Below are 224,808 nucleotides of genomic sequence, written 5' to 3' on the forward strand. Positions count from 1 at the left end.
CAGATGGCAAACAGACAGCCATCCTTTTTAAGTTTCAGCAGGGTAGCAATCAGGCAGGCAAAGGCGGGAGGGAGGGAGGGAGGGACGGATGGGGCTAAAACGCGATTCTTTCCCCCCCTTTCCCCCTTCCCTTCCCCCCAATCCGGGTAGCCACAAAAGAAAGAGTTCGTGCCCAGGAAAAGACTCCGGATCCATTTCCTGCGTTTCCTTTCGGCCGGAAGGAAAAGAGCCCGGTCAAAAACTGCCCAGTTTAACAAAGCCAACACAGCCCAGCCCACCCACCCACCCACCCAACAAGGCGCGGCTCTTTTCTCTCGCTGCACCTGCAGGCGAGCCGCCTCTAGACGCGCGGCGGCCCCCGCCTAGTTCTCTCCGCCACGCCGCGCCGCCCAGCCCCTGCTTTCCAGGAGCGATTCCCCGAAAGCGCCAAGCCGAGGTGGGGGGAAAGAGTCAGCCAGCATCCCTCCGTCTCCCCGGCTTGCAATTCCTTCGGCGCCGGCCCCAGAGCTCCGGCACCGTCCCCCGCCCCCCCGCGCCTCCCCGCCCAGCCCAGCCCAGCCCAGCCCAGCGCCTGTGGACGGCTGTTGCTACCTAGCTTGCTTTGCGCCGGGGAGCAGAGCTAACCGTTCTTCCAGCGCAGAGCGAGCGAACTCGAGGCCGGTCGGGGCCGCTGCTGGTGCCGGCAGCCGCTCGCACTGGGCGTGTGTGTGTGGAGGACGAGCACAGCGCCGCCGCCGCCGCCGCCACAAAGTAGGCATCGGGCGAGGATGGGCGGGGGAAGCAGAAATGCCCATCTCGGTTACCTACCTGGCCAGCCAATGGCAGTGCCGGTCGGTATTTGGAAGGGATGATGTCACTCCCGCGAAGAGGCTGGGGCCGAGCTGATCGATTGTCTCCGGCTGCAAGAGGCGGCTATTGTACCCCTTTGCCCCGCCCCCCCCAGCTAATGTGGCAGCTGGTTAATAGATCGGTTCAGCCGGGAGGGGGGGGGAAGGGAAGGGGAGAAAGGAGGGAGTGCGTTAACCCTTTCGCTGCCGCAGTTCTCTCAGGCGACCTCTTGGGGGTCTTCAAACTTGGCCCTTTTATGACTTGTGGACTTCAACTCCCAGAATTCCTCAGCCAGCTTTGCTGGCTGAGGAATTCTGGGAGTTGAAGTCCACAAGTCATAAAAGGGCCAAGTTTGAAGACCTACAGTACCTACTCGCGTTAGGAAATGGGTCTTGGTTCACGCACGCACCCACCCGTGGACATCGCGGCAGTCTGTGGCTGGGAGCGTGAACAGGATTCCTTTGCAAAGGAACGGAGGCGAGCGGGTCCCTATTGCACAAGTCCCGAGATTAACTGGCCTCGGTGGTTCAACTGGATCCCCACCTCCTTTGCAGAGCTGCGTGAGGAGGTTCTACTTTTCCGCAGAGGGAGCCGAGGCTCGGGCAAAGAGCTCATCTGATAGGCCAGATATGGCGAGCGCCGTCACCCTTAAGTTAATTCTCTGGTTTAAAATTCCCTCTTAAGAGAAGCGACGTGTCCAAAATAACTCCCACTCCAAAGGCATTCCATGTAAACCACAAGTCATTTTATACATACATTTGTGAACTTTACTGTAATCCTGTTGTGTGTGCAAAATCTCTTCTAGGAAAAAGTACTAAACTGTGTGATTACGATTTGATTGGTTATTTCCCATCAAGTCACTGTGGACTCTTAGCAGCCACATAGGTATTCTCCAAGACGATTTGTCTCTAACCTGGTCTTTTAAGTCTTCCAAAACACAAAGTATTCCCTCCAGCTGAAATGCAGTTTTAGCTTTCAAAAGTCAACACCTTCCTGTACAAAGTGAGGAAGTAAAAGTGCCGTGACTAAATCACTGTCATTTAAAAAGAGTTGTGTTGTTTCCCACTTCTCTCCTGCAGTATTTTTTCCAAATTCACACAGTTTAGAAAGCCGTGATGAAGCAAATATAGTAACTTAAAATTAACCATTTTAATCAGCCTAGAAGTTTTGTCTGTTTTTTTTTTGTGTGACTAAAAAGTCTTCTGTGACTGAAGCTCAAATATTGGTGGCTTTGTGAACATGAATGACCATATAATTTGTTTTAGCAAGAGGACAAAAATGGTTCACCATTACCTTCTTCCAAGTATTTTATTTTCAGCGTCCAAGTCTAGTCTCTGGCTGAGATTCACGGTAGCCTTTCATCCAAGAACTAGCCCTGCTACTCTGAGGTAGTCAGATTTGGTTAAGGGCTGCCACCTGCTGTTACCTGTTTAAAGGCAAAGGCAAACTGCTACTAATCTGCTACTGCTATTCTAAAATGGCATTTACTTACTCATAATTTCCACCTCATTTCCACATGAACAACGGGTTCATGTTCTTTCAGTGGCCTTTCCAGGGCATGTTCACTGTTTTCAGCTGGGCTTTCAAAGCAGAACTTGAATTTTATCAGGAGATTTAATACTCTTTCTCAAGAATTACACGTGATTGGGTTAATTATCTCAATGCCAAAGGGACTGAGACTTAACTGTTTTGCAAATGTTTCAAGATCATTTTTACTTATATTACTTATATTACTTATTTTACATATATTTCATTTCTCAATGAACTCTTTATGTACTTTTTTCCCCACTGCAAACATTTACACAGAAGAGAAAATACGAATGAGCAGAGAAAGAGGCAGATATGAAACCAAAAGCTAACAGAAAACGTGTAAGCTATTGACAAAACATGAGTGAAATTACACATATTTGTAACCCAGGAGCCAAGATGATTCTCTTTCTTTAAAGTTAGCAGAAAGGAAGACACGTTAAACTGAATGTTTCCCCCAGCCCAGCCTAAACATTACAATAGCTGCCCAATTGGTTATTTATCTTAGAAAATATCCTGACCCTCTATTATAAATGATATAAAATCAAATAATATTTAATAATAATTATATATATAAATAGTAAAAAATATTTATTTTTGCTGACATGGCAAATTAGAAGAGTTAATGAAAATATCTTCCGAAACTGCTTCTTAAACTATCCCATTGTTTGAAAGAAGGTCCAAAACATTATATACATTATATCAATATAACATTATATTATATCTGACTGTCCTTCAGCCTTACCTAAATATCTGTCAACTCTTGCAGCCTATTGGAGAATCAATGAGATATTGCATCTACAAGTACAGGGAGCAATATCCCAGGAAGTAAAGCCTCAGGATTTATATTACTATAATAGGGTATAATAGGGTATAATACGGTATATGAGCAGTGGTGGCGCAGTGGTTAGAATGCAGTACTGCAGCTACTACTGCTGACTGCTGCTTGCAGTTTGGTGGTTTGATTCTCACCGGCTCAAGGTTGACTCAGCCTTCCATCTTTCCGAGGTCGGTAAAATGAAGACCCAGATTGTTGGGGGCAATAGGCTGACTCTGTAAACCGCTTAGAGAGGGCTGTGAAGTGGTATATGTCTAAGTGCTATTGCTATTGCAATATATTATAATATCTGTAATTGCTATAATATAACAGAGGTGTTCTAAGCTGTAATTCCTATTGTAATTGGAGAAGAAAGGGTGGATATGGGAAGCAACTAAATGGTCTACATGCAAAGTCAGGACAAAGAAAGTTGGGGCCTCTGTGTTATGATGGCTGAAGCTGCCTACTAAAACACAGAGAAATCTTTGCTGAAATACTTTCATTTGCTTTATTTCCTTTTTATGATTCTTGAGATAGTTTTGATAGCAAAACAATAGTTTTCACAAGTTCTATTAATATTCTTAACCAGATCGCAGTCTTAGAGTGAATACCTAGAGAGTTGTAGGACTTTCCTGAATGATCATGGAGATCAGCACACAATTTTGTAATTATAGTTTAGATAAAGAACTCAGGAAAGAAGAGTATTTGGGTACCTGGATCATAGCCTGAAAATCCTTGGTAATCTGCTATTCAGTTGAAACTAGAACTTTTCGTGTTAGAACTAATGGATAGATAATTAGTAAAAAAATAAAAACAGATCACTGCTGCAAGATTATTATATGCACAAAAATGGAAAGATTCTAAAACATTCACAATGCAGGAATGGCTGGTGAGGATGGCAGAATTATCAGAGATCGAGAAATTGATTTGCCTGACTAGGGAAAGGACAATAACTATATTTATTTGTGACTGGAAACCACTTGTGGACTTTTTGCTGAAACAAGAAAAAATGAAATTGTGATTTATGGGTTTGATGACTGGAAAGGGTAGACTATAGAAAGAAGCAAATTCTATTATAATCATAGAGAGAAGGTATAAAGGTACTTGTAATGGCGGTTAAGAAAATCTTTATAACTTTCCTTTGTCTTCTCCATTTCTTTCTTTGCACTTTTTCACTTAATTACTACTTTTCCTTATTTTCCTTACTTTTTCTTTCAAAAATCTGTGGTTTTTATTATTTTAAAATTCCTTTAGTAAAAAATATTATATATATATATTATATAATATAATCATTTTGTCATCTTCCCCAATCTCTTCCTCACCCAGGAAGAAAGTTAAAGAAAAAATAAATTTTTAAAATTACAGTTCATAAATGATTTACTCACGTAAACATTATCTGTTTACACATGTCAGTTTATAATACTGCATTTAGTATGTAGGATTGCTCTGAAATTATCTTCACATCATCTCTTTGAGGTGAAGATAATGTTGTTCACCCAGCTTCTATCTTCATCCAATAGTTTAATCATTATACTAAATGAACAATGTGGGACAAAAGAAACATTGAACCCTGAAGATTTTATCAGAAAGTAATCCTGCTGTATTTTTTTAAAAATAGATGTCGGGCTGTAACTCAACCCATTCCTATGTTTTTATCATGTTGACTAGAATTGACAGGACCTGGATTCAACATTTGGTGGACCACATCTTCCCCAGCCTAGTCATTTCCAATTATTTTTCCAAGACTGGGAAAACATTAAAGAATCCTGGTAATTGCAACATAGTAAGGATTGTAAACAGGTGGTATTAGTAGTATTGGGTGTGTGTGTGTGTGTGTGTGTTCTCTATTAGCATTGATCCTTTAATCTCTGGATAACTGTGTCAGCACATAACTATGTTTCCTTAGAAATAGGGTCTGCGGGCCTAATTTAGTAGGACGTGTGTCTATGTGCATGTCTGGATTCTGCATGTCTGTCTGCACAGCAGAAGCTACCTACAGAAATGCAGCAAAATGAGTCCCACAAAGTGAAAGAAATGAAGCGCTGTTCTAAAAAAAAACTGTTGAACCTGCATCCTTGAAGCAAACACATTTAAATCTGACTCCCAAAACTCCACGCAAGGTTTGGCTGAATACTATGCAAAATTGCCTTTGAATATTCCAGCTCATGAGGTATGCTTTATTTGGCAATACTCATCAGCAGGTTTGTTTTTCCAAAAGGGCATTGTTTCAACAATTATGCCGCTGCCTTCTGCTATCTTCCCAGATGCTGAGGGATTGCTCAGTTGATTATTAAAATACCTGTTGATGTTTTCTGTAAAATGAGGGGGGTCTGAGGGATTTATCTGGAATGAATCAGGAATTCCTTGCTCTGCTCAAGATACTCAGAAGTATTTTACTGCTCTCAATTTTCTTCTTCAAGGAGTTGTATATCTTCCACCAAAGGGCAGAGGGAGGGACACGACAATGGATCGACTCCAGCTGGAATCCAAAAGCTTAGAAGACTAAAACTCCGGTCCCGGTGACTGACTCAGATTGGATCCTACAACATTATCCTGGAACACTTATATTTGCCTTTGTTTGTGGACATGACAGTGTACAGAATGAAGCCATATTATCTTCATTGAAACAAAGGATCAGCATAGATTTGAATAAAATATATTTTAAAACAGCAGAAGCATTCCAAATAAGGCCAAGGCCTGCCTATTCCCTTACAGATTTGGGGGAAAAGTCCTAAGTACAATTCCAATGCAAGTAGCATAGCAATGCCCATTCCCCACAGCCCAAGAATAGTCAGCTACGTTTACTGTTTACCATCTCTATAATAATTTTGAGAGAGTTGCAGATTCAGAGGTGATGGTTCCAAGAATCAAAAACATGTTGGTGCCTTCCAAGTGACTCTCAATTTTTCCTTAATTTGAAGCCCTACAATGAAAGTTTTTTTTAGGACTGTCACATTGGCCACAGATCAGCCATATGGTGCCTGTGCTCACCATGGTATGTGACTCCTGCTCCCAACGCACACAGTCCATGGGATCCCTAAACCAAATAAAAATTAGTTTTAATCTTAAAATAAAAGGCCAAAATGCAGCATGTCAAAATCTCAGGTGATTGTCAGCAATAACAATCTTTCACAAGATTTTGTAATCTCGCTAGGTTTGAGCTGTGTGTATATGTTCATGCGTATACCTTACAGCCCATCCTGGAAGACCTTTGTCCTCCACAGATTGGGAACCATTGGTGGTTCCACAATCCCTTGCCACCATTCATTTTGACTCAGATTGATGCCAATTATAGCTGGATACATTTAGTGGGCATCAGATGCCTACAAGTAATCAAGATAAATTGAAGTCCATAAGATATATCCATTCCATTGTCTATTTCTGGCAGAAGATTGTTTTGGAATGATTACATCAAGCCCATTTTGAATATCATTTTGAAAGGGCAGTATCCTGTTTCTCTGCTCAAGAGCCTTCTATCAAGCAGGAAGGGTGGTAAAACAGACATTGAACTACCGGTATTCACTTTAGCAAATCTAAGATTAAAATAGGAATAAGAGCTTCACACACAGAAGGTAATGCACAGAAGGCTTCATTATGAAGCTAAATAGCCATCACTCCAATCTATTGTTGAAGCTTTTCTTTATGCAAAACAAACAAAATTTAAAAATCCATAAAGTAATCTTCAGAGCAGAGAGTACTTTGCTGTATGCATAAATGTAGGTTTTCCCAACTGTCCCAAAATGTCTCAAGTCCCTTCTAATGCTGTGCTGATTTTTTTTCAGCATTCCTTTTGCTGTTCACCAGGAACAGAATGGGAATAGGTTGTTTGTTTATTAAAAAGTGCTTTTGTAAAGGATGCTTTTTGGCTCAATCGTTGATTGGAGAATGGAAAGTATCTCAAATGCTGCTTTTTATACATTTCTGCTGCTGCAGTCCAACACTTAATTCTTTGTGCAACTATCATCTTTGTACAAACCTTTTTAACGCAGAGGTTTAAAGTGGCTGCACATATGGAACAATCCTCTTTCAACTCTACTTTAACTCATTTTAAAACATGCTCATAAAGTAATTTAGTTTTTCCTCTATTTGGGATATCTCTCCATGAATGTGAAGCTTAAAAGCTAGACTTGGCAACAACAGTCTGGTAGCCTAACAGAGCGCAAACTAGAGGAGATTAAAGGTGGACTGTGGATGAGCAGTGTCTTTATACAGATTTCCCTTCCTGCTGGATAATTAATTGCATATGGCTCCTTCCTGGAAACCTCTTGCCATTAGGGGGCACTGTGGGCAGGCAGGAAGACAGCCTTTGGATGTAAAGATGGGCAAACTAGCAAATGGGTTTCAAGCTGAAGGACAAGGAGGAAGCAAACCAAGGAGCAGAAGTAAATAATGTTCTGGCCAGTTGATCAGAAAATTCACAGGAGGCAGGGGCAAGGGGAGGGGGAATACATACTTTGTTGTCTGAGTTTTGTCTCACACCTACTTTTAATTCCTTATTCATTAGGTTCCTTTAGGTTTTATGGCCAGATCCCAAACTCATCAGAATTATAGCTCTTTTGAGAGACAACTTATTCCACTATAGTTGATTCTTATCCAACTTAGAATGTACTATTTTTTCCCCTCAAATTCTGGGATCTTGAAAATGTCAAAACCGCCCACTTTGGGATTTAGCAACCTGAACAACAGCCCCCACCACCCCAGCTACCGATAGTGCATAATGCTGTGCTTCCTCAACCTTTCCAGCATGAGGGCCATGAAATCCAAAACAAAAAAAAACAAAACAAAAAACAAACAAATCCAAATCCAAATCCAAAAACAAAAATCAGAAGTCTTTGATCTTCCACTAGTAGCATGAGACTCAGTTCCAGCCTGAGTCTGGCTGGACTAAACAGAGAGACTGAAATAAGTGCCATTCAATCCATTCCCAGTAACTGGACATCCGTATTTCCCACATATCCCAATGCGTTCTCCAAATACCGAAGGGATAGGCCATTTCCAAATGCCATTTTGTCTTCCAGATTTGCATTCAGGGAAGCAGAGCAACTACAGCATGTCTTAGCTTCATGGATCAAGCAGGGGGGCCTGGATGATCCAAAGTAATTTGGGAACTCCATCAGAGCCAGCAGGAGAGAGGTGGGCATACTCTATCATTCCAGGAATTTGTGAATGTCCCCATTCAGCTGATACTGGGGGCCCATGGCAGTTTCACTCAGCAGCGGGCAGTGAGTTGGTCCACACTGGCAAGTATGGATCATCATGACCTTCTTGGTAAAACTGCTCCCATCAGGACAACGGAAGGGTACATTTAGTGTACGAGTACGCAGGGGTACACAGCAGCGGCCATCCAGGCAGGCCCCACAGAAGTTTGGCTGGTAACGGCGTGGGCTCTTGCAACCAGCATGACTGAATCTCACTGGCTCTTGCACTTTGTGTGTCCTCAGGCATTTCTTGCCTTTCTAAAAAAAAGGGAAAGGAAAGCATTTAATGCCTCACTTCTAGACCTATTTCAGGCCCAGACCGCTATGAATTATTACAGCTTTCCTCAGTGTAGTGCATTGCAGCAACCGATCCAAAACTTTTTGCAAACGTGGCCAGTAGAACACTGGATATATTGTCCCAAATATCCCTGGAGAAGATCAAGCTACAGAACAACTAATTAGGATGCCTAATTAATGAGAGCCACAGATCAGCATCAGTTAGGAAATGTTGACTTCTATTATGAGATACCCCATTCCTTACCCAGAACCTCTTCAATACCTGGCTGCAGGAAACTCTTATTTTTTTAATTACGTAATATATACATTCCCATTCTGATTTCCAGAAACTGGGTCTTCCCCATTTTGATTGCAATTCTTGTCAGCTCCACACAGCCTAATGGCTATGTTCAATGGGGAAGGCTGTTGTCACATCTTTTCTTTGGGTTCTGCCATCTCACCTTTAGCTTTGAAAAATCAGGCTGCTCACAGGGCCTGACCTGACACAATCGGGTTTCTTTGATCAGCTTGCACTGGGGATTATTACTGTTGATGCGGGTAGAGATGCCAAAACCACAACTCTTAGAGCATGGGGACCAGTGTGTGGTCTGGGACAAGCATTTGGGCTCTTGCTTTGCATCCCGATCCTGGAAGAATGGTCTCCATCCTGAGGAAAGAGATGGAAAATCTCATTACTTGACCATCATAGGGACCCCAAGGGAGACATGAGCAAAAATGAGCAACGGGATGACTACAAACAACACGACACTGTTGATGGACCAGTAATGGGCAGCCATTAGTGCACTGCTAGTGAGTAGCTCACGGCTGGGCACTTTCAGAAACTGAGCAAATAATTATTTAGAGATGCTCAGATTTGTCCAGTTCCTCTTATGCTGAGAAGAGCCTCTGTGGCAGTTCTGCTGCTCCACATGGGCATTTCATGAAAGCAGTCAAAGCAAACCAGGCATCAGAAGGATATTGTCAGAATCCATTTATATCACATTAATAAATGTATGTTTAAAACATTATCCCCCCCCCATGGATTCTGCCATCTCCCGAGGAAGGAGGAGCACATGTGGATTCAGCCTGCCTTAGGTTATTTCAAAGACCAAGGGAACCTTTTGAACTGGGGGAACAAAAGGGAGGGTTAGAGAAGAAGGCATCTGGCTTGTGTCTTCTTTTAATTCTGGAGAGGAAGAAGGCAATAACCATAAAGATTCAAAGTTCCTTTTTTTCCCCACGAAAGGGATGACACGAAGTAGAAGGATGGGGGCTGACCAAATGGGGTTGAGGGAAGGGGGGGTTGAACAGGGAACCCTTTATAAAGTTTCAATTTGTAAAACAATACTAAGTCCTGTCTTGTATTTCCACAACGAAGCATGTCCTAGTAAAAATTCCTTTTGGACTAGAACTGACTCCAAGAGTTTTTGTTTTCCTAAGATGTGGATTGGGGTGGGTCCTGACAGTTATATAGGACTATAGCACAGAAAACCGAAGAAAGAGGAAGAAAGGGAACAAATCTGAGTTATGGGGCTCAGGTACCAACTTTTCTGTTTTGGTGACTGAGCAATGTATTAGGCCAGTGGGGCCCACCCGATATCTGCAGAACATGCTTTCCTCTTCCTCCTCCCTGTAAGGTTAAGAATGTCTGGGGACATTTCTTGCTTCTATTTTTCATGGAAAATTAAACAAGAGTCAGGGGTGACTCTTACAGCCATGTTTTTTTCCTGCTGTCCTTGTGCTGGGAAGAAGCTACATTGACATAAATTGTGTTGCTCCCTCCCCCCAACTATCTTCACCGTGACTCAGCAAAATGAATGGGGAGTGACGCTGTTGCCCTCATGCAACTTTTAACACAAAGTAGTTTCAGGACAGTGACTGTTGGATATCTTGCTAGTTTTTCCAGAAGGAAATCCAACCACGTCTCCTGAACCATGTGCAGAGTGAACTGATAAATTAACATCTAATTTTTATCCTTTGCTTCTGACAAACTTATCAACCTCCCAGGAAATCCAGTCCTCTATAAAGCCTGTGATGATCCCAAAAACCACTAGATGGCAGCATCTATTCAACCATTATAGAGTGGTAATTAAAAATACATTCTAGCATACATCAAAGGATCTCTGCTTCCCCACCCAAAAGGTGGGGAAGAGCTCATTGGAAATGCACAAATGCCTGAACCAGAAAGAACTCAATGCTATTGTGCCTTTAAATCATTTGCCTCTAGATCTTTTTATTTTTCCCTTCTGAAGCCCATTTCCTCTGCAAATCATTTTTGATCCAGTAAAGTATCTTTTCTCCCTCCCATTTCCCATTCCCTGAGGGCATGTGTGCCTCTTAGGCATCTTCTAAATTATATGGTGAGAAGACTCCTGTGAGTCCCTTGGACTGCAAGGTGATCAAACTGGTCAGTCCTAGAGGAGATCAACCCCGACTGCTCTTTAGAAGGCCAGATCCTGAAGCTGAAACTCAAATACTTTGGCCACCTTAATAAGAAGGAAGGACTCACTGGAGAAGAGCCTAATGCTGGGAAAGGTTGAGGGCAAGAGAAGAAGGGGACGACAGAGAATGAGGTGGCTGGATGGAGTCACTGAAGCAGTAGGCGTGAGCTTAAATGGACTCCACAAGATGGTAGAGGACAGGAAGGCCTGGAGGAACATTGTCCATAGGGTCGCGATGGGTCGGAAACGACTTCGCAGCTAACAACAACAAATTATATATTTATTTACAATCTTCCCAATGCACACACATACATACCCTGTACACTCATATCAGATAGCAAGAATCCTGGTTGAAGATCTATCAGTCTCCTGGGAGTTTGATATTGTAAAGATAGAAAGACCAGGTTGCAGCCAAAAGCAAAAGACTCCTGGAGGCCCAGTGCCCAACAATTGATGGGGAGAGTTGTTCCTAGGGCTGACCTGCTGAGCCAATTGGAGTTGAGCAGACAATGTCCCTGACCATGCCATCCCCAGGCATGTCTGCATTTTATGTTAAGAAAGGAAAAAAACTGGAACAACTAAGAATGGGTCTGGGCTACCTCAGCAGTGGGCTGCAGATGAGAAGGAATGCTGTTAGGATACGCCCCACCAAAACAATCAGCTATCTTTGTGCTTTAAGTTTATTGAAGTTTAAGTTTATTGAATTTATGTGAGAATTAACCCACAGAATTATCTTGCAATCCCCGAGTTCTTGAGAAAGTGACACTCTGGAAATCAGGTGGGGAAAAAAAAACCTCATCTGTAGGCAGTGCTTTCTGACCCCACCCTCACCACCCACAGTCATGTTTAATAGAAATAGCAGCTGGAAACCAAAGCAAAATGCAAATAAAGAATCACATTTCATGACCTCAAGGAGCATCAGATTTAGATCCCAAAAAGGGCAACAGGGTACTGCCATTTTTACCCGTTTTTGTTTAGTGTTCCCATCCTACTTAGGATCACCTCCCCAAAACAGGGTTACCTTTTGATCTCTGGTTGCTGAAACAAAAATATTTTTTAGCTCAGCTGGTTATATCCTGTGCACCTCTTGTTGCTTGTATGTACACTTAGAGCTTATGCACCGGAGACAAATTCCTTGTGTATCCAATCACGCTTGGCCAATAAAGAATTCTACTCTATTCTATCTTCTCAAAACACAAAACTATTGAGAGTGCACAGATTGCATGTAGGCAGTAAAAACAGAGAAATTGCACAACTCGGCCTGAACCAGAAAATTTAACAGACAACAAATTTAGGAGGCTGCCTTGGCCATTGAATTCATATTCAGTCACATTTAGATTATATTGCTGTGGATTTCCATGTATTGCTCCTCTAAACCTAATCTGAATGAGACCTACTGTAGGCCTACAAAGTCATATTTCCATTATATATATCACAAATGAGGTATCCCTACAAACTACTTCAAGAACAATGCAGAGAGCCTATGACATTCCAGCCTTAAAAAAGATGATTAGTGGATATTCTGGTTAGATCCTCTGTAGCAGTTGTTCCTTCAAAAGAAATACTCCTGACAGATGCAACTCTGTGGCCTTATAGCTACCCCTCTCTAGATCTTTGAAGCAATTAAAGGTAAAGGTTCCCCCGCACATGTGTGCTAGTCGTTTCCGACTCTAGGGGCCGGTGCTCATCTCCGTTTCAAAGCCGAAGAGCCAGCGCTTGTCCAAGGACGTCTCCGTGGTCATGTGGCCAGCATGACTAGACGCCAAAGGCGCACAGAACGCTGTTACCTTCCCACCGCAGTGGTCCCTATTTTTCTACTTGCATTTTTACGTGCTTTCGAACTGCTAGGTTGGCAGAAGCTGGGACGAGTAACAGGCGCTCACTTATAAATTGCAAAATCCTCTTTCCCTAGGATTTCTTCCAAACTTTACCAAGATGAATTATTTCTTTCAGTTGAATAAGGGAAGTACTTAGAGCTCCTGACTGAACACACCCACTAACTCTGGTGGGGCTTGAGGAACTCAACTTTGCTGAGTTTCTGTCTTCTGCCCACTCACCTGGCAGGTTTTTCCATTGTCCGCCTTTGCCCACATAGATGATTTCATTGCTATTGGCCTCTCCTTTTGAATTGTACTCAAAAGTGACACCTTCATACTTCTTGGATCCTTTGCTGCACACAAATTTCTTGCAGCATTGACCAGGCAGTTTAAGGAGCCGGGGACTGGGACAGCCTAGTGAAGCCAGAGGCAGTTCCAGTGGGCAAAGAGGTTGGCAACCCACCGCTCCATCAATGCACGTGCATTGATGTTTGCAACTAGGCTGAAAGTTCTCTCCATTTTGGTAGATACGGCCATTGTATTCGCAGGTCCGACCTTCTTGCTTTGCTGAGGAAGGGGAAGAAAAAAAGATGTTCCACTTTAGCAGTTGTATGTTTAAAGGTGTAGTCATACATAGCGTACATATTTATAAGAGAGGATCCTGTTAGAAGTTGCAAACTGCATGAACTACTAAGATACTGTGTTGGAGCAAACTATCACTAATCATGCCACCAAAGATCCTTTTTCTCTCCCAAACCAGATAATTTCTTATTAATCTATTTTCAAGCGAACATACATAAGATCCTTTGAAATAGCTGCAGAAAGAAGTCTTAAATCATTCTGAACTTCAGCACAAACATTTCCCAACCTACATCTAATTAGGATTTCATCTTCATAGTCACCAGGGAGCACTGTTCACACAACAGACCTGAAAAATAACCAAGAGGTATTGAGAAGACTTCATGGTCACATCTCACTGGTCTGCTCTAATATAAAACCTCAACTGAAGCTGGGAGTGGTACCCAAAACCTCAGAGTTAGATTATGCAGAAGTGATGAACGCAGCAAGTTATTGGCTATCACCATTAAAAGTCAGAGGAAAATATTTATTTGCACAACTGGGTTTTTAGGGGCCATGTCAACAAGAAGCGAGTGTTCTGAGCTTTAAATAGACATGTGAAAACAGGATGTGAAAAGCACACACAGCCTGGGATCAGGTTGCAGTGGCTTGGGACAGGGCTGGAGGCCTTCTGCTAGAGGGTCTGGTGAGAAGAATTCTAGCATAAAAGGACGTGGTCTTCACCTTCTTGCTCTGCATCAAGTTGTCTTCTTTTTACTTGTTCTGCATGTGCTTATAGGCTTTCTTTTATTTCCTGTCTATTTTTCCACTGGGTGGAAAAGCTATGACTAGATCATCTGGAAGCCACAGTTTTTAAAGCAAGTCTCCTCATGGATGTGCATCCTAAAAGTCTGACCTATGGAAATAATAATAAAAAAATCATCTGCTCTGCTTGCTAAGAAGTAAACCCCCTTCAGTTATGCAGTCTGGTTCTACTTTCACTTCTGCATACCTATTAATTAGAAATGTTTCTTTTCTCGAATCTCTGGATTTATATCACTGCCCCAATCTCTTTGTATACTACTCTACTGTTGAGCACAGAAGTTACTAGGTACTACAGAGTGTTCTTATTGGCCAGTAATCTAGAGGAAGCTGGGATAAGACACAGTATTTTGAAAACGTATTGTTAGATCCAAGCCCAGAGACAAGACAGTGGTATCTAATCAAGTCCAATTCTTTATTTGCTTGCACCTAAAGGACAGAATCTTGCCAAACTAAAGCTGTAACTTTCTAACCTAATACATGTATCCTGAGAGAATTTTGCCAAAACTCTCCCACTGCTCCTCCAGGTGCACATTCCATCACACTTAGACAAGTTATCTTCATTAGCTCTGAATGATCTCCCTATTTCCAATAACTCACCAAATATCTCTAAAAAATATCCCTGGGCATGGAGATCATTCCACTCAGATTTATATGCCAAAAAGCCTGGACAAACAAAACTGCCTTCTGTTAAACCATTGGTCCATCCAGCCAAAACTGTCTACACACACTGATGAGCAGCTATGCTTTAAGCCTCCTGCCAGTCATCTGGCGTATTTGGAGATGCTACCTCCCGTGACCTTTGGCTTGCCACAAAACAATGGATGAAGGCATCTTTCTAAGACAGGTGGATTTGGAACCATTCCCTGCTACCCAAATACAGTGCTGCCGTCTTGTGAAACTGAGGGTAACTAATCTGTTGTTCACTACATCAAGCCCTTCTCAGTGCTTAATCATCTAGAAACTTCACTGGGCTGAACACTGTATTATCAGCCAGAATCACGTAAAACTTCACTGCAAATTCTTAATTATCAACACAGGATTTTTCTAATAGGGCATACATGCAGAAATCCCATTATATGAGATTACAGAATTGTTTTAAAGAACGACTTAATTTTTTATTATTATTATTATTTTTTGCTAAAAAATAACCCACTGATACTTCTCTCCAATTCCAGCGGTAGATTTTTAGAAATACAACTCCAGACCTGGCAGTCCAACCTTCTGTCATTCAGAGAGCAACTTCCAGATCTCTCTTCCAGCCTGGCCCTGTCCACGATCTCTGGGAATGGAGGAAGCTCTGACCCACCTCATCTAGAAGGCCCAGGTTAGGAACGGCTCCTCCCGCTCGGCTCCTACGCGCGCCAAGGATCTAATACAGGGGTCTTCAAACTTGGCCCTTTTATGACTTGTGGACTTCAACTCCCAGAATTCCTCAGCCAGCAAAGCTGGCTGAGGAATTCTGGGAGTTGAAGTCCACAAGTCATAGAAGGGCCAAGTTTGAAGACCCCTGATCTAATAAGACTCTGCGCCTCTTACCCCAACAGATGCCCCGGTTCGCTAAAGGGTCGGCCCCAAAATTGCACTCCAGGCCTTTATGAGGATCGCAGGGCGACAGCTTGTCACAGTCCTCGTTGAGCTGGCGGGCGCACACTTGGCAGCAGCCACAGCCGTCGAAAACCGAGCTGACGCCGGGGGGGCAGCGAAGGGGGCGTCTTGCGCAGCGGCATGGGAAAGGGCAGCGGCCGGCGACCTGCAAAAGAGCGAGAGCGTCCTGGAAAGGCAGTTCTTTCGGCAGCCTTGGGAGCGAAACCGTCCAGCTAACCAACTACCAGCAGCCTCCAGTTCCGAGGAAAACTGACACCGAAGCCGTTTCCTAGATGGCACTGCGGGCCGCGCTGTCCCGGCATTCTCTCTCCGCCCCCCCCCCCCTCCAACCGCTCCGAGGTCTCCATCCCGTCGACCTCACGGGAATCCAATGCTGGAGACGCAGGGGTCTTCAAACTTGGCCCTTTTATGACTTGCGGACATCAACTCCCAGAATTCCTCAGCCAGCGTGTCTGGCTGAGGAATTCTGGGAGTTGAAGTCCACAAGTTGTAAAAGGGCCGAGTTTGAAGACCCCTGCTGGAGAGCAATCAAAGCGTCCGACGCGGAGACCAGCGGAGGCCGTGCGGCCAGCATCTCTGGGAATCGACGGAAGCGGAAAAGGAAACCGCTGCGCACCCTCGACGGGCTGGTGCTGTTCCTGATCGAGCCCGGCTGGGATTTAGGCAGGCGGTGAGGTTTAGCCGGGTCCCCTCCTGGGGTGTTACGGAACACCTAGGAAGGGCTCGGAGATCAAAAGGTATAGGGCTTCCTGCCTGAGCAGGGGGGCTGGACTAGAAGACCTCCAAGCTCCCTTCCAACTCTTACCGTTCTGTTATTCTGCCAAGCCGAATTCAGTGCCCAGATGAAGCCAGAACACGAAGGGAAGTACACCCAACCCGGGAAGTACACCCAACCCGTCCCCTAGTATGATCTGAGTCAGCCAAATCCCTTCCCCCCACCCCCACACACCCGTCGGGAAAGGTTAGCGATGAGGGCTAAGCAAGCTAGAAGGTGCTACTGGGGGTTTAGTGAGAATTTGATCCAACCCCAGTATGATTTCTGCTGTTTTGACAGGTAGTCGTTGTTTACTGTCATAGTGCACTCCCCGCAATTCTCTTGTCGAAGTAGAGGGGAAAGGGCTAGTCTAGCTAAGACTACTCACCAGAGAGAAACGCAGCAGGAAAGCAAGGAGGGTCAGGGCAGCCGGTCTCATTCCTGTTTGATGAGAAAAGGCAGCCAGGAAGAGGGCTACTCTTGCTGAAGGAGAAAAGCAAAAAGACCAGGGAGGCAAACTCCCAAAGGATCCGGATGAGACAGAATTGACAGTTGCTGCAAAATTGTCTCCCAGACGCCTTGCCTCTATAAGGTCTCGGCACACTGGCACACCCCCTTTTACACTACTTTCAGTACCTACAGAGCTATAACTTCTTTCTGTATTTATATTTTCCCCAGGCACTCCCACCTACCGGGCTGAGGGCCAATAGGAGCCTCCTGTCAGCCAATAGCAACGGTGGCGCACTTCCAAACATTCCAGGGGATGGACTTTGGAAAGGTAGGAGGGGCCGCATGAATAGAGTCATTCATAAAATTAGAAAGCCAGTGCATTCCGAGGCAATGTGCATTTATTCTCGCGCGGGCCAAGATGTTCCGCTAGCAGAGAAGCACTTTTTATGCAGACTGTTGAATAAGGTTCTTACTCCCATGGGGCACATAGCTGCATAGGCAATCTAGTGTGAGGAGTAGCCACAAACATTCCTGACGTGCAAAAAAACAAATTAGGCAGAAGGAAATCACCATGGAAGAAGAAAAAAAAAAATAAACGGGAGGAGGCCAACGCTGCCTTTAGCAGAGCAAAACTCTGATCTGACTTTAAGGTAGGTTCAAAAGCTCTGGGAATCGGGAGCATTAAATACTTGAGATTACTATGGAGAATCTGAATGGCTGTGATATTCTGTGCAGTTTTCAGGAGAGTGCACAAGGGTCAGCTCAGGCTGAATTTATACCAATGAAATGTTACATGCACATAGACAGCACCTGAAAGAATGAGGGCTACTACCACTAAACCAAAGTTATGAAGAGGAGAGGGCCGGCATCTATTCTGCTCTCAACTCCTTGGAGAGAGAATTGCTATCCCTAGGGTTACCCGCATGCTGTGGTTCAATTTATCAACTTTCATTTTTTTTATGAAGCTATATGACAACCTTTGTGGCCCTGTTTCAAATGCACCTCATAGGCTGAGGGATGAAGGGCCTTTCGATAGTTTCGCTCTCACTGCCCACCATTGGTATTAGGAAATACGGTCTGTTGATCTTTGCTGTTTTAGCAGGATTGCATTGTTCCTCATTGTATTGGTGTGTGTGTGTGTGTGTGTATAAAACTCTTTTATTGCCTAAAATGTTTGATTGTAAGATGACTAATAAATCTCTAAACTAAGGAGATAAAATCATAAACTAATTTAAAAACAACCTTTGTCACATCCATAAAAAGTAGAGTGATTTCACTACAACAATTTCTCAGAAGAAAATAAAAGAAGACAGGATACTCCATTATCTGCAATTGTTTTTTTTAAAAAAACTATATAAAAAAGCAAACTTAGATTTATGGGCTATACAGAGTAGTTGCCTGGGTGAACAATTGGCACAGTCATGTAAGTTATTCCTAGCTTTGATCATCTCAAAATACATTTTTCCCCATGCATCCACCCATGTTGACCTATTTTTCCATATACCCAGAAATGGGTATCCATTAATATCTTTGTAAAGGGCAGACTAGAATTAGAATGACAAAAGTGCCTGCCCTCAGGACCTCAACAGAGCCCAGCAGAGGCCTGGGTGTAGTGGGTCTTAATTTTGTTCTTTTGTGAGCTAGGTTTAGTCTTTTCTCAACCAAAGACTCATCAGGCTTCCAATAATCACCACAGCACAAAGACTGTGCCGACACTTAGCTTCTATGTTAACCAAATGTTAGATGGATGATAGCATTCTTCAAATAGCTGAAAGAGTGTCACAGAGAAGGTCAAGACCTCTGATCTATCATTCTAGAATGTAAGACAAGGAATAACGGCTTTAAGTTAAATTACAGGAAGAGAGAATCCAACTGGATGTTAGAAAAAGCTCCCTAACTTAAGAGCAGTTTAACAGGGGAGCAGTGGTGGGATTCAGCCAGTTCACACCACTTTGGCAGAACCGGTGGCTAATTTTTTGTTACCCAGGACCAGAATGGACTTCCAGAAGCAGCATCCACACAGAGAACTGGTTGTTCACATACTGTATTTGAATCCCACCACTGCAGGGGAGGCAATTAACCACAGAAGTAATAGAAATCTTCTCCCCCTCACCACCACCACCCACCAGAAGTAGAAGCTGCACAGCCATTGGGTTGCTTTAATTTAGACCCTTGCTTTGAACAAGGAACTTGCTTGATGGCCCCTTCCAACTGATGGCCCCTTCCAATTCTATGATTCTGTGAAATGAGTCCAATCTGTCACTTTTTATTGAAGCTTTGGGACAGGTTTAAATATGGATATATATAATTACTTAACACTTGAGGACTCTAGGCTTAATGACGCGTAAGGAAATGTATTAGTTTACTTAAACTAAGGAGCATGTTTTTGTTACCTTGCAACCAATGTTTGCTGACTTGTGAGTATTGTGTTTGTCTCTTATAATCTTCCTTCTTATAATCTATGCTCAGCTCAGCAGCTGTTGCCTAATATTCTGAAACATGCCAAATCAGCATCTCACAACGCTTGCAAGTTGCTTGCACAACACTTGCAAGCAAAATCTTTCACCTTGGCTCTTACTGCTTATAGTAACTTTCAGAGGCAAACAAGAGGCTGTGATCACTTGCACCTGAGAAGATAAGAAGAAGCTATTAGAAGTCCAGCACCGACTAGTTTGGACAGCTCCTCCCAGCTGCCATGCCTGGGTACTCAGGATTAATGGAAGTGGATAGAGACTCTGACTTCTACCATATCTATGATAACAAAATGGTTTCTAAATTCTGAAGAGATTCTGATTCATAATATGTCTTTTTTTTGGATAAGCAAGCTGCAAAAGATATTTCAAGCTAAAATAAATGTATGCCTTCCTGTTTTTTAAATCTACAATTCTATGGCTTGTACATTTTTCCTGACCTTCTTGTTTTCAGATAGTTCTGTCTGGCTACTCTGATTCCCTGGAATTAGCCCACATCCACTCAAGGCAATTCTCTGGGGCATGTGCGTGGACATAGCCAGAGATTCAGGGAGGCCTTCCTGAGCTTTCACAAGTGCTGCTTTTTTGCCTCCAATTTATCCTATCAGATGCTCTTCCTTTCCCAACGGCTTTCATTTCACCCCAGGATACTTTGGTTTGCTTCTGCTTTTCTCAAATCTCCCAGCCTTTGGAATATGGCTTTGAAGACTGGATCTCCTTTTATCAAACGTGCCTTCTTCCGACATTCCTAGCATAAAGGTCTATTTTTTTAGACTTTTTAATTTTATGTCTCCATCCCAAGAGATAAAGAGTCTTCTGCTAATAAAATTGTAATTCTATGACACTATCTTAGCTCTCAGATTCTATACATTAGCCTACATCAGGGGTCTTCAAACCTGGCCCTTTTATGACTTGTGGACTTCAACTCCCAGAATTCCTCAGCCATCATGCCTGGCTGAGAAATTCTGGGAGTTGAAGTCCACAAGTCATAAAAGGGCCAAGTTTGAAGACCCCTGGCCTACACCCTAAGTTTAATGAGAGTTTACTCTTGAGGTAGTGAAATAAGATTGAAGTGTCTGAATGAAAATTGTTTTCCACCTGAGCTCAATGATTCACTGAATTAATATGGATTGACCTATATCTTTTAGTTTAAATATAGAATATTTGTTGAGGGCAAAAAATGAGATGTCCATGTCTAAAAATTTACATTTGTTAAAACTAATCAGAGAGACCTAGAGTTCATTTTTAAGAATGTTTGATTTGTATGGGAAACTGGCCAAAAGGTGGGGACAGATGCTAAGAACTTCTTGCTTGCCTTCTCAGATTTGTCTTAAGGTTTCCAGTTTAAAAAGCATCTGCTGAATCCAGCAGTGGTGGAAAGAAAAATTAAACAGTAATACCTAATGGATGTTTCTGAAGGACTTCTATAAATATATTTCAGAGAAAAATAAATAAAATTTCCTGTTGCATCGTGAAGTGAAGACTCCTGGGCAGATTATCCTGCAAGGCTTTCATAATTCATTTCCATACAGTATCTCCATTTGCTTTTCCATCTTCACTGGAGATTATACATGAGTAAATACATACATATGTATATACATACATACATGTCTCTCTGTGTGTGTGTGTGTGTGTGTGTGTGTGTGTGTGTGTGTATTTAATGTTTCACTAGATGGTCAAATATTGCTCTGGGAGAAAGAGAAATGTCTACCCCCTATGTGCACTTGGTTAAAATGACTTCTCCAATATTTTTATTGAAAAAGAATCACATTTATAAAACATAACATGGAATGTAGAGAGAATAATTACTTAAGGAACAGGTGAGAAGGCATGTTATAGCCAGATGTTGAATTCTTCAGGTGATATATCATGAGTGATGCCAGAGATAGTCAATGGAAGCTCAATAATCTTTGGAAAACCAGATGTCAGGGAAGTTTCAAATAATCTTCCAAAACTAAAAGTAATCCTAAATGGAATTAAATGAATTCTGTTTTCTAAATTGCAAACTCTAGTGGCTTAAGCATTGGGAAAGGGCATTAGAAAATAGCTTGAAATTTGATGTCTGTCTCTCCAGGCACAGATTGGAAGGATGAAGACTTTGGGCTTTCCTGGATTGGTCTTGGTAAACAGCAAGTAACCTTTGAAGTAATGATCTGTAGAGCTTTATCAAAACCAGAAGTAAGAATCTTTACAAGGGGAAGTCTTCCTCCCTTGTTGATGCCTTACCAGGGAATGCCATTCCCATTGCTACTGGCCAAACAAAAATATTTTTTAAAATTAGTCCAGGCATTTTGATTCATTTTTACAGCTCTGAATATTTTGAATTCTCTGTATTTAATTACTTTTTTTATCTATTATTGATTCTTGAATGCTAATTATTATTTCATGACTATAATAGATACTCATCTAGGACTGACTTTTAATATACTAGGAAATATTCAAACTGCACTTAGCTCAGATTTGCTGTTACGCTTTTGATTAATATTTATCTTTAAGAAGTTAAAAAGCTGTAGCTTGTTCAAACACAGCAATACTTAAAATACCAAAATTGCAAACTATTCCATTTTTATTTAACATAGACTTACACTTCCAATATGACTGACTGTAATTCTAATGGAGATTACCCACATAGTGCAAGTGATCTTCAAAACTTTGGGATAAAGCTTCTGAATAGGTCAAGGGAAAACATGAAGGAAAGATAATAAATAATATGTAATTCAGGCATATAAGAAAGCTAAAGGAAAAGGGAAGTACTATTTTTTCAACATATATGCAACCCTTAATCCTAGGGCAGGGGTGAACCTCTTGAACCTCTTCAACTATAGGTGGGAATTTGTTCTTTTTTCTTGATGCTGAAAGCTGCAACCACAATTTTTCTTCAGTCTCAGATGAGAAAGGCATTCATATAATAACGGGAGCCTCCAAATAAGTCTTCACATCAATTTTTTTAAACAAAAAAACCCCAAATTCCTTCCCCGCCCAAGAAAAAAAAGGTATCTCATCACATTCAAGTTATGATCTGCCTTTTCCTACTTTTTCATTGCCCTCCCAGACAAATTGGGCCTCCAGAGACCATTCCATACGTCAGATGTTATCTGTAGTCTTCCTTCTTATACAGCACAATCTTTCCCTTGGAACTGGGCACCCACCACTCAGTTATGATGAAATATTCCATCCCCTAGCATAGAACTTCCTGGATATGCCCAGAACATTATACTACAACTATATCTTGTGATTTATCTGTTTACAGTTCTCTAACTTCTTTAAGATTTTACCCATGATCACCCAAACTCAAAGAATGTATGCTCTGTGACTTGAGATGCACACATCTTAAAGTTGCAGAGTTTGAGAAAACACTGCCCTAACCAATTGTTCTGTTTTCTGCTTCCAGTAGGATGTTGGCTGTTGGTATGGTATGCTGAACTTTAGGCAACAAGGAAATGTTAGGTTATCTATCTCTGCAAAGTGAACAAGTCAAAAAATATCATAGGGGGGCAGAGCAGGGGGAGACTGGGAAATGGGGAAAGAGGTTTTGAACTCTGAGAGAATCCTGCTTACTGCTGGGAGTAGATAAGGCCAGAATTCTCTTGCCAATGTATACCTGTGTGCAAATAGAAGCTCTCAAGGAAACACTGCTGACCCACAAGTCCCTCCATCCCATGCCAAAGATTGCTACTACTAGACCAGGGCTTTTCAACAGGTGGTTCACGTACCACTAGTGGTACATTACCACCTGGCAGGTGGTACGTGTACGATGGGTTGAACAGCACTGTAAAAAAAGTGTAAAAGTGGATGAGGTGAAGCTGCAGCAGTGCCGCAAAGGCTTGTGGGAAATCCAGCTAGAACTGCACATTGCCTGGGTCCTACTCAGAGCCCAAGATCAAAGCGCACAGCTCCAGCTGATTGGCGGTGGCCTTCGGGGTGGCAGGCAGCCTCACACAATCTTCGGGTGGAGATTCAGCTGGAGCTGCATGACGCATTGCCTGGGTATGCTGAGAGTCCAGGATCGGCTGATTGGGGGGGCAGGCGGCCTCACACAGTCTTCAGGCAGAGATTCAGCTGGAGCTGTGTGAGGTATTGACTGGGTCCTGCTGAAGGGGACAAAACAGAGGATATTAAAGGGGGTGAGGGAAGAGATGATATTAAAGAGGGTGAGGGAAGAGATGATGTTAAAGGGGTGAGGGAAGAGATTATATTAAAAAGGGTGAGGGAAGAGAGGATGTTAAAGGGGGTGAGAGAAGAGAGGATATTAAAGGGGGTGAAGAAGAGAGGATATTAAAGGGGATCAGGGAAGAGAGGATATTAAAGGGGTGAGGGAAGAGATGATAATTAAAGGGGGTGAGAGAAGAGAGGATATTAAAGGGGGGTGAGGACTACTAACTATTTCTGGGTTGTTTTTTGGTCATCAAGTTTTTGACACCTTGCTAGGCGACTGGTGGTACTTGAATATTGCTATATTCTAAAAGTGGTACAATCGGTGAAAAGTTTGAAAAGCCCTGTTCTAGACTGCATGCTTCTAATCTGGAGAACAGAAACCTGTACAAGAATCTGAATTCTGTGAAATGGGGTGATCCTTTTTGCTGCCTGTCTGAAAAATGATCATATATACATGGAGGCCACTCAAAGCTTCCTTCTTGCTCCTCACATATGTATCCATCAGCCTGTGTGTGCTGTAGATTCCTGGGATGCTTGTGGAACCTTCAGGCAGTTTCCTTTTGGCAAACCTCCTTGTCAGACAAAGAAGCCTGTGTGCAAACAGGTCTCTTTGCATCAGCCCTGCAGGTCTTTCACAGCCCCCTCCTCACCCACCCATGGAAGGGTCTGTGTGCAGGTACCATGCATGTGCATGCCTGAATTCTGAAGAATGGAAAAGGTTGTGTGTTACCACTCCTAGTTGGGTTGTCATTCTGGAAACCATAGCAAAAGCAGTGGATGTTAGCTCTGGGGGAGTGCAAACAGATGGAAATCAGCATAAATACTTGAGAGATGAACTGTGTATTCCTGGTTGGGGTAGATACAGACCTTGGACTGCTGGAGGCTGCAACAGGATGGGACAACAGGGCGAGAACTATTACACAGCCAGAGCTAGAAACTCTATGAAATGGGACGACACCATTTTTCCCTTTCCAGTTCTCCATCTTTTAGTCCAGAGCTCACATTCCAGATACCAAAACACTTTCAGGACCAGGAAGTGGGTGAGGTTTGGAGCTATGGATCAGTCCTAGCCAACAATCCAGAAATACGGCAATCGTACGCATGGCTGTTCTAAAAGAAGATCTGCTTAGGTCAGGGGGGCTTACTTCAAATAAATAGGAATAGGATTGCTCCCTTAGCGACATTCTTAACAGAGTTTGTAAACATGGCCCTTTGCCAATTTCTATTTTCCCCCCTCTGGCTTGGATTTCAATAACTATTGTAAACAAAGGGTTTGTGCATGTGGAGATTTCCTACAAACAGGATAAAAATGGAACCTATGGAAAGTTTAGACTAAGGCTCCCATTTCAAGCCCCTTGGGATTAAGTGGCCCATCAGAGCCAGGTCACTGGATCCGTACCTGTGAAAGCAGCTCTGATAAACACGCTGACTATTAATAACAGCATGGCAAACACTTTTAATAGTGTGGGCCCCCAACACTTTTCTCTTATCAAAATCCTGTATTTCAGTCCATCTGAGATACAGTCATTTATTATTTTTTCCATCTGGTCAGAGTTGGAGATCTGTTTCTCTATCAGGGACTGCAAGAGACATCCCTCTTCTATAAAAAAGGGGTGCTGTCATCAGCAACTGTGATTTGCAGCCATTGTGATTGTATGCCTTTGGTGAGGAGGAGGAGGAGAATGAGTCACTTCTCTGCATGCCAAATAGGTTCAGAAAAAGATAATATTTTTTTTAAGCCTGGGGGAAAGAGCTCCCCTCAACACACAGACACACAGACACACAGACACACACAAACACACACACACACACACACACACACAGAGAGAGAGAGAGAGAGAGAGAGAGAGAGAGAGAGAGAGAGAGAGATCAGCTGGATCACGTCTCCTGGTCTCCACCTTGTGGCTATTTTTATTTAGCAATAAAAATGCAACTAAAGGCAAAATTGAAGCCAAAAAAAATGATTTTTGTGAAATTTAAGAGTACTACTAGATGAAGAATCTAGAGCATAGAATAGGCATTTAGTGCAAATATTCATGGGGTTAACTTCTACTTAGAAGCTATTATTTCTGTATTTATAAATAAATAGTAACTGGTCTGGTTAAACATTACAGGAGTTTTAATTTAACACATGAGATAACCAGCTTGGGAAAGCTACTAGACATACTTACTCAAAATTAAATCAATTTAATTAATAGACTTCACTTATGAATTCTCTGACAGATGTGCACAGTATGATATAAAATTTGGATGCTACATCTGATGGTAAGTATTATAAGTTTTCAGGACTGATGCAGACCATCATAGCACATAAGTTCTTTCTTGTGAAACCTTATTTGTAGCATGTCAGGGATAGAAAGACATTGTTTTCTATATTATTCTGCCAGCCACATAATTATGCAGGTGGATTCAGCCCAACCATGCAAGACTTCAGCTCCCTCTCCCTCTTTTGGCATCTGCTTTCTAAGGAGAATGGAATGCAGTGAATTACTTCATGGCTTAATTGCTCTACTACTTCAAGGTTAACTATCTTGCTTCTGCCAATATGGCAGTGTGCCTATCCTAAGCTGTAGTTAAAAGTATGTCTATTACTAAATTCTCTAGAAAAATCAATCAAAGGTTTTCAATTAAATTTAATCATCTATCACAGACATGTCAAACACAAGGCCCGGGGGCCGGATCCGGCTCGCGAAGTGGTTTCATGTGGCCCGCGAAGCCATCCTGGAAACAGTGAGGGAACGGCCCCCACTGCCTTGGCCCTGGCCGAGAGACCCTCCTTCTGCCAGAGACCCTCAGATCTGTCCCACTCCTGCCCAGCCCCCCATAGGCACCCTTGATGCCAACAATGTAGAGCTGGCCATGCCCACCCAGTAGGCCATATACACTCTAGCCACGCCCACCCAGTAGGCCACGCCCACCCTGGCCATACCCACCTGGCCCCTTGAGGGCAACCGCAATGCTGATGCGGCCCTCAATGAAATTGAGTTTGACACCCCTGATATGACACATTGATCTTTTTTTCCCCCATTCGTTTGGATTCTTGTCTTTCTCTGGGTATCTGTGTTAGGTAGACAGATCCCCGGCTGCTTCCTTCTCTATCAGACATAGTAATTCCTCTTCAGTGTCCTTGAATCATCCTGGATCCTGCATCTTTTGGCAATCCAGAATTGCCTCATTCAGTGTTTGCCTACTAGCTGTTCTCCCTCCACTACATTATCCAGTTTCAACAGTACGAACTTCCTTTCAGTTTCTTGGCCCATTACAACTTCCCCTCCTTATTGAAGACCTTGGGGCTCAAATCCCTTCTCTGGGTCTTTTCCAGCCTCAGGTTATTACTACAGGTACAGTTTCTCTCCCTGTGGGATTACTTGCAGGTTAGCAGGCAGTGTTTGCCTTCTCCATTCTATAACAGAAGGCATAGCTAGCCTGGAATAATGGGATATTTTTAAATCCATTTGCATTGTACTTGACAAGAATAAAACGTCTTGAACTCAGGTATCCTTCTGGACTGACATGTATTCTACATAGATTGTGGTACGCTTTACAGATAGTCCTCAACTTACGACCACAGTTAACTGAGACATTTGTTAAGTGAGTTTCGCCCCATTTTACGACTGTTTTTGCCACAGTTCTTAAGTGAATCACCGCAGCTGACAACTTAGTAACCTAGTTGTTAAGTGAATCTGGCTTCCCCATCGACTTTGCTTGTCAGAAGGTCGCCAAAGGTGATCACATGTCCTTGGGATAGAGCAGCGGTCATAAGTATGAACCAGTTGCCAAGCATCTAAATTCTGATCACACAATCATGGGGATGCTGCAAAGGTTGTTAACTGTGAAAAATGGTCATAAGTCACATTTTTCAGTGCCATTGTAACTTTGAACGGTCACTAAATTTACTGTTGTAAGTCGAGGGCTACCTGTATTTTTAAACTTGTACAATTTATCAGAAAGCTTCAGCTCCTTTCAAACAATTTTTTCTCAGAAATAGCGATCCCAAAGCCCAGCCTCTGTTTTTTTTCATTGGAAGCTTCTGGCAAGCATAGATCATAGATTGCTTCCATAATGTTGCATTCAGTTGTTGTGTGACTTAAGAGCAGAAAAGGCAACAGCTAGCTGCGTCTTTGATGTTTCTTTTTTTCTATCTTTTTTCCTATCTTTCTTAAAAAAGATGTTCTGAACCAGCCCTCGTCTCGCAACCCCTAATTAAGAGAAGAGTCTGGAAAGCGTCCAAGGCTAAAAGGCTTCTGCCAAGATTTAATTACGCAGTTAACAAAAACACAAGAGCTTGTCTTCTCAAGCGGAAAAGTTGCTTTCAGCAACCAGCCCCTCCCCAAACACTTCTTTTATAGAGAGCTCAGGGCGTGGTCTCCCTGTGCCTCCTCCCGAGGAGTCCCATAGTCTTTCTTTGTTTGTCCCTGCTCGTCTGCCTCCTGCGTCGGGCGTCCTTGAACAGGGCCAGCTGTGGGTCATCATCCTCCGCACTCTCGGGCTCACACAGCTGAGAAGAGGTCCCCGGCTGAGGACTCTGCAAAGCCTCCAAATCATCATCAGCCGGTTCGTTTCCCTCCTCCCCCACATCTGAGTCCTCCGATACATCGGACCCGGCTGTCGGACCCACAGGCTGGCCCTGAGTCACAACAAAAGAAAAGTTAAAATACAAAACAAATGAAACACTGAAAAAGTGCACTAAAAAGAAAAAAACAAGCACATATGCACATATTATCCCCCCAATTGAATATTGATTAATAATTACTATAATATTTGTTTCCCCACCCCTTGCAAAACAGACACCCTCAAAATTTTAAACTACTAAATCTATTTGTAAATTAGTGACCTGTCATCTATATACTATATTAAGGACAAAATAGTTAAAACAACAACAACAACAACAACAACAACAACAACAGTAGTAGTAGTACAAGTTTAAAGTTTCAAAACCGTCTGTTAACAAATTGTTATTGTAATTACCTAATAGAAAATTTACTATGACATCTTATCTATCACAAATCATCCAAAGAGTTAAGAGTAATCCTGGATCAAATACCCATCTTTGTTTTTTAATACCATCTCTTATCTATTGTTGACTAATAATATAATAGATTCAATCTCCACAATCGATCTGTCTTTCCAACAAAATTCACATGAAAGTGGTTTCTGATTAAGAGTGATAAATCCATTCCCCAATCCTACCATGTTTCCCCAAAAATAAGACCCACCCAGAAAATAAGCCCTAGCCTGATTTTTGGTGTGCACTTAATATAAGCCCTACTCCAAAAATAAGCCGGCCCACTCTGTCCCACTGTCTGGTTGCTTGCTGCCACAATGGGCCAGGAAATTGCGTGTCAGACTAGTGCCACCACGAAGTGAGGCAAGGCAGGTGCCCCACGTGCCCCACACCCATTTACCTCAGGGGCCCTGCAGTCAGGCCACTCCCCACTTGGTGACCTCCCCTGTGCATTCAATGACCTCCCCTGTGCATTCAATGACCTCCCCTGTGCATTCAATGACTCAGCTGCCCGCCCACCTCTTCCCTTTCACTCCCCTTCCAAGCAGGCTGCCATGCTAGGTAGGATGGCAGGGGGGGGCTTGGTCGCTTTACCTGGTCCCCCTTTGCCATTTCAGAGCCAGGGGGGAATGACAGCAAAAGGTTCCACCGCTGCAGCGCAACAGCCACGTCTGTCACTGGAGAGGCTTTCTTTGGTCCCGACCACCCTCACTTCATCTCACAGATCACCTGACCAGCGGTAGCCACTGCCTCCTTCTCTGCCAACTCTTCCGTGGCTTGCCCCATGACCAGGCGGTACAAGCTTCCCCTGCTGCCTCCCTCCGCCTGCCATACTCTTTCCTTTTGCAAGCAGATGAAGCTTCCAATCTCCATCAGTTTTCCGTCTGGGCAAAAAAGTGTTTGGGCGCCTATGGGGCGCTTGGAAATGGAGCAAATCACTCTGTTTCCAAGCGTTCCGTAGGCGCCCAAATACTTTTTGCCTGGACGGAGAACTGATGGAGACTGGAAGCTTCATCTGTTTGCAAAAGGAAAGAATGTGGCAGGCGGAGGGAGGAGGCAGGGGAGGCTTGCGTTGCCTGGTCTTTTGGCTTCCCCCGCCTGTCCATGGTGCTCTCCTCTCGCCTGAAGGTGCATTCCACGAGCACTGCCCTCGTCTCCTGAGTGTCTGTCCTGGAAAGCCCTGTAACCCATTGCAGCCACTGGCAAGCAAACATTGGGAGGGAGTGGATGGGTGGCCGCAAAATAAGACATCCCCAAAAATAAGCTCTAATGGGTGTTTTGGTCCAAAATATATATATCCAGAGCTACATGCATCTCAATATTTTCTATAGCCATTATCATTTCATCAAACCTTTTAAAAAAACATTCAACTAAACATTGCATACTACCAAAATGTCTTTTTCCAGATATCAGCCACTGGATATCAGCATCTTTGATGTATTTAAGAAAACTGCATCGTTATAGTCACTGAGAGTTGTCTTCCACCAAATGAGAACTTTATCTTTTCAAACTAGAAAGTATCCAGAGTAAAGACATATATCAGAGAAAGACAGAAAAATCCTTAGGAGAACCCAGGCTCTGCAAAAGAGATAAGGCAAGGAAATAATTTGACTGGGATAGATGTGGCTTAAGTAGAGCAGTTGGCAGCATGCCAAGCCCTGCCCAATTGTTTCTCCAATAGGGATGAACTGGGGAATCTTTCTTTTGCTGACCTCTACCTATGCAACACATTTGATCCAGTTTTTTTCAGTTTTCAGAGATCTCCTGCTGACAGACATATAGAAAGATAGTCAGAGTCCCAACTGCTTCATTTTTTTTCCCAATGTGTCCTTGGGAAGGATTTTTTTTTAAACAATGCATTCAAACAATACTGGTAATTTTTTTTTAAAAAAAAAATTACAATATATACTGGAAATTCAACATCCAATAATTCACCAGCAGGTGGCGAAGATATCTCTCTATAATTACCGTAGATGTTGATTTCTAAGATTACATCCATGAGTAACATTCAACAGAGGCTTTAGTTAGTCAGTATTCAGACATTGGTAGCAATTGGAGGATTATGGGCAAAAAGTATGTGTAAGAGATTTGATTATATTTGATTTGGGACTGAGCCTTAAAGGTAAAGGTAAAGGTTCCCCCGCACATGCGTGCTAGTCGTTTCCGACTCTAGGGGCCTGTGCTCATCTCCATTTCAAAGCCGAAGAGTCAGCGTTTGTCCGAGGACGTCTCCATGGTCATGTGGCTGGCATGACTAGATGCCAAAGGCGCACGGAACGCTGTTACCTTCCCACTGTAGTGGTCCCTATTTTTCTACTTGCATTTTTACGTGCTTTCGAACTGCTAGGTTGGCAGAAGCTGGGACGAGTAACAGGCGCTCACTCTGTTACGCGGCACTCGGGTCGCGCCAAACTGCCGACCTTCTGATTGACAAGCTCAGCGTCCTAACCCACTGAGCCACCGTATCCTTAACGTAAGCCATATATATATATATATATATATATATATATATATATATATATATATATATATATATATATATATATATATATATATATATATATATATATATATATATATATATATATATATATATATATATATATATATATATATATATATATATATATATATATATATATATATATATATATATATATATATATATATATATGTATATTAACATACTGTACAGGAACATATGAGTGAAGCACCACCCAATGCAAGTAATAAAACAGAACTAGTTCCTTTGAATGGTGACCAGTGTGTACTTCTTTCCTATAAACCTATGTAGTGTGGTTTGAACCATGAGTACTATGTCCAAAGTCTTGTTCACTTCTTTTTAAAGGATGAGCCCAACACTTATCCGTGTCCATCTTGCATCATTCTTTCCGCTTGCACTAACTAACATCTTACAACTTTTGTGAATGACAACTTAGAACAATAGCAAAAATCTGCAGGTCTTTCATCCATCCATTTTAATAGCAGGGTTCTTCTCTGTATTCCTTCATTGATCATAGAGCTAGGATTTCCATAAATCTCAACTCCATTTAAAATACACTTCCAATTTAAGGACTTCCAGTGAAGACATGGTGAGTTAGACATCCCTGGAGTAAAGGTAAAAGGAAAAAAGTAAAGGAAGTAAAGGAAGGTCCTGCTCTTAGGAAAAACCAAATGCATGGGTATAGAATGGGTGGTACCTGGCTCAACAGTAGTAATTGCAAGAGGGATTTTGGTGTCTTAGCAGAACATCACTTAAGTATGCTGCAGTGTGCTGCAACTGCCAATGCAGTGCTGGGCTGCATCAACAGATGGATACTATCAAGTTTCTTGATACTATCCCTCTGTTGATAGTTCCACTTTATGCTGCATTAGTGAGGCCACACTTGGAATACAGAATCCAAGTCTGGTCACCATGATACAGAAAAGATGCTAAGGCTCTAGAAAGAGTGCAAAGAAGAGCAACAAAGATGATAAAGAGTCTGCAAGCTAAACCGTATGTGGAAAGGTTAAGGGAACTAGGGTGACATGATAACTGTCTTCCAGTACTTGAGGGGCAGTCAAAGGGAGGAGAGAGTCGACTTACTATCCAAAGTACCTGAGGGCAAGACCAGAAGCAATGGGTGGAAGCTTCTTAAAGAGAGATCCAATCTAGAACTAAGAAGAAATTTCCTAGTAGTAAGAACAATTAATCAATGGAACAGCTTGCCTCACAGAGTTGTGGGTGCTCCATCACTGGAAATCTTCAAGAAAAGATTGGAAAGCCATTTGCCTGGCATGCAATAAGGACTCCTGCCTTGGGCAAGGGGTTGGACTAAAAGACTTCCAAGATCTCTTCCAGCCCTATGATTCTATGAACACCTAGTTGATTTGTTAACACAGAATATAGCAAAATACCTCAACCCTGAATGTACTGAAGGATATATGTGAACAATGGACTCAGAAGTTAATTTCAACAATGTTTGCCATCATAGACAGACTCAGTGAATAATGTTATGGAAGAGGAACAGGCTCTACTAAATAAGACCAAAGATTTGAACATGGATTTTAAAATGATAGGTTACAAGAATGATCTATTAAAAGTTGACATATAAGGGGACTTCCAGTTTGCGTTGCAGTGGAATGGGACACAGGACGGCAGGGCTCTGCCTTCTGGACCCGATTCCACCCTGCTGGGGGCCCTAAAAAGGGCCTAAAATTGCCCCGAAGAGGCGATGAAGAGGAGGGGTGCCTTGTCGATCACAGAAAGATGGTGGTCTTTCTGTTCAATCCAAGGAAATCCCTCCAAACCGGCAGAGGAAAGACTGGCTACATTCCTGTGGCCGGCCATTAGCTGCTGACAAGCAAAGAGGGAAAAAGCACTACTTAATACATTGTAAACAGCATGTCTGGAACTGGGTGAGAATATTGAACCTTTCTTTACTATTTTACAACTGAATTTACTGGGAAAGGCTCCCAAGAAACGAAAAATCTCCGAATGTAAATGGAAGCAGCGTTTTAATTTTATGGGGGACAGAAACATACAATATTGAAGTGGAAGTAACATAAAGCTACTGTTTTGATAAATTTGAGAACTGAGATAACTGTTAAGATTTTCTCTTTGAAAAAACAAGCATGGAGGTGAAATATAAGAAATCAATTCTTTGTTTTAAAAGTGGGAAAAGGACTTTGAATGACATCTAGAGGTGAATTTGTGTATAGCACTATAATTTGCTTTGCTTGGTGATTCCTACCCTGGGAGAACAGCTGGCAATAAAGGAAAATATTTTGGCATACTTATCATCCTGACTTCTTGAATTATAAATACCTACTGAGCTTGGACTTTTAACTTCAAGAGATAATGTGAGAGAAATAAAAAATTGACCTTGGACTACGCCTGGCTGGGAGAGACTTTTGAGCTGTTTTCACAGAGGTTGAACATTTTGAACACCTTGAATATTGTGGATTACAACCTTGCCTGATTGACAATTTTTGGGATACTTGAGACAAGGGATTACTATAAAATATTGCTTTCAGAACTGAACCTATACTGGAATATATTGGATTATAAAGGATACATATAAAGACCAGAAAACTAATCTCCAGGAATGATGCCTCAAGAAAAAACAAACACCTTTCAGAAAGAAATATAATCTATGCTACAACTAATTTACCAAACAATTGTTGAATGCAAAGAGGATATACAGTAAAAAGAAATCATAAGGAGACTAAAAATAATTTAGACAATATAAATGAGCAAATCTCCAAATTAAATCTACAACTAGAAAGCTCCCAGATGACGACTACAAACTATGAACAAATAATCCAGAAACCAGAAAACCAAACAGATGTAATGGATTTAGAGATGAAAGAGATAAAAGAACTGCAAGACTTAGCTATAATAACGAAAATGCAAAAGACCTTTTACCTCTCAGGTCTGCAAAATATATCTGATGGAAAAGAAAAAGATTTTTAAAAAGGGATTATAGAGCTGTTAAGGGAAATGTCACAACTTGAGAGACAGGAAATGAAAAGAGAAATGGAGGGAGAAAGGAACTGGGAGTTGTTTAAGGAGAATAAATGGGTGGAATACCCCCCCAAATACCCTACCTAAATTGTTTTCCTCATGCCAAGCAATTTTCACAAACATAGAAAGGAAATTCCTAGGCGATCTAATTGCCCTGGATTGGAAAGTGACTTGGCAAAGAAAGAAAGCAAGAATCAGATTTAAAAAACAGAAGACGTGACCTTCTAGAGCGGGCATTACATGTTTAAATACTTTTTTTGAATAAGATTAAAAGAATGGAAGGCTTTTAGATATAGACTTTTATACGTAATGAAAGATATGATTTAGAATTAAGACAGCATTGTTTTCTCTTTTTTGATATGGGAAATATTAAGATAAAAGGAGGATAGATTTGAATAAAACTTTCAGCTATATAAATGTAATTAATATCCAGAAAATCATAACTGATAAGTATATTTCAAATACTGATAGGAAATCAAACTTTAACAAGAGCACGAAAAACAGCACATAAAACCAACCAACCAGGAGATTGGGTAATTTGGATTTACAAAAGAGACTTGTTAAAGTTTTAAAAGACTTGGTGAGAAGGGTCAAAAAGAAAAAAAAGAAAAGAAAAGAAATCATGTCTTGGGACATTATTTGAAGGGATTAAAGATTGTTAAAAAAGAGAAGTAATAAAAGATGGTTTATTTGATCAAGGTTAAATAGTGTAACCCTTGATAGATTTGTTGACCAGAACTGAATCATGTGGTTTTAAGGATTTGCCTATAGATAAAAGAGGTGATATGGAATGAAGAGATTGTTTGCTGTGTTTTAAGAGACAGTGATAAATTAAAACTGTTTATATTTTTGAGAAAAAGGAGGAAGGTACTTCTTTTTCTGTTTTTTTACCTTGTTATCTTTTTTTCTTATTCTTCTTTGTATAATATTTTTCTTCTCTGCACTTTTTCTTTTTTTTCCCATCTAAAGTATTCCTTTGTTTTTTGCAGTTTGTTTTAGTTTTAATCTATAGAATTGTAATGCTTCATAAAAATATTTTTTAAAAATAATCTTCAAATTCACGGTACTAGAAACATTTTGAAGATAGCATTCTTCTCATGAATAACTGATGGCTTTGTACATGTTTATGGAACTACAATTCCCAGAGGATCAGTGAGCAAGCTGTCTGAAATGGAAACTGTAGTTCGGCAGTCTACAGAGAGCCACTGATTCTTTAGTTATGATGTCTACTCTAGATGCGGTAAGTGAGGGAAAGGATGGCTTCCCTGCCTTTCATCCTCAACCTTTGTGTACAGAGGGCAGCGGTAGTAGCAACTTTCTCAATCCATGTGGGCTTTGTACTACTTGGCGCCCTGATTTTCATTTAGGGAGCCTTTAGTGGCAGAGCTAAGTCCTTTTGTCTAGCTCCTATGCTAGTAGGAGGACAGGAATGGCAACAAAGAAGTGGCCAAATTGACAGATTTATCCACTATGTTTCCTGTGAGAGAATGTGCATTGCTTGTAAAAATGCAGCTTTGGGTTTTAAATCTTAGTTAACTAAAAATGTGTTTACTCTTAGAAGGACACTTATGGCTTTTAGCAATCCAGGAAACCACTAAAAATGACGTAATATAAAACCGAGACAAGACTGAAGTAAAAAAGTAATGTTTATATGACTGAGGCCACATTAGACATGAACACACACACACACACACACACACACTAGAATAAAAAGAAAACAGGAGTTTTAGAAAGTATTTTGTAGAGAAAATTTGAAAATATATTTTTTTAAAATAACCAAAAAAAAAGGAAAAAAATAAAAATAAGAGAAGAAAAAGTAAAGCAACTAGAAAAACATAGATTCCCAGAATGGAGATGACCAAACTACAGTATAACCCTCCCCACCCCAATTTCCAACAACAACAAATACAAAAATAGTAAATACTAGACAGCTCATACCCTGTTGAATCATTGTTTCAGAAATATTTTTCTTCCTAAACAGAGAAACAGAACGACCAAGGGCAAACGAAAAAACCAGTGGGAGCAGGAACAACTTCCAACTTCCTGCCCATTTCCCCATTCATTTTCCTTGTGGGAATCTGGCAGGGAGCATTGGAAGTTTCCCTTCCCTTCCTTTCCTTTCCCTTCCCTTCCCTTCCCTTTCTAGGCAGGTAAGTGGTGGCAGCTGGTTGGGAGAGGGAGCAAGGGATTGTCAGACTGGCTGGGAAAATGAAGGTCATGTGACTGCAGCAGCAGCTGCCCAGCACAATCAATAGGTGAGGCAACCAAAAGTCCCCCAAATTTCATTTCTTAAGGAGTCATGTCCCAGATTTTGGCCACATTCTGTAAGTTAGCCCAACTAAAGTACCTTGGTTCAGAAATTGTTGCTGTATGTTGCCTAGTTAAAGGTATCGACAGTGAGTGTTTTAGAAGTATATGGATGAAAAAAACCCTCAAAACAAATCATTTTTTTTCCTTTTCCTCTTCTGATCTTAACTAAACAAATCTGTCTGAAGTTTCCATTCAAACAATTTCCTCATTTCAAAATCCTGGACCAACCAAGAAAATTAGATATTCAAAAGGAAAAAATTTCATCCTCTTTTATCTTGCAGCTAAATGGGCTCCATTAGAGATACCACTTGGAGAATATGCATCACAATAAAAGTTTAATGTAAGGAAAGATACCCATATTTCAAAGAAGAAAAAATCTATGTTGCTTTCAGAAGAAACTGTCATGATAACTAGGGAAAGATGGAGGATGGAGGGCTTTAAGTAACAAGAGAGATATACGAATGCAAACTTCTTACATCAAGCAAGAAGAGACAAGGATAAATATCTTAGTCAATAATGTCAACAATATTATAAAGGTAAAGGTAAAGGTTCCCCCGCACATGTGTGCTAGTCGTTTCCGACTCTAGGGGCCGGTGCTCATCTCCGTTTCAAAGCCGAAGAGCCAGCGCTTGTCCGAGGACGTCTCCGTGGTCATGTGGCCGGCATGACTAGACGCCAAAGGCGCACGGAACGCTGTTACCTTCCCACCGTAGTGGTCCCTATTTTTCTACTCGCATTTTTACGTGCTTTCGAACTGCTAGGTTGGCAGAAGCTGGGACGAGCTTTTTAAGATCAAAGAAATTAAAGAGAAACTTATAAATTTTATTTGTATCCCTCCTTTACCATTTTTACAAACAACCCAAGATGCCGAACATATGCAACAGATCTTCCTCCTATTTCTCCCACAACAATAAGTCCATAAGTTGGGCTGAGAAAGAATGACTGGCCCCAAGGTCTCCCAGCTGGCTTTCATGGCTAAGATGGGCCTTCCGCCTTCACCACTAGACCAAATGAGCAAATGAACAAATTAACCATTTTCACAGAAACTATCTGAAATAGGCTTGTAAGCCGCCCTGAGTCTTCGGAGAAGGGCGGGATATAAATGGAATTAAAATAAAAAATAAATAAATGAATATTAAGGAATTTACTCCATAGTCGATCAGCTGTCAAATAAAAAAGCACCAGATACCAATTAAAGGCTCACTAAATAGGAGAAAGCTGCAGGAGACGTTCTTACAACAGGGTTCCCAATCTTGCAACTTTAAGATTCACGGACTTCAACAAACAAATAAATAACATCTGGAATAATTAATTTCCATATACGTTTCTATGTACGTTAGCCATATATTTCCACAAAAACCTGGCCCTGTCAGACTTCTAATGTGCAGTTATCTAAACTTGTCCCAGCATTTGAGGGGAAAGTCAGGTCTTAAAAGCTTTATGGAAGGCTAGGAGAGTATAGGCCTGCCAAACTTCTGGGGGCAGTGTTCCATAGGGCAGAGGTTGCCTCCGAAAAGGCACGCTTCCTAGCTCCCATCAGCTGGCAACAGGGGAAAGAACTAGGACTGTGCCCATCCCATCTGAGTTTGTAGGATCAGCAGATGTCCTCTGGGAAAGGCAGTCCCACAGATAACCTAGCCCTGTGCCATCATGGGCTTTTCTGAGCAAAAAAAATGGAGGACACAGGTGCATTAAAATTTGCTGTCCTTATTCTCGTAGCTTTTCATGCAGTTTCATTGTATAACCATTATCTTCCCATATGCTCAGAGATATAAGAACATAAGAGCATGGGTTAGATGTCTGTTAGATCAGACCTCTGGCTCATCTGGTCCAGCAGTATGTTCTCACAGTGACCAACTAACTACACAAGGAAGCCCACTAGTCTCCCAACAGACTTTCCTTTGCCCACAAGAACCAAGGAAGAGACTTCAATATAAAACAGCCCTAGCTTTCACCTAGAATATTAGCCTATTCTTAGCTCAGTATTATTGACAACCAGAACTTTTCAGGGTTTAAGTCAGGGGTGTGGTCTTTCTCCCCAAAATCCTAAGACGTTTGCATGTATGGAAAATGATTTACCACTGTTACTATGGCTCATCCGTAGAATGAGAAGAAGGGATAGCGAGAGGTGATGATGGACTCGCAATGTGTCCAGTATCTACAGAGTGGATCTTCTGTCTCCTAAAAATATTTTGATTGTTTTCCTCTAATCTTCAAAAGAACACTGAACAACATTCATCCTCTCCTCTGTTTGCCTTTCTCTTTGCCTTCTTTCTTTTCCTTCTTGCTTTGCTATTCCATATTTATATAACTTTTTCCCCACACTTTCTTCTCTGTTCTCTGTTATTACCTTATTACCGTATTTGCAAGAAAATAAGATGCAGTAATTATAGTCAACAGTGAAAATCCACACATAATTAGGTACATAAACCTAGCAGATTACTTTGCTCTTCTACCAGCTCTAACAAAATAATTACTGGTGATACATCTTGGCAAGTTCTTGTTCTTCTGGTTCAAATATATACTCCAAAACATTTCATCTGGGTAACTATGTGCCTGCTTGATGCGCCTATCCATGTTCATCAATGTTGTCTTGGCAGTATGGCAACAAAGTTGATTGCTGTTAAACCTTCATTAGTTATATGACTAATTATGATGCTGTGACACTTATACCTTCTGTCATTGGTTTCCATGAGACTCACATTGCACTGAGCCCTGTGAAAGTATAAAGTAAAAATGCCTCGGCTAGTAGGCCATGCCAAGAAGGGAGGAGGGCAACCAGAAAAGGAGGAATAAACATCAGAAGGACAAAACATGACATTTGAAAGGGGGGGGGAATGCACTTGGTTGGAGGGGATGGGTAGTGCCAGGAGGTAGGAAAGACCTTCCATGAAGACTCTCCCTGAGGTCCAACCCTCTGACGTCAACACTTCTTTAGGAAGTTGTTCTCCAGCTCTTGAATTACTTTCAGCACCCTCCCTGCTTTCCTGAGGAATAATACATGATAAGGTAATGTTTTGGGCAACAAGTTCCTTCTAGGCAGTCTTTGACTGAATTTCCCAGGAGCTGGCTGCATCCCTCCCTCCCTCCCTCCCCTTTAAACTCTGTCCTCCACTAGTGAGAATGTCCTTACTCTGGAATAGGTTGGGGCAGCAGGGGGGACAATTGCCCTTGTATCAACATGTGGACGAGACGCCATCTAAAGCATTGCTCATTATTTAAAGTGACTATATGGAGCAATACCTTTCATTCAGGGCAGCTAAAACATAGCCCCAGGAGTTATTTCAATATTCTGGATTTGCAGGACCACCGACTTCAATTGATTTTTTTAAAAAAAGGCAATAGAAAAATGTTGACGGTCTGAAGAAACTTGGGTGGGTCTCAAATTAACATCCTGCCTGAGGCCTCTTAGAAGGGCTGGTCTGGAGAACTACCACTGTTTTCTACCTGTTACGTTTTCTGTTGGAGGAATGCCAGTTTCACTTGAAATTAAGGCAAGAGCTACAATTCAAAACCTACTTTCTAAATGAAGAAGCGTTACTGAACACACCTATTATATGCGTTTCTGTGTGAGTTGCTACTATGGACCAGGAAGAATGTTTGGGATGCTTAGCTCTGGTCAGACATCTAAACACTCAACCAATTTATCAATATTGGGGGAGGGCCCTTGTCATCGACCCTGATACTTGCACAGAACTGCATTCTTAAACCTCTAATCTGGTTTCTTTCATCTGCTGTTCAGTGGACAATAAACAAATACTGAGCTTAGGCTGCAATACTATGAACGTTTACACTGGAGTAAACTCCACTCAAACCTACTTCTGAGTAAATGTGCAGGGACAGAATCGGGACTTGAATTTGAATTTGAGAATCAGGTTGGGTATTTCAGCTCCACTGTATAAATTTGTATCAGTCAATTTGCCAAATGCTGGATTGTTTTCCTTGGGAAAGTTGTCATCATGAAATGCCAGGTAAAGTAATACTTAAGCCACACAAAGATTATAAAAGAAACAAGGAACCCGTAGTAGCTTTTCACATTTATCAGCCGTCTAGAGTTTGGATATCAGGTCAGCTTATTTTCATTCCTTGGTTGCTTCCAGATTCTGGGCCATGGACCCTGACACACAGCTGCACTGTTTCAGTCCTTGGGGGGGGGGGGAGAAAGTTGGCAACTTCACACCAATCCCTGCTCCCAGGCCCACCCACATATTGCTGACAAGAAGAAATGGTCTGTTCCAACCGGAAAACTGCAAAACACCACGGACAACCTGAGCGTGTTTGTTTAGAGAAGTAAGTCTGGGTTGGTTGAATTTCCTCAAGTCAATGAAAGGCTTTGAGTCCATTCTGAGAACTAACGATCAGCTTTCCAGAGAACATAATAAAGGCTTTTTATAGTCACTTGCCTTCAGTCACCCAGTGCAGAGTTTAGCCCAGGATTCACCTATGCAAGCATGCAACAAACATTTTATATTTATAGAGCCTTGGTGGAGCAGTGGGCTGATGCCTCCTTAAGTAACCCCAGCTGCCTGCAATTAGTGCAGGTTCGCATCCCACCAGGCTCAAGGTTGACTCAGCCTTCCATCCTTCCGAGGTAGGTAAAATGAGGACCCAGATTGTTGGGGGCAATAAGCTGACTTTGTAATAATGCCGCTTGGGGGGTGTATAAAAGCCCTAATAAGCAGGCATATGCATAGAATGAAGGCTACTGCTAAGCTTGTAAGCCGCCCTGAGTCTTCGGAGAAGGGCGGGATATAAATGGAATTAAAATAAAATAAAATAAAAATATATAATGGTTGTAGAGGGGGATCATTTTAACTTGCCTTTGCCTGCAAGGAGTCTGCAAGGAGGTTGCACAATACCTCATCCCAGAGGCAGCTGTATTTCAGCAGCACTAAATGGTATCTGGGTAGCCAGAGTCACAAGCAGTCTCCAAAGTTATTCTCAGTTCTTATGCATGTTGCTTTTACGGTGACACTGAAAGACTGTGGGCCTAGAACACGGCTGACCATGGGAGAAATGGGATCTGTTTTGAAACAAAAATGTCTGTAGGTCCTCCAGCTGGAAATCAAAGCTCTAGAAGGATTTCAAGAGTTTTTAAAAGGTGAACAGTCTTGACAAGGCGTACAGATGTGGCACTGCTGATGACTGTTGAGGTTCATTTCATGTCTGTTCTATATACTGAAAAAATGTACCACACTCCAATCGTTAGTGCCTTTGATATCGTGCCCTCAAGTCTTAGTTGCCTGCCAGCAGTGCCTGTTTGGTTACACCCGAGTCACTCAGATAAGCAAAACTTGTCTTAGCCTGGCACCAGAATGCACAGCAACACTTTTGCTGGACAATGCCCACATCTGCACAGTAAAAGTTTTAGCGTAATCTCCTAATAATAAACACCCATTATGCATAAAGGCATCACCCAATCTGAAACCATGCATGTTTTTGAAACATTCTGGTTGGCAGTTCTAAAAGTTGGCAGTGACAACTTTGCATTTGTGATTTTTTTTTTTGTCTTATAGAAACAGAAAACTGACAGCTGAAAAAGACCTGCCATAGTGGCCGTTTGAGTTTGTTTTTTGTTTTCTTTTATTATTTTTCGTTATTATTTTAATATTTTATTTTGATGTAAAATGTATGTGTGCGTAAAGGAGATATATATTTGTGCAACTACCAGCTTGTTGCATTTATACCAGACTTAATAGGGAAACTGCCAGAAGTGCCCCATTCGGCAGAGTTGATCTTTATTCCTGTGACATATTAAGCCATATTAAAACTTGTGAAAGCTTAGTGAAGGTAGAACATATACATACACATATTATTTTTTTATTAACTTTTTGCTTCCCATTTCACCACATGCGCAATGTGCTAGTGATGACATACAAAGCCCTACATGGCGTGGGTCCGGATTACCTACGGGAGCACCTACTGCCAGCGTCAACATCCCTCCGTCCTGTGCGCTCCCACAGAGAGGGCCTCCTCAGGGTGCCACCGGTCAGAGAATGTCGGCTGGTGACCCCCAGGGGGAGGGCGTTCTCAGTGGGTGCGCCAATCCTTTGGAACCGCTTACCAGCTGAAATCCGGATGGCCCCCGACCTTCGCTCCTTCTGGTGTGATCTAAAAACTTATCTATTCCAACAAGCCGGCCTGGCCTGATGGATTTGGGTTTTAAAATTTTCTCACTTTATTGCTTTATTGTATTCTTACTTTATTGCTCTGTACACTGCCCTGAGTCCTCTGGGAGAAGGGCGGTATATAAAACAAATAAATAAATAAATAAATAAATAAACATTACTACAAATATCCATCACCCCTATGGTGCTTTAGTTTGGGAACTATTCTGGATGACAACGACTATATGGGGATTTCCCTGCCATGAATATTTCAGCTAACTGGGCTTTATCAGCTCTGAGTAATGTGAATCCAATCATATATATATTTGAAAGGGAAAGCCTTTGAGTTAATGGGTTTAATTTCCAATTTAAGCAGGTTTATTTCTCAACAGTGCTCATGTTAATATTTCACATTAAGCTACATAAAATGAAACATGTTAGAGTCCAGTAAGTTCTCAGAGTTTGTTTTTTTAAAATCCTCATTGCAGGTTACATAAGTTAGTGATTGTAGCTGGTAAAGCTAAGTATGCATCTATTTAATTTTATACTGCCAACGCAGGAGACCAAGGCTGCATTTAAGAATGGGAGGAGGTTGAGGGTGCAAAGAGGAGCCAATCAGAAATGCAAGCATGACTAAGTATGGGCTAGTTTCATTTTTTTTAGCTATGATAAGTTAAAGCTACTCTTTTCCTGTGTTTCCCAGCTGAAAGAGTTTTGAGAGCTGCATAGGATTCTATAACTCTCCTCTATTTTATTGGATTCGGACTATGTAAAGATAGGTAAAGGTTCCCCCACATATGCGTGCTAGTCGTTTCTGACTCTAGGGGCCGGTGCTCATCTCCATTTCAAAGCCGAAGAGCCAGTGTTTGTCCTAGGATGTCTCCGTGGTTATGTGGCGGGCATGACTAGACACCAAAGGTGCACGGAACGCTGTTACCTTCCCACCGGAGTGGTCCCTATTTTTCTACTTGCATTTTTACGTGCTTTCGAACTGCTAGGTTGGCAGAAGCTGGGACGAGTAACAGACGCTCACTCTGTTACACAGCACTCGGGATTCAACCCGCCAAACTGCTGATCTTCTGATTGACAAGCTCAGTGTCCTAACCCACTGAGCCACCACGTCCCTTTATGTAAAGATACTGCTAGATAATTATAAATCTAATTCCAATAGTCAGAGAAGAATCCAGTGAAAGTTTGTCTGGTATCTAAGCATCAAGTCACCTCTATACAGTATGTCCAATCATTTTGCACAGGCCAAAGGTCAGAGGGGTAAGTTTAAAATAATTCAAGCCGTAATACTTTTTGTGGCAATTGTCAACTTGCACTTTACATACCCCAGAACTAGTCATCCAATAACACCTTACATGCTTGTGTGAGCAGAGGAATTCTGCATATTTACTTCACTGTATAATACTACCTCTGCATAGGCCCACAAAATGTACTTGGGCTAACAGTTTTCAGGTGATTTTGTACCAACCACAAAGCTGTCACGAGAACAGTGCACATGAATCAAGTGCTGTGATTCCAGCTAACTCACCCCCACCTTCTTAGGAGGCTTCTGAGGTTTTAAGAAGCCGCATGTAATGCCACCTTTGCATCATTAGTGGTCAAAAAATCCAAAGGAATGCGACAGCCTCCTTTCTGATGACTTATCACATTTATATATACTTTTCCACCGGCTACGGCTGACTTTATCAGGTGGATTCAACTACCTTAATTTGCTACCAGACTCCTTAGGATTTGAGGCCACCATAGGCGAACGGGGCTCTCCTCCTACAACAACAACAACAACAACGTGGCTGGGGATCCTGCTTGGATGCTGCTTCTGCTTAGACCAGGGGTAGGCAACCTCGGCTCTTTTATGACTGGTGGACTTCAACTCCCAGAATTCATAAGCCAGCTGTGCTGGCTCAGGAATTCTGGGAGTTGAAGTCCACGAGTCATAAAAGAGCTGAGGTTGCCTACCTCTGGCTTAGACGGTAAAGGAGACGAAAGGCTTCTCCCTCATGTTTTATTTTTTTTTAAATTTTAATTCCATTTATATCCCGCCCTTCTCCGAAGACTCAGGGCGGCTTACAAGCTTAGCCACCACCCTCCTTCAGCTGCTCCTCTGCCACCAAGTGCCCAGGAAAAGAGTTCCAGCCTGGGCCGGGCTGGAGAGGCACTTCCCTAGGGTGGTTCCCCGGCGGCAGCCCGTCTCAGGTGGTTCCTCGTCGCTTGCGTGGGTTGTCGGGCGGCTTCCTCCCAGTTGCTCCTCGGCGGCAGCGCCCTACGGTAGGCTGCCTCCCTCCCTCAAGCCACTTTAGGGCAATGGGGAGAGAGGCGGGATCGCCAGGCGGCCGGGGAGGAAGAGGCACTCCACGAGAGGCAGGCGCAGAGGCGGCGGCGGCGGCGGCGGCTTGCACAGGGCGACTCTGCCGCCGGGGAAAGCAGCGAAGGGGGGCACGGCCGCCCGGAGCAGGTGGCCACAGCGGAGAAGCCGGATCAGGATTCCCCGTCCTACCAGGACAGACGACCAGAGACCACCGACCTCAGGCAAGTGGCTGGGATACTGCGGAACATAACACACACACACACACACACACACACACACACACCGCAGGGTGCCCCTCTACACCGCTCACGTCTGACCACCGACCTCAGGCAAGTGGCTGGGATACTGCGGAACATAACACACACACACACACACACACACACACACACCCCGCAGGGTGCCCCGCTCACGTCTGTGGCCGCGCCGGCTGGGAGCGATGGAAGTGCTCACCCCAGGCGGCCGAAGGGCAGCGGCGACTTGGCGAAGGCAGGCTGGGCGTCGAGGGGCCTGTTGGGGGTGGGTGGGTGGGAGAGAAGACAAGGGACGACCCGAATGTGGAAGAGGCGCCGGGAAGGAATAGAGGCGGTTAGCCAAAAAGCCGAACCCGGGGCGTCCGTTTTCCCACGTCCGCGTGAGCGAGGCGAGAAAGGGGACGATTGAGCCAGGGGAGTTCGCTAAGTTGGAGCGAAGTCGTCCCGCGCCCAGCGGCTTCCCGCTTCTTTGCCAGTTTGCCCCCCAAAAAACATCCCGGCGCGGTGGGAGAAATGAAGGAAGCAGGACGGCTTCCCCCCCCCCCGCCCCTCTCTCTCTCTCTCTCCAAAGCGGGGTGGATTTATTTCAGCCCTGGAGACTCCTTGATCCCCCCAGGGTCAGAGACCCCCTCTCTCCACAGCCGAATATTTTATTTATTTATTTATTTTTTATTTTAATTCCATTTATATCCCGCCCTTCTCCGAAGACGACTCAGGGCGGCTTACAAGCTTAGCAGTAGCCTTCATTCTATGTATATGTCTGCTTATTAGGGCTTTCACACAAACCCCAAGCGGCATTATTACAAAGTCAGCTTAATTGCCCCCAACAATCTGGGTCCTCATTTTACCTACCTCGGAAGGATGGAAGGCTGAGTCAACCTTGAGCCTGGTGGGACGCGAACCTGCACTAATTGCAGGCAGCTGGTGTTACTTAAGGAGGCATTAGCCCACTGCTCCACCAAGTACTTCTGTCTTGTCGGTGGAGGGCTGGTGGGGAACGCGGGAGACTTCTGGCGCCTTCAGTTTCGGGGGGGGGGGGAAACTGCTGAAGATCCCGTAGCTACTACTGCATTCCCTTTTCTGTCAAGAGAAAAAAAAGAGCTGCTCCTGATCAGTTTCAGGCACCTCGGGGCTCCCAGGCAGCAGCCCCGCCCCGGTGAGGGCAAATGAGGCCAACAAGAGCTTCTTCCCAGAGTATGAAACGCCCCTTTGGGCCCCAAACTCCCGAGTTGGCTGGGAGGACTCGCAATATGCTCCTAAAAGGTCAGGGAATTTCTAGAAGCTCTGACAAATCAGCCATCAACAGACACATAGACATTAACAATATCTACAGACTATGGAAAAGAGGCAATCAACTAGTCCAAAAGAGGAAAAAGGCTCCAGCACCTCTCCATCAGTAACCGGGACTCAGATCAGCGTAGATTAATTCCAAGGTCAACCTCAGACCAACAATCAAGTAAAGCAATACCCCAGTCGAGAAACTGCCAAAGAGCCATTAGTTAACAGCCCAACCAAAGAATCCCTAAGACCACCCCCACCCCCACTGACAGGCAAAACACCGGAATATAAACAGACAGCAAACAGCACTCCTAACTAGCACTGATTGTGTTATCTACTTAGGGTAATGAAATGTCTGCAAGAAAACAAGCAAGCTCAGAGAGCACCAAGGACCCCTCAAAGGGAATATACTGCAGGGCAACAATACTGCTATTTAGCTATGCTGGGGCTACAACAGCTCCCAGAGTTATCTGGAAATTCTTAGGCCAGTATTTCTCAAGGTGATAACTTTAAAATGTGTGGATTTCAATTAGCAAATTCCCCAACCAGCATGCTGACTGAGGAATTCTGGGACTTGAAGGCCACACAACTTAAAAACTGCCAATGTTGAGAAACTCTGGCTTAAGATATGCTAATTCCAGCCTGAGTAAACTGAAAAGAATAGAATTGACCAGCATAGGGCCACTTGCCCACATTGGGCATCTAGATGCACAGGGGAAGTTGACAAGCTTGGACTGAAAGGTGATATTGCTCTTCTCTTGGTGTATCCCAGCAGCCAGTATTTAAGGTCTGCCTATGATTCATGGAGTGATAAAACCTAGAAGTTATTGTTAGCTTGATTCTCCGTAAACCTGTCAAATCCTTTTGTAAAGCACCCAAGCTGGCTGCCATGACCACACCTGTTCGCAGCAAATTCCACAGATTTCTTAAACCCGGTGAAGAAACTTCCTTCTGTTGATCCTGAGCTGCACCGCAAAATAGCAAAGTTTTTTTTACAGACATAGAAGATTACAAAGCAGAATATCCAGGGATCTGATTTGCTGGCCAGTTGGGTAAATTACGCAGGTCCTTGTCAGTTTACTTGGGATTACTTCCATTGTTAGGCAGAATGGGCCTTTCAGGGGGGCAATTTAGCTGAGAAAGTCCATTGTTTAAAGGAGATGGAATGTTGATGTAATCAGTCTGATTGAGGATGGAAGACTGGCATTTGTCTCTGTTGCAATTTCCTTGTAAAGGCTGCCCTTGGGCCAATCTGGTTTTGATAGGATTAGGGCCAGGCAAAGAAAGGAACTTAGTCTGATCCTGATTCCATCTAAAAGACAAAGAAAAAAGGTTTTGTTTGTTAAGTTTATTTTCTCTACTACAGTATTTCCCCTTTGTAAGAAGCCCAACTGCTATAGAGTTTCTTGGAAGGATACTGTTCCAGACTTCAAATCGTTTTGTTAGCTCTTTTCTGCGTTCTCTGTAGCTCTCTAATATCCTTTTTAAGGTGTGAGCGGAACTATACACAATATTCCAAAGATAGTCTTGCAATTATACAATGACATTTGTTCTATTACTCTTTGATGACTCCAAATATAGACTTTTAGTTAGACTTTTCTTTTTTGAACCTGCACTCTTAATTGTTGTTACTTGCGAAGTCGTGTCTGATCCTTAATTATCTTTGTGTTAAGTCCCATGCCTGGTCAGTCATTTGCCCATTAATGTACAGGTAGAATTTGAGCTTTTTTTTAAAAAAAAAAGAATTGTGTATCATTTTACACTGAACTGCAATTGTATTTGTCATTGTGAACTGTGTTCGTCATTTTGAAACCTATTAGCACAATATTAACAATCTTCTCAATCTTTGTTTGATTTTACCATCTTGTTTGGCATCAACAATTTACTTCATAACTCACTTCTTCTAAGTCCAGGATCATTGTGCAAAACCAACTTTTGTGGTTACCGGTATTTTATGGCTGTGTAGTTACCCTTACCTCACCTCACCATGCCTGCAGGTTGCTGTAAAATCTCTTTGGTAGGTCATTGTATAATCTCTAGTTAGGTAGTCATTCTTAAATGTAAGATAAGATGTAGAACCTGTCTCCCATGGAACATAATTAGCCATGTCCTACAGGGTGTCACACCCTAGAAACAATGATTTTTTTAGGGTGTTTTATTTTTAAATGCATTGTTTTCTTCAGGAACAATTCTTTGATTTATCTCTCCAGGGACCATTGTTGTACAAGCTTTTTTTTACATGCCAGGAGGGTGCTGAATAAAGAGTGAAACGTTTTTAGCTTCCATCTTCAAAATATGTTTTCTACCAGAGAATCTGTGGGACTTTGCATGACCTGGGCTCTTATTTTATCTGAATTGTGGGTGGAATCTTTGTACTTTTGCAGACCCACCCATTTTACTAAAAATGGAGATTTAGGAAAAGAGGGCAGGGCTTTCCTCTTTTTTTAACCTTTCACAAATAAGAAACTGAGCAGGTTATTCAACCTAGGGGTTATCAGCACTTGAATGTACCAGTTCTGTTTGATGTAAGAAACTTGGCTTTCTAGTATTAACATGAACCTCTCTACAGAAAGGAGAAACTGGAGGCCACAGCACTTTTGATTTATAAAGCATTTTTATAAAGCTGCTTTATAAATTGTGTTTGTATTTTGAAGAGCCAACTGGAGCAACAGATCTCTCTCTTTCTCTCCCCCTTCCCCCCCTCCTAGAAATTGGCTAAATTCTTCTGAATCACTGTTTGGATTTAATGGGCAAAACTTGCTTGGGAGAAAAATTTTGTGGTAGCTAGTGATTTATTTTTTAACACATTTATTATATTTCTAATCAGTCCAATGCTGTCTTAAGTCACCTAGAGTCACATGGCCAAATAAAATTTCTAAATAAATAAATAAATACTGTACATTAATAGAAGTTCTGTGGGCAATTACAGTGTAGCAAATACTATTGTTTCTTTAAAAATAATCCACCCACCATTCAAAAGAAGAAAAAAACAATGTGCTTTAGTGAAGAGGGAACAGAAAGATGCCATTTTGTTTGCCCATGTTTTCATTTTATCTTCTTGTTACCTCCCATAGTCTTTCGGGCTGTTGTTGTCCTGATATCCATATAATGCCTGACTTGGTCTTATTACATTTTCATCTTAAACTAAAGAAAAAGACAATGACAGAACTTGGCATAGGCTATAAGAAATAAAATCATTTCTGGAATAATCTATCCAAGGGCTAGATTTTCAGATGATGACTAGAAATCAACCCCATTTTCACAATGGCTACTATCATGGTTGGGTGAGTGATTGGACCTTTTGCTACCAAATAAAAAAGGTTGGAATATACACCCACATGAGGAAAATCTTAGGTCAGCTGAGGCAGTGTCAGAAGTAGCTATAGCGATCATTGTTATATATACTATTCTCTTCCTTCAATCTGTTGGACTAGGATTGTGGAGCCCTTCCTAAATTGTGGAAAACTCACTGGGTGATTGTGGGGAAAATGAAGAGGAGGAGGAAACTTTATATGTACTACCTTAAGCTCCTGAATAAAAGGTGGGATATTAAAACTAAACAACAAAAGTATCTTCTTAGGTTTGTGCTTCACTGGACGAACAGAGAGATCCTCAAATCCCACAAAACATTTGATCACTGCTTAGCACTGAGAATTTTCTGAAATCTAATTACCATACTAAGATTTTCAGGGTTTATAGAAAACACTGAATTTTTTAAAAGGATATATTTATATCCTGCTTTCCCCCCCAGTATGGAACTTAAGGCTATGTATACAATGTCCCAAAGCAGCTCACCAAAATATCAACCAAACCTAGATGTGATTAGCTGTATTATCACTCAAGGAGTTTATTCATTTAATGTTAACTTCAGAATTCGGAATAGAAATAGGTAATATTGGGTTTCCTGTATTTGATCATTCAACGTATTAAAAAAAAGTTAAAATATAAAACATTTGAAAACATAAAAAATATAAAACATAATAAAATGTTATTTAAAATACATTAAAATATAAAATATATTAAAACTGATAAATATCTATAAGGAACTCTGCTTTAACGGTAGTTGAAAGCTAGGGCTTTCCTGCTCTTTTGAAGCTTTGTATCATAATTCTGCCACTATCTCCAAACCTGCTGAATTATAGCTCAGTCAGAATGGCCTAAGACAGCAGACTGGCAAGGTTGTACGACTAATTCCTAGTAGATGTGAGGATCATATGTAATGAAACTTTATGAGGGCTTCTAATAGGAATAAATGCTTTAGGAATAAAGGGTAAGTGTCAAACGAGAGACTTTTCATTGGCTTGTTTTTATCTTCAGGTTAACAGTAGACAGGAAAAAGGTTTAGTGCAGCTTCCTTTTTGTCTATGCTTAAGTAACAGCCTTAATTTACATGTTCCAGACATGGCTCGGATGATCATAGCTCCTACATCGAGACTTGAATTAACTTTGGGTTCAACTTAACATTCCTGAAATGCAGACTATTCTAACTTCTTGTGTTTTTTATGGCAGGCAGTATGATTCCAGTGGCTGAATTCAAGCATTTCACAGACCAGCAGCCTGCTTTCAAAGTACTCAAGCCTTGGTGGGATGTGCTAGCCGAGTACCTCACCATAGTCATGCTGATGATAGGCGTTTTTGGTTGCACTCTGCAAGTGAGTGAGTATGGAAGCAGACTACACAATTCCAGAACAAGATCATGGAGTCACTGACTGAAATTGCAGAGATACTTATAACTGGAAGGGCTTTGGAAATTGATTACATGCACTAGGAAGGGTTTATGATTTGAACCTGGGAAAGAGTAGTTTTTTTTCCAGCCTAGGGAGATTAGAAATCATATAAAAAGATTGTTGGGCAAACTTTTCTTCCCCAGTGACTTCCTGTATTGCAACAGGATCATGCATATACATACACACTCCCATGAATTATTTACATATAATGTATCAGTCAAACGTACCTAATTCCTCTTCCTCCCCCCCTCACAATCTTGATCAAAACAAACAAATGGTTTATAGAGCAAATGAATCCAAAGTTCTCAAACAGAAAAACTCAAATGGCCAGGCTCAAATTATGATATTCTGGACACATTATGAAAGGACTTGACTCTCTTAGTATACAGTAATGGTGAGAAAGGTGAAAGAAAAGAGAAAAAGAACAACTGACAATAACAGGAATGGACTCAGTTACAGTGGCAGAGATGGTGTAAGTTGGATATACTGAACTAATTCAGTACTATAGAAAACATGTCCCAGGTGGTATAGTAAAAAGACATTTAGAAAAATAATATCATATACTGGGTGATGCAACAGAAACAATGAATGGACTTTTTTATCCCTCTATCATATATCTACTCAACTTGCATAGTTGACACTCTACTCCAGGGGTCTTCAAACTTGGCCCTTTTATGACTTGTGGACTTCAACTCCCAGAATTCCTCAGCCAGCAAAGCAAAGCAGGCTGAGGAATTCTGGGAGTTGAAGTCCACAAGTCATAAAAGGGCCAAGTTTGAAGACCCCTGCTCTACTCCGAAGTCCATTAGAAAGAAGCCCCATAAAGAATTAAGGGGCCTAGTAATATATTTCTAGAATCCACCAAATCACAGTTATTAAAACACTGCTGGCATAAAGTAACAAATGCTGGCCAAAGAGTTATGGATGCTCATTTGCTGCACAGGGAGTTCCAGTCTCAGATTACTGCAGGATTCATCCCACCCCAGTATGTAAAAAAATAGAAAATCTGATAATATATTTTAGGCTTGTTTGGGCTACTCATCCAGAAGGATAGAATAATTACTGTGACAGTGTTTCAGAACAAAACAACGTTTGGGGAAATGCCCATCACTAAAGATCTAGACGAGCTTATTCTCTGTTGTGCTACTTTTCTGTGTGTAGGATTTTTAAAAAAAATATATTAAAAGGAAATTGTAGCTCTTGCACCTTGAAATGGCCAACTAAGATCAACTCTTTTGGGAGTCTTATCAGATCATTATTATGTGGTATAAACTGTTGTACTGTATGGACTCTGATACATCATGTTTCTTGTTTCTCTTTTCCTCACTTATATGCTGTGGCAGGTGATACATGACAAGATTATCTGCCTTCCCAATCGTGTTCCCAGTGGTACAGCTTTTACTGATTTAACTTGTGAAGATTTCACCAAGAAGACAATCAATAACTCTGAACCAATCAAATCTTCTGTCCACCAGGAAATGAGTGGATTACAGAACAACCTAGACCTCCAACAGTACAGCTATATTAATCAGATGTGTTATGAGACAGCCCTCCACTGGTATGCTAAGTACTTTCCTTATCTTGTTGTTATCCATACACTCATGTTCATGGTGTGTGCCTCTTTCTGGTTCAAATTTCCCGGTACCAGTTCCAAGATTGAACATTTTATCTCCATTATGAGCAAATGCTTTGATTCACCTTGGACTACTCGAACCATCTCAGAAGTTTCTGAAGAGGAGAATACAAGCTCAGAAAAGGTGAATCGGAGCAGGAAAAGTAATGTTCCCAGTGAACTGATTGAACTTTCTCCTACAGGAGGCTCTGTTACAAGAAAGAAAGTTGCAGAGTCCCCTTCCAGTAGTATGTTGGGCAAAAAGGAAGGTGAGGAAGCCAAGGCTTTGTTTGAAAAGGTGAAAAAGTTTCGACTCCATGTTGAAAAAGGAGACATCCTTTACACAATGTACATCCGCCAAACTGTTCTCAAAGTTTGCAAATTTCTAGTTATTATTGTCTACAATGCAGTCCTGGTTCACAATATTAAGTTCATAGTGCCCTGTAGTGTCAGAATGGAGGGTATGACAGGCTATGACCATTTCTGTTGCAATCATACCAAAGCCTATCTCTTTGCTAAGCTGGCCATGTGCTATCTCGCTTTTCTTGGTGTATATGGTATGACCTGCCTCTATACTCTTTATTGGCTCTTTCACCGGCCGCTTAAAGAGTACTCATTTCGCTTTGCTCGTGAGGATACTGGCATCAAAGATATCCCTGATGTTAAAAATGATTTTGCTTTCATGCTCCATCTCATAGACCAGTATGATTCCCTTTACTCCAAGCGCTTTGCTATATTCCTCTCTGAGGACAGTGAGTTCAAACTTAAACAGCTCAACCTCAATCATGAGTGGACACACGATAAATTGCAGCAGAAACTGCAGACAAACCCTAATGGGCGCCTAGAACTCCATCTCTTCATGTTGCCTGGGTTGCCTGACACTACTTTTGAGCTGATTGAGTTGGAAGCTCTAAAACTGGAATTGCTCCAAGATGTTACTTTCCCGGCCTTAGTAACTCAACTGATCAATCTCCAAGAGCTAATGCTGATCAATTGTCCTGCTACGCTGTCCTTTACCTCCCTTAAGTTCTTCCGTGAACAGCTGAAGGTGATGATGGTAAATTTTGATGACATAAAAGATATACCTGTGTGGATTTACAACTTGAGAGGTTTGGAAGAGTTGTATATCTCAGGATTTTTCAACCAGGAGATGGGCCGGACAGGAACTCTAGAAAGCTTACGTGAGCTAAAGAACCTAAAGGTTTTGACACTGCATAGCAACATCTCAAAACTGCCACCCAGTGTGGCTGATCTGGCCACTCACCTGCAAAAACTCAGGATACATAATGATGGGACTAAGTTGGTAGCCCTTAACAATCTCAAGAAGCTCTTCTCACTGCAGGAGCTAAAACTGATAAACTGTAACCTGGAACGGATCCCCCATGCTATCTTTAGCCTTGTGAACTTGCAAGAGTTGGACTTGAAGAATAATAAGTTGGTTTCCATTGAGGAAGTCATTAGTTTCCAGCATTGCCGAAAGTTGGTATGTCTCAAACTTTGGCACAACCAGATTTTCACCATCCCTGAACATATCCGCAAACTCAAGACCTTGGAGCAACTCGACCTCAGCCATAATTACATTGAAGCTCTCCCTTCCCAACTCTTCATGTGCACTAGGCTTCATTATTTGGATCTTTCCTACAATAAAATTCAGACCATCCCTTCTGGGATGGGAGTTTTACAAAGCCTTCAATATTTTGCTGTTTCACACAATTGCTTGGAGACATTGCCTAATGAAATTTACTTCTGCAAGAAACTCAAAGTTCTCAAAGCAGAACACAACAAACTGCGGCGCATCTCAGATCGCGTAAGCTGGCTTCCTTTGCTGTCCAGGATAGAGCTGAAAGGGAACCAGCTTGAAGCCTTACCCTTGGAGATTGGTCAGTGCAAATTCCTCAAGCGTAGTGGTCTGATGGTGGAGAGCAATCTTTATGAGACATTGCCTTTAGAAGTAAGGGTAAAAATGGAGGATGAATGACTGATGGGAACGGTAGGCAAGGACTGTAATTTCTCAAGTGTGACTGTGTAGGCATAGAACCAGAACACACAAGAGTTCTGGTTTCATTCATTCCAGATGCTCTCCCAGGAACTCCCAACCTGTTTTCTATGTCACCATGGAAAGGATGTGATAAGTCTAAGTCTAGCAAATCTGCATCTTGGGATGAAAACAGGAGGGAGCTGACAGCTTTAATCCTAGGAAGAGGTGTGGAAATGGGAAACCTCAGCAAAAAGAAGTTGAAAGTATCATTTCATTTTTGTTTTGTTTTTGTTTTTCTGAAAAACACCAGTTTTCAGAACAGTTAAATAGGATAATTTATAAGAAAAAAGGCTGTACCAGACCAAAGAACATTGTATTTAATTTTTTTGTGTTTATGTGTGTAGATATTTTTGAACTGCTCTGAAGCTTTGCTAGATACTCTTGTTCAAGTGGATTCATTTCTCTACTCTTAGCTTTTTGTTTGGAGACATTGCCTAATTTTTTCAAAAATGATTCTGGGTGGTGTTTTGCCTATTTATTGCAATAGGTGAGAATTAGTCAGGGACTAGGTATTTTACATAATTATCAAAAGAAACTAGCTCTCTTTATTCTGTTCTTCGTTAGAAGAAGAATTGTGTTCTAAAATGTAGAAGAACCAAACCACAAAGCATTTGCTTTGATCAATAAGGATTCATCATATGATGTAACTTCTAATTTTTCTATGTCAAATTGGCCTAAATTCTATCCAACATTCTGCCAATGTGAGCCTCTTTGCAGTGCAGGAGGATGACCATATACAGAATGAAGTGCCTTCCATCCATAGCAAGTGCTGGGAAATATTGGGGCGATCCCCTATTTTTTTTCTCAGTCTATCAGATGATAAAGCTATGGGATATATACAGTGTAACTCTTACATCTCATTAATGAGACTGTTTGCCCTTAGATGAATACTCAACTTTCAGTCTTTCTAGCTTATGCCTACAGAGTGGAAATCATGATTGTCATGCATTCTTAAAGGCTTTTGACAAAGACCTTAAAAAAAGGTCTTGAACAAGCTGTTGCAGTCATGAGATTAAAAAAACCCACAGAGGTTCTTTTAGTAATTAGTAAGTAATAATCAGTAAGGGAACATGAAGTAGTAATGCAAGGTTTTCAGGAATCTGCAATTGGAAGGTCTTTCTGTTGATTTATTTGAAGAAGGCATTAGATCTCTGCCTTCAGTTCCTGCCCTGATGGTACCTCTGGCATGCTGTCTAGGCAGGGCCTTGCTTCTAATCAGAGCAAATGGCATTCCATTTGAGGTAGCATCAAGCAAATGCTTTGGTGGGAATATTAAGAGTATGGCTGGGAAGGCTTCAAAAGACTCCTACATGAGAAACAACCCAGTTGTTCTAGATCAGGGGTAGGCAACCTTGGCTCTTTTATGACTTGTGGACTTCAGCTCCCAGAATTCCTGAGCCAGCCATGCTGAGGGAAAGCAAGAATTTCCAATCTGAGCCATGCTGGCTCAGGAATTCTGGGAGTTGAAGTCCACGAGTCATAAAAGAGCCAAGGTTGCCTACCCCTGTTCTAGATCATGCAGTTCAGTGCGATTCATCTCCGATGGGATTCTCATTGTTTTGTTATGGTGGCAAAATGCAAGGACAGCATTAAAACATTTTAAAACTCAAAGGAAAAACCAGGGCTAAAACAGCTAAAGAGTGCAACAGTGCAAAAGGAGAAATAAGTACAGCTTTAAAGAGATTTCAAAAATAACTGTAAAAGATCTATGAAGACCCAATCGTTATTATTTATTTATCTTCATTTAGTATGAATTACCAACATTTACCAGTAGTTTAACTGGTTAATTGATTGATATGCCAATTCATGTAATAATAAACCACGAGCATTCTATCCAGGGCTTTTTTCTCATAGAACGCTCAGAACGGAGTTCCGGCATCTTTTTTGGATGGAACCTTGTAGGGTAGGCAAGGCAGGTTGTATGACGTGTGTGAGTTCCGCCACCTTTTTCTTTTACAAAAAAAGCACTGATTCTATCCATGGTGTATCCGGTTCACCTCCAGTTGAAAGTACAGATGGCTGGTGATAGAAGAGATTTGATATAAAGGTCTAATTCATGTCGGACTCTAAACCTAATGTTTGTTTTGTATTTTTGGTCTCTAACACCAACACTATGTATATATGTATATATGTATGTATGTACAGTATGTATGTATGTTTGCAATTACAACAATTGTCAAGAGTTTTATGGCTGGTTCTGGCATCTGTTTTGCAAACAGGCAACACCTTCCCAAGGAGGCCATTTTATGACAAAACCTATAACATGCTTTTAAAAAACCATGAGCAACCACAGCTCAAATATTTTACTCCCAGACTTGTAGCTAGGGATGGGTGTATAGGCACTTCTAACACTGCTAACTTCTTCTGCTGACCTTAATTTCACTTTATCCTAAAAAGATAAGATAAATATACTTTACATTTAATTTTAAGGCTTCACATTCTAGATGAGTTTGCCAAACACTCAAACACTTGGTGGAGCAGTGGTCTAATGCCTCCTTAAGTAACACCAGCTGCCTGCAATTAGTGCAGGTTCGCATCCCACCAGGCTCAAGGTTGACTCAGCCTTCCATCCTTCCGAGGTAGGTAAAATGAGGACCCAGATTGTTGGGGGCAATAAGCTGACTTTGTAATAATGCCGCTGGGGGGGCGAAAGCCCTAATAAGCAGGCATATACATAGAATGAAGGCTATTGCTAAGCACATTGGTTTGTGCTTAAATTGTAAGCCGCCCTGAGTCTTCGGAGAAGGGCGGGATATAAATGGGATTAAAAAAAACACATGAAAGGTAGCTGTGGTAGCTGGAATTCTGATCTCCCTTGTAACCATAAGAGGATTTGAAGGGAGGCGAAGAGGTCAAGAGCCAGACTTGGAGGGACTGGTCTCAGAGGAAATGGGACAGATCTAATTGAAATGAAAGGCTTCCAACAGAAAGCATGTCCTTTCAGGTTGCTTCCTTGATGCACATTGCCTACATTGCCTGTACATGATGTCTTGGGATGGGACATGGTGTCTTTGAGGCAGGATGTTAAAGAGAAACACCAACCACTTTTATAATGTAGCCCTTTGGACTGTCTTGGTTGTATCTTAGCTGAATACAGTGGGGGCATCTGGACAAGAGGATTGATATGGAAATCATAATTGGGCCATCCATAAAATATGGTGAAGGAGGCTGGGTGGAACCCCAAAACTGTAACCATGAGATCACTTTGGCTTTCAGGGGAAAAGTAAAATGCACTACCATTGCACAGGCAACTGGATCCTCTTTGTCACCTCCAAATGGAAACAGAGGCGCCCCCAAATGGCAATGGCAAAACACTTTCTTATCACAGTAGGAATGTTGCATAGACCAGATGATGAAAATCACCAGGAGCCAAACTTGATTCAAAAGCATTTTTACTTACCATACATAAGAAAGACTTCAAGAATCAGATCTCATTACAGACTGGAAACACCATGAAAGGACTGCATATGCTTTTTATCTTCTATCAGAGCCTCTTAATGTACTTTTTCTCCTCCTAAATGGTCTCTAATGTTTCATCATTACTAATTAAGTTTTCTGTTACATCTTGTTGCCACCTAGTGGTTGTTAATTAAGGAATGGGGGGGGAACTAATTTTCCTCCTTTATCTAAGATAAAATGTGATGGTTCGGAATATCTTAACCATGATTTTTTAAAGGTAAGGCAGATAACTAATCAGTTAGACCTCACTGGAAATTATGCACAGATGGAGTTTCATTCTGCATGTTACCAATTTGTTGTGAGATCTCTTTAGGAAAGAAATGCAGAATATTATATCTTGAAAACCCAGTCAAAAAACAGACTGCCTTTGTATGAGGAGTCAACCGTCTTTGAATTTTTTTCATAGCTTTCTAAGGACAAGCAACCTCACCTATTGATATGTGCCAGGTGCATAGAGCTGTGTGGTTGAAGTGATCTGCTCTTGTATTGCACAGAGTAAAACTGCAACCTTAATTAAATGTATGCTAAGCCAATCACTAAATGAGGTTTTCACTTAATATGGCTGCAGGTTTGAAAGAATAGACAGATGTGGTGATGTGAACCCTCGGGTGAGGGCTAGAAAAGTTGAAAAAAATCCAAGAAGTGAATAGCATGCCATTTCCGTATTGCTGCGTAAAGTTCCATATATAAGTCCCTGAAGTCATCAGAAATTGAGCTTTATTGTAAGAAATCTTTATTTTTTTAAGATGCTGTCAGTCAGCATATCGGGGCAGAACTTTGGAACAGAAATTGAAGGCTCACTCAGCAGAACGAACAGGAGGCCTGCTGAAGATTTTAGGCTGTTTTACTCGTATTACGAAACAAGAGAAATGTGCATATTTCCATGAGCAAAATTTCCCTCCTCTTAAGGCTATTAAAATGGAGTCTAAAATATCTCAAATAAATTCATTACACTACATTTAAGCATGCTGTTTGTTTGAGTGCTGGTGGAAGAATAAGATGGATTTGTGATTAATGGTATTCTTGATGGAGATTCTAACTAGCCACTCATTTTCAATTGAACCTAATTGAGAGAGGAGGCTCTTTGCTGCCATCTAGTGGACATCAGGAGCCCTATCAGGACAACCCTAACTGAAACCCAACCTGTTTTCCTGGGATTATACTACAGGTATCATCACAACCACGGAATGTTAGGAATGGACACATCTCTCTTGGAGGAAACGCATAATTGCTAAACAAAGGAGTTTATGAATAAAGACTACCTGTATGTGTAACTTTTTGTGCTTCCCTCCCCCCCAACCTTTTTTTTTTGCCTTTGAAACCAAACTTACTGAGTCCTAGTGTAAAATAATTTAGAACAGGCGTATGCGGTAGGCCTGCAGAAAGCCTAAAAAATGTAAAGTACATTTATCTCATCTTTTGAGGAAAACGTGGGAGCTAGTCCCTATACACCCACCCCTAGCTACAAGCCTGGGAGTAAAATATTTGAGATGTGGTTGCTCATGGTTTTTAAAGAGCATGTTATAGGTTTAGTCATAAAATGGCCTCCTTGGGAAGGTGTTGCCTGTTGGCAAAACAGATGCCAGAACCAGCCATAAAACATCCACTAAGAGACAAGGTGGTGAAATGGTTCTCCAAATCTTTGTTCCCTCTAATGATTTCTATTATCCCAATTATTTATTTATTTATTTTATTTTATTCAATTTATATACCGCCCTTTTCCTGAAGGACTCAGGGCGGTTTACAGGCCAAAATTAAAACAATACAATATAAAAATTAAAATTAAATCAATAGCCCCAAAATTTAAAATTAGAATTTAAAAACCTTAAAACCCCTCAGTCCAGGCCAGCTAACTCAAAAAGCCAGGTTTTTAGGTCCCGGCGAAACGAACGAAGGTCGGGGGCGATCCGGAGTTCCACCGGCAATTGATTCCATAGGGCAGGCGCACCCACAGAGAATGCCCTCCCCCTGGGGATCGCCCACCGGCATTCCCTGACCGGCGGGACCCTGAGGGGCCCTCCCTGTGGGAGCACACAGGACGATGAGAAGTTGATGCTGGCAGCAGGTGCTCCGAGATAATCCGGACCCATGCCATTTAGGGCTTTATAGGTCATCACCAGCACCTTGAATCTCACACAGAGGGCAACTGGAAGCCAATGCAGCTCGCGGAGAAGAGGTGTTACACGGGAGTATCGGGAGACTCCCATCACAACTCGCACGGCTGCATTCTGCACCAGCTGAAGCCTCCGTGTGGTCCTCAAGGGCAGCCCCATGTAGAGAGCATTGCAGTAGTCTATCCGGGAGGTCACAAGCGCATGAGTGACTGTGCGTAGGGCATCTCAGTCCAGATAGGGCCGCAACTGGCACACCAGGCGAACCTGGGCAAAAGCCCCCCTGGCCACAGCTCCTATATGATCTTCCAAACTGAGCCGTGAGTCCAGGAGGACACCCAAGTTGCGGGCCCTATCAACGGGGGGTAACACCTCACCCCCCCATAGTTAGCAATGGAAAAGACTGGTTAATCCGAGATGCCGGTATGCACAGCCACTCAGTCTTGGCGGGATTGAGTCGAAGGCTGTTTCTCCCCATCCAAACCCGGACCGCCTCCAGGCAACGGGACATCACGTCGAGGGCATCACTGGGTTGGTTCGGGGTGGAAAGAAAAAGCTGGGTATCATCAGCATACTGATGATACCCCACCCCGAAACCACGAATGATCTCACCCAGCGGCTTCATATAGATGTTGAACAAGAGGGGAGAGAGGACCGACCCCTGAGGAACTCCACATACGAGAGGCCTTGAGGCGGACCTCTGCCCTCCTGTCAACACCGACTGCGAGCGGCCCAGGAGGTAGGAGGAGAACCACTGTAAAACAGTGCCACCCACTCCCAACCCCCTGAGACGCTGCAGTAGGATACCATGGTCGATGGTATCAAAAGCCGCTGAGAGGTCTTAATAGTACTAGGACAGAGGAACAACCCCTGTCCCGAGCCCGCCAGAGATCATTCACCAGCGCGACCAATGCCGTCTCCGTGCTGTACCCGGGCCTGAAGCCCGATTGGTACGGGTCAAGATAATCAGTTTCCTCCAGGAACAGAGGAAGCTGATGCGCCACCATGCTCTCAACAACCTTTGCAAGAAAGCGAAAGTTGGAGACCGGACGATAGTTGTTTAAAATAGCCGGGTCCAGGGCAGGCTTCTTGAGGAGGGGCCTCACCACCGCCTCCTTCAAGGCGGCAGGGAAGGTACCCTCCCTCAAAGAAGCAGTTATTACTGCCTGGAACCAGCCTCATGTCTCCTCCCGAGCTGCATACACAAGCCAGGAGGGGCATGGGTCCATTAAACACGTGGTGGAACTCAGTCTCCTCATGATCCTGTCCACCTCATCCGGGGTCACAGGTTCGAATTCACTCCAGATAACATTCTCAAGACCGCTCGATTCCCCGTCAGTCTCTGCCCAGTCAGAATCCAAACCGGCCAGAATCTGAGCGATTTTGTCCATCAGATGACAGATGATTAAGGAGGGAGCGAGTCACCCTAAACAGGACGGGCGATTATCTGCGGACATGATGAGGACAGCGAAGTAGTTAACCTTTGAGTGATTGTTTTTCCTAATTAGTTGGAAAAATTTCAAAACAAAAGCACAGGGCTCTAACCATGCATCACTTTAAAATTGGCAAGGAGGCAATTCTTTTATAAACAGCCTTTTGTGCAACACAACTCAAGAGTGGAGAATGTGCAAGCAGATCAAGATGGTTGCTGGTACTGCCCTTTCTTTATGGACAGCCATCTAGTTTTTCCCGACAGGTTAACAGGAGAAGTGAAGGAAAGATACAGAGGAAAAAGCCTTAGTTACAACCAAGAACACTTTGGGGAATGCTTCCTTCAAAAGCTAAGCACAATCCCAGCATCTTTCTACCTAAGATTCTCACGAGAATCAAATTATGAAAAAGCCGTCTCCTATGCTTCTGTTTCTGGTCCTTAAGGCATCCAGGGAAGGAGACACCATAGAGTCTCCACACACATACACCTATCATACTCTTATTTCTTTCACTGCCATACAGGTAGTCCTCTACTTAACAACTGTTCGTTTAGTGACCAATTCGAAGTTACAACAGCACTGAAAAAAGTGACTTATGACCATTTTTCACACTTATGACTGTTGCAGCATCCTCATGGTCACTTGATTTACATTCAGATGCTTGACAACTGTCTCACATTTATGAGTCATGTTGATCCTCTTTTGCAACCTTCTGAGAAGCAAAGTCAATGGAGAAACCAGATTCATTTAACAACTGTGTTACTAATTTAGCAACAACAGTCATTCGCTTAACAAATGGGGCAAAGTCATAAAATGGGGCAAAACTTAACAAATTTCTCACTTAACAACATAAATTTTGGGCTACCTGTATTCAACTTTAGTTCATTTTTCCCCCTCTTCTGCTGTGTTCCACTTTAATCTGCATTCTTTGACATGGCGAGGGACTGAAGTTTAAAAGTTTGGATGGAAAATGCTGTCAGATATCCCACTTTTTTCTGCCTCCTGGTGTGAGAGTTTTGCCTCTGTAATTGTAATAGTGGGATACCAGTATTAAACTGCATAGGCATCAGCTGGCCTTATTTGACATTGTTGGAGGAATGCATTTTTTTTAAAAAAAAAGTTCTCTTAATAGTTCTGTGATTAACATGTAGTGATTTTTGCTAGTTTTTCTGTTCCTCCTCCTTCACGCTTTACTCTTTGCATTTCAAGAGAGGGCAATCATGCTGAAAGCGTTAATGAGTCCTGGCTAGGTCACAGTAGCTTTGTTCTCCCCTCTTCCAGTCCTTTGCTCCTGCATTCAGCTGCCATGGCGATGAAAGAAAGCCTCTTGTGCTGAGGGGCTGCCTCTCAGAAATCGTAGGCCATCACAGATAAAGGAGAGGAGATTTGGGAACAGGTACCTACCTGGATAGAAGAGCAGATTGACTGCAGACAGGATTGGCTTGCTGCAGGTGAGGAGCTGATGCTGGACTGAGGAAGGGAAAGAATAAGAGAGGGAAGGCAGGTTCGTGGGGCTCGTGGTCAGTGGCGGGTAAGGTGGGCAAGCGGTAAGGTGGGAGGTATTGTTTTGCCACATGGCACACTGAGCTGTAAACTATGGTTTACAAATCACATCAATCAGGCTATATAACACTCTAAAACAAAGATCAACTCAGCTAATGAATTACGTACTTCGTCTAATACTTAATAGACTAGCAGCTACCATTAGTCTTAAGGCAGTTTAGAAAACATGCAATAACAAAATGACCCAAACTATAAGAAACTTGAGTTAATACTATAATGTGTTTGTCCCCCGCCCAAGGCTTACTTGAAAAAAAAAAGGCAAACAAGGTCATCAGCTCAGGAACGGATACCTTTTAGATTTGCAATAGGATTTTTATTGTATTTCTTTGTTTATTAATACTTTACATTCAGTAAAAGACAAGCATTTGAAAGATATTTGAACTTTTGCTTCCCTGATAATATAGGTTGAATATTATGCTACAGGTAGTCCTCGATTTACAGTTGGCCATTTAGCAGGCATTCAGAGTTACAGTGGCCTCAGAAAGCGTGCTTTACAGCCCATAAAGTACTTCTGGTGGTTGCATAATCTCATGCCGCTCCCCCTCCCCCACAGTAACGGCAGCATTTCGGGTGCTTGGCAACCAGTTCACATTTATGACTGGCCGCAGTGTCCTGCGGCCCTGTGACTGTGACTTGCAATGTTTTTTCTGGTTTCCAGCAAAAAAAAACCATTCATTTAGGAATGGGTTCTCACTTATGACCCTATGATTTGTTCAGTGATTTGTGATTCAGAGTTATGATCACATGGCTTGCTTAATGACTGCTGTAAAATTAAGTCCGAACATGTGGGTGCCTCAATTTACAACTGTCCCAACTTATGACCAAAATTCTGGTCCCAATTGTGGTCATAAGTGGAGGATTACCTATACTTCTCTCTACAGCAGATGGGACAATGTATTTCAGTTCAAATTTTTTTTTGTAGCCTAATTTGCATTTCTACTAAACATTGTTTGTTCAACCATTTTTCAGCAGATAAACCACATATAGTTTTTCCTAAGAGCAGATAACAGTATTTTATAATTTTTGTTTCTGTTATAAGATCTTTGTCTTCTGAGCTCTCAAACTGGTTAAGACAATAAAGGCTCTAAAATCTTCGTTTGTTTTAGTGCAACAGTCAAACAAATTACTCAATTCCTATTAATTATTTCTGTTTTTTCTAGTGATGTTTACCCTGTCAGAAGTCACTTTCTTCAATGACAGCCTTGCCCAGTTCCAGTCTTTGAAGCCTTGGTGGGATGTCCTAATGGACTATTTGGTACTAGCAATGCTGATGATTTCTCTTCTCTCAGGAACTCTACTAATCTCTGTTGATAACATGACTTGTCTTCCTCTGAATTATAAGCTAAATGAAACTTCAGCAGTTGTACCCAAGACTCGAGCTATGGATCAAACCATCAGCGAAGAGCTTCCTGTGGCAAACAGTCATCGCTCCATCAATCTGGACTACCAACAGTATCTATACATCAGCTATGTCTGTTATCAGAAAGTTCTGCCCTGGTTCTTGAAGTATTTCCCTTACTTTGCACTTGTCAATTCACTGTTCTTAATGGCAAGCAACAACTTCTGGTTCCGATATCCTAAGACTTCATCAAAGATTGAACACTTCTTGTCCATTCTCACAAAATGTTTTGAGTCACCTTGGACCACCAAGGCTCTCTCTGAAATAGGTTGCCAGCATTTCCTAGGTGCGCGGACAAATACTGTGAATATGGGGTATCTAGGACAACTCAAGTCTCCTCCTCCTTCTCCCATCCTGGATGCAAAGGATCGGGAACTTGGCCAGGCCCTTTTTGAGAAGATCCGTAGATTCAGAGCACACACTGAAGGTGGTAGGATGATTTATAGAATCTATTTGGGACAAACCTTTCTCAAAACGGCAAAGGTTCTAACTGTGCTAGGTTATACCTTCAACTGTATAGGATCCATCTCCTTCAAGCATGTTTGCCTGGCAGACATACAAAACCTCATTGGCTATTCTACATTCATCTGTACCCATAGCATGGCTTTCATTCTACAGAAATTGATAGCTACTTATATTTTTTTAGTATTCCTGTATGGAGTCGTGGGGGTTTATTCACTCTTATGGCTTTTGTGGCAACCACTGCAGAAATATTCTTTTAAGCAAGCGCATGAAGACAGTCGGGTCTTTGATATCCCAGATGGACAGAATGATTTTGCTTTTTTGCTACACATGGCTGACCAGTGTAATCAACTCTATTCGTGGCGGCTTGCTAATTTCTTATCAGCCATGCATAAGAATGACATGCTGGATGTAGTCTCCAGTGGTAAATTGGGTACTAAAAACAAGGTTAGTTGCCATTATCGTTCCCTGTCACCAAAACAGATATTCTTATAACAGAATAAGCATTCAAACAAAGCCTTAATAAAGTATCTTATTGATTACAAAGGCCCAAACCTGAGAGTTACTGTTTCAGGTGCCATAAAAACACGTGTGATCCACTTACCAAAAAGAAGAAAATATTAAAGGTAAAGTTAAAAGGTAAAGTTTCCCCCGCACATGCGTGCTAGTCGTTTCCGACTCTAGGGGCCGGTGCTCATCTCCGTTTCAAAGCCGAAGAGCCAGCGCTTGTCCGAGGACGTCTCCGTGGTCATGTGGCCGGCATGACTAGACGCCAAAGGCGCACGAAACGCTGTTACCTTCCCACCGTAGTGGTCCCTATTTTTCTACTTGCATTTTTACGTGCTTTCGAACTGCTAGGTTGGCAGAAGCTGGGACGAGTAACAGGCGCTCACTCTGTTACGTGGCACTCGGGATTCGACCCGCCAAACTGCCGACCTTCCGATCGACAAGCTCAGCGTCCTAACCCACTGAGCCACCGCGTCCCTGTAAGAAAATATTAAACAATTGCAAATAAAAAAGTAAGAAATCCTCTTTGAAAATAGCCCAGATTAATTTAGGATTAATATAAAAATCTTATGGGCTGCCTGTACCTTTTTTTTCCTACAGTATCTCAGAGAGGAATCACTCCTTGCTAAAAATTATGCCTTACGAGAAGAGAAAGTTATATTGGAAACAAGTCATATGATAATAAGCCTGGAATGAAACATTTATCCCAAGGGAAAATAAGTTTAGGAATTGATGAATGAATTGGAGGTAAATACTAGGTCATAAATTGACTGCAGTGGGCTTTGGGTATAAAATAAAAGACCTGGTCTGACTGTTGTTAACTTATTGCTAAGTCCCTCAGTTTAAAAACCAAGAAATCAGTGCTTATTTTATAAACATAAAAGGGAGTATACTCTATAAATTGAAAACAGAGGAAATGGAAGAGGAAAAAGTAGAAGAATGTGAATCCTGCTCCTCCATAGGCTATAAGTGAGCAGAAACACACTGAACAAAATTCAGGCTAAATCCAGAGCACACTTCATTGCAACTAATACTGTTGTGGAAACTGGATAGACTATAACTAAAGGGTCAAATTCTCTGACTAAAAAACCAATATTGAAAAAGCATTCTTTTCCTTTTCTTTTAAGTGTAATATATTTGTTGGTGAAATGAAGAACAAGTGATAAATATATGTCAGAGGAATTTAAATGAATAACTCTTACTATAGGAGCTGGTTTTATTTTAAATTACTAACATGTTTGTTATGAGAGATTATGGGAAGTGGAAAAGTCATGGGAGGAACATTGGACATAAAGCATAAGGAAGAATTTGGTAATAAACAGAAGCTCAGCTCGGGCTGCAAAAAGCTTAGGAGGAAGAAATTCAGATGGTTCAAAGAGACACTATCTTAATCAGCCACTAATGCAAGAAGACAGGAAATTTGCTGCCATTTCCAAGTTTCTCCAATTTACCTCCATTCCTAACATTAAACACACTTTATAGAAGTCTGTGTAATTCACATACATTTATTCAATTAAAAATGTTCCTGCAAAGCTGCAAGGTTTTTTTTGCTATTTCTCTTTGGCTCCTTAGGCTCAAAGGATGGTTGCACAGTGCTGGTTGAGGTTGCCATGGATGTTGGAGCTGAGCATACAGTGGTGGCTCTTACGTGCAGAGCAGCTGGGAGTAATGAAGCCACTGGCTCAGTAGAGAAGGAGCCCTGTTGCAAAGTGAGGTGTACCCCTCACTCCTACCTAACTCAGTCCCAGGCCGTTGCCCTCAACCCTGACCCCCTTTGTGGGACCTTCCCTCCAATGGAGTCAAAGCCTGGGCAAGGCACTGTCCAGTGGAGTCACACTCTGGGCAAAGACTGGAATCTATTCCTCCTGCCTGCCCCCAGTCCAGCAGCTCTTTCCTGTTACAGTTTTGGAAACAGAAATATGGCTTCCTGACTGGTCTGGGACTCACCAGTTTCTATGTATATTCTCTGTTTAATTGTCCCAAAGGTGCGTTTTTCAAGAAGCAACTGGACTTTCTTTGTTTTTCCTTGAAGATATTTCACTTCTCATCTAAGAAGCTTCTTCAGTTTTTATAGTTCACTGTTTAATTATTACAAAGATTGATAAAGGAGAATATTGGTAGCTCAGGTTTGAAAATATAAAGATCATAATTGAAGCCATTTGAAGTCAGAAGCCATATGCCAGGAGTAGGAGTAGGAAAGCCCAGGGAATCAGTTACAGAATAGAAGAGAGAAGATCGATATTCTCACCCAGTTTCAAGCACGATGTTCACCATTGTTTTGGTTCGTGCTTTTGAACTTCGGCTGCTGGTAGCTTGGGCTAGACACTGTTGTTCAGCTAGCCTTTCTCCTGTCAGGTTGGAGGTCTTCCCCTGGATTGAGCAGATCAACCGCCGTCATTCCATGATCATCGGGGCGCCCGTCCTTCTTTGTTGCCTCTCCGGGGTGACTTTTGACCCATTTAGAGTCTCCTGGCAGGGCGAAATCAGCCGTGGGGTGCGGAGCACAGCAATCCCTCAGCCGCATCATTACAGGGCGGAACCGGAAGTCACCACTTGAAATATTTCTTTTTGTGCCTTCATTTCTAATTTTTTTAGCCAAAAAGATCGCAGGAAGTGCTATTTTGCAGAAGTCTCTGGCTAGAACATGTGGAAGACTTCACCGAAAGCAGCACCCAAGCCAACTATAGTCAGGGACCATTACATACCTAATGGTCTCTTACGTCTCTATAATGGAGCTCATGGATGCTCTTCATTAGCAGCTTAAGAGACTACATAAATCAGTTCAACCTCTGTTTGGAATGATCAGTGCATAGTTGCATTAAGCACTTTGATTTACTTCTTCCTTTACAATCCTGCCTATATGCTCAGAAGTAGTGACCCAAGAGGCAGCTGAATTTGACTGACGAAATGCATGCTGGCAGGCCACATTAACAATTTACATTTGGTGGTAAGTTTTCATGAAGCCTGGGAACTTTTCAGTGGGCTTGTTTTCTGTTCTGGGTTTTTAACAGGTGCCTCCTTTCCCTAAAGGTAAAGGTAAAGGTTCCCCCGCACATGTGTGCTAGTCGTTTCCAACTCTAGGGGCCGGTGCTCATCTCCGTTTCAAAGCCGAAGAGCCAGCGCTTGTCCGAGGACATCTCCGTGGTCATGTGGCCGGCATGACTAGACGCCAAAGGCGCATGGAACGCTGTTACCTTCCCACCGCAGTGGTCCCTATTTTTCTACTTGCATTTTTACGTGCTTTCGAACTGCTAGGTTGGCAGAAGCTGGGACGAGTAACAGGCGCTCACTTTGCTACACGGCACTCGGGATTCGACCTGCCAAACTGCTGACCTTCTGATCGACAAGCTCAGTGTCCTAACCCACTGAGCTACCGCGTCCCTTTCCCTACACTCACCTTAATAGTCTAGCCTACTTTTGGAGGTACTTCTAAACCAGCAGCTCCCAACCTTTTCTATACCCCGCACCCCTAGAACACTTCTGATATATTCTCGCACCCCTTACAAAAGTTCAAAATAACGGCAACAAATTATGCATGTACACTATAATTTTGAAAAGCCAAATTTTTGCACCCCTTGGAATATTGTCTCACACCCCCAGGAAGTGTGAGCACCCCCAGTTGGGAACCCCTGTTCTAAAGAGATTATGATAGACAAGGTGGGACTCACTACTAGGTTCTGTTACATGTTTATTGGATAAAGCCAAATGCTTTTAATGTTCAAGGCTAATTGTTCAAGGGACATTTTTATTCAAGGTAAAAGGTAAAGGTTCCCCCGCACATGTGTGCTAGTCGTTTCCGACTCTAGGGGCCGGTGCTCATCTCCGTTTCATAGCCGAAGAGCCAGCGCTTGTCCGAGGACATCTCCGTGGTCATGTGGCCGGCATGACTAGACGCCAAAGGCGCACGGAACGCTGTTACCTTCCCACCGTAGTGGTCCCTATTTTTCTACTTGCATTTTTACGTGCTTTCGAACTGCTAGGTGGGCAGAAGCTGGGACGAGTAACAGGCGCTCACTCTGCTACGCGGCACTCGGGATTCGACCCGCCAAACTGCCGACCTTCCGATCGACAAGCTCAGCGTCCTAACCCACTGAGCCACCGCGTCCCTTTTTTTTTATTCAAAGCAAGTAGCAAATTAGAAGAAATCCAGTACTGGGCAAGCTGAAGTACACACACATACACACACATACACACACACACACACACACACACCCCAAACACACACGTGAGGCATTATTCTTGTCCTCTAGGGTTCTTCAAGCTGACAAAGGATCAATGGAATTATCCATTCTTATTGTTATTTAATAATAATTGAACTAGCATTTATTAAATATCACAAATGTTTGGGGGTTGATGAACAATTTGAAACTTCATGAATGAGTTAATGAGCTGAAGAGATTGGGGACCCCTGGGTTAGGGCACTGTGCCCTCCAACATCTGCCCCATAGATTCCTCAGCACGCCAAAGCAGATATATGGGGAAAGGGGGAAGAAACAACACACACACACAGAGTATTTAACAGTCAGTGGAACAACTACTTATAAACCCTAATGTTGTCTAGAAATTATCCCTCGCTGAGTTATTTTTGAGCACTAAAAGGATAGAGGTTTGGGGGATGATTTTCTTGGGCAAAATTGTTAATCTAACCAGCAAAAACTTGAGGTATGCAAGAGACAGATGACACACACAGTGATGTGTTGGAAGATTTACCCTGACAAAACTTCCATATTCTCATCCCCATTAGAAAAACACGCAGACACACTTTTTTCTGTAAAAAAAGTGAACTTCTGTGACACCTCATAAAATGTTGCAAAACCCCCGCTTGCCTGAGGCAATCCAGCAATTGGGAAAATCAAATAGCAAAGCCACCAAGAACTGCTGCCCCTGATGGGATTAACTCCCAAAATAGAAACTGGACAAAAAAAATATCACTTAAGACAAGAAAGGGAACATTGGACAACCATTAAAACACAAAAGGAGGAACCAGCAAACCCACAGCCCTAGGGCAGAAAAAGCATATAAAAATCACGACTCAAGACTGGGAGACCACCTTGCAAGGCAGGAACGCTGAAGTCACTTCTCTGTCCCTTTTTTTGCCTTCCTGAAATAAAAGACCTGCTTTGCGGTAGCTGCTGTCCTCAAATTTCTTCACCGTCGGCTTTCCCCAGCTGGAAACGAACCGGGGAATTCTTCTGACAGATGCATTTTGGCTTAGCTTTTAAATTTAATTTAAACATATTTATAATTATTCTCTACTCGTGTGTTTAATAACCTTTTCTTGTCGTGTTAACTTTTAAGACAGGGGTCTTCAAACTTGGCCCTTTTATGACTTGTGGACTTCAACTCCCAGAATTCCTCAGCCAGGCATGCTGGCTGAGGAATTCTGGGAGTTGAAGTCCACAAGTCATAAAAGGGCCAAGTTTGAAGACCCCTGTAATTTAAGATGTCCCTGGCCATCTGTGTTAAACTATAGTTCACTCATCCACACAAATCTTCCTAATTACGAAATCACAGGAGTTGCAAATCCTACTAACCAGTTCGTAAGTGAGCCACAACGTACAAGTTCATGAGCGAGCCGCAGTTTGGCTTACTTATGAACTAGCGATAGGAAAACCTGAGGCTTAGGCGGGCGCTTCGATCAACCTCACGGCAGGATCGCCTGGTCGTCTCCCCAAATGTTAACGCAGATCAGCAACGGGCACTATCCGCCAGACACCTCCGAGGCGCCCCGCAAGTGCCGAACGGCACAGGGGGGGAAAGGGAAGCCGGTTTCAGCCTTGCGCACGCGCGCGAGCATCAGTCCCTGCCAGGCAAAACAAGCGTCGGATCAAACCGGGGCCGGAGGAGGAGATTGGAGTTACGGTGGCCTGGTTGGTTCGTACCGCGCCTGCGCGTTGCGGTGTTTGTGCATTCTGGCTGCGCGGCGGCGGCGGCGGCTCCGGGGGAGGGGGGGAAAAAGATGGCAGCGTCCTCGTTGGAGCAGAAGCTGTCCCGTTTGGAGGCCAAGCTGAAACAGGAGAACAGGGAAGCTCGCCGGCGCATCGACCTCAACCTGGAGATCAGTCCGGCCCGGGCTCGGCCTAGTAAGGGAGGGGAAGGGAGCCCTGTCTACTGGCAATCGCAGGCCCAGCTTGGAAGGCGCTGGGAAACCGACGGGTTGGGGGAAGGGAGATGCCGCCAAGGGGGCGGGAGGGACGCGGCAGAGGGGAAGGAGCTGAAGCCGAGGCCTGTTTTCCTGAGCGTTGAGGAAGGAAGCTAGGAAAGGGGAAGGAAGCCCAGGAACTGCGTCTCGAGTTGGGAAGGAAAATAAGGAAAAGAGTGGGAAGGAGGAGTTTGTAGAAAGAGAGGTGTACAATGAGTGGGAGTCCCTAACTAAGGTGGCATGGCCCGGATTAGGAGGTGCCCTGAAGCCCCGTGTCAAAGGGGTTCACAGTTATTTTATTTTTTATTTTATTTTAATTCCATTTATATCCCGCCTTTCTCCGAAGACTCAAGGCGGCTTACAAGCTTAGCAGTAGCCTTCATTCTATGTATATGCCTGCTTGTTAGGGCTTTCACACACCCCCAAGCGGCATTATTACAAAGTCAGCTTTATTGCCCCCAACAATCTGGGTCCTCATTTTACCTACCTCGGAAGGATGGAAGGCTGAGTCAACCTTGAGCCTGGTGGGATGCGAACCTGCACTAATTGCAGGCAGTTAACCCTAACTACGAGGTAAAGGTAAAGGTAAAGAAGTGACTGACGGGGTTGTCCACGTGGACGCATCCGATTTTTTGAGTGGGGTGTTGCACAACACATTTGCAATAAACTAGGTAAATGGGCTGGATTCATAGAATACGTTCGGGTGGTTTAATGGTTGTCTATTTATAGTTAGTGAACACGTGAACATGGTCTATGTTCACATCTGTGAAACATCAGTTGGGGCAAAGGAAGAATCTAGAGATGTGCAGATGAATGGATTATTTTTTAAAAAATGGACTGAAAGAATCACACTAAGGCTTAATGGTCTTTTGATGTAGAGTGGAGAGGAATGAAAGCATTGGACTGAGAGTGCTTTTAAAGCTCAATTGTGTGCTTAAAATTATTTAGAGTTTCTCTGCAAGATTAGTGCCTGTGTATGTCTGAAAACGGTGAGATTCCAAGTTCCAGGCTAAATATAGGATGTTTCGTATGTTGTGCTTACAGGTTTCTGACTTGGTTCTCAATAAGTCAATTAAAGCATTAGCTCTTATACTGCATATTCACAACGCTCAAACCTTGGATATTTTTAAAAACTTCATGTTGGTTTGGTTCTGAATTGAAATGGTGATTCATTACATTGTGTTAACTCAGAAAATAGATGAGTTTGTTAAATAGGTTAAACATTTAGTTTGAATCCAGACAGTAATCAGATTTAAGTATAATATCTAGGGATTGTTCTTTTAAGTTAAAACTAAAAGCTTGTTTCATCTACATTCAGATTTATATGTGTGTTTATTGCCAGTAGCTGGGCATTCTCCATTTCTTTTTAGCATATTGTTATTTCCTTGCCTAATTCTTTGTGGACAATGCTGTTAAATATAATATCCACACACCTGCTAACAATAGAACTGACTCAGAATATTAGAAGAATTATACTCAATTACATACTGTTCTACATCATTTTTCTTTTCAAGTGTCTCGCCAGCCCACCCAGATGCCTATAGAAAGGCCTATAGACCCGAAATTGCTTTTCTAGTTTTTCTCATGTTGCATACATTTAAATGTCCATCATGTTCTATTTGTTTCTGACTTGAAAAACTTCAGATCTTATAAAATGTCCTCATATGGATTTGTTACAAACCCCTAAATCTGTTTGAAGTGGGCCAAAATGTCTTAACAATGGCAGACCATGCAAGGCCAGTTTCAGTTTTGAGGCTCATTTGAGGTAAACCCACCTAAAATAATCTGTCCAGAGAGAACAGGAGAATTGAGTATCCAGAGAGCAGAGGTGGTGAAACTGTGATTCATCCAAAGTAGGTAAACCAGAATCTCAGATCTTTCTTCATTAGCCATACTAGTTGAGGATCCTATGAGAAAGCAACATTGAAACATTCTTGTATGGAAGAATACTATGTTCACACAGTTTGCTGTGCAAATAATATCTATATATGTGATTGCCATACGGATGGCAGTTCCATGAAATATATATCCGTGGCTATCTCACATACCCATGCAAATTCCATAGGAATCTTGGAATAGGAATTTTCCTCTTGGATATCAATTTGAGATCCAGATTGACCTAATGCTTAGTTTATTCCTGTTTAGGTTTGCTTGTGACATTCTAGAATCTTGTGTGGTTATCATTCGTGATAGCTTGTGTTGATAGGTGTCTTCAACAATTCCTTAATATTTCCAAAATCTGAACAGAGAAACGCCTTCTTCTTTACTGTGATTTTTATTATAACTGTATTTTAATATAACATAGCTAATGGTATTATGAATAGTTTGGTCTCCTACTAAGCTAAAAGATTAGGTGGTCTTCCTCCTTGCCCATTGCTGCACTAGTATTTAGCAATTTTCCCTGGATGGGGCTGCAGAATCACTCTCCTGATCAGCTGGAGGCCTGTGGGTTATTATTGGAATGATGGCAATTATACAAAAAAGGATGGCACAAACTTTTGACTTGGGTTGGGGGGGCTTAAGTGTGGGTGTAAGGAATTATTATTGGAATGATGACAATTATACAAAAAAGGATGGTGCAAACTCACATTTCTACTTTTAAAGTCCAAAGTTCATCTTTCCAAAATGATTGAAAATGGAACCACTGAGATTCAAGGAGAAAATTTTAGGTTATTTACTTGAGGTCAGCAGCTCAGATATTTCTTATTTTTGACAAGGGACTTCAAAAAAATAACATTGAAAAGTGACAATTTCTGAACAAAATTCCAATGGCCCAGTCTCTGGGTGCAGAGGAGAACATGTGGATCATCCAACATTGTAATAATTAATTCACTGAAAACCTAGAGTGGAAGAAGCCTTGTGGAATATAAGCTATAATAGGTGCACCTAGGTTTTCTAAAATAGAATAAGACAAGAAGTATCTTAAACAGCTTTATTCATTTATTTGTTAGATTTATAGACTGAATTACTACCATAAGGTCGCACTGACTTATACAGGGATTTTATTTCATTTTATCCCCACAAACCTGTGAGAGGATTATTTATGAGAGTATAACTGGCTGAAAGTCACCCAATGAATTTCTATGATTAAAAGTGGCCCGGGTTTCTGTGGCCCTACTCCAATATCTCTTGAAGTGAGAACAGTTTATTGAGAAATAATATTTATGAGGTATTTCATATTAAAGATATTAACTAGAACTGTGTATGCATTTCTGCCACATCTTTTTCCGGTATCATGTGGCATCTATTTCACATGCTCTGAAGCACATATTTCAATTAGAGTCTGAAGTAATTAATTGCCCTAATAACTACGAGAAATACAAACATCCTAGTCTGAAATTTCTTTGAAGTAATGGCTCTCAGTATGTAGAATAAACTGGCTTTGTTGGGTGTTTTTTCATCTTCTGTTTTTAGTTCTGTCAGACTTTTTTTGTGTAGATCTGCAAAAGCAAACTGAAGCCATTATTTATTTGATGAATTTCGCTTGATTCTTTAGTTTTCAGTAGAGAATGCTTGGATTCTGAATTTTGTTTCTTGTTGTCAGTCACACACTGTATTTGTAAATGTGGATGATATTGCTGCTCCTTTTAGAATCTGATAATAAATTGCTGATAATAGTTTTGTAGTAAATGACAATTTCTGGAATTAAAAGGAACTTTAAAAACGGGGAAAATATTCTATACATATACAATGTTAGAAAGGGTTTACCTGAAACTAAATAAAATTACTGCTGGCAGTTCAGGATTATATAACAACACTGTTGTTGTTAGTTGCGAAGTCGTGTCCGACCCATCGCAACCCTATGGACAACGTTCCTCCAGGCTTTCCTGTCCTCTACCATCTTCTGGAGTCCATTTAAGCTCACGCCTACTGCTTCAGTAACTCCATCCAGCCACCTCATTCTCTGTCGTCCCCTTCTTCTATTGCCCTCAATCTTTCCCAGCATTAGGCTCTTCTCCAGTGAGTCCTTCCTTCTCATTAGGTGGCCAAAATATTTGAGTTTTAGCTTCAGGATCTGGCCTTCTAAAGAGCAGTCAGGGTTGATCTCTAGGACTGACCGGTTTGATCGCCTTGCAGTCCAAGGGACTCGCAGGAGTCTTCTCCAGCACCATAGTTCAAAGGCCTCAATTCTTTGGCGCTCAGCCTTTTTTATGGTCCAACTTGCAACTGGGAAGACCATAGCCTTGACTATACGCACTTTTGTTGACAGGGTGATGTCTCTGCTTTTTAGTGTGCTGTCTAGATTTGCCATGGCTTTCCTCCCGAGGAGCAAGAGTCTTTTAATTTCTTGGCTACAGTCCCCATCTGCAGTGATCTTGGAGCCCAGGAAAATAAAATCTGTCACTACCTCCATTTCTTCCCCATCTATTTGCCAGGAATTGAGAGGGCCGGATGCCATGATCTTGGTTTTCTTAATGTTTAGTTTCAACCCAACTTTTGCACTGTCCTTCTTCACTCGCAACAAGAGACTCTTCAGTTCCTCTTCACTTTCTGCCATTAGAGTGGTATCATCTGCATATCTTAGGTTGTTGATATTTCTTCCGGCAATCTTAATTCCAACTTTTGATTCATCTAGCCCTGCCTTTCTCATGATGTGCTCTGCATATAAGTTAAATAGGCAAGGCGACAGTATACAGCCTTGCCGGACTCCTTTCCCAATTTTGAACCAATCAGTGGTTCCGTGTCCAGTTCTCACTGTTGCTTCTTGGCCCGCATATAGGTTTCTCAAGAGACAAATAAGATGGTCTGGTACACCCATGTCTTTAAGGACTTGCCACAGTTTGTTATGATCCACACAATCAAAGGCTTTAGCATAGTCCCGACTCGCTCCTTGGTTCTCCAAGGACCTGCGGGAGATGAAGCGCCAGAGAAGGGGCCTAGAGAGCATTTGGAGAGCCAGTCGGTCCGAGTCTGACCGAACACAGTTAAGATCCTTTTCTAGATCCTATCTTGTGGCAATGAGGGTGGCAAAGCACGCCTACTTCACCACCCTCATTGCGTCCGCAGATAATCGCCCGGCCGCCCTATTTAGAGTGGTCCGCTCCCTTTTAAGTCAAGAGACGGGAGAGGACCCCCTACATGGACGGGCTGAGGAATTTAGTAAATATCTGGTGGACAAAATTGCTCAGATTCGGGCTGGTCTGGACTCTGACTGGGCAGTATCTAACGAGAGGAAAACGATGAAGTTGGCCAAGTACATTTGGGAAGAGTTCGATCCTGTGACTCCGGATGAAGTGGACATGATCATGGGGAAACTAAGTGCCGCCACATGTTTGTTGGACCCGTGTCCCTCCTGGCTAGTCTATGCTTCTCGGGAGGTTACACGAGGCTGGCTCCTAGCAGTTATCAATGCCTCACTGAGTGAAGGGTACTTCCCTGCTGCCTTGAAAGAGGCGGTGGTAAGGCCCCTCCTCAAGAAACCGGCACTGGACCCAGCTGTTTTAAACAACTTCCGTCCTGTCTCCAACCTTCGCTTCCTTGCGAAGGTCGTTGAGAGCGTGGTGGCACGACAGCTCCCTTTGAACCTGGAGGAAGCTGAATATCTAGATCCGTACCAATCGGGTTTCAGACCGGGGCACAGCACGGAGACGGCATTGGTCGCGCTGGTGAATGATCTCTGGCGGGCCCGAGATAGAGGTTATTCTTCTGTCCTGGTCCTATTAGATCTATCAGCGGCTTTTGATACCATCGACCATGGTATCTTACTGCGTCGTCTTGAGGGGCTGGGAGTGGGAGGCACCGTTCTACGTTGGTTCTCCTCCTACCTCTCGGACCGTTCGCAGACGGTGTTGGCAGGAGGGCAGAGGTCAAGCCCTAGGCCTCTTAATTGTGGAGTGCCTCAGGGTTCGGTGCTCTCGCCCCTCCTGTTCAACATCTATATGAAGCCGCTGGGAGAGATCATCCGTAGCTTCGGGGTGAAATATCATCAATATGCTGATGATACCCAGCTATTCATCTCCACCCCGAACCAACCCAGTGATGCCCTCGATGTGATGTCCCGTTGTCTGGAAGCGGTACAGATTTGGATGGGAGAAAACAGGCTTCGACTCAACCCGGCCAAGACTGAGTGGCTGTACATACCGTCATCTCGTTTAGTCCAAGAGGTTCCATCTCTGACTATAGGAGGAGAGATGTTACCTCCCATTGATAAAGCACGCAATCTGGGCGTCCTCCTAGATTCACGACTCAGTTTTGAAGATCACATCGGAACCGTGGCTAGGGGGGCATTTGCCCAGATTCGTCTTATATACCAATTACGCCCCTTTTTGGACCGAGATGCCCTACGTACAGTCACCCACGCACTCGTTACCTCCCGTATTGATTACTGTAATGCTCTCTACATGGGGCTGCCCTTAAAGACCACCCGGAGGCTTCAGCTGGTGCAGAATGCAGCTGCGCGGGTTGTGATGGGAGCTTCCCGATACTCCCATATTACACCCCTCCTGCGGGAGCTGCATTGGCTACCAGTTGCCCTCCGGGTGAGATTTAAGGTGCTGGTACTTACCTTTAAAGCCCTACATGGCTTAGGTCCGGGATACTTGCAGGACCATCTGCTGCCGGGAACAAATTCCCATCGTCCAGTACGCTCACACAGAGAAGGCCTCCTCAGGGTACCGTCAGCTAGGCAATGTCGGCTGGCGACCCCCAGGGGGAGGGCCTTCTCTGTGGGAGCACCAACCCTATGGAATCAGCTTCCCCCTGAGCTTCGGATAGCCCAAAACCTCCAATCCTTTCGCCGCGGCCTCAAAACACACCTGTTCCACCAAGCTGACCTAGACTGACAGGCATCTTAATTAATTTATATTTAGTATTTTTAATTCATTTTTAAATTCTCTAATTTTTTATTGCACTGATGTTCTCAATTTCATTTATCTTGATTTATGCACTTATTATATGTTTTATTGTGAGCCGCCCTGAGTCCTTCAGGAGATAGGGCGGGATATAAATCCCATCAATAAATAAATAAATAAATAAATAGTCAATGAAGCAGAAGTAGATGTTTTTCTGGAACTCTCTAGCTTTCTCCATGATCCAGCGTATGTTGGCAATTTGATCTCTAGTTCCTCTGCCTCTTCGAAATCCTGCCTGTACTTCTGGTAGTTCTCGATCCACATACTGCTGAAGTCTAGCTTGTAGGATTTTAAGCATAACTTTACTAGCATGAGAAATGAGTGCAATGGTGCGATAGTTTGAACATTCTTTGGCACTGCCTTTCTTTGGAATTGGAATGTAAACTGATCTTTTCCAATCCTGTGGCCACTGTTGAGTTTTCCAAATTTGCTGGCAAATTGAGTGTAGCACTTTTACTGCATCGTCTTTTAAGAGTTGAATAGCTCAGCTGGAACACTGTCACCTCCACTAGCTTTGTTGCTCAGCTTTTCTAAGGCCCACTTCACTTCACATTCTAGGATGTCTGGCTCGAGGTCAGTGACCACCTCATTGTGATTATCAGGGACGTTAAGCTCATTCTTGTATAGTTCTTCTGTGTAATTTTGCCATCTCTTCTTAATCTCTTCTGCCTCTGTTAGGTCCCTGCCATTTTGGTCCTTTATCATGCCCATTTTTGCATTGAATCATCTCTCCAATTTTCTTGAAAAGATCTCTGGTCCTCCCTATTCTATTGTTTTCTTCTATTTCTTTGCACTGTTCATTTAAGAAGGCATTCTTATCTCTTCTAGCTATTCTCTGGAATTCTGCATTCAATTGGGCGTATCTTTCTTTTTCTCCCTTGCCTTTTGCTTCCCTCCTTTCCTCAGCTATTTGCAAAGCTTCTTCAGACAGCCATTTTGCTTTCTTGCATTTCTTTTTCTTTGGGATGGTTTTGGTTGCTACCTCTTGTACAATGTTGCGAACCTCTGTCCATAGTTCTTCAGGCACCCTGTCTATCAGATCTAATTTCTTAAATCTATTTGTCACCTCTACTGTATATTCAACAGGGATATGATTTAATTCATACCTGAGTGGCCTAGCGCTTTTCCCTACTTTCTTTAGTTTAAGCCTAAACTTTGCAACGAGAAGCTCATGGTCTGAGCCACAGTCAGCTCCTGGTCTTGTTTTTACTGACTGTATAGAGCTTCTCCATCTTTGGCTGCAGAGCATATAGTCAATCTGATTTCTGTGTTGACCGTCTGGTGATGTCCATGTGTAGAGCCGTCTCTTGGGTTGTTCGAAAAGAGTGTTTGCTATGACCATCGTATTCTCTTGACAAAATTCTATCACACTGTGCCCTGCTTCATTTTGTACTCCAAGGCCAAACTTGCCTGTTATTCCGGTTATCTTTTGGCCTCCTACTTTAGCATTCCAATCCCCCATGATGATAAGGACATCATTTTTTGGTGTTAGTTCTATAAGGTGCTGTAGGGCTTCATAGAACCGGTCAATTTCATCCTCTTCAGCACCGGTGGTTGGGGCACTTGGACTACTGTGATATTGAATGGTTTGCCTTGGATTTGAACTGAGATCATTCTGTCATTTTGAGGATTGTATCCCAGTATTGCTTTTCCTACTCTTTTATTGACTATGAAGGCTACTCCATTTCTTCTGAGGGATTCTTGCCCGCAGTAGTACACTTGATGGTTATCTGAATTAAATTCACCAATTCCTGTTTTTAGTTCGCTGATACCTAAGATGTCGATGTTCAGTCTTGTCATCTCTTGTTTGACCACGTCCAGCTTGCCTTGATTCATGGATCTTACATTCCAGGTTCCTATGGAGAAAAAATCTTTACAGCATCGGACTTTCCTTTCACCACACCAGATACATCCACAGCTGAGCGTCCTTTCGGCTTTGGCCCAGTCGCTTCATTCTTTCTGGCACTACTGGTACTAGCCCTCTGTTCTTCCCCAGTAGCATATTGGACGCCTTCCGACCTGAGGGGCTCATCTTCCAGCGTCATATCGTTTTGCCTTTTGGTACTGTCCATAGGGTTTTCATGGCAAAGATACTGGAATGGGTTGCCATTTCCTTCTCCAGTGGATCACGTTTTGTCAGAACTCTCTGCTATGACCTGTCCATCTTGGGTGGCCCTGCACGGCATAGTTCATAGCTTCATTGAATTACGCAAGCCCCTTCGCCACGACAAGGCAGTAATCCATGAACAACACTACTAATAGTCAATCTAACCCTTGGATAGTGATGTCAACTGAGGTCCAGAATAACTGGAAACCCCTTGTCAACGTCAGACCCAAACTGTTAGTAGACTGTAATTATTGTAATGCCATGCCATAATGTTTACAGCTTGAGATAATAGGGGTTGAATCCAATATCAGGAAGTCTAAAGTTGGGAGTGACTGTGTCAGGTGATCCAATTCAGATAATCCAGTTCAGTGAAAGACTAGTTTATATTCCTGCTATTTTATAGTTCTGTCAGTGTTCCTGTATAAGTAACTTTCAGCGATAATAAGACATCCTTGTAATCTGTGGATCTCTAATTTTAAAGACTGGTTAGTGTTTAAAGACTTGCTTAGTAACCCTTAGTGGACAAACATGGATGTATCTCAATGTTGGTGTACGATATATCTGTAGTAGTGAAGCAGAAGTCTAGTATTTTCTGTATATAGTGATCTTAAATGTTTACTGTAATTCTGAATTACTTTCATCAAAGCCAAAGTGTTAATATAATTTTATATTATCTTTGTATACAATATGACCTTCAGGTGAGGGGAATAATGAAAAATAGAATCAAATATATTATTATTGTCTGAGCGCTTGTATGTAGTAGCTGATTTTGATTGCTAAGAGTAAAGTTTGGTGGATATAGGCTACACAAAAATGGATGGACACAAGGTTTAGAAGTGGACAATATTTAAATCTTTGAAACTTCAACATTTGTATTAAGTATGAATTGAAAATAAATTTTAACTGTTTTTGCTTTCAGATAAGATGATTTAAATGACTTTTCTGGTATGTCTGAATACATTTTATGTTAGAGAATAGAATAGAGTAGAGTAGAGTAGAATAGAATAGAATAGAATAGAATAGAATAGAATAGAATAGAATAGAATAGAATAGAATAGAATAGAATAGAATAGAATGCGACCTTGGAGGTCTTCTAGTCCAACCCCCCTGCTCAAGCAGAAGAACCTATACCATCTGAGACAAGTGACTGTCTAGCCTCTTCTTAAAAATCTCCAGTAATGGAGTGCCCATGATTTCTGGAGGCAAGCTGTTCCACTGGTTAATTGTCCTCACTGTCAGGAAGTTTCTCCTTAATTTCAGGTTGCTTCTCTCTTTGATGTGTCCTCATGGCGAGATTTTCACAATAATGTATAACTTTCCTAGATACATAGGAACTTTTTAAAAAATCATGCTGTAATGATACTGTAAAACATTGAAGTTGGAATATGAAATTTAGTTAATCTGTAATCCTGGTAATTATTTTTGCCACTAAATTTTAAAAGAATTGACTGATATATTAAGAGACTTTTGAGTAAACAAATGTGACACAAAAACTGTGTTTATTTAATTTATTACATAAACAAAGTAATCCTACATGTGGCATGCCAGTGTGAAAAAGTGCTTCTCCCTGAATCAATTGATTCAGTTAAAAAGTTAAGGCCAGTTGTATGAATTCTTCTGTTAATAATCAAAGTGGATTTGCACCAGTTCTGCCTTATTATTATTTAGCATATTTAGCATATGATGACAACACGACAGAACAGAAGTAAACGTATAGACACGGTTTATATAGTTGTAAGTAAAACTGCTATGGGAGTATCACAGTGGCCTCATAACTGGATGTCCAATTCAACTATCCAGGTGATCACCTCTGGCATTGCTTCATGTAGTTCTGCCTTATGTGAATCTCAGAAATCTCTCTTCGTCACTGAAGATCTCATCACACATATAGTAAAGGAATATTATGGCACCTCAAAATAAATTTCTGAAGGTCTCCATAGAAAAAGTCATTAATACTCACCAGTCTACAAAAGTTCTGGAGGCAGAAAGATATGATTCTGAAGAATAATAGTGAGTCTTCCAAGAACTGCTGCCTTATCAAAACTGCTCCAAGAACACAACATAGAATCATCCCCACAGTACCTCAGAATAGTATATGGGGATCTTCAGGGTGTTGCCTCTTTAATAACAACAACAACAAAGTTGGAAGGGACCTTGGAGGTCATCTAGTCCAACCCCTGCTCAGGCAGGAAATCCAATACCATTTCAGACAAATGGTTGTCCAGTCTCTTCATAAAACCTTCCAGTGTTGGAGCATTCACAGCTTCTGGAGGCAGGTTGTTCCACTGATTAATTCTAACTCAGGAAATTTCTCCTTAGTTCTAGGTTGTTTCTCTCCTTGACTAGTTTCCATCCGTTGCTTCTTGTCCTGCTTTCAGGTGCTTTGGAGAATAGTTTGACTCCCTCTTCTTTGTGGCAGCCCCTGAGATATTGGAAGACTGCTATCATGTCACCCCTATTCCTTCTCTTCATTAAACTAGACATACCCAATTCCAGCAACTGTTCTTTATATGTTTTAGCCTCCAGTCCCCTAATCATCTTTGTTGCTCTTCTCTGTACTCTTTCTAGAGTCTCGACATCTTTTTTACATTGTGGTAACAAAAACTGGATGCAATATCCAAGTGTGGCCTTACCAAGGTGTTATAAAGTAGTATTAACACTTCACGTGAACTTGATTCTATTCCTCTGTTAATGCAGCCTAGCACTGTGTTGGCTTTTTTGGCAGCTGCAGCACACTGCTGGCTCATATCTAAGTGATTGTCCACTAGGACTCCAAGATCCCTCTCACAGTTACTACTATTGAGCCAGGTACCACCTATACGATACCTGTGCATTTGGTTTTTCTTGCCTATATGTAGAACTTTACTTTTTTCACCATTGAATTTGAATAGTTGAATCGGTGTCCGTGGTAACATAATAAAAAAGCATGGAAGAAAAATGGGTTTATGAGATTAGCAAAGTAAAAGCCTTTTCTCAGTAAGAACATTGATGCTCTTCTCATATTTTCTAGAAAAATATCTGGCTGATCCTGTAGATTTCTAGAGGGCTGTTCTAAGTTGATTAAAAATGGGGAACTTTTGAGGCTATATGTGTATTGTTATCCCTGTCAGAAACTAATACTTAATTCCATAGCTGTTTTCTGGATGGCTTTCTATCATTGAAGAAAGCATGAATTCTGTCTTGTTATCAGAAAATGTTAAGGGAATTAACAGGTCATTTGTCCACCTGCTGAAACTGAAGCGGAACATGCAACATGATAGTGATTTCAAACCTATAAATCTAGTAAGAGAATGATTAAAGAACAACATTTTGAACCAGCAATGTGAGAGACTGATCACTAACTACAGGAAACATTTGATGGTAATTATTGTAGCTAAAAGTGATGCATATACAGAATCTAAAGAAGAGAATACTTTTTCATGCTGGCATATCATTGTTCGATTCAGGCTTATGAAATATATGAAACAAAAACAAAATGTTAGTGTTATTTGTAGATCACTCGGTCTTCCTCTATATAGCAGTAAGACCATAATAAACCCAGGTAATATTTTGAAGAAAAGAGGTGCAAAAATCCAGAAGAGAATAAGTAATTTTTTTCATATAGTGAAGCGGTAGAACATGTTGTTGATGAAGTTCTAAAAATTAGGTTTTAACTAGGAAGGGTGGAAGAAAGAACATTAAAGGAACGTTACTGTGTAGGGAGCTGAAATATACAGAGCTTAATGGAACTACTCATAAATACAATGAAGAAATTGATCCTTCATGTGTTTGAGTAAAATGTAGAGCAGATTTTCCACTTGTTTGATACATCTCATTTTCATCTTTCTGTCCCCTTCGTTGATTTTTTTTCCCTACCTGAATTTCTTGAATTCCTTGTCCTGAAATTGATTTGAACATGAATTATTTTCATTTTGATGATTTGACTGTTTCTGTTGTGATTTATCGTGTTTTTTTTTCTTCCTTTTCCCAATCCAGTTATTGTGATCACTCTAAGCCCTGCTCCCGCTCCATCCCAACGTGCAGGTACCAGAACTTTTTATCATCGCAGCTTGGATTTCTTGCATCATTTATCTAATGCTTCTTTCAACTGCATAGAATTGCCATTTTTTTTCCTGCTTCTGTTCCAAATGCGTGTCTGACCCTGCTTCTTTCCCACTGTAGTGTTTTCCTTTACTACCTTTTATTGAGCCCTAACTCATCCTGACTGGCTAGACAAAGTGATGCATCAAGCCATGCATGAAAAATGTGTTTGATTGTCCACAGCTGCATTTAGTTGCTTAGCACCTTTCTTTACTGATTATGTCAAAGCAATTTATGAAAACGGGTAATATTTAAATTATGTGTATTTTGGACCATGTCTTTCCTACTCCTTGCCAAATGCCTCTGATGGGAAACAGCAGAAATGTAGATACTCTGTAGATTAATATTTGGAGTAGAAAAAAGCCACTACCCATAGGAAAACTTTTCGAGTGTAAGTGCAGTTGTCTCCGAGGTAGAACCTAGCAGCAAACTGTCAGTGCTGTTGAGTTTGCTTAAGGGCAGAAAATCAAGACTGTATGTTTAATTAACCACAACGCTAGCCAAGACTTAAAATCGGAGCAGAGTATGCCAACCTCAGAACTTGGCAGAATGTAAATTGCTTTAAGATTTCTAGGACAAGTTGAAGAAATCTAAACTGAACGGTAGGCAGCATCTGTAACAATACATGAAGAAGGAGTTATGTTTTTGGTACAGTCATTTGCATTACCTTTGAAGGACTGTCTTCTTCCTAACCTGTGGCAGCAACTACAAATAGTTTCCCAGATTGATTCCTGTCCAAATATTCCTTGATTCCAAACATATTTCTGCGAGAGACCCAAGTGTTTTGAGATCACTCTTTGGACCTGCCTTCCCCAGTCTAATGCTTTCCAGGTGGTTCTGAATCCAGGTGTCGGATTAAGAATTCTGGGATTTGCAATCTAATACATCTGGATAAAGGTGGAAGTTGTGATGGGACATGTTAAGTAGAACTGACCCTCAGTTAATAAAAACACCTTTAGAAATCAGACATGTTCCTAGTTATTATACATGTATGTAACGCTACCTCTACAAACTATATTTCAGGATTTCAAAAGATGAAATTGAAACTATTTTATTGGCAAAGAACTTTTTAACAGAGTTAAGGAAACTGAAGGTTTCATGCCATACTTGCATAACTACAGGAGAAATTAGTAGTTGTTCTGAAGCAGAAATTAAAATCCAGTTTTTAGTCATAGGTTTTCCGTGGTATTGTACAGTGGTAGAATATATTACACAAAGAACTGTCCTTATTTGTTTTGCTTTCAGATTGACATTGTACTTTTAGTAATATTACAATAATATTACAGTGGTGGTAACTTTTATTGAAATTTCTGAGTTTGCTTCTTCCTGCATGCCCTCGTGTCTAAAGGGCATACTTTGGGATGGGGGTGATTACATTGTAAACGTTCAGCTATTCATCTTGATTCAACTTGTCTTGCCAAATACTCTTTGGTATATGTAAAAGAACCTCTTCATTTTCTGCCTTTAGCTGCTGTAGCTGTGGATTGTGAATTAATTACTGTGGTTTTTCCTACCTGAGAGATAGCAGTCTTGCAGTGTTGAAAATGCCGAAAGACCAGCATGCTTTGTCTTGGGGAAGCTTGCTTACTAATGCTTTGAAGTTGAATGTGTTTAAATAGATTATCATCTAGGCCTTCTCAATCTTGCCTTTTGCTAGCTCTTACCTATGCTTTTTTTTGCTTTGCCAGCTGTTCTTTGCAGATATAACCCAGCAAAATTTATTATCTTTTTCTTATGAAATAGATACTATATTAACTATTTTTCTGTAGGAGTATGTTTTTTAAAAAAAGTATAAATGTGGAAAAAGGGAAAAAGCAAGATAATATTTGTTAAATATAATGCAAAGTTAGCATTACATATTGATGTCATGGTGTACAATTAAATTTGAAACATTTAAATAATATTACTTAATAGTAGAAAAATGGGATATTAAGCATATAAATTAGTTTTCATAGTTCAAATTTCTTAGTTCGGATTAGTTTCCAAACAGGATTCCTGGTTGTAAAATTCTTGAGCAAATGTAGAAAGAGGTTCTAGAGTTCTCTACACCATTGAAAGAGAATAAGTAGCGTTCAAACTTCATAATTTCAACTTTGCTTCATTACAAAAAATGTCATACTCATTTCTTTTATCATCCTTTTTATTTCCAAGCCATTGATATACTGTATATATGTGAGCACTTTGTGAAATGCATCTTTTAATCCATCTCCAACAATTAGTTGAATCCATCAAATTCTTCCTAAGTATACAATATGTATACAATACAGTATACAACCATAAAATATGGTTTTGTTGAATTGTGTTTTTAAATCTATAGAAATGTGATATGAATGTATGTTCATGAACCAAACACTTTTGACACTTTGTCCCTCTCTATACGTATATGAGTTTACATGTGCATTTGATTGGCTAAGAGACATTGTAGTTATCTAAAATAGGTAGATGTACTCAGGCAGTTAAGTTCTGCCTAAGTCTAATTGTGCTAGTTAAGCAGCTTGTAGCATGGTAGGTTCTTATAACTTGAAGCTTCATCCCAAGTCAGATAGAACCCAAATTCCTTGTTTGTTTCAGGTTTTGAAGTCATTTTATTTTAATCATTTATTATTTTATTTATTAAAATACTTGATTTCCATTTTTCCCTAAACATGAATGGGTGGAGAGAATTCAACTTTTTTTTTAAATAAAAAAACTGTTGTGATTGCAGAAAAATGTTGAAAATGTAATATGCTGTTTGATACCCCCAAAGTAAAAGCAAAGTGTGTATGTCAGTGAATTAGTTTCTAAGCAGATTGGTAGAGAAGGTAATCTTGCTGATACCACTAGGTCAGGGGTGTCAAACTCAATTTCATTGAGGGCCGCATCAGCATTGCGGTTGCCCTCAGGGGGCCGGGTGGGTGTGGCCTACTGGGTGGGCGTGGCTAAAGTGCGTATGGCCTACTGGGTGGGCATGGCCAGCTCTACATCGTTCGCATGAAGGGTGCCTATGGGGGCCTGGGCAGGAGTGGAACAGATCTGGGGGTCTCTGGCAGGAGGAGGGTCTCTGGGCCAGGGCCAAGGCAGTGTGGGCCGTTCCCTCACTGTTTCCAGGATGGCTTTGTGGGCCGCATGAAACCACTTTGCGGGCTGGATCTGGCCCCCGGGCCTTGTGTTTGACATGTCTGCACTAGGTGGAACTTGCAGAATCACATTCATTTTATCTCAGCCTGGATTATCATATATATAGGAAATCATACTTAAAATAGCATAGTTCTAAAAATCAGCCTTTCTTAATAGAGGATTGAATGAAGCAAACGGTGTATTTCTTATTTATAAAGGTATTAGCTCTGAGACTTGATTGGATTACTTCTGCTTTGAATAAATAAATCTTAATGAAACGGGTATAAGAAAACATTTCTTCCCTTTTATTATACCATTCTATCCCTCCTTGTATAGAAATTCATTTGGGGCAAAATTGGCCAATTATGAAAGTTAAACAGGATTACACCTAGTTAGCACTTGGATGGAAGATCATTGGGAAATGGCAGTAGGCTAGACTGGAAAGTTGAAAGGATCTGACCACTGCATTTTATTGCTGAAAAAATTATATTGTGAGAAATCTGTAGTCTCACAAAGAGCTGAGCTTGATTCAAAGGAAGTTTTAAGTTATTTATGCAGAATATTGTTGCTTGAATCCCAAAGGAATCAATGTGTACAATGATGAATAGCAGTTTTTTGTGGATTTAAAAAAATCGTGTTTTCTCTATTTCTGATACACTTATCAGTTGATGTTACAAAATTTTTCTCAGTAGTCATTCTTTAAATACTGGTTCTTAAAATTGACAGTCCAAAATAAACTGTTCTGGTGGTGCTGCCAATGCTGTGTGTTGGTAACGAAATATAGTTCTTAATTTACGACCACAATTGGGATCGGTGAATTCATTGTTAAACAGTTTGGTTGTTAAGTGAAGTACCATGTGACTGCATCCAATTGTATGATATTTTTTGCCATGCTTGTTAAGCAAATCACCATGCTTGCTAGGTGAGATACCACTTACAGTTGCTTAACAGTTTGTGACTCTCTGCTGGCTTCTCCTTTGACTTTGCTTGTTGGAAGCCGGTGATCACCTGATTCCAGGCCATTGCAACTGTTGTAAATGCCACCTGGATTAGGATCAAGTGACCACAGAGATGCTGTGATGACCGTAAATGTGAGGACTGATTGTAAGTCATTGCCGTTGTAACTTCAAACAGTCGCTAAGTGAATGGTTGTAAGTTAAGGATCACCTGTATGGATTTTAGTCATGTGCAGACAACCATAACATTCTGACCTTAGAGTTCTTATTCTTTGAACTACAAAACAATATACGGCATTAAAAGATTAATATTCATACATCTTTTTTTATCTGTGACTACTTTGATTTATTATATCAAATAGCAGTTGCTGATTGTAAATTGCATTCCATACATGCATTCCCCCAAAAGAATAGGAAAACTGAACTGTTTGAATTTGTGGTATTAGTGTAAAGTAAGGAAGGCTACTTTTGCTTAGCAAAATTGCTTTTTAGAAATCTAAACAGGTATAAATAGAATGTTTTGTTAGAACTCTGTCTCTCATGTTCTTCAGAAAGATCATACATATAGTCCTTGACTTATGACCACAGTTGGGACAGAACCTCTGTTGCTAATTGATGTGAGTTGTGCTGATTTTAGAAGGTTTTTACCATGGTTGTTAAGTGATTGTGGCTGTGAAGCAAATCTGGCTTCTCCTATTGACTGCTTGTTGGAAATCCCCAGGGAAAGTAAAAAAAAAAATGACAAATCATGTGACACTCCCCCCCATGACATTGCAGTTAGTATTTACTAGTTGGCAAGTGACAGTCATAAGTGCAAGGACCGGTCATAAGTGACTTATTTCAATGCTTTTGTAAATTTGAACAGTTGTTAAATGAATGTTTGTAAGTCAAGGACTACCTGTACACCTTTTTGTTACCTGCAGTAAGTAATTTGTTCCCATCTTTTAGGACACGGGTGTCAAACTCATCACATCATGTGACATGTCATGACATATCGCAACTCTTTGCATTGCCAGCAATGGGGTGGGCGTGGCTTTGGTATGATGAAACCGGCCCCCGGGCCGACAGTTTGACACCCCTGTTTTAGGAGAAGAGACAGAATGTGCACTTAGGGAAGTAATAGACAGCAGGAAAAGCATTTTAGGAATTTGGGGATAGAGGTGAAGAAACAAGATGCAGTAGATGTGCAAACATTTATAAACTATTTTATTATTATTATTATTGCTTTTGCAGTTTCATTATCATTCAAATATGGGGCCAGTTTTCATACTGCACCTTTATTCAGATGCTGCTTGATTTTTGTCTGCTTAGAGAGACATTTAGATCATGATACTGAATAGTTCTATAACTTTAAATAATCTATAAGAGAGTCATAAGCTGCTTCCAAAAAACTATCTTTGAAAAACGTGCTAGAAGCATAACTTGGGTCACAAGAGCAAATTCAGTGCAATCATGAGATGCAGATCAATTGGCTTGAGAAATTCCATATTACGCACTTCAGAGTATATTTTTCATGGAATGGCCTGGCTTTGTCTTGTTTTCTACTAGTAACCTATTTTCCCTGTAATACTTGGTGAATAATAAAATATGTCATCTTTGCAGAAACCAACAAGGAAACAGAAATAATGAATTTATATTGTCCTGATTCCATAATTTCTTCATTTTTATCACTAAATTCATAGTTCAGTGTTCCCACAAAGGACACCAGATGGTCCTTATAAAAATTATCCCATCATAGTGTCCTTGAAATGCAAATATTGAGGGAAGTAACAAGTCTCAATATGCAGAACTTCCACAGTTGGCTAGAGGTGAGATTATAAATCGGTAACTTCAAATGAGATGAAGATTGAGGAATTATTTGCCTTCCTATAAACAGAGTTTGTAGGCATTTCTGTGTAGAGATAGTTATTCTTATCGTAAGTTGAAAAATTCCTCTCCCTCTTGCCAGTTTGTTGCCTAATCCCATTATCCCACCATCAATATTTCTTTAAAATAAATATAAGGCTACAGGAAACATTAAGCATAGGCTTAATTTTGTTTGCTCTGTAAGTGAGTAGTCTTCTCTCCTCATCAGATATGTATTTTGGGAGCATTTAATTTTGCAGTTAGACCTTGGTACTGCGGTGTGATAGTAAGCCATCCAGAGTTACCTTGACGCAAGTTGGGTGGCCAATACGTTTTATAAACCAACCAACCAACCAACCAACCAAACATTAAGTACGAGAAAGACCAAGTTAAAATCTTTGTCTCTAAATGTAGTAATAGACACAGTTTGTGAAGCTTGTTTTTTTTAAAATTGTAAATGTTCATAAGTGCCATGGATGCCAAGTATGCCAACGGTAGCTGAAATGTCATTGCAAGCTCACTTTGGTAATCTGATGGAGATCAGTTTTAGGCATAAGTGTAATTTTCATTGAGTCCTGAACTTTGGGACAATGTCTTAAAGCATCATCAGAAAAAATCTTCATTAAAAAAAAAACCATCAAGAGCGTTCATCCCATCCATGAGTGCTAAATAATAGTTTTAGTAATGAGGATGATGGTGGGGGTGGGGGTGATGATATGGGAACTACGTTACAGTATTGCACAACATTGAAAATCCATAGATTTCTCACTCAAATTTATTTTTTTAAATTGGTCTCAACATTAGTATTGATTTTTTTCCCTTTTGGTGCATGCATGTCACGCAGGATAGCTTTAATGTGACCTTATCTGGTATTTTGGAAATATCTGTTTCCACGTGACTCAAAACATTTATATTTTGCCATTGTTTTTATATTAAGTTAACTTATTTAAAGTAGCTATGTCCCATTATACTAATAGATATCTCTTAATTTCTGATGTTGAAACTTAGCCTTTCAAATGGAGCAAATTATTTTTTCATATGTGTTTTTTTTTAAAAAAACAACAAATTTATTCAGCACAGGGATGAGGAATTGCTGTTTGTTACCCCACAGCAATTCCAGGAAGAATGGCCAATGGGGCAAATTACATGAATAGAAAAAGAAATCTACACACCCAGAATAGGCATGTTGAGACTTAGATTCTTTGTGGTGATCAGTAATCAGTGGCCTTGGGTTTCTTTGACTTGTAATGCTGCAATCCTATGCACGCTTACTTAAATGTGTATCTTATTGAATTGATCAGGATTATCTTTGGATAGATAATATAGAGAATTATATTTGCAAGAAGTCTAACCCTACAAGTTTTTTATCTTACTGCCTGCTTCTGTTCACTTTTGAGACCATTTTATTCTAACAATGTGGTTATTTTTGTGACATAGATATTTTATTGAAAGAATGTCAGAAAAAACTGGCTTTTAATCTGTCATCTGGGAATGGCATGGATTTAACTTTCCCTTTTCTGGCTAGTTTTAGCACTGTTATTTTTTGAGCTAACACATTTAAAATCCCAGTATCTCCTCCTTTGTTTACAGAAAATAAACTATGACAATAAACTTAACTGATTTGTGGAAATGCAAAATGTGCAGTTCAAATGCTTTTGTTGTTACTTGATCTGACCGTGATAATTCAAAGTAGGGCAGGTCTAGAAAGGCTATTGGAATTCTGTCACATGTCTAGCTATGCTAATTAAAATGTTTTTGATGCATGCCCTATATCGGAATCCCCAGTGCTTGCTTCCATGCTTGCTTTGCTGTGTTTCCACTCTGTGTTATATCTGCTTATGCCCATCAATGTAACTTTCTTGCCCTCTTTTTTCATTCATTCATTCATTCATTCATTCATTCATTCATTCATTCATTCATTCATTCGTGTTGTGTTGTATCCTTCTTCACCTCTATGATTATTTTATTTATTTCTAAGGCAGGGGTTCCCATCCAGGGGTGCTCACACACCCCTGGGGGTACGAGATGATATTCCAGGGGGTGCGAAAACTTTGGTTTTCAAAATTATAGTGTATATGCATAATTTGTTGCCATTATTTCGATCTTTTGTAACGGGTGCGAGAATATATCAGAAGCGTTCTAGGGTTGCGGGGATATAGAAAAGGTTGGGAGCCACTGTTTCTAAGGTCTTGAAATATACTGCAGTGAATGATGCTTTTCTTCAGCATGTTTTTCTCCTTTGCTGTGGATTTCTTTTTGACAGATAGAGGCTGATCTGTTTGCATGATCAAACTTTGAGCAGCATGCAGACTTCTTGGAGTGAGACTGTGAGGGTTGTGTGGTATAAGAAAGGATTTGTAGTGTTCAGATCTTTATAGTGTTTATCTCGATGCAAAGGGAGGTGAATAATAAAAGAACGACACAGAGCATACCAATTAGATTTGTTCATTTACGTTTCCACAAACATTAAAAATTTCTGGATTTTCTGAATTATATTTTAATATCTGCAGTGAGAGTCTATTTTTCCCCCCGTGATCTGTACAGTTTTTTGCTTTCACTATGGGCACGCAGTGCAAAACAGGGCAAAATTTCTGTTGCCTTCCAGAGGGCTTCAAGTCAAAGTAATTCAGCTGAAATTGGCTCATATGGATTGTATTTGCTTAGGAATAAACTCAGGTTTATTCAACATAGTTTTCTGGATTTATATTGTACATTGAATAATAAGCTAATTTCATAACTTGGATTCACATTATATGCTGTGCTAAAATATTGTTAGATTGTGACTCATTGTGCTATGAGAACCTAGCAGTAATGTTCCGAAAACTAGACATGGAAGAAAACACACACTTTAACCCAAGAAAACACACACTTTATTGTATACATTTTGAACTTGTAGAAACATTTAATTCTCTTTCATGTGAAGAGGCTAAATTCCAAATTGCTATCTATAGACTATTCTTTTCCATTTCAAAGTCCGATCCTGGTGCTGTGAACCATTTTTTCATGTTAAAAAGAACTAGTGAAGGTCAGTTACATTTCTACCATAATTTCATTTTTTAGTGTAGTTGCCATTTAATTGGCCAGTGATTATTCTTCTGATGTTAAAATAAAAGTTGTGTGTTGAATCTTAGTGACATTCTGTCCCCATTCATTTCTTTCTTTTATACTGACTTTTTAGGTGTCAGGTTGTATCAATTCCTCTTCTTCATTGATAAGAGATACATTTAGGTCTGTTAAGAGTTTGTCTTTTTCTAGTATTAAGAATTGTGTATATTATATGTACTTTTGAGTCAATGGACCAATTTCTGCAGTTTTCTTGGCAAGATTGCTTTCTTCCTAGGGCCGAAAAGGAGTGCCTGGCCTCCCAACTGGCTTTGTGCCTAAGTCAGGACTAAAACTCACAGTCTCCTGGTTTCTAGGGCAACATCTTAATTTCTATATCAAATTGGCTGTAATATTGAGGGTAGATGTATTTATTTGTTTTCCAGATATAGGGAATTCTCTAAATCTTTCAGCCAGGGAAGATTTCTTTCTGGAGTTAATTGAAATTGAATGATAATTCCTCAGTTATTTTGGTGTCCTAATTTATTTGCTTTTTAAAACCTTTATGTAACAACTTCTTGCATAATAGTCAGAGCCATCTATTTCACATTTACTTTAAAAAAAAATCTGGCTCATTAAATAGATGGCTTCTCTGAGCATTTGAAATTGTGCTCTTAAACTATTATGTTCATTCCAATGTTCTTTTCAGCTCTATTCCACGTATTTTGTGGATAAGATCATATTGTGATAATGAAAAATTATTTATTCTTTATAATTTAGATTTCTGAGATTTCCCCATTCAGCAATGACTGGACCGGGGGGGGGGGGGGGGAGGAGCCAAGATGGTGGACAGGCAGCAAAGGCTGTAAAGAGCTCCTCCAAAAGTAAAAGCTTTATTTTATTTTACTTTATTTTTATTTTAACTTTTTAACCTCTTGTAATGACTGGACAGCATTAATCTGAATATGAAGATATCATAGCCTCAGAACCTATTTCTTAATCTCTGATACAGGAGTAATACTTTTCAGAACAGTGTAAAGTTTAAGGATGTAATATATCTGGAAGTATTTTAGTAATACATGTTGTTGTCTTTTCTACTAGAGGCCCAGTGTTCTTACGAAAACTTTTGTAACTTTCAATGTGTTGACAGAATGCTTTTTATCAAACAGAGATTTTTTTAAAAAGATAAATGGCTTTGATTAATGCTGTTGGTCAATCTTGTTCCTTTTAATACTTATGTTCTTGTTTGAAAGCCATTTATTTGCCTTCACTTCTGTTGTTGAGATCTGTTCGAGGAGCAGTTTGGAGCCACGGCCAGGAGGGATTTTATAGTTGTGGTATAAATGGGGGATGGGTTTGGATTTTATTGTTGTTTTAAATGTATTTTAATCTATTGTTGTAACTTGGGCATCTCGTTTAATTCTTTTTAATTTTTGTATTTTGTATTTTTATATGTTTGCCCTGTTCACCGCCCTGAGTCCTTCGGGAGAAGGGCGGTATAAAAATAAAATAATAATAATAATAATAATAATAATAATAATAATAATAATAATAATAATAATAATAATAATAATAATAATATTATTATTATTATTATTATTATTATTATTATTATTATTATTTTATTTTTATTATTATTATTATTAATTACACCTGTTCCTGGACCAGGAGACTCTACTTACACACACTTATGTCCTAGTCACCTTCTGAATGAATACTGCAATGGGCTTTTCATGGTCCTGCCCTTGAAGCCGCAGCAGGTGCAAGATGCAATGGTCTGGGCAGTTACTTATTTATTTTTATTTATTGATTACATTTGTTTGTCATCCATCTTTCCACAAGGCAAGTCATGTGAGCTCATGTCAGCTTCTTGATTGATGCTTATTTCATCTCTCCTCAATGCATTAGTTACCAGTGTGCTTCTGAGTTCAATTCAGGTGGTTGTAGTTACTTATAAAGCCCTGAATGTGATAGGTTTGGGTAATTTAAGGGATTTTCTTTCCCTGACTGTCTCTTATCCATCCCATCAGATCCAGCAGGACATTATTAAAAGAAGATCATTTGGTGGAATTCGGAAGAGACCTTTTTCTGTCACGGTACCCAATCTTCAGAACATCATTTCCTGGGGATTAGATTAGTCCCAAACCTGGTTTCTTTTCATACAGCTTTGAAAACCAGATTATGCCACTGCACGTGGAGTCAGAATTTGTGACAGAGTCCATCGGATGGTTATGTTAGTGGTTCAGATGGGTTTTAACCTTGGCTGCCGGTTACATATTTATTGATGGTTATGTTAGTGGTTCAGATGGGTTTTAACCTTGGCTGCCGGTTACATATTTATTGGTGGTTGTATTTTTTTCCAGCTCCCAGAATATTGAGATGGACTGCTTTATAGACAGAAATGAATTGTGTATGTGTGTATGTGTGTAAAAACAAATAATTAAACCCTTGCCACATTTATTGTTATTACTAAGCTGACCAACTCAACCAGTGAGACTTGGTATAGCATACGTTATGGAACAGAAGATTTCCTTACCATCACCACTACAAAATCCCAATCACATTTTGTTAAAATGTCTACAATATATAAATATAAAATGGCAATCAAACTCTTTACAACCAAAAGGGGACCCCACTCAATTGGCTCTTGTTGCCTTGTATAATATAATAATATTCCATTATTTTGCAATGAAATTGGCAGCCTATCTTTTTAAAAGATTCTTTGAGGTTGCTAGAAAATATTAAAAATATTTTGTTGAATTAAAATCAAATTCATAGAAACATAATATTAAGATTCTTATCCATTTATTTCTTAGGATAGGTTTTCAGACACTTGTTTTTGCAAATATTCACCTTAATAGTTCTCTTTTAATTGCCTGTAAAATACAGTAGATTTGGAATAATCAAAATGCATTTCACTGATGGTAGTAATTCAGGAATTTCAGATGATGCTAATGTATCTAGATCAAATTGTGAAATCAAAAGATACTTAAATTGATTATGCTCTGGTGCTTAATTTTAGGCAATCCAAATTTCTCTTGAAATAAATCCAGCATCTTGAATTCCAAAATTAGATTATTAATTTGTGTGTGTGGGGGGGAAGAATTTACCTTCTATTTTCAAACTGGGATATCACAAAGTTTAAGTTTATCTTGTGAATAAGAATGAAAATTAAACTTGTGTCCTAACATTGTCCAAATATGCCTTGCAGACTTTAATGCTAGAAATATTGTTGAATTATGAAAAAAGACCCTATTGCAATATCAAAGTTGTATATACAATATAATAACTTTCTGATTGGGCTCATAATGTTTCTTGAACTTAACAACTGGGTTTCCATCGAAAAAAAATATGACCACTGATAACTTTTAAAGTCAGGATACTTTTAATCCCCCCATGATGTAATACCTATTGTAACACTCACTATAACGTTCCACATCTTACAAAATCTCTACTGCCGTTCTAGGGGATATTTTGCTTGTTTGATTAGATATCACTTAACACAATGGTAGAATATATACTATAGATGAGATTTTTTTTCATTCTGGCAACTCGTCTTTCTTCATTTTACTTCGGGTTTTGAATTAATGTCCATTTAGATAGAAAAGAAACAAAGCATACATGGAAATACAAGATGCATTCGGAACATCAAATAATTTTACATTTGGTAAATGTTGTACTTCTCGCATTTCAGAGGCCAAAGAGTAGCCAAAGGTAAATGTTTTCTGATACGTTTTGGGTGAGCTATCTAATAGTAATTTACCCTGTCAAAAAGTTTATAAAACAAGTGATCCCCATCTACCTTGTTCTTGTGTCAAATGACCAATGTGTCATCTAAGTAACTCAATCAAACTTATATACAGTGTGGAAGTCAATTTTGTGACCACACGTGGAATACTGCATTCAGTTCTGGTCATCCCAATACAAAAAAAGATGGTGAGACTGTGCAAAGAGTGCAGAGAAAGAGCAACAAAAATGATTCGGGTGCTGGAAACTAAAATGTATGCAGAATGATTACAGGAATTGAGTCTGTCTAGTACGAAAAGAAGGACTTGAGAGGACCGTGATAGCACTGCTTCTACAAAGATGAGGGGATCAAACTTATTTCCCAAAGCATCAAAAGGCAAGACAAGAAACAATGGGTTGGACACTAACCAAGGAGAGAAGGAACCTAGAACTAAGGAGAAGTTTCCTAACAGCGAGAGCAATTAACCAATGGAATAACTTGCCTTCAGAAGTTATTGGTGCTCCATCAGTAAAGGCTTTCAAAAAGAGACTGGACAACCATTTGTCTGAAATGATATAGGGTGCCCGGCCCGAGCAGGGAGCTGGACTACAAGACTTCTAAGGTCCCTTCCAATTCTGTTATTCTATGTTCTTGTTGGAAGCATCTCAGATCTAGCCAATCTTGTTGCTTTTGCAGCATGAATATTATTAATATGCTTTTGATGTTCCCCGATCAGTAAGTTTTTATCTGCTCGCTAGGGGGAACTTTCTTTTAATTTCTGTCTATTTTAAGGTACGGCACTATGCTTGGAATATTGATTCTAGCATAGATGTCCACAAAGTTTTGGGCACCAGGGACCGGTTACGTGGAGAGACATTTTTCCGCAGACCGGAAGTGGTGTGGTTTTGTGTGCTGCATGCATCCCGCAGAAGGGGCTTTGCTTTTTTTGTGTGGCCTGGTTGCTGGCATGCCGTGGCCCCGATACTGGTCCACCGACTGGGGGTTGGGGACCCTTGTTCTAGCACAGCATTTAACTTTGCCCAGTGTACTAACTGTTAGTGAAGATACAAAGAACAGAAATCTCTTACATTTTTATATTCTAGCAAATTTTTTCAGTTATTAGAATAGATTTGAATATGAATCTGACTTGTTCCATTTAAGACCAGCTTAAAGTATTAGACTTCCCACATATTTATGCAGCCAGAATATCTAAAGTAAGTTATTAGCTTAACGCTGCAGTGTGAATGTAATTTAATTTAATATAATCTATTCTATCACAGGAGATGCCAAATTGATTGTAGTACTTGCTAGATAACTTGCTAGATAACTCTTTTGAAAAGATACGTAAGTTAGTTTTTAATTTTCTGTTGCCTTCCTTTAACAATTATCCACAATGTAATCGTTCTCGTAGGAGTTCTTGCTTTTGTGTAATCATTGAAAGCGTTAGTTCTTCAGTTTAAAAGCTGACTGTGTAATTGGAAGCGACAAGGCTTGATGGTGCTTAGGTGTTTGTTTGTTGCCTAAAGCAGAGACTTAAGCAGAAGTTTTCAGAATTAAATTTTGAACAATCATCCGTTTGCTTCAAAGGAAAAAGAAAATCTGGAAACAGATAATAATATAACAGGAGTGCATTAGTTGTTTACAATTCTTTGCAGTTAATATTTGGACTGCCTGATTGGTGCAGCAGCATAGAAGAAAACCTTAGTTCTTGACCAAGATAGAGCCAATTTTCACAATGATGTAGTTGAAAGCTCCGGCTTGCACACGTGGGTTTTACTGGGCAGAAGTAGCAGTAGTATTTGATATTTAGAAACAGCAATGTTAACCTGAAAAGTGAGATGTCAAGATAATAATAATCTTCTAGGAATTCACACCCATTGCATCTTACAGGGCAAAATGATTCAGCATAGGAATTCCTAGTGTGCTACTAATCCTTTGTCTAACTCTCCTCTTCTTTCTCAGCACTGCAGCTTCCCTTAGCCAACGATGGCAGCAGCCGTTCCCCCTCTTTGGAGAACTCACCCCAACATCACACACATCCATCACGCCCTCGAAATATCCTGGGCCTTCCTCCTCCACCACCATTCCTCATGCACAGGAGCATGGAGAGGTAAGCACAGTTAGAGCAAAGTAGCCAAGTGGTCGTAGAATGCTCACTTAATTTTCCCCATGTTTCTAAGGACTTTTGTCATGCAGTTTTCTGTGCTTATATTCAAATTAGGGGAGGGCAGTTTAGTAAGGAGGAGGGGAAAGCTGTTTATAGTGTAGCTTTTATATTGCTTTAATAATCTAATTAAATGGAAATGTACACAATGAGTATGACAGTACGCAGAGTTTAATCAGTAGAAGAAGAACTTGCAATCATGTGCTATTATGGTGTTCAGTGATAACATGTTGGGGTGGGGGCTGACCGTGATTCAATTGCCTCTGAGTCACTCTTGAGTCCTGGTAACTATTGTGTATGGACAAATCCATGTTCTTTTGGTAATATTTTTTTGGGGGGAATGTTCTGCCATTGCCCTCTTCCCAGAGTTGAAAATAATTTGTCTTACATTTTGCTGCAGTTATTGCTGATTTCCTGTGCCTTACGTACTCACCACTCATAAATGGGTTTAGAGCCAAACAAATTATTGCAAACCACCATTTCTTGCCATGGTCACAATGCCATCGTAGTAAGGCAATGTGTACTGTACATTTGGATGAACGTAAAAAAACCCAAATCTTTCAAATTCATCTTAAGATATTTTCAGTAATTGTATTATTTTCCTATGTATTGGAATGCAGTTTATTGTATTTGCTATAATATTTGTATTAGGCCCTAGGAAGTTTAAAAGCATCTGTCCATGAAAGGGTGTGCCAATTTGGCTTATTAACTGGGGACTGCTGCTTATTTTGCATTCACCAGTTAAGTAAACATTCATGACAATCTGCATTCTTCTTTACAGCTGGGAATGCTTTAGAGGGCTTGTTGTAGAACTGGCTGATTTGTCAAGAGGTTTGAAAGCAAATCTACTTATTTTTCTTTGTAGAAAATTCCTTCTTTACATAATTATTTAGATACTACTGCTGAGCATGGGAGCTTCATAATAGGGCTGTGCATACTCTTCTTCATAGTATTTCTTCCTGCAGAGAGAGTATGTTCATATAGTCCCGTGCCAAGGATAAGCTTGTAAGCCGCCCTGAGTCTTCGGAGAAGGGCGGGATATAAATGGAATTTTTAAAAAAAAACTGCCATAAGCTCTTTCAGCTTTTCTTTCTTTTCCTTCCTAGCATAGAAATTGATCAAAAACTGCAGGAGATCATGAAGCAAACTGGTTATTTGACCATTGGAGGCCAGGTAGGTTGACTTCATCTACCCTGCTATACACAAAGTATTCCAGCTCAGTTTCTGATTAAAATTGATCACATTTGAGGTCAGAAAATTGTGATAAGGAACTTCCTAGTCTGATCTAATATGGCATAACCTGCCTTCTTGGATACAGGATTTGTGGGCTGTCCATCTTAATACTTTTTGCTGCATTTCATGCAGTATATTTTTTCAAGTTAATATTTAGCTTTCAGACAGGCATTTTAAACTTCTGTGAATTTTCACTTTAGATTGACAAGTAAATGTGGCTTTATGAAGGATATTTTACAGGAAGAGATAAGAGATATAGTAGATTAAAATATTTTGCTACCTGGTGACATAACAGTTGACTACACTAAAAGTTACCATAAAATAGCCTTCCCTTTTTTTGATATTCACTATATTAATATTCGTTTGTGCCTAAGTTATATGTCCTCATTTCCCACAGAGATATCAAGCTGAAATCCATGACTTAGAAAACCTTGGTGAGATTGGTAGTGGGACGTGTGGACAGGTGTGGAAAATGCGCTTCAAGAAGACAGGACACATCATAGCTGTGAAGGTGAGGTAGATATACTTGAGTTTTGAAACTCAAAACTCTTATTCTTGAAAGAATAAGAAGTCAGGATTGAAATGGCAGGAATTTACTCATTTTGAATACAGCTTGTATGATTTATTAATTTTTGTGCCAGGAGATACAGGTTGAAGAGATTTATAATGTCTCTTGTAGATAGAAAATAGTTATGATCATTGGAGGAATAACAGAAGTGCTCACCATGAGGGAAGACATGTACAGTACGTCATTTTTTTAATGTTTTATTTATTCTCAGATACGCCTCATCCTTTTTTTCTCTCTTTAGCAAATGCGTCGTTCTGGTAACAAAGAGGAGAACAAAAGGATCCTAATGGATTTGGATGTGGTGCTGAAGAGTCATGACTGTCCCTATATTGTTCAGTGCTTTGGGACTTTCATCACAAATGTAAGTGAAAGCCAGTGTTTCTCCAGCATGACGAATGGAGAATCCACAGATGGGTTGATCTTGCCATTCTGCCCTAGAAACTTAAGTCAGTCAACCTTTGTCATGCCTCTCTTCCTCCGGCTAGGAATCTCCAGTCACGACTTAGTCTTAGTCCAAGAGAGACGTGGTGAAGATTGGGTCTTGTTTCTAGCAGAAAGACAAAACTGTTGGATTTTCCCAGGTTGTACCTTTCCCTTCCCTTCTCTGCGCTGTTATCAGTGCTGCATTTCAAACCGCTGAGAGTCAGAGCGGTTTTGCAGACTTTGGCTGAAGCCTCGGGCTATTTATAGCTCCCAGGCAGGGCAAAAGTGTAGTGGTCGCCATTTTGAGCACCGCTTTTATAGTTCCTGGGTGGGGGGGGACCCTCCCTTCCAGCAAGGGCTGTTTAGACTCAGAGTCAATTTTGGCCAGAATTCAGTCAACAGCCTCCAGCCTCCCAACCATTACGGAGGTCTTCAATCGTCCAGGCAATTTCCAAAGACTTCAGGGCGTGGCTGAGTGCCCACTTTAACTGCCACCATTTTCAGCGCCTCTTACCACCACCAATTTTGCTGCTTATAAGTGTGCTGGCTACCGCCACTAACAGGATCATAAGTGTGCTGGCTATCCCATTAGGATGGTTTTGCCGCCACCACTTCTAGCCACAACTTGGCTCTATGCTACTGGGATCACCTCTCTGGTGCAAACACATTGAGATTGCCATTACTGACAATGCCCCTTCCTTCTACTCTGTTTTAAAAATGTAATATGATTAACTTGGTCACTATATCCTTTCATTTCTCCCCTTTTGTCCATAGACTGATGTTTTTATAGCCATGGAGCTAATGGGCACGTGTGCAGAGAAGCTGAAGAAACGCATCCAAGGACCCATCCCTGAGAGAATCTTGGGAAAGATGACTGTGGCGGTGAGTGTTGATAACCTCTGGTAAGGTGGCCCCAAATAAAAATGTGTGTTTGCAAGCATAAGTGCAATGGGCATGCACACACACACCATGAAGGCTTTATGCACAGCTTAGAGGAAGTGCCAATTAATGAATGGCAATATGGAAGTTGACAACTTAAAAAGTCAACCTAACATTAAGGAAAAAACCTGGTTTACCACAATTAAGTCTGCTCTAGTTTTTAGGCTACAGTTGACAATTTGAGTGAGTATTATTTAATCAGAATAAAACTGAATAAAATTCAGTGTAGGAAGATTGTGCATCTCTCCTACCAAGGAGAAATACTAAAGGTATAGTTTCTCATATGTATCCCTCCTCTTTTTAATAATGACTTTGACATTTGTTTTGTGATGTATCTGGATAAAAGATGCTATAATAAGTTTTAAGCATATTACCTTGTGTAACTAAAAGTCTGTATTCTATACAATCACATAATCTTCCAAGTGAGTGACTAACCTTTGCTTTCCAAGCAGCAAATGTCTTCATAGAAATTCAGTTTTGCTAATCCCAAACAGATTCAAAAGTTAATTTTCTTACAGTGAGTTATTTCTTCAGCACTGATTTCTGATTTCTTTTTCCTCCCTAGATTGTGAAAGCCCTCTATTATTTGAAAGAGAAGCATGGTGTCATTCATAGAGATGTGAAGCCTTCCAATATTTTGTTGGATGAGAGGGGGCAAATCAAGTTGTGTGACTTTGGGATCAGTGGGAGGCTGGTAGATTCAAAAGCCAAAACCCGGAGTGCTGGTTGTGCAGCATATATGGCGGTAAGGATTAGAGAATTGTTCAGGGAATATCTTCAGGGACCTTGCTGTAACTTTAAAATCAATTACAATGTGCCCAATTTGTTTCCTGTATTGATTCCTTAATAGGCTTTCTTTTCAACAGTATTCTGGGCCAGGCTTGTTTAGGTTATATCAGTGCATCTCTGCCTGAGAATGTCCTCTTGGAATCAGAATCACACATCTGGTATAGGATTCACAGCACCTCTATACAGAGTTGCCGTTAGAATATGGCCTAACATTTTGAAAATGTACTGTACTACTATGCAATTGTAGTTCCATTGCTTATTTTGTTTCTATAATTGGGGGTTATTTCCTTAAGTGCTGGTAAGAAATTAGAGCCTTGGTGGAGCAGTGGGCTAATGCCTCCTTAAGTAACACCAGCTGCCTGCAATTGGTGCAGGTTCACATCCCACCAGGCTCAAGGTTGACTCAGCCTTCCATCCTTCTGAGGTAGGTAAAATGAGGACCCAGATTGTTGGGGGCAATAAGCTGACTTTGTAAAATGCTGCTGGGGGGGGGGCGAGAGCCCTAATAAGCAGGCATATACATAGAATGAAGGCTATTGCTAAGCACATTGATTTGTGCTTCTTAGATTGTAAGCCGCCCTGAGTCTTCGGAGAAGGGCGGGATATAAATGGGATTAAAAAAAAATTAGCAATCAGTTGCTCTTTTAATGGCTTTTTTTTGTTGTTCTAGCCTGAAAGAATAGATCCTCCTGATCCCTCAAAACCCGATTACGATATCCGTGCAGATGTGTGGAGCCTGGGCATTTCCTTGGTAAGTTAAACTCTTTGACTGTTTTTTGATATGCAAATGGACAATCCATAGCTTGCAGGCCGCCTGCAACCCTCAAAGATCTTCTCTGTAGCCCATATAGATGCCAAAGCTCTTTAATTAAGCCTTGCTAGATTCTCGGCGTGGTTAAATAATTTTACACATGCAGAGTAATTATTATTTAGTAGATGGTAGTTTTTTTGACTGCTTTATTTTCTCTTTCTAAAGTGAAGAATACAAAGGCAAAATTAAAAGTATCTTAAAAGAAAGCTAAACCTAAGACTAACATTACACAACACTTTTGTGACTTAGGATGGTGGTGACTGTATTATGAGATTTAGTGATATTGTGGAATTTCAGCCAGTTTGATGGAGGAGGTGCCTTTGGTCATCATGTGAAGAAGCCTGAAAGCCGTCTGCTTGACATATAAGAGATCCCAGTGAAACAGCAAATGATATTTTTCTTAGTATCATTTCTTAAAACTAATCCTATTAAATGATACTGAAAGAGAGGGTGATGTTTTTTGCCTACTTGTTTTTAACTTTTAATACTCACCATTTCTCCTCACTTCACATTCCAATGCAGGTTGAGTTAGCTACAGGGCAGTTTCCCTACAAGAACTGCAAAACAGATTTTGAGGTCCTCACCAAGGTTTTGCAGGAAGATCCTCCTCTTCTCCCAAATAACATGGGATTTTCTGTGGATTTCCAGTCCTTTGTAAAAGACTGGTGAGTAAATTGTCTCAAAAACAACTTACAGTGAGTAGTCAACAATTTCTGGAGGCGATGGTCGGAATTAATAATATGTAGAAAGTGGGCCCACTCCAGCCCTATCAGGACCCAGGAAGTTTGCATGCTCTGTCACAGTACTACCCTTTCGAATAGTAACCCCTACAGAGATCCAAATGATTTCCATCCTGATGATGTTCTGAAAGTCCTTGAGGTTTAGGGTGATGGTTGAGCCCCTGTAGATTGCTTTTTGTTGTTATGCCTGGTTTTCTCTTCTGGACATCAATGTCCATTTTTATTGTTTCTCGCTTTTAAAGTGTACTTCACCGAGAATTGTTCGGAACTGGGCAAACTTAATTATATATAAATAAATCAATAGATCATTGACACTTCTTCATTTGTCTGTCTGGTAATGTGCTTTTCTGAAAAGGTGAACTCAAGCATCTTTGTCATTTTCCCATGAAATTAAATCTCATCTCAGCCTTCCAGCTCACTTTGCACAAATTGTGGGCCATTCCACCAGTTTCTGTCAACCTGTTCATGGCTCCTGCTTTTTTCCCTGTAGCCTGCGTCTTGGCTAATTGCAGAATAACGAGGGACTCCTTCATTGAGCTGAAAATGACAACCAGATTGCCATGGGAGGTAGATGTGGAAATTGGCTGTGCCAGGATAAGGATGAATTTCTTCCTATTAACTAGCAGTATTAGAGGGGAATAAAATAAATATGAAATATTGGTGCTAAAGAACTGTTGTTAAGCAAAATTCATTTGAAAAATGTGGTTTGAATGTGTGTTTTTATTCCTCTAGCCTTACTAAAGATCACAGGAAGAGACCAAAGTACAACAAGCTACTTGTGAGTATATAACACTTTGTGTGAATATGAATGGTTATATAGTAGCTATAGGAGAAGCTTCTACCAACTTTAATCTTAAAAACAATTTGCATCTGATGCAGAGGTTTTGTGTGTGTATGTATATATAAGCACGCGAACACACACACACACACACACACACAAACACACACACACAAACACAGTTTCCTAAACAGAATTCTTTTGAGCTGATTTTTTTTTCATGATTGTCCATTTGTTTTTGCTTGTATTCAGCATCATTGTGTGTCTATCTGTACATTTTCAAATATAGTTGTTTCAAACACAGTTGACCTTAGTTAATTGGTAGGCCCAGCAGAACTGAGTACTTTTCTAGATTTCAGGAAGATTCCTTCCCTCTGTTTCTCTCTCTCTCCCCCCCCCCCCCCCGGACTCCTTAGAGTTGCTCTCAGCCTTTTAGGAACAGAAGGGGGGAAAATGCATTCCATCTCCTTGTTTTACAGGAACACAACTTCATCAAGCGTTACGAGACACTGGAAGTGGATGTGGCATCCTGGTTCAAAGATGTCATGGCGAAGACAGAGTCACCCCGCACGAGCAGCATCCTCAGCCAGCATCACCTGCCATTCTTCACCAGGTAGCCACGTAGCGTGGCTGCTGTGTCAGAGAAGGGGTCCTTGGCTACCAGATCTTAAAAGAGAGAGAGCACCACAACCAGCACCAGCCTTCACTAGAACAACTCTCCAGTGGCATGAACTACTTGCTTCACCTGCTCAGTCACCCTTGACCATTTTGTCTTCTTCAGTATTGCCAGGAAGGGATGGGTGGTAGGTCTGGTCTTCCTGGAATGGGGTTACCTTTCAGGGCCTTTTGGCGTTCCAGACACCACATCAGACAAGCCCAGGGGTACAACGCTTTGGATGAGAAAGCACTTCTCCAGCCCACGCTTGTATGTTTCCGGGATTGAGGCTTGCCACCAGTGACAGCGTGCTCCCTGCTTGTCTCTCTCTCTCTCTCCTGTGACCAGAGGCTGGAGGATATGCAACAGTGACGCTTGCTCACGCACTGTGAACAGACACAAAACACAAAAAGGAAAATAGAAAAGATATTTTTTTTACAAGTTATTTATTAAGTTTGGACTTCTGGTGCTGTGGGCTGCCTGCTGCCCCCGTTCACCAGTCTCTGTGTTATTACGTGTCTTTTAATTTGTTTTGATTTTTTTTCCTCTGTGTTTTTGGATTTGTATTTGCTAAAGAAAAACGGGGGCTGGGATAGATGAATTGGCTTCTGCTTTCGATGCTGAGCTTAGCAGTTGCAGTTGTCTTGGTTTTGTTTGTTCGTAGGGCTTGCGGGTAGGGTTTCTTCCCTGGAAAGGAAACGTGTGCTAGATTCTTGCCCAAGAGTTACTCAGTTAAAGTAAAAAAAAAAAAAATCCCCCTCTTTGGTTCTTTGTGATCTCAGGGTTCCTCTTTTGAGTGTGAACAAAGTTTTGTCATTGGTGTTTTATTACCAAAGTGCATGTTTGGTGCTAGGGTAAATGCTTGTTCATTTTCTTCCAGTATTTAAGAAAAGGAAAAGCAGAGCTTAAAGATAATCCTGGCATCAATAAAGCCATTAAAAAGAGAGTCAGCCCAAATTATCTCTTTAACGTGAAGAGATTGTTCAAAAAAACAAAACAAAACGAAGCTTGATAGTCACAAATTTATGACCTCTGTTCTGTTGGGGACTTATTGGTTCAGAGTCTTAACTAGTAGCAATGATATATTTCCAATTGAGGAGCAGTCACTCTGCTCCATGAGGTCACAGGCTTGGAGCAGCAGCATCTGTACGGATGCTCAGTCTGCAAGCATACCCTCCCTCTCTCTCTCTCTCTCTCTCTCTCTCTCTCTCTCTCTCTCTCTCTCTCTCTCTCTCTCTCTCTCTCTCTCTCTCTCTCTCTCTCTCTCCTCTCCCTCTCCCTCTCCCTCTCCCTCTCTCTCTCTCTCTCTCTCTCTCTCTCTCTCTCTCTCTCTCTCTCTCTCTCTCTCTCTCTCTCTCTCTCTCTCTCTTCTTCTTCTCTCTCTCTCTCTCTCTCTCTTTCTCTCTCTCTTTTTGTGTAATGCTTTCCACAGGATAAAAGAAAGAAGAGAAAGGATCCAGTCGTTTTAAAATCCAAAGGCACCTTTTAAACTGGCTAACACTAACAGGTTGATGGAGGCATGGCAGAGGAACCGTGGTGTCTCAGTCACTAACGTTATTTTGTAATTAGCAGGCAATCGGAGCCATCTGAAAGTCTGGAAATGAAAGGTGGCCAGAGGCTTTTGGAAGTGAATCAGGAAGTTATTTCCAGGCAGTTCCCAACTGTATCTTTTCCAAGGATTCTGGGGCTAATAAGCAACTTGAACCTCTAAATGTTGTCCTGAAGATGAGACTTGTTCTTGCTTTCTCCTACTAGCAAAAGCTTGGATATTATGGCGGAGGCCAGAAAAGACCCCACACAGCTTTATCCTCATCAGGAGGCTTTAGTTGTGTAGGGCTGAAAAGGGAGGTGCATTTGTAATTATTGCTATTCCAGATACATCCAGCCTGGTATCAGCCTGAGATAATACGTTCTGCATTCAATACATCTTAACCATTTTGCAAAAGAAGCCATTGCATTTAAATCAGGGGTCCCCCCAACCTTGGCAACTTTAAGACCGGTGGACTTCAACTCCCAGAATTGCCCAGCCGGCATAGGTGGCTGGGGAATTCTGGGAGTTGAAGTCCACAGGTCTTAAAGTTGCCAAGGTTGGGGGGACCCCTGATCTAAAGAACTAAAGGAGTCGGGGCAAAACCAGTGAAGGAAGAAGAAGCTTTAGTAAAGCCATGTGTTTTCAAACTGGGGATATGGAGGACTTGGTTATTAGAGGCAGGTTGCAATGAAATCAGGTGGGCCTTGCTGAGGTTTCCTCATAGAAGATCAATGTGCAAATCTTGCTGGAAAATACATGCATAATATGCATGTTACATGAATGCAGTGCTTTTGAAAACAAATCCTAACAAAAATGGCAAAGTGTCAAAAGAATTTGGAGAGACAAGAGAACTGCTTGTACAAGATGTAGATCACCTGCTCAGCTGACTGGTTGTGGTTACTTCATCATATAGCACACTAATATTCCACCAGCTTTAATTATGACTATTAAGTTATCATTTTTCAGAAACTGAAAAAAGGCAATTTGTCTTATGCACTAACTTTACAAGGCTTAGGATTTGTGTAAGGAAAAATATTTTTGGAATGGGTTACGTGAAAACATATAAGAGAAGATAGGAAGTGAAAGAAGGAAAGGAGAAGTGAAGAGCTAGTGAGAATAAGGTGCAGTGAGCTGAAAGAAAATTTATGGCTTAAGAAACAAATTAGCAACAAGGAAGGTTTATTAGAAACTTATAGAAATTCAGTAGGTGGAACCAGAAGAAAGTATGTGAAAAGAAAGGAAGAATAGCTCATTAGGAAGACTTAAAGATGCCTAGTTTTCAAGATGAATTCCTTTAACAAGTTTATTTAGATTCACTTCAGTGGGGAATTTTTTTTATTTTATTCACTAAGGTAACTTCTAAAAACCCCTTTCAGTTCAAAAACATTCTCTGAAAGATACTTTGGGCCAATTTGGAAATATATCCTATGTCCAAATTGGATCATAATAACTGGCAAAATATATCTTGCTAAATCTCAGTCAAGAGATTCAGAAACAAATATTGGCTTCTGATTAGTAAATAGTATTTTAAAGAAATCCCTCTAGATCAAACTTAATAGAAATCTAAGATAAATGAAATTGGCCTACCAAAATAAGTGAGGACATTTGGACCCAGTACTTGTTCTCAATTTTATGAAATATGGCTTTGATTTTCAAGATCTGTTGGTCACAGTCAGTTTTGGTTTTCCATTTTTAAGTAATATGCATGGGTATGTTGTGTATGTATGACCATAAACAAAAAATATTAACGTATCCATTTTCTTTGGGGCTCAGTTAATGTGGGAAAACATAAATAAGCTTCACTTGGAAGTCATGCAGGTCTCCAGATTCAAATTTATTAATTCTGTGAAGATATATATAAACATGAATATTGGATCAGGATATTAGAAAAGGTCATTTTAGTGCATTTTTAATTGTTGTAAATTGCCAAGAATTACAAGATAGGGTGGCAAATAAACTCAATAAAGGTTAGAGAAGAGTAAAGCATGCTTTCTAAAACTGTTTTGAAAAGAAATGAGAAAGGTTTGTAATTTTTATGGCAAAACTGAGAAGCAAAGCCTGAAATGCTTAAAAAAAGAGAGAATGAAATGGGTGCAGAGCATAGAACAACCCCTGGACACCTGTTTCCACCAGGGACAGGGTCTACTGGACTGGCACCGGGCTGTGGCATGCCAGAAACCGGTCCGCGCAAACAAGCAAAGCCCCATCTGTGGGATGCAGGCAGTACATGAAACCCCACACCCCTCCAGTCCGCGGAAAAATATCTCTCCGTGGAACCAGTCCCTGGTGCCCAAAAGGTTGGGGACCTCTGGGCTAAAAGATGTAGTATAAAAATCATGGTAGAACTACATTTTTGGTGACTTGATTAATGGAAGTGCAACAGGACAATTGCAGCCGAATTCTCATGTCGTGTATTAAGTAACACCAGCTGCCTGCAATTATTGCAGGTTCACATCCCACCAGGCTCAAGGTTGACTCAGCCTTCCATCCTTCCGAGGTAGGTAAAATGAGGACCCAGATTGTTGGGGGCAATTAAGCTGATTTTGTAAAAATGCCGCTTGGGTGGGGGGGCGAAAGCCCTAATAAGCAGGCATATACATAGAATGAAGGCTATTGCTAAGCACATTTGATTTGTGCTTAGATTGTAAGCCGCCCTGAGTCTTCGGAGAAGGGCGGGATATAAATGGGATTAAAAAAAAAAGTCAAAGTAGTCTTATCTTAGTGACAAGCTCTGATTTTTCTTGCTAGTGTTCTTGTTCAGTATTTCCGCACATTTTGCTAAACTAGTTAGATGAATTGATCTTGAAAAATAAAGGGCAGATTGGAAAGCTATTGAAGCTTGGGCATATGACACTCTGGATTAAGAATGTTGGAGAGGGTTCAGAGCATGAAGATATATAGGAATGAAAAGTGAGCTTCCAATTCCAGGTTGAAGAACAGCACTGCAAGTGGACAGGGGCACTGGCTACATAGAAAAAAAGAAGGATGTACAGAACTGTTTGGTGGAATAAAGGGATGTATAGAAAGTTAAGCAGAAAGACACTGAATGGCTAAGAGAAGTATTGTCATATAAGCAGTTGAATAGTCTTGTCCTAACAGCTTTGTGTGCCCTCCTCATTCTGGCTTTGCTGCTTGTGTTTCGATCTTGCTAGATTATTTATACTTAAGCAAAGTAACCATAGTAGTTGGTAGAGCATGAGTGATATATAATATGACAGCTGGCATTTTAACCCCTCCAGGGGATCTTTACCCTGAAGCTAACAGGGAATCTCATTTGGACTGCAGAGAATCTTTTTAAAGCTCCAAATCTCTTAACTCTTTTAAAATCAGTTCCCAACTTGAATTGGTTAAAGCTGATCCAGTTTCCTGGACGTCTTACTCAAACAATGAATTCCCGGGCAATGATGTTGTTAAATAACTCAACCTTCTTCTTTATCAAAAGTAAGGTCTCACTTATCCCGATTCTGAGTTTGTGACCTTGGGATAATTTTTGTAAAGAAGGCTTTTCTATTTCTTTCAAATTCTTTTAAAGAATTTGATAGTAATTATTTGCTGCTGCTTGGGACAAATGGGGGCCTATTGATTCCTATGAATAAGTGCCTTCTATTCCCTCCCTGCGAAAAAAAATACTGTCAGCTGCATTTTTAAGGTAACAGTATTTAAGTTACTGTTGATTGTTTCTTACATCACATTTTGTGATTGCTAGTAGAATAGAATTGCTAAGATCCATTTTTGCAAAATGCTTAAAACAATCAGTAGTTATAAGAGCATTGATTATGTTCAGTTTACCTTTTCTATTGGGAGCTTGTAGTCTCTATCCTTTGGCTTTAAAATCTACATGACCATTCTGAAAGGCCTTTAGCTTTCCAGATGTTTTTGGGCTACATCTGCTTTCATCTCCTTGACCAGACGGGGACTGTAGAATTTGTAATTCAGAGGGTCACAGATGCCAAACCCTACTGAGTGCCACAAGTCTTCCAAGGCCTAGAACGGCTGCTTCTAGAAAATCCTAATTAGCCAAAATTATTAGAAGTGTATCTAGTGAGATTCTGTTTTATTATGTGAATGGAAGAGCAGTAGCAGGGAAAGAAAAGAGTACTATCAATCTCACAATTTTGTCATCCTTCCTTTCCACAGCAAACATTTTGCAGAGGCTTTAGGGAATTACACTGCCTCCTGCTTGAGTAGTTCAGCGTGATCAAGATGGGACTGAAGTATTTGTAAGTGGATAATAGATGAACGATGGTGTTGCCGTTTTGTACAATTTTAGAACAGAATTTTTCTGTTACGAACTGCAACATCAATTAGGATTAAAGTTTCTACACAAGAAATAGTTTTCTTAATTTAAAACTACATCCTTTTTCAGATATAAGAAAGAAGTATAGAATATTATGGGGAAATGAATTGATTCAGTTCTTAAAAGGCATATTATTATCAATATGCTGTAGTAAGTTTTAAGTAAAAGAGTTTACTAGGAATCTTTGTCCAAGAAAGATGCTGTTTTTATCCCTCACAAGAAATTAGTATGGGTTTATTGTTCTGTTCCCTCGCGGATTTGAAACTTCAAAATATCACAGCTTATCCTAAAAATATTGGCCTCTGATAAAGCATGTTTGTCCTCCTTTTGGTTTAAAGAGAAAGCAAGAATAGTCTCTTACAAGGAGTTTGCCTATCTTTCAGATACGGAAGAATGCTTTCTTCCATCTCAAAGCAGTTAAAATATAGATTCTTCGGTGGGAAGGACTTGGGGGCAGTAGTAGGTTTAGGAAGTGTTAAAAAGATTTTTTTTTTCAATTGTTCAAAATATGGGATGATTTTAAACAAGAAGAAAAAGAAAAAATGCAGTTTTATTGCATTTTTAGAATTATTTTTTTAATGTATTGATTTAGAACAAATCTTTGTTAATGTTATTTTTAATCTGGGTGGCTCAATGTTTACAATCGCCTGCCTGACATCTGCTCTTAAAGTGTGTGGGGATATTGGGGTTGGAAGGGGCACCTGTGTGCAGCGTGTGATGCATGCAATTCAAATGGGGATTTTAAAACAAAACTGTAAAAAAAAAATCATGCCAAAGTTAAGGCAGAGATTAGCTGGATAGATGGTTATATTCTAGGCATTAGCAGTTCACTATATTCTCTATATATCATATATTATAAATTTGCATGTTAAAGTAAATAGAAATAATCTATCCTATACAGCAAGCAACTTTTAACTTGGATTCCTTGTAAATTTGGTCACCTGTCTTGATTCAGGATTTTCTGAACACCTTTTGTTTGATTTTTTTTTTGGTAGCTACTAAATCTTTATTTTACCACCGTTTCATTAACAGGGCATGATTTATCCAAAGTTTTATAGAGGGAGTTGAGAGCAGAGCAACTTGAGTTGGCAGCCAGCACAGAAATTATGGTCAGTGGGCATTGCCCCAGAGAGAATGTGGTCTGTTCTGCTGGAACCTACATGACAAAAGTATTGGAGGACTTTGCACCACTGAAGGCACCTGCTCAATGTTATACTGTTAGGAAGGTCAAAAGATTTCAGTATGGCTTTGTTTGTTAAACCTTTTGCTCTGTTGTTACTTCCAATAATTAAGGCTACATTTGTACACATTTATTTATTGCCCACAGGGAACTGTGTGTTGTTTTAATTTATTTTTTTAAGCTTCCCTTTTGATTCACTTCGTACAGAAAATGTTTTTTTTTTTGTTGATAGCATTCACTAAATAATTAACTGTCAAAGTGGAAATATGGAACATAGCAAATATACTGCAGTTTTTAGAATTTTGTTCTGATAAATCCCAGCACTGATCCTTTCCCAAGAGACTTGTAGTATTTAAACTGTAGTTGGACATGACAGGTTCTGGAATCGTGTAACTTTGAAACCCCCGGGATTCAGTGTCCCATCTTCATGCTGTTCAGGGGACCCAAAAGAAAGCAACAAAAAGATAGAGAAGTAGAAAACCTTTTTAAAAAAGATTGGCTAACAGGGATGAAACTATTTATAGGCAGTATTGGGAAGAAATGCAAGATTGGGAATTGGGATGCTCATAATTATGTAGAACTACCAAACTATATTGAATCAGGAGATGTTTTGCACCCGTAATTTAAGCTAATGTTGAATATATTTGCCTATTTGCTTTTAGACTTCTAGAATAGAATAAATACAGTGTATTGTTACCAACAAAGCTTTTAAGAAAAAAAAAATATTCCTAATACCGATGATCTCCCAAAAACCTAGTTCACAAAAATTGCAATCAAAAATAGAAATCTGTATAGTTTGGTGGGAGAGATGAAGACACATGTGATAATTGTAAGCTAATGGGTAAGATGATAAGAAAAGTTGAAAGAATAATAATTAAAATATTATAGGGTAAGCATTCATTTAAAATGTTACGGAAGCTAAACTGATTTGGGGCAGAAATGCAGAGTATTTCTCCATGTCTTTATTTTAGGAATGATGGTTTCCACTATTGTTTCTGACAATACATACTTAATTGTAGATTCTGTGTTATTATTCAGAGAAGTTTGGAGAAACTGTTTCCTTGCAAAACTTTAAAATTACTTTGAAGAAGCACCTTTTCCACTGATCGTTCTTGAGAAGAGCTTTTTTTAAAAAAAAACACTATTTTTTTCATTCAGGTTTTCTTTCTTTTTTTAATGGTTTGATTCTAGTTCTGCATTGGTGTTGAATAAACCATTTTTTAAAAATAAGGTAACAATGCTTATACAAAAGTTCTAGAGTTATTTATTTGGGCTGTGATGAAGGCTGAAAACCATTTCCAAAACTTAACAATAATTTTCTTATATCACATGAATCTGTGACTTACCCCAACCATACCACTTGAATATGCCAACAGTCTTCAGTCCCATTTAATGTTTCATGGAATTATGCATATATGCCTTCCTGACCTTGCTGGAGAAATTTCTTATTAGTATCCTATATTTCTAGGGCATTATTACAAACATGAAAACTCAAGTGCCAACTGTACAATTTGATGTTTTTATAATAGGTAGGGTTGACAACAACTTCCCTAGATGGTACCCATTGATTTTGAATTTTTCTTTCAATTGCAAATTTGCCAAAATCTCACGAGATAGGTAAATTATGCAAGATCTGTGAGCTTGCATAAGAATTCATGAGGTTTGGGCCATTTAAAAAACAAACAAAAACATTGCTATCTGTTGTAGTATTGCACAAAAATCCCACATTGGTGCTTGCCCTGAAAAGGTTGCTGGTTGCAGTAATCAGACGTAGAGTATTTCCACAGTGCAATAAGCATGTAGTCTTGAACATTACATTTCAAATGCAAAAACAGGAAGTATGGTTTGCTCTTCCAAGATTGGATAGCACACATATGACCTTGGGCTCACTGAACAGCTTGTGTGGTTGGCTGAGCTTATGGGTTTTCCTAGAGGCTGAAAAAAATCAAAACCAGTTTTCCATTTAAATAATAATTGTGTCTTGGATTTTAAAGTTGAAGAGGAACTTCAGATGTCAACAGTGGTATGAAACACCTTTTTGTGTCCCTCTGATATAAGTGAACCATTCTATAGGTTCAGTAAAGCTACGTATGGCATGGCAGTTCTGATCACCTATTTCAACTTCTTTGTTAGCCATTTCTCAGGTTGGGCTCACTGTCCTGAATCCCATTGTCTTATTACTTGGCATGTGCAAAGTCTTAGAACAAGAATTTTCTTACACAGTAGTTATCATCCTTGTTCTATACCATAGTCCAAATAGTTTGCCAGAAGTATTGTCTGCGTCCAGGAAGTGAGGTCAGTCTGGTCCATTTGAGTGGAACTTTGGGATTTAAAATACATCAACAATAGTGTAAAGAACATTCTTCATTACTTTTGAAAAGCTTTTTTTACTGTTTGTACAAACCCTCATAGAAGCTTAAAAACAAAATAAAATGTTCTTTCCCTAAATCTCTGTGTTCATTTTACAAATTTCATCTCTTGTTTCCAAAGGAGTCGTTCCCAAAATAATATTTATTGTGAGCCACTTGAATCTGAGGCTTACCATATGAGGTGGACTTTAATCCCCGACTCCAATTCTCGGTCAGCCTAATAATTTGTCATAATGCCTGCGAAACATGAGATCTGTAGCAATAACGTCTAGGAAGATATTGGTTTAAGATAGTGCACTGTAAGTAGAACAACATGTTGTCCTTGGGATTGAAAAAGAAAATGACTGTGTTTGTTTACAGATGGCATTTATACTATTCAACAAGGACTCTGACTGGAACAAAAGGGCCCCAAGTAATTACTGAAAAACCTCATGACTTAAATGTCTGCTAAAATGGCACTGCTGCAACTAGTTTGCAAAATGTCAATAGGGGCCATCTGTGGAAGGATGTTCTACAGAATGCAGCCTGTCATGGAGAAAACCTGACACAGTCTGCATCCCACTTATCTCTTGAGGTGAGGACACCTGCCTCCATGATGTAGCATGAGCTTTGAATGCAAGAAACTGGCTTATGACCTTATTTTCTATATTAATTTGAGGTATGTCATACTACAAGTGTAATTCATGAAGCAATATTGACAGACAATCTCAACAGATCTTTTCAGATGGAGCTGCTTGGAACTTGGTTGCTTCATGTGTGCTTCATACTTAGTTTTTACTTTTAATAGGAACACAGGAACAGTATCCATTCTTCCCTTAAAACACAAGAGATGCAAGCAACATTAGCTCTTCCATGTGTTGGAGTTCAAAACAAGTTCAAGATTCCTATATTGTGTATGAATTCCATAATGCATGTTTTCAGGCAACTTAAATGGTGTTCCTGCTTTCTGTATCCAACACGCCAACATCATTGACAACATTAGGGAAGGTGGCTTTTGTCCTGGCAACAGAGGATCAGGTATCAAGGTATCCCTTGGGCTGGCAGCTGCAAGGCAGCACTGCCCTTGAATGGGGATTACTTAAGCTCTGCTCAATAATTGTTGGACAGCTTGTCCAATACGGTACAGTGTGTACCCTATTCTTAGCATTCTGTTCTGCACCAAGATTTTCTGTTTTGAGATTAAATTTGCACACTGCCCTTTATTGTCCATTACTGTTTAATTTGTGGCCAGGTTTAGGTATAGTATGGATGATGTTCCCTAACCCATATACCTTCCATCTAGTACCCACTAAGGTTCTTGGTGTCTCAGCAGATGGTAGACCCTGGGTGCTTTTGTCTGCATTCAGAAAGCGAGGATCAGACTAAATTAGTACTATGATGGAAAACCACTATGAAATACTATTGGTGTCAGACATAGTGGGAAGTTACAGAAAGGGAGATTTTAATTTAATGTTCAAATTAATGGCTTGACACAAAAACCACTCACCCAGACAGGTAATAGGCTTCCCTTTATTGAATGTGTACAAGCACAAATTAGCAATCTTTCTTGGCTCATATAATTTGAGTTCTACAGACAATGGACTATATGCCCCCTTCCAGCTCTGGAACCCATGGAAAATATCTGAAAAAAGAAAATGGCAAGGAATTCTGGATTGTTGGTAAGATCAACAATCCTGTGAAACCAGGAGTTGAACTTGCAATGCTTTTGAGAATTCTTGAGCTGTGTCATCTTTATCTTCATTACAGATCTGCTGTTAGACCCCTTGCAATTTGCCTACCGAGCAAATAGATCAGCAGATGATGCTGTTAATATGGCTCTGCACTACATCCTACCTACAACATCTTGAATCTCCAAAGACTTATGCAAAGGTCCTTTTTGTAGATTTCAGCTTGGCATTCAATACCATCATTCCAGATATTCTTCTCGCTAAACTAAATCAGCTAGCCGTGCCTGACCACACCTATAAGTGGATCATAAGCTTTCTAACAGGCAGGAAGCAGCAAGTGAAGCTAGGCAAAATCACATCAGATACCTATACAATTAGCACAGCCCCGCCCCCCCCCCCCAGGGCTGTATGCTCTCTTCACTTCTCTCTCTATATCCAGTGACTGCATCTCAAAAGATCCCTCTGTTAAAGTACTGAGGTTTGCAGATGATACAACAGTGATTGGCCTCATTCGAGACTACAACAAATCTGCACACAGACGGGAGTTTAAACAACTAGCCTTGTGGTGTGGCTGGAACAAACTTGAACTTAACACACTCAAAACTGTAGAAATGATAGTAGATTTTAGGAGAAGCCCTACTGTTCTACAATCTCTTACAATACTAGACAACACAGTATTAACAGTAGAGACCTTCAGGTTTTCTAGGTTCTACAATATCTCAAGATTTAAAAGCTCAGACTGTCCAAGGAGCTGCTGATACAGTTCTACAAAGGAATTATTGAGTCTGTCATTTGCATCTCTATAACTCTCTGATTTGGCACAGCAACCAAACAAGACAAGCACAGACTTCAACGAATAGTTAGAACTGCAGAAAAAACAATTGCTCCTAGTCTGCCTTCCATTGAGGACCTGTATACTGCACAACCAAGAAAGAGAGCTGTGAAAATATCCACAGGCCTCTCACATCCTGGATATAAACTGTTTCAACTTCTTCCCTCAAGATGATACTACATGGCATTGCACACCAGAGCAACTAGACATAAGGACAATTTTTCCCCAATGCCATCACTCTGCTTAACAACTTAATTCCTACAACACTGTCAAAATACTTAGTAAAGCTGTATTACTATGATACTCCTCATCTTTCCTGTTACCTATCCTTATCTTCTTATGACTATAACTTTGTTGCTTGTATCTTACAATTTATACTGTTTTTTTGTATCCTAGTATGATTTATGTTGTTAGCTAGTACTCTGTGACTATCACTAAATGTTGCATCTTATGATGAAGTGTTGTATTTTACAATTTATGATGAATGTATTTTCATGTTATTTATGATCTTGATTATCACTATTCCTTGTATGTACACTGCGAGCTTATGCACCAGAGACAAAATTCCTTGTGTGTCCAACCCCACCTGGCCAAAAAAGAATTCTAGAGGTTTGTTAAAACTCAAGTGTTTATTTAATAAATATAAATGGCCACCCAGTTCACTGAACATAACTGGATGGTGGACCGTGCAACTTACAATTAAAACAATGCCACAACTGTTGAAATTTTAATAAATAAAAGGGAATTTGTGGGAGAAGAATTTCCATCTAAATACAATATAGGCAGTCTCGACTTACAACCACAGCTGAGCCCAAACTTTCTGTCTCTGAGAGTATTTGTTACGTTTTGCCCCATTTTATGATTTTTCTTGCCATAGCTGTTAAGTGAATCTCTGCAGTTGTTAAGTTAATAACATGGTTGTTAAATGAATCTGGCTTCCCCATTGATTTTGCTTGCCAGAAGGATGCAAAACGTGATCACCTGACCCTGCAACCATCATAAATATGAGCCGGTGCCAAGGATCCGAAGTTTGATCACATAACCATGGGGATGCTGCAGTGGTCATAAGTGAGAAAAATGGTCATAAGGCTTCCGGATGGCAAGACGACGCCGGAGGCAGCCATTTCTTGGCTGTCAGCCTCGCGGCTCCGTAGAGCTGCCGAAAACAGCGTCGATCAGCTGTTCGGCGGCTCGGAAGCCCCCACCTCGGGAGAAGAGGAGGGGGTGAGCGTCCAGGTAGGGGTAGAGCTCTCTGGGGCCGCCAGAACTTAGAGTTTTGGTGGCGGAAGGATTGAGCCCCCCCGAAGCCTGGGCATGCTGCAAGGCGCCTCTGCTCCGGGTTTTTTGGAGCAGAACAGGGCGTTCGCAACCATCCCTGCTAGCAAGGAAGAGCTTTTGAGAACGAGGACGCAGGCAGAGCGATGCAGGAGATTTTGGTGAAGATGATGTGTTGATCTTTAACTCAATGGACTTTGCTGAATCTGTAAGTGAAAGTGCGTAGTTAACAATAGAGGGTGAAAATGGCGGCTATATCTTCTAAAGTTCCTGCCCTGAGGCAGCAGTCTTCGGTGAAAACTTCATTGTCCTCTGCATCTGAATCTGTATCAGCTTTTACAGCAAAAGATTTGCAAAATCTGTTGCAAGAGACTATGGAAAAGCAAATGCAGCAATTTGTTGAGATAATGGAGAAAAAGTTGGAGGAGAAGTTTACAGAGAAATTAACAGAAATGAGAGCAGACATCACATCTGCAATGTTAAGCATGGCTAAAGGCATTGAGATTTTGGATGAAAGAGTGGGAGATCTTGCTCAAAATGATATTAGACTGGAAGCCAAAATGACAGAAACTGAAAATGTGATAGAGAAAATGGATTATGATTTGATTTCGACACAGTATTATCAGATGGAATTTGCTTTAAGGATTAGAGGTCTGAAAGAAAATTCTAAGGAAAATTTGAAGAAAATGGTTTCTGAGGCTTTGGAAGGGGTGTTGAAGCGACCAGCAGATGAAATAATGCAAGATATAGATAAAATCTTCCGTGTTAATTCGTGGATCGCAAGACAAAGGAAACTACCCAGAGATGTGGTGGTTTATTTTACAAAGAGAATGATTAGAAATGAAGTTATCCAGGCCTCCTACAATATTGATTTTGTAATTGCTGAGCAAAAAGTTCTGATTTTAAAAGAGATCCCTGCAAAGATTTTAAAAAAAAGGAAGGAATTTGCTTTTTTGACACAAGAATTGAGACGACGTGATATCAAGTTTAGATGGCAAATACCAGTGGGTATGGTGGTGACCTATGAAGGTACGAGGTATTGTTTTACCACGGAGATTCAGGCACGTGATTTCTACAGTAATGTTTTAAAAGCAGTCCCCATACCATCTTTGGAATCTACAAAGAAAAAAGGTGAGAGAGAGTCTCAACATTCCAGAGAGAACCCGCAAGTTGCTGAAGGGTTAACGCAGACAGATGTGAAAGATACAGGAGTGGGTCAAATTTCATTATCACTGGAGAAGGCCAGAAATTGGAAGAGGCGTGCTACTTCTGGACGAATGAATCAAGCCTGAAGATTTAGTCACATAACTGTAAGAGACTATAATGTAATAAGGATTATGGGCATTGGAATTGCTAGAAGGACTAAATATTTGGGGATATAAAATGAAAAATGGTCATAAGTAACTTTTTCAACATCATTGTAACTTCAGACGGTCACTAAATTAATGGTTGTAAGTTGAGGACTACCTGTATAACCATCCTATGTGATCCCCAAGATTGCTGAAAGAACCAGGCTTCCAGGATCTTCTGAAAGGCTTACGGGGATGGGCCAAACTTGACTTAGGAGGATGTTCCAAAGACTGGGAGCCACAGCAGAAAAGGCATGCTGACTGGGCCCCATCAGATGGAACTGTTTAGCAGAAATGACCTGTAACATGCTCTTCCTGCTGGACTTGATGGGAGAGGTAGATGTGATTGGGGAAGAGGCAGTCCTTCAAATAGCCTGATCCCATGCCATGTAGGGTTTGAAAGTCAGAATCAGCTCCTTGAATTGCATCTGGAAGCAGCCAATGGTCAATGAAACTCACAGAATAGGGATGTAGCTTGTTATTTTAGGGGTACACATAACTGTCTACACAGCTGCATTCTGCATCAGTTCATGTTTCTGGATGTTCTTCAAGGACAGCCCCATGTAGAGCACATGACATCCACTCGAGGTGATCAAGGTATAAGAGAATATGAGTACATCCTCATGATCAGGTAAAGCACAACTGACACACAACATGGAGTTGTGGAAAGGCCCTTTGAGCAATGACTGCCACTTACTCTTCAAGGAGGAGTCGTGAATCCAAAACGATCCCCAAATTGCACACCAAGTCACTGAGGTAGTGCCACCCCATCCAATACCAAAGATGACAAAGTTCAAGATCCAGAAGGCTCCAAAACCTGAAGCCACTCGGTGCCATGCTTCAATTAAAAGTTTTGTTCCCCATCCAGATCCCCACAGCCTCCAGGCACTAGGACATCAGCAGCATTGCTTAATTTCTTGGGATGCAGATGTACGACTGGGTATCATCTGTATGCAAAGAAGACTCGTGGCAACAAATAATCTCATCTGATCACTTCCTGTATTTGTTAAATAGGTGTAGAGAGAGTACAGAACCATATGAGAGCCCACATAGTACTGGCTGCAGGCGGGTCCTCTTCATTCCCAATCAACACTGACTGGTATTGGCCTGGAAGGAAGGAAGGGAATCAGCCCAATACTGTGCTGCTCACTCCCATCCCACAGAGCTGGTCCAGAAGGTGATATTATCAAAGGTTGCAGAAAGGTCAAGGAGAGGAAAGACCAATGTACCACCCCTGCTTTGCTCCTGCCGGAGATCACCCCAAAGTGCAAGCAATGTTGTTTCTGTCCCGTCCCCAGGTCTGAATCCTAACTGAAAGAGGTTCTAATGATCCGCTTCACCTGGGAGCTGCTGAAGCTGCTGTGCAACTGCTTTCTCCACCACCTTTCCTAAGAAAATGAGATTAGATCCTGGATGAAAATTGCCCAATGTGGTGGGATCCAGCCAGGGCTTCTTGAGGAGGGGGCAAACCAAAGCCTCCTTAAGGAGTATAAGAACAACCAGTGCTTTTTTTGTAAAAGAAAAAAGTGCCGGAACTCACACATATCATACAACCCGCCTTGCCTATCCTACAAGGTTCCATCCAAAAAAGGTGCCGGAACTCCGTTCTGAGCGTTCTATGAGAAAAAAAGCCCTGGGAACAACCATGAATTAACCATTGTTATAACCCAACCACATGACACATTTATATTACTTCCATACAAATGAGAGCTAACAGATTAGGGAACTGGAAAAGACCTAAAATATTTCACTTGCTAAGTACATTTCACATTTCACATTCACAGGGAGGGGACAAATTGCAAAATCTGCTCACTAGCTAAAACATGTAGAGGTCATTGAACTGCCCCATCACTGTCCTTTCCAAAAAAGGATTAGCAAATGGCTAATCACTGCATGCTGCAAAATAAAATGTGCTTGGAATTTCATTGTACTAAAAAAAATGTTCAAGGATGGTTTATTACAGCAGAAGAAACCTTGGCCTACCTAATAACATTCTCCAGGAATAATTGTACTGTACTCTGTCCAATAATAAAATGCTTTTGAACTAAGTTCTGTTCATAAAAGTTTATGAAAGGTAGGAGAGACAAGGACAGAAATACTGGAAATGCATACATATAAATTATGGTGCTTCTTCCCCACTTCCAAATTCTTACAACTTTGAAGATTCTGCATTCAGAGAACAATCACTTGAAATATTTTCCAGCAGAGAAAGTTGAATATTGTAAAAGTCCAGTGGAAACTTTTGCACAAAACTAGAAACATAGGCGAAGGAGGCAAAGCAAATTGGTGCTGTGCAGAAATATGGGATGGCCTGAAAGTGAGCCATGAATGGACTATATATAGTGAGGATGCAGCTGAGTAATATTCCCATTTCCTCAGCCAGAAATGGAGCCAGTGTTGTGGAGCCTAACAATTAAAATTTAAATCTATTAAAACTTAAATCTATACCAGTCTATGATATAACCAGTGGTAGGACTAGAATCTGTGCTACCATCCTGTTGTTGTAAGACTCCCATTCTCTTCGGACTCTTCCGGCCTGGCCAACGACTAGGTATGACAGAAACTGTTGTGCAGCAGTTTACCCCCCACGCACCTGCTTGCAGGTGCTGTGAGATGCACCTTGCTGCCTGGCCATGGACCAATCCCCTTGTAGCTTGATCTTTCTAGTGACCTTGAATTCTGTCCCTGAGGTTTCGAAAATATGAATACAGTACAAAACACCAGGTTATTTACTTAGTTTCTGTCTGACACCCCCCCCAAACCCACACACTCATACACTTAGAGCCTGGTCTCTTTGCTGCTTCTCAGAAATTCCTTGATGCTCTTTGACCCCAACTAATGATCTATTAAAACCAAACCAATTATTATAATTATTATTGTTATTATCAAATGTATTTGCCTCCCATCTCGCAGTTCGAAGCAACTCGATTATCTGCAACATCTCCTTCCAAGCCCAGCTTGGATGGGTGGGAGGCAACCTGACAGCCTGACCTAGAGTGCATCACTACGGGGGCTCAACGAACTTGTGAATGATGCTCAGGAAGTTTCTCCCTTTGCATGCCTGGATTAATCATAAATCCAGCTATCTCCTTAGTAACGCCCACTTGGGGCTTAGCTTATGCTCCTTATTTTGTGAGGCATCATCGGGGGAAGCTTGCTGATTTAGTATTTCTCAGCCACCGCCCGTGCCCTGCCTCTGTGTGAAGAAGCCAGTGCAAAGAGGGACAAAGGGGGAGAGAGGGAAAAGGGACTCTGGATGCTTCAGTTGGCAGTGCCCACCTTTCCTCCACTGCTGAATTCCTTCACAAAACAACAGCTGCCACACACTCCGTGCACCCTCCCCCCTCACTTGAAATTTGACCCTCCCACGGCCCCACGGTTATTTTTAACTTTACATTGACTGCATAATTTTTATTATTGTTAAATCATGCCGGCCTGGGGACAAGAGGCACGGATTTCTGCATCTCCTGAAGTAGGTGGCACCCTCCCACTTCTTTCCTCCTCTTCCGTTCAGGTGGCAATTGCTCTTCTTCAGCTTTCCTAAACAGTGCCTGGCTTCAAGGGCACTGAGGCCGCTCTGCTGTGGAAGGTAAGACTTTTTTTGGCTGGGTGTCTCCAGGGCCCTACTTGCTTTGCGGGCTGAAGAGCACAGAACTTCCCTTTTCTCCCGTGATTCCCAAGCGTGCAATCTTGAGGCAACTTTACTCCAAAGCACAGCAGTCTGCTTTGCTTCCAAAGTAGCTTTGAAAGGTGGGAGTGATACGTGAAAGACATTGGAGGAAATAGAGTCAAAAGGAGAAAGATTTTGGCCAAAGGTGGGAGAGAAGTTGGGGCACATTTGGTGCATGCAAAATGTCCCCTTGCATCTTGAGCCCTTGCAATCACATGCTCAAGAAGGGCCACCGGGAAATCAGCTGGAGGGCACAATAAAGACTAAATGGACCAGTGAGCTATGGAAAGAGAAAGCCAGTTTCTTCTCCTCAGAGAGTCAATGATTTGTGGGATGCTGTATGGAAAAGTGTAAGCCAAGCACACATTTCTTGTATACAGCCCTAAAAACGTAAGTGAGCATAAAACTTCAGAAAGACACTCGGTACATTCAGGTTTTGTGTGGCTACAGCCTTGCCCTAATTCCTCTATGGAGTAGAATTAGGGTTACGAACTACAGGCAGTCCTTGACTTATGACCACAATTGAGCCCAAGTCAGACAGTTATTAAGTGAATTTTGCCCCATTTTACAACCTTTCTTGCCACAGTTGTTAAGTGAACCACTGCAGCTGTTAAGGTTGTTAAATAAATCTGGCTTCCCCATCGATTTTGCTTAGCAGAAGTTTGCAAAAAGGGATCACATGACCCCAGGACACTGCAACCGTCATGAGTCAGTTGCCAAGCACCTGAATTTTGTTGACCATGAGGATGTTGCAATGGTCATAAGTGTGAAAAATGGTCATAAGTCACTTTTTCAGTGCCATTGTAACTTTGAATGGATGCTAAATGAACTGTTTTGAGTCAAGGAGTATCTGTAAGTGACTTACATCTGAGACTACATAGACTGAAGTTTTAAGGACAGTTTGGGGTAGTATATTCTGAACTCAACTGATAGACAGACCTAATAAAGATCAGATGATTGGGGGCCAGGGTGAGGATAGTTGACTTTGGGCTGATGTTTCATTTTCTCCCATAACACCTGGCCTTGGCCCCTTATTAGTGGTAGAGCTTTTTTATACATCCTGGAAACTAAAGGTAGGATGAAGAATGTTGCAGAGCAGACTTTTTCTTCAGGTGGTGATGGTAAAAATGGGTTATAAGCCTCCCCTCCATAGAGACGGTGGAACAGAGGCGTGTTGATATGGTTACATGGGAAGATCAAGGCAGGGGGAAACGTCTGCAAGCTAATCCCGGTATTTGAGTTAGCCAAGGCCATGGCCAGGATTTAAGGTCAAGAGATCAATAAATATGCTGGATACGCACAATGAAAAGATGGACTTGGTTGATGGGTATCCTGCATGCAACAAGCTGGTAAGAGGATTGTATGGAGTAAAGGCTCTGTATGAAGAGCTCTTGGTGGTGTGTGTATTTTAGTTATTTATACATTTGTGTTTCAGGTAGACAGAAGTAAAAAGTAAGAGCTTGATGCCTTCAAATTTGAATGTAAAATTAAACTGGCTAGGAATTTTGAAAAGCTTGGAGACTATGAAACATATTTTTCTTCGGCCCTCATGCTTTCTTTGATCTTGTTTTCCTACATAGGTTGTGACTAGTAAAAATCTATAATTGCAAATCATGTGTGGCAGTTACCAACCAGCCGGTTGTCTATGGAGATGGTGCTTATTGTTTGTCTTTTGGACTTGCGCTGGAACAGGTAAAAATCAGGCTGCTAAAATTCAGCAGTCCCAGCTTTTAATCCACAATGAGCGGTTTGTTAGGGCTGATGCACTGTGTGCAAAAGGGGAGTAGTGGTGGGGAGTGTGAGAGTGAACTTGTAATAGCTCATGTATTTACCGATGTAGTGTGGCTATAGTATTATTTATCTTTCTTATTATCTCCTTTACTCTCCTCTCTTATTGATATTATGATGATGATTATCATTATTCTGTTACTTTACATGTACACCGAGAGCTTCTGCACTGCAGACAAATTCCTTTTGTGTCTAATCACACTTGGCCAAATGAAGTATTCAGTTCAATTCTTCCTCTTCCCTCAATAATGTCTATCATGTGATTTTTGTCTCACTTGAATCCCAGAGCAGCTTGCAAGCTCAAGCCATTTCTGACCACAGTTATGAAAAACTAAATGGAATGTGTACTAGCAGCTAGGCATGCAGGAGGCATAAACACCTTTCAAACTCTTAAGTACAGAACACTGAAATGTTTTTTTTTATGTGCGGATGCATAATCAAAATATTGCATATTTGTTTGCCATAATTTCTTCAACAAGGCATATATGGAATTATTCTCAGAACTTCAGCTGGTACAATTTAAGCTAATAAGAGTGCGAACTGAAATTGGAAGGCTGTGGTTAAGCTAGTTTGTTAAGATGTTTTGACAGATACATGCTGATTTCTGATAATTATTGTACTTGGGAGCCCATGTCAGGTTAATTATTTTCTTTTCAAAGGGACAGTATTTGATCTTTTCCAATCATTGGCCTCTTCTTCAGTGCTACAAGATTTCTTAAAAACAATATAAAAATGTGCTCAGATTGTCACCAAATTCTTTCAGTACCCTACGATGTATTTTATCTAGTCCTGGAATGGAATTGCGTTCAAAGTCAGCAATTATTCCCTGAGCATGTTTCTACCATTTTCAAGACTCAAGATTCAGCAGTGCTACAATTGTCTAACACAGACCCCTTTGTGGGGAAAAAAGTACTAAAACAAAAGTGCACATTTCTGCCTGTTCTTAGTTATTGACATTTTGCCATTTTGCAGGTTGGTAAAGAAGCCTTATTGTTCATAGCATCCTCTGCCAATCTCAGCTCAAAGTTAGCTAAAGATTTTTGCCACCATTTTTACCCTTCCTGGCTACTTGTCCTGTAGTTTTTTTTTATGGTGATGTTTTTCTACCTCCAAAACAGGCCTTTTATTGTTATTGTCACGGCTGTTTCACTTTTTCCTTAAGCTTTTTCTGTATATAAACATTATTTTCTTTGGAATACTTTGCAACTCTGCTAAATGAATGAAATATATTTCTTTTAAAACCAAGAATTCAAGATTTCGTTAGTATTGTTCTTTAATGTTCCTCATACTTCCATTTCCTCAGTTACATTTTCTCTACTGATTGAGTTTAAACAAAAATAGTGCATCTTCTAGTTCTTCCTCCTGAGAAACATCAGAGACAAATAGAATAGGAGATAGAAGGGACCTTGGAGGTCTTCTAGTCCAGCCCCGGGCTCAAGCAGAAGAACCTATACCATCTCAGACAAGTGATTGTCCAGTCTCTTAAAAACCTCCAGTGATGGAGCGCCCACGGTTTCTGAAGGCAAGCTGTTCCACTGGTTAATTGTCCTCACTGTTAGGAAGTTTCTCCTTAATTCCAGGTTGCTTCTCTCTTTGCTCAGTTTCCAACCATTGTTTCTTGTCCTGCCCTCAATAATTTGACCCTCCTCTTCTTTGTGGCAGCCCCTCAAATACTGGAATACTGCTATCATGTCCCCCCAGTCCTTCTTTTCTCTAGACCAGCCAAACCCAAGTCCTGCAGCGGTTCTTCATATGTTTTAGTCTCCAGGCCTTTGATCATCTTAGTTGCTCTTCTCTGAACTTTTTCCAAAGTCTTAGCATCTTTTTTGTAGTATGGTGACCAAAACTGATTGCAGTATTCCAGGTCTGGTCTCCCTAGGGTTTTATAAAGCTGTACTAATACTTCGTGTGATCTTGACTCTATGTCTCTGTTTATACAACCCAGGATTGTATTAGCTTTTTTAGCTGCTGTTGCACACAGCTGGCTCATATGTTCGGGATTTCCTGAAAACAGCATGGTTGTCAGATTTTTGTCTCCTACAATTTTGTTAGGAGGGAAGTCTTCTGCCACTATACCTCATGCCTCTTTGAAAGATTTGCAACATCCACCTTTTCTTTTAAGCTGGGCAGATGAAAGTGGGCTGCAACAATAGCACTGCACACATTAATTCCTCCAATTATTTTAACGAGGCTACAATATTGTCTACAATATCCGCGAGTTCACTCTTTTGGATTTCTTGGATTTCTTTTAGCAACCAGCCCAATGCTTCCTCTCCCTTTCTACTGTTTAGGTTACTTTTAAAGGAATTGTGTTTAAGCGTAGCCACACATTGTTCTAATCCTTTGACTTGTTCTTCAAACTTTCCTGTAATATATTACTGAAAATATATGCCAGGCTGTTTTCAGGCAAAAACAGACACATGACACATTGCAGATCACAAATGCAGGTTCTCATCTGGTAATTTTCACTTTGGTTTTTTTTTTAAGCTAATGCCAGTAGAAGGCCTGGGCTTCTCCTTGTCTTTCTCAGGCTCTCAGATCAGCCAAGTATGAACTATTGATTTAAAGGGAGAATGTTTGAGGAACTCTTCCTTAAATTCCATTGTTTGCTCAGGGATAGGAATGTCCTTTTCCAGTATTAAAAAAGGCCTTTTAATATTTAATATTTATTTTATTAAATATTAAATTTATTATTTTAATTTGCACTGCAGCATAATTATTACATTTCTGCTGTTTTATTGCTTTTATGTTAGGTATTATGAATGCTGTTCTAAATCACGATTTTTAGCATTTGCGAGCTGCGCTAGAAACTTTGTTCTGAAGGGTGGCATATCCATTTAAAAAATAAATCTACTGTTTACAGAAAGTGGTTTTTCCACTTGGTCTCCCCCAAAATATGAAATAGTACATATACATGACTGCATTGTACTGTATTGGTTTAATAATTTTCTGTTTTTCTAACATTAACACAAATTTTCAACAAGTCTGAGTGGGCTTGGGATGCCGTATCTAAGGCTGTGAGAAGTAATGCAGCTGAAGGGCCTTAGATGACCTTCTCCTGCTGGAGGATGTCCTACAACATTGCCATGAATTACCAATGACTCCAGCAGGGGAATGTAATCCAAGGCTTTAATAATTCTTAAAGAGAAGCTGGGCTCCTAGAAGTCATGGGCTTCTCCAGGCAGCTTCTTTAATGTGCTTTCCTCCAGGCAATGAGGCAGGGCAAAATTGTGATGCCAGCAAGTATCAACCTGGGACAAGGTGCAGAAAGTGAAGAATAGATTTTATACCTTGCGCTTAAGCCATCTGCCAGAAACCAATATGTTCTTTTGCTTTTCTGGGGAGTAGAGTCTCTATTGACCTAGAGATAGCATCTAAGTTGCGGAGGTGGAGTAGGCGAGCAGGAGAGATATTTCAAGAGAGGTTGGATGGCTGGCCATCTGTCAGGTGTCTTCAGCAAAGAATTATCTTCAAGGTCCCTTTCCAATCTGGCATGCTCCGATTCCTACTTTACTGGAAAACTCCCTCCCACAATGTTCTCTCTCTGCCGCTCTGACCTTCCTTCACCATTCTAGAAACACCTGATGGGGGACAGTCAATAATGGAGGGGGGGTGCTAGAAGGTAAAAATTCCACTTCTCACACAGTCCAGCCCTCACATTGTAACTTGTCTTCTCCACCACTCTCATCACCAGAATAGCCATCAAAAGCTGGTGTCACTTTGCAAAAGGGAGCAGGACAATTTGGTTTGCACCATATTTGAATATGGAATTAGTAATAGTGATTCTTCTGATGGAATAAGGAAGAAGAAGGAGATTAAGGTTTATTACAGTTGCTCACTTCAAAAAATTCTGGGGTGGATCACAACATCAAAATATGTAATCAAAACAGATTAAAAACATAACAACCAAACATAGCCGAAACTAATAATTAAAAATAGCAATTAAACCATAATATTAAAAAAGGGGGGGACTTCACTGACACCCTAATCAGGTCTGGTCTTAAGACTCTTCCTGAACCCCTGGAATGTAAGTGGCATGTATATCTTTGGGTGGGGGATGCTATTGCAGCAGGATGGTCATAGAGCCAATAATTTAGGATGTACCCAATGAAATGATTACGTCTGCTTCCAAATTGTTAGCAGCAGAAAAAAATAGAATATTTAATTTTTTTCTCTCCGAGAAAAAGTTTGGATTTTAAAAAAACAACATACAAAACATAATTATACATAATCACAGAAGGCAAAATAAGGGAAGTGTTTGAGAGAAACTCAGAGGCATTCCCACCCCAAATATACCTGATGAGGATACAGCATGCTCAGGATCCATTAGGAAAGAGAAGCAGAGAAAAGAACACCAGTTTAGAATAGAATAGAATAGAATAGAATAGAATAGAATAGAATAGAATAGAATAGAATAGAATAGAATAGAATAGAAATATAGAAAGTGAATGGAATAGAATAGAATAGAATAGAAATATAGAAAGTGAATAGAATAGAATAGAATAGAATAGAATAGAATAGAATAGAATAGAATAGAATAGAATAGAATAGAATAGAATAGAATAGAATTGGAAGGGACCTTGGAGGTCTTCTAGTCCAGCCCCCCCGCTCAAGCAGGAGAACCTATATCATCTCAGACAAGTGACTGTCTAGCTTCTTCTTAAAAACCTCCAGTGATGGAGCGCCCACGATTTCTGCAGGCAAGCTGTTCCACCGGTTAATTGTCCTCACTATCAGGAAGTTTCTCTTTAATTCCATGTTGCTTCTCTCTTTGCTCAGTTTCCCACCATTGTTTCTTGTCCTGCCCTCCGGAGCTTTGGTGAATAACGTGATCCCCTCTTCTTTGTGGCAGCCCCTCAAGTACTGGAATGCTGTTATCATGTCGCCCCTGTTTCTTCTTTTCTTTAGACTAGCTTTGCTTGAAGCCCTTGAGCATATATCTGATCTGGATATAATTAACTGAATAGTTGGAGCTGGATATAATTAATATAATTAATATAATTCTGTAGGGACGCGGTGGCTCAGTGGGTTAGGACTCTGAGCTTGTCGATCAGAAGGTCGGCAGTTTGGCGGGTCGAATCCCGAGTGCTGCATAACAGAGTGAGCGCCTGTTACTCGTCCCAGCTTCTGCCAACCTAGCAGTTCGAAAGCACCTAAAAATGCAAGTAGAAAAATAGGGACCACTACGGTGGGAAGGTAACAGCGTTCCGTGCGCCTTTGGCGTCTAGTCATGCCGGCCACATGACCACGGAGACGTCCTCGGACAAGCGCTGGCTCTTTGGCTTTGAAACGGAGATGAGCACCGGCCCCTAGAGTCGGAAACGACTAGCACGCATGGGGGAACCTTTACCTTTACTAATATAATTCTCCCCTGAAGAGAATCCTCAGAGAGCAGCAGCACTTCAGCAAGTGATGATCCGTTCTGCCCAGTGTTTGCTCCTCTCCTTGCTTTTCTTGCCCTCTGTCCTCATTCATTGTCAGATGTTTCGTATTCTTTGCATGGGAGCACAGACTAGATCTCATAAAGAAGTAAACAAATTCTAAGTTCAAACTCCTGACAGCTTTGGCTTAGGTTCTGTATTTGGGAATGAGGAGAAACAGAGCGAAGGCAGCTTTGGCTCCAGAGGCACAATCTCTGTTTTGCTCTGCAGTTACCTGGCACCATTTCGCTTGTCTGCCTGAGTCTGCATCCACCTCCCATCCTATCCTGGGCTTCTGGGAGGTCTTGCGAAGAGGCAAAGGATGTACCAGCCAGGGACTCTCCTCCACGGGTCAGGAAGTGCATGTCATCAGCCTGCGCAAAGGAGGGCCTGTCAAAGCCCAGGTACAAGGCAATTGGAGGGGTTAAGGGGAGAAACCTGGCTAATGCTCTGCATGGTCTGGCTGCCTCTGACGCAGCTCCCACCTGGAAACTGCCATGCTGGCTTGGGCTGGGAGGAGTGCGATTCCCACAAAATCTGTCATGGAATCTGATAAGAACTCAGAAAAGCCCTACATAGCATGGGGTCCAGTGACTTGAGGGACTGTCTTAACCCCATCACATCAGCCTGTCCCATGTGGTCATGCAGGGAAGGTATGCTAGGGACCCTTCAGTTAAAGAATTTCAGTTGGTGGGGTCCAGGAAGAGGGCCTTCTCTGCTGTTGCCCCCGCCCTTGGAACATCCTCCCTTCCCCAGAGGTGAGGTGGTCACCCTCTCTCCTGGTCTTTCGTAAGAGACTGCCAACTTGCGTGGGGCCTGCACAGCAGCAGGCCCTCCACCTGTCTTTTAAATTTTAACTGATTTTAATTATGTTTCCACCTGGCTCCTTTTACCAATGTATTGCATTTTTATATGATTTTTATTTTTCCCTGTGCTTTTAAACGGCCCATCTCCCAAAGTCACTCAGAGTGAGATGGGCGGTACCTAAAATTGATAAACAAATTTCTAGGAGCTAAATTCCAACTTAAAATAGAAAGTACAAAAAACATGCAATTACAGTCCTGCAAGTCTGGAAAATGAATCTCTCTCCTCTCATCAAGTTGTAATTTATGCAGTAAAACTTTTGAAGGGTGACTCTAATAATTAAAATTATTTGGTAGCTTATACATTATTTGTTTACAATGATATGAAGAAAGAAAAAAGGAAGACCTCATCAAATATGAATCAGCTTTGCAATTTGTTTGCTTGTTTGTTTAAATAATTTATATGCCCCTCCCATTTCCCAGCTGTTATTATGGGAAGCACACCAAGATTAAAACAATCATAACAGCATCAACTAATTATTCCCTGGTTAAACAGTAACTGCTGAAAGCAAAAAACATCCCTGCAAAACTCACCTAACTGCCAGGCCCAAATATCTGGAGGAAAAGCCAGGTCTTTAAAGCCTTACAAAAATCTATCAGGTTAATCAGGGCATCCAGATTTCTGGACAGCTACTGTTCAACAAGGCAAACTATTAAACTAATTTTAATCACATTTGCCATATCCCTCAAGAATTCTAGACTATCTCTGTAGATCTTGTTCTTCCAAAATTGGAGATAAATATAAGTTTATCAGATGAAGGTATTCCAAGAACCGTTATATAAGGATACACAGAACATAATCCAAAAAGAAGGTCTGTGGTGAAGAGATTTTATCTGTTTGACCCTGTTTCAGGTAACTCTTATGTTGGCTCCAGATCTTCTGAGCTGGGCCCCCATCTTTGTATTGCACTCCCAGCAGCCAGTGCAATGGATGTTGTCATCTTCTCCTGGAAAAAATTGGACCTTCCAGGTGAGAACAGAATTTGGACAGGAAATTCTACAGGACAAAGGTGGAGAATGTTACATTTGGAACCTCCGAAGAGGAGGTGACTTTTCCCTGAGCAAATTAAAGATGATGGACAAAACGTTAGCACAAAGAATAGATTGGTAGCAAATCAATTTTTAATAGTGCTTTAAAAACATATAAAATCCACCATCATCTATATTTGTTTGAGCTCCGAATCATCTTGTATAATAACTTATTGTTGTTCAACCATAGGGATGGGAGAACTGAGTCAGTGAGATAGCAATAGGATTTTCAGATGTGTGGCAAAAGGAGGGCCTCTTTTTTTTCCTCATGTCCTCCACCTAGCGGGAAGGCATAGCCTTAAATTCAAACATTATCCAGCTTTTTGAATATCTACAACAGGCATGTCCAACCTTTTGGTTTGCTTGGGCCACATATAAAATAGTTAAGGCATAGGTAAAAGGTAAAGGTTCCCCCGCACATGCGTGCTAGTCATTTCCAAATCTAGGGGGCAGTGCTCATCTCTGTTTCAAAGCCGAAGAGCCAGGGCTTGTCCGAGGACGTCTCCGTGGTCATGTGGCCGGCATGACTAGACGCCAAAGGCGCACAGAACGCTGTTACCTTCCCACCGTAGTGGTCCCTATTTTTCTACTTGCATTTTTAGGTGCTTTCGAACTGCTAGGTTGGCAGAAGCTAGGACAAGTAACAGGCACTCACTCTGTTACGCGGCACTTGGGATTCAACCTGCCAAACTGGCAACATTCTGATCGACAGGCTCAGCGTCTTAACCCACTGAGCCACCGCGTCCCTCTAGTTAAGGTATAGCATGTAAAAATGCAAGTAGAAAGCATGTAAAAGCATGTAGAAATGCAAGTAGAAAAATAGAGACCACTACGGTGGGCAGGTAACAGCGTTCCGTGCACCTTTGGCGTCTAGTCATGCTGGCCACATGACCACGGAGATGTCCTCAGACAATCGCTGACTCTTCGGCTTTGAAATGGAGATGAGCACTGGCCCCTAGAGTTGGAAATGACTAGCACGCATGTGCGGGGGAACCTTTACCTTTAGTTAAGGCATATACATAACTAATTTCCTTTATTTTTTAATATTTGTTATTAAGATCTTGTGGGGTCGGGGGCCTGTTGGCCGCAGGCTGGACATGCCTGATCTACAAGATACTTCTTGAGCCTCCTAACCAGCTTTAGCACATTCCTGCAATTGAAAAATCAGAAGTCTTTCTGATGCTGGAAAAAAGTAATTTCATATACACGTAGTACCAGTGAAGGAGAATATTTGCAGCTCAGGGTTGAAATGAGGGGTCCTTGGTTCTCTCTGAGCTTGCTTGTTTTCTTGCAGACGTTTCATTGCCCTAATTAGGTAACATCATCAGTGCTAGTAAGGAGTGCTGTTTGCTCTCGCTTTATATTCTCGTTTCTTGCCTGTCTGTGTGGGTGGGGGCGGTCTTAGGGATTTTTTGGTTGGGATTTTTATACTGTTTTCAAGAAACTGCCAAAGAGCCATTAGTAAAAAGCCCAACCAAAGAATCCCTAAGAACACCCCCACCCACACAGACAGGCAAGATACCAGAATATAAAGCGAAAGCAAACAGCACTCCTTACTAGCACTGATGATGTTACCTAATTAGGGCAATGAAACGTCTGCAAGAAAACAAACAAGCTCAGAGAGAACCAAGGACCCCTCATATACAAGTAGACCTGAGTACTATTTTTTTTTTGCAATTTTTCACTGTAACTTTTGTCACAGATGTCAAAAAAGCTAAACAGTGTATCCCCCCTTTGCCCGCCCCCCTTTGCCCTCTCTGTTTGTCTGTACCCTCCTTTGTCTGTTCAGATATCTAATAACCCTAGGTTTGAGTGGGCCTGTACATGTAGCTCTTGTCACTATCTCCCAGATTAAAGTAAAAATGAGATATGCTTGAGGGAATCAAAATAATTTAAGGCCAAGATTTTCCCCCCTTATCTTTCCCTTGTCTCCAGGTCTCTCTGGGCTCCAGCATCTCAGCCCCTCAGCAGGTGGCATTTGCAGAGACCGACTTCCCAGATACTGCGAGAGGCCTGCTTAAGTGGGCACACAGGAAACATGGAGGGGTGACTTCATTGGCTGAGTATCGTGGGGTCAATACAATCTACACACGCCTGGGGCCTGGTATGGGCCACACGGAAGCAGAACTGTCCTCAGAATTTCATGCTGTTTCTATGGGAATGTGGGATGTACTCTGTAGGGCCTTCATGCAGGAGGTAGAAGATGTGGGGTTTAGCAGTGTAATAGAGTAGCCGTGAAATGGGTGTGAACAGATTGTGTGTGTATGGAGGGGGAGGTAGAAAGGAGCCTTTGAGTTTAGACCTAAAAAGAAGGGCTTCAGGAAGGAGGAAAACCAGACTTCTAACATGAATAAGATGCAAGTATGAATCAATATAGGGACGCGGTGGCTCAGTGGGTTAGGACGCTGAGCTCGTCAATCAGAAGGTCGGCAGTTTGGCGGGTCGAATCCCGAGTGCCACGTAACAGAGTGAGTGCCTGTTACTCGTCCCAGCTTCTGCCAACCTAGCAGTTCAAAAGCACGTAAAAACAGGGACCACTACGGTGGGAAGGTAACAGCGTTCTGTGCGCCTTTGGTGTATAGTCATGCCAGCCACATGACCACGGAGATGTCCTTGGACAAGCGCTGGCTCTTCGGCTTTGAAACAGAGATGAGCACCGGCCCCTAGAGTCGGAAACGACTAGCACGCATGTGCGGGGGAACCTTTACCTTTACCTTTATGAATCAATAATAGTGTTAAATGAACAATGATTAAATTAAATGAATTAGTAAATGAATAATTATGCTAAAAAATATACAGGTTACAATTTAGGTGGATCCTATCAGACATAGAGGTTGAATGTCAGTGAAATAAAGACAGGGACCTATGTGAACTCAACAATGACAAGAGAAAACCCATTGCCAACCAAAAAAGTAGAGTTGCACTGTAAGGTCTTTGAGGTTAAATTAGCGGATGCAACCCAAGTTTTTTTTTCCTTAGTAAGACCCTACACCTCAGCGGTTATACACATTCTTAATTTTCTTCTTCCCTTTCTCCCCTCAATAGGTGGGGCTGCCCAGGCAACTTGCAAATTGCGTAGGAATTTCCTAACTCCCAAGCACTTTGCCTCCGAACGCCAACTGCAGCCACTGAGGATTTGCCAGAATCCTGACCCTCCTCAAGATCTTGAAGTTCACATCATCCTTTCCAAAGGGGTTGCCCCCAGGTATGCACTCGCACCTTGCCCAGGGGGTCCAGGGTTGATGTGTGGCTGGAAATAACACAGCAAAGCCATTTATATTTAGAAGACACTGGACTATTATGAAAAGCTGACATTGTTCTTTGGAGTTGGGTGGGAAATGGAGCAGGAAGCAAAAAACAGGCAAAAGCTAAACTGCATCAAAATGGCTTATCTTGAAGTACCTGAGGATGAAATAAAAATCACAAACCTTGAGAAATGACTTGCAAATATAATTCACTTTGAATGTCGTGGAAACCGTGTGTGTGTGTGTGTGTGTGTGTGTGTGTGTGTGAGAGAGAGAGAGAGAGAGAGAGAGAGAGAGAGAGAGAGAGAGAGAGAGAGAGAGAGAGAGAGAGAGAGAGAGATTTTCAAGGATTCCTAGCAATTCATGGAAGCACAGACCTGATTCCATAATTTTTAGCCTGATGGTCTGATAATAAAGGTGTGGATGGCAGTCTGCTCTCTTCCAGGCCCCGGCTGGCCCATCTGACTGTGGAGCTTCATGCGGTTGGAAGATCTCCAAGCCAGGGGCTCCTCTTGATCCTGAAGAGTGAAAGAGATGCCCAATGGATGGTTCGTGTCCACTGTTTCACTGGACAGCTGCATGTACTGGTATGGGCAAGATATGCTGCAGCACACTTTAAGCTTCCCTAGTGCTCTCTTTTCAGCAAAAGTGCTCTTGGTAGATTGGTATTGACACTGTTTGTCTCCTCCTGTGCAAATGTAACTACAAATATTTGCAGAATCAGGCAGTCTCACCCACTATCTTCTGTAAGTTGGTATGTACCATTGTTCTCCCTGGGATCAAACAGTACTTCCTTGGCTGGATGTCACTCCGGGTTTGGTAAAGTGGGTCAAGCTTCCTCGCTGTGCCCCTGTTCCCAGCAGGAGCTATTCCTTATTGCTGAAAGGCTGGAGTTGCTTTTCTGCCTCGCAGCCTTTCTAAGCACTACAGTTACTGTTTGATTCCCCAGCCCGCCTCCCCTTTGAGCTGACTGTTGCTCTTCAGTGCTGTGAACTTGTCCATCTGGACTGTTTTCATTCCAGGCTTCACATAACGTCACAGTCAGCAACCCCCAAAAGAAGCAGCCTCTCACTGTGATTCAGCAGACGCTTCCTGAGCTGGCTAATGCTAAAGATCCTTTACAATATGCAGCAGAGCAGAAGCTACCAGCCTTCACTTCTTATACTGAAGCTGAGCGGGTGAACAGATTTCTTCTGATTGTTGGACTGAATGGTAGGTAGTTGCTGAAGGGGTTAAGGTGGAGAAAGCATTCACCAAAGACCAATAAAGGAGAATATTTGCGGCTCAGGACTGACATGAAGGGTCCTTGGTGCTCTCTGAGCTTGCTTGTTTTCTTGCAGACGTTTCATTAGCCCAACTAGGTATGTTTATGTTTGTTTATGTTTATTGGACTTATATACCGCCCTTCTCCCGTAGGACTCAGGGCGGTTCACAAGGAATTTAAAATAACAGTACAACAATAAAATTACAAAAGTTAAGAACAATTAAAATTAATTAAATTTAGTCCTTGAATAAAATAAAACCCCTGTTAAACTCCAATTAAAACCCAATTAAAATAAAATTACAATTAAAATTCTCAGTCCTGGCCGGAAAGCTCAAAGAGCCAGGTCTTCAGGTCCCGGTGGAATGAACGAAGGTCAGGGGCAGTCCTGAGCTCTACGGGCAGCTGGTTCCAAAGGGCAGGCGCACCCACAGAGAAGGCCCTCCCCCTGGGTGTTACCCGCTGGCAATCTTTTGCCGGCGGTACCCTGAGAAGGCCCTCCCTGTGGGAACGCACAGAACGAAGGGAGCTTGATGCCGGCAGCAGGTGTTCCCTAAAATATCCTGGACCCAAGCCATTTAGGGCTTTATAGGTCATCACCAGCACCTTGAATCTCACCCGGAGGGCAACCGGAAGCCAATGCAGCTCGTGGAGCAGAGGTGTTACATGGGAGTATCGGGAAACCCCCATCACAACTCGCATGCGGTAACATCATCAGTGCTATTTAAGGATTGCGGTACAGCAAGTTGCACTCCTTACTAGCACTGATGATATTACCTCGTTCGTGTAATGAAACATCTGCAAGAAAACAAGCAAGCTCAGAGAGCACCAAGGACACCTCATTCACCAAAGAGTTTGGAAACATGCCAGCAATGATCATGAGGGACAGGGCCACCATTGTTATACTTCTATCCTGGAAATTCATCTTGCAATACCTTCTGCATTCCAGTCTTAATTCTTTCTGCAAAAAGACTATTGCTACCCTATCTTCCTGCACTGAGACGACAAGAAAGAGGTAGATTTTCCACGTAGTAAACCAGGAGACAAGACTGACTTGAAAGCACTTCCCCCCCCACAAATATTACAATTTCTTGGATTTTTGAAGTATCATATCTTCCTGTCATAAATATTTTTAAACAATTGACTATGACTAATAGTTTATTCAGACTTTTTGATATAACCGAATCTCTTCTGACAGGCCACACTGTATGGTGAATATACTGTACCCAGTATGGAGTAGGGATTAAACTAAGACCAAGGAGACAGATGTTGGAGCCTACTGTCATCTGTGTGAGATGATGAAAATTATTATTTGATCTTTTCCCTGCCTTTTTAAATGTACAACTCAAGGCAGAGAACTTGTTAAAAATATTTTAAAGCAATGTATCGCAGATTGTCAATGAGCTCAAAAAATGTGATCACACATGGCTCAGATTTTATTTGATATTAATATATTACATTATTTAATAATAATATTTTTTAAAAAAATTATAAAGATGAATCTTCTGATGCATCCTAGGCTGGCCAGCTACTTAGAGACCTTCAATGCAAGGATTTTCTCAGCCAATCTCTTCAAATGCCTAACTTTAGATTTACAGTCCAAATGCTCAAAGGGCAACCAGCAAACCTGCAAAATATTTAAGAGCACAAAGGATGGGCTTAACATCCCATTAAATGGAAGAGAGAGTGAGAAATTATTTTTTAAAATTATGCAGCTGAATATCCATGATTTATAAAGGAGTTTCTTTGGAAAAGATGGGGAGAGAGAAAATGCAAGGAAAACAATTGTTGCACTCCGATTTGCATAAAGATTTAAAAAGCCCATCCAACTAAGCTAAAAAGTTGCTTGTTATTTGTTTTTCATATCACATGCAGAAATCTTGGCAGGAAGATCCATTGGAAAATGGTATTAGTTTAACTAGCTGGATGGCCTCAAGTCAGGCTTCTCATATTTTGGAGAATTTGAAGCCAGTAAAAGGCATCCCTTTGGTGGAAATAGATTGGTATTTGGAACCATTGTGATTAAAATTTCAGTTTCTAATGCAGATTGCCTACTAATACTGTAGTTAGCTTAGAAGATTAGAAAAGAACTTTTGGTAACTCTTCAAGTTCATGGTACTGGATCCATGGCTCTCTAGAGGGCGCTGCTAGAATGCCAAATAGAGTTTGCAGAATCATTACGGGTACTGCAGTGAGATGTAACATGACACATTATATTAACTTAGTTGTCCTGGCACTATGTACAGACAGCTCAGCCCTGCCCAGTAGATGAATGTGCCTCTACATTTTTGGCTGAGTGTATAAAGTATTTCATGACGTTCATGACTGAATGACAGTTTGAGTTTACTGTATAGAGATCATCCCACCTCTTTACTCCACTGAGCATACTGAGAGGATCATGTTGTACTGAAACTCAAACCTCTATGTCTTCAGTAATACATAAAAAGAGTTCACCTACGAACAAGGAGGAGTTGTCTGTAACGCAAAGAGTTGTGCTCTATTTCAGATTTGTCCTTTTTTCTCTTTGCAGAGGCCACACCTGCTCCTCCAGAGAATCGTGAGCTCTTTAGGCCCATGTTCTTGCCTGCCTCCAAACTTGCAGTTGAGAGACAGCACTTTCCAGAGGCTGTCACCAGAGGCTGGGAAAAGAAGCCGAAGGAAGAGGACAGTTCGGTTCTCTCTACCTTGCCCACAGCTGAAACAGAAAAAGTTGAATCTGATTTATGCTATGGGATTCAAAAGCCCATGCAGGAAAAGAAGGCTATAAAGAAAGTAAGTAAACTAGATGAGATGGTTCCAGGCCTAGGGAGAGAATAGGTCTCCTAGAGTAAGAGTTCATGTGGAAAAGTGGATGGGGCAGATCCTCATCTGCCAGCGGGAACACCATTTGTAAGAGATTGCACGAACATACGAAGCAGCTTCAAACAGTGATGCAACTGGCCAGCCGAGCATTTGTTGGTAAGAATGGCTGAGCAGAATGAATAGACAGCTACTTTACAGATAAAGTGTCAGGTCCTTGCTGAAATGAACCCATTCAACAACCAGGCACAAGACATTCTTACAGAATACATTAGTTTTTAGAGGTAAACCTGTAGACTTAGCATAGACTTCGGTACATTTACGATCTCAGTGCTAAAGAACACTTTACACGAAGTCTTTTAAGCCTTAGCTTGCATGCTTGGTGATTTTTCTGTTCCAACAATATTTCTTGCCCTGCTTGACAATGCCGGTTAAGCATAGGGAGGTGATTGACAGACCAAAACCATCTCCCCCTCTCCCCCCCGGTACATCTTCTTTTCATTATAATTTGTATTTTTATTGTTATTAGAAATGCCTATTGTTGTGGTTTTACTGCTTTTATATGTTGTAAGCCTTGCGGCAAGATGAGCAGCAAACAAAATGAATAAATAAATAAAATATGAGAGCCAAGGTTTCTCTTGGGTTTGTCACTCCGAGAGTCTTTTAAATGGAAGAATTGACCCAAAGGCCTTCTCCACCCCAGAATCTTACCATTTAGAGGCTGAGTTCCACTGATGGGTATCCTTTCATTAGCGTAACATACATGACATCAGATACAGTCCTAGGGCTCTTCCATATTGCTTACTTCCATTGCTGAATCCACCTTAAGATGACTTGAAAAATTGTTGTAAAGTTTTCAGTTTGTTCTTTAGCTTTGACCACAATACTAGCCAAGTGTTTGGTTTCAATGGTAGTTGGTGCCCCATTGCTGTCTACCCTTTGACGCTTTCTCCCTCTGTGCCAGGAAAACAAGCGCCAATCACTTTCCTTGTCCTAGGAGGCCCTTGAGGACTTGTTGCTTTCACTGATAGACCTTTTGTATGAGCCTCCTCCACTGACTCCATCAACAGGCATCTTCCTCTAATGATGGATGCTTTGCTATTCTCCCTGTTACTTGGGTTAGAATGGGAAACTGGCAGCTTTTTTTAATCAAAAAGGAAGGAAGGAAGGAAGGAAGGAAGGAAGGAAGGAAGGAAGGAAGGAAGGAAGGAAGGAAGGAAGGAAGGAAGGAAGGAAGGAAGGAAGGAAGGAAGGAAGGAAGGAAGGAAGCCAGGCACTGCTAATGGTCCACTGCTAAACTTGCTTTGGAAAAAGTTCCAGCATTTCATTGGTTTCCCCTTCAGACTTCAGTGTCTTCTCTGATGAGCAATGACTTGCCCTAACTGTTGGCATACCAGTGGCACAAACAGAAAGCAAATGGGCTGCTGCTTCAGTGTACTACTTATCTGAGATTTAGAAGAAAAACTTCATAAAGCATTGTGAAGTTCAGACTTTATGTGGGCAGAAATTGTGCAGTGGGTCTGTGACTCAGATATTTACAATTGCACTCTTGTGCCAGACATAAACCTCTTTCTTTCCTAAAGCTTCCCTTTATCTTTTCTACTTCAATTCAGACATTTTCCTCAGAAGCCAAAAAATCACAGAACCACCCTTTTCAACATGGTGATATCCTGCTCAGCCTAGAAGTGTCCAGCTCTGAGGCTTTTGTCAAGCAACCAGGATTCTGTATCATCTCTGCCAACAGCCGGGTCTTTGTGGAAGTAATACTGATATTCAGTTTGAAAAAGTTGACTTCTGGTGCAAAGGCTGAAATTCAAAGTTCTTGTCCCTAAAATAGTGCGAGGCCATTTCACTTTCCCAAGTGGTCTCATTTCAGGGGTTGTGGCCAGGACTCCCAGCACCTCTCACCTTAACTAGGCCAGAGTCTGCCTATTTCTTTCTAAAGTACAAATTTAGATACTGCTTGAGGTGATGGGTTTAAAAGTCCTGCATAGCTAGAGGGCATCAGCTTTGGAGCCTTTTGCTCTTTTCCCAAAAAACTTGGGAAAGAAGATTTCAAAGACTGTATTAATTAGAGGCTCCTTCTAGGCTCTTTCAAGGATTGGTCACTAGAGTGAATATTCTTTTTTCTTTTGGGTAACAGTTATGGAAGAAAAAGGGGGTTGAATCCATTTTTCAGGTTAGACTTCTAAGTTGGAAAGCCTTCAATAAATGGGCCTTTATTTTGCCAAAGATGGTTGTTACGATTGTCCAGTTGTTACAAGGAAATAGTATAAAGTGTAGTTGGCCAGACAGCATTTTTGAGAGAGTTTTTTTAAGAAAAACAATTACAGCCTTGTTTATGATAATCATTGAGAAAAATCCAGATGATATGATTGCCTATATTTGAGCTTCAGCCCTTGCAGGTAGACACCCGCCCCCCGATGCTTTCTCTGATCCTTACTCCATTCTTTCAAGATCAAGCATTTGGGTTTGCTAACTCTATGGCAAGTTGTTGTTGTTGTTGTTTTGTCTTCCAGGCAACGTTGGTCACATATCACTTCTGTCTTGGCTTCACCATCCAGCAATGCTTCATCTCTGCCTCTTCAGATTCTTCAGTGGTATCTTCATACCTGCTTATTCAGCATAGCTGTGCAACTGATTCCCATGTTACCCTGTTAGCATCTGAATGGGCCGTTCAGGACCAGGTGTTGCCCCCAAGATACCGCCAACGGCAACGACTAAGTTTTGTGCTCCAGCCTCGCTCCAACGACTCCATTCATTTCTTACATTGCCGCCTGACTCTCTGCAGCAGGGAACAACATGACTCCGGAAAAACTAGTGGTTCAATCCCCAAGGTCTCTAGCCTTTTAGAGGAGGGAAATGAGCTTTTAACAGTTGTCCAGGAGCTCTGTGCAAACACTCACTTTCTGTCTCTGAAGCTGTCTTGACCTAAGATGTCTTAGGTTAGGTCAGCCTACTCACCAAGCTTCAGGGTGACCCTTCGGATAGACAGGATATCAGACACTCATATTTCTTCCACCTTTCTTGGAGGTTTTGTATGCAAATCAGGTGCTTGATCACTGAGGTATGGCATACATTTTGTCGAAAGTGTGGAAAAGTAGTGCTTAAGAACAACTGGGAACTTGGGGACAAGGCAAAAGGGAAGCTTCTTAATTTATCTGAAATGAGTTTCTGCACAGAACTGCTTAATGTAACTTATCTGGGAAATTAGATTAATGATCTTATTGAAAAAGATAGCTGTGTTTGGTTCAGATGTTTTCCCCTTGCAAAGAGATACTCTTTGAGACAGATTTTTGTTTCAGTGCCAGTTTGAAAACAAAGCCTGCAGGAGAGAAGAGCCAGCCAGTGGGGACTTCCAGCGTACCTTCACAAAGCCCATCATGGTAACCATGGAAACTCCACTCAGATCTGCTTCTCCTGGTCTGAAGCCAGGTAGGCACTTGGACGTTGGCTCTGGAGAACAACATCCCTAGCTCCAAAGAGCTTCCAGGGCCTGCATTTGGGGAAGACAGTCCTCACAACCCCTTCTCAAGATATGAACAAAAATTTAGGGATATATGACACTTTTTTTGTGCAACTCCTCACACCGAATTACAGGCAACATCTTTTACTGATGACCTATTAGTTGCCTAAATTATCATATAGCAGTGATTAGGTGGGCCGAAATAACTCAAAAATATGCAGTTATGGAAGCCATTTCCCGATTATGTTTTTATTAACCTCTCCTTCCTTGACTCTTACGTTCTTTGCCATAGATAATTCCTCAGCTAAGCAGCAAGGAAAAATGAAGGATGCAAGGAAGTTGCAGAAGGTACAGGTTCCGAGTGAGTATGTGCTGATATCTTACTTCTTTAAGCATGTTTCCTGGGATTTGGAGAATACTTCTGAATCTGAATTCCCTCTCCTCTTCTAGAAGAGATCCTAGGGCTCTTCCTGCAGTTCGCTTAAAGTGCTCTACTCCCATCTATGAACCAGCAGATAAGCCTTGCTGGTCCCATTGCTGGTCCCCACAAAGAAGGCCACCTTTTTCACAGTGCCACCAGCTGACAGGAAAAGCATTTGCCAATCACAGTATTATCACAACTGGCAATTATTTTGAGAAATGGCTGTACGGCAGGTTTATCTATGTGCCAGAGCTTGCTTCTCTTTCATTTCCTGTCTCTCCCAGAGTGGGGATCAGCTGATTGAGATGAGGGGCTGTTTTATCTGCTGCGTCTCCTAGCCAGTCCTCAGGCCTAGATCAAGCAAACTAAAGACAGATGTAGAAAGTCAGTTATGCAAGCTAATTCTAACTCAACTGTATGTATTAGACTTATGACAGACTTATAGCTGTTGTTTGTTCTGCTATTGAACTTGGGTTTAGTGCTGTACCATGCATGGCTAGGGGTTGTGCTGTGAAGCAGTAGGGAAAGAAAACAATCTCACATATTTCATCTTACAGCTCTTCATTACTGTCGAGCATGTACAATTCAGGCAGATTCAGGTCTCTGAGCTGAGGATTAAGTATTAATTAAAAAAGGTACCAGACTTATCCTACCCCGTGGTTCACCAGATAGATCTATCAATAAGATGGCCAACCAAATTGGAGACTCTACCCACGATTGTCATGGGGTGTTTGCTGTTCACCGGGCAAAACTTTAATATCAGAACATCTAAGGATGACTTTAAGGGATGCGGTGGCTCAGTGGGTTAGGACGCTGAGCTTGTCGATCAGATGGTCAGCAGTTTGGCGGGTCGAATCCTGAGTGCCGTGTAACAGAGTGAGCACCTGTTACTCGTCCCAGCTTCTGCCAACCTAGCAGTTCGAAAGCATGTAAAAATGCAAGTAGGAAAATAGGGACCACTACGGTGGGAAGGTAACAGCGTTCCGTGTGCCTTTGGCGTCTAGTCGGCCACATGACCACGGAGACGTCCTCGGACAAGTGCTGGCTCTTTGGCTTTGAAACAAAGATGAGCACCGGCCCCTAGAGTTTTTTGCCCCTAGCAAGAAAAAGCAAGGGGGAGAGGGAGAAGTAGAGGCATAGCTGTATCATGGAAAGGCTCAAATATGGCCAGATCAATGACTCCTTCTACAATGTTTTTCTTCAAGGTATACGTTTGGCTCTATTTCCATAGTAGTACAAAGAAGAAGAAGAAGGCTTCCATTTGTTTAACAATACAGTATGGTTCCAGTTACTTCTCCTTAGGGATTGGCAAAACTTACTGATTCAGGAGCAGACTGTACTGAATCTCCTCCTGATCGCACTCTGGGTATCTCCTGTGACAGAATGTCCAAGGTTATCAAATGTGTTCTTGTCATGTTGACCCGAGTTGCATGAATCACACACATAAGCAGAGATGTGGAGTCTAAAAGACGTTATTAGAAATTTAGTTATTGTTTGGGGGAGAGGTGAAAGACAAAGACTGACAAGAACATGGAAGTACTGTCCATTACAGGAGAAGTTATTATACATCTAGGTGACAGAAAACAGTGGAGTTCAAAGGACACTTCAAAGACTTCCAAAAAGACATTTGATGGTTGGGAAGGCAGTGGGAGGGAGGGTGAATTATGATTTTAAGATGCCAGAGAGAAGAAGAGAGTAGAGCATAACCAAAGATAAAGCAGATTGCAACTCTTTATCTCTATAATGTTATCTATAAGGTCACCTCTTTAATATTACAAGAAGGAGTTACCCAGGACAGGGAGGAAGAAGGGAATTGTTTAAGACCTGTCTAGCTATCTGAAAGGTAAAAGAACTCTTCACACAAGGTGGAAGGAAATAAATATAAACAAAATAAGATTTATTAATGAGGGAGAAAATGAAAGGAAGGACTTAGAGATAAGCTGTGAATGAAATACAATAGCAATAGATTTATACTGCTTCATAGCACTCTCTGAGCTGTTTTGAGTCAGCATAATGCCCCCAACAATCTGGGCCCTCATTTTACCAACTCTGGAAGGATGGAAGGCTGAGTCAACCATGAGCCAGTCAAAATCAAACTCCTGTCTATGGATAGAGTTAGCCTGCAATACTGTATTCAAATCACTCTGTCACTAGGGCTCATAATATTTAAGGGAAAAAAACCAGAACTGCAAAAATAACAGGAGCAACAGTAAAATAAAGAGATTTTTGAAATATAATTTCACTATAAACACCTCTGGCAGTACCAAACAAATTAAGACCCCTAATTAATTTGTAAATAGCCTGTTAATAAAAGTAGCTGTTTGGCTGCTTGAATTGCATGCCATTTGTTGCCTGATTTGTTGCCATTCCAAAATGTCTCTTGGAATAGCATGCAGAGGAAAAAATCAGGCATTCCAAAGTTCTCCAGAACATACACAAATGGATTTTGTATACCCTCAATTATCATGCTGGAAATTATTAGCTGGCTTATAATTCTCTAATTCAAAATATATGTGTTATTCCCCAAATAACAGATCCCACAACTCTGAAATCTGTCCAACTTTGATCCACCGAGTTTGAAATGAGAAGATTCTTTTGCAAGAGTCAGAACAATCTTCCTCTTTGTTTCAAGAAATGAACTAAAATGAATGGAACCTTGATTTTAGGGTTTTTTTTCTTGCAATCTTTAATTTTGGGGACTTGCTTCATATTTTGCAATAGGTTTTATTGGGCAAACCAAACAAAACTTCTCAATTCCATGTATTTCCGACTTTTCTACAGCTACTACTCCCCCAGTTCTGGAGCTCCCAGCTGTCACTGGCCTAGCCTTTTCAGCATTCATCATTGGCATCTTCCTCACTGGTGGCCTCTGGTTCATTCATTCCCAGACGCGTATGTAGAAGGACAGTTTTCAATGCTATTGCTAACATTATTCCATGTTCCTTCTGGTTGTTGCCAAAGTTTGTGACAAAAAATATCTCATCCCAGTACACCAAATGAAGGGCCTATTAGTTCAACCTGGTGTTTCCCAGAATGGTCAATCAGAGGACAATGAAGGCCCATTAAGTGTTAACTTTAAGTGAGCACTATTGCATCCGTACACCTCTGATGGGAACTTCCAGACAATAATTTTTATGAGCCAAATAGTATTATAAATACAGGAGACCTGTTGTCTAGTTTCTCCCCATAATTTTATACAATGCTATTATTTCTTTACTATTACCAGTGTTAAAAAGCCAGAAGATAAACATTTCCCCTATAGAAATAGCTCCAGCTCTTGATAATTTGTGTGTGTGTGTATGTGTAATGCATTTATCAGAACTTTAGGCAGTAGTCTAAATGTAATTGCATTCTAGCTTTGTAGAAAAAAAATGAATCCCAATATAGATTTCGTATTTTTTATGGCTACTGCCTATGAGTTTAGAACTGACATGACAGACTAGGAAAGGTGTCCTGGAATTGCAATAATCTTACATCCCTGATTATGAAGCTACTACATTTGTCTACTGGTGTAATCCTCAGTATCAATCTACATAAATTCCTCAGGAAGCTTTAATGAGACATATTTTCAAATGCTTTTTGAAAGTCTATCCATTGGATCACAAAGAATTGACTAAATTAAAATATTGTTAAATATAAAACATTTAAAATATTGTAAAACTATTTATATAAATCTAAGTAGGAATCTAATAATAGTTTTACTGTAATGTAGAAAAAGATAGTTTATTATAACCAGAGACCAGACAGCTTAAATGCTTATCAATACTAAACAATAAAATAATATCAACAATTACAGCAATGTCATTAAAGGATGCACCTGCTTCATATGTAACTATTCACATGCACAGCAACCTAACTGACAAGCAGTCAATTGGCAGTTTACAGAGATAGCTTAGATGTTACAAGCAGTCCTTGACTTAGGACCACAACTGAACCCAAAATTTATGTTGTTAAGCGAGGCAATTGAGCTTTGCCCCATTTTACGACTTTTCTTGCCACAGTTGTTAAGTGAATCACTGCAGGTAAGTTAGTAACACGTTGGTAAGTGAATCTAGCTTCCCCAATGACTTTGCTTGTCAGAAGGTCACAAAAGCGATTATACCAGGACACTGCAGCTGTCATAAATATGCATCAGTTGCCATGGGATTCAGTGCTCTCTCATTTCCTGTGTAACAGCTATATGAAGCCATAGTCATCCGTTGGTTGGGTTGAAGCGTCATTAGTATGCTGATGATATCCAGCTATGTATAACTGGGCTGAGTGATGCCATGCGTGATGCAATGGCTGTTTGAATGATGCCATGGGGGTCTTCTCTTGGTGCTCTGGGATCTGGATGGGGAAAACAAGGCTTCAACTCAATCTTATGAGACCAAATGTTATGGGGTTCTAGGACCTCCAAGTTCTGGAGACCTTCTATCTTTTGTTCTAGAGAAAGTTGCACTTTCCCATATAGAGCCTGTGGCTATGTTAGGGGTCCTATTGGACTCATGGCTCTTTCTCAAATAGCAGGTTGCACTGAGGCCAGAAGGCCCTTTGTAAAGCTTTGGGTGATGTGCCAATTGCACTTGTTCTTGATTGGAAGGCCCTGTTCACAGTCACTCATGTCTTTGTCACCTCCCGTTTGGATTACTGAAATGGGTTCTACATGGGGGTACCCTTGAGGAGTATTCCCGAAGCTTCAGCTGGAGCACTGTAAGGCAGGAGGGTGATGCTGTGGGTTCCATCTTCAAAGGAGCTCCATCTGTCAGGACCCAGGCAGTGGGCTTTTTCTGCTGTGGCCCCCATCTCCTGGAACATCACCCCCCCAGGTGAGTAGCCCCATCTCTGTTAGCCTTCCAGAAGTCCCTTTTTTCACTAGCCTTGGGGATCTCAGGGAGAGCCTGAAGCGGCTGTATGAGACTGAGTGTAGTTTGTTCTCTCACTTTCTACGGTTTTATCTATTTATTTCAGTTTTAACTGATTTTTAGGTTGCTAGGGAGTTTTTAACTATTATGGTGGTTTATGCTGCCCAAAGTCGTATGTTTGTGAAATGGGTAGCTATATGCAAGTAGTCCTCAACTTATGATTGTAAATGGAGCTTGCCCGTTATGGTTATAGGTTGTACTGGTTGTTAAGTAAGGCACTGTGATTGCCTCACTTAGCAACCACAATTTCTACTCTCCCTATTGTGATCTTTAGGGGACTGCGAAAGTTGTTAAACGGAGCATGGGAGGCCTTTGGTGGAGGAGGCCCTGGGAGGCCTAAAGCAGGCCCAGACTCATATTGTAGCACCTTTCTACCTCACACCTGGCCTGCCATGGGCCTCCCCCACCCTGAGGCACCCCATTTCCATTTCCTGCCCTGCTGGGACCCTACAGGCAATGCTCCCACCCTGCTGGGTCCCACACCCTCCCCGCTTAGTTCACTTCCCTTCTCTGTGAATCTCCTTCATGATTGGATCCACCATGTGGCCTTCCTACACAGAGGCTGCTTGGTGCCATCCTGGTAGTGAGTGCCATTTTGGTAGTGGCTGCAATGAATTGTGGCTGGTTCCAAAACAGAGCCTGCTTCTGGGATGGCACCATGCAGCCTCTGTACTGTATTAAATAAATACAAATTTATTTTTAATCATATCTATTGCAAATCTATCAGGACTGAGTATGCAAAGTTGAAAATTAAAAGTTCAGATTGTGATTTCATGGGGATCCCTGAATTTCCTCCAGAAAATCTCAACAGAGACTTCCAAAAGGACCAAATTCTGTGATTTTGTGAGAGGAGGTGCAATTTCATACATTTACTATTCCATAAGAAGTTTCAGATGAATAGCATCTGAATTGGGGACTTATTTTTCAATTTGTCAATAACCACTACAATGCTATAGCAAGACTTATATATCGCCCCATAGCAGTTTAAAGCACTCTCCGGGCAGTTTACAATGCCAGCCTATTGCCACCAACAATCTGGATCCTCATTTTACCAACCTTGGAAGGATGGAAGATCTTGAGCCTGTCAAGATCGAACTCCTGACTGTGGGCACAGTTAGCTTGCAATAATACTGCATTCTAGCCATTCTGCCACCAGGGCTCATTGTTATCTCCTGTGAGAACTATTTGCCTTCCTGAAAAATATAACCTCAGTCACAAATTGCTGTTCAAAGTCTTCTGCATTGAAAATAAATGAGAACTATCATTTGCCTTGAAATTTTCTATTGCAAGTATATTAACCTCTGTCAGCTGATGCTCCAATCTGGTACTTCAATGTCTTTCTTTTAACGCATTCAAGTAATATTTATTGTTAAGTCTTGGTGTTATTAACAATAAGCTTTCAAAAATCATTTTCAGAAACTGTTATTTTCTTGCATGATTCTCCTCCTTCTTTTCTTTCTACTCATAAACCCTGCCCCCCAATAAATTTGTGTCCATTTTGGTAATCCTTATTTCAATAAATATCTATTTTCAAAAAGAAGCTTTCCCCCCCCACAAAAGTCTCCTTAACAATGCTTGATAACTATGCTGTATTGACCTATGTTGGGACTATATATATAACAATATAGCAATAAGCAGTTAGTGGTGAAGGTGTTGGTCTAGAAACCAGAAGGCTGTTGAGTACTAGTCAAGGAGAGAAGCAACCTAGAACTAAGGAGAAACTTCCTGACAGTTAGAACAATTAACCAGTGGAACAACCTGCCTCCAGAAGTGGTGAATGCTCCAACACTGGAAGTTTTTAAGAAGAGACTGGACAGCCATTTGCCTGAAATGGTATAGGGTTTCCTGCCTGAGCAGGGGGTTGGACTAGATGACCTCCAAGGTCCCTTCCAACTACTACTTTTTCTTCTTCTTCATTATTATCATTATTATTATTCTATTTATATTATTATTCTATTTATATTTTTTATTATTATTATTATTATTATTATTATTATTATTATTATTATTATTATTATTATTATTATTATTATTATTATTATTATTATTATTATTATTATTATTATTATTATTATTATTATTATTATTCCTTCCTGAGGCATGAAAGCCAGCAGGGTGACTTTGGGCCAGTCACTCTCTCAGCCCAATCCATCTCACACAATTGTTGTAGGGAAAAAAGAAGGTGGGAGAATTATGTATGGTGCTTTGAATTGTATAAAATAAATGTGGGCTATTTAACAGAATTTAACAGAATGACAGAGTTGGAAGGGACCTTGGAGGTCTTCAAATCCAACATCTAGGCAGGAATCCCTATACCATCTGAGACAAATGGTTGTCCAGTTTCTTCATAAAAACTTCCAGCGTTGGAGCATTCACAACTTCTGGAATATATAAATCTGATAATTTTAACTGAATTTCCATTATCATGGAATTGAACTTCCCCCTTCCCCCCCAACCAACCCTTCCGGAAAGATTTAATCCTCTTAAATTTCCCATCACTTTGTCTTTCTTACAGAGGCTGTACAATTATTGTACATGATGTTTTAACAAGGCCTCAGACTCAACACAGAAAGTGGGGAAAAACTGGAAAGAAACCAAATTATGTACTTAGGCTTAAGTATAGTAATGAATTAAGGTGTTAAAATGGACCACAAATAATTGCAGTTTTATTAATGGAAAGATCAGGGAAAGGGAACATGGCGTTTAGGTGAAGATCTATAGTTAAAATTACTCAGCCTTCTGGTTCTGCCACATTGCACTTTTTCTCTTACAAGAAATGGATTGCAGTATAATGTTACTTAAGGGACGCGGTGGCTCAGTGGGTTAGGACGCTGAGCTTGTTGATCAGATGGTCGGCAGTTTGGCGGGTCGAATCCTGAGTGCCGCGTAACAGAGTGAGCACCTGTTACTCGTCCCAGCTTCTGCCAACCTAGCAGTTCGAAAGCACGTAAAAATGCAAGTAGAAAAATAGGGACCACTACGGTGGGAAGGTAACAGCGTTCCGTGCGCCTTTGGCGTCTAGTCATGCCGGCCACATGACCACAGAGACGTCCTCGGACAAGTGCTGGCTCTTCGGCTTTGAAACAGAGATGAGCACCGGCCCCTAGAGTTGGAAACGACTAGCACGCGTGTGCAGGGGAACCTTTACCTTTATAATGTTACTTATAATAGGCAGACAAGATGTACAATGCTTTCTGTGCATAAGTGTAATTTACAAATCCAGTTCTCACCATGAAAAAAGGCAACTTAAATGACACAAAACAGAGGTCAGAAAGTGGAGTTAAATCCATGGCATACCGAAATCCATGGCCTTTTTCTTTTTTCAAATTGTTTATCAGATACTGTATATCCTTTACCATGCTTTTTTTTATTTTGCTTTGGAAATAAAATTAGTTCTAAAAATTAAAAGTTTCATATGTTACCTCTATCCTTGAATTCTTAGGTAAGATGGCTGACAGAAAGAAGGCCCAACTTGCAAATGAGAAAGGTAAGGTAGTCAGCCTTGGTAACTATTTTTTGGTACTTGATTCCTAGCTTCGAAAAACAATTCAGCTCTGCATGTGAAGAAAGCAATGTAGTCAATTTTATTGGCTTTATAATTTTTCTAGAGTGTTTTCCCCAAAGTATTATGGGAGTTGCAATTCAGTAAGGATGCACAGTTCCCTTGGCTCCTCTCCCCTCACACCAAAGTTGGTCTTCTTCACTCTTCCACGGGTATCCCTAGTTTGGCTTGAACACCCTAAAATGCAGTTTTCTCTACCCAAGTGCTCTTCAAATATTTCAGTGAATGACTTTGTGCAAAAGCTCCTGTTCACTGCTTCTGAGCCAAATCGGGACTGTTGTACATTTCAGCTAGTTTTGTTTGACCTCATACGTAACATTAAGAAGCAGGAATTACACATAGATGCTCATAAATAAACCTAGAACAAATAGTAGAAGGCAAGTTTGCCCATTTGTGGAAGAAGCAATAATTCTACACTGAGAGCAAGCAAGCAAGCAGGACTGGCGGCTGGAGAAAGAAAAAGGATGACGTATTTATATTCTATTGCATTTCACCTACCAGCTCCGGAAGAAACAGCTGCTTCCACTACTTTGGATATTTCCTCAGCTTTGAATGTAACCAGCCCTGCAGATAGTTTCCTGCCCTAGAAGCCTCTCCTGAGACACAGGTAGCTGAATTTGTGAATGTTTGTGGGAAAATATGACTGGGAGACAGTGGTGACAAAAGCAATGAGGGCCAACTCTTTTGTCAGATGATACATATGTGGAATTATCTTTAATTCTCAATGAAATATTACTTATTCCACGGATTTGGTTGAGAATGAAGAACTCTTGTGCCAGTGTTAGATTGACAATGAAGTAACTCACAAATGACTGGTCCTGTAGCAGCTGCAGCCATCTACTTTTCATTGCCTGAAACTTTATAAAAAATTTGGGGGAGTGCCATGACAATCTAGTGCAGGGGTGGGCAACCTTGGCTCTTTTATGACTCATGGACTTCAACTCCCAGAATTCCTGAGTCAGAAGCTGACTCAGGAATTCTGGGAGTTGAAGTCCATGAGTCATAAAAGAGCCAAGGTTGCCTACCCCTGATCTAGTGTTTTCAAACTGTATGGCTAGTTTAGCATCCTAGATTAAATTTCCCATGCCTCTGAACTAAAATGGGCAGCCCTGTGCAAGACTAACCATGCACTAGGTACAATCCCTTTAATTGGAGGTAAAGGTAAAGGTTCCCCCGCACATGTGTGCTAGTCGTTTCCAACTCTAGGGGCCGGTGCTCATCTCCGTTTCAAAGCCGAAGAGCCAGCGCTTGTCCGAGGACGTCTCCGTGGTCATGTGGCTGGCATGACTAGACGCCAAATGCGCACGGAACACTGTTACCTTCCCACCGTAGTGGTCCCTATTTTTCTACTTGCATTTTTACATGCTTTCAAACTGCTAGGTTGGCAGAAGCTGGGACGAGTAACAGGCGCTCACTCTGTTATGCGGCACTCGGGATTTGACCCACCAAACTGCCGACCTTCTGATCGACAAGCTCAGCGTCCTAACCCACTGAGCCACCGCGTCCCTCTTTAATTGGAACAGAACTGCAACTGCTAAGACATATTGTATGTTGTTTTTGTAGCTGCTTTATTGTACATAGGTCTCAAAAATAGTGAACACAGCTGGTGAACATAGAGGAACGTGTACTACAAACACTGCTTCTATCTGTTGCAAAATGCAGTCCTACCAGTCTGAAAGATTATGGCTAAAGAAACAGTGGGAAATTAAGGTTGTTTAGTATGTTAACCTGGAAAGAGATGGTAAGGAGCTGTGTAACAGCTGTAAAATTTATCCCAGATTTAGTTGTATAAAATTGTTACTTTTGTGTTACTGGGCTAAAGGAGCTGCAAAAAACTGCAGAGAACATGAGAACCATTACAGTGCTTCGAAGAACAGAAACCATTTTCCTATCCATGTTTTTTTTAATCTCTTACAGATTCTGGGGTGAATTTGCAAGCTTCTATAAACCTACTAGCATTCTCCCTCTATTACAACTGGAAGCTTCAGTGTCTTTTTACGGTGCTTGAATTGGTGCTTGATGCTCTAGCTTTAATAAGTAAATGAGCAGCAGAAAGGTTTTTCCTTATGAAACAAGGTGGAAGACTAGAAAGCTGTCTCTTCACTGGAGTGCGCCTCCTGTGTCTTACTGGGCCATCAACAAAAGGAACTGTCCTGCTTGAGTCTGTACTCAAATATCTACATTCCTACTGCGTCGGATGTGCTGCTGTTGTTATACTTGGGGAAGTTGTCAATTAAAGACATTGGGAGATAAGGGAACATTTAATAATTCCTACTGGGTGTCATCTGGCTGTGTTTTCCTGTCCCATAGTTGTAATACTTTGTAGCTGATATATTTACATGACGTGCCCTATCCAACAAATAAACTAATTTAGATCTTAACGTATTGATTCAATAACCAAGTGTGCTAAGAAAAGGCTGAATTTCCACACTATGTTAAACTACTGCTTACCCATAATCACAGCCCAGAACCTTGTACCATTTCTTTATTAAATTATATTATAAAATATAACTATGTATTATGTATTTATAATATATATTATAACACAACTATATTATCAAATATAAACTAAACCAGCTCCAAAAGGTTTTAAGGAAGTAAGTAGTAAAAACTTCAAAATTAGAAAATGCTGAGATTTATTTTTGTCATAAAAAGGGAATTTTGTTAATGATAATGCAAATGATATAATTTCCTGTTAAACTAAGCAGACTAGCAAAGAAAGCAGTATGACTCTTTTAGTAGCAGCAGCAGCAGCATTCAGCTTTATAATGCTATTGTTTTGAAACACTACTCATTTGATCAACATATGCTTTACTTGCAAACTCAAGGTACTAGTAATGGTGTTCAAAGCCCTCCATGGCAGGGGGCCGGAGTACCTCAGGGAACATCTGCTGCCGGCATCAAGCTCCCTGCGCCCTGTGCGTTCCCACAGAGAGGGTCTCCTCAGGGTGCCACCGATCAGAGAATGTCAATTGGTGGCCCCCAGGGGGAGAGCCTTCTCTGTGGGCGCTCCGGAGCTGTGGAATCAGTTACCGGTAGAGCTCCGGATGGCGCCCGATCTTCGCTCCTTTCGTCGCGATCTCAAGACGTTTTTGTTTGTACAAGCCGGCCTAGCCTGATGGGGATTGGTGGGTTTTTTTTATTTTTTGTATTCTTAATTTTATCTTTGGGGTTTTATAATTGTATATCAATTGTTTTAAAATTGGGCAATCATTTAATTTCTTTTTAATATTTGTATTTTGTATTTTACTCTTGCCCTGTGAACCGCCCTGAGTCCTCAGGGAGAAGGGCGGTATAGAAATATTATTAAATTAAATTAAATTAAATTAAATATAGGTAGTTGTTGTCTTGTGAACATAGTTGGCACCAGAATTGCCATTGCTAAGCAAGGTGATTGTTAAGTGAGTTATATTTTTGCCGCTATTGTTAGGCAAATCATTGCAATTGTTAAGGGAAGGGCATGTTCTTTAAGCAAATTTGTTTCCCCCATTGACTTTGCTTGTTGGAAATTGGCTGGGAAGTTTGCAAACAGCAACCAGCATGTATTTACAATGGTTGAAATATCCTGGGGTCACATGTTTGCCAAGTGCCCAAAATTCTGAGCATATGACTATGGGGATGCTGAAACAGTCCTAAGTGTGAGGTCCAGTTGTCTCTGTTTCAGTGTCATTGTAACTTTGGCCACTAAATGAAGGCTTATAAGTTGAGGAATACTTCTTTCTATGGATATTTGTTTATTCATTTATACTGCACCTTTATTATTTTTACATACAACTCAAGGCGGCGAACACATACAACACACCTTTGTCCTCCTATTTTTCCAGCACAAGCCCTGTGAGGTGAGTTGGGATGAGAGAGAATGACTGGCCGAAACTGCATTTGTTAACAACGTCTAATTAACCTTCATTATTGGCCCAAATCTCGAGAGAAAAGATAAACTGGGCTCATACTTCAATGTATACCCAAACGATAAAATGGCATTGTAGAAAAAATTGTACTTAAGGCATCTCTGCTTCTTGGGAGGTAATACTTGCAGGTTCCCAACATTCACGCCACACAACTATCCTACCATAAGTTTGCGGGAAGTTGTCCACAGAACTTGGGATGTGATATGGGACTCTTTTATGAGTAGTGGGGAGGATAAAATAGGTCTTCCAGTGGTGATTACAATCTACAACATTTTCTTGAAAAAGCTAAAAAAAACTTTCCAATTTTGGAACAATTGTAATGCAGATGTTTACACCCCCTAGGTACATTAAGTACTTTTTTTTCCCCAATGAAGAGTTCTGTAGTCCAAAAAGGCCTGAGACACAAAGTTAAAGACTGTGTAAATAGTTTATTATTATTTTTTTTTTAGTACAGGTACTTTGTACAACAATATTTGTTTTAAAATGGGAATGGGCTGGAAAGAATGGAAGTTATATTCTGAGTAGCAGAGAAGGGACACTGGTACGTACTTACACAAAACACGTGATTTTTGGAACAGCTGGGGGGAGGTAAGAGAGAACAATACATTCTAACTGGAAAGCAAGCACACACTGTTACGGGCATGCTGCTTCTGGATATTCAGCAGCTTGCTAGCGTTCAGTGGTCTAGCTGTACAGGATAGGAGAAAGTCAGTATTTGAAGATAAAATGTAGGCAGGGAAGAGCACTGTGCATGGGACAGCCCCAGTACAATACAGCATGTCGTTGACGTCACTAGCTCTTCCACTTTCAAACATGAGAACAAGAAACACAACAAAGATATGGTTAATCTGCATTGCTAACTTCAATGCAGTGTGGCCAATTTCATTTATAGCAGCAGGCAAGCTGATCCCACTCAAATTTTGTGCATTTCAGAAACTACCACACACATAGCAAGAATATTTTTACATACACATGGCAGAACATGTTCTTCAAATAGTGGTTCCACAGGATTCTCTAGGCAATAACTTCATAGCTAAAGAGAGAAGCTGTCTTTTTTCCCCCACCACGTTGGTATCAAATCTGCTTAAGCAATTTGAATAATCAAATGCATTTGGTGCTAGATTATTCACAATCCAAAACGTGATCTATTGTCTATCCCGAATAAATAAAATTCTTAATCTGGGCTACTATCTCACATTATTATTATTCCATCCTTTCTATCATTATTTTGCCTGAACATAAATTTTTATAACCCAAAGCTCTTGCTTTATTGAAATCTGTTGCAAAGTCATTCTGATCAAGCTTAATTTTGGTACCATTTAAAAATTCTTTCTTCACAATACAAAGATGCGTTTGCATGTGAGAGGGAGAAATACAGAGAGAACAATGTATCTCAACAGAATAATAAATCATTTTTGGGGAAACAAATCCCAAAGGGATTAGATGGTTTTCCTCATTATATTTTCTTAAGAAAATAATAAAAAAATAAATGCAATGGAAAAAAAAAACACCTTATGTCTTCTAACAGTAGTGTTTAACAATTTGAGGTAAAGACTAACAAAACATTTTACAGGCATTCATAGTGAGATTTTTGACTTGTTACATAAAATTAATTTACGACAATACAGAACAACAAGAGCATTCACACTCTTGTTCTTGCCCATTAAAAACAAAAGCACTGTTTTTAACAGTGTGTGCTGGCAATTTCACAGATGCTAACCAGTACACGCCTAAAATAAGCCGAGTAGATTCACAGAATTTAATCCAGGATAGGAAAAGTACCTTTTCATGGTAGAAAGTACCATGCCCTTAATTTGGCTCCACTACTCTTAAAATGATGTGGTTTCTAAGATCAAAGGCTAAATAAACTAGAACCTTGGAAATACAGACCAGTTTCTCTTACCCCTATTTTTAATTCCACCCTGTTCCCTAAAACATTGGGGTTTTTTAGGTTGCATTGCAGCCCAGGATAGGAACAGGGAAGAAAGGTGCCTCTCTAGTGTAATTTACAATGTGTCTTCCAAAGTTAGGAAAGTTATTAGAATAGCTAAGTAAGTTCAATGCATCCTGCTTAAAGAGGATGGGGTGCTGGCACCCAAAAGAGATTCATTCAAGCAAGTGAGTAATTCAAATTCTAGTGTCAATCCTGGGGGGAGAACAGAATAATCCCAATCCCAGTTCTTAACAGAGCACCACATTGATTTCCTTCTGTGTAGAAGAAAATCTAAAAAAAAAACCCTATGAAAGTGCAAATTGAAGTATGCTGGTAGCTACCACAAGCACCATCTTCAGCCTCACCTGTCCAAAAGCATCTGCTGGGGCAGTGTAACACTCTGCTTTAAGATATTAGCTGTGTCAAGTTACTTTATAAGCAGGCCCTCTTCCTTAGCAAAAGAATGTGAGGTCTGCCACAAGATTCCTTATGACTCTGTGTTCATATAAATACTTGGGGGAGGGATGTCCAAGGTGGGCCATGGAAGATATGTTAAGAGAAGAGATACCTGTGGAAACTCATGAGAGAAACAAAAATGGACCTCAAAGTGGTATTTTGCTTCCTCCCTCGCTGAAGTTCTGCTGAAAATGTATTTATTTTATATAAATATATACATACATATGCATGGCTGCCCCATATGCCAAAGGACTGAGCGGGTATGGCACCTTCACTGGGGGAAAAAAAATAAAGGCTTGAAGAATCGCCACAAAAGGAAATGCACGGGAGGAAAGCAACACAAGAACCACTGCATTAAGAACTGGCCTCATCCTTTGAATTTTGTTTGTAATACTTCAGGTTAAGGGAAATAGAAAATTTTAAAAGAAGCAAATGACTGACTCAACAAATAGCTTGGCTTGGAAACTCACAACTATGTTCAGAAAAGTTCCTACAAATACAATCCGCCCCCAAATTAGGCAGTTACGTTTGCTGGAAAATACAGACAAAATGTGTTTGATTTTGGGTTACCAAGATTGGCTGGCTACACTTTTCTTCTAATGCACTTGGCTATGGATGGATAGTTCTCAAAAGGCCTGGACTTTCAAAAAGAAAAAAGAAAATTCCTTGGAGATATTACAATTTATATCCAGCAGAGGAATGGGGTGGGCTGACGGTTGTGGATACCTTGATGTAAATGGATTCTTTATGAAGAACTAGACACATAGTTCATTTGGTCGATCAAGTTCGTTCCACTAAAATTGAGGCTATGTTTTTCATGACCTAATGTAATTCACTATACTGTGGTTTATTCATGACATTTGGCATCTAACCAAACTCAACCAAAAACAACACATTATGCAACTTGAACAGGTGAGTTTCCTGCACTTGGCTGTGATGAAATTAGCCGATCTCTTGCTCCTAATACTTATATTAATTTTCTACAGCACAGGTGTCAAACTCGCCACGTCATGTGACGTGTCGTGACGTATCACGACTCTTTTTGCATTGCCGGCAATGGGGTGGGCGTGGCTTCGGTATGATGAAACCGGCCCAGGGGCCGGCAGTTTGACATCCCTGTTCTACAGGTTTCATTGCAAGTTATTTGATATAATAATATTTATCACGTGGTTTTATGTTTATTATCCAGAGCTCCAAAAGGATACTATATTATCTCCTGGGAATCTGCAAAAGGAGGATTCAACTCTTATGCTCTGATGTTGCATGGATCTCTGAGAAATTAAGACCAAAACACTTCTAATATATCCTGTATTCCTAGTATTTACTAGCATGGAAGAAAAACAAAATTATCATTTTCTTCAAGCTTCTATACAGCAGAAGCAGTAAAGTGTGGAAAGTCAGACTTTTGGCATCATTTAATGAACTGTATTGTAAGGCTCTACAGCCGTGATCTAAACACTGGAAAAAAGCTGCAGTACCGTGAATAATTTGTATAGAATAGGTTAGCAGTCTTTGCTTTAATCAGGGTTGTGCCATAATGAGTTTAAAGGGTAAATCAACCAAATGAATCAAGTCTAAATTTAACAATAACAATTTTGAACCGTTGAAAAAACATGGATATGGTTCAAACCATCTCCTTTCATTTATTCCAGTGCAATTGCAAAGGACTGAAGTCAATGGATTTACTTCATAATTAAAAAAAATCAGTTAAAGGTCTTCCTAACTTGTAATTTTGGAGGCAGTAAGCATTCAGATAGCACTAACACAAAACAAATATCCACAATTGCTAAGTATTATGCACCACTGGCAAACAGTTTCACAAACCACCCAACACTGCAAACATGTGCTCACTGCTAGTAGTGGGGAAGGGGAGCTTCAGACTGATGCAAGCAGATCAAAACAACAATGCAAACTGAACTCCTCCGGATCGTGTATTATTCCAATTACCTCTATGTGGGACTGAATAATGAAAGGATAAATTACAAAATTTTAGTATTAACAGTATAGTGTGGATGTGTACAAAATGCATATATAAAATATGCAAGATTATGCCAAACTGGTGCCTTTCCCTAGGCATACTATATAAATACTTATCTGTACTTGTGTGTGTGTGTGTGTGTGTGTGTGTGTGTGTGTGTGTCTGTGTGTTTATTTCAGTTCACTAGTTCAGGGCCAGCCACATGATAAGTGGCTAGGGCTAGGCAGTTGCAGGTGTGTTTCCCATTTCACAAATGCTGGCTTACACTCCCTAATTTGGAGCTAAAAAAACGCCCTTGGAAAAGCCAAGCACTTCTCCCTTACCAATCTCTTCCACACCTGTGCCAAGGAAGGGGTCATGGAGAACGCTTCCAAAAAAGAGAGGCCTACGTGTCCAATACAGAACACGTTCAGTTATTAATAAAGTTACAGGTTTCACAATTTTAAGTCAACTTCAAAGGCGGATTGATTCACTTACTACTGATGAGAAAGGAAAGAAAATGGAACAGGGAACGAAGAAAACGCATCCATAGCAAGACAGGGCCCCCTTCCCTGAGAGGAGGACTATTTCAATGGCACACGACCCAGAGATCTTGCTTAACAAAATGGCGGCCCACCTTCTTGGCAGGGTCAAAGCCTTACATCTTCCACGTTCTGCACTTGCCCAGCCTCTTTCACAGACCTTCCGTGAAACTCTTTCCAGCTTCTAGTGTCAGGTGAGCGGTATTCTCAGCTGCAACGTCGTCATCATCATTTGCAATAATACCTTTAATCAGACACCTTGCAATGCTAAGCACTTCAAAACTGCACAATTTAATTTAATTGGGAAGAAACAGCACTGCATGTCTTTCAAAGGAATTTTCTGCCCTAGCTTTTTTTGGGGGGGGGGGAAAGTCTGGAATCTTGCTTGCAGTAATACATCCGGGTGCTGCACCAATCCCCCAAAAGCATGCTGTGGCAGACTAGCTTTAATACTCTTAAAATATGGACTCTGTTAAGGAAAGGGGACAAAATTAAACTACCCCCTTCAGTTCTGTACTTCAAAAATGCAGAGGAGGTCCCAACTGCAGCATTATTTGTACCTTCAAAAAACATGCAGTGCTCCTAAGTAATACTCCACTGATGTTTCTCAACTAATGATGCCCACTCCCCCTTTGTGGAAAAAAACAAGCCTTTTTTCAGCAAACTGAGTATGAACTGAATTACAAATAGCACGGCGGTGACTGTAGTACTTCCAACTGAAACACGCCTCACTTTACAGTTTTATTCAAATCCTTCTTCATCAGAATCCTTGCATAAATTGTGGGTTTTTTCTTTGCCAACTGTCATTAAGTGAGCTGTCAGCAATCCTTTCCCTGTTAGAAGCTAATCCTGTTAAGAAATCATGTTCTTTTCTCTACCCTGCCTTGCTTTGCCCCCAACCTCCCCCATAAATACACACACACACACACACACACACACACACACACGCACTCACTTCAAGAAGAGGCTTGTTACTGCAAGGAATTGCTCCTTGGAGCAGAACTTCATTTAATACAACTAAATGCTCCCAATGCTTAAAGGAATTGAGAAGCATTTGCATGGAATCCTCAGTAAAATGCACAAGGGTTAAGCATAACTTTCCTGCTGGTTCTCCCTTGCTATCCTTACCTAATAATGTTTGGAGGCAAACATAATATTAGAAATCTCATTTTTACTTGATATGTAATTCAATTTTGAGCCCCCAAGGACCTTCATTTTTTGTTATCTTGGCAGAATCAATTATCTGGACATTCCATAGTATTCCTCTCTTGCCCACACAGTAACTTTGTCAAATTCTCAGCTGCCGGAAAGTTTAGCATTTAATACTGATCTCATGAATGAAGGAACAGCTTACCCCCCCCTCCCCAAATTATGTGTGTATGTGTGCATGCACATGCATGTGCGCACATGAACTGATGGACTGTCTTCCTGCCTGACCCAATTAGGCACTGAGCCAGATTGCTGCAAAAAACAAGAGTTTGAAAATATGATATAAAAGTGGCGTTAGTAAAGAATATCCCTTTACGTAATTAAATAGAAAATGTTGTATGATTACATACAGAAGCAGTTTTGGCTCCTCCATATAAAAACCCTCAAAATCATTGAACTTTTCAAAGAGCTGGATTAGTAATTGCACTCTAAAAATAAATAATAAACAGGAACAAAAATATTATCTCCCTCACTAGAACAAATCACCTCTTCAGAAGCTCATTTCTCCTTCCTGTCCTTTTCCAGGGTGGAAAATTACAAACAAGTATGCAGGCACTCCATTTTCTCCTCTGGATGCAGAGCAGCATGCTAGGAGACCAATATAAACAAAGGGAAGACCGACCCCTTTCCCTTCTCCAAGCACAGCAAGGAGACAGAGATGGGATACAGCTGGGCTGCATTTTAGGGAATCGGTGGATTGACTGCTTCTGCTGCCCCTTCACAGTCCTCGTCTGTGCAAATCTTTGTGTTGGGAAGGGAAAAAAAAGTGTGGAAAGCAGGACACGGATGAGGCCAATACCTGGATTTGGATTTTAACTCCCAGGGGCAAAGCTGAAAAAAGGCAGTGCTGATAACAATCCGTACTGTTCGTACGTGGCACTCCACGCCACCTCTGAGCCAGGGTACTCACTGGGCCGAAGCCTCAGTGACATCTGATCCCTGACTCCTCAGTACAGCGTGGCCAGTGGATCGACTGACTCCAGATGGAGCTGGGATGGCAGCGTCACTCCTCATTTGCCCAGGGCCTCTGCAAAGATGATCTCCCCATTGGCCTCGGTGGCCGAGGCAGGGTCATCCGGATCACTATCTGTGGTGCCATCGCTCTCCTTTCCGGAGCTTTCAGCCCCATGCAGAAAGTGTGCGTTGTGAGGAGACAGTGGATACAAAACATCCTGCAGGGCACCCACTACCTCAGGGCTGGTCAGCAATTCCTCATCTGAAGAATGTAGCGAGTCATCGTCCACTGCCAGATGACTCACAATATGTATACCGTCAAAACCCATAGAGTCCTCAAAAGGCTTCTGTCCTTTCATTAGCCGAATCTGCAGGAGAGAAAAAGAGAAGACACTGGGGCAGCCATGATGGTTTGGCATTTAGCACTATGAAACCCACTTAAGCTCTGGTATAACTTGGTGTAACTTGGTATAACTTGGATTTAGAAAAAATAATCTACAGTGGACAAACCCTAACCCTAACCCTGCTATGATGTAACAGAAGCTATGTTCTGGCTTAAGCCTTAAGCCTTACTAGAAGTGTGAGGTTATTCACAGATATCCTCCTTTTTCTTGGATTAGCAAGGCATTGCTAATATATATCTATATCTATCTATCTATCTATCTATCTATCTATCTATCTATCTATCTATCTATCTATCTATCTATCATCTATGTATATCTCTATCTATCTCTATCTATCATCTATCTATCATCTATGTATATCTCTATCTATCATCTATCTATCTATCTATCTATCTATCTATCTATCTATCATCTATCTATCTATCTATCATCTATGTATATCTCTATCTATCTCTATCATCTCATCTATCTATCTATCTATCATCTATGTATATCTCTATCTCTATCTCTATCATCTATCTATCTATCTATCTATCTATCTATCTATCTATCATCTATCTATCATCTATCTATCTATCTATCTATCTATCTATCTATCTATCTATCTATCTATCTATCTATCTATCTATCTATCTATCTATCTATCTATCTACATAAGGAGCTGACCAAGAGAATTCATAGTTGCATTGCTCATAGCGCCTGTATTTTGTGTAGAAACAATAGCTATGACTTACTAAAATATGATAACAGAACAGCCCATCAGAAAGTCCTCCATGGTTTTGTCTGCTTTCTCCCACTAGGTTGGGCTTACCTCTGCCTTGAGTTCATCAATCTGCTCCTTGAGTTCACGGATGTATTGGGAGGCATCAGAATTGTTGAGTTGGCCTTGGATCATTCCTTCTTCTCTCTGCAGGTGAAAAGAGGGGGATAAAAACGACAACCGCTTGGAGGAGAGGGCAGAACTGTTTCAGACCTTAGCCTAGCCCATATATTATTTCACGACCTGCATAAATAACTAAACCATTGTTGAAGGGATTTTAGAGACCATCGAGTCCGCTGTTTTTCCTGCTTCCCAGTGCAGGATCCACTGGCAAATTACGTTTTAGCCAACGAGTTCAAAGAACAACTACCATGGGATAACTCTTCAGGTATCTGATACCTCTCAGTCTTTTCTGCAGTCTAAACCAGGGCTTTTCAACCTTTTCACCCATTGAACCACTTTTAGGATAGGGCAACATCCGAGTACCACCGGTCGCCTAGCCAGGTGTCAAAAACATGATGACCAAAAAAAAAAAAAAGGAAAAATGTGATGAAGTACAGGTAGTCCTCGACTTACAACAGTTCGCTTAGTGACTGTTCGAAGTTACAATGGCACTGAAAAAGTGCCCCCCAAGCCACAGCCGAGGAAGACACCTGCCTGCCCGCCCGGCGGCGCTCTTCCTCCTGTCTGAGGTTTTCATTGTTGTGACCATTTCTATTGAGGATTGGCAGCGGGGGTGGGGCGGAGGTATGTTTGTTTTTTATTTTCCCCCCCCCTCTGCTGGGTGGTTGCAGCAGGTTTTGGTCACTTCACATGACCCTGGGACACTGTGACCGTCATAAATATGAATCAGTTGCCAAGCATCTGAATGTAAATCACAAGACCCTGGAGATGCTGCAACGTTCCAGCTGATCGACGCTTCTTCTGGGCTCCGGCTGGAGCCTGGCGCTGATCCTGGGGCTTCCGCTGAGCCCTGACAGCCCTGCAGCTCCAGCCGTCTCTCGTTCAGGCTTGTGCGGTGCTGCCACCGGTTCAGCTCATTCCCTTTTCTAGGATGGTCGCGTACCACCTGCCAGATGCCAATGTACCACGGGTGGTACCTGTGCCACTGGTTGAAAAGCCCCGGTCTAAACATGTATTATCAGACCCTTTAACAGTTACACAGAAAAGTTGGTTCAGGAGATCTTTCAATAGCTTAATGCAAGAGCATTTGCTTTTTTTTCCCCCCAGCTGTAACTCGCTGTAGGCCCTTGTTTCACTTGTGACTGAAAAGGAGACCTGCTGGTTACTCTCCCCTAACCTGGATTTCCAGTTCAGCAATCCTCTGCCGCATCTCTGCAACAGCAGCCATGCTATCAGCTTCTCTCAGGCGAACAGCCATAACTTCTTCTTTGCTCTGTAACAGGTAATACAAACCAATGGCCGAAGCCCATTAGACTCCAAGCAAGGAAATCTGCATGATATGCAGAACAGAAAGGGAAAAAAAAAGTCTGAGCTCCTAGAATTCCTCACGGCAGCTACAGATGCCATCAGACCCATACCGAGTCGCTCAATTACCTGAAAGTCAGGATTTCAGTCATTTTTGACAGTAAGAAGATTTTGCGCACTGTGGTGCCCTAGCGCTGGGTAATCCCAACCTCCCAAAGCTAAAAACAAGTTGAGTTTTGCAATTCAGAAGGCTGTTTGAAGCCCCTTACCTTTGAGAAGCAATTGAGCAAGCCTGCCTTCGTTTTCTGCGGGAAAGTCACAGGCCTTGTGCCGCTGAATGGGCCAACTCACCTTGCACTCAGATTCAGCATGCTTGCGCTTGGTCTCACTCAACTGCGTCTGCAACCCTTTGTTTTGGGCGGTGAGATACTGCACCTTTTCATGCAGCCCAGAGCACTCCTGTTCCATCCGACTGAGGAGGTTGCTGTGAATCTGATCCTAGAAAAGAAGAATTAGGGGCAATTGATTGACACTTTTAGAGCCAGTTTAGTGTAATAGTTAAGGTGCTGGTCTAGAAACTAGGAAACTGAGTTCTAGTTCCACCCTAGGCATGAAAGCTGGCTGGGCCAGTCACTCTCTCTCCACCCAACCCATCTCACAGGGTTACTGTTGATGGAAAAACAGGAGGAGAAAAGAACATTTTGTATGTTTGCTGTCTTGAGTTACCTATATTCAAATAAATAACATCATTGAATTTGTTACACACTCAATATACACACACCTATATTCAAGCATATTCCTTATGCTTGAAAAACGTTGCACTTTCACATTCAATATAAAACTGTTTGCACACTAAAAAAATAGGAAGGATTGCTATATTATATATATCAGTTAGGAAAAAAGACATTACAGATGGAAAGATCTTAACTGTCCAGATTTAGAAATGTTCTGTACCAGCCTGCTACCGGCCCTGCAGAAAAGGCAGGGACAACCCCTTTACAAACGGCAAGAGGCTGGAATTAAGCCTGCCAAATTTATTAACATAAAACAGAGCAAAACAAGACACCAACCATGAAACAGGAGCTATGAAACAGGAACTAATCAAGCGGTTGCCTTCAGCAAACCAGCCCTCCCACGCATTCCCCTTTTATACAGTTCAGGGCATGGCTTCTCTCTGCCTCCTTCCGAGGTGCCCCATTGCCTTCCTCTGTTTACTCCTGATTGACTGCCTCCTGCGTCGGGCGTCCTTGAACAGGGCCAGCTGTGGGTCATCTTCATCCACGCTGTCAGGCTCACACAGCTGGGTCTCCGTCGTGACCAGGTGGGAGGGGCCTGGCTGAGGGCTCTCATCAGCAAGATCTTCAACCCCCTCAGCAAGCTCTTCAACACCCCCCTCCTCCTCTGAGTCGTCCGACCCAACTGCCGAACCCACAGGCTGACCCTGAATCACAACAAGAAATACTCTTAATGGAGAGGAGAACTACGACAATTGTCACACTCTCACCTGAGTTTCAAGCTCTACCACTCTTTGACGCAACTCCCGGACCTCACCCTGAGCCTGTGTCTCACGCAGACGGAGATTCATCAGTTCATCTTGGAGGTCGTTCATCGTGTTCTTTCGTGGAGAGTCCTTCCACCGCCCTCCGGTCCGGCTCAGATGGGCCTAAAGTAAGGGGAACCAAACAATTATCTGCAAGTCTAGGCACAGGCATATTTGATCCAGGAGTACCAAGGCTGAGTATGAACACAACAGAAAGCAGTTCTATGCTTATTTTGCATCTGAATGGCAGCTTATGACAACTTTTCATATTATCTGGCCTTTCTGCTTTTTATGAGCCGCCTGTTGCTTAGGGCATATACAGAGCACTGTTAAAATATGTTTAAAGCAGATTGTCCTAACTTTGTACAGATAGTCCTTGCTTAACAACAATTTGTTTGGTGACCATTTGAAGTTATGGCAGTGCTGAATAAATGGTACTTACAGTATGCCTAGGTCCTAAAGCTACAGTTGTTGCAGTGCCCCTGTAGATACGTGAACAAAACTCAGGCACTTGGTAGCTCGCCCAGGGGCACTAATTCCTCTCTCCCAACTATCTTTCCCATTATATCCCCTTTGGGCCACCCTGCATAGGGGCACTCCTTGGTGTTGGCACCAGTGGTAAAGTAGAGGCCCAAGGCCTTTCACAGTCTCAGTGTGAGGCGGCTGTTGCCTGCCCAAGCCCTTCTCCAAACTGTGTATGCTGCTTTCTTGTGACGTTTCAGAAGGTCTCAGAAGCATCACGAGAAGCATTGTGAGAATGCCAGGTACAATTTGGAGAGGGGCAGGAGTGGCCATCTCGCAAGCTTGTGGAAGAAGGTCTCAGAACGCATCATGACAATCTTGCTGAGAAGGAAAGCATATGATTTGGAGCAGCCTTGGGAAGAAGGCCTGGTACAGCCAGTAGCTGTCTCCAAAAGGGCCAGGCTGGGGGTGTCTCAACAGCAGCGGGAGGAGGAAGATGGCAAAGGTCAGCCGGGGTTCGCATGGTCAACAGAACACAGTGTAGCTGGGGATTTGTGCTGCAGCACGAGCGTGGCTGACCACGGCACAAGGCGTGAAGTGGCAGTTCTCAGCGGCTGTGAAAGCAGCAATGTGACTGAAGAAGACTCCCGGAGTTGTGGTGGCTGACTGAGATTGCTGAAAGCCCTGGGCTTCCACTTTACTCCCAGGGCCACCCCTGCTCCTGAGGAGTGCTGCTGTGCAAAGCAGCCAAAAGGCAGATATTGGGGGGAAGGAGGGGGAGGGAGATAGAGAAGTGGGAGGAATTCAAGAGGAGGCAGTCCCTTACCTCGTTGAGGCTCAGGGCCGGGAGGGACCAAGTTAGGAATGGCTTGGATTAGGATGGGACCTCGTCAGGTGAGGTTGTGTTAATGATGGCAATGGGGATTGCTGGGATTTCTGTTGCTAAATCCTACAGTCACATGACATTGTGCTTTACAACTGCTTTGCTTAGCGATGGAAATTCCAAACCCAATTACTGTCATAATCCAAGGACTACTTGTAGTCAATCTTAAAAAAAATCAGAACAACAGTTTCCTCAACACATGCGTAATATCTGTTGATCCAGTTAGTTACCACTATGTACACTGACAAGCTGTTTTGCCTCCAAGATCTCAGAGAGACCTTTTGAATCCTATATGAAGAAATTGGGAACAGTCTACATAAAAATTATGTGGTATACATTGAACTACAACTAGGTTCTCTCACATGTAACCATAAACGTATTGCTCCTTTAGCAAACATTTAGGATCTTGTTCCTTAAAGTGATTTATGCATCAAACTAGATTTTATTAAGCTCCTGGATCTCCCAAATCTAGGCTACAAAATCCTGATGGCCAGTAGATGGCAGCAAGGAGATGCAAGAATTTCTTGTATTTCTTAATTGCCATCTAGTGGTTGTCCAACCCTTTGCAACCCCAAAGGTGCTTCTTATTAACCCATTTGATACTGCTAAAAGATCCAAAGAACTTACAGAATCAGTCCTTGTAGCCTTCTATACAAAGATTTACGTTAAAACCGTGAACCAAGGCAGCAAGGCCTAACAAGTGAGATGCTGTCAGGTATGGCATCCTTCAAATGTAGCATACCTGCCAATTGTCATTGAGCTCCTTCACTTGCTGTTGCAGTTCTCTGAAGGATTTCATTGCCTCAGACTCTCGCAACTTCATAGCCTTCAGTTCCTCCTGTAGACGGGCCACATTGTTTTCATCTGGAAGCAAGCTGTTTCTCTGGAAAGGAGATGGCTTAAGTATGAGCACTATATACTGCTTTCAGTATGCCACAGCACACACAGAAGAGCCTTTGGCCTGTTAGGCCTCCCTATTCAGCTCTTTGCACCTCAAGCAAGTCTGCCCCTCCTTCCCTCATATTTCCTCCCAGCAGTGCCAGCTGCTTTGGGTCCAAGAACTGTCCAGTAGCATAGAATGGTTGAAGATGGTGCTAGGCATTCTACCAAAGGAACTGTGATGTCAGATCTGCACCCAGAGGTAGCCCTTGTCTGCCTTCCCAATACAAAATCTTGAGATGAATATAGCCAAAAATTTATTAAAACAAGACGACTGTTGATCTTTCCACATTCTCCTGAATAGAATGTAATTATATATGACTTCAAAAATTGTTATTTCTTACAGGTAAAGATGTTACCACAAAGAATAAAAGGGGATACTCCTAATACAACAGTGAGGAAGAAAAAAAAGCAGTCCTGAAATTTTCACTTGTGGGAACGAATAAATCTAATCTTTTGTTGCAATCTTCACCAAAATTCATGATGCAGAGAAGTCTGTACCAAAGCATCTATTCTCAGACTTCAGCTAATTCAAATATTGCTATCTGGGATACTGCTTTGGTTACTTTCTAACACTTGTGTGCTTCTATATCAGGCTTTGAAAGAAAAGATACCTTTTCCATGTCCAGGACTTTATCTTGCATCTCTTTAAGAGCGCTCAGAGTCTCAGATTCCCTCAGGCGAGATTGCTCCAGTTCTGTTTCCAGGTGGCTCACAAATTCCTCAGAGTAGCGGGGATTTCCCTACAGAGTAAAATAAATGTTAGTAAATCAATGGAAACCAGGAATGACTGAGTGCTGTCTCTATTTCTATAAATTTTTATTGTAATCAATTCACTCTAATTTCTACAACTAGAAGCCAGAAACGTTGGAAGATAGGCAAATTCGCTGAATGGGTTATTTTAAAGGGATGTCAATAAGAAGAGCAAAGGAAAGAGATGTTTAAGACTTTTCCTGAAAGCCATTCTTCTAAACATCTCCCTGCCCTTTTTTAGTTGCTCTATCTTTTTGAAAGAAAAAAAAACAGTACACGGAGGGTGACATTGACTGCAAACTAAACTGTAGTCCATAGAAAAAAGAGGATAAACATTACTCTGCTCTATAAAAGCCATGGCCTCCTAATGGATTACAGTTTCAGTTGTTCCTTTTTTCATTTCAGGAAACTATGCGTAGAACTCTCAAATTTGGCCTTCAGTCGTGGGTTATAATTATTAGGAATAGCCAGGTGTAATTCTTTTTCTAGATGGGACTTCCTCAATCTGGTGCTCTCCAGATGTTTCATCCAATGTCACATTCGCAGCCCAGATCTCTAATGGACATAAAAGCTGGGGTTATGTGTTTATTTTGTAATTCGACACATTCGGGTGCACCAGGTTAGTGAAAAGACTAAACTAGGGTAGATATTCAAGCAAAAATTGGAGTAGATACAATCTTCCCTAAATCTAATACTGGGAAAAGAGCAAAAGAAGGCCTTGCACTGGCGTGACTGGTTTCAAGACAAAATCAACTACGAAAATCAACCCAGTAAAATATGTAGCTTTGTACAGCCTAGTCCAGGGGTAGGCAACCTTGGCTCTTTTATGACTCGTGGACTTCAACTCCCAGAATTCCCGAGCCGAGTCATATAAGAGCCAAGGTTGCCTACTGCTGGCCTAGTCTAACAAATTGCCATGGGAATGGTAATCTCTAGACTTGCCAGTTCCAGGCTTCCCCCACAAAACAAGTCACATGAATTTTAAAACCCTGTGATTTAACCAACTGAACCCTTGCATGTAATTTCACCTCTATGTACCCCCTTCATCATACATCCCCTTATCACTCTTATATCTTCCACTCTTATTTACCTGTTGATCCTGAAGTTGCTGAATCGTGCTTCGCGCCTTCTGCAAATTCTCTGTGGCAGAACAGCATTGTTGTTTCACCACTGCCAGCTCCCGCTTGATAATGTAATTCTCCTCAGCCTCTTGTGCACGGGTAACTTGGCCCTAAAGAAGAGAAGACTCCAAGCTATTTCTTCTTTCAAGAAAATGACATTCATGTGGGATTTCTTTAGGAACAGTAAAACGAAGGAAACATTTATTTCATGATAGTAAGATGAATACAATTAGATTTAGTATAAAGCTTTAGCAACCATCCTTTACTAATGCTCAGCATTCTGAAGTGTTGTCCTAGTATAATGTGAGTAGACATTTCCACTGCTCATACATCTTAAAATAGTTTTACTTGAGGCTTGACTCAAGACTTCTCAGAATGAGTAATGAGTTATGTACAAAATCAGAACCATATCTAAAGCAGATAAGAGTGATTATTGTTTATGTGTGCTCAAAGGGTTTTAAATTCAAAATATCTGAGTTCAAAACACCCTACTTGGGCTTGAAGAAAAATTGTCCCAAAGTTGTTCTGACCAATCTGAAAGCAGCCCAAGCTCAAACTTATCAATACTATTCATTTGAAAGTATCCTAAGACTTCGCTGTTAATGCAAAACAACGCCTTGAAAAAGGGAGACTAATTTTTCAATCCTCTGAAGAAGTATCACTGTGAAAAGTGAAAGGTGAAAAGATTATATATAGGGCATTTGGACTGTTCTCTTGCCTGACCCATTCTCTTCTAGGGTAATCAGAAGCCCACATAGTCCATCTTTTGCTTGATTTCCTCACCACCCCTAGAATTTCCAAATTTGCAAATTTCCAAAAAGTACAACTCCCAGGCCACAAGCTCAATGAGAATTTATTATTTAGTATGCTACAGACACTTGAAATTTAAGATTTTACCACAGGGTTTTTTTTCAGGCCATAAAATCTGTTAGTTAAAAAAAAAACTCAGATCCCCTTGATCAAGAGGCAAAATTCTAAAGCTGGCAATGAGGCAAAGCATAATAATAATTAGTAATAAATAATTCATGCATTAAAATCATTTGACATTTTTTTTCCTTGCTCTCTATAGAACTCCATCAAGTTTTCATTGGACTCTAGAGGTCAGAGAACCCAGCTTGAAAAACCTTGCTCGAACTTTGGAGAAACAGAGATAGTTTGCATGAAACAAGGACAAATAATCAAGATCTGAAGGGACTCCCACAGTAGTTTGAAGTATTTAGTAGCTAGTATCAGTTTAAAACAGTAACTCACATTAGCATGCTTCCAATTCTTATTAGACACTAGTATTCTTCAAATATAGTCATATATTTTCTGTGACTAGGAAACCCCTTGCCCTTTTGTTGTTGTACTCAAAATTCCTGTCGCTCCAGCAAGCATGGCTAATTGTGAAAGATATCAGGGGCTACCATTCAGGAATATGTGGAGGTAGACAGGCTTCTCTCTTCTAAGTTAAGTATGAAAATATTCAAGGTATTCTTCTTTACAAAGAAGCTTTTAAATAGAACTTATTCTCATACATGTTGTCTGGATTACAAAAGTAATTTGCAAAAAGCCAAACAGATTCAGTTGTATAGCAGAAACCAATCATGTTTGGGTTGATTATTTTAATAATAGGGCAGCCATCCTCAGTCAAGTTGCTGGCAGAAGAATTCTGGGACTCGTGACTGATCTGGAGGGCATTCAGACTGAGGAAAGCTGCGTTAGAGCAATACTCAGCTTTAAGACTAATAATCTGCTCCCAGTAATTTGGTCTTCATGTACAGATCTATTTCTGCAAGGAAAAAAAATCAACGGGACAGATTTAAAGAGATGTTAACACATCTTAGGCTTTAATTATAGTCGGAAGTGATGGAAACAAGCTCTCTAATCTCTGCCTTTCAAAGAAATGAAATCAAAGGGAAAAAGGTGCTATATTTTCTTCACGCATCACAAACGTTTCAGAGTAACATGACAAAAGGATTTTGCTAAGTGAAGTGTCTAAAGAGGTAGTTAAAATGTGCCACTTGATGGATTGGTGAATAAAAAAGAGGTTACTTTTGAAGAAATGACTGTAGTGAATGAATGAAAGATCTGGGTCTCCTAGAAGCATACCTTATTCCCTATTCAAATACACTGGATATTAAATTTTCATATGTGGATCTTTACATTTGTTACACTGTATGTTATTTTTTCTGCTGAGCTGAAAACAAAAATTTAGGCTTATAGCCATTAATACCTGAGAACATTTCAGCTTATCTTAATTCACCCAAGGCACCCAGTGATTTGATAACATAATGATCATAGTTCACTCCTACACCAGATTTTAAAAGAAAAGTTTAAAGTAGATCTTCCATCAGTTTTAATAGAGTAAACAATGGTGATTTGCCAGCAGCACCATGATTTCGACATTGGAAGGCTTTCTGTACAAGCTTTACCAAATACTTTTCTAAACCTAAGTGACCTGCCACATCGCATTCAAGAGAAACACAAAACTTTCAAGATAAGCCTGCAGAACTGTGACTATTTTGACTCTACAGCTTCTATTAAACAAATATGTAGGTATCTATCTATTACCTCCTCCATCTGGTCCTTTAATCCCTTATTAGCTTTTAGTTTAGTAGCCAAGGAAAAACAATGAGAAGATGGGGAAAGGACTATGTCCTGGTGTGGAGTTTAAGTCTCAAATTATCAAGGGTGGAATTTTTCCCCCTGAATATGGCTTGGCATATTTTTGTCCTCAAAACATAACTGGAACAATGTATTATTTGCATATTTTTAAAGTTTGTAGCCCAATACCATTTTTGAGATAAACCAACAAAATCTGTTCTTCATAAATAGCAGAAAGGGCAAAATTGCTTTGATTAACTCTCTCTGCACTACTATCATCTGGGACATTAACTTTAAAAAGCCACAGGCTTATTTCAAGCTTGGTCCTGGGCAGATGGCCTAACTATGGCAAATTTCAGTGTGGGGATGGCATTCTTTCATCACATTAAAATCAACAATTTACTGTGCATTAACTCACAGTAGTTGCCACGTGCAGTGATTCCTCCTCCTTTTTCAGAACTAGCTTCAACCAAAAAGCTCCACTCCAGAATCAAACATTCCAGAAGATTTCCATTGGAAAATAATAAAAAAAAGAATGGATATATTCTTGTAAGTTTGTGTAGGTATTTGCATGAATTGTTAGCAAGACCTATTTTCACACCCCATTATCCTTCCATCATCTATATCACTTATTCAAAATCAAAGGTGGCTTGATTATGGCTCCTCAAAATAACTGCCCAGTTGAAAATCAATTCTAGTTAAGAAGATTTTAACTGATCTTTAGGTGAAGGAAAACCAGGAGTCATCTTCACTCCAGCTGATACTTCTTAATACCTTTAATTTTATAATAGAAGAATGAACAAGGCATCAAGAAATGAAAACAATTTTTGTTACTCTAGATCAGCGCCCCCCCAACCTTTTGACCAGTTCCGTAGAGAAAGGTTGTTCCACAGACTGGAGGGGGCATGGCTCTACATACTGCCTGCATACTGCGGATGGGGCTTCGCTTCTTTGCATGGCCCGGTTCCTGGGATGTTGCAGACCAGTGCCGGTCCATGGACCAGGGGATTGGGGATCCCTGCTCTAGACATTAAGCATAGAAACAATGGTAAAAAGAGAATTAGGAATTTAAAATTATTGTTCCTCCAAAGAACACTCAGTGGAATATAACAAAAATGTTGCGGACGGAGGTCTGTTTTTGTTACAATTGTACCATTTCCCATCTGAGGAATGGAGAAATGGGGTCTTCAGTGGAATAGGGTTAATTCACCATAGTTGAAGTAATAAACATTGTTACTGAAAAAGGACATCTGCCCCATACCTGTGCAGGAATATTCTGTACATTGGATAAAATTACTGAACTGCATCGTGCTAGATTCATTTTTAATCAGTTTTTCAGTTTTGAACTCAACTGCACGGATTTAACAACAGATTCTTTAGATAAGACATGTCAAACTCGTGATGTCACGTGATGTTGCGCAACGTATCAGGACGGTTTTGCCATTGCCGGCAATGGGGTGGGCGTGGCTTCTGGATGACACATCCGGCCCGCGGGCCAGCAGTTTGACACCCCTGCTTTAGATCTATCTTTATCCCTATTAAGTTGCATGCAAAGTTTATTTTGATCAAGTTGAATCATGGCAATCTGCAATTGCCTGTGGTTCTATAACATCTTGTCACATATGCATCCAAATGCAGGTGTTCTTTGTAGTCAGTAGTGTACGTGTGTGTATGTGTATAAGTGTTTCTGCTAGGATAGCAGAGGGAAGAGAAAGGTGGAGCCTTAAAAACAAAAGGAACTTTGGAAAGAAGGGAAAGGAGATGGTGGTGCAAGGTCTGGCAGAAACAAGATGGATCTATACAGTACTGGCTGTAGAAGGATTGTTGTTGGTTGGGCTAAGATTCTTAGGAGTGGAACAGGGCGCAACTTGAAGAACAGGAGGAATCATTGTGGTACAATTCTAAAAATGGAGTGCGGGAATCTGAGGAATATGTGGAAGCAGAGTCATATTCTACCAGAAGTGAGGATGCAACTTTTAAACAGAAGGAAAGAATGATGCAGTATGTAGCATAATTACCCCTAATTTCCCTCTAAGTAGGAATAGGCAAAATAAAGGTTTCCCCTGTCCAGTCGTGTCTGATTCTAGGGGCTGGTGCTCATCTGTTTTTTAGCTGAGGGAGCCAGTGCTGTCTGAAGACATTTCCATGATCAGGTGGCCAGCATGACTAAACACCGAGGTGCACAGAATGCTGTTACCTTCCCACTAAAGTGATACCTATTTAACTACTCGCATTTGCAGGCTTTCAATCTGCTAAGTGGGCAGGAGCTGGGGTGAATAATGGGAGCTCACCCCAGCATGCAGCGCTGTCTTGAACCTAGGCCACAGGTCTGCAACCCGCGGCTCCGGAGCCGCATGTGGCTCTTTCAGCCGTCTCCTGTGGCTCCCAGTCCTCTGCCATGTGCAGTCCAAAAAAAAAAAGTGGGACTAAAAAAGTTCGACCAATCAATTCAAATATGCAGGGTAGGTGCATATCTCGCCTTGGCTCCACTCTTCAGTCAAATTCTGTTCTGCGCATGTGCGTATGTACGCGCGTGTGCACATATTTTTTGCGGCTCCCAGTTTTTCCTTTTGTGAGGGAACCGGTTCCGAGTGGCTCTTTCACTGTTTCAGGTTGCTGACCCCTGACCTAGGCTGTCAGCTTTCCAGTGGAGAAGCTCAGTGTCTTTAACCACTGAGCCACTGCACACCCCTAGTAGGAAGTAAGAATAGGAATATAGAAATAGTAGTATTCAATAGAGAGACAACTGTCTATACACATAACAAAATGAAACTTGTCAGGCGCAATGAAACTTATTTAATTGATAAAGAAGTTTTTAGCTCATAAATATAACCATTTATTAGTAAATCTCTACTGATTTTACTGTGCTTATGTATGACTCTATAACCATTTCTCATTGGCTAATAAGTACAGGTAACTGGAAAGTGAGGAGAAAGAAATACTGCTTTAGACTAAAAACTAGAGGCTTGTGTCTGCTTGCTGAATTAAGAGAAAAAAAAATTGAGCAATATCTGATGTGCTGGGACTTAAGTCAAATCTGGAGAACTCACAAAAGGCTATGGCATGCATCTTTCAAAGAATCCTCAAAAAAAGCAAAAGTTGACACAATGCAACTGTCTTAACACAGTAACATTCAACAAATTTGAATGCATAATTTATGTGCAGTTCTTTACAGATTACAAAACAGTAACTACATTATAGCAGGAGCAGAAGCGTGAGCATCATTTCAGTATCCCTTTCGCAGAAATAACAACTTTCAAAAGTTTCCTGTATCTGTTAAGTTTTTCTAATTTTGATTTCCAAAAACTTTCCTCTCTCTTCCTATCAGAACTCTTTCATCTCTGAATTATTTTTAGGGTGTTTTTTTGCAAGTGTGAGATCTCCTTGCAGATTTTCAGTAATATTCAGTTCTAGGATGATGAAGGAGATTCCCAGACCTTTATTTTTCTTTATTTTATTATCGATTTGGGGTTTATGTTCAGATTGGATATTTCTGCAAGACAACAAGCTTTTCTCAGCTCACTTTCTTCACTGACTGTGGGACATTAGCTTCTAGATAATGTTGAGTCCTCTCCTCCTTCTATTTGCATGATACTGCCTGTGCAACCGTCTTTCACAAAATCTGGAAGGATAACCTGTTGTTTAATAGTTGCTAAAGTATTCCCCTCACCACCACCAAAAGCTTCACCCTTTTATCTCCAAATGGCCAGACAGTTCAGTTTTGATTTCATTAGTCCAAACTACTTTGTTCCATAAAGTTTTCTGACTTATCAAGATCTTATTTTGCATATTTTGGAATTTGGGAGTTATGTCAGAGAAAAGATTTCAATTTGGCATCTTTCCCATACAGACCATTGCAGTATAAGTAACATATATTGCACACCTGTGGACAACTACTCCAGTGTCAGTTAAACTTTTTACTATATCATTTTCAATAATCTGTGGGTTCTGCTTCACATATTGTACCAGTGTTTAACAGACATTTTTCTTCTAGAAGTTCCTACTACATCAACAGTTTCATGAAACTTCCAGTTCAATTGAAATTCCTATTTGGAAGTGTTCGGAGATTTTTAAAATATTTTTCTCCTGCTTTGTAAGAAATATTTTCATTTTCAAAAGCTGCTTGGAGGAGCCCAAGGATTGGTGAAGAACATAGAACCAAGTATTATAATCTGAGATGTTAGAAGGGTTAGAATATCAATTTGTTAAACGTAAGCCTAACAAAGCCATTGTCAGGACCCACCCCAATCCACGTCTTGGAAGACAAAAACTCTTGGAGTCAGTTCTAGTCCAAAAGGAATCTTTACTAGGACATGCTTGGTTGTGGGAATACAAGACAGGACTTAGTATTGTTTTACAAATTGAAATTTTATAAAGGGTACCTGGTTCAACCCCCCTTCCCTCAACCCCATTTGGCCAGCCCCCATCCTTCTACTTCGTGGGGAAAAAAATAAGGAACTTTGAATCTTTATGGTTATTGCCTTCTTCCTCTCCAGAATTAAAAGAAGACACAAGCCAGATGCCTTCTTCTCTAACCCTCCCTTTTGTTCCCCCCAGTTCAAAAGGTTCCCTTGGCCTTTGAAATAACCTAAGGCAGGCTGAATCCACATATGCTCCTCCTTCCTTGGGAGATGGCAGAATCCATAGTGGGGGGGGGATAATGTTTTAAACATACATTTATGAATGTGATATAAATGGATTCTGACATCCATCATCTTTTGGTACCTTATTAACAACATAAATGTTAAAACAAATACCTACAATGGAAGAATGGTGAAGCAGGTAGAATTGGCAGAGATGGTGAAACTGACAGCCTTGATGAAAAAAAGACTTTGACAAATGTTATTTTTACTTAGAAACCATTTTTGGACTTTTTGCAAGAAACCAAAAAAAATATATGAAAAGTTGATTTTGGGATCTGATGCTCTGAATTATATGGAATTATGGAAATAAAGCAGACAGATGCTAAATCTAAGTGTCATGTATTTTTTATTTATATCTTGTACCAAAAAAGTCAGAAGTCATTCTCTTACTATTTTTCTTTTTCTCTCTTTTTTGCACTTTCCTTTATTCTTCCCTTAGCCTTTTCTTTTAAAATCTTTTTTGTTTTTATCTCTGTAATTTTTTTAAAAAATCAATAGCTATGTAAATGTTAAAAAATAACTAGCGCTGAATGAATTTAAAGTGTTCAAAATTTTACACATCAAATATCTGAATCTGTAAACAAGTATTACTTAAATACTATGCATGCGAATTTGAAGAAAATGTCATGTTTAACTTTATAAAGTTACATTGACATCTGTTCATTGAAACGTATAATTTGATCAGAATGCCTACATTTTGTCTTGCAACCGTGAAAGCCCTAATAAGCAGGCATATACATAGAATGAAGGCTACTGCTAAGCTTGTAAGCCGCCCTGAGTCTTCGGAGAAGGGCGGGATATAAATGGAATTAAAAAAAATATTACAATTATCAACAAAATCTAAACTCTGTACTCTTTACCTTTCAATTAATGAACTTTCTTTTATTCACAATCTTATTTTTACTATGGCTGAATTCATGCAATGAATTTAAACTGAGGTATTGAATAAGCCATAGCTAACTGGATTCATACAGCACACAAATCTAAATTAAACAGCATTACAAATAAATGAATAAATACTCAAAGACTTAGCATACTTAAAACCCCACTCACAAAGCTTTTTCAGACATTCAGTCCAGTAAAAACTCTGCCTACTTCTCTGGCATCTTTACACTCCCCCCTTTGCTGCCCACAATAAATTCACAGAATGGCCTCCCAAAAAGTTGCTTGCTATGACATGTCTCATCCTATACAGAAAGATTTTGGTTTAGTAAACCTCACCACAGCATGTCAGATGAGGAAATAGTCTTCCTCTTTCAAAATATCTGCCCACTTAGCATCCTCTTAGCACTGTATACACAAATAGTTGGAAACAGCAAGGCCTGACCACAGTGGCATGGCAATTTTTTTCCTTTTAGTACTGTTTTCAGGTTCATTTCACAAGGGAACAATGTGGTGCTTTCCAGATACTTATACTAGTCCTTATTTACTTCTACACAGGACTGCATGAGAAGAGGAACTAGAGAGATAAAATGTTCCTTCTTGCAGTCAAGTAATTGCTATAATATGTCTGCAAATGGATATTGTGATCCCACTATTCAGTGTTCCAGACTTAACACTTAAGCTACTCAGTACATTCTTTTTTGAATTGTTAGAGAATATAGGAAAAGGCAAACAAAAAAGTAATTAATCATGATTGTTAGGTGAAAAATGGTAATTACTCTAATGAAAAACCTATTTAAAATGCAGCAATTTACTTATCAACCTAAACAGGATTAAGTGCTTAGAGATATTTGACAAAAGGTTGCTGAACACTAAAACTTTATTACTAACTCAGCCATATTCATAGATTCTGATAAGATGCTCTTCTTTAGAAATGCTCATGTTTATATCCCTTGATGGATAAATAAAATGTCTAATTCTCATGGTGCTTCCATATTCAAAGTATAAAATCTATGTTTGTTCCATATTTGTGCATAAATAAATAACTGGAAAAGCATCTGCTTGTTGTGTGGTATCAATGTGCATTGGAGTTAATTGTAACTGTAAATTAATGTGTAAGAGACGATGTAAATATATTAGATCTATGCAATATATTCATGAATCTGTATTCAGTCTCCGAAAAAAAGCACCATGGAACACACAGGAGTGCGAATGTAGCATCTGTCTGCATAACAACCTTATGCAAATTCATTCTTTGCGATATTTTCATACAGCTTTTTCAAACAATAAACGCTCAAAGTTTTTTTTATGGCATGACCTTAAACATTGTGTTCATTTGGTTGTTGTGCCACTTTAACTATCAGCTGCCAGAACACAGCTGCAATATTATGTTCTGTAAGGATGCTTCCTATATTCGGGACAAATTCTAAGCTTCACACTTCTTTTTAATAGAAAGCAGGAGCTTTCAACAGAATTCATGCACTGCTTCTTCGCTTATAGAATCTGAAGCAACACAGAACGCAAATTAGGTTGTTTGAAAGCCAAGCTGAAAGCCAAGTTAATGTTATTGTTCAGCATGATCTATCCTACTATTCTAAACACAGGAGCATGTAATCAAGTATATATTAAGGATCACATGAAATTCCCAACGGCAAATTCTTTTTCCTCATTCTAATGTAATCCCAGATAGTGGCATAATTTCCAGGCAATTGAAACTGATGGGAAGGACTACGCCTTCATTTTGCTACTTCTTATTGTTGCAGGTACCTGTTTAAGAAAACTGGTGGTTGCAAAGCATTGGATGGCACCAGAAGGTCATTGGTCTTTTAGCAAATTGGCAAGGCCATCCCCACGATGTATTTTCTCCATAAAAAACTACTTTAAGCATAAATATCAGTTTGGTGTGGTGATTAAGTTGCTGGCCTAGAAATCAGGAGATGTTGAGTTCTAGTCCCACCTTAGGCATAAAAATCAACTGGGTGGTTTTGAGCCAGTCACTCTCTCTCAGCCCAACTAATCTTTGTTGTTGTTGTGGGGGAAAATAGGAGGAGGAAGGAATATCATGTACACAAGTCTTACTTTCTGCAATCTTCCATAAAGGGCTGGCTCTCGCCATAAAATTTAGAAATGTTTATACTTCTTTGTAGGGTTATAAAAGAAATTTCATCCTTAAAATATAAAACAGAAATTTCAGATTACAGTTTTCAGCCCCACTTTGACAACTTGGCAATAATTTCCATGATGTACCCACTGTTTTAATAGTGCCTTGGTTTTCCTTGAAAATCTATGCTGAATTAAAAGGAGGGCATTCATACTTATGATGTACAATGAGTTTCTATAGTGGTAAAAAAAAACTGATGTAAAAATGTGGAAGCTCCAATATAAGAAATTAGATTTGTTTAGATATAAACCTAAGAATGCAAAAAATTTTTTCACTTTCTATAGTGATTTTCACAAGGAAAAGTGCCCCAGTGGCATTCTTCTTCCTTCTCTGTAATCCCCAGTTATAATTCAGAGAGCAGGACAATTCAGAAATGTGAACTGTCTATAACATTTAATACTAAAACAAATCTTTCACCAAGTAGGTAACTAGGTTTACCATAATTTGCCATAGTAAAATATTTAACCTGCCCTGAGCCAGAAATATTGGCTGGTATATAAGCAGCATAATTAATTAGCCTTACTGCTAAAATAAAGTGATGGGTAAGTCAACATTTCAAAATCCTGTATAAAAAACAGCTGCATAATATTGCAGAAAATTAAACAACCAAAATAGAATTGTTAGTCTGAACTTTATTAAATGCGAGTTACCAATAACATTAAATGCTGCAGGCACTATTTTTCAAGCGAAATGAAATGGAAAACTAAAGGGAGAGTTGGAAATTAAAAAAATAAATATTTTACTGTACCTGGATCAATCTATCTGCCAAGGCAGCACTCTCCTACAGACCCAGAAGAGGGAGATCCAGACAAGGAAGGAAAGATGAAGAAAAGAAAAAAGATACAACAGCAGGGTCACACAAGCACAGAAGAAAAAAGATAAAGAGCCCAAAAGACCCCAAGAAAAGGAACTTCCAGAATTGTCTTAAAATTGCAGCATGTCATTTCCATCATGCAGATCATAAAAATGTGCCTGTGCATAAGGAATGACAAGGTAACAGAACTCTCAGAAGCAGCTTTACATATTAATTTTGCCTCAACACTGCAAGAACTATCAGGATTCATAATTGGCCTCCTTCACCAATGGACAAGGATCTCTTTGCATTTCAGAAGTCACACTTCCTTTGTCCAGAAATTTAAATAAGTCATCAATAACAAGGACACTTTTAGGTTGTTATGCCTTTGTGGGCAATTAACCAAGATGTCCTCACGTTAACTATTAGTGTATTTATGCGACAATAAAATACATCCAAGGAGTTTTTCCATTTTTCATGAAAGAGTTTAATATTTTAAACACAAAAGCAAGGTCAACAAGACGGCTGAAAAACAATGTCATATCAACCACAAAACAAATAAATTACTTGGGGTCGGAAATATGTGAGTTTGCCATTTTGATCAAAGTTTTTCTGGACTGGCAGAGAAACGACAACTAACATCTTTACAGATTAGTTTTCTATCTTAAGGAATCCTGGCAGCAGGTCACTTTTTAATTACTTCCAGCAGTGATAGGGTGAGAAATACTCTCTTGGGTGCTTACATTAAGAATGATTCCAGAAATACATGTGCAGGGTAGTCCCTGAGAGGACGCACAAAGACTAATGGCTGGCATTCTGTGTATTGTCTACCGTCAACTGAGACAGAGAGCTGTGAAAGGCCTCATTTTTGGTGGCCAAGCTAGTCTGGAAGCGGAGGAAGTGGATTCTCATGCGGCTGGGTACACTTCTCACCTTCTCCAGGGTTTCAATTCGCTGTTTCAGAAGGCGGTTCTCAGAACGAAGCCTCTGCAAGCAAGATTAGAATCAGCATGTGCTTTGCTGTATGAGCAGAAGCTTTTGTCAAGTGAAAAAAACCAGCGTATCAAAATGTTATGCTGAAATCTTGACCACATGAACTAAAGCCAAGCATCATAAATAACTATTAGAGGAAAAGTCACGCCACATCCAGATTGAAGGATCTAAAGTTCAAAAAAGGGAATTCTTTAAGTTAACACATAGACCCCAACAGAAATAGGTCGAATGCTTAAAATACATGCTCACTACAGATAACAAAGCTACTACTCAAGATGTCTGGGTTGATATGAAGAGGAAACAACATAACCTGAGTATTATTTAAGAAAGATTATTTTTCAGATAACACTGAGTGTTACACCTTACACCAATCTTTCATTTTGATTACAGTATCGCAAGACATAGACAAGAGGGAACTTACCTTGATTTCAATCTGTTCTTCCATTTCCCGGTTTTTGATTGCAGTATACTCTTTCTCCAGTCTAGAAAATAAGAGAATAGAGTTCATTCTGCATCAAACACAATATGGTGGCAGAAAAATGATGGTAAATGGATGGAAAATGCCCATTTTTTAATAACCTCCATTTTAACATTGTCACTTTTATTTAGAAAGTCAGCAGAAAAGCTGCAGATTGAGCATATTTTGCTAATACATTTATGTGTTCAGTTTTTGTTCAGAGAAGTGTGTCAAGATAGAAAGGAGAACTGTGTTCTCTTTTATATATTGACCTGGAACACAATCATTATGAAGTGGTCCACCTCATGAGTTTTGCCTAAATCCTGTATTCTTTAGTAGTTAAGCTATATATGAGGAATAAAAATTGAAAACATACCGTTTCATTTTCTTAGGGTTGTATTTGACTTGATAGGCCTTTAAGATCAGCTTATCAGGACAGCTGTCAAACTGATGAGGAATCACCTTCTGAAAATACTGCAGTAGACAATTCCCAAGTGAAAATGCATCAAAGTCATAGGGTCTTATCATCAATGTAATTTCTGACATTTTTATTGGACCGGTAATCCTCAACTTACAACCATTCATTTAGTGACTGTTTGAAGTGACAGCATCTTTTATGACCTCACTCTCATCCTACACCTGAGCTACAGATATTTGCCACTATTGCACAACTGCCTTGCTTGGCGAGATAAATTTTGGGCTCAAGTGTGATTGTAAATCCAGGATTACCTGTATTACTCTTTCTCAGCTGATTACATTGGACAATAGAGGGATGGTTAATCTCTGGAACGCTTCTTGTGAAAAGATTCTTCCAGATATGGCCCATTTGCATTAAATTAAAATTGAATGCACAGAATTCAAATGTTTAATGATCACGAGTTAAAATTCAAGTCTAACACTATGATAGGGCAGCTTCTAGAATAGAATAGGTACAGAGGTATTACTGACCATTTTTATTATAGCTCATTAAAATATTCTAAGTCCGGATGCTTATATGAGCACAAATGCACAAAGAGTAAGACATTTCAGAACAGAGCTTTTTATGAGTTACAATCTTAAATCATGCCTATAGGATAATTTCCAACTTCAAGAAAAATTTCTAGCATACTGCTAATACCTGGATAGAACACGTCTTTGCTAACATACAGGGTGTATTAGCTTATGAAGCCAGAGCCTAATAGAATGCAGTGTTTTTAATCATAGATATTAGAAATTATTTAGATCTCTAAATCTTAGCTATTAATGCAATAAAAATCATAAATATTTTCTCTGCCTAAATCATTCATCGTACAATGTGGAAATGTTCAGTACTCCAATTTCATAAATTAGGAGAAAATAGCTTAATTAGATCTCGGTTCTTTCTTCATTCCCTAATTCTGTGTTGCAATGAGTAAAACATTTTTTCGCAGCCAGTTTATTGAGTTGTATAATGAAAAAATATACAATATTGTGGGAAGAGAAGGAAGGTATCTCAGAGGTATTATAGCTGTTTGAAGTAATTCTATATTTTTGAAGAAAAGCTTTCCCATAGAGATTAAATCTGATATATACAGGCTAGATTTAGCTCAAAGTATTCACCTGTTAAGCACAAATAAACCCATGTGGCAATATCACAAATGGAAATGTTTTGCAGTTGTTAACTCTATGGGTCTGGAGCTTTGAAATGTACTTGTTCAACTTTGTAAGTTTTCAGTCATGTAGATCAGGGATCCCCAATTCCCAGGGCATAGATTGATACCGGTCTGTGGTCTGTTAGGAACCAGGCTGTACTGCTAAAGCAAGCAAAGCTCCATCTATATCTGCAGTTTCAGCGCTAACATTACCACCCAGTTCCACCTCAGATCATTAGGCATTAGATTAGAGTCTCATGCTCTTCACTGACCAATAGATCAACGCTGGGCAGGAAAAAGTAGTCAGGAACCAGGATTCCTATGAAGATGCTCTTGGCAGATGGCAGTGTATAGATTTTTGAAAAATATCTTGACAATATACCTCTTCCATGGATTCCTAATGCAGCCAAGATAGTTTTTGTTGTTGTAGCAAGAATATTGTTACATGGAGACTACAAACACACTTCATTCTAAGCCATGATTTGTTTTAACTGATTGGTAAAAGATGCTTCAGTGACTGAGTTTTTTTTAAAAAAAAAGACTATGTAAAGCCACATAAATTGAATTATGGCTTGGTACAGTGCATGAGCTAAGCTTTCATGTCAGCCTACAAAAGACAATGGAGAAACACTGTATTTGATAACTAATGTTGAAACCATCAGGAGGAAAGAACTCACAGCTCTCTCCCTATCGGCTACTCAGTGGATCTAAACCCACATGATTCTCAGGAATCTCTGCCTGGTATCTAGTATAGATAATACTTGACTTACAACGGTTCATTTAATGACTGTTCCAAGTTACAATGGCTTCAGAAAAATAATAATTTACAACCTATCCTCACACTTACAATCATCCCGTGACCCCCATGGTCATGTGATTGGAATTTGGGCACTTGACTCTGGTTCACATTTACAACCAATTACATCACCCTACTATCAAATTATTGTGATTTGCGACATTCCTAGCTGGTTTGTGTCAAAAAAAATCAATTGGGAAAGCTAGATTCATTTAACAACCATGGTAATGGTAAGTAAAATCAAGCTTGGGCACATGGTGACTCATTTTATGATCATCTCAACTTACAACAGAAAGTCTGGTCCTAACTGTACTCCTAAGTCAAGGATTACCTGTAGGCAGTTAATGGATGTTCTCAATATTTGGCATATTGATATACTGCCACAAAAAGTTGGAAAAGACATAAGAGACTTTTTTTCTAAATAGAACAAAGAATAAAAGAAAGAGGCAGGAGGCAGATGAGTCATTGCTTCTCCATCTCTCTTGCCCTGGTCATTCTGAATGACTCAGGCTGTAGTTCTGAAACTACTTTCTAGGCCTTCATAGCCAGAGATTAAAATAGCTGATTCTGCCTCATCACATGCAATAACACAACATCAGTTCAGAACACAGCCAGGGCTTGGGTCTTTAAGTTTTTCTTCTCTGAAAACTGACTTGAGTTTTTACACTTTGGAACAGTGGTTCTAAAAGGCTTACATTTAGCATATTAGTGGAATCAGTTCTTTATCTCAAACTAACTTCAGTCCTGCAAGTCTCTCCATTCATACAAACCTAAATATGGAATTGTGGCAAATGAAAGTTTGCTATCTTTCCTCTAGTCCCACAAAGCATGATAGAACTGACCTGTGACATCCCTTCCATGTCCAGTTGCATCAGTTCAGCTTGGTTGAATTGAAGAAGAGCCATTCCTACACGGAAGATTATTTCCAATCCCTAAAAGACGTTACAGAGTTTAGACAGACACCACCTGTAATTGAATTTCCTATGGTTTACATTAAAGGTCAAACAGTCCTTCCCGTGTGAAGAAATGCAACTTAAATTACAAACACATAATGGGAATCAGATGCTTTAGTCCACCCACCCCCCAATACAGTGAAAGGTCCACATGCACATACTATTTACAATCTTCTTGTTATTGCTTTAAGCAAGTTATACCAAGAATTCTAAATTCAACATAACTGAGCAGACATTTATGTAGCAACTTGTGTATTTACTGAAGCAAATATTTATTTATTTATATCCCATCTTTATTATTTTATAAATAACTCCAGGTGGCAAACATACACAATACTCTGTCCTCTTATTTTGCCCACAAAAACAACTCTGTGAGATTTGTTGGGCTGGGAGAGAGTGACCAACCCAAAGTCACTAAGCTGGCTTTTCTGTGTAAGGCAAGACTAGAACTCACAATATTGCTAGAACATTCTGTGACAAATCAATCTGAACTATTTATTCAGATACAATTTTTGGAAATAGATTAGACAAATCTATGGACAATAAGAATAGCAATGACTACTGCCTATGATTATCAGCCCCCTCCCCCGACCAGAAGCAGAAATAGTTTTACTGCCAGGGTGCAGTAAGATAAGAATGCTGTTGCCCTCATGTCCTATTTTTTTCCCTGTGCAAATTTTAATTATAAAATCACTTATGCAGACCACTCAATTTCTTCCCCTTCTGTATTTTTAATTACATGTTTTACCTCATACATGAAGATGTCAAATACTCGTGTGGCCACAGGCAGAGGAAAAGTAGTGAGGAAGAGTGTAAGAAACCAAGATGATGCATACATAGAAGTGAGAAAGCTTTGGGAGCGGAAGTGGATATTCAACTCAGGTAGCTGTTCCTGACAGAAACATAAAACATAAATCTTAAACTATGAGAAACTCCAGTCAACGTTAATTACTAGAGAGACATTAAAAGACATTTCCCAGCAGGATTTTCACAGTTAAAGTAATAGATACAGCAACAAACATTCCTAATTATTTGCTAAGCTAGTAAGCTCTAGTACTTCAGACTTCTGATGGGTTTTAGGAATTAATCTAAAAAGGAAGCAGTTACTTTTTAAATCCAAGATTTGGAAATGTCTTTACCTGCAGCATGTATTCAAACTGATAGATGCAAAGTCCTAACTCAGCCATAGTGGGTTTGAACATTTCCCGTAATCTATACTCTTGCATCAGCCGTACAGATACACAGAAGGCCTCCTCTTCCGGCATCTAGAAGCAGACAGTGTGTGTGCGTGAGTCTTTCAAACTTAATGAACGATAGAAACTTTCTGTTCAATATGCAGCACTCAAAACCTAAATGGGAAGACTTGTTTTACTAATTATGGATTCCATTTTTTTAAAGAAAGTCAATAAAAAAGACAAAATAAAACACAAGGCGAAAACTTGTGAGAAGAAATTCAAAATTATTATCAAAAGTTAATTTATAATAAAACGGATGTTTTTCATATAAGGGTGCTTTCACTGAGTCTGTGCTAACAAATCTGTTGCCTCCATTGTTCAGATCCAACGTATAATAACTCAAGAAAACTTTTTAAAGCAACTATGATTATTTAATGTGAATGGTTTTGAAAATAATAAGCATAAATATACTTTGGAACTTATTCAACACAGCCACATGTCTTAAATAGGATAGAGATTAAGGAAGTAATAAATAATGTGTAACAAATGTGACTGTTTTTGTAATGCTTTTGCTAACTGCTACATTATATTTAATTCCATTTATATCCCGCCCTTCTCCGAAGACTCAGTTATAATGTAATAACTCATTGCAATTAATACAATGCTTTTAAGTTATTGTAATTAAAATCAAGTGATTGATTTCACATATTTACTGCATAAACAACACTGCAATGTTTACACCATGGTTTTATGTTTTTCTTTTCATGCTGTCCTTGAAAAAGATACACATCCAAAACATGGCAGACCTGAATAATTTTCTACAAGGGAACTTGGCTTTTCCCCCTCAGTTTTAAGCACCTACCCTCCCTTCCTTGATGACTACATGAATACATAACCACACAGTTTCTTGGCAACGTAGTAAAATGGCTTCCCACTGCCTTTGTCAGGGAAGTTTTTGTACAGTGGGGGAAAAATTATTTGATTTCCCTGCTGATTTTGTACGTTTGCCCAGCTCGTTACCTGTATAAAAGACACCTGGGAGCCAAAAATCTTGCTGGCTGATAGGGGATCAAATACTTATTTCACTCATTAAAATGCAAATCAATTTATAACTTTTTTGAAATGCGTTTTTCTTGATTTTTGTTGTTGTTATTCTGTCTCTCACTGTTAAAATAAACCTACCATTACAATTATAGACTGACCATTTCTTTGTCAGTGGGCAAACATACAAAATCAGCAGGGGATCAAATATTTTTTTTCCTCATTGTAGTTCCCAATTTATTGATAAGATACCCTGAAAATCCAGCACCTAAACCAGACACAAACCCACTAATTCCCAAATAAATGCAGACAATTATGTTACAGTTCATTCTAGATTATACTTTTTCTAGTATAGACTGAAAAAAATAGGTATCAGCTATTACAAACTGACTATCAAGGATCTATAACCTTCAAAATGGCATTTTATTGTGAGGGAAGGTCTAAAGCCTTCCTTTCAAAACAATGCTGCAGAACAAACCAAACTCTTCTAAAGGTAAGAATAAGCTGCTGCTCTGTTTCATTTCAAGCCAGTAAAAATGTGAAACAACACTTATAAAATTGAACCAGCTAGGCCTCGACAGTTCATTAAAATAGCATATATTAAATGTGCAATGTGAACTGACTATAATCTAGAGATTGAATATTCAAATTCCTAGAAAACAAAGTACTTAGGTTCCTGCTTCTAAACAAACTTTTGAATAATTAAAAGCTTTTAAGAGTAAGTTAATTCTGACAAAAACATATTTCTATATGGTTCCTATTTTTAAATAATAAATTCATGCTAATACTATAGTTTGAGAAACTAGTTGTGAACCAAAGCCATCCACTTTTAGCCATGGAAACTGAGCAGTGATATTGAGCCAGTTATTCCCCAGCCTTTGCAAGGTAATTGTTTTGGGGGGAAATTGGAGGAGCGTGTGATTAGATGTTTTGCTCTGAGTTTCCGAAAGAAATGTGGGATTAATAAATGCATAAAATAAATTACAAACTACAGGTCTGTAATGTAATGTTTTGTAAGAGAATGATCTGATCGAAACATTCCTAATGCCTGCCTGCTGCCTGCCTCCCTCCCCAACTCATTTAAGGTGACTCTGGATGGCTTACAACATTAAAATTTTACAACCCATAAATCCCTCCCCACCCCCAGCAACAGTTATCCCACAATCACACACAGCCACTTGACTGGGTCTGTATTAATCTGGGGGGCCCAGACCAACAAACAGAACTATGTCTTCAAGGCCTTCCAGAAAATTAAGACAAAGGCTTCACCTCCCCTGGTCTCACCTAGATGAACTTTCCTAATAGTTGGGACCCCCAATATACTTGCCTTCCCACTTGTTTAGATGTAGCTGAGGAGGCAGTCCTTCCAATAACTTGGCCACAGTTAAAGGTGACAACCAGCACCATGAATTGCACTCAGAAGAAAATAAGCACCAATGCAGCTCCCGTGAACGATGTGACTAGTGTATAAATCTTGACTTGTGCAGACATATGCAGGCCACTCCATTTTGAACCAACTGAAGTTTCCATATACTCTTCAAGGGCAGCTCCATGTAGAGCACATTACAGTAGCCCAAACTGGAGATGACCAAGGCATGGGTGACTGTGAGGAAGAAATGTTGGTCCAGGAATTGGTGTAACCGGTGCACAATTTGCAGTTACACAAAAAGCCTCCTCACCATGACTGCCACGTGCTCCTTAAGGTTTCTAATGTTAAGTAGCACAAACCTGCATGAGTAGCAGTCCCACGATGAACGCACTACCTTGGCAGTACCCAACCTCACGGTCTACTAGAGAATAAGCCTGAAAGATAGGAATTTTAAACAAGAAAAAATTTACAGTTCACAATTTAGCTGTTAATTTTCCTGAAAGAGCTAAAACATGATGTACACAACTCTATTTTAAAATACGCAAAGATTTTTGTGATATCTTGAAGTTTACTGAATGTATTACTGAACAAGGCTTCATGAATCACAGTTCTTTTTATAAGATTTATAAACATTAAATTTAGTCATATAATTTTTCTTACCATGAAAACATTTCAGATATTAACTATGGGAAAGTAATGAATCTGGAACTTAATTATCTTAAAAAAATAACATCTTCATAATATGAAGATAGGTGGGGTGGAGATATGGTAGGGAGGAATTAAGATCAATATTTAAAAAACAAACATAATAATCAATGGAAAATATTGTGGAATTAAGTATCAGACGGTTTAACTGAAGAAAGATACCACATACATTAAATGAGTGATGCATTTCAGGCAACTTTTGGGAATTTAAGAATTTGCATGTTGTTTGAATGTGAAACACTCTTGAGAAATTATGTAATACAAGGTATCTGGTGTATTCCAATCAGTCTTGACTTCTGGTGACCACACAAATAGGATATGTAAGTAACAAGGCTACATTGTCAAAATTGTAATGAAAGATGTAAAAGTTTAGAAACATGCTTTGATTTTATAGGGTTTAACAGCAATTAGTTGCCCCATTTGAATTTATTTTTCTTATACTTGTATTTTTCCTATTTCATTCCTGAAATCTGAGCTTATATCCAAAAGAAGAGAATATTTGTAGCTCAGGTTGTTTTCTTGCACATATTTCATTTTCAAACTAGGTAATATCGTCAGTGCTAGTAGGGAGTGGAGTTTGCTCTCATTTTATATACTAGTGGCTTGCCCTGTCAGTGTTGATGGGAAAAGTCTTGGTTGTTCTTTAATTGGTCTGTTTACTGTTTGCTTGTTTAGCAGTTCCTTGATTGGGGTACTGTTTGTTTCTTGATTGTTGATCTAATCTTAATCTTAGTATTAATCGCTGCTCATCTGGGTGTTAATTTCTGGTAAGGAGGTCTTTTTATTTGGATTTTTGGCTTTTTGATTGTCTCTTTTGAATGGTATGTAGATGTTGTTTATGTCTATGTTTATCTCTATGTTCCTGTTGATGGTCAATTTGTCTGAGTGCCAGGCTTCCACTGTAATTCAAAAAGCCACTTTTTTAATGGAACCAACTATAAACTAAGATGATAAATACATAAGTGTAATTTTCTAATTTTATTGTACATATTCCTCTGCTCTAATTATAAACACATTTCTATAATAGGCAATAGCAATTAGACTGATCTATCACCCCACAGTGCTTTACAGCAGGGGTTTTCAACCGGTGGTATGCGTACCACAAGTGGTACTTTGGCACGTGGCAGGTGGTATGTGACCCTCCTAGACAAATGTAGTGGGGAGGGGAATGAGCTGAAGTGATCCAAGCCTGAGGGAGAGGCAGCTGGAGTTGCAGAACTATCTGAGCTCGGCAGAAGCCCCAGGAATGCTGCAGGGCTCCAGCTGATTGGCGCTTCCGTAGCTGGAGGAGAACTGAAGAGAAAAGGAGGGAGGGAGGAGAGCATATAAAAGGAGGTTGTTTCGGTGGGAAATGAGACGGAGAAGGAACTGTGGAAGGCAGTGGCGTAGCGTGGGTTGTCAGCACCCGGGGCAAGTAATTTGCACCCCCTAACCCGTGCACCGCACCGCACGCCTGGCACCCCCCTCCACAGTGGGCGGCGACCCGGATCGGATTCGCACAGCCAGCACTGCAGTGTGAGAGAGTGAGTGAGCCAGGCAGGGGCAGAGAGCTGCGAGTGCGAGCGTGCCCCCCCAGATGTTGCGCCCGGTGCGGCCGGGCCCCCCTGCACCCCCCACGCTACGCCACTGGTGGAAGGACAGCTCAGCAGGCAGGAAGGAAAAAGAGACAGGGAAGAAGCTGTTGCTGGAAGAAAAGGTCCCTTGGTTAGTTTTCTCCAGCCAGGAGAATGCAATCAGCGCTGATGAAATGAAAAGCCGGGAGACGAGCATGTCGGAAAGGAGGTTGGTTTATTTAGTTCTGGGTCAGCTGGTACCATAAGGGTTTTTGTGCAGTTTTTACAGTGTTTTGTAATTCAGAGGCTCGGTTTGTGTGCTTTGGTTATTTGGAATGTTAGTCTGTTTCACAAAGGCTAGCAATGAGTCCAAAGTGTTGGCTTCTGTAGGTTTAATCCCTTTAAAAAATGTAATTAGTTTTATCCCTTTGTATTGAGTCTGTATGGCTTTTACCAAGTTTTCTTTATAGGTAAACAGGCTTAATTTAAGTTTATCGCTTTTTGCAATTGCCGGAGCCTTTCAGGCTCCAGTTGCAACATTGTGACACGCCTGAGACAGCTTAAAGGGAAAAAACCCCAGAGTTTAGTGTTTCTTTATTTTGGGAGGCTTTTGTGAGCCTTTCTTGCTTTGCGCTTGATTCCTATGTCTTTAAGGGTACAGTGAAGGGACTGCTTGTGTGTGTGTGTGTGTGTGTGTGTGTGTGTGTGTGCATGCGTGTGTGTGTGCGTGTGTACACATTCTTACTACACTGTGGAAGGAGAGGAGACGGAGAGGAAGAAGGGCTGACCAGCCAGCTGGTAATGGTGCATATTAATAAATATGGATAAATTCATCATACATTTGTCAGTGCAAAGGGAAAGTGATTCAGCAAAGGAACTGCTGGTACTTTTTTCCTTTTTTTAGAGCTTGTAATGTTTTATTAGATTATAGAATAAAATACAAAAATACAAAAGCAAATAGTAGGACACAGTGGGGAGGAAAAGGGGGGAAAAGTGAGGGGGAGAAGGGAAAAAGAAAAGAAAAGGCATTGACTTCCAACTTCCTCTGCTGCAGTAGAAGGAAGCATTAACATTGAAACTCAATTTTTTACTTTTCCATAATATTATAAACTAGCCATTTCTATAATGACAAATTAATCCAATCAGTAAAACCCAAAATCCCCCCCCCTTTTTTTTAGTCATCAAGTTTTTGACACCTTGCTAAGCGCTGGTGGTACTCAAATATTGTCATGTCCTAAAAGTGTTACAATCTGTGAAAAGATGGGAAAGCCCTGCTTTACAGCATTCTCTGGGTGGTTTACAATGTCAGCATATTGCACCCAACAGTCTAGGTCCTCATTTTACGAACCTCAGAAGGATGGAAGGCTGAGTCAACTTTTAGCCCCATCAGGATCAAATTCCAGGCTATGGGCATAATTTGCCTGCAATACTGCATTTTAACCACTGCACCACTAGGGTTCCTATAAAATTCTGGGAACCCTTTATGGACTTTTGCTCACACCAGGACTGAAATATTAACAATTTGTGAAATTGCATATGGATAAGGGATAGTTTATAGGAAGATGAGATAGTTGCATGTAGCCTTATAGGGGGTGAAGAATTGTGATGAAGATCAGAAGTCATTTCTTTTCTCCTTTTTCTCTTTTCTTCTTTCCCCCTTCTTTTCTTCTACATTCTATGCTTTCTTTCTTTTCCTTTCTGAGTTTAGTTTATATTGTCTTTTAAAAAAAATCAGTACTATTGAAATCATTTAAAAAAATAAAGACTCCTCTCTTCCAATTACGTATTTATTACAGAAAAAGTACAGGTAGTCCTCAACTTACGATCACAATTGAGCCCAGAATGTATGTGGCTAAATGAGAAATTTGTTAAGTGAGTTTTGCCCCATTTTATGACTTTTCTTGCCACATTTGTTAAGTGAATCACTGCAGTTGTTAAATTAGTAACTACGGTTGTTAAGCAAATCTTGCTTCCCCACTGACTTTGTCAGAAGATCACAAAAGGTGGTTACATGATCTGGGACACTGCAACCATCATAAATCTGAACTAGCTGCCAAGCATCCGAATGTAAATCATGTGACCATGGGGATGCTGCAACGGTCATAAATGTGAGAAATGGTTATAAGTCACTTTTTTCAGTGCCGTTGTAACCTCAAATGGTCACTGTTGTAAGTTGAGGACTACCTGTATTTCCAAGACTACTTATACTGATTTAGCATGAGAAACCTACAATACTACTATTGCTCATGAGAGACAATGATAAAGACAGGAACGAAAGAAAAAATAACTGTGGTAACAGAGGAGACTGTAAATATTCACAGATAGATTGGATATATGTATACATTAGTCACAACAAAGAAAGAAAAGTTCTGGATGTTCTAAATAACTGTAATCAAAGGGGAGGTGACTTAATTCTGAATGGTAACCAGCACCACTTACACACTGTGAATGTTGTTGAAGCTCATGGAATTAGTTATACATTGAGGTGTAAATGAAATATTGCCATGAAAATTCAAGAATCACATGGGAAAGGGCAACTAGTAAAAAGGAAATGTGACAGAGATCATGGAAAGAGTTTCACTAAAATAAATAGGGGTGTGTGTGTGTGTGTCCCCACCACCACAGAAGGCCATTGGGTGACTCTGGGCCACCTGCCCTCTCTTAGCCCAGAGCAGCTCAGAGTTATGAAAAATCAGAGAAGACGGAGCTATTTCATCTATAGAAACCACTCAACTCATTAATTATCTAACCGTAAATATATAAAATCAAAATGAAATGGAGAGTGATAGGCCTTTAGAAATTTTCATCAGGCTTATTAGTTAAAAAAAAGCCAAGGGACACACTGAGAGGGGATTCTGGGAATTTAAGTTCCAGCACTCTTGGAGGGCCCTACTTTTGAAAAGGCTAATTTTATAGTATGTCAGAGGCTGCAAAAGAAATATCAGAGACAAATCTGCCTCACTTGTAGTTGTTATACAACAATTTGATCTTCCTTGTATATACAGTCTTACAGGAAAAGTAATTTATTAGCATAAGACTATTTTTTCCAATTAAATTCCAATACAGTTAACATGTAAAGCAGTTTTAGTATGATCTGCAAGGATAATTATTTACCAAGAAATATTATAAACATCAATCGAGATGTTAAATGAAGAAAGCTGACATTCTAGATAACAAAAACTCATTTGATTTTAAGTTAAGATGCTGAAGTTAATTTCATGAAATAGACCTCTATTGCATATAAAGGGATATACATTGTATATAATTTTTTTTTTTGGGGGGGGGAAAGTATTGTCTTCAACTTGCCTTCATAACATTGAAGAGAACCTCCTGGCCCAGACTGTCTTGCCCCTTGAAGAACTCATGTTCGGGGTATGTTCTGGCAATGTCTCTTCTGATTAACTTTTCACAAGGAGAAGACATTTTCAGCAATTCTGAGTATTGATTCTTCACAGGCATGTCTGTGGCACTGCACAAAAGCTGCCAAACAATTGCTCGGAAATGGTGAGGGATTCCTTTCCTTATGAGTTCCTAAGCAATGGAGAAAAAAGACTACAAGATGCTCTTGTGATACTATGCAAAGTTGGTTCCCCCCGTGTATTTTTTCTATAAATGGATATGGTCAATTTTAAACCCTTGACATAAACTAAGAGGAATACTGGGTACAACACTGTCATTGCATCCAAAATTACATCAAGAAATTATCTTAATAAGGAGTCTCCAAATTAAAGTTTTCATACTTATCCTGAGGTTCTTCTGGGATATTTGAATCCACAAAATAAACACTCAATACCTTTACCAACTGGTTTTTAGAAAACAATTTATTTCTTCTCTGGTTCCTGCCTTCAGCTTTAAAGAGTTCTTGCATCATCATTTTACATGCATTTGTTGTAAAGAGCCAGTATTCATGTAATACACTTTATTCTTACATAAAAATAACTTTGTTTCTCACTGCCTTGCTTGCCCAAGTCCATAACTATAATGCAGAAATATACAATCAAAAAAGTAATTATTGGATAAGATGCAAGTATACCAAATATAACAAACGTAAACTCGTCTACAAAATCATATAAAAACACATCTACTACTAGAGAGGCAATTACTTTCCTCACCTTGAGTAACTTCTCTTTTCTTTTCCGCCATTCTTCCCATTCATTGACAATCCTTCCCCATAAGATCCAGGTATCCTCTTCAAGATGGCTCAGATTGGATGATGCAGAAGAACTGGATACCAAAGACGACCCACTATTCCTTCGTGAGCCATTCATAGAGCGTAATGACTTTGAATCAGCTTCCAAAAGCCTTGAAAAATGTAAAAAAAAAAAGTTGTCTCCTTACCAATTACATAACTAGGTTAGAATGCAACAAATGCTCTTGAGCATAATGAAACTTCCACATAAACAAGCTTCTTCAAACATTTCAACTAAGAGGCATTATGACACTTGTAGAGATTAAGATTGTCAATCAACATGTTGAACATTCTCCTGTAATGTTGCATATTCATCAGAAACTCTTCCATCTCTGAAGAGGAATGGAAGGATACATGCATACATTTGTAATTTATGCAAATTATTCTGTTTGAAGCCCAGAATAGAGAGAATATGACAGAACATGGCATACTTCTTAGTTGTAAAAGAATTTTAATATATATTTAAAATCAAGGATATAAAGAAACCTTTCTATCTTTAGAATGCATTCTGGTTTTACCAGTTCAGATGAAGGGAAACTGAATGGAAACAATACAGGAGGAAAAAAAAAGCTTTATTGTTAGCTGATTAATATCTTGGCTGTTGTATGTATTTATTTTTGGTTGTTTTTATTATTTTATTGGTTTTAGCGGTTTTATAGTTTTAGAATTCTAAGTCATTCAGTCACTTGACTGAAAGAAATTGAATAAATAAAATTAAAACAAACAGAACTCAGTTATTTTTTTACCAATTGTTTTCAATTCCATTTTGTATAAGGTTGTACCATGTACCAGTCTGGAAGGGTTCACCTTTTAGCCAAATTTTGTACATTTATAGTCAAAAACAGTATGTACAGTACCATACTTCAATAAGTAATCTTATTCACAGCAATATGAATTCAGATTCTCACGACTTTCATCATATAAAATTTCTCACTACAATTAAGCATTTGATGTTACATTGCTACAACATGATCATATAGCAATCAAATAAGTTAACAGAAATAAGCTAACCGAAGGGATGTATACTCTTTTACGTGTTTTAAGCAACTGTCAAATCCAGCCATACTAATTAACTGAAGGTAAACTCAAACTAGGTTTCCCACTAATAGCTGACTTGGTACTGGATCTGGATCTACCTAAGCCAAATTCTATCCTTAGTTTGGATGGAGCTTGAGCAACATTAATATACAAAATGTAAAATAAAATATTAATAAATAGGTAGCCATTCATCCATCCATCCCCACTCCTTTCATGTCTGATTTAGCATTTATGCTTTAACATCTATCTCATGTGAATTACAATAATTGATACAAGGGAAAACATTTAATTTCTTTGGAACACGTAACATTTGATTTTGTGAATGAGAAGCAGTCAATCCTTTCTGAAATATTCCCAAAATGCACCTCTGGCTATCTTTTGATATTCTGGAGGAATTGAAGCTGAACACAATAGAAAGCTCAAGGAGACTACAAAATGACTTTTAATCATTAATAAGAATGTTCTTTCCCTACACAGAGATTGTTCTATATGATTAAAGTTAATTACTAAATGAAATGGCTTGTTTTAAATGGGAGGGCTGACCTGTATGTGTTAGCAAAACTTAGCTGAACATCAGTAGGTCGTTGGGGGTGTTTTCTCTCTAAAATATGCCATTCTGGATTGCAGGTATAGTACCAGAGATGGGGTTGAGGTGCAGCTACTGAATCTCTGGCAGCATACAAACTAAGTCCAGTTTTTGCCCCGTAGCAGCCGCAATCTGATCTGATACTGTGTGATGTTGATATCAGGACCATGGATAAATCACTCCTGTCAGCCTCACTAAGTAGCCCAAACCAAGAAAACTTCTATTGAGACTGGGTACAATAATAGAATCTTCCAAGTCTGAATATGCTGTGCCCTAAATTAGGAAAATGTCTGCCTTAGCCACTTACAAATACTATCTTGTTGCTATGAACTTAAAATATTTCAACCTCTTTTCCCTAATGATTTCTGCATACCTTCATCAAGGCCATCTTCCTTACTTGCTACAACTCTCCTTTAGCCTTGGGGATTCGCTACAGCTATTCACCACTGTACAAACGGAGGGCCTGTTTGATTTGATTTGTTCCAGGCAACTGATTAGTATGCAAGCATTCCAGAGGAAATGTCCTGGTTTTGCTGAAGCTTGCTTGCATGACCTTAGGTGTAGCCTGGAATGACGGAGCAACAACAGCCTTAAATTGGATGACATCTGTGAAACCCCTGTGGTTTTGGACCCTGAAGTACTCCTTGGTTTTCAGAAGTACTCCAGGAGATGAAAGGTCACAAGTCATATACCTTGAGCAAAGATTGAATCCAACCGAGCAGATGAGAACATGGTTTGCCTTGTACCATTAAAAGTGGGAAAGCTTTATTCCTTTGCTCCTACTGAATCTGCAGAGACTGAGCAGCAGCCCTGTTGGATAACTAGTTCCTTCTTGGTAAAGAGGGACCAAGGGAGCCCTTGTGAGATCACTTGAGTATTATTCTAGGCATCTGACAGATCAAGTTACTCAAATTTGCTTAGAGGTGAACTCTGGCTGGAGAAGTCCTGTGGAACTGACAGAGACATTGGAGGAGGGGGGGGAATGGTTCCATTTGTTCTGAAAGAAGCAGTGATCTATGTCTTTCTCAAGAAGCCCTCTTTGTATTCAACCATATTGGATACTTTTTGTCCAGTTTCCAATCTTCCCTTTTTAGGAAGTAGAGTACGTGAATCTATCCAGTTGGGTTTCAGGTCGGGCTGTATTACTCAGATGGCATTGATCATACTAGATGGCTAATGATGAAATGGGGATCCATCCTGATCCTTTCTGATTCTCTTGGAAGCTTTAAGTGTTGACAATGCCATTGATTGGGGTATTATTCTGCACTGGCTCAGGAAACTGAAAAGGGTAGGGCAGAGTTCTGCAGTGGTTCTCCTTTGGAAGTCAGTTCAAGTTGTTGTAAATGGGGAAAGGAGAGGTCTAGTCCTGGACCTTTGATATGTGGGGTACCACAGGGCTCAACATTGTTCTGTTCCTATTCATCATTTACACAAAGCCACTAAGTGAAATTATCCATTGCCATGGGGTGAGGTATCCTCAGAATTGATGATATTCAGGTATATATATATATATCTGGTCCATGCTATACAAGTATTGCCATCAAGCTTTTTAAACCAGTGCTGGAGGCTGTGAAAGACTGGCTGGAAAGAACAGGATGCAACTCAATCTTAGCAAGACTGAATGACTGTGGGTTTTTGGGTCCTTTGGAACTGCAGAACTTCCATCTTTGGTTCTGGATGGGGTAGCACTCCCTAGAAAGAGCTGCTGCACAACTGAAAGTCATGCAGTGGTGCATAGAATTTTAGGCACATCAACGTTCGCCAATATAATATCACTGCTACATACGTTGCCCTGCCTCCTGGGTGCAATTCAAGATACTGGTTATCACCTTTACAACCCTACACGAGACATGGCCAGGTTACTGCTCATCTCCAAAGGTTTCAGCCCATCTTTCCAGCAGAGCCACTGCTGCCTGTAAAGCTCCTTTGTTCAAAAAGGTTTGGACTGTCCCCAAAAGGCAAAATAGTGCCTGTGGCAATCTCCTTGCTTTGTATATACGATTCATTCAGCAACAAAATACTGTTAAGTGTTTAACAGAGGGATTCCCAGGAACACCTACTGAATTCTAGGTGAAGGAGTCTATGTTATCCTTTGGTGTAATCCATTTTTCTACTCTTTTTTCACCAACAGACACACTGAGCAGACACGCTAGACACAGCCACAGAGGGCCATAGGTGGCTCCAACTTTGAAGAACAGCGAGAATACCAAGAACTGGAGGGGAGGAGAGAAGGGGAACCAACGTGCTAGGCCCAGGCAAGAGTAATTTGGGAAAACAGCAGGAGTCTTGAGGGACTAGAGCAGGGGTAGGCAACCTCGGCTCTTTTATGACTCATGGACTTCAACTCCCAGAATTCCTGAGTCAGCATAGCTGACTCAGGAATTCTGGGAGTTGAAGTCCATGAGTCATAAAAGAGCCGAGGTTGCCTACCCCTGGACTAGAGGGATGAAGAGCAAGGAGGAAAGAAAGGAGGTCTGATTCAACAGCAGCACACCCAGCCTGCCACTTCGTTATCATCTCCCTGGCAAACGAGCACAGTCTCTAGCACCCCTGCTGGTACACACAACATTGCTTGAGAGATATAGGCCCTCCTGTTCCTCATTCTCTCCCACATATGCCCTCACATCCTTGAGGTTTTCAGGATCTTTCTACTCAGGGAGCAGAAGTTGAATTCATCTATCTCCCCTCTCTTTTCATCTCTACTCCTTCCACAATATTCATTTGACATAAGCAAGCACGTGCGGTTGGCGTTCAGAGTGAACTGGCTTTTGAAACTTACATTTGTTGCCATACGTACAACTTGCATACCTGCTTGTGGCAGCCCTGCCTATCAGGTCTGCTGGGGGAGGGGATGATCCAGGTCCAGCTTCTGAGACAATGTCTGATGGCAGTTGCCATTGCTCGCAGGATGCCACATGGTGCTTTGGGCTGGCAAGAAGCACCATGTGGCACCCTGCCGCGAGGAATGGCAACAGCGTGAAGCGCCATGTGGCGTCCTGTTGCGAGCAATGGCAACGGCGTGGGAGGCCTGGCTGCGGCAGTCCTACCAGTAAGTTAAGTGGGCAGGCAGGGGGCGTGCCCTTTCTGTGCCAGGCCAGCCCCCAGCTCCTCGGTGGGAAGGGTGCCGAGGTGGGGGCAGCCAGGCTGACCCTCCTCTGGCCAGAGTGGGGAGCCTTTGTCCCGCGGAGGCCACCTTTGTAGGTGGGCAGGCCTGCCTGAGAGATGAGTGGGGAGGTGGCAGCCCAGGACTAAAGTGGCAGGTGGAGCTCCAGAGGCTTGGGGAAGGAGGATGGTGAAGCTGGAGGGCATCCTGCCATCAGCACCCATGCCGGCTGCCCCTTCCTCATGGAGCTGGACACCTTGCCACACCACCACCCAGATGCCCTTGCTTCCCTCAGGAATTGCAGTTCTTTCCTCACCTGACTTCCCGCCACGTGCTGTTTCTCCTCCTCCGCTACCACATGCAAGGAAACAAAAGAAGTTTGCAGGGAGGTAAAAAAGGTCAATCAATCAATTCCAACCTCATGAGATTTTTTTTTCTCAAGAAATTGGAACTGACCTTTTTTTCCCCCCACAAATTTTCGTTTCCTTGCGTGGGGCAGCGGTGGATCGTGAAGGAGAAATGGCGTAGATGGGGGAAACATCTGGGTGGTGGTATGGCAAGCTCTCCAGTTCCACAGGGAAGGGGTAGCTGGCATGGGTGCTGATGGCAGGATGCCCGCCCGCTTCACCACCTTCCCTCCCCAAGCCTCTGGCGCTCCACCTGCCAGTTTGGTCAGCCTGGCTGCCCCAACCTCGGCACCCTTCCCACCGCTGCCCAACAGGGCTGCCCCGGGGCTGCAGGGGCTGGCCTGGCACAGTAAGGGACGCACCCCACCCACATTGGTACTGTACCTGGTCCGCCACCACACTCTAACCGCTGTGAAGCTTCTCTACCCCATGCACAAGTCCCACCCCACCTGCTCATGGCCTACTGGTACTGGCAAAAAGTAATCCCTCCCCAAAAGTAAATCCTAGTGCTTACTTCAGAGCCCAAAAAAAAGTAAAACCGGGTAGATTGTTGATATTGAAGCCAATATTTTTTTTATGCCCAATAACAATATTTTCAGATAGAGGGAAGAATCAGAACTTTTTGTTATCTATGATTGTCTTCCACTGGTTGATAAATATCTATTTAGTATTTGTACATTAATGCTTCAAGAAATACTGTATTTAACCTGCGTGTTTACAGGGGCCATCCAGTAAAACTGGAACATCTGGCAAACACTTAAACATTAAACTATTTATAGCCTCTGGCTTTCAGTCAGTATCAGAGCAGTACTGGAACTTCAGAATGTCCTACCTGTTTTGTTCTTCCAACTTGGCTAAGAGCTCCAACTCATCTGGGCTCAAGTTCTCGGAATCGGAAGTAGGGGAACATGCAGGCATGGAGTTGACAGAAGAAAGTGCTTCATGGGAAGAAGAGTCAGGGCTGACCGCTGGACTTGCCATCTCCAGCAATTTGAGAGTAACAGGAATGTTCATTTAGAAAGTATTCGGAGACAGTGATCAGGAAAGTTAAGGAATCACCTGCAAAAGATAACAGGCTACATAAAACAGCAGTAGTTTTCTCCCTTCTACTTTATAACTGATGCCAAAATAAGCTGTTCACAAGATTGGATCATAATCTTTCTGGTTCAAGACTGAATTGCTATTACGGAGCAAATCAGAAAGAAACAGTATAACTGATAACCAAGGGTTCTGTCTTTCTTTTTACATTTATTTTGTGAAGAAGCATTTCTTTTCAGATAATCATTTGGATTTCCCATTAATCCTTAGCAACATTTGGCTGCAAAAATTGTACAATTCAGAGGAAGTGAACTGCTTTTCCAAAGACAAGCCTCTATAATTTGAATGTAAGTCACAAACTGTATCCTTACCAAACACTCAGGATAGCTCACTGTATTTTTCGGCAAAATTAATATTATGAATATTCTACAGGTCTTCTTTAATATAGTCCATATATAGTCACTTTCTGCTTGTAGCTAAACTAAAAAATTAACAAAAGTAAAAACTAGTTTCTAATATATAATGTAATAATTAATATATTTTATTTATTTATTTATTTAATTAGTTTTCTATACCGCCCTATTCCCGAAGGACTCTGGGCGGTTTACAGGGCAGCATATAAAAGACAATATAAAAAGATAATATAAAATTAAAATGAATTAAATTAATTAAAGCCCAACAATTAAAACAATATTAAAAAGCTAAAACCCCTTCAGTCCAGGCCTGATAGATCGAAAAGCCAGGTTTTCAGGTCCCGGCGAAATGAACGCAGATGGGGGGCGGTCCGGAGTTCCACAGGTAAATCATTCCAAAGGGCAGGCGCGCCCACAGAAAATGCCCTCCCTCTGGGGATCACCCGCCGGCACTCCCTAACCGGCGGCATATAATATAAATACTAGATCAATAAAATTATAACTGAAAATTATATAAGAACAACAGGAGCAATTTGGAGATACTGCTGCTGCTTGAAACTAAGACAGCTAAAGGACCACATCATAAACGTAGATTACATTTGTCTTTCACAGCTCTGTTTCATACTCTCCTGACTTTAATCAGACTGAAAAAAGCTTCCTCTGTTGTGGAGTTTTGATGCAGAATGCTTGTTTGAAGAAGTCTGCCAAACACTACTTTGTGAAACCACTGCTCCCAGATTGTTTCTCCCCACCCTATCAGATAAGGCAGACTAGGTATGCTCCGGATGGTGAAGCAGTATCCCCTGGTGGACCCCAGGAAGCATGCCTTCTCTGTCAGGGTGCTTTCCTCATGGACCAACCTCCTAATGAGATACAGAGAATCTCAACCTTGTTGGCCTTCCAGAGGGCTGTGAAGACCTGATTTCTTCTTCCTAGGCCTTATGGTCAGGATGTTAATGGAGTACTGGCATGGTTAGGGCTACATTTGATATATATGTGATTTTTTGGGGTGGCCTTAACCCAGTTTCTTTTTAATAAGTTTCTACCATTTGATTGTTCTTCTGTTTCCGTTCATCATCTAGACTTTTCTAGGTAGACAGCTATATATATATATATTTGATAAATAAATAAATAAATAAATAAATAAATAAATAAATAAATAAATAAATAAATAAATACAGACTTTTTGATTTGTTCAAGCCTTGTAAATAATTAATTTTACTTGGTGTTTACCTTATTTGTTTTGTTGAATTGGTTGGTCATTTGGTGGCTTTTGCTATGTGTCATGCAGTGATTCTGCTTTAGGTAACTCAAAACAGTACCCTTACATTTTACAATGCCTTACAGATGCTTAGCTCTCTTAGTTTTAGAGAAATCTGTTCCTTTGTTAAACATTTCCTTAGCTGCCCAGTATCACCACACTGACATCCAGGCACTCTCCTGTACTTTCAGGCATACTGCTCCACCAAAAAATGAAGCAAGGGGACATGAAGGTCTAGCTGGTGTGCAATGCAGAAAAAACGCAAACTAGGTTATCTAACTTAGTGATCCCCAACCTTTCCTGCTCTGCGTACGGGGATGGTTTTGTGCACGCACACCGCTTTCACAAACACAGCTTCATGCATGCTCATCCACCACTTCCGTGGCCCGGATTCCAGTGGGCTGTGCCCAGCACCAGGGTTTGGGGACCCCTGATCTTACTCATTGCACATAAATTTATTGAAATTAAGCATTCGGTATTATTCCTGTTCAGTCACACAACTGTTATGAAGAGGCCAACTTCCTAACACATAAAATACAGAGAACATTTACTTCATAACTCTCGTAAATCCTTAGACCCATAAGTAGACTTAAGCACATAAATCTAGTAGTTTGGAACAACTATCAATAGTTCTGATATAAGATATGATGAAAATTTATCTTTTATTTTTCTATATAAAGATAAAATGATTTATACAAACATTTGATGGTGAGGATGTCTGAAAAAAATAAATCCACACAGCAGTGTTTTTAAACACTGATTAATATTCTGCTTTTCCTTCAAGTTGGTATAAATAATTCCCACACCTCCAATATGGGGCCGATTTCCTACTCGTAACTTAATACCTGAACCATTACACCACCCTGGCTCTCAATGATGTTAAAAGAAGCATTATTTTAATAAACATTAATTAGTTTATACTTAAAACATCTTCTATTTGTTAAAAATTCTGCTCAAATCATGAACAGTAATCTCTAATTTTATATCCCAGAACCTTATATTGTCTCTTGATTTTTATAAATTATAATTTCAATGCAACAGTGCATTTATTCTAAAAGCTGTCAAAGAAATACAGTAGCCAAGTGTTTTCTCATACAACTGATGTTACTGCATTTTTTTTCTGATACCAGAACAGATAAACAGTGTTGAGGCGAAACAGAAAACTGATTAAACTTTAAAAGAAAAGCAATTATAAACTTAGACAAGACCTACCAGGTATTCTAAAGAAAACAAAAAATGAACTATTTAAAGCAATTTTTCCCAGTGTAATGTATTGCCTTAAATATCTGATACTGAGAAACAAGCAAGAGAAAAAAGATATCTGTTAACTATGTATTTGTCAATAGCTATTAAAAGTGCCATGGACTACAAGAATCAACAGGTCCCGGAGGAAATAAAATTCCCTCCTTGGGGCAATAATCAGCAAGGAGAAACTCAATATATATGGAGCATATGATGCAAAAAGATAATGGACTAGAAAAAAAATTACACTTGGCAGGATTGATGGAAGAAAGGAAAAAATTACAGACATGGTAAATGGAGATGATTCAGTGAAATAATAGCCTTGGAAGATTTACCAATTGTTGCTAAGGATAGACTGAGATGGTAAACTTTTGTCTATACAAACATCAAATAGTGGCCCATGATTCAATAGCACCTAACAACTAAGTGCATTTATAGAGAATTACTGAAAGGCTACTATTATCACCTCCTTGCACCCTCAGGGTGTCATCCAGGAGAACTGTTTCAAGTGGCTGAGCATATTGGAATTGGAAAGGAAAGTGATTTTTTTATTAGAGATGGGATGAATTTTCAAAGAGAAAATCACAAGAAGTGACTTTTAACTGAAGGTTACATTATGTACACTACGTACATATTGTATGTGTGTGTTTGTGTGTGTCTGTATGTTATATGTACATTATGTACGATTTGTACATGAAGAGCTTGTGCACCAGAGACAAATTCCTTGTGTCCAATCACACTTAGCAGAAAAATCTAAGCAGAACAAAATGCTTGAATCAATACATTTCATAATTTATAATCTCAATAGGCAATCTGTTTATCTGATTATAGGTACTGTAGCAAAAAGGGGTTGACAGGGGGGTTCAGGAAAATGTAATATCATTATGCTAGGTGTTTTGAGGCAGGCAGTAATTAAACTTCCTTTGGAAAAAAAAATCATTGTGGATCCCAAACAGAGAATTGTTGTCTGGTGATTCATATTGCTTTTGAGCAGATTTCTGAATGTTAACAACTTGAGATATATTCCTGGCAATACAGACATATAAGTAAAATTGCTATGGTCTAGAGCAGGGGTAGGCAACCTCGTCTCTTTTATGACTCATGGACTTCAACTCCCAGAATTCCTGAGTCAGCTATGCTGAGTCAGCTATACTCAGGAATTCTGGGAGTTGAAGTCCATGAGTCATAAAAGAGACAAGGTTGCCTACCCCTGGTCTAGAGGAAACTAAAACATAGGAGATATACGTGACACTAGATAATTGTTTTATTTATTTTTGATGTTATTAGTTTACATTGTTCCTTGTGATCTCTTCCTTTGTTAATATACAATGAATAAATATATAGTGAAATTTTGCATTAAAAAACTCAATTAAATGTGGTACAGGGCAAACACTTAGGGAAAAAAATTCAAATAATTTTAATATAAAGAGTCAAGCTGCTGTACAGAATTTATAGGACCTGATCAAACTGCCTTTCTGCAGAACTTACACTTTTATAAGGTATTTCAGATCAACCTAATTCCACCCTCCTAATGTTGTTGTTGTTGTTATAAAAAATGTTTAGGGGCAAAGGGATAGGGTACAAATCATGTAAATTATTTATTTATTTATTTATTTAATAATATTTCTATACCGCCCTTCTCCCGAAGGACTCAGGGCGGTGAACAGGGCAAGAATAAAAATACAAACTACAAAAGTTAAAAATAGATTAAATAAATGCCCACATACTAAAATACATCCATAAAACCTAGTAAAATAAATTAAAATCAAATGAAGAACAGTGACAACTGAGAAATGCAGTTAAAAAGACAAAAAATGCCAGTGAATTGGCAATTGCTGTTTCAAACCCTTTTTAGTTTCAAAAGTAGGTCTCCCGCTAGAACCTAGTACCCCTTAATCTCCCAGTCTGGCCTCCCTCATAATGATAGAATTTAAGAAATTAGAGGCACAGGTTAAATTAGACAAAGCTATCAGATGGGATGATGGTATTTCTGTTGAACTTTTCAAAATTAATATTCACTGATGGGCAGTAATTTTAGCAGCCTTTTTTTCTGCCATTGATTCCTTTGCTGTAATTTCAAAAGTCTGACAATTACTATCACCAGTTCCCAGGTATAATAAAGGCTTCTGTGAAGACCTTAGCAATTATCATTTCATTAATCTGCTGAAGGTAACCAGCAAACTATATTCAAGAAATTTTTGTTTTGCAGTTGGCTAAGAAAAACCCACGAACCTGCTAGTGTTAGAACTGGCAAGTCTAACATTGACCACTGCCTGAATTTCAACAGAATTCAGAAAAATACTGCGCCAACCGCCATGAGGCCTTTCATGCTGCCTTTATTGATCTTGAATTTGTCTTTGAGCCCATCCCAAATGACAGACTAGAAAAAGCTAGAAATTTCAGTCTTAGATCAAAGGCTTTATTTTCAGATTTGAAAACTACACAAAAAGAGTTTTCTTAAGGTTGGTTGAAATGCTTAAGGACATTTAACACAAAACATCTCTGAAAATAAGTGAATGAAAGACTTATTATAAAGTATTTATTTCTCTAGAAGCCACAATCTTACAAAGCAGATTGTCTAATTGACTTAAGCTGATATATTGTCCATAAGGTCTAGCTTTCTTTGCTCTGTATGATCAACATCACTCCAGGCATAAAGTTTTGCTGGAATCAAAATCAAAAGTTGCAGCCTTTTTTTCATTTCTTATGGCGTCTGTTATATATACAAAAGTCAAAGAGTTTATAAAACATGTCCGTAGAATACTGATAAACAATTACATTAGCAGAACTGGTGTTGTGCAATTAGAAATGCAACTAAAATTTTCATCCCATCCTATTTTTAGTGATTTGTTCTCAAGGCACTAAAGTGACTTTTCTTTAATCTTTTTAAAAATCTGTTTAAATATGTTACCCTCTGCAATTATGCAAGGTAAATTTGATGGTATCCTATGAGACATGTCCATGCTTTTCTCGATCTGCAGAGCCAATGGCATGTGAACTATGCAAGGACTCCCAAATTTACTCACAACACCTCTTTCTAACGAAATGCCCATGTAGAAAACCTTTGTGTTAAATATCTTATTTAAGATGACAAGATTTGTCTCTGGAACTTGGACCTTAGGTCACAAATAGTATTAGAGGTGCTACAAAAGTGTGTCTCTTTGTTTAGACTTAACTTCATGATTGTCTATTTTTCAACTCCTTTCTCTTTTTCCATTTCAAAGCTTGTGCCTGTACCTTTATGCATTCTTTTTATCATCTATATATTTGATTGAATTAAGTAAACTGAATCTACATTTTAATGTTGGTAATGAAAATTCTTAATGTAATGTAATGTATAATCTAGAGAGCTATTGGTCTAGTGATTAAGGCTAGAAACTAGGACATTGAGTTTTAGTCCTGCCTTAAGCATGAAAGCTGGCAGGGTGACTTTGGGCCAGTCACTTTCACTCAGCCTATGACATCAGGCTTGGGCAACAAGCCAGTCCGTCAAATCCTGTTGCAACCAATGAATGAATATTCGGTTGATCCCCCAAAACCAACCCTGCACTTGGGGGGAAAAAATGAAAAAAAGATCTGCTGACAGATCAAATGCCAAAAAAATGTGTCATTGTTCCAATATATACAAACCTGACTATAAGAGCTGAATTTTGCAACATTCTGTTCAAGGGCCTCTTTGTTGCATTAAAACCAAGAAATAAATATATTTATCTCTCTATAGGTAAAGGTAAAGGTTCCACCGCACATGCGTGCTAGTCGTTTCCAATTCTAGGGGCCGATGCTCATCTCCGTGGACGTCTCCGTGGTCATGTGGCCGGCATGACTAGACGCCAAAGGCGCACAGAAAGGCGCTGTTACCTTCCCACCGTAGTGGTCCCTATTTTTCTACTTGCATTTTTACGTGCTTTCGAACTGCTAGGTTGGCAGAAGCTGGGATGAGTAACAGGCGCTCACTGTTACGCGGCACTCAGGATTCGACCCACCAAACTGCCAACCTTCTGATCGACAAGCTCAGCGTCCTAACCCACGTGACCTATATTAGTGACCTTTATTCAAGAAATCTACATATTCAGTTTTAATACTGTTTCATTTCACAATAGTTGTTCCCGGTTTGTAGATTTTGAGTCATAAAATTAGGACTAGAAAAAAAACCATTTTTAAAATGCCAACAAATTATCTAGTCAGTTTATCGCTGACAACACCTTGCATTTCTCTCTAAAATCTTTGATACAATCACTTCCAGAAGTAAAAAATCAGTACATACCACTGACACGCTTTCACACTAGAACAGAGTTATAACTAGCCACTAGAGTCAGATGTTTATATTTCTTAAAATTGTCTCCCATGCAGAGAGGTTCTTTTCTATTATATCAAGAAAGTAAAAAGTAAAGTACGTGAGGGCTGGTATACTTAGAAGCATTTGTATACTTAATTTTTATGTATTATTAATATTAGAGCAGAGGATCAGAGGAATCCTCATTAGAAGAATAGGGAAATATATCCTTATCAGGCTTTCATCGCATTCCCCTTTTATACATCTTATACATTTCAATCTTTAATACTGGTATATATATATATATATATACATTTTCTTGGAGCATCCCAGAGAAAGCAGAACGGGCTTGCTGGCTCCCAAACAGTGAAATCATTTTGTGGCTAGACAAGAAGTCTGACTAATAGAGAAAATTTTCATTAACATTATTAGTCAGTCCTTTCTGATCTAATTATGTCACAACAAAACTGCTGTTTATCATGGTATTTGTGTGAAATCCAAAAAGTAAAATTTATAAAGCAAATCCAAGATCCAATATTTGCTCAACTGTATTGCTCGGTTAAGAGCAACTCCCGTGAAAAAATGCAGGATGAAAAAAAAAGAAAAAGTATGAAGGTCTTACGACTGAAAAAGATAAATTTCATATGCATAAGATCTCATCCTCTTATAACCCTGTTTTCAGCAGATTTCAGTGAAGCACCTGAGAATCATAAACAAGGTCTACAATATTACACAATGGATTCTGAATGTGGATTTTGAGTCTGTGGATCTGGTTTTTGTTTTGCCATTATTAAGCAATTAGAGTATGTGGGGATTTGATTTTCTTTTTAGGTTCCAAGTAAGCATAATTTAAATAATAGTATTGAACAACATTAATTTTGTTGTAATAGACTAAATAATCATATCCCCAAGCTGTAATAATAAGTTACTTTTAACAGAAGGAAATCCAATTCAAATACTAGTACTATTTAACTACAAATAGTCATGTAACAATTGTGACTAAGGTGGATCACCATATAAAACATTTCTCCCTTAAAAGTTATTGAAAAGCAGGCATTTTCTTAATTCATAAAGACTATGAAGTCAACAGGGTGACCTTGGGCCAGCCACTCTCTCTTAGCCCAATCTATCTCAAAGTGCTGTTTCTATAGGGGAACAAGATGCAGGAGTTATTTAGTATGTTCATTACCTTGGGCTATATATAAAAAGGTGAGATAAAAATCTAATAATAACCAATTTCTATTCGGCTGATGTTTTTAGACTAGTGAGACTTCAGACAAGTAACAGAAAACATGAGACAATATAGGAAGCATATGGTCAATATTGGAAATAAAACCTCGCATTTTATATTGTGGAATTTGAATTTTTTCCCCTAAAATGCTTGTTTATCAGAGACATATCATGCTTCACAAAAGATCTCTGATTTCATTTTCAGTTCAACTTGAGCAATGAATTCAGTAATAAATAGGTTAAATATTAAATTTTAAGTATTTCTGAAGACAGATTCCAAGTAATCATTCATTCACTCTTGCACTAGTGAATTATAGCGGAGGCTAGAAAGCAATGTTTTTTACACCAGCAGTTCTCAAATTGGGTGCATGGACTATTGAGAAACCATGAATGATCCTCAGAGAGGTTATGAACCAGACGCAAAACAACATTAACATAAACAAAACCATTCTTTTTTTAATTTCTTTCCCATTACTTTGAAAAACATATTTGGGGAAATTTTGTATTTTTGTTGTTGTTGTTGTTGTTAGCTGCGAAGTCGTGTCCGACCCATCGCGACCCTATGGACAACATTCCTCCAGGCCTTCCTGTCCTCTACCATCTTCTGGAGTCCATTTAAGCTCACGCCTACTGCTTCAGTGACTCCATCCAGCCACCTCATTCTCTGTCGTCCCCTTCTTCTATTGCCCTCGATCTTTCCCAGCATTAGGCTCTTCTCCAGTGAGTCCTTCCTTCTCATTAGGTGGCCAAAGTATTTGAGTTTTAGCTTCAGGATCTGGCCTTCTAAAGAGCAGTCAGGATTGATCTCCTCTAGGACTGACCGGTTTGATCGCCTTACAGTCCAAGGGACTCGCAGGAGTCTTCTCCAGCACCATAGTTCAAAGGCCTCAATTTTTTGGCGCTCAGCCTTTCTTATGGTCCAACTTTCACTGCCATACATTGCAACTGGGAAGACCATAGCCTTGACTATACGCACTTTTGTTGACAGGGTGATGTCTCTGCTTTTTAGTGTGCTGTCTAGATTTGCCATGGCTTTCCTCCCCAGGAGCAAGTGTCTTTTAATTTCTTGGCTACAGTCCCCATCTGCAGTGATCTTGGAGCCCAGGAAAATAAAATCTGTCACTACTTCCATTTCTTCCCCATCTATTTGCCAGGAATTGAGAGGGCCAGATGCCATGATCTTGGTTTTGTATTTTGTATTTTGTATTTAGGTCTAATTAAATTATTGTTTTGGAGTAAAACAAAGGCATTGTTTTACTCCAAAATATAGAATACACTAGAATACACTGAATACACTGCCATGTTATGATGTCTTAAATTGTTTCCTAATAAGTGTTAAAGAAAAAGTAGTCCGCCATTATGAATATGTGAATATTAAAGAAAAACTGTAGATTTTTCAAAAGCTCACTAATTTTTTTTTAATGCCAGACTAATATAATTTTATACTTATGGGTACTTGAAGTTAAGGTGGCAAGGAAATACCATTTATTTACAGTTTAACATAAATTGTGCATATAAATTTATTTGTATTTTCCTGAAGAAGTATGTGTGTCCATAGCTTTCATTAGATTCTCAGAAGGATCTGTGAATACAGAAAGGTTAAGAAACTCTGGTTTACATCATAACTAGCTCAGATATAAGACAATTCTACCATTAAAAAAAATTAAGCTAAGGATTTCTAAGTAAAATAGAGGTGAAGAAATCCTGATCGATGATTGTTTTCAATAATCATCCACTACATTGGTAGCCATCTGACAAAGATTTTTACAGATAGTTAACCATGTCCCGCAACCAGAATTATAATTCTTTTCAATAGTTGTTTTTCAGTGTATGCCACTGAACAAGTCTATACCCATGAATACATCAATTCTTCTTTCTTTTGACAGACGTTGTTTGGAAACAGTTCCCCTTTGTTTGGGCTTCAACTAGCTAAAAGCAAATGTCTATTAATATTAGAAAGATTCCTACTAGTCTTTGATGGTAGGGTACCTCAGTGTTCAATTTCTGTTAAAAAGTTTAAGTATCCTTCAGGTTACACTCAACTTCTGTAACTCTCTGGGCATGATTATGATGTTTTCCTGGTAGTAATATAAGAGTGCTTTGCTCTTTTCAAAAACTTTTCAAGTTCAGTTTACAACTTGAATATTTTTATGACTTTTCATCTAAAGCTGCAAATCTATATTCAATAGATCTGGTTGTAGATAAAGAATCTCCGAGGAATGAATTAGTACAGGAACAAGGCAATTCACAACCAAATGATGCTGTAAGCATCCCATTTTCAGCCATGAAAGCTGCTTGAATCTTTATACAAAGACTGAATAGAAGATATTACAATTTAATATTTCCAAAATCAACTGTTAGTATTTAGATATGTAATAAGTTTCATTTTCTCATGCGTCTCCATTTAAAGGAATATTCATACATTAGACCATGCATGTACAACACCATTTATTTCAATTGAGCTTGAACTTTTTTATAAATTATTAAAATATACTATCAATCATCTTCACTTAGTAAAATGTGAAATAGCATGTTTTATAAACAGTTTTCAACCATTACAAAATGCAGAGGTCATCATAACATACCATGGTTAAAAATGGCCAGATGTAGTTTGTGTGTTTGGACAAATGCTTAAGTGTAGATTAGCCATGTTGTCACTTGTAGCAAGAAACAGCAAGAACTAACAACAGTAAAATATAAGGTAGAATTACTTTAGGTTTACATTTGGTCCTCTTACACTATTATTATTCCCAAATGACGCTCTCCAGAATCAAAGTCATGCTCAACTATGAAATGTAGCTACAGTTTGACACATTACATTTTGTGTACAATCTTATATCAAACCAATAGAAACGTCGAGGCTTCATTTCTGGGGGGTTTTAAAACTTCATAGCTCACTACATACAAGTATTAACCAGACCAATCCCTGCTTCACTTTCACCAGCCAAGTTCAAGAACATACTGCCAATTCCCGAACCCAATTCCTAATCATTCTTTTAAAGGATTGAATCAAAATCTTTCAAACTAAGATAAACTTTATTGTCATTTTTTAATGTGGGCAAAACAGCACACATCAAAAATGAAATTTAGTTGCCCGTTCTCAAAGTGAAACACATACATGACACACATCTAAAACATACTATATACAACATATGTATAGACCCACACCTCTACATATACATAATATTAAAACTATGATTTCTCATTTGGAAAAAAATAACTATAGCAAATAAACCTCTCTGTATTGATCATTTTGCACAAATTATTGGCATTAACACTAAAGTCAAATGTGTGTGGTAATCTTTGAACAAAAAGGAGGTGGTAATATGTTGTACAAAAATTGTACCAAGAGAACAAATGTCTTGGATTTCTTCTATCTTGTTTCCTAAAACTAATTTCAGTAAAACATATTAATAACTAGACAATGTATAAGCATCTATTTTGAGTGTAGCACCAACCTAAAATTAGTGTTCACAAAACCTTTGAAACTGAATTTAATAAAGACTAAAATCAAAATATTTCTTCAGATCAAAAAATTGCAGCAATTTTAGCCTACAGAATTCAAGAAGTGATATTTTTCTCCTATTAGAAGTAAGAATTTGGCTGCTTGATGAGAGTACATCTTCTCTTACCCACAGGAACCCAATAACATTTTCCTAAAAGTGGTCAACAATAAAATCTTAATAACAAAGAAGATAGCTTTCCCTATTCTTGGATAGGAGAGAAGATTCCTCTGTCCACTCATTTCAAAGGAAAACAAAAGGAACTAAAATTGCAATACTAAATGTACAAAATTGTAAATGCCGAACATTTTTAGGTAAAAAAAAATAAAGGTTCTTAATGCAACTAAACTTGTGTTGATCCACACAGGCACTCACGGAGGAATGTAAAAACCTTCATGTTAGATCCAACCAAAGGTTAGAGACCAATGGTATGTTCATATATATCCCAAGCAGGATATATGAGCATAACAGCACCTTTTTGCTTATGCTTCCTATTCAAGGACCTGAGTATGAGAGGTAAAATACTGAGATAATCTTATTTTCCACAAACAGGCTTAAACCTCGGATCAATAGGACGCACCTTATCTACCCTCCAACCTTTCTTAGGTCCCAATGCTCAATTAGAAAAGAGCTTTAAGGATATGTGCAGAAAGTAAATGAACACGGTGGAGCAACACCGTTTGCATTCAGAGTGCAGGATGATTATCATAATTTACTGACCTAACTAGCCGGGGTGGGGGTGGGGGGAAAAAAGAGAAATGCTAACCATTCCCGAGTTGGCCGAGAGCAGGAAATGAGAAATCCCTCCTTTAGGGGTGGCCGAGGCCCCCTCTTGAGGACTGGGGAATTCCTGGGTACGGCAGAGCACGGCTTGTCCTCCTTCGGGGTGGGAAAATGATCCACTGGGAGAAAAGCCTGGCTTTCCCCCCCCCCCCCCACCCTCTCTCTCTCTCCCTCTCTCCAGGGAAAACTCCCAAGCGAGGCGTGGAAAGCGATCTCGACAATCGGGAGGTCCCAATCCGGGCAGGCCAAATCCCCCCCTCCGAGACAAACCGAGGCCTTACCCTCGGGGCTGAAAGCAGGGCAAGAGTTAACGGGCAGGAGGAGACCCCGGCTCCCCCCGAAGGAGGTTTTCTCCCCGAAGGGAGAGAAGGGATGGAGAGCAAACGGCGGCTGAAGGAGGAAAGCCTTTCGCCCTCTTTGCAGCAAGGCATTCCTGCGCTAGTCAGCTGGGAGGGAAGGGGTGGTGGTGGTGGTAGCGGGGCGGGGAAAGCCTAGCGCCCTCACTCTCCTACCTGCGCGGCCGGCGTTGCCATTTCGGCTCCTTCTCTCCTCAAGGAGGCGGGGGTCCTAAGCCACCGGGCCTGACCTCCACGACCACCGCCTCCCTCGCTACCGGCGCGGTAGGCAGAACCGCGCCAGTGACCGCAGCGGCCATGGAGGAGCCGGAGCTGCCGCGGAGAGCGGCGGAAAAAGACCAACCACCGGAACCACCGGCGCCGCCGCCGCCGCCGCCACCTCCCGCGGCAATCCCAATTCACTCCCCTATTGATGGGCAGCGAACTCCGCCCTCCTTTGCTCCGACTGGCCAATGAGGATCCGGGCCCCTGCCTCTCGGTTCCCTCCTACCTGGCCACATTCTCCAATAGGGATTCAGCTTTCGCCAAGGCACCGGATCCTGGTCCCGCCCCCCCTCTAGATGATGCCTCCGTTCACTGAGCAAAGCCAAGGAGGTTTTAAGGCGCTTGCGGCCCCCAGGCTCGGCGATTGAGGAAGGAAAACCTTGAGAGGGGCGGGAATGTTTAACCCCACCTTTCCGTCTTCCACCAATAGGCCCGCGGAAAGGAGCAATAGACGGTTCTTTCCACCTATCCTGGTTTTAGAAAGCAACGGGGCGGGGGAAGTTATTACTCCCTTTGAGCTCAGAAATCATAACGGGCGCGGGAACGTGGAGCGTCTGAAAGAGGATTAAGAAGCCCAGCGCTGCGGGTTTTGAGAGAAATAAAAGGGGACTTTTGGGGGGGTGATCTCTGAAAGATCGGACGGTGCAGATTTCGAAATATAAGGAAGAGGGAGCATTCCGGAGAAGGGAGGAAAATATTCTCGTTTCCCGAGAGTTCAGCTGTGGGATTTACCAGTGCCTGCAAGAATTTACGGGAATGACAAAACGACGAGCCAATGAAATTTAAGAACAGGCGCCTCTTCAAGGAAATCAACGTCTAAAATTGCAGGATTTACCCCGCCCTTCTCACTGCACCGAACCTCGAGTCTCTTTTGCGTTCGGGCGTTTCTCGCAGGAGACAAATTAGCGGCATTTCGATTAATATCGAAGCATACAGATTGCAAACTCTTAAGGGGAAAATACCTCCCTAAATAAACGCAGTAGAATACATATAATATTTTTGCAATATATCGTAATATACCTGCGCGAATTTAAACGACGTTTTAGTGATGGCAAGGCGCTGCTTTCTGTATCTGCTGCGCTTAAAGGATCCCTCGGGTTTTTGTAGTATAGTTGGGGTAGTCCAGGGGTAGGCAACCTCGGCTCTTTTATGACTCATGGACTTCAACTCCCAGAATTCCTGAGCCAGCTGGCTGGCTCAGGAATTCTGGGAGTTGAAGTCCATGAGTCATAAAAGAGCCGAGGTTGCCTACCCCTGGGGTAGTCCAATATTTTTTTCTCTTCGCTGGCCAATATAATACATGCACTGTATATGATGCCTGAGACGGAAACGAGGACCTTCTGCGGGCGAAGGATGTTCTCTTACCCCTCCTTAGACAGAGGTTGGCAGAGCTGGTGCCCATTACTGCCACCAGGTTGTCGATGAGGGTCGCGACAATTGCATTTAAATAGTTAAGTGCTTTCGCCAGCAAGGTGTATGCAACTGTTGGAAACTGCACATTTTCCCCCTCCTGGGATCACACTTCTCTGCCTAGTTCAAGGTACTAAAATACTGTTATTTATCAATTTCCACAAATCTGAATTGGGACTCTAGTTTTATGTGTCAAAGTCAATCACTAGTTCAGACACCAAACTAACACTTTTCAATCGCTTCTGAAGTATTACTTACTTGGTATATTAAAAATATCTCAGTTTCTTAAAAAGTATAAGTTGATTGTTTTATTGTGTTTTATTTCTTTTAATTACATTTGTAAGGTTCTGAGCACGCCTTAGCTGAGAATTTCTTATAATACTTTTTAACCTAGAAGCTGTGTAAACTTAGTTACCAATTTGTCGTGTGTTGCATGCAGTGTTCCCTGCTATTGATAAGGATTGTATATCTGTTTTTAGCACCCTTTGCCCAATATGCCACTGCACAGGATGAGCTACAGCAGCTTTATTCCCAACATACTAACTGTTTTAGATAAGCTGGTATATACAGTGTGTTGACACATACTTGGGTGCCACAATCTGGTTTATTTAAGAATATATGCCCAATCAGATTACCACAGAGCAGCAATCTAAAAGACATTCTCCAGTTTTCAGCTTTCCAGCTCAACGGGACTATGACTTCATTCTCCTCAGGCAATGCAACCACTAGTGTAGCTATGTTGGCTGAGGATGGTAGAGTGATATTCAACCCATCTGGAGGTCACGAGATTGGAAAAATTGTAGAACAGCTCATTCCACACTATCTGGCTACTACACTTTGTGTGTTTTGCTGAATACAATGAAGTTACACGCTTCAGACCCTGAGAAATTGTTAGTTAGCAGGACAGATTTTATCAGAACAGTTTTTGGCAGGATAATTAATTGAGTTACATAAGGCACTAATGTAAATGTTTATGTTATCAAGCATTTCTGCAAAGTTGTAAGTATAGATGTGTAGGCATTGAAACATTGTTATCTATCTATCTATATCTATCATATATCTATCATCTATCTATCTATCTATCTATCTATCTATCTATCTATCTATCTATCTATCTATCTATCTATCTATCTATCTAAGTTTTGAACTACATATCTCTCTCAGAGAGGGAGAGATTCTCACTACTAAAATATTGACTTCCAGGGGTAAGGAATGGCGAGCTAACACGTTTTCGAAGGAGCAATGCACTGCAGCCAAGACTGAGGGACCGGCGATGAATCTCTGTAGCCAAGGAGAGTATGAGAGATCACCTACTTGTGCACCACATATCTGCGCCTTGGAAGGAGAGCTAGGAGACAAGGAAAATCATTAAGCTCTCAGTTGCAGCAAAGCCTGTACCAACACCAGGTTCATCAAACCTCACTTTTGGAATATAACTATTTTAAAATTAAAAGAGAACTTCCAAACAAGAAGTTTGGAAAAACTACCTGATGAGTGATCCTTGACTCCAGAAAGGGAAAAATTAAAAATTTAAACGTTTAAATGTATAACATTAATGGCAAAAGGCTAGATTAGAATTTAATCCAAGAAATTTTTAAATAAACTAAGGGACCAGACAAATTTGAGATATTTGACTTAATAGTTGAAATATTATTTTTGCTATTCATATAATTTCAAATAAATAAAAACAAAACAGTACTTTCACGGGAACAGAAATCACAGGAAAGAGATGGCATATTCTTATAGCTAGGCTGGTTTTTTTTAAAACAAGCAAAAGAAATTTGAGACAGATTTTTTGATACAGAAATGGGACACTAAAAGGGCCTAAGACCCCAGACCAGGGGTGGCGGTGGGAAAATGAAGAAAACTGTTTACTTTTGAATTCAATAAATATCAGTGACACTTGATAAAGATATTACATGGGAGACAAGTCAAAGGAGTTTTGAAAAAATGGGAAAGAAGCACACGGCTATAATAAAAACAATATCACCTATATCAGTGATGGTGAACCTTTTAGAGACTGAGTACCCCCAAACCGCCCCCAGTAGCCTCCTGCCCGCCCTTGCTCTGCACCCGCTGGGCCACTCACCGCCTCCATGGCCCACTGCAGCAAATCACCCAGGCGGCTCTGCAGCACCATGACGGCCATGCCCTCTGCCTGCGCCCCGCATCATCTGTGCGCGACGGGCCGCAAGGGCGGAGTCTTGTCTCTGCTACCCAGCTGCCATGTGCTTGATTGTGCTGCTCTGCATGGGTCGCGCCCTGGGGCAACTCTCCGAGGGGGCTGCTGGTGGGGCCGTGGAGGGAGGCGGGGCTGGGGGGGACAGTGGGCTCTGAGTGCCACCTCTGGCACGCATGACAGGTTTGTCTCCACTGGCCTATATGAATACATTATTCAAAAAGATTCTAAAGAAGAAATGAAAGATATGAAGGAGAATATGTACCTTGGGAGAATTTGGAAGAATTTGCAGACTGACAGGATGAAGACGTTGAACACATAACTGATGCAGAAATACTGAAAAATAAAATTGAAGTTATGCACCATAAGTCAGAAATGAAAACTAAAGTGGAAATGCAAACGATAAGCCAAGAAAAATGACCTGGGTAATGACCCATTATGGGATTTACAAAAGAAGGTTGTTGAAGCTATGAAAAAAACTACACAAAGAGAAAGAAAATTTGGATGGAGATCAAACCCTATGGCAGCATCTTAATGAAGTAAAGACTAACATTATTAGCAAAAAAAGGAACATAAAATTAACCCATTTGATTAAGAATATATTTGTATAAAATATTAGGTACTGTTTATGGACTTTTTCCTGATGGTGGATTTTTGCATTTTGCATTTTTCTTTTCCCTATTTTTTTAATTTCAACTTGTATTCCACTGTTAGAATCTTAACTAAAAGTTTTGTTTTTTTAAAGAAACTACTAGAATCCTAAGAACTTTCAGAGGAAGTAGGAGGGAAGCAATAAGGATCTATATTGACAGCTTCTATAATGGCATAATTAAAATCCTTTTCCGTGTATTCCCTATGGCAGGGGTAGGCAACCTTGGCTCTTTTATGACTGGTGGACTTCAACTCCCAGAATTCCTTGGCTGGCTCAGGAATTCTGGGAGTTGAAGTCCACCAGTCATAAAAGAGCCAAGGTTGCCTACCTCTGCCCTATGGGAAGGCTCCAAACTATACCCTTGCTTGTTGATCTTAGCAGGAGAGATAGAGTCAGTACAGGGGATGTTGCATAAAGGGTGGGGTGAATACTTAGCAATCTCAACCAACCACCCTCAGAACTTGCAGTCATACACGGAAAAAGGAAGTCATTTTTGTACTGTGTCAATGAATCTGCTTATAGCAATAACACTCTTATGCTAAAAGACAGGGCTTTTCAACCTTTTCACCCATTGTACCACTTTTAGGATATGGCAACATCCGAGTACCACCAGTCGCCTAGCGAGGTGTCAAAAACTTGATGACCCAAAAAAAAGGAAAAAGTGATGAAGTACAGGTAGTCCTTGACTTACAACAGTTTGCTTAGTGACTGTCGAAGTTACAATGGCACTGAAAAAAGTGCCCCCCAAGCCACAGCCGAGCAAGACACCTGCCTGCCCGCCCGGCGGCGCTCTTCCTCCTGTCCAAGGTTTTCATTGTTGTGAGATTTCTGTTGAGGATTGGCAGCAGGGGTGGGGTGGGGGAGGGTTGGTTTTTATTCCCCCCATCTGCTGGGTGGTTGCAGCAGGTTTTGGTCACTTCACATGACCCTGGGACACTGTGACCGTCATAAATATGAATCAGTTGCCAAGCATCTGAATGTAAATCACAAGACACTGGAGATGCTGCAACATTCCAGCTGATCAGCGCTTCTTCAGGGCTCAGCAGAAGCGCCAGAATCAGCACCAAGCTCCAGCTGGAGCCTGTTGCTGATCCTGGTGCTTCCGATGAGCCCTGACAGACCTGCAGCTCCAGCCATCTCTCGCCCAGGCTTGTGCGGTGCTGCCACTGGTTCAGCTCATTCCCCTCCTCTGCTACCACTTTTCTAGGATGGTCGCGTACCACCTGCCAGGTGCCAATGTACCACAGGTGGTACCCGTACCACTGGTTGAAAAGCCCTGCTATAAAAGGTTAGGTTATAGGTTCAACTTTGTTTGTTGATGGGGTTGGGAGTCCACCTTCAAGTCTATGTTGATTCCTGGTGACTGCTTGGACAAGTCTCTGCATTTTTCCTATCAAGATTTTTGGAAGTGATTTGCTCTTGGCTTCTTCCTGGGCCTGAGACATGGACTAGCCCTAGGTCACCCATCAGACATTATGCCCAAGGTGGGAGTTGAACTCACAGTCTCCTGCTTTCTAGTCTGGTGTCTTTATCACTACACTAAACTGGCTTAACTTAATTTTAGGAGAAGAAAAATACTTTGAAAGATGCTATTCCAGTTCTCCCTTTTAAAATGCAGAAACTTAGAATTCTAGCCAAACCTCCAAGCAAAGGTATTTGTGTCTGTATGACAAAATAGAATGCCTTTTCTCCACACACTGTACAGGAATAACATAAAAGATATCATTAGGATCCCAAGCAAGGAGTAAGCAATCCCAAGGAGTAAGCAATTTATTTATATACACAAGGTACTCTGGCTGTTCTTTATTCAGATGTTTGAATCTGCACACTCACACACGCAGAAGCTCTGTTTTGATCATATTTTCTAAATGGACATACTTCTGTATTTCAACTGCCCTGTAGATGTCTTGTTAATTGCCCTATATTTTAAAAGAAATATATGCCTTTTATGAGAAATTCCACATACAAGGATGTGTGAGGTTACCATCTCATCTTCCTCCTTTTTGCAGTTAATTTGGGCAACTGTGTAAGGATAACAATGCCTTGTGCCTCCTACAGATGAAAATTGCCAACTGCATTTCAAAATTTTTTACTATAACATTCATAATACAAAGGATACCTACAGTATATCTCCTTTTCCTTGTTTTGTAATGATATCAGTTATATTCTTTGGAGTGTGGCATTTTACTAGAAATGCACACACTTGAGTTGTTTTCAACCAGTAGAATATCTATGTAAGG

General features: G+C 40.6%; 5 protein-coding genes and 2 long non-coding RNA genes across 10 annotated transcripts; 4 read left to right on the top strand and 3 right to left on the bottom strand.

Annotated features, from left to right (window-relative positions):
• Positions 1–5,874: 5,874 nt before the first annotated feature.
• Positions 5,875–17,260, bottom strand: LOC308660886 (CCN family member 1-like). Its single transcript, XM_081315512.1, has 5 exons — positions 17,035–17,260; positions 15,824–16,037; positions 13,145–13,471; positions 9,108–9,313; positions 5,875–8,628 (listed from the first exon to the last, which is right to left on the bottom strand). Exons 1-5 carry the CDS (start codon positions 17,083–17,085, stop codon positions 8,320–8,322), a joined length of 1,107 nt encoding a protein of 368 aa, XP_081171638.1. The 5' UTR covers positions 17,086–17,260; the 3' UTR covers positions 5,875–8,319.
• Positions 17,261–44,960: 27,700 nt separating this feature from the next.
• On the top strand, positions 44,961–54,810 carry LOC308661645 (volume-regulated anion channel subunit LRRC8E-like; the record flags this gene model as incomplete). Its single annotated transcript, XM_081316711.1, is given in 5 exon segments — positions 44,961–45,086; positions 45,088–45,149; positions 45,151–45,189; positions 51,007–51,145; positions 52,564–54,810. Coding segments are annotated over 5 exon segments (2,613 nt in total).
• A 1,833-nt stretch (positions 54,811–56,643) lies between these two features.
• LOC308661646 lies at positions 56,644–68,302 on the bottom strand. Its single transcript, XR_014024997.1, has 3 exons — positions 68,050–68,302; positions 63,275–63,340; positions 56,644–56,889 (listed from the first exon to the last, which is right to left on the bottom strand). It is a non-coding gene; the product is annotated as an uncharacterized lncRNA (long non-coding RNA).
• A 3,436-nt stretch (positions 68,303–71,738) lies between these two features.
• MAP2K7 (mitogen-activated protein kinase kinase 7) lies at positions 71,739–107,693 on the top strand. 2 transcript variants are annotated; one of them, XM_081315514.1, is made up of 12 exons: positions 71,739–71,884; positions 84,877–84,924; positions 99,610–99,757; positions 100,918–100,984; positions 101,442–101,555; positions 101,854–101,973; positions 102,810–102,917; positions 103,540–103,719; positions 104,434–104,514; positions 105,097–105,239; positions 106,047–106,092; positions 106,572–107,693. In XM_081315514.1, exons 1-12 carry the CDS (start codon positions 71,761–71,763, stop codon positions 106,707–106,709), a joined length of 1,317 nt encoding a protein of 438 aa, XP_081171640.1. In that variant the 5' UTR covers positions 71,739–71,760; the 3' UTR covers positions 106,710–107,693. The 2 variants fall into 2 exon arrangements, with proteins under 2 accessions (XP_081171640.1, XP_081171639.1); XM_081315513.1 differs by lacking the exon at positions 84,877–84,924 and having other exon boundaries at positions 71,758–71,884.
• A 519-nt stretch (positions 107,694–108,212) lies between these two features.
• Positions 108,213–116,203, top strand: LOC308662587. Of its 2 annotated transcripts, XR_014025238.1 has the most exons (3): positions 108,213–108,410; positions 111,609–111,719; positions 112,416–116,203. It is a non-coding gene; the product is annotated as an uncharacterized lncRNA (long non-coding RNA). The 2 variants fall into 2 exon arrangements; XR_014025237.1 differs by having other exon boundaries at positions 111,609–116,203.
• Positions 116,204–129,917: 13,714 nt separating this feature from the next.
• Positions 129,918–156,326, top strand: LOC308662877 (transforming growth factor beta receptor type 3-like; the record flags this gene model as incomplete). The annotated part of the gene is made up of 16 exons (XM_081319020.1): positions 129,918–129,966; positions 132,357–132,529; positions 133,842–133,958; positions 135,953–136,121; positions 137,063–137,222; positions 137,708–137,849; positions 138,285–138,474; positions 141,054–141,295; positions 142,936–143,082; positions 143,842–144,159; positions 144,628–144,757; positions 145,081–145,149; positions 147,991–148,101; positions 153,556–153,600; positions 154,177–154,282; positions 155,593–156,326. 15 exons carry the CDS (start codon positions 129,918–129,920, stop codon positions 154,260–154,262), a joined length of 2,148 nt encoding a protein of 715 aa, XP_081175146.1. The 3' UTR covers positions 154,263–154,282; positions 155,593–156,326.
• An 8,119-nt stretch (positions 156,327–164,445) lies between these two features.
• On the bottom strand, positions 164,446–218,435 carry EVI5L (ecotropic viral integration site 5 like). 2 transcript variants are annotated; one of them, XM_081316489.1, is made up of 20 exons: positions 218,220–218,435; positions 204,797–205,023; positions 198,754–198,943; positions 197,948–198,172; positions 192,743–192,817; positions 189,938–190,063; positions 189,547–189,690; positions 188,688–188,777; positions 185,816–185,913; positions 185,404–185,464; positions 184,923–184,976; positions 183,945–183,977; positions 172,894–173,034; positions 171,665–171,793; positions 170,854–170,994; positions 168,731–168,889; positions 167,578–167,724; positions 167,099–167,194; positions 165,850–165,945; positions 164,446–165,002 (listed from the first exon to the last, which is right to left on the bottom strand). In XM_081316489.1, the coding sequence occupies exons 2-20, from the start codon at positions 204,976–204,978 to the stop codon at positions 164,691–164,693; spliced, it is 2,499 nt and encodes an 832-aa protein (XP_081172615.1). In that variant the 5' UTR covers positions 204,979–205,023; positions 218,220–218,435; the 3' UTR covers positions 164,446–164,690. The 2 variants fall into 2 exon arrangements, with proteins under 2 accessions (XP_081172615.1, XP_081172614.1); XM_081316488.1 differs by lacking the exons at positions 183,945–183,977; positions 184,923–184,976.
• Positions 218,436–224,808: the final 6,373 nt, after the last annotated feature.

The sequence above is a fragment of the Vipera berus genome, assembly GCF_964194415.1.
Source record: "Vipera berus genome assembly, chromosome: 2".
NCBI lineage: Eukaryota > Metazoa > Chordata > Lepidosauria > Squamata > Viperidae > Vipera > Vipera berus.

Coding starts and splice junctions, on each gene's coding strand:
- LOC308660886 (XM_081315512.1), bottom strand. CDS start 17,085: ATGAGACCGGCTGCCCTGACCCTCCTTGCTTTCCTGCTGCGTTTCTCT. Junction 13,472..15,823: donor GAACCGGGGCATCTGTTGGG/GTAAGAGGCGCA, acceptor CCCCTTCCTCAG/CAAAGCAAGAAGGTCGGACC. Junction 9,314..13,144: donor ACAATGGAAAAACCTGCCAG/GTGAGTGGGCAG, acceptor CTCTTTCCTCAG/GATGGAGACCATTCTTCCAG.
- MAP2K7 (XM_081315514.1), top strand. CDS start 71,761: ATGGCAGCGTCCTCGTTGGAGCAGAAGCTGTCCCGTTTGGAGGCCAAG. Junction 105,240..106,046: donor CAGTCCTTTGTAAAAGACTG/GTGAGTAAATTG, acceptor TTATTCCTCTAG/CCTTACTAAAGATCACAGGA. Junction 106,093..106,571: donor CAAAGTACAACAAGCTACTT/GTGAGTATATAA, acceptor CTTGTTTTACAG/GAACACAACTTCATCAAGCG.
- EVI5L (XM_081316489.1), bottom strand. CDS start 204,978: ATGAACATTCCTGTTACTCTCAAATTGCTGGAGATGGCAAGTCCAGCG. Junction 198,173..198,753: donor GAAAAGAGAAGTTACTCAAG/GTGAGGAAAGTA, acceptor TCCATTGCTTAG/GAACTCATAAGGAAAGGAAT. Junction 188,778..189,546: donor TTGACATCTTCATGTATGAG/GTAAAACATGTA, acceptor AACGTCTTTTAG/GGATTGGAAATAATCTTCCG.